The sequence below is a fragment of the Oryctolagus cuniculus genome, chromosome 4 (assembly GCF_964237555.1).
Source record: "Oryctolagus cuniculus chromosome 4, mOryCun1.1, whole genome shotgun sequence".
Classification (NCBI taxonomy): domain Eukaryota; kingdom Metazoa; phylum Chordata; class Mammalia; order Lagomorpha; family Leporidae; genus Oryctolagus; species Oryctolagus cuniculus.
In genome coordinates, this window is record NC_091435.1 from 112638566 (window position 1) to 112888461 (window position 249896).

Sequence of the window (249896 nt, forward strand, 5' to 3'; positions counted from 1 at the left end):
AACTCAAGTTCTTCCAAAAGAACTAGACCCAAATCACCATGTGAGAAAGAGCAGTATCCCCATCTTCATTTATAAACTTAACTTGATTCTAACTCAACGCCTCTCAGCTTTTTTCGACAAATAAATTAGTTATAAAGTTTATTAGTAATTAAAACTAGCAAAAAATTTTTAGCTAACCTCTGAGAAAGAAAAGTAATACTGTAAACAAGGACTGGAAAGAAAAGTCATCTCAGATTTTTTTTAACTACTGGAAAGCCTCTACAATTCAGTTTGATATCAGCACATAAACAGGCAGACCAATTAATGGAAAGGGAACAAAATACAGAAATAGATGTAATTGCATATGGAAATTTGCTATGCAATGTAGGAGGTATCTCAAATCATTGGGAGAAGATGGACTTTTAAATAAGTGTTGTGATAACTGGCTAGCCATATGGAGAAAGATAAAATTGGATCCATTTCTTACACCATAAACCATGATAAATTCCCCAATGGATCAGATATTTAAATCAAGGATTGAAAAAAGAAACAAGCAGATATAGAAAAAGCACTTGTGAATTCCTCTGCAATCTCAGAACAGGAAAGCATTCTTCAATGTGACTCAAATCTAGAAGCAAGAAAAGACTGATATATATATATATATATTTTTTTTTTTGGACAGGAAGAGTGGACAGTGAGAGAGAGAGACAGAGAGAAAGGTCTTCCTTTGCCGTTGGTTCACCCTCCAATGGCCGCCGCAGCCGGCGCGCTGCGGCCAGCGCACCGCGCTGATCTGATGGCAGGAGCCAGGTGCTTCTCCTGGTCTCCCATGGGGTGCAGGGTCCAAGCACTTGGGCCATCCTCCACTGCACTCCCTGGCCACAGCAGAGAGCTGGCCTGGAGGAGGGGCAACCGGGACAGAATCTGGCACCCCAACCAGGACTAGAACCCGGTGTGCCAGCGCCGGAAGGCGGAGGATTAGCCTAGTGAGCCACGGCGCTGGCCAAGACTGATATATTTTAATATTCAATAGTTTAAATTTTTTCACAGTATATTTATATTGTGAAAAATAAAAGTAAAAAATATAAATGACAGACTGCAGACAACTATTTGCCAAGTAAATGCCAAAGATTGGGTGGGTATTTAGTGTAGCAGCTAAGGCAATGTTTGGGACACCTGCAGCCTGTACTGTATCAAAGTTCTTGTCATGGCTACACCAGTAATTATAGCTTCTGACTAACGTGTGGCCTGGGAGGCAGCAGATGAAGGTTCAAATAATTAGGTTCCTACTCTCCACATGTGAGATCTGAATTGAATTTCTGGCTCCCAGTCTTGTCCTGGCCCAATCCCAGCCTTTCAGGCTATTTACGAAGTGAACCAGCAAATGGCAGTGCTCTCTCGCTCTCTCTCTCTCGCTCTGTCTTCTCTCTCATTGGTGCTTTCTTACTCTCCCTTTCAAATATATTGTTAACTGTTATGGTTAGTGGTAAATTAAGTCTGTGATTTAGAGTAGATTAAAATTAGGCCTTTGCAGAAATTAATGAAAAAAAAAAGAGAAGAGATTGGAAGGAGGGGGGATTAGGAGAAGGTGAGTGGGAGGAAGGGAATTATGGTTATCTTCTTAGAACTGCACCTATGAAATACATGGAATCTGTTCTCTTTTATATTAATAAAGACTCATAAAAACCAACAAATATATATGTAAAACAAAGATATACTAATACATAATACAAAGATATATATAGTACATAAAGAGCTTCTGAAAATTGAAAAGAAAAAGGCCAAGTACTCTACAGTAAAATGTACTGATCTGCAGCAAATTCATAGAAAAATAAATGAAAATGGCTCTTTGCCATGTGAAAAGTTGCCCAATCTCACACATGGGGTGATGATTATTTACTCAGGGTTATGGATCTATAGGTGTTCATTACATCCATATATTCACAAATCAGATTATGTGATTCATCTGGCTTAGAGCTGCAAGTGGCTTCTCATAGCCTATAGGATAAAGTTCTAACTATTTAGCACAGCATTTCAGACTTTGTAAAATTGGGATTCTGCTTAATTGTTTTTCTTAATCTCCCACTATTACCCAACTCTACAACATTATACTGTGATCACATCAAATATTCTGTTACTCCACTAATTAAGTGGGTATTTTTTTCACACATTCATGCCCTTGCACTGTTATTTTCTCTCCACATAATGTCCTTTCCTCTCTTTTCTGCTTTGCAAAATCCTGTTATTCTTCAAGACTCAAATCCTTTGGAGCACTTTGCTTGCTATTTGTTCTCACAACACTTGCTAAAGACGTCAATTAAAGCACTTTCTGGAGTCATGGGCTTTTTTTAATATGTCTCCACCATGAAGATGAGATACATTCTTGCTCTAGTCTTTTTGGCATTTCCAGTACTTATCATAGTGCTTTGTCCCACAAAAGCACAGAATAAATTTGCTGAGTACTATAATTATTATGTACTTGCAAAATAGACTTCAGAATTTCCTTTATAAATCTTCTTTCAGGACAGATGACAAAGAGAATGGAAGCTGGAAAATAGATTCTCACAGATTGTGTTTACTTAACACTCTGAGTTTTGGCTATTAGTCAGGCTGTTGGTTAAATGACAATGATCCAATTTGAATCAGCTCTGCAAATGGGCATTTTTCTGCTAAAACCAAATCTTGGATTTGGCTTCACAGAGTGAATTTCTGTTTCTCTCTCTTTCTCTGTCTCTCTTTCTCTCTCTCTCTCTCTCTCTCACACACACACACACACACACAACCTCTGCCTATTTCTGATTGCTGCCTTCCTCCTCTTAAGCCTGGCATCTCCACATCTCCATGAAGTAACAGCTGGCAGGAGGTAGCTCTGCACTCATACTTGGTACAGCTATGTAACTAGCAAGGAGCAAAGCTATTTCCTGCCAGTTCTGCTTAAACATTTCCATGAAAGTACTCTGATTGGCCTGAGTCATACATCCTTTCCTGGCCTAGTTCCTGTGATGAAGAGCTGGGGAATGTAACTGGCCCCATTCTCACACAGGCCCATTCTGGGAGTGGGCTGCTTAGTGGGCAGCTCCCATCTAAACTGTATCTGAGAGCTGAGTGCTGTGGTACCGCAAGAGGACCAAGAACTTCTGGACATTTGGATGGCTAATTCTCCTCAGTGGATGCAAAGAAAGGAACATGACCTCATGTTGGGAGAAAGCTATGCCAGTTTTATGACCAAAACTTTCTTATTCCTGATATCATAAATATGATAAAAAGTCTATCAATCAAAATAGTCAACTGGTCAGAAATCTCATTTGAACGTTTTCACCTTTCTCTTCCTTTTTTGTTGATTCTTTACATGAGGATCTACCTAGAGTCGAGTTCCCTAATCTAGGTTTTCTCAGTTTGAGAAATTGTGGTGTCTACCATATGTATTCTCTTTATTCTTGCCTATGTCTATACCCTTCCTCCAGCCAAGTACAGTATTCGAAAAAAAAAAAAAAAGGAATGAAAAAAAAAAACTGAAGGGAAATGTTTCTCTTATCTGCAAATAAGTTGCTGCTGAAGGATATTTTAAGACTGGGGAGAAAATGGAGTTCAGTCTTAACTGAATGTTCTGACCACATTTGTGAAGTTGCTAGGCACTAAACCCAGAAAGTCGAGCTGGCTGGTGTATATGAGCCCGAGCCTGGGAATAGGGTGGCTGTAAGCAGGAAGAAAGACAGAGATGTTAGCAGCCTGTGCGGGGAGCCTCCATAAGCAGCTTTTTCTTGGCCCTCCCATATTTGCATATCCATTAGGTTTAAAGAATTGCCCTAGGAACCTTGTACAGACAGAGAAATTCCTCGTTAACCCTCCACCTGAATAGAAATATGTACAAGCACTGAGTAGGAGTTTTAAATAAACAACTGTTCTCAAGCCAATTAAATCTTTTAATGTAAAGATATGTTTCAGTTTGCTTATCTACACGGTTTGTTTTCCTTACAATGAAAATATATTCCAATAAAATACAATGAAATGGAAAGTTACTGTAAAATATAAAAGAATACACCTTATCTGGCATCACGTAAGTCCAAATTCCATTCTGTGAGTCATCAGCTATGTGCACTTAGGCAGTTAATTAATCTCTCTGCAGTTTCGTTTTCTCAGTGTGTGAAACGAAGCTAAGAATCCCATCTACCTAATAAAGTTGTGAGTATTAAATAAGATGGAACGCATCTGTGCCTGGAACATAGAAGATGCACAAAGTAGATTGCATTCATCCTTCTGGCTGCTAGTATCAGAGAAAGATCTCATTTGAAGACTAGACAGACCCAAAATTTAGGAACATGCAGTATGAGACCCAGCGAGTTATTTTCCAATATTTGCTCAATTACAATTTCCTTATACTCTTCCAACTTCGTACATAACCCTCTTGGAAGCACTCTTGGGTTCATTATTGTGATGTTTCTAGGGCATGGGTGCTGTTGCCTATTTTATTTCTAATATAGGATCAGGCTAAAACTTCAGTTCTGTTTCTAACTGGGGTCATGGAACGAAGTGACCCTTGCTATCATATGAATCCAACCTGGGGATTATTGTGGTCTGTGTGTTTCCCTGTGGGTGAATCTCAATGGGAGAGAAAAATGATGGCTTTTCTCTTTCTCTTTGTTGCTACAGCTTTATTTTTCAGTCAGGACACATTCAGGGTGGATGTGGTACATGGTGACAGCTGCTTGTTTGCACCTGCCCTGCTCTCCCTTCCCCAGTCCCCTCACCTCCTGCAACACTCACCTGACTCTGAATGAGCCTCTAGTGTTTCTTGCACACAACTGGGAAGTTAATTACCGTCTCTCCTTACACTAAGCTGTACCCCCAATTTTCTGACCCCCAAACTGGACTTTCTTTTGAGAAGATCCTCTTCTTTGCTTTTAGGTGACCAAAACCTGTTTAAACTAACAAAAGTCATCTTATTTGACCCACCTTAAAGATGCTCAGCCAGTTTAGGCAATCAAACTCTGTTAAATTAATCTTCCCCTGACTCAATATTTGAATAGCTTTACAGATGGAAGTTACATTCTTGTATATAGCAGTGCAACTAGAAAAAAAAAAAGCATAATTCTCACTAATCGAATTTGTGGTGAAAAAGAATTGATGGGCTCTCTAAATTTACCAGCTACAACTACTGGTACTTCCACTTATATACATTCAAGGAGCACTTACTATTTGCCAACTGGAACCCATGAATAATTTGTTTAATCCTCATAACAACACTGAGTAGTTATTATTTTATTTTTTACTTTGCTGATGAGGAAACCATGGTTTAGAGTAGTTAACTAATTGGATCAGGCCACCCAGCTGTTGAGTGATGACATCTGGGACATGTTGATTAAATTATCACACTTAGGTGCTATGATCTGTGCATATCAGACAGAAACACAACCATTAAATTAAATCTTCAATGGGTACTGAGCTCCCTTCACAAAAGCATGAATTTGGCTCTAAAACCTATTTGCATGAAAAGAACAGAGGCATCTATCAATGAGTTAGAAGTATGTTACTATTTCAGCATAATCTATGTTGCCTGAGGTTTCCTGTTTGTGAGTTGCTTAGCACTGTAACCCATTAGAACTGAAAAGGATTTTAGAATTCATCTACAAGTGCTCCTAAGCTGTTTAGTTCTTTGGAGTCTGTCCTGGAGGAAGGGAAGCGGGGTAGTTATCTAGCATACCTGGCTTGTCTGCTACATAATTATCATCTGAAATTGTGACTGTTCTTTAACTGAGCAGTAACTGGTAACTTGGTAAATTTAGTAAAGCATTCATCAAACTGATTGTCTGAATGTATATATTTTCAACTGGTTTCGGTGATCGTGTGGCTTTGGTTGTATACTTGACAAGGAAGGAAATTCGTCACTCTTTGTAACATTTATGTCTAGGATGTACAAACACCATGGATTTTTTTCAGATACTCTCACATTTCAATATTCTGTTCTGTTTTTTTTTTTTTTATTGTCAACTGAAGTGGTCCCTAAGTTCTAGCTTACAAAAACTAAATGACCTAATTAAGTCAGTAAACTCTACAATATGAACTATCTACAAAAGATGATGTAAGGGGGCCAGTGCTGTGGCAAAGTGGGTAAAGCCACTGCCTGCAGTGCCAGCATCCCATTTGGGTGCTGGTTCAAGTCCCTGCTGCTCTACTTCTGATTAAGCTCCCTGCTAATGCCCCTGGGAAGGCAACAGATGGCCCAAGTGCTTAGGCCCCTGCACCCACATGGCAGACCCAGAAGAAGCTCCTGGCTTCTGGCTTCAGATCAGCCCCAGCTCTGACCATTGTGGACATTTAGGGAGTGAACCAGTGAATGGAAAATACCTCTCTCTTCCACTCTCTCTCTGCCTCTCTGTAACTCTGCCTTTCAAATAAATAAATTTTTTTAAAGAAAATATGATGTAACACAAAAGACATGGAGTTGCAAACCTGGGGCCACCTGACTACATAAAAAATTATAATTACTAATGAGAATGCAGGAATGTCTAGCACATATGAGGTACAACTCTATGAATGGAGCACTTTCCAGTCATAAAGTTCTGTAAAACCACAATAATAGTAATAAAGCAAGTGTAATTGAGGTTACAAAGAAAACTGATGCGGTACAAGGTATATGATGAAGTTAATCATTGTATCCATTAGAGGCCATAACTTTGTCCATGGTCAGAAGAAATTTGAATTACATTTAAAATGATTTAGTTATACTTTAATGTATCATGCATGCATCCAAGCATAATTGTTTTCAGTTGTTTATACAACAAATATGTGCACACATGAATACCCACATAATGACTAAAGGTAGTAGTGGTTAGAATGTGAATGTTATGGAGGCCGGCACCGTAGGCTAAGCCTCCACCTGTAGTGCTGGCCTCTCATGTGGGCGCTGTTCATGACCTGCCTGATCCTTTCCTTTTCTGATCCAGCAACCAGTGGAAGATGGCCTAAGTCCTTGGGCCCCTGCACCTACGTGACAGACCCTGAAAAAGCCCGTAGCTCCTGGCTTCAGATAGGCCTGGCTCTGGCTGTTGTGACCATTTGGAGAGTGAACCAGCCTCTCTCTCTGCCTCTCCCTCTCACTGTCTGTAGCTCTGCCTCTCAAATAAATAAATAAAATATTTTTTAAAGGATGTGAATGTTATGGACTAATTTCCTGGGTTCAAATCTGTTGCAGTTCATTTCTCAACAATGTTGCAGTGGATTCGTGTCTGAGAGGAGGAGTGTGGTGGGGGCAAGAGGCGGGGAGTCATCACACAGACCCCGGGAGCTGGGTGAAAGCAGGCAAGCAGCCCACAGACTCGTTTATTTCAGTTAGTATAACAGCTTATATAGTCAAGACCAGCCAATCCGATCAAGGGGCGGTCTATGCCCCAACCAATCACAGCCTGTTGCCAGGCAGTTTCCAAAGCAATCCAATCACTGCCTGTTGCCAGTCAGGCTCTTGTTGCCAGGCAGTTTCTGAAACCATCCAATCACGGCCTGCCGTCAGTCAGGCTCTGTTGTCATGTAGCTTCCTCTGTTGTCATGTGGTTTCCGAAGCCATCCAATCACAGCCCGTTGCCAGGCAGTTTCTATTGTCAGCAGCCATCTTGATATGACCTTTTCACCTCATTCCACCACACAAATCCTGATTATACATTTATTACTCTATGAGCTTAGAAAAGTTACTTAGCTTCTTTTTCCCTCAACTTTCTTATCATAAAAAGGAGACAGTAACAGGTCCTAAATCAAAAAGTTGATTTGAAGGGCTGGCGCTGTGGCAGAGTAGGCTAAGCTTCCGCATGCGTCCCCGACATACCACATGGATGCTGGTTCGTGTTCTGGCTGCTCCACTTCCTATCCAGCTCTCTGCTGGTGTCCTGGGAAAGCAGTGGAGGATGGTGCAATTGCTTGGGCCCCTGCACCTGCATGGGAGACCTGGAAAAAGCTCCAGACTCCTGGTTTCGGATTGGCCTGGCTCCGGCCTTTGTGGCCATTAGGGGAGTGAACCAGCAGATGGAAGACCTTTCTCTCTGTCTCTCCCTCTCTTTGACTGTAACTCCACCTCTCAAATAAATAAATAAATAAAATCTTTCTTTAAAAAAAGTTGATTTGAGCATTAAAGACCTCAAAATAACATTTGAGCATCACTTGCTCTGTGATAGGCACTGTTCTGCATCCTGGGGTTATGGACGTTATATAGACAGACAAATTGACACATACTAGGCTGTAGCTGGATAGAAATAAGAAGGTCTGAGGTTCTGTTGCACAATATGAAGACCATGCATAACATTAATGTACTATATATGTCTCTGTTTTTAAAATCCTGGAAGATAGGATATAGGAGTTTTTACTATAAAGAAATATTAAAGACTTGAAAGAAGGAATATATTTATCCTGATTGGATATTAAAAAAACACATGTAATGAAACCTCACAAATATGCACAGCATTATATGCTTGTCGATTTTTTTAAATAAAAGGAGAAAAAAGACAAGTCCTCTGTCCTCATCCATAATTATGTTCTAGCACAGGAGAGGAACAAACAGTAAGCATACAGTATAAAGAAAAGAATCAGAGATTGTGATTAAGTGCCAAGAAGACAATTTTTGAGAATCACCAAACTCACCATAGAGCTTAAGAATGGTACTTTAAAAAAATACAATTCATACAAGTATGCATAAGGGCATAAGATTGACAGCTGGCTTTTGGTGCCTCCTCACAAAAGAACTAGCAAAGAGACTTTGCAAGATATGAGTGTATCCAAGGAATACCACTGGTCTCTGCTCCACACAGTCTGCCCTCCCCTTCTTTCTCGTGCTTCTCCAGTTCTGTTGCGCTGGCTCTCCTGTGGACATGCTCCAGGACAACCCTCCGAGGCTGTGACTTTCCTCTGCCCTTGTCCTTACTGTGAATTACCCCATATTTACCTGCTGAGAAGCCACCAGAGCGCTGCTCGGGAAGCTTTGCTTCGCTCTTCAGAGGTTCTGTAAAAATGCTTAGGGTTAAGAGCTTTACTAACAGGGAATGTCTTTTCTCTGGGTTCACTTGATGCTGCAACTGTCTCTGCATGCTCTCTCTGCGGGGAGTACCGTCTTCCTCGCACCCGCTTCCGCTGGGGGTTTTGCTCATTGTCTTCTCTAGCATCGTGATTGGTTATTTAGCCCAGTTTGTCTGGAAGAGTGGCTTTCTTATTGTGGTTGGAACTGAAAGCAGATTTCCTCCACTGAGCAGAAATGAGAATGCTATACCACCTCATATGAAACACCATTAGGCTTTCTTTGTTGGCCTGTTTCAGGAGGCTTCCTGTTTAACTCTTTCATACCCAGTGATATTTAGGCAACAATGAAATACAGCATAGTTGTGAGTATAAAGTATGCCAACAGCTTGCAGCATAACACCTATTGTTAGAAAAATAATCTTTTGTTAGGTCATTTATGATAAATTTATGGGTGAAAATGTCAATATGGGATAGAAGTCTCTGTGTTGCCATATATATGTATAGCACTTATGTAAGAGCTGTCTGCTAAAATCATTTCTATTTAGTTTTCTAGAATCTGTGATGAATTGAAAATACTGAGTGCACATTTGGCCTAATAATTAAGACACCACTTGGGATGTTCTCATCCCATATTATAGTACTGGGTTTGAGTCCTGGCTCTGCTCCTGACTCCATCTTCCTGTTAATGCATACCCTGGGAGGCTCAAATAGGGGTTCCCTGCTACCCATGTGGGAACCCAGATGGTATTTCTGGTTCCTGACTTCGGCCTGGTCCACCCCAACTCTTGGGGTTTTCTATGTAGTGAAGCATGAAACGGGAATTTGGGCAGTGAACCAGCAGATTCATATTCTCTCTTTCTCTCTATCTCTCTCTCTCTCCTCTCTACTTCTCAAATAAATACAATTAATAATTGTTTGAAGTGATTGGGTCAGAAAGAACGGTAGACCTATATTAATGTCAATAGGATTGAGGCCTGAGGAAAGCCCTCGTTGCTCGCGTTGATCTAATTGGGCAGCTCTTTTCAAGAGAACGTATTATTACAGTTGCTTCTACAAAGTGAGCTGAACCTCCAACAAGGTGTATTTCTTGAAAATTTTTGTATGCTTTTGAATTTTTTTTCTAATTTTGACACATTTTTATAAAGATCATTATCCACAAGACTGTAGCATGGGAACTGTGTGTCTCAAAAGGCAGTATAGACCTTCCTTGATTTACAGGCATTCAAATTTACCAGGGTGCAAAGTATACCCATAGCAGCATTGTGTTTTACACTTCCAGCACAGTAATCAATAAATTACATGAGATACTTCACATTTGTTATGAAATAGCTTTTGTATTACATGATTTTGCTCAACTGTATACCAATGTAAGTCTTCTGAGAGCATTTAAGATAGGTTAGGCACAGCTATAATGTTCTAGCTGTTCTATAGCCAAATGTATTAAGCACATTTTCCACTTACAATATTTTCAGTTTATGATATTATCAACTTACTGTAGGATTACTGAAACATAACCCCATCATAGACTGAGGGACATCTATGCTGGGTACCTTGTTACTTAAGCAGAAATCTGAATATGTGAATTTAACTTCATAGCCAAGAGAATATTTATCAATTAATTATATTAAGGTAACACAAATCTTACCTCTAAATTTTGACAAAATAAATTTATCTAGCAGTTATTTGCCATATTCTGTTGTAAACATATGAGCCTTTTTATTTTATTCTCACAGTCCTTATTAACTAAGCATTTCTGTTGTATGGATTTTTAAAATGGTTAAGCTGGAGCAAAGACAAATGTCAAAAATAATATTCTTAATCATTATGCCAATGATTAGCACCATACAGATATCTAAAGCCATAAAATTCAGGGATAAAATGCATATTGAAATAATATTTGTGTCGAAGTGGGCACCTTGACAGTAGGGACTCCATTTTAGAGCACCCAAGACTCTATCTTGAGAAAGCACCCCCCACCATGAGACTATGGTCTGAAACTAACTGCGGTCTAAAACTAAGACACTGATGGTACACCTCATCCTGCTTGGCAAAACATAGAAACTCCCTAGCATGACTGCTCACACTTAAAACAGGCTGCACCTGGATTAATGTTAAGATTGAAATTTGTCTGTGTCCCACATATGATTTAGGTTGGTACTTAGACTCAGGTTAAGATTGTAATTGTACTGTCAAGATTGTAATTGATAGCAGTTTCGCATAGGCCTAAGTCAGCTTGACCCTAGTAACCATGTAGTCCCCCTGATCCTAGCAACCATGTATTCCCCATCCTCTCCTTATGGTTTTTGCCTTTATAGACCTTGTTGTTTTGAGCTTTGGGTCGAGAGTTCTTTAGGGTATGAGCCCATTCTCAACTGCCAGCAATAAAGGACTGTCAAATTTCATTAATGTGTGGTACTCCTCTGTTTGCACTCGCTTAGGCACAACAGATAATCAGATTCATGGTAGTTAGAGTGAACATCAATGCCAAGTATGTCAGGGTCTAAGATAGAGCTTCTGAACATTACCAAGATAGGATTTTGGGGGAAAAGTATTCAGCATTCGTAAAAGAGAATTCTGCAGTTGTTCACTGTGTTTTGGAGAAACAGTTGCTATGAAAACATCTTTATTGACAGCCACACAATCTCCTGTAATATGTTCTTTTTTTATTTTTGATTGGTTGTATTACTAAAGAATGTTTGTTCCACTTCAAAGACACATGATGTATTATAGCCCCCAGCTGAATTGACAAGGAAAGGGCTCTTCAGCTTGATAGGCAAATGAAAAACTACTGGCTGACAAGACCAAAGAGACAAAAACAAAAAAGCACAGCTATGGACTTAAAAATATATTTGTTTTGAATCTTGTTTAAGAAATGTCTTTGTTTTGTGATAAGAATTCAATTCCTCAGTGAGGATTGTTGGACTTTTCCTCTCTTGGTCCATTGCATCTCTTCTTGCTGAAATAATAGCATGGATATCTTGGGATTCACTTTGGAAAAAAAGTAAGGAAACTCCAGCAGTCACCGACTGGAGGAGTTTTTCAAAGAAAGCATAACAAAATGTAGCCTTGGGGAAAAATACTTGAAAAATTTAAACAAATCTTTTTAGTCCAGAGCAAGTAATTAGCAATTGCTTTTTATTCCTTTTATTAGAAGTTCTCATTGTTTTTAATTAACTCAAAATTAATTCTAAAACTTCATCATCATGTATTTGGGAGAATAATTTAGGGAAGTCTTATTTAGAAGATTTGTTAAAGTTTTGTATGGACAGATGCAGTCAATATCAATATCTAGGCCCCAATGCCAACAGAATGACAGGCATTCCTACGTTCCTACATCAAATTTACTTGTATTTGTTCCTAAGATAATATGTTTGCACACACACATCATAGGTTCATGACTCAAAATACAGCTTTGCCATTTACCAAATCTCTGCTATTTTTTTATTTGACAGGTGGAGTTACAGACAGTGAGAGAGAGAGAGACAGAGAGAATGGTCTTCCTTCCGTTGGTTCATTCCCCAAATGGTCGCCATGGCCAGAACTACGCCAATCCGAAACCAGGAACCAGGTGGTCCTTCCTGTCCTCCCACGTGGGTGCAGGGTCCCAAGCACTTGGGCCATTCTCCACTGCTTTCCCGGATCACAGCAGAGAGCTGGACTGGAAGAGAAGCAACCAGGACTAGAACTTGGAGCCCATATAGGATGCCGGCGCTGCAGGTGTAGGATCAACCAAGTGAGCCACAGCGCTGGTCCCCAAATCTCTGCTTTTAGGAGCAAGAATTAGAGGTAGAAACACCTCCCTGCACAAAGTTTGGCTACTACCACACCAAAGTTTTTTCACACACACACACACAGAACCAGAAAATGTTTTGTGATCTTCAGGGAACAGAGATAGCAAGAGTTGTATTACTCATGGAGGGGAAAGACAACTTCCTGTTATGAAACATGGAGGAAGAGGTGGACTTTGTAGTTGAAGAGGTTCAAAGGTTAATAGCCCCAAATATGGTAGAAGATGCCATCCTGGCACAAGATTATCCATATAGCTGCCATTTCAAGTCATGGCTACTCCACTTCCATTCTAGCTCCCTGTTGATAAGCCTGTTAAAGCAGCAGAAGATGGCTCAAGAGCTTGGGCCCCTGTACCTATGTGGGGGACCAGATAAAGCTCCTGGCTCGTGGCTCCTGGCTCCAGCCTGGCACAGTCCCAGCTGTTGTGGCCATTTGGGAAGTGAACCAGCGGATGAAAACTCTCTGTCTCTCCCTTTCTCTTCTGCAACACTGCCTATCAAATAAATAAATCTTTTTTGAATAAGAAAGGTATGTTTATTGCTGTTTTCTGTTTCTGTGAATTCTTCCCTCATCTCCATTACTGAAAAGTATTAAATGTTCCTACTGTATGAGTTTTTGAAGATTTTATAAATAAAATGCATTTAGTTGGCCATAAAATCTAGTTTTAATTGCAAAATGTTAGCTCTAGAAACTTATTAATTTTATTTTAATGACAAAAATAATACATAATTCTGCCAAAAATGTTACTTAATGGTAGTGATAGCAAGCAACCATTTTGTTGCTACTTTAAATAGAATGAATTTGAAAGTTTACTATTAAGTATAGTGATGTTTTTCTTTTTTCTTTTGTTTTAGAAAAATAAAATAGTTATCTGTATTTTTGTAAACAACAAGATGCCTTTCCCATCTTTTTTATTTTAATCTTTTATTTCTTCCACTGAAATATGAATGTAATATTCATTTCAAATGAGTCAACAGATTTTTGGTGTTCAGAAAATGTTCCGCAAAGCATAGTGCTTTGGTATGCTAACAACTTTTAACAAAAATTGCTTAGAAAATAGCAAAATGCAAGCAAGGGCTTCCTCTGGTTTCCTGTTTACATAAGAGCGTATCCTCCAGAAAGCAATCAATTGTTGTATATCCCATCCCCAGATAGCTCATCAGCTGGGGCAGATTGACGCACATCACAGGAAAGAAGACTAGAGTTGACACCATACCTAGAGCCCAGATGCACTTTCTTACAAGCTATCATTTGCTACTGGAGACTATTTCTCTCTCTTAAGAATTATTTGCTCGTCATCTAAGTTGCCTCCACCCACCTACTTCCTCTCCCCTAAGAACAGGAGATAGCTAGCTATAGGTAGAGATAGAGATAGAGATAGAGATAGAGATAGAGATAGAGATAGAGATAGAGACAGAGAGATAGAAGTAGAGATAGAGATAGATAGAGATAGATAGAGGGGTTTCTTGGGTTATTGAGTATCCGTTCCTGTGATGCCTCCATGCATGTAATAAATCATATACTTTGTCTCTTGTTAATCTTTTTTTGTCAGTTCATTACAATAGACTCAAGGTATTGGAGCTTCAGAGGGAAGAGAGAAAGCTCCCTTCCCTTCTAAAAGTTAGCCTCAGTAAGGAGGATAAAATCAGAAGAAGGAAGAAATGATCTGGAGGAGAAAGGAAAGTAGATAGTCATTTATAAACAAATATTCACAAAGTAACTAATATGATCAACATACCATTACCAATAAGGCTTTAGATAACATTTTGTGATATTTTTCAATGTATTCACAAATAGATATGTAGACATTTTCTATATGCTTCTACTCTTTCAATCAATGCATTGTGAATACTGCTTGATGTCAATACATAAATATCTAAGTGACCGTTTTATTGCATGACTGTATGGATACACAATAAATTATTTAACCAGGCTCTTCTTTTTTTAAGAAAGCTTTTATTTAATGAATACAATTTTCATAGGTACAGCTTTAGGAATATAGTGATTCTTCCCCCCATACAGGCCCTCCTACCCCTACTCCCATCCAACCTCCTACTCCCTCTCCCATCCCATTCTTCATTAAGATTCATTTTTAATTAACTTTATATACAGAAGACCAACTCTATACTAAGTAAAGATTTCAACAATTTGCACCCCCCTACCTATCCCCCCACATACAAAAAATATAAAATACTTTTAGAACACAAGTTTTACAGTTAATTCTCATAGTACAACTCACTAAGAACAGAGATCCTACATGGGGAGTAAGTGCACAGTGACCCCCGTTGTTGATTTAACAACTGACACTTATTTATGACGTCAGTGATCACCCTGACATGAACTGCCAAGTCTAGGGAAGCCTTTTGAGTCCACAGACTCTGTCAGTATTTAGACAGGGCCACAAGCAATGTGGAAGTTCTCTCCTCCCTTCAGAGAAAAGTACATCCTTCTTTGATGGCCATTTCTTTCCACTGGAGTTTTTCAAAGAGATCCTTCATGTAGAGCATTTTTTGCCACAGTGTCTTGACTTTCCACGCCAGGCTGTTCTTAATAAATGTGTATGAAATGTTTACTGTTTTCTCTGTTAAGAAAAATAACTGAGCCCAGTTTTACATTCATCTTTGTATAACTATTGGATGTTTCCTTAAGATAGACTTTTAAAAGATTAAGTTTTAAAGAAATCAAATTTTAAAAAATATATGCATTTTTCAAAAGCAAAGTATGCTCATATACATTTAAATTATCTTCCAGAAAGTAAATACCAACTTACCCTAATCATTAATATAGAGAATTTGTTTCTGCATACATTCAGCACCACTAAAATTTATCTGTATTTTTTATTTACCCTAGAAAAACCTTTCCAGGTATCTGAGAGAATAGGAAGACAAGAAGGGAAAATTGTCCACAAAATTGCTGCCATCCTTTAGTCTACATAGGACTGAACTCTTCACTTACATCAGTTTTCAGTTTGTACATTTAATATATCCTGAGGAGGTTCTCCAAGCTTTTCTGCAAAGTTCAATTTTAATTTATATTTGTCTCCATCCTTTCAAATATGATTTAGACAGATACAGGCAATTGAATATAATGGATGCAAATTTTTCAGTGCTTCCCTCAAGCTATTTCATAGTTCCTGATTTAGCAGGCAGGATAGCCAAGAAATAATGATTCAGCAACTTCTTGAGTATTCCATAACTCTTTGTTCAGTAAAGGAAATGTGAATTCCTAGAAGTTATGGTGTTTGTGAAGTCTTTAATGTAAGCTCCACAGAAAATGTGGACACATCCACAAGCCTAAATCTTCTAGGAGTCTGTGTCACAAACCAGCTAGTTTGCTGAATTCCCAAATGGTACTTGGATATTGCCATATGAGTTGCAGGTTACTTTGGCAGAAAAAGACATCAACATATTTTATAGTAAAGTTTAACTGTTGACTAAAATGACAGTAATGGTTTTCAGTTTGGAAGTGCAATGAAAGGGAGACTTGATGGATAAAATCGTACTTATTTCACTATCTGTGTCATGAAGGATTTTGCTAAAAGCGAAGCGTGAAAGGCAATATGATGTTCCACCTTTAATATGCTTACTTACTGAATCATAATGATGAATTTCCTTATGTTGAACCATGAGATGCCATAGATTTTAAAATATAGAGATAAAATAAATGGATAGCATGATATGAAATGAATATATTTAAATTTTAAGTATTTATCCCTAAACAAAATAAAGTACTGTGTCAGAAAAGTTATCTAGGATTTGTGGCACTGAAAATGTGAAACTGTTGCTGTAAATCCCAAGTATTAGCTATTGGGGAGAATAGGGATTTTTTAGTCAGCTTTTCTGTCACTACAACAAATTCCTGAGAGAAGCTGCTTATGAAGGGGAAAGGTTTCTTTTGACTCGTGGTTTTGGAGTTTCACAGTCCAAGACTGGGCATCCCTTTGGGCCCAGTGTCTGATGAAGGCAATGGACCATGGTCATAGGCAGAGGAAGGATCACATGGCAAGACTGACAGCAGAATGACAGGAAGCACGTGTATCTGTGTCTATGTGGTCTCTTTTTATAAAGTCACCATGACTTAATGTTAGGGCTCTGCTCCAGGAAACTAAATGAATATAATTGCTTCACAAAGACCCTAGCTTCAGACACCATGATTAGCTAAAATCTCCATCCTGGTAGTACCATCAATCCATGACTTTGGGATTTAACCATCTGCACGAGTTGGGAATCCCAATCCTGTTTAAACTATAACAAAGTGGTTTACTCAGAATGCAGGAGCAGAGCCAATGGAAATTTCTCCATGTTAAAAGGCAGAAGAGGGTATGGAATTTTTCTGTGTTAATAAAGACACATGGATTATATATGATTCTTAGAATAACAAATAGTGTTCTATCTAGGGCCATGAGGAATCATAAAATAAATTAATTTAAAAGTAATGGTAAGGGAATAAAAGAGAAACTCGACTAGCAAAAAACTTAATCTGATTGACAAGAATGTAAGGAAAGGTAAAAATAGAAAAAATAATAAATAAAAACTAGTAAATGAGAATAAAATCAAAATATTAATTTTTTGCAATAAATTCAAGTAAATAAATTTCCCTATCAGGAAATAAGTTAATTTGGGTTCTTTAAAATACAAATATTTGTTTTCTGTAAGAACTGTACCTGAAAAGAAATGGAAACAAAGCTTCAAAAGAAAAGGATATGCAGAATTATAAAGGCAAATGTAATTTAAAAGTTAGGAAGACTGAAAACACCAATATATCAGATAAGGCAAAATTTAGTTCAAATGCATTAAATGAAACAAAATTTACAACAAAAGCATGGTAAAAGCTGTAATCCAAAGAAAAGTTTTATTTCTTTAGTCACCAGGCATATAGCATCAAAAATACATAAAACAAAAGCCTCCAGAAATACAAAGATAATTTAATCAAGAAGGGATGCAATGCATTAAAAATAAAATGAGTAGAATCCTTTTCAAATATTTATAAACATGTATTTTTAAAATGTTTGTAGTCTACTGGCAGAGAATATGTGTTATTTTCTTACATAATCAGAGCAGATCCAATTGTGAATCATGTACTGCACCTCAGAAAGAGACACAGAGACCATATTCTCCCTTTAATCCTGGAATCAACAAAAAGAATCATGAAAAAAATAAACCACTCTTCCAAACAACCATCAGGTCAGAGTAGGAATCAGAGAGCTATTAATGGCAAATTCCCTGGTACTTAATTTTATGAACACTTTTCTTGAAGATTATGGAGTTCTGGCTTTGACAACATCTGTATAAACAAAGTCTAAAATTTAACAATTAGCAATGCAACTTAAAGAAGGAGAAAACAAGATTCTATTATTCCAAGAGCTGAACTATTTTGGGCTTCTGACTTATCCAGTATTTTTAAGGTCATACTACACAAAAATCGTGGGGAGGCCTGGCAAGATTTCAAGTCTATTTTTGACAATTTCCTTGTCACAGAGAGAAGCATTAGTCAGATTGCTCTGGCCCTGCAGGGGCCTACAGCAAGGGTTCCCAGCCAAGAATACAGAATAGGTGTCTTAGTCAAGTGTCAAAACTGTCTGGGCACCAGCCCACACTGAACTGCTCTAAACAGCCAGGAGCCCCAGCCTACTCCCTAGGTCTCCTCAAGGCTTCCTGTAAGCCTTGCGGGTCTTAGGCAGGAATGTAGTAGAAGCAGCCACACCCACGGGTAAAGTCCCAGGCTCAAAGGTTCTCGGCAAGCCCACAGCCCCAGTGCAGAGGAGTAGCAGCAGCGATTGGGCAGGTTGCGTTTTGCTCAAAGCCCTTTAGAAGACAGTGAGATTGTGAGTTCAGTCAACCCCACTCTACTTGGCCAAATTATGCCTTGGTCTGTCTCACGGCTCCATCTCCCTAAGAGGGGTGGCCTTTTTCCAATGTGCTGGCAAGTGCAGCAGGGTCAATGAAGAGCATGGGGATGGTGGTAGTCAAAGACTGCAGTTTGGAGGCAGTTTCTGAGCCTCGGTGGGAATGCTGGGAAGCCAAACTACTGATGCAATGATAAACTGAGACCATGGCCTGGAATCTGGCCTGACCTTTCAAAGAGAAGTGGGAATGGAAGGTAAAAAGTATATTTTAGAGAGTTGAAGGCTGGGAAGCCACAAGAGCAAGGTGTTCACCTTCTGTCCTGCTTTCCCCTTTGCTGTCTCTGAGGCAAGGACACAGTCTCTAAATCCTGCTGTTGTGCCAAGGAGATGCAAAGCGGGGTTCTACAGTCTGAGCTGTGCTCCCGGGAGCCCTTCACGTCCAGCCATGAAAGGGATGTAATTGCCCCTGCCCTGAGTGTCACTTGCACCAAATGTGGCCAAAAATGTGCCAGGTACCCACCAACAAGACAAAGTTACAGTTCTGGTCAAATGAAGTCCTCCGTTTCAGGAGTTGTTCACAGCCTAACAGATGCCACCTTCCACTGATTTAAATACATGACTTTGAGGAAGCAGAGGACTTTCCCAATGCTTTGGAGCCCTACACATTGAATATACAATATGGTGCACCAGAGTGTTCCTGGAGCTTGTCACTCAGAACTAAATCCAGCAGTATCAGCTTCCCCTGGGACACAAGATTTTCAGAAGATATGCATACACACCCAAATTTGAGAAGTCCTGCCATACCAGACCATCTGCTTTCTGTTCAAGTCAAAATTAAACAAGGAAGGGGTTGGAAACCATCTTAGAGCTAAGATCTCTGAGTGATGTGTGGTTTTTCCAAGAGTCTACGTTTATTTTAGATTCAAGTTCCTGGAGAAGTTTCTAACAAGACACCTATACACATGGCTGAGAATTGCTGTTGGGTTATTCGCTTATTTCATACACACCTGGAGCCTGGAGCCACATTCTAACTCTCCTAACTAGGTTCTCTGGGGGTGCTGCTCTTTGAACAACATAAAGTAAATGCTGTTCAGTTGAACCACCAAGGACTTGCTCCTGAGGAGCTTGTCCTTTTCAGAACCCTGAACTACTGAGTTCTCATCTTGCAAAATGTCATGACGGCAAATCTTCAATTCATTAGGCAACACCACCTTACACTCAGTAGTTCTGTTTCCTACCAGACAATAATCTGTCAAATATAGCGTGTGCTTGTCTCCCATCTTCCAAAGGAAATGGTTCTTTGCAAACAAGCCAAGAGTTATCAACAATATTGAAATTAACGTCTCAGGGAGTGGCATTTTGGTCTCTCTTTTATGTTCCTGTGTTTGATTTTGACACAAGCTACTATTTTCCTAAGGCAGATTTCAACATTAACAGCAAACACTTTAATCATCATTTTGTTGACAATGAAGTGTGGGTTACTGAATGTTCCCTTTGTAATGATGAAGATTTCCAGATACTTGTTATATATGCATTTTCTGCGAGGCCTATTTTTGAAAAGAACCCCAGAAGTATCTTTTTAAATGTGGCATTTTTGAATTCCCCAGAGCACTGAGCTTTCTGTCTCCCCATGCAACTGAGGAAGTGTGTAGTTTGATCTTTTACCCAGCTGCAGTTTAATCTCTGTGGGTTCCAAAAAAGGAACAGCACAGCTTCTCTCAAAAAGTTTTAGCCTTAGACTAACAACCACTAAACAGAGAAAGTTGAAAATTATATGATGATTGCACTGCCTAACTTAAAGGTCAAAGAATGGAGAAGCCATTGCCTGCTGTCAAAGCCTGAGAAACTTGCGCACAAAAATATGTGCCATGGATGTTCCACATAAAGTATGTCAGATTTTTTGCTGAATCTGGATGTGTGCTCATAAATTACGAAATGTCATCCCTAGCATTACTAATTTCCAACATCTTCTTTCTCTTCCAGCTTAAATTTGGCATGAGGATGTCCTGCTTGTGACAAAGACACTGGTAATGGATCTGAGTCCAAAGCAAGGGCCTAGGACCAACAGAAACCAGCAAGACGCAACAGGACACACATCACACCACAAATGCACACACACACACACACACTGAGAAAAGCTGGGATGAAGGGCTTGTGTTGTGGGTGGCACCAGCATGGTGGAAGATACTGGCCCATAAAAGCTACCTATTCAAATCCTGGCTCCACTTCCCATGCAGCTGTCTGTTGATGCACCTGGGAAAGTAGAAGATGATGGCCTACATAGTTGGTCCATTGCACCCATGTGGGAGACCCATAAGAAGTTCCAGGTTCCTAGCTTTGTCCTGGTCCGGCCTCAGCTGTTGTGGCCATTTGAGAAATGAACCAATGAACGGAAGATGCTCTTTCTCTCTGTGTCTCCTCTCTCTGGAACTCTGAATTTAAATAAGTAAATAAAAGAAATAAAATAAAAATAAAAATAAAAGAAAGAAAGAAACTGGGATTAGAAATTTAATAGAATAATAGAGCTTCTAATTATCAATATCATGTCTCCACTCCAAAAAATTTCAAAAATACAGAAAAACATAAAGAAGCTCTTTGATTCTAATATTATTAATCAGAGACAATTGCTCTAAATATTTAGAACTATATTTTAGCAGAAATTTTGTTCACATTTATACTGATATATACTTACATATTGCTTTCTTTTATCAGTTACCAAAAACAAAATCATACTACATATCATCTGTACAACCTAAGTATAAATAAATTAACATTATAGTCTTTTTTTAAAAGATTTATTTTTATTTATTTGAAAGAGTTATAGAGAGAGGTAGAGACAGAGAAAGAGGTCTTCCATCCGCTGGTTCACTCCCCAGATGGCCACAACGGCTGGAGCTGTGCCGATCCAAAGCCAGGAGCCAGGAGCTTCCTCTGGGTCTCCCACCTAGGTGCAGGGGCCCAAGCACAATGGGCCACCTTCTTCTACTGCTTTCCTAGGCCATAGCAGAGAGCTGGATCAGAATAGGAGCAGCCAGGATTAGAACCAGTGCCCATATGGGATGCCAGCCTGTGATGCAGGCCGGGGCCTTAACCCGCTGCACCACGGAGCCGGCCCCAGCAATATAGTCTTGAAATGACTACTAGTACTGGTAGCTATGTGTGATAAATTTTAATACTTACAGGAACTCTTAAAATAGAATTGCTGGGCTAAAGGTGTATGTTTTTAGAGGTGATAATCATATTGCTCTCCAAAACTAATTTAATTTAATATTTAAAAGCTCTATTTAAAGTGCATATTTTTATACACTTACCAGCATTGGGTACAATGCACATTTTAAAATTCCTAATGTGAGCTCTTGGGACCAAGTATGTGGAGGCAGGAGGAAAGGGAAAAAAGGAAACTAAAATTCAATCAGTCTCTTTGAGTTTGAAATTGCTTTGTTTGGAATCGATTTTTCAATGCTATTATTTTGATGTATGGTAAGGAAAGTTATTCTCTTTAGCACTATTCAGTATTCGCTTATGTTATGTATACCATTCTATGTGGGATTTGACAAATGCACACGCAGAACAAAATGGAAATGATTCCCTTAGAGCTATTCCGTGGCCTTTACTTTAGTTAGTAAATGAAAGTCAAGATTTTTGAATTGTTCCTTAGAAGGGTTAAAATGTCTACTGTGTCAGCTTCTATATGAGAAAAATTTCAGTTTCTGCAAGATGTATTTCTGGTGTAATTAATACAACCTTTTTTTGTGTTTCATTTGTCTCTTGTATGACTCAGAACCAGAATTAGTGATGTATCACAGAATGAACAGCTTGATGGAGGATTTCTAGATTCCATGTAAGAGAGAAGTTCATGTCAAATAAGGATCTTGACTTATGGAACTTGCTATCTAGAATGGAGACACAAAACCTATGGAATACTAAAGGTGAAATTCATGATGGCTGTGTATTCAGATGGGACAGAGGTTATGTGTTGCCCTCCTTCAGGATTCCCCAATCTCTCTTTGAGGTTTTCATGGGCATCACGTTCGCCAGGTCATCTGAGTTCCCAATGTGGGCCTGAGATCAGGTTATGATGCTTCCTTTAGACTCTATGCATGTGTCTATGGCAACACTGAACTCCTGTTTTTCTTGCATCTGTTTTCTCTGTAGACTGTGAGTAAATTTTCAGGCTGTATGATGCTCACTGTTGCATCCCCAAGAAATTATTTAAGAAATGCAGTGAAATGAATGAAATTGAGAGAGAGGAAGGTGTTTTGACTCTGAGGTACTAGCAGCTTCCTTAAGAAGCCAAAATTGAGTAAGCACATAATGATACACAGTGAAACCGAGAAGATGGTCCAGGGGCTCAGACACTTGTGTGCACTGCACCCACTCTCCCATCTCAGGTAAACTGCCATGACTTGCCTGGGTAGACAATGAAGGCTGATCCATGGCTTAAGAGATAGTAGATTTAATTGATTTTTTTTGAGTTGTGATAAAAAATTCAAAAACAAGTCTAGGTTTTATTTAAATAAGGCAGTAAAAACCGGAACAATGAAAATTTCAGAATTTTTTAGAAAGCTTTTATTTAATAAATATAAATTCCATAGGTACAGCTTTAGGAATATAGTGGTTCTTCCCCCATACCTGCCCTCCCACCCCCACTCCCGTACCACCTCCTACTCCCTCTCCCATTCTTCATTATGATTCATTTTTTAATTATCTTTATATACAGAAGACCAACTCTGTACTAAAACAAGTGATTTTCTAAATAATTGGATTATCTCCAGTTATTTAAGAGATTGTGTTGCCAGCCTCTTTCTTGTTTCCAAAATTATCCACTGTCTTTACCACCATATTCTCTAATGTTTTAAAACACAGCTATATTTGTAACAGGCATTCAAGAGAAGTGTGAAGCAGCTTGGCCATGAGAGGACCCCAGGAGCATGGAGGAGGCTATGGTTGACAAGGTCACAGCGCTAGCACTGCATGGATATATAGAATTTCTAAGAAAGCAGCCGGCACCGTGGCTCACTAAGCTAATCCTCCGCCTTGCGGCGCCGGCACACCGGGTTCTAGTCCCGGTCAGGGCACCGGATTCTGTCCCGGTTGCTCCTCTTCCAGGCCAGCTCTCTGCTGTGGCCAGGGAGTGCAGTGGAGGATGGCCCAAGGAGACCAGGAGAAGTACCTGGCTCCTGCCATCAGATCAGCGCGGTGCGCCGGCTGCAGCGGCCATTGGAGGGTGAACCAACGGCAAAGGAAGACCTTTCTCTGTGTCTCTCTCTCTCTCTCTCACTGTCCACTCTGCCTGTCAAAAAAATAAATAAATAAAATTTAAAAAATCAGAACAAACCTAAGAGAATCAAGGTTAATATATATGAATATAAAATGAAACATTTTCAGCTTACCATATAATTTCTATCATCTTAATCAAATATATAAGAATATGATTACACTGCATTTTCATTCCTGAGTTTTTATAAGTCTTCATTATAAAATTCTTTAGAAATGGCCTATATCATCAGTATTATCTGTAGCCTTATTATCTTCATTTTTAAATTGCAACTCAATTTTCTCGAGATTGTCTTAAGATTAGACCATATTATTACAGAATCAGGAAAAGAAACTCTTAAGAGTTAAGGGTCCTGGCCGGCGCCACGGCTCAATAGGCTAAACCTCCGCCTGCGGCTTCAGCACACCGGGTTCTAGTCCCAGTCGAGGCACCGGATTCTGTCCCGGTTGCCCCTCTTCCAGGCCAGCTCTCTGCTGTGGCCCGGGAAGGCAGTGGAAGATGGCCCAAGTCCTTGAACCCTGCACCCACATGGGAGACCAGGAGAGGCACCTGGCTCCTGGCTTCAGATCAGCGTGGTGCGCCAGCTGCAGCGTGCCGGCCATAGCGGCCATTGGAAGGTGAACCAATGGTAAAGGAAGACCTTTCTCTCTGTCTCTCTCTCTCACTGTCCACTCTGCCTGTCAAAAAAAAAAAAAAAAAAAAAAAAAAAAAAAGAGTTAGGGGTTCTGTGGCACATCCCATATGGACACCAATTTGAGTCCTGGCTGCTCCACTTCAGATCCAGCTCTCTGCTATGGCCTGGGAAAGCAGTAGAAGATGGTCCAAGTGCTTGGTCACCTGTACCCACGTGGGAGACCCAGAAGAAGCTCCTGGCTCCTGGCTTCAGATCAACTCAGCTTCGGCCATTGTGGCCATTTGGGAAGTGAACCAACAGATTGAAGATCTCTCTCTCTCTCTAACTCTGTCTTTCAAATAAATAAATAAATCTTTTTTTAAAAAAAAAACTACTATTAAAATATTTAGGGATCTTGTAGCTTTCCTAAATTAATCCTCAGCAAGTTGTAAAGAAAGATAAGTACTTCTCGCAGTGTTGTTCAAAGAACATAAATTTTGTAATCAAAAGACTTTGGTTGGCACTTGATTTCTAACACTCACCTAATGGATTTTCCATTAAACAAGAATTAAGTTAAAAGCAATCAATGCTCCAGTCAAATTAAAATATTTCATTAAGTGCTTTAAATATTTTTTAAAAACACTTCTTTATTTGGAAGTCAGAAATACACAGAGAGAAGGGGAGAGAGAACAAGAGAGATCTTCCATCTGCTGGTTCACTCCCCAAATGGCCACAACAGCCAGAGCTGGGCCAGGCCAAAGCCCAGAGCCAGGAGCTTCATCCAGGTCTCTCACATGGGTGCAGGGGCCCAAGAACTTGGAGCATCTTCTGCTGCTTTCCCAGGTGCATCAGCAGGGAACTGGATCAGAAGTGGAGCAGCTGGGTCTTGAACTGGCTCCAATAAGGGATGCTGGCAAGGCAGGTCAAGGATTAATCTTCTATGCCACGGCGCCAGCCCAGAGGTGTTTCAAATATTTTATTGAGCAGGTGTTCAATAGGTATTTCAATAGACTGTAAGCTCCACTAAAATTGGATTCTCCCCCACCCCCAGCCAATAGATCTATATGACCAAATTAATTTACAGGAGTAATAGTTTTTCAAAAGCCTTTTTTTTCTGTATGAAACTGACAATATCATGAATAGAAAGGGAGAGCCATACAGGAGAAAGAATGTGACATTCTTTTGAGTTTGTGTTAACCTAAAGAAGCAGTGAGGAGACAGACCCTTCAGTTTACCCGTAGGGAATTGGTAGCATTGTTTCAGAGGCATCCATAGTTGCATCTTGCATTCTTCATGTGTAATCATATTGCCAAAGATGAACAATTTCATCATTTATTGTAAATAACACTTTTCCTCCGACTACCATAAACTTTCTGTGATGTATTATCTTCCAGTTGCAATAAAAATTACTGAGATGCAACAATGGAAAAAAAATTGAAATTTGTATCTATTTTCCAAAACCTAGAACAGCGGCTGGAACATATTAGACGTTCATTAGGTGCTTTCCAAGTGGTTGGATCTAATAAAGGAATAGAATTGAAGAAATAAAAAATTTATTAAATGGAATTTAAAATTATAACAAATGTGTTCAATTTGTAACAAATTACAGCTATTATTCTGACTGTCCTATGCCTGTTATCATTAAAGTATTTTTGATTTTGAGGTGCCAGAAAGTTAATGTAGGGGTTCTACTTTTAAGGATTGATGATAAATGTAGCTTATTGGATTTTAATCTCCTCTTAAAATTTTTCAATGATAGAGAGCTAGCTTTCTTCAAACTTTGGATTTATACTTTGTAAGTAGCACAATTTTCCTGTGATTCATGGGGAAAAAACAAGAAGTATGATTTAATTATAGGTAACAAGATTTTGGCAGCAAACTAGCAAGTAAATTTAGTCATTAATCTATTGAACTACCTGTCTATTCATAATAGTTCTGCCCTGAAAGTTGGCACAATGAATGAACCAGGAAGTGCATGGTGCTAGCAGTTCAAATAAGTCTTCCGGTTTAGTATTCATTAGCCGTCTTCAGTGTGCTAAGTAACCCATAGACTAGAGATTAGATCATAGCTCTCACTTTCAGAAAATAAAGCATAAGCAGCTCTATAAAGTCTGTGGGAATGAGGTAACTTGCCAAAGGGGGAAAAAAAAAAAACAACTAAAAAGATTTTAAAAGTAATGACTGCTATCTTACTCTATCTTTCTGATCTCGATTCTTTCTTGCTCTGTCTGAAAAAATAAATCTGAGACACAGCAGACAGGGCATATCCAGTTGCTGTTCAGTTACCAGGCCATTGAAAGTAGCCCCATCCATCTGCAAAGCACTGTATCGAATTGCCTTTGTGCAAGGAAAGTTTGATTTGTGTTTTAAGAGACAGTACATTTCATCAATTTTTCAAAGCTGTGATACAAAGTTGAAAGATAAGTTATTCTAGAAAGTTGCTTCTATCTAATTAAGGCAGTGACCTGAGTCAGGAAAAATATTCCTTGGGAGTTCTTAAAATCTCCAAGTTTATATGCACTGAATTACAAAGTAAGGACACAGTGAGAGGGTGATCTGTCCAAATTTGTGCTGAGAAGGCCCCCATCAGGTGCCTTCCCTGCAACCCTTGAAGACAACTTGTAAAATGCAAATCCATTTGTAATAAGAATTTGAACTTGCCCTGTAAGTAATAAAGAGTTATGGCCAGCTTTGATCACAAGCGAATGTTTCACCAAAACAGGAATCAAATACTTGAAATGAGGCTTAATCCAAACTGAGACAGACACTTGATTCTAAAAATTTAGTTTGAAAATTATTTCATAGATAATGTTTGGACTTAACATTTGTTAAAATATATTTGTACCACATCAAAGTATATTTTAAGATTAATTCCAGTTACTTCTTTTTACTTTGTTTAATGTGACTGGAAATTTACAATTACACATTTGGTGTGCATTCTACCTCTTCCTATCAGACACCGAAGTAGAATGCTAAGGGAAGTTTTTCTTGATGCCTTGACATTGGCTTCTAGGATCTACAGATGAGGTCAGGAAGTGCAAAGTAGCCCCCATTCAAAGGCAGCAGCCAGGAAAGGTACTACACAATCTTCTAAACAAAGAGGTGAACTAATCTTTCTACAACCCCAACAACCGTTAAGCAAAGTGCTCCCCAGGGCAATGTCCATGGCGAGAGACTGCCTGTCTCCTTCTCTGTGCTCACGTTGCTTCTACCCTCAAGCCAAGCAACAAGGCTTGGGGATTAGGAGTAAGCACTTGAGGACCCTAGCAAGAAGTAGAACTATATATTTTGCTTCCATCTTTCTTTGGATTCTTAATCTGGTGCAGAATCTAGGGACCATATTGCATCAAAATGTAGTGAAAATTATAATGAAACAATCACTGGGAATTTTATTTACTGATTTATTTGAGAAGCAGCCAGTGAGAGTTGCCATCCATGAGTTCACTCTCCCCTCATCTTGTCATGGCCAGGGCTGGGCAAGACCAAAGCCATGGATCACAGGAACTCAACTAGTTGAAGCATCACTGCTGCCTCCCAGGATCTGCATGGTCAGGAAACTGCAATAAGGAGCCGGGAATCAAACCTAGTACTTTCGTATGGGATCTGGACATCTCAATTGCTAAGCTAAACACCTGATCCCAATGGGATTTTTTTTTAAAAGAAGACTTATTTTATTTACTTGAAAGGCAGAGTTAGAGACAGAGAGAGTGTTCATTCTTCCATCTGCTGGTTCACTCTCCAATTGGGTGCAATGGCCAGAGCTGGACCAGGCCATAGCCAGGAGCCAGAAGCTTCCTCTGGGTCTCTCACATGAGTGCAGGGGCCCGAGCACTTGGGCCATCCTCCTTTCCCAGATGCATTAGCAGGGAGATGGATTGAAAGTGGAGCAGCTGGGACTAGAACAGGTGTCATAGGATGCGGGCATCTGCAAGTGGTATCTTTACCCACCATGCCACAATGCCAGTGCCTTTTGGGAATTTTTGATGGGATATAGGTGACTCTTAAAAGCTGGAACATAGCTGTAAGGCAAAAGCCAATTTCTTAGAAAGGCATAGTTACAGCTCTGGTCTTAACCTTCCTTTCTAGCCTTTCTCAGTGATCTCCATCTTATTGTGCTTTACCCATACAGAACAACTCACTTTTACCTCATTCAACTAATACATATTGCTTTATTGTTATGCAGAAGGCTCTCTTGTAGGCGTTAAGCCTGTATTATGTCCATCAGATGTTCTTCTTCCCAACACAGAGCTTATAGTCTAATGAAGAGGACTATTGCCTCTTAATAAATTGTGTCCCTGCTTCTTGAAAATGCTTCCCTCCCTCTCCCACCACAGATGAAACATGACCTCCACCATGAACCTTTCTCCAGAGAGGACAACTTCTGTCTGGCTCTATATTGTGTGTCTATTGCCAGAACTTTGTTTCTATTATTTAATTATCTCCTTATCTTGTCTGGTATCTCAGTGGCAGAAGCTGTGTCTCATCTATGTATCTAAAACATCTGGCACATTATAGGTGCTTAAAAACTGCATGTTGAATTGCCACAGTCTCATTATCTTTTATTTAATTCTGTCTTTATTTCTTATTTTCGTATTTTCTCTGTGGTTATATAACATTCAGAGACTTGGCAGCCAAGTTTAGTTCAGAACAGTTACACAATCAAAATATGTTTTAAATAAGTCTATTCCAAGCAACATTGGCTCAATGATTTAACATAATTCTTTCTGTATCTAAACAGTGAAGTCATTTCTGGTTTTTTTTTTTTTTTTGGACAAAAAGCAAAGCACATAACTCCCCAAATTATTCTCAAAATTAACAATAAACAGCTGCTATCATTTTGAAAATAAAAGCTATTTTGACCATTTTAGACTCATTTTTTGCATAAAAAATAGAACTATATATAGTTAACACAGATTTGCATGGTGCTAAGTTATAATCACTGAGTCACTGAGTCACTGATTAAGGAGTGGCTTACATCTGGGACTTGTCTTGAAAACAAGATTTTTCACCATCAAAATGGTGATTTTCCTCAGTATTTGATGAAAACTGAAGTAATACAAGGTTTCAAATGGCAGTCTGTGACACTTCCAAAGCTAGCTGTTGATCTTTATTGATCTGCTCTATTAATAGGATCAACATAAATAGATCTGTAGTTGATTAGAGCCTTAGACAAGCTCCAAAATTACAAGACACAAGAGTCGCAGAAGGATTCCAAACACACGAGAGTGGTGTCAGAAGAGTCAAGGTCTCAGCCTTCACTAGTGTCTACCAGCCCAACTAGGTTTGGAGACAATAGAGGTAGACAAGGATGGAGCAGAGAAGATGGGACTGTGAGGAGAAAAATCATGCAATGAGGTAGCAGAATCTGCATATGAAGTCTGTCAAGTACCAACAGAAGGATGGCCAAATCAGGAGACAACAGAAAGAATGGATTAGCTGTTAGGCCAAATGTTGCACATAAACATCCCATACCTCTGCTCTGTGCACACCTCCTGGTTTTCAGAAGTAAGTCCAGAAAAATGCCAGGAAATGTGTGCTGAATGAATGAGATTTATTTTTGCCACCTGGTGTAAATGGGCTTGAAACATAAATCAACTTGATTATATATTATAATCAAGTTGAAGGTAGGAAAATGACATTTCTTTGCATCCTGGAGTTCAGGCTTTGCTATGCAAATATGTTGCACCATATCCTTTTGCATTTCTGTGTATTTCTGAAGGATATATTTCTAGCAGGTAAATTGCTGAGTCAAAGTGTTTGTATCATTTACATTTTGGTAAGTACTATTGAATTATCCTTTAAAATTATATATATTTTTATTTTGCTACTAACAGTATGTGGATATGCCCTTTGCCTGATGACTCTGCCAGTATCTATCATTAGCTTCTAAATGTTCACACCTGTCCATAATATTTTATTTAATTTATTTCCATAGAAATATCTCTTTGGTTTGCTTCCAGGCCCAAAGAAAATTGCCTTTAGTTCAAGTCTATTCAATCCAATGTGATTAATCAATGTATATGATCTTATATTTCCTTTCTTTCGATGGCACTTGGAATAGAAATGAAGACAAGGGGACTAACTTTCATTAGGTGACTATTTTTTAAAAAAAATTATTTAGATATTTGAAAGGCAGAGTTACAAAGAGAGGGAGAGACAGAGAGTGAGTGAGAGAGAGAGATTGATCAATCGATCTTCCATCCACTGGTTCACTCCCCAAATGGTTGCATCACCTGGGTCCAGAGGAATCCAGGAGCCAGAAGCTTCACCTAGGTCTCCCACATGGGTACCGGGGTCCAAGGATTTTCTGGGCACTTTAGCAAGGAGCTGGATCCAAAGTGGAGCAGCCAGGACTTGAACCGGTGCCCATATGGGATGCCATCATGGCAAACAATGGTTTAATCTGCTGCACCACAGAGCTGGCCTCTAAGTAATGACTTTAATTTGAGCACTTTACATATAGCATTGCTCATTTAATTAACATGAATTCAGTGGTTCTCAAAGCATTCTCAGAGCTCTAGGCAAGCAGTGTTAGCAATCACCCAGGACCTTTTGGAAATGCACCTTGCTGGATTCCCAGACACCCACTGAGTCAGAAACACTGTGGAGTGCACAGCACTTTGTTTTACCCTTCTCCAAGAACACCATGTAATTTAATCTTCCCTAGGATTTGAGAATATAACATTATGCCCAATTTTTAATGAAGAACTGGACTGAATAGAAGTAAGCAACTAGATCAAGGCCATCAGCTATTGGAGAGTTTAGCCTGACTTCAAAGTCAGCTTATGCTTCCTCCCAGTGTGGAGGTAAGTTTTGATTGGATATCATGCATAGAATATAAGATGTACCCTCTGGGGATGATAATACTGTAAAATGTGGCAATGTAGAACTCTGAGAAAGACAAACAGAAAAACATCTGTGGATAACCACATGGTAATCAACAGGCAACACCAGTGACACAAACCAAGTGACACACTTTGTCAAAATGTCAATTGGTCCCTAAATTGACCATAGGCTTCTCACTGCTTTTCACAGATTCACCAAAAATGTGGAGAGCAGCCAGTATGCAGGGCATAGGCCCATGGCTTATGACTTAGAATTACTAGTGTTAATAATGTAGCCAAAGACAGAATCAAGGTTGGAAGAAGACAAATTTATCTTGTGCTAAAATTAAAACATCTTTTTCAGGGATAATTATCAGTTCCTGAAATAGATTTTTTGGTTTGTTTCTCAGAAAGGAGGAAATACTGCAGGTTTTATGGTAAAAAGTTTGGCTCATGGAAGTATATGGGAAATAGAGGGCAAAGCATTTTTATTTTGGCAGAGGAGAGAGTTCAGAGTGAATCATTATTAAATAAATGAAAATAAATTCTATTAGATGCAGACTCTCCCTGACTCACTGTGTGTGTTCCTAGAGAAATGTAACTCAGGCTGTGCATGGAGGCCAACCATCCTCTACTCATTCATTCAAGAATGTAACCTTGAAAATGGGAACAATAATTTAATCCCTAAATTCCAGATCCCTTTACATCTGAAAGCAAGATCAAGAAAACTGACTTTTTATGATGAACTTGAATGGCCAACAAGGAGTTCCTGAGTTGAGCTTCAGGGTATAGTTTCAGGGTATATTGCAGGGATTCTCAAACTTTAGCATGCATTAAACTCACACTGAGGACTTTTCAAACACAACTGTTGGGCTGAACTCCCAGGTTCTGCTTCATTAGGTCTGGAGAATGGCTTGAGAATTTGCTTTTCTTACAAGTCTCCTGATGATGCTGGTACTCCAAGAACCATGGTATAGGGCCAAGAGTCTGATCTAGGGAATCAGAACACCTGTGTCTCTCTCCACATCTTAACATCAAATTGCCAAATACATTTAGACAAATCACTTGATTTTTCCGATTTGCGATTTTTTGCACTATGCAAATTGTGTGTGATAACATCAATCTAATGAAGTTCCCAGAATTCATAGGAGGATCGAATGAGTGAGTCATGAAGAAGTTTAAAAGTATTGGTTAACTGTGTTCATTTCTCTTTTACTTTTTCAAGTAAAAACAAAACTCCTCCATCTGTAAGTTTATCTCTGAATGGCTCTGCCTTGCTTTTTGGTAGGAGTGAGGGGTGAGGAGGGTTGGGAATTGGAAGGAGTGTGTGGGTGGGTGGATGAGGGTGCTCAAGTAAGCCAAAACAGGTAAGCAGTCTATCACAATGATAAATGATAAGTGCTGGAAGACAATGTTGGTGACCTGCTCAATAGCCACCCTTTTCTTCTTGTTAATGAAGCATTAATTCTGCTCAAGAATGGAATAGCTTTGTATTCAAAGAGAAAAAGGCCTCCCTCCTTTTGCCTAAGTGTACGAATCACCACTGGCCTGAGCCCATCTTGGTGACCTTAGCTTTTTCTCATATGGATAATGTGATGAGGGTCAAACTCACACTTTCAGTAAATATTTATCCAGTGCCAAGCACCATTCTTGGTGTAGAGCTACAAGTGAGCAAGAGTAACAAATAGTCTTGAATCAGAGTCTTATGTTGAACAAATAACAACACAGATATTTTTTGCTATGAGAAAGTACTGTAGGCAGTAAGACCATGTGATTGTAATCTGAAACTTCTCTGAAGGAGGAGAGTGGAAATGAATGTTAAGAAGATTTCTGCGAATAAGTGGCACTTAATTAAGAATTAAAGATGGATAGAGCAAAAATATTTCAAGCTCGTACAAAGGCTGTGACACCAAAAATAAGCTTCATATGTTATACAAATTGAAGAGCTAAAAAGGGGTTAGATCACACACAGAAGGTGCTGTAGGTTATGTTAAAACTTTAAGGCTTTAGCCAAAGAGAAAAGTAGAAAGTCATTGCAGGATTTTAGCTAGAAGACACTGGAACATATTGCCATTTAAAAATATTAAAACTGCACTCTGGCATTCCCATGAAGAATGAATTATAATGTGATCCAGTGGGCATGTGTGAAAACCATGACCAGACATTGCAACAAGGGATAGTTCCGACTTGGTCTAGAACTGCTCTGTCCAATATGGTAGATACTAGCTGCATATGTTTGTTGAGCCATAGAAACATGGTTTGAACAAATTGAGATATACTTTTTTTCAACTTTTATTTAATAAATATAAATTTCCAAAGTACAACTTTTGAATTATAGCAGCTTTCCCCCCCATAACCTCTCTCCCACCTGCAACCATCCCATCTCCCACTCCCAATTATCTTTATATACAGAAGATCAACTTAGTATATACCAAATAAATAAAGATTTCAACAGACTGCATCCACAAAACCACACAAAGTATAGAGTACTGTTTGAGTAGTAGTTTTACCATTAATTCGTATAGTACAACACATTAAGGACAGAGGTCCTACATGGGGAGCTGGTGCACAGTAACTCCCGTTGTTAATTTAACAATTGACACTCTTATTTATGATGTCAGTAATGACCTGAGGCTCTTCTCATGAGCTTCCAAGGCTATGGAAGCCTCTTTGAGTTCACCAACTCTGATCTTACTTAGACAAGGCCATATGCAAAGTGGAAGTTCTCTCCTCCCTTCAGAGAAAGGTATTGCCTTCTTTGATGGCCCTTTATTTCCACTGGGATCTCACTCACAGAGATCTTTTATTTAGGTGTTTTTTTGTTTTTTGTTTTTCCAGAGTGTCTTGGCTTTCCATGCCTGTGAAATTCCCATGGGTTTTTTTAGCCAGATTTGAATGCCTTAAGGGCCGATTCTGAGGCCAGAGTGTTTTTCAGGGCTTTTACCATTCTATGAATCTGCTCTGTATCCTGCTTCCCATGTAGGATCATTCTCTCCTTTTTAATTCTATAAATTATTTGCAGACACTTGTCTTATTTTTGTAATCCCTTTGACACTTAATCCTATCTTTTTGATCAATTATGAACTTAAACTGATCACTTTAACAAGTGAGATGGGATTGGTATGTGCCTCCTTGATGGGACTGAATTGGAATCCCCTGGCACATTTCTAGCACTACCATTAGGAGTAAGTCCTAGTGGGCCTGTGCCGAACTATACTTACCTGGCAGGAGATATACTTTAAATTCAAAATAGACATACAAGAATCCAGACTTAGTAAGAAAAAATATTGTAAAGCATTTCATTATTAATTTTATATAGATTTTATATAGATTACATTTTGTATAGATTATAAATTAATTTTATATTACATTAATTTTATATAGATTATCAATTTTAATAGATTATTAATTTTATATAGAATACATTATTAATTTTATATAGATGACAATATTTTGGATATATTGAGTTAAGCAAGGTATACTATTAAATTCAATTTTTCCTGTTTCTTTTTATTTTGAAATGAGACTACTGGAAAATTTAAAATTGCATGTGTTACTCACATGTGTGGATTGCATTGCACTGAATTGGACAAGGCTGATCTGGAGTGATACCTTGGAGATGGAAGGAATCAGGCACATTTGAAATGTGTTCAGGAGAATAAACTAAAGCAGCTAGGTTGGTGATTTATTGGGAGAAGATTATCAAGGATTATATCTCTGTTTCTGATATGAACAGGTAGACACATGCATTATTTCTTGAGATAACTGAAGAAGGAGCTGGGAGGAGAGTATAAAGATAGTGATTTCTTGTTGGGTCCTATTGAGTTTGATGTTCCTCAGAAAATATCTGAACAGGACATATGACTCATTCTGTTTTCTGTTGCTAATAACACAATACCACAGACCGGGTAAGTTATAAAGAAAAGAGCTTCTTTGTGGCTCACAGTCCTGGAGGTACAAGGCCTGGGGACCACATCTGGCAATGGGCTCATTGATGGCAGAGTTCCTGAGGTGGCACAGAGCACCATGTAGTAAGAGACAGGGAGCACATGTGTGTCTGTGTGTATCTGCTGTTCTCGCCCTTTTTGAATAAATACACTATGATTCTATCATGGGGGCTCTATCCAAAAACTTTCCTAATCCTAATGACCTCCCAAAGTCCCACCTCCAAGGACCACAGTGATTTAAGTTTCCTCTCTCTTAATAGCTCACAATTGGGGTTAAATTTCAACACATAAAAGTTTGGGGTGCATACTCAAACTATAACCAAATCACACAACATATACATTGGGGAATTGGTACAAGAAGCTATATAAAGCCAGGGGGATGGTTGAACTCAAGAGGAAACTGGCAATTTAAAGAGAAGACTGAGGAGGAACAGAGAGTAAGAGGCTAACACAGTGTTTGATCAGAGGAAAAGGAAGGAGACAGCACCTTATCAAAGACTCTTGAGGCAAAAACCACAGAATGAGGAGAATCACTGACATTTTTTTAAATTAATTAATTTATTTTTTAAGGAATACAAATTTCGTAAGTATAACTTCAGGAATATTGTGGTTCTTCCCACCATATCAACCCTCCTACTCACACTCTCACTCCTCCTCCTCTTTCTCCCCTTCCCAGTCTCATTCTCCATTAAGATTCATTTTCAGCTGTACACAGAAGACCAACTCTATACTAAGTAAAGATTTCAACAATTTGCACACACACACACACACAAACTATTTGAGAACTAGTTTTACAGTTAACTCTCATAATACAACTCATTGAGGACAGAGGTCCTGCATGAGGAGTTAGTGCACAGTGACTCCTGTCATTAATTTAACAATTAACACTCTTATGTATAACATCAGGAGAATCACCAAAATTGAAATTTGGTGATGGACACAAGGTAGTTTATTTTTATTGTTCTCTCTATATTTTTGTATTTTCAGCTTTCCATAATGTAAAGTTGCTGTTGAGTTTTTCTAGAAAACTCAATGATTTAGAAAGAAAGAAGCTTAGATGTATTCTTTGGGTAGGATTCAATGAGACCCTTCATAAAATTCTGTAAGAGTGAAATTATATGGATATTTATAACTACATTAATGAAAAATAAAATAGATATAGTTCTGAAATCTTAATAAGGCTTGTCCAATGAAAACATATCTTGTTCATTTTTTCCCTCCTATGGCAATAACTGTGTAACTTCATGTAATTTGACAAGGAGAAATGTGAGAAATGTAATTATTCATGTACTTAAGTGAGAAAGATGATGGAAATATGAAAGTTTGGAGTTATCCTTTGATTTTTCATCCCCCTCTGCTGACCTAAGAAAGGAACAAGACACGTAGGTGTGAAACAGAGATTTTAATAAATTAGAAGATAACATACAATAGCTTAAATAAAGGATCATCTCGTCAGCCTCATTGTTCCCAAATAAGATTTAAGTCAGTGAAGAGAAAATATTGGCTAAGTGTGCAGTTATTTTGCTTATAAATGAGAATTCCTAGGATTTTTATTATAATAATTTTAAGCGTCCAAAATCAATAGATCCCATTCCAATATATTTTTTCTTCTCTTGACATGAGTAAACTACAATTCAAAGAGAAGTAAATAAAAGAAGTCAACAGTTCAGGTTAAATTGCACTGAAAAGTTTAACACAATGTGAACTCTAGGAAAAAATCCTAAATTCTTTCAAAAACATACTGGGAACATATCTTTGTATGGAAAAATGAATTATTTTATTATGTGACTAAAATATAAAATTCACAAAGAGGATATATAAGAAATAAGGATAAGAAATATTCAAATTAGTGATCTAAATTTGGATTATTCAACAAATGCCTTTGAAACAGCAGATCAGCTATTTTGAACAACTTATAATAAAAATAGAATTATATTCCTAACACTGTATGACAAATACACTAAAATAAACTCCAGATGAGTTGAAAAATCAGATATAAAATGAAATAGAAATGATAAAGTATACATAAGTAGTTAAATATAGATGCAGGAAACATAAAGGGAAATACTTATAAATTTAACTTTATGAAATTCAGGACATTATAAACACTCTAAACCAAACTAAAGACAAACTATATTTTGGAGGAAATATTTACTTTACATAAGAAAAGGCTTATATAATCAATAAGAAATCTTAAGGTATGATAAGAAAAACTCGTGAATATTCAGTGAAAATATAGAAAAATAAACATAAAAGAGAAATCTCCAAAACTAAAGTACCACTTCATGTAACTACCAAAGATTTTTTAAAGGTTTATTTATTTTGAAAGTCAGAGCTACAGAAAAAGAGAAGGCGGGACACAGGAAAAGAGGTCTTCCATTCACTGCTTCACTCCCCAAGCGGCCACAATGGCCAGCAGTAGGCCAGGCTAACGCTGGAAACCAAGAGCTTCTTCTGGGTCTCCAATATGGGTGGCAGGGGTCCAAATACTTGAACCATCTTTGTCTACTTTCCCATGCCATTAGCAAGGAGCTGGATCCAAAGTGGAACAGCAGGGACACAAGGCAATGTCCATATGGGATGCCAGCGTTGCAGGCAGTGGCTTTATCTGCTATGGCACAACACTGGCCCCACTACCAAAGATTAAAAAAAAAATTAAATGCTGCTCTGAGAGTATGTGATGTCTCATATTTTGGTGATATAACCTACTGCAGTCTTTTTTGGTTTATTTGAAATTTGGCAAATTCAAACCTAAAAATTTTAGTTCACATAGATTATAGCTTAATTTTAGTTTATATAGTTTAGCTTGATCTGTAAATTTTATTTATACACTATATTTCAAAAAGTAATCATGGCTATAAATAAAAAATGAATAAACAAGCATACTCATTAAAATATTTAAAACAGCTTGCATTTCTGGGAAGAGAGGATTGATTAAATAAAGCATGTTGCTGACATATAGTAAATGTCATTCAGGGAAGATGTGGAGATAAATATCTAATGTTGTTAACATAATCAATTTTTAAAAATGATAACAAAAAGCATGGTCTCACTTCTCACATATGATTGTACAATACACACCAAAATGTCAAAGCAGTTATTTTAGGGTAGCAGATCAATAAAAACTTTTTCTCCTTCTGGCTTGTCAGAACATTTTATTTCATATTATTTCCACCTTCAAGGTTCACTTTTTAAAATTATGAAATGTTTAAATATATGGAAAAGTATGAGAAAACTTCAAAAAGTTCATGGAAAAGGGAATTTAAAAAATTATTTTGGTGCAAAAAGTTTTGATGTGTAGTTTTTTTCATAATGCAAACCTTCCATGAACTTATTGAAGACCCCTTGTATAAATGGACTTCAAAATTTTTACACAAAAATAAACTTACCTTGTAAGGGCCTTTATCTATGGACTTTTTGAAAAATGCCCTTGTATAAAGTCTAAACACCATTCCAGAACTGGAAACTCAATTGTGCCACATCTCAACCTTTTACTATGTTAATTTCAGGAGATTTTCCCTTCTTTCTCTGCCCCCTCCCTCACTCCCTCTTTCCCTTCCTTCCCTTCCTTCCTTCCTCCTCTCCTCCATCCTTTCCTTGATTAATTTCAGAATTAAATGAGTACAGTAATATTTACATTTTGTAAGTAAGTAACAGGACCAGGAGTTGCTTTCCTACCTTAAACAGCTAAATTGTTCTTATAGGAAACAACCACTTTCTGGCATTAGACCAAGGCAGGCAGCACCGTGACTCCAGGAAAAGCACACAAAGTAGGGAGCGTAGCTTTACCTGTACTCCTGGAGGTAGTAGTTGCATCTAGTTGCATCTAGTGCAGACACATTTCACAACTTCCCGCCTTAGCTACTCTTCCTTCACCTGGCCTGAATTTGTTGCTAACAACCCACATAAGTTTTTACATTTACATTTAGATTATGTATTAGCCATTATTTCTATCTTAGGCAAGTCAATAACTATAACAAGTACTACGGAATGGGTTTATGTACAACAGACACTTATCTCTCACAGTTACAGAGACTGAAATCTGTTTCAGGGTGCCAGCGTATCTCTTCAGGGCGGCAGACTGCATCTTCTCACTGAGTCTGCACACGGTGGGAAAATGATGGGAGAACTCTGTCTTACCACAATGCACCCATCCCATTCACAGTACTCTGCTCACAACCTAATTGTCTACCTCCTAATAGCATCACATTAGGAGTTAAGATTTCAACATGAGTTTGTGAGGTACACATTTAGTACATAAAGTACTATATGGCATTGTTTTAACATTTTATAGATATAATATCACAATTTTTTTAAGATTTTTTCGCTTTAATCTCTGAAAGCCCAGCTTATCCTCTTTAATACATAGTGTTCTGTTATATGAATCTGTGATAATGTATTCATCCATCCATTCTGAAATACTGAAAAAAGTTAAAACAAAAATATATTCATTTCTTTGAATGAAGTTTCCTAGGTAATCACACTTCTAGCAAAGAGAGTCAGTTTAGCTTTGTTTAAAGGTCAACTGAATTTTAATGTGCAATTCACCATCAAGCTGACAAAAGCTACATACTTTTCTGAACCAAAAAATGGAACTAAAGCTCACTCCTATTTCTCAGGGGCTTAGCACATTATAGATGGCCAGTAAATATTTGTTGAGTAAGTTAATGTTGAATATGTTGAAGTTTGTCTCAAGAAGAAATCTGGGAAAGAACATGTTAGTGTCAAAAAGTGGAAGTTTCACAAACATGGACTGTTTTGTAGTGAAGATTTAGAGCTGAATATATACTTTAATTTTTATTTATTTTTTAAATTTTATTTGAGAGGCAGAGAAAGAGAGAAAGAGAGACAGAGACACATAGTGAGAAAGAGCTCCCATTTGCTGGTTCACTCACCAAGTGCCTGCGAAAGCCAGAGCTAGGCCAGGCTGATACTAGGAGCTAGGAACTCAGTTTGTGTCTCTAACATGGATTATAGATATTAAACAACTTGCTTGCTCCCAGAGTGCACAGTAGCAGGCAGTTAGAATCAGGAGTGGAGCCTGAACTCAAGCTCAGACACTCTGATATAGGATGCAGACATCCCAAGTGGTGTCTTTATTGTTTGGCCAAATGCCCGCCCTAGAATATATATTTAAAATTACTAAGATCCTAGCAAGTCTGAGACATATAGTTATGGTATAAGTTTTAAAAGATTAATTAAATGCATTAGAGAAAGAGAGAGAGAGAGAGGAGAGAGAGAGAAATATCTTCCAGTCACTGGTTCACATCCCCAAATGGCAACAAGAGCCAGAGTTATTCCAGGCTAAAGTCAGGAGCCAAGAACTCCATTTGGGTGGAGGAATCCCCCACGGGTGGCAGGAATTCAAATAATTGAGTCATAATCCATGGCTTCCCAGGTGCATTAGCAGAGAGCTAAATCAAAACCAGGGGAGCCAGGACTCAAATGGGCATCCCAATAGGGGATGCAGGTGTCTCAGGCTGTGGCTTAATCACTATGCCACAATGCCAGCCTCAATGGTAGATTACAATAGATTTTTTTGTCTGCCTTGTTGGGCTCCTATACTCAACAGCTGCTATGTGATATTAAAACTTCATTAAAGGAGTATCAGAGAGCAATATGTTGGCTTATAAATCAATCCCCACATAAGGGAAATATAGATAGTTGATAGATAGATAAAAACTATATAACATTTTTATTAGAAATTTCAAAAAGTCAATATTGCATTGATTCTTCCATTTATTTTTATTGTCTTCAATATATCCTGGTATATCTCAGCAGTGTTCTCAGATCACAACATCTTTGTAGGTAACTTTTCCTTCTCATAGTTAATTTCATTTTTTTAGACAATGTTTAAATTAGCGAGGTACGTGTGGAAGCACGTGAACCCGCTATCTACCAGTTGTACGGTTGGAGCCATTCTGAAATATACTGGTGAAAATTTGGTGCAGTTCAACTTGTGAGGAAATAGTATTATGTCATATGCATTCAATTTTTATTTGTTCATTCTCTCAACACTATTTTTGAGTGTCTTATGTAAGAATTGAGGAGTGTAATTATGCTGGCTGGCCTTGGTAACTCTGAGCCCTGAGTTCTGTGTTACCACCACAAGCATGAAGTGATTAAGTCTAGAGGCCGGTGCTGTGACATAGTGGGTAAAGCCACTGCCTACAGTGCCAGCATCCCATGTGGGCACTGGTTTGAGTCCTGGCTGCTCCACTTCTAATCTAGCTCCCTGCTAATGAGCCTGGGAAAGTGGCGGAGAATGGCTCAAGTACTTGGGCCCCTGCACTGAAGTGGGAGACCCAAAAGAAGCTTCTGGTTCCTGACTTCGGACTGGCCTAGGTCCAGCCATCGTGGCCATTTGGGGAATGGACCAGCGGATGAAAGACTTCTCTCTCTCTCCCTATAACTCTACCTTCCAAAATAAAGAAATACATTAAAAAAAAAAAAAAGAATGCTGAGTCTAAAGAAGGGCTTTCAGGACTCACATTTTATCTGTGTGACCCTGAGCATGGAATACAACTGCTTGGAAGCTCAGCTTCCTCAATAATCGAAGGGGAGAGCATTTGGCCTCACAGTTAGGGTACCGCTTAAACATCCCCATCCCTTATTGGAGTGCCTGGGCTAGAGCCCTGACTCTGCTCCCAATCCCAGCTTCCTGCTAAGGTTCCCCTTTGGGGGCAGCAAGTGATGGCTCAAGGAGTTGGGCCCCTGCCACCCATGTGGAACACCCAGATGGAGTTCTGGGCTCCTGATTTTGTCCAGACTTAGTCCTAACTGTTGAGGGATTTTAGGGAATGAACCAGCAGATGGGAGATCTCTGTGTGTGTGTGTGTGTGTGTGTGTGTGTGTGTGTGTGTCTGCTTTACAAATAAATAAAAATAAATTAAAATGTAATAAATGGAAATGGAACAGCCCCCTAGGCTTTTTGAGAATTGATATTGTGTGATATGTGCAAAGCACAGTGGCAGCACACAGGACGTGGACAGACAGGGTCGACGTGAAGAGAAAGTTGATGTTGGCTCTACTGGGTGGGAGCTGCACCTCACAGGGTCTCTGTCTCCTCAACTATAAAATAGATGATTGAATTTGGTTCTTTGTGAACACAAATACTTGCTTTCAGGGGGATGGGGAGGGACTGTTAATGAGAACCTCTGTACCTCCAATTCCTTACAGTAAGTTCAGCATCCCAGGAGGCTTTGGGGGCTAGTCCTATGAGTGAACACACAGAAATATCAATTCTGGTCCTGAGATGTACATGGGGTAAGTGTCCATAACGTTTACTTTTATGAAAAATTGTTCTATTCTCATCATTCCCATGATAGTGTTGGAAGTAGGTAGTTTGTTTCAGATGATCCCATTTGATGGTTTGTTTTTGTTTGACATTTTTGGTTTGGAAGCCTTATCTTCCCGGTTTTGTTTTTTGAAACATTCTAGGAGCTGAGTTCTTATAATGATAGTTTGAACTCAGCTTGTCTCCCATGGGGGGAAATGCATACAAAACTTCTGAATTGCCTTCAATTTCTCCCTTATCTGCCCTGCTATAATTTAAAGCTTCCATAGCACTCTGTCTTTTCAAAGTATTTTAACACTGTTTAATTTGTGTTCTGCCTGTTAAATGGGAATGCCATAAATATCCAGAAAGTAGGTTAGTTTATAAAGGATCAGTGAACATTTTGACTTTCAAGACAAAATAAAGGTCCAAACCAAAAATCAGAAATAATGGTTTAAATATATTTAAATAAATGCACTATGAAAAAGGAAGTGTTCCCTGAAAAAAAAGGAAATAGAAAGCTAATTAACAAATGCTAATTTTTAAAAAACTTTAATAGGTTCCTTTAAAAAAATTTTTTTTTAATTTATTTGAGAGGCATAGAGAAAGAGAGAGATATGTCTTCCATTCCCTGGTTCACTTCCCAAATGCCTGCAATGCCAGAGATGGACCAGTGCCAAAGCCAGGAGCTGGGAACACAACCCAGGTCTTCTGCATAAGTGGCAGGAACCCAATTACTTGAGCCAATTGAGCCTTTACCACTACCTCCTATGGTTTGCATAGTAGGAAGCTGGAGTCAGGTTCAAATTCCACCTGACTTCAGGTGGAGCTGGAATTTGAACCTGACTCCTCTAATGTAAGAAGTGGGCATTTTAACTATTAGACTAAATACCCACCTCAGTAGGTTCCTTTTTTACAGTATTTTTGAAAGTAGGGGCTGATGTGGTGTTGAGCCTCCACCTGAGATGCTGGCATCCCATATGGGTGCCAGTTCAGGTCCAGGCTGCTCCACTTCTAATCTATATCCTTGCTGGTACAACTAGGAAAGCGACGGAAGACAGCCCAAGAGCTTGGGCACCTACAACCATGTGGGAGACTTGGAGGAAGCTTCTGGCTCCTGATCCAGCCCTGGCCATTGCAGCCACCAGCAGATGGAGGATCTCTCTCTCTCTTTCTCTCTCTCTCTCTCTTTCTCTCACTCTCTCTCTCAACTCTGCCTTCCAAATAAATAAAATAAATCTAAATATATATATATATATAATATTGCTTACCATAAAATTAATGAAACTTTAGTTTGCCTCACTCAATTAATTTTAACAAATAGCCACTTGAACATTCCTCTGGCATGCACCTTGCCTGAGATCCTTTGTACAGGTCTCTCTCTTCTTCCCACCTCCTTCACTAGAGTGTAAACTCCTTGAGGGTAGGGACTGAGTCAGCCACATTTTCTTCTCTATGACATCACAGAGCCAAGTAGGTGCTCAATTAATGGTGAATGAGTTAACACAAAAATATATATATATCTTATATATCTTGCTGCTGAGAGTGGCTTAGATAGGGTGCAGGTGAAAAGTTTAAAGATCATCAATACCTTTGGCAACCTCAGCCTGATGGTGTTGGAGAGCAATCCATCACTGTCTTCTAAACTGCAGTTTGGAGCTCCTCGGAGAGCGGCAAACAGGCAAAAGTTGCAGAATCCTGATCAGACAGGTCCAGGAAGCAAAAGGCTGTTTCAAATATTTGATTCTGAGGCAGAAGCCGACAAGTGGTAAAAACCTAATCAATACCTGTCAGTTGTCCCACAGGGGCTGTGCAAGAAGCTACCTAAGTTGCCAGGACTTAGAAATTTTTCCTAGGACTTGTCCTGTTTATTCAATGATATTGAGAAACAGTAACCTCACAACGATCAAGTACTCATTTAAAATTAATTTATCTTACTGACGGCAGACCACACATTGTTATCTTAAGTTTATTACATAGTGTAGTATTATGAGAATAAATTTGTTAATTGTATGCTTGGAAAAGTAACAGCTTTACTAAACAAAGAGATTAAAGTTTAGTGATAACTATACAAGTTACAGTTCTTGCTCTGTCACAGTCCAAGCAGGCATTTTTTTATTTCATTGCCTTTTTGGGCAATGAAATGGCCATTCAGGGATGCAGCTGCTTCTCTGTTGTGGTCCTTCCAGCTCCTGGGGCCAGAGCTCCTGGCTGGATGTGCTGCACCCAGCCAGTGGGAAGGGGAGAGAAAGAGCTGGGGAATAGTGAAGGGACATATACCTGTCTGTTAACATACCTTGGGCCAGCACTCAGTTTCTCAGCTGCAACCAACTCCAAGGCCAGCTGGCTTGTACAGTCACTGTGAGCTTGGGAGAAGAGGGAACCAGTGGTGAAGGGTTAGCCATTTTTTTGAAAAATGTATTTATTTATTTACTTTCATTATATTTGAAAAACAGAGACAGAGACATATACACAGAAAAGAGCTCCCATTTGCTGGTTTACTCTCCCAAATATCCACCACAGCTGGGGCAGAGCCAGATGAAGCCAGAATCCATGATCTCAATCAGAGTCTCCCACATGCATGACAGGGACCCAAATGCTTGAGCCATCTACTGCTCAGGGTGCACGTTAGCAGGAAGCTGGAATTATGAACAGAGGCAAGACTTAAACTCAGGCACTCTTGTATGGGATGTTAGTTTTCTAAGTGTCTTAACCACTAGACAAATGCCTACCCCTTAACCATCTTTTTCACACTGGGTGTTTTGCCTTCCTTTGAACTATGTGTGTGTGTGTGTGTGTGTGTGTGAGAGAGAGAGAGAGAGAGAGAGAGAAGTTTCACTTGAAGAAGTCATAGTAGGTGTTAGGTGTTAGGCCAGAGCAAATGAAGGTGGTCAGAGTTGCAGGTTGAGTTTGACCATGACTTGGACCCAACTTAGGGTTCACACTTGGGTGTATATCCCAACAGCAAAGAAGCAGGGCAAAGAACATGAACAAGAGCAGGTATGGGTAGGTACACATAGCATTCCACTGCCTTTCTTATGAGGTTCATGATGTTAATAAAATAATAGCTCTCTGAAGTTGGAGGAGTATAGGAGCTACCTGCCCCAGCCAGGCAAGTCTCTGAAACAGTTTAAGTATCTCTCCAGGTATGAAGTTACTACTCAGGAAGTCTGTCTTCCTAGAGTAAAATCTGTCTTCTGTGCTGGGACAGGATCAATGTCTCTTACCTGGGCCAGTATGTCAGGCCAAAGGATTTGTCATTTAGGCCTACCCTGGGTTTCCCTCACTTTGGTCTAGAGACAGCCTACCACAGGTGACAAACCATTTTCCCAACTCTGGGGACTGGTTTTAGGAATCTAAATATGTTCTACCAATATGGAGAGAACTTCTATCCTATGGGATACACTCATAGGCTTGGCTGTATCTTTATTGTCCATTAAAATGAATTTTTTATATTTTAGTTTCTAAAACAGACCAATGATTCAATAAATAGACATCTTTTTGCAATAAATATGTGCAGAAGCAAATAAATATAGAATTCAATGTGATTATGGGAACATGTCTGTATCACTTTAGAGCCAATTGCCTTAGAAATCTTTTCTATCTTTAAGTAAATGATTTCTTACATTTTAACAATATCATGCACATTAGAAATGATTGGTCTTTACTATTCAAGTAAACTTATCAAATGGAATAAGAAACAGAAATCATGCATTTTGGTAGGCTTTCTTTCCATCCAGGAAAGCACAAAGAGTGAGGATACTATCACTGGATGACTGTCATGGTCTTCTATTTGGGACCACTATAGAGTTGAACTTCTTTAGCCAGCCTCCTGCAGAACTTCCCTTCATCCCCAGCTGCTCCCAACACAAGCGCCTCTCCTAACATCATCTGCTAACACAGTTGCCTCCTCCAGTTGCATTTCTTTTTTTTTTTCTTTTTTTTTTATTTTTGACAGGCAGAGTAGACAGTGAGAGAGAGAGACAGAGACAAAGGTCTTCCTTTACCGTTGGTTCACCCTCCAATGGCCGCCAGGGCCGGCGCGCTGCAGCAGGCGCACCGCGCTGATCCGATGGCAGGAGCCAGGTGCTTCTCCTGGTCTCCCATGGGGTGCAGGGCCCAAGCACTTGGGCCATCCTCCACTGCACTCCCTGGCCACAGCAAAGAGCTGGTCTCAAAGAGGGGCAACCAGGACAGAATCCGGCGCCCTGACCGGGACTAGAACCCGGCGGAGGATTAGCCTATTGAGCCCCGGTGCAGGCCTCCAGTTGCATTTCAAGAGCACATAGCTCCATGTCTAATTTATCTATGGATCTCTAGTGCAAGATAAATTAGCAATTGTTATGTGAATATGTAAAAAAATCCAGTAACAGGAAAAGCAATCATCAAGGTTACTGGTGCCAAAGGCTTTTATTTACCTAGTTAAAAGGATTTGCTTGGGCTGGCATTGTGGCATAGCTGGTAAAGCCAGCTGCCTGCAGTTCTAGCATCTCATATGGGCATAGGTTTGAGTCCCAGCTGCTCCACTTCTTTTTATTTTATTTTATTTTATTTTATTTAATGAACATAAATTTCCAAAGTACAGCTTATGGATTACAATAGCTCCCCCCCATAACTTCCCTCCCACCCACAACACTCCCCTCTCCCACTCCCTCTACCCTTCCATTCACATCAAGATTAATTTTCAATTATCTTTATATACAGAAGATCAATTTAGCATATATTAAGTAAAGATTTCAATAGTTTGCACCCACATAGAAACACAAAGTGTAAAATACTATTTGAGTACTAGTTATAGCATTAATTAAACACCTAAAAGTAACTGTGTATTAATTACAGAGTTCAACCAATAGTTTTAAGTAGAACATAAAAAATACTAAAAGGGTAAAGTATTAAGTTCTTTTTTTGTTTGATATGTAGTTTTTTTATTTAATAAATATGAATTTACAAAGTGCAACTTTTGTATTGTTGTGGCTCCCCCCCCCAACCTCCCTCCCTCCCGTGGTCCTCCCCTCTCCCACTCCCATCCGCCCTTCATCGAGTTTCATTTTCAATTACCTTCATATACTGAAGATCAACTTAGTATATACTAAGCAAGGATTTCAACAAGCTGTACTCACACAACCGCACAAGGTATAGGGCATTGTTCGACTAGTAGTGTTGTTTTTAAGTTTCATAGTAAAACACATTAAGGACAGAGATCCTACGTGGGGAGCATGTACCCAGTGACTCCCATTGTTGATTTAACAATTGGCACTCTTATTTATGATGTCAGCAATCACCCGAGACTCTTGCTATGAGCTGTCTAGGCTATGGAAGCCCCTTGAGTTCCCCGACTCTGAACTTGTTTAGTCAAGGCCATATCACAGTGGAGGTTCCTTCCTCCCTTCAGAGAAAGGCATCTCTCTCCTTGATGGCTTGTTCCTTCTGCTGGGGTCTTGTTCACCAGGATCTTTCATTTAGATTGTTTTTTGCCACTGTGTCATGGCTTTCCATGCCTGTGAGACTCTCGTGGACCTTTTAGCCAGATCCGAATGTCCCAAGGGTTGATTCTGAGGCAGGAGTGCTGCCATTCTATGAGTCTGCTGTGTGTCCTGTTTCCCCCGCAGGATCATTCTCTCCCTTTTAATTCTATCCTTCATTATTTGCTTACACTGGTCTTATTTGTGAAATCTCATCGACACATACCCTATCTTTTTGATCGGTTGTGTATTTATACTTATCACTTTACCAAATGCGCTGGCATTGGTACCTGCCTCCTTGGTAAGATTGAGTTGAAATCCCCTGGCACATTTCTAGTTCCAACATTGGAGGTAAGTCCGAGTGAGCATGTGCCAACATATATATATCTCCTCCCTCTCTTATTCCCACTCCTATGTTTAACAGAGATCACTTTTCTGTTCATTTTAAATGCCTAAGAATGATTGTGCATTGATTACAGAGTTCAACCAGTGGTCTTATGTAGAACGAACAGAGCAACAACAACAACAACAAAAATACTAAAAGGAATAAAATAGTAAGTTGTTCCTCAATAGTCTAGACAAGGGCTGATCATGTCATTATCTCCCATAGTGTCCATTTCACTTCAATGGGTATCATTTTAGATGCTCGTTTAGTTGCCATCGTTCAGGGAGAACATATGATATTTGTCCCTTTTGGACTGGCTTATTTCACTCACCAGCTGCTCTACTTCTGATCAAGCTCCCTAGTAATGTGCCTGGGAAAGCAGCAGCAGGTGGCCCAAGTGCATGGACCCCTAAACCCACATGGGAGACCCAGAGGAAACTCCTGGCTTCCATCTGGCCCAGCCCTATCCATTGTGGCCATTTGGGGAGTGAAACAGTAGAAAGGAGATTCTTTGTCTCTCTTTTTCTCTCTTCTCCTAAGTCTGCCTTTCTAATAAATATTTTAGAAAAGAGACAGCTTAAAAAGTTGCCACCAAGTCCATGTATGCTAACCATTCAGGCCCAGTAAAACCTAAGAACACTTTAACATTATTTTGTGTATTTGTGGACGTGGAAGAACTTTTTCTATGAAGTGGTAAATTTTTGTCTCTTCTGGTAGCATTAAAAGTGATCTGGGAAGAACCAGCTAAGCTCACATTGTTCCCCCCGGTTCCTCACGTAGTTGAAACAGAGGTTTATAGACCTTGCTCAAACCTGTGTGTGCTGAATATGGGATGTGAATCAGAAGGGGACTTCAACAGTGATGTTAACATAATGTTTAGTTCATTTTCAATATGTGTCTCAAGTACATTACCAAGAAGGAATTTTTTTCTTCCCTTTCTTTCTTTCTTTCTTTCGTAGGCCAAGCTGTGCTTTTCTTAAAATTTTATCTCCATTCTGGCTTCCCATGACACTGTTCATGAACATCAGAGACATCATGGAATGGGCATAAGGAGCAGGTTCTTTCACCTTGAGTTTTTAACTTCTAATGAGTCAAAAGTATTGTTCCATTTCAAATCCAGAACAGAAACTGGCTAGTTGGATCTATGTCATGAAAATGAAGATTATTTCACTTCAAAAGAGTGAAGGATTCTTTTTCTGCTCTTTGAAAGTTGTTATTGAACTACAGAGACTCATACAGGGTGAACTTCTCATAGTCATATGTGACTGTATAAAGAAACTCACAGGACTGGCATTGCGGCATAATAGGTAAAGCTACCGCTTATGATGCCAGCACCCCATGTGGATGCTGGTTCAAGTCCAGGCTGCTGCACTTCTGATCCAGCTCCTTGTTAATGGCCTTGGAAAGCAGCAGAAGATGGTCCAAGTGTTTGGGTTCCCAATACCCACATGGGAGACCCCGAGGAAGCTCTGGGCTCCTGGCTTTGGCCTGGCCCAGCTGTGGTGCCCATCTGAGAAGCAAGCTGGGGATTAAAGATCTCTCTCTCTCTCTCTCTTTTTCTTTTTTTATTTTGACAGGCAGAGTTAGACAGTGGGAGAGAGAGACAGAGAGAAAGGTCTTCCTTCTGTTGGTTCACCCCCCAAATGGCTACTATGGCGGCGCACTGCGCTGATCCGAAGCCAGGAGCCAGTGCTTCCTCCTGGTCTCCCATGTGGGTGCAGGGCTCAAACACTTGGGCCATCCTCCACTGCCCTCCCGGGCCACAGCAGAGAGCTGGACTGGAAGAGGAGCAACCGGGACTAGAACCCGGTGCCCATATGGGATGCCGGCGACGCAAGGCGCAGGATCAACCAAGTGAGCCACGGCGCCAGCCCAAGAAGATCTCTTTCTCTCTGTCTCTCCCTCTCTCTATGTGGCTCTGTCAAATAAATACATCTTTTAAAACAAAAAACTCATATGACGAAGTGCTTTTGTGCCCCTTGTGAGAGCATTTTTTCAACTACCTTTAAATGTTGAAATAAAAGTGTGTGCTACCTTATCAGTTTATTAGGATTACAGTGACATCTTGTGGCATATCATTCTCTTTTAAAATGGTTGCCCAGGTAGAATTCAACACTTGAGCTAGAATTTTTCCTGAAACTGTAGGAGCAAACAACAATTGTATGAACAAATGTTAGATTGATATATTCATGCACTGTAAGATTTTTAGAAAAGGGGAGAGATGAAACATTGTCTTCTTTTTGAGGAGGGAAAAATCTCATACTTCAGTTCTTGCTGAAGAATTTTAGCTTTTTTAACATAATATTTGCTGATCAAAAGGCTCAGAAACTACTAATTGAAGTAGAAGCTAAAATACATCCCAATTTATTTGGTTCATTTAATATGTCTGAGTAAATTAAAGGGTTTTTCTTTCAAAATTATTTAAAAATCTAAGATTTATTTTAAATTTTATTCTATCAGCATGATTATGACCTAAGAAATGCCTTGAAAATTGGCTGCAATTTGATCCATGTAAAAATGATGAAATTCAAAATTTACTATCATCTGCTTAAGGAATTATTGTGCAACCACAACTCCTACAAACTGTAAAATCCAGCTAATTAAAGTAATCATATCTGAGGAAATATTTGTATTGAAGATGAGGAATTTTCCAGAAAAATATGAAGCCTCTGTCATTAAATCTGATAATTACCGGCCTCCTCCAGGGCGCCTCTAATTAGCAAGTGCAGAGTGTAAAGTAAGAATGATATTAAGCTAATTACAAAATGTAAATTAGGAGAAAACTGAGCTAGAGTCAGTAGATACTCCCACTGCCACTTCCTTCCCATCACACAAGCACACATCTCAGTCACTAACGCTCACTGCCTCATTTCAGTCTAGTGGTGGCCACGTCTAACGTACTTCAGCTAACTTGGAGTCGTTCGCCTGAAAATTGTTACCATTCGTGGGCAGCGTGGGAGTATTAGCTCTTCTCCTCTTATAATGCCTTTCTTTCCTTTGGATTTTGAGCTTCTAAATAAATAACTCTCTGACCAATAATGAAAGGGTGCCCTTTCAAAAATTATGGGTGACAATATTTCCCTTGCTATATATGTTAATAAATACGATTTCTTACAAGTCTTGGAGTGAAAAATATGCTATTTCATCAGATTAAAAAAAGCCTCAATTGTAAGACACCTTTTTATTTTCTGTGTTGTTAAGAAAGAAGTCTGTCAGCTCAACTGTGGCACATTAACTAGAATGCTTGGATTAAACTCGGTAAATACATTTCATTGTAGACCGTACTTGTGCATACTTTAAAATGCAAATATGAACCGAATGCAGCGCTTCTGCAGCACGGAGGCCGCTCCCAGGCACTGGCTGAGCAGACCCTGCCCTCTCTGTCGGCCCCATCACTGTCTCCTGTGCTGCCAGGAGTACCGGTGACTCAGCTGTGCCCAGGGCGCCGGCTTTGTCTTCAGGATTTTCCTCCAAGCTATTGACAGCTTCTCCGAACGACTTGAAACTGGCACTTTATCTTACAGAAAAAATCAATGAAAGGTTTTTACACAATAACCAAGATTTATAATACTCCCCCAAGCAGTCATTATGGTTCTTTCTCAAGTGGTTTGTTGACCAAGACACCAAAGTACAACAGTCCTGTGACAAGATTTCTGCACCCCAGGCGGTGCAGGCGATGGCGTCTAGGCCGTGACTGCCTTCTGACCACTAGTAACTGTAAAACACCGTTGGTCCTTCCATTTTCTTGAATGTTGAAATGTGAAAAATGAGAAAAGCTTAAATACAGCAATGTTGACCCAATAGGCAATCTTTCTTCATGTCCTATGCACATAACTATATTGTTCATACACATTATCTTATTTAATCTATAGGATAATCCTAAGGAATAGATGTCATTATTTGACCATATAGATGGGAATTAAACAACTCGCTTCAAGAACAGACATCTAGTGAGTAGCAGATCTGAGGTCTAAGTTCAATTCTGTCTTAAATCCAAATCCATTTTTTCACGTGTCTTGTTATAAATATTTAAGTAGAAAAGACCAGAGGAGGAAGATCACTCAGTCATACGGAAAAGGGTAGTCTCTTCATCAGCAATTTTCCTTAAACAACAGTCAGAGCAAAGAGCAATTGCATGAGTGAATGTCAGATTTATATTTTCTTGAATTATGAAAACTTTCAGAAAAGGAGAGACATGAAACATTGTTTCCTACTTGAGGAGGGACAAAACCTGCACTGTCAGCTAGACGCTGTGATGACTGCAGAAGAAACATTTCCTGGAACCTGCCATATGTCACAAATAAACACTTTATTTTTTCTCAAGGAAACAAAAAATTCAGCAATTTTCAAGGAGAAGAAGCATACATTTCTATTTGCCATACAATAAACAAGAAATCTGGACAAAGAATGTTTTTTATTTGGATTACATTTATTTTCATTATTAAACATTCCTTTCACAAATCATTATCTCACCAAAATCACAAATCATTATGAACATGACCCACCTTTAGTTTTTAGTTTAATTAACGTTAAATTATCTTCTCTACTTTAAACTAAATTAGTGAATAAAAAAAATCAAACTGATTCCTCTGGAGAAGTCTCTCCCTCTTTCTTCTCAGGCAGGGTGTTTTCTGGAAGCTATTTTTACATGCACCTAGAGGCTTCAGCACTTCCCCGAGAATATCTGTGTTGGCAGACATGAAACAAAGTGACTGGGCTAAACATCACATCTTGTATGGGCAAATCTAAGAAAGAAAAAATGTAAATCAAGGGGCTTCTTCTCCTTTTAAGAAAATAAAAGTTTTTACTCTTTCATAGTTCTATAATACTTTCCAACTTTGTATTAAGCTTGAAATAGGCATGAATAAATGAAAATTTCCATTTCTTACAAAAATATTTTATCCAAGAAAGTTACAAATGGCTAAAGCACTGAAAAGTAAAGGAATATTTATTCACAAATTGAACATTTGGAGAACTTATTTCTGGAAATCCTTCTACTTTATAGGTTATTACTATCCTGAAAAAAAGTTAGAAGACTAATAGTCTTTTAATTATCCCTAGGAGCACACTTTATGATGGAATCTATAACAACGTAGAATATATCTGGACCAATCATAACTGTCTGAACATTTAACTAAAAGTAGAAGCTGGAATTGAATAAACAAATAAATTCTAAAATCTGAACAGTAAATGTCATGTACTTTTGTAAAAAATACATAGCATCTTAGCCTTATTGTTTTTACTTTAACATGAGTTTCTGGCCCACAGATATGAAGAAGCAGGAAGATACATTTCATTGAAAAGAGGAGGTAAAGTTAAGAGGAAAAAGACAAGAAAATAACAAAAGGGAAAAATCATGCATTGATGCAATATGTGACAGGCATAAAACTCAACAAGCAACAGATCTTTGATGAGACTGAACAAGCAGCATTAGGCATCTCGTTAATTGCATGCTTGCCTTTACATGACAGCAGGTATATTAACAGATGTTCGTGATAATTACACAGACTTACTGGAAAGGTTGTTATGTTCAGAAGATCTTAAAATATGTAAGAATGAATATAAGACATTTTGAAAATCTTTCCAGGGGCTGGTGTTGTGGTGTAGTGGATTTAGCTGCCACCTGAGATGCTGGCATCCCGTATGGGCACTGATTCGTGTCCCGGCTGCTCCACTTCTGATCCAGCTCCTTGCTGGTGTGCCTGGGAAGGCAATGGAGGATGGTTCAGGTGCTTGGGCCCCTGAACCCACGTGGGAAACCTGGAGGGGGCTCCTGGCTTCTGTCTTCGGTCTGGCTCTGCCCTGTCTATTTTGGCCTTTTGGGGAATGAACCAATGAACGGATGGAGGATCTTTCTCTCTGTCTCTCACCTTCTCTTTGTACCTCTAGTTTTCAAATAAATTAATAAAATCTTAAAGAACAAAGGCTTCCCATAAAAACAGTCAAGTTGAAAGGTTTGGAAGTTTAAAAAAGGACTCTTACTTGGGAAAATTTACTTTTGAAATATTAATTTCTGATGAAGCTAAAAATACCAAGAAATGCTGAATTTGTGCCTTCTTTAAAACTGTTAAGGAAAATAAGTGAGGCATATTTATTCAGGTTTATGCCAGTAACTTACAGTCTTCCTCCTCAAAGTGTGGTCTCTTGACAAACGGTATAAGCATTCCCTGGAATGTTGTTAGAAATACATAATTCAGGGGCTGGCATTGTGGAACAGTAGGTAAAGCTGTGGCCTAAGATTCTGGCATCGCACTGGGCATCCATTTTGTCTCAGCCACTTCCAATTCCAATCCAGTTCCTTAGTTTCCTGTTGATAGCCTGGGAAAGCAGTGGAAGATGGTCCAAGTACTTGGGCCCCTGGCACCCATGTGGGAGACCAGGATGAAATTCTTGGCTCCTGGCTTCAGGCTGGCCCAGCCCCTGGACATTGTGACCATCTGGGGAATGAGTGGACCAGTAGATGGAAGATCTCTCCCTCTCTCTCTCTCTCTCTCTCTCTCTCTCTCTCCTGTCTCTCCCTCTCTCTGTAACTTTGCATTTCAAATAAGCAAAATAAATCTTTTTAAAAAAAATTGAATTGTGATTAATAGATCTAGAAGCCAGGATTGGGATTCTGTATTTCATTTAAAAAAAAATACTTATTTATTTGAAAGAGTTATATATAGAGAAGAAGAGACAGCTGCAATGGCTAGAGCTGGGCCAGGGTGGAGCCAGGAGCCAGATGCTTCTACTTGGTCTCCCACATAGGTGCAGGGGCCTAAGCACTTGGGCCATTCTCTACTGCTTTCCTAGGTACATTAGCAGAGAGTTGGATTGGAAGCAGAGTAGCTAAAACTTGAACCGGCACCCATATGGGATGCTGGCAGGGAAGGTGGCAGCTTTTCTTGCTGTGCCATAATGCCTATCCCCACAATCTAAATTTTATCAGGATTTTCACAATCTTTGAACATAATAAAGTTTTAGAAACACTGGTCTGGAGAACTTTAAAAACTCCACTGCAAAGAAATTAAAAAAATGGATCTCACAAAGTTGAGTGTGATGTATTGAACAATTCCTAATCTATCAGATGTTGGACTGACTTTAAGTAATAGCTCAAAAGCCTTGATAAATGAACTATGATGTAGAATAAGCTTCAAGTACTAGAATCATCCCAAGGGGTACATATGCTGGGAAGATCCAAATAACACTACAAAACTGATATATTGAAAACACAGCCCACAGGAAGCAAACCAAAACGTGCAGCCTAAACTCAACCAGGTCAAATGCCTACTACAATGAAGCAAAACAAGTGGAATCAACATTCTCCAGATTTAAATAGGACATTCAACATATCTAGAATACCACCCAAATTATTGAGCATAGAGAAATTCAGGAAAATCCTAACAACTCATGATGGGAGAAATAACCTATATATGTGAAACAGATGATCAAAATACAAAAATTTCAAGTGGCTATTATAATTATGCTCAAAGAAGAGCAAACACCTTTAAAAGTAAAGTAGAGCTGAAACTATTCAGCAGAGAAAAGTTATAAAAAAGAATCAAATGACAATTTTTGAGCTGAAAAACATAATTGAAATAAATAATTCACTTGATAGGCTCAATGGTGGAATGGGTGATGCTACAGGAAAGAGTCACTGAATTTGAATACAGATAAACAAACCAAGCAATCTGAACCACAGACAAGAAAATTATTTTTAAAAATGAACAAGTCTCAGTGAGCTGTGGGACAATACCTAAAGCTCTAATTTACATCCCACAAGAAAGAAGAGAAGGATATTGAAGCAGAAAATTATTTTGAAAAAAATAGAGGGTAAAATTTAGGACAAAGAAACCACATTTTTGAGGATAAACCCAAAGAAAACCACATCCAGATAAATCATAATCAAAGTGTGGAAAAACAACAATAACAAAAGTCTTGAAAGCAAACAAGATAAAAATAACATAGTGTTTACAGGGAATACTAATTCAAATGACTGGAATTTCTGTCAGAAATCAAGAAGACTAGAAAACAATAAAATGACATTTTAAAGTACTGAAGGAAACGAAGTATCAATTCAGAATTCCATATCCCCTGAAAATATTATTCAGGCATAAAGTAAAATAAAGACATTCTCAGATGAAGAAACACTAAAATGTATTCTCACTAATATTCCTGTTCTAACAAAGAAATGCAAAAGAGAATTGATTCTTCAAGAAGAGGGGAAATGATACTACAAGGAACTCCAAAGTTCACAAAGAAGGAGGGAAAAAAAAAAAAAAAAAAACAAAGAAAGAGACACTTAAAAAAATCAATATTTGAGGGCAGCATTGTGGCGTAGTGAGTTACAGTGCAGACACGGCGACACTGACATCCCATCTGGGTGCCTTCGGTTTGTGTCCTGGCTGTGCCTCTTCCATTCCAGCTCCCTGCTAATGTGCCTGGGAAAGCAGCAGGTGGCCCAAGTACATGTGTCTCTGCACCCGCCCACTCTCTGTGGGAGACCCAGATAAAACTCTTGGCTCCTGGCTCCAGCCTGGCCCAGCCCTGGCCACTGTGGTCATCTGCGGAGTGAACCAGCAGATGGAAGATCTCTCTCTCTCCAACCCCCCCTATCTCTTTCCTTCTCCCTCTGTAACTCTGTGTTTCAAATAAATAAATAAATCTTTTTTAAAAAACGAATATTTGGATAAACGGTAGGCTATGTTACTGCTCTTGAGTTTTTGTTACTATGCATAATAATTGAAAGCAAAAATTATTATTTGATGGGATTTCTTCATTGTATGCACATGTGCTATAAGACAACTACAATATAAGTATGATAAGGTAATTACATAGTTGGAAGAGTTCCACATTCCACACAAAGCAGCAAAATACTAATGATAAGGGAGATATTGATATTAATACTAAATGTGAAAATATAGTTATAATCTCTGGAACAAACACTAAAACATTCAAAGAGAAATAATGAAAAATGAGTAGTTAAGTTGAAATAGAATTAGACAAAAAATTCAAATATTCTCAAAGAAGTTAAGAAAAGGGAGCAGAGGAGTGCAAAACAAAGTTGACAAAACAAATACCAGGTTGTTTTTTTTTTTTTTTTTCTCTTCTTTTTAACATTTGCTTTAAAGGTTTAGTCTCTGTATTGGAGATTTTTCTCTTCAGTATGAAAACAGATGAGCAAAGTCCTTCCACATCCATCATTATTTACTGAGGAGCAGTTTAGCTCTCCCCCAGGATGCTTTATGGCATTTCCCTCCCAAAGCCCTTCAGAGAAAAAAAGGAAGAAATTTGACTGTAACATCAAACTCATCCACACAGACACTGTGCTCTGCAAAGTGCTTTCCTGCTGAGTTTCTTATTCAAACTCCACAGTCTTTAAAATTGAGCAAGAAATATTACTGCTGTTTCTAAAATGTGTAAACTGAGGTTTGGATAAATTAGATGCATAACCCAATAGGATATGTAATTAAGGAATTCAAATGGGATGAAGTAATCGTTTCTTTAACCGTATCATGCTATTTGATACACATAGCAGATTCACAGGCACTTTACCTACCAAATGTCTAATTTACATGTGAATGAATGAATACAGTGCTGTCTTTGCCAAGGAAGAATTATTTTTAAAATGACTTCCCCACTCAGCCTGACTAGCTGATAAGATTCATATAAATGACTCCTTTCTGAGGTGAGTCCTTTATGGGAATTGGCCATTAAAGGAAACTCCAGTAGACTATAGGCCAACTAAGAAATCAGAAGTGCTCACTTTTCCAAAAATCAGTTCTACTTAACAGGAATCACATTTTGCATTACACCTATGTATTATGACACAGGAAAGAAACCCTGAAGGCCAGTAAATTGCGCTTGTAAATGAAGAGAAATCATTAAAATTTGGTGCCAGCCTTTGTAACGCTGAAATTTCTCATAATGTGTTGATAGCTTGGTAGTTCTTCTCTTTATAAATAAGAATAAATGATGACACTAAGTTTTTAAACAAAATGTACTGCTTCTAAAATCATTTGGATTGCATGGTTTAAAAAATTTAAATACATAAAAATTTACCCTTTTTGGTGTATAGCTCTATGAGTTTTATAATGTATAGATTAATGTAACCTTCATCATGATTAACATACAAAAGTTCCTTGTCCACCAAACCTCTCTTGTGATGTCTCAGTGAAGCGACATCCACTCCTGACATTCAGCCTCTGGCAGTCACTCATCTGATGTCCATTGCAAGGGTTTTATCTTGTCCAGAACGTCGTATGAACACAATGATGCAGAATATAAACTTTCAAGACATTATTTTATTCAGCAGAAAGGCCTTTGAGATTCATCTAAGTTATGTGTATCAGTAGTTCCTTCCTTTTTATGGCTATGTAGCAATCCATTGTGTGGATATACCACACTTTGTCTACTCACTTATTGATATTTGTGTTATTTCTAATTGCTCGTAACTACAAATAATACCGCTGTAAACATTCACACATAGTTTTTGTGTGAACCTGTATGGAAGCTTTGTTTCCTTGTCTGTATAATAATGCATGTGATTGGGATTGCTGGATCATAAACCAAGTTTTAAGGAAAATGGAATTGAACCACACAATGTTAATTTTTCAAGAGTAAACTGTAAAAAAAATCAAACAAAAAGAAAAAAATTGACTCTAAAGTATTCTTATATTTTAGCATTTCACAAGAATATTAAAAACAAGAGATAATCCATTTTCAGATAAAGCATATATAAATTGTGGTGAAATATTTTAAAGTAAACATTCTGAATGTACAATATAACCTTACAGAAGCTAACAAAAATTGTATTTGGAGTTGATAAAAATCCACATTTATCTAATGATAATCTCTCTGTGAGAGGTAAATTTTCTGTTCATGAGAGGTAACTCATTTAATTGATTGATATAGACATAGCAACAGATGTAATACTTCACAAGTAGTAATATGGTAAGGGATGATATCAGAAACTTAGAATATCAACACTGAATAAAGATCAGTTAACCCAACCTGCACATATTATAAGTGAAAACAAGAACGTTGTTTTACAATAACATAAGTTTATAAATGAAGTGTAAATGTTCTGAAAATATAAGCTATAAAAAATTCAGTGTTAGCTAGTGTGTTGTTATGTTTCATAAAGTCGCTTGTTGGCATTGCCCATAATGTCTCCATATTTTCAAAGAATATATTTCAACTGCTCTAATATGCAGACAGATTATTTCATTTGTCCACATTATGTAAAGGAAAAAAAGTATATTTGGATATCAGCCCAAGATGGCAGTATAGCAACAGGATGGTCCAAGTCACACAGGGCAATATAGATAGTTAAAAAGGAGAGAAGATACACACTGGAGATAGAGCCTTAGAAATTTGCGATGGGAAGCCCAGGAGACCAACAGAACCTGGCAGGTTCACACTGAAAGAGCAAATAAGAAAGGAAAGTGGTAGAGGTGTGGTGGAGGCACGGACCAGGAAGGCTGGTACCAGCCCCCAGTGGACCAGGTTAGACAGGAAATTGTGGGTCCATGGAGCTGCAAATAGCAGTGGGAGGAGCAGCTTGGCAAACTGCTTTTGAAATTCCATGCAGGAAAAAAGAGAAGGTAAAGAAGAGCAAACAGAGCTACTGAATTGGAATCTGTATTTTTCATGACTCCTAAACGGTTCCATTACACACTGAAGTTTGAGAAGCACTAATTTAATATGTTTTATTGAATGATCTAATTTTCTAGAAACTAACCATATCTAAATACTTGTACAATTTAAATAATTATTCTACATGTTTCCTTTACTATAGCAGTATTCCAGATGTAGTGTACAACAGAGCTTGTGGGAAAAAATGCCAGTTTTCAAGTTTATCCTCACAGTTTAGAATTTGTAGATCAAGGGTCAAATCTTGTTTCTCTGAACTCTTTTGAACTAAATCAAAGTTAATGATCATGTCAATTCTTATTAATAGCTCCAAATCATAGTGAAATATCTAATGCATAAGAAAGTAACATGCAAAACTATTTTTTTTTAATTTTAAATGTTTCAAAAATTTTCCAAGACTGTTAATCATAGAAATAAAAATTTGTGGGCTGGTGCTGTGGTGTAGCCTGTTAAGCCACCTGCAATGCCAGCATCTCATATGGGTACCTATTGGAGTCCTGGCTGCTCCGCTTCCAATCCAGCTCCCTGCTAATGTGCCTGGGAATGCAGCAGAGGATGACCCAAGTGCTTGGGCCCCTGCACCCATGTGGGAGAAAACATGGATGAAGTTCTTGGTTCCTGGCTTTACCTTGGCCCACACTGGCCGTTTACAGCCATTTTGGGAGTGAACCAGAGGATGGAAGATATTCTCTCTCTCTCTCTCTCTCTCTCTCTCTCTCTCTGTAACTCTGCCTTTCAAACAAATAAAATAAATCTTTAAAAAAAGGAAGAAGATTTGGCTTAAATGGATCTGTTTTCCCAAGAAATACCACTACTTTTGCCAAAAGATAACAAAGTAATTTACTGGAGTCCTTGCCTGTGACACTGCCTCCAAGTGGGATAGCCAACTTCTTGTACAAGAAAAAAAGAACACTACAGCTTTCCAGGAATCTCAAATGCATCCACGAATCACCCAGGCAACCAATGGGAAAAGCAAGGAATGTGACAGCCTAGTTACAAACACTCAAGTTCAAATTGTAAAGACCACATGCAGAGCAACCAAATCATCTCTGTGACCAGAGTTCAGCCCTGTTTTTGGCTACTCTCCATGATCTGTACTGGACAGTTTTTCTTGCTAATTCTCCAGTCACATACTCAAGTACCTACTTCTACTAATTTGCTTATATGGTTCATTTTGGGACTTTGGGAAGAAACTGCAGTTTAAATTTTATTTGCAGCAGCAAACCATGGTGATTCCCAGGCTTGTAACTCCATCAGGCATATGAAACCAGAAACCAAGGGGCTTTTTAAAAGCTCAGAAAAGTCACCCACAGATATCACCTATGGAGTTTACATAACATCATGCTTTTTTCTAACAGTGTTTGTCACATAGCCATACAAAAGATGTCCATTTTGCATTCCTTTGCACCTTAATATATGCAGATTTGAAAAAAAAAAAACTGGAATTTGTGTGGATTACTTATCTTTACTTGTCAGATTCAAGTTTATGTTAACTTACTTTGGTGCTTTGTTTCTGCATCACTATGGAAGATTTAAGACGTTCAGAAACATCATTGTTTCCAAATTTCTCCAAGTTGTATCTAGACAGTATCTGGATTTCTAAAAGAAATTATGTTTTTAAATTTAAGCTAGATGTCTCTTTCTATAATAACTTCTAAAATGAAAAACACAGCTGTTCACATGTTCAATATGTAGTTTTATTTTTAAGCAACAGCACAACAAATACAATGACATAACAGGACCATTACCATAATACTGACCACGTTCCTTGAGAAGTTAACTTATAATTTACATGTATTTTTTTTAATCTGGAGCTACTTTAAATACTACCATAAGATATACTGCAAAACACAAATGCTAAATATATACCAATTGCAAACAGGATGTGCTTAGTTACTGTTTTCCTTGCTATTCAAATGAAGTAATTTAAAGTTCCTCAAAGTCATGTCCACTTGTGTTCATTGTTTCAGGATGCATCACTCGTCCCATGAACAGAATTGTGCCTGCATTGGTTTGGAAGTGAACAAAAGAAAGGAGTATTTATTTTCCTTCTTGCTTAGTATGACCAATGTTGTAAAAATAAAACTGCAAGTTATTTTAATCAATATACATGATTTATACTATACAATTTTTTTTCAAAAAGCAGTTGAACTTTCATCTAATGATGTACACTTGGTTGGTTCCACATTTTAGTTATTGTGAACAGTGGTGCTATAAACATGGTGCAGGTGCCAGCACTGTGGTGTAGCAGGTAAAGCCACTATTTGCAATGCTGGCATCCCATAAAGGTGCCGGTTTGAGTCCCGGCTTCTCCACTTCCAATCCAGCTCTGCTATGGCCTAGGAAAGCAGTAGAAGATGGCCCAAGTCCTTGGGCTCCTGCACCCGTGTGGGAGACCCGGAAGAAGCTCCTGGCTTCTGGCTTTGGATTGGCAGAGCTCTGGCGGTTGTGGCCAACTGGGAAGTGAACCATTGGATGGAAGACCTCTCTCTCTCTGCCTCTCCTTCTCTGTGTAATTCTGACTTTCAAATAAATAAACAAATCTTAAAAAAAAAAAAAAAAAAAAAAAAACCATGGTGCAGCAGGTACGTCTCTGATACAATGAGTTCATGCCTTTTGGGTATTTATCCAGTAGTGGGATTGCTGGGTCATATGGCAGGTTTATACATCAGATGAATGAATAAAAAAATTGGACTGCTATTCAACTATAAACAAAAGACTGAAATTCTATTTTTTTTTGCAGCAAAATGGTTAGAACTGGAGGACATCATGTTGAGTGAAATAAACCAGACACAGAAAAACAAATACTGCATGTTCTCCTTTGTATGTAGGAGATAAAATTAAAAACAACAGAAAACTTAAAAAAGAGAGAGAAATGCCTGCCAGTTTTGCTGTAAATAGAGTGTTTTATAAAACTTGCTTTAACTCTTTGTTAAACAAACTGATAGAAATTATATACTACTAGAGTTTCAATGATTTTTGTGACTTTTAAAATTTCTTTATGTGAGTGAAGTTGAGCATCTTTTCATTTGATTGTTGGTTATAGCCCTGCTGTATTTTCCTGCTGGGCTATAACCTTTCTTCTTTTGATTTGCTGAACTCTTTATTTAGCAGAGCCATTAAACCTTTGACTATAATGTAAATTAAAAAGTACGTTATCTCAAAAATAATAAATAAAATATTTTTTACAAAAGCATTTGAATGTCAAATGTGATCTGATAAACACAGTGAAAAAAAACCCTCCACTTAAGAAAGAAAATTTCTTTCTGGTTTATTAAAGAAAGTTCTGTTCTCACAATAGACTCACCAGCTCTCTTGTTCCTGATAAGAAAGAAAAATGGGTGGTCCACGATAACTTGAGGATACAGCACAGCCATCCTACTAATTGCAATCATTCCTGCAGTGCAGAGAGAAAGTAATTACATGTCTATGGCTGTGCAAAGACTAACGAGTAACTTCTCAGAATCAGCTATGGCTACCCTTTAATACAAAGGCAACAATTTACAGACAACACAATTTCACAGACTTAAAGGAAACTTGTAAAAGCACTAACATTTTTACTTTATCTTTTTAAAAAACAAAACTAAAGTAACACATACTGTACACAATTTCTTCTTCCATTCCACCAAAAATAATAGGACAATTTATTCTGGCTGTTAGGAAAGTTTTATTCTGTCTCAGATAAAAACTGGTGCTTTTTATGAAAATGTCCTTTGAGTTAAGGGAAGGGGAAGACAAAAGAAAAAATGATCCCAAAACAACAAAAGCAATGAAGGTAAGAAAATTCACAGCCAGTGCCGTGGCTCACTAGGCTAATCCTCCGCCTTGCGGAGCTGGCACACCGGGTTCTAGTCCCGGTCGGGGAGCCGGATTCTGTCCCGGTTGCCCCTCTTCCAGGCAAGCTCTCTGCTGTGGCCAGGGAGTGCAGTGGAGGATGGCCCAAGTGCTTGGGCCCTGCGCCCACATGGGAGACCAGGAGAAGCACCTGGCTCCTGCCATCGGATCAGCGTGGTGTGCTGGCCGCAGTGCGCTGGCCGCAGTGCGCTGGCCGCGGTGGCCATTGGAGGGTGAACCAACGGCAAAAGGAAGACCTTTCTCTCTGTCTCTCTCTCTCACTGTCCACTCTGCCTGTCAAAAAAAAAAAAAAAAAAAAAAAAAAGAAAAGAAAATTCATTTTCAAGTTATGACTTATTTTGTCTGAGATGCTTATTTTTCCATAGCAAGTCTCCAGGCTTGCAGCTGAGCAGTCAGGGTGCAGTGATTAAAGGGGAAGTCAGCACTGAGATTGCAGTGTTTCCCACGGCTGGGAGGCTGAATTTGCCTGTGATCCTCATTCCAGGATGATTGTTGTTGTATACTTGCTGCAGTGCAGTTACCAGAAAAATGTCAGTATTAAATTATTCAAGATTTTAAGCTTTCTAGATTCTGATGACTGTTTCTATTTCTTGAAAATAACTGTTGTGAACAACAAAGTACAAAAAACATGTGCGCATATAATATATTAGCATTTTACCGGAGGGTTTGGATGAAGGATCCTACAGAAATCTGATGAAATCTGTTGAACCTGAGATTGACATAAATCCACCTGACCCCAAGAAAGACAGGTAGGAGAAAAGTCATGGAAAAACCACTGCCAGCTAACTAGGGAGGTAAGAATTCTCAAATGAGGAAGGACATTCATCACTGTATTTTGAACACGTGATTGCTGTCAAATTGAACGGTTATTTACTTAAACTTATCACTTCATTAAAATCATTTAACATTACTTAGACACTGTTACAAACTCTCACTTATGTATGTGCTTTTAAAAAGTCAAAAGTGTTCACTGACAAATTAAAAACCAACTTCCACAAGCAATTAAGTAGAAAGAAAAATGCTTAAGTGGGCAGCAGGAAATATTTAAAATATTTAAACAGGCAACACAGCAGGAAATTCTATTCTCCCACTGCTGCCAACGCATCCAGTCTCTCATTAGGGAGAACACGACCATGGGAGTTACTCCGCAAAGGGGCACTGGAGTGAGGACGCACTTCACAGTCTAGTTAGAAAATTCAGGCTGGCTCAGCGCTGGTTACTCCCAAGTTAGAGCAGAGTCTGTGTTGTTTTGACTTGGTTCTGAGAATCACCCTCCCTGATCCCAGATAGCTTTAAAAACACAAATCTCGAAAAGGTGAAAAAAGTTTAGCAAATAACTTTCTGAATACCTGAGGCGGCAGCAGCCTCTGAGCCTTCTTCGTTAACTTCTATGAAGGACTTGTGAATCGCTTTGGAAAGGAAAAGCTCTTTATTATCTGCAAAAAAAAAAAAAAGAGGCATTTCTTTAAGTATCAGAGATGAGAAACAGGGTACCTTTTGTTACAAAGGTCTGAGAGGTACAAGGAAGATAGTGATATGAGAGATTCCAGATAAGGTTACAAGATTTCATTTGACAGGATAGAATGACTGAAAATGTGTTTTTTTTTTTAACTTTTATTTAATGAATATAAATTTCCAAAGTACAGAATATGGATTACAATGGCTTCCCCCCCATAACGTCCCTCCAACCCACAACCCTCCCCTTATCCACTCCCTCTCCCCTTCCATTCACATCAAGATTCATTTTGGATTCTCTTTATATACAGAAGATCAGTTTAGCATACATTAAGTAAAGATTTCAACAGTTTGCTCCCACACAGAAACATAAAGTGAAAAATACTGTTTGAATACTAGTTATAGCATTAAATCTCAATGTACAGCACACTAAGGACAAAGATCCTTCATGAGGAGTAAGTGCACAGTGACTCCTGTTGTTGACTTAAATTGACACTCTTGTTTATGGCCTCAATAATCACCCTAGGCTCTTGTCTTGAGCTGCCAAGGCTATGGAAGCCCCCTGAGTTCACTGACTCTGATCATATTTAGACAAGGCCATGGTCAAAGTGGAAGTTCTCTCCTCCCTTCAGAGAAAGGTACCTCCTTCTTTGATGACCCATTCTTTCCACTGGGATCTCACTCCCAGAGATCTTTCATTTAGTTTTTTTTTTTTTTCCCCCCAGAGTGTCTTGGCTTTCCATGCCTGAAATACTCTCATGGGCATTTCAGCCGGATCCGCATGCCTTAAGGGCTGATTATGAGGCCAGAGTGCTGTTAGGACATTTGCCATTCTATGGGTCTGCTGTGTATCTCACTTCCCATGTTGGATCATTCTCTCCCTTTTTGATTCTATCAGCTAGTATTTGCAGACACTAGTCTTGTTTATGTGATCCCTTTGGTTCTTAGTCCTATCATTACGATCAATTGTGAACAGAAATTGATCACTGGGACTAGTGAGATGGCATTGGTACATGCCACCTTGATGGGATTGAATTGGAATCCCCTGGTATGTTTCTAACTCTACCGTTTGAGGTAAGTCAGCTTGAGTATGTCCCGAATTGCACATCTCTTCCCTCTCTTATTCCCACTCTTATATTTAACAGCGATCACTTTTCAGTTAAGTTTCAACACTTAAGAAGAATTGTGTATTGATTACGGTATTCAACCAAAAGTATTAAGTAGAACAAACAAAAAAATACTAAGAGGGATAACATATTAAGCTGCTCATCAACAGTCAGGGTGAGGGCTGATCAAGTCACTGTTTCTCATAGTGTTCATTTCACTTTAACAGGTTTCCTTTTTGGTGCTCAGTTAGTTGTCACCTATCAAGGAGAACAAGTGGTATTTGTCCCTTTGGGATTTGCTTATTACACTCAGCATACTGTGGTTTTTAATAAGTCTTCATTTTGTATTTTCTTGTTAATTTTATCCTTCACTTTCACTGGTAATTTTTCCACTGTTTATTCCTTATATTGCCAGAAAAAGTACAAACTATTTTTAAAAGCAATTGCACATTAGTTCACAATTCAAGATTAAAAACATCTTTAACTTGAATATAAAAATACAAAATGAAAACAGAGAAAAATCTAGATATAACCAAAATACATTTTTCACTTTTTTAACCTAGTCTCTAATTATGATTAAGTAAATAACCTTGGCATAGAAAAATAAAATTGACTTATAGGTTGTAGAACAGTGAATAAAGTTACTTTCCATTCCAATTAACTGGTTTATGTGGGGATTCAGAAACGTGGTACCCTGGAAGTATGGGAAATAACATTTTAAATTATTTCTTCTACGTATTTGAAAGGCAGAGAGAGACAGAGAGACAGAAGACAGAGAATAAGAATTCCCCCATCATCTGGCTCACTCCCCAAATGCCCGCAAATTGCTGGGACTGGTCAAACTGAAGCCAGGAGCCAGGAAGCCAATCCAGGTCTCCCTTGTGAATGACAGGGACCCGACTTCTGGAGCCATCACTGCTAAACCTGGGCAGAAGCAGAGCCAGGGCTTAAACCCACACACTCTGATAGGGCATGTGAGCTACCCAGGAGAAGACTTAACTGATACACTAAACACCTGTCCCAAACAACAAGCACCCTTATACAGTGCTTTCATGCAGGTGCTAGACACCATCAGGTCTTAGTTGCCCAGGTCTCCCAGTCTCCCTCCCTTAGTGTGAACTTTTTTTTTTGCACTGAGTTTGTGATTGCAAAAAAGCCTCTCACTAAAATTAACTCACTGAACTCAGGCACTGATGCAGCTGAGCTTACAGGGTCCCTGAATACAAGACTTATGAGGTCATTTATCTCCCCTAAGGATATAACACCTTGATGTTAAGTCTTGTCTGGATGGTTTTTTCCCAGGAAACTGAAGCCCTGAGCAAGAAGTAACTATACCACCTGACGAACTGGAGCTCATCTTACCATCATCAAAATTCCCAAAAGAACAGGATATTGAAACATGCACCTCTCAATTCCACCTGCAATCTAAAAGAACCTCTACCCTAACCCCTCGAGGAGCTTGGGAATTAAGTCACAGCTGCCCAGCTCCTTGCTCTGCACTTCTGCAATAAACACCGACTTTGTTCTGCCACCATGATGTCAGTGCCTGTCTTGGTATGTGTCAAGCAAACAGACCCAGGTTTTGAGAATTCTGCAACAAGGAGGAGCTTTATCATTGCCTTATTATTCAAACTTACTTTTCAATAAGGAATGATACATGCTGAACTATGCTCCCCCAACAGTCTTATATAGAAGTTCTTTTTTTTAATTTTTTTTTTTATTTTTGACAGGCAGAGTGGACAGTGAGAGAGAGAGAGACAGAGAGAAAGGTCTTCCTTTTTGCCGTTGGTTCACCCTCCAATGGCCGCCGCGGCCAGCACGCTGCGGCTGTGCATTGCACTGATCCGAAGCCAGGAGCCAGGTGCTTTTCCTGGTCTCCCATGCGGGTGCAGGGCCCAAGTACTTGGGCCATCCTCCACTGCACTCCCGGGCCACAGCAGAGAGCTGGCCTGGAAGAGGGGCAACCGGGATAGAATCCGGTGCCCCGACTGGGACTAGAACCTGGTGTGCCGGCGCTGCAAGGTGGAGGATTAGCCTATTGAGCCACAGTGCCGGCCATATAGAAGTTCTAACCATCAGTACTTCAAAATGTTGACTGGGGATGGGTGTTTGGCCTAACAGTTAATACACCCATGTTCCACATGGAAGTACCAGGGTTTGATTCTGAGATTTGCTCTGGACTTCAACTTCCTGGGTAATGCAGACCCTGGGAGGCAGTAATCATGGCTCAAGTAGTTGGTCCTGCCATCCACATGGCAGACCTAGATTAAGTTCCCAGCTCCCAGATTTAACCCCAGTCATTACTGGAATTTGAGGAGTGAACTAGTGGATAGGAAATCTCTCTCTCTCTCCCTCTCTTTCTCTTAAATAAATAATAAAAGTAAGTTGACTGTATTTGGAGGTGGGTCTTAAATTTACTGAAGTCATTAGGATGTGGCCTAATTCAGTATGAATAGTGTCCTTACAACAGGGAATTTGAACACAAGTACAGGTATAGAAGATTATATATGACAGATACTTTTTTCTGTCAATTTGGTTGGGCTATGGTGCCCAGATATTTGGTTGAACATTATTCTGGACATTTCTGTGAAGGTGTTTTTGGATGAGATTAATGTTTAAATGAGCAGACTTTTAGTAAAGCAGATTACCTTCCCGAGAACAGTCAGCCCCGTCCAACCTGCTGAAGGCTTTAGAGGATGAAGACTGGCCACCCACGAGCAAGGAGGAGTTCTGCCAGCCAAGCACCCTTGGATTTGGCATGTAGCAGTTTCCTGGGTCTCTGGTCTGCAAATTTTAGATTTCTAAAGCCTCCATAAATCTTTCTCCATCTCTGCCTCACTCTCATGCTCTCTCTCTCTCCCTTTCCACACATGTGCATGTGCACACACACACACACACACACGATATGGTATACATACAGATATATATATATATATATGATATAGACATACAGACACACACATAATGTTGATTCTGTCACTAATACCCCGTGTACAGAGAGAGGGCGAGGACAGCTATCTGCTAGCCCGGAGAGAGACAATAGAAGAAACTCAGGCTTCTGGCCTCTAGAACTGTATGCAAATAGATTACTGTTTTTCAAGTCACTCAGTCTTTAGCAAACCATAAAATGGCTTTCAGTCTTGAGTTCTCAAGTTTGTTCAGATGCCCCAAATACATTTTTAGAAGCACAGGAAAGCAAGATTACTCAAGGTTATAACCCTTTCTTCCTCCTGGTTCTAGGAGGTCTGGTGCAAATTTAAGAGAAAGAATGTTGCTGCTGATGCCCAGCACTATGCAGGGAGGGCACAATTGATTTCCCTCTAGGCTGCTGAGCAAGATGTTGAAAGTAACCAAGTCCTACCCACAACATCTATTTTCCCTGCAAGCTTTCCAAAACATATAATTATCTTAAATGCACATGGAATGACATTCAACAGCAGCCTTGGTACACCTGTTGCACAGCACCTGATAATTTTAAGTGAGTCCCAAGACAACTAACAATACCATCTCTGAATACACTTATAATAGGGATATCTTTCTCAGATCGTATTTGGCTTTAAGATATAAGAATCACATCATTACATAGTGCATCTCACATATTATGATGTTTGCTTCTAGGATGCGTTTGATGACTAGAAGAAAACAGAGGCAATCAAGTTTTTACATTTAGCAATTAAGTATAATTAGCTCCCTCAAATCTAGAGGAGTATTTTTTGTTGTTTGTGCTTTAACAAAAGGAAAAATAGATATTGCACTAAGTATCCAAGCATATTTAGCTGCAAAACAAGCATATGAATTCCAAGACAGTGAAATATATTAACCACTTAGTAGCTAAGTGGTACTGTATTATTTTCAGATTTTGCTGCCTATTTTTGTTAGTCTATCAGCAAAGGAAGCAAACATGATAGGAGCTAGTTTCTAAAGGGTGATGAACACTCAGGCTGTCAGCTAAGCCCTGTGTAAGTCATCTGAGGGTGTTCTCTGCGAAGGCGCCAGATGATTTTATTTCAGCCACATTGAATTGCTCAGAGGAAGCTGCCTCTGATAGCTACTTCCACGATCTGCCGGCTACACTAGGCCCCTTGAAATAACAAAAATCATCCCTTTCCCTTCTCTTTTTAAAAAATATTTATTTATTTACTTACTTATTTTCATCTACTTGAAAGGCAGAAAGATGAGGGTTAGGGTGGAGGAGAGAGAGAGAGAGAGAGGGAGAAGGGGCTTGGCTGGGCCAAATGGATCTCCCACTTTGAGGGCAGGGATCCAAGCACTGGGACCCATCATCTGTTGCCTCCCAGGATACATTAGCAGGAAACTGGATTGGAAGCAGAAGTGCAAAGACTGAGCCTGCACTCATACACAGGATGACAGCGTCCCAAGTAGTGGCTTGCTTTGTGCCATTGTGATGCCTGTTCCATCCCTGTATCTCTGGCCTCTTCCCCAAGTGTTGTAACCTCCCAGAGCGACCTGTCCTCTCTCTCATAGGGTCTCATTCACCCACACAAAATGAGGGTGCTGGTTGTGGCAGGGACACTCAAGGTACTTGCTATAGAAAGATAAGAAAGCAAGGATGCTGAGGGTTTTTCTCAAAGTTCTAGTGATTTCAAAGATAATGAAGTAGACATTCCTTTCAACAAGATTCATGGGGGAAAAAAAAGAAAGATAGCCCTGCCCAGACAGGTGGTATTATGAACAAATAGGAGAACATATCTAAAGAGACCAAAAAAGATTTAAAAAAAAAATTACAAAAAACTAGGTATAGTCTTCCACAAGTACATTGAATTGACTTTATGAGGACTAATTTGTTTACCATGAACTGTATGCACCATCTGATAAGTTTTGACAGATGTATAGATCTGTGAACTCATTTCAGCAAATGCAATTCAGAATGTTCCTATTTTTCCTAAAAGATTCTTGCTTCTTATCTAAGATAATTTTGACAATGAACAGATATGCCATGAATTACAGTATTTTATAGAATTGTATATGTTACAAAATTGAATCAAGGAATAAAAATGGAATATCTGTGTAATCCAGTAACCACTAAAGTAATTGAAACAGTAAACAAAAAATTTCTCCCATCTTCAGAATTAAAAATCCCAAGCCTAAATAATTTCCTAGGGGATTTGGACCAAATCTTAAAGGAACAGATAGGATTAGCTGTTATAAAACCATTTTAGATATTAAAGTGAATAAAAGCTATTCAACTTTGTGGGCAGTCTTACCTTGCTATCAGAAATGAACAAGGGCCCTATAAGAAAATCCTAGACCACATTCATCAGTTTATGTGGAGATGAAAGCTCTTTTAAAATCAGAAAATTAAATTCAGTAACATATGCAAATCATTCTTAAAATGCGACTCAGTGGATGTCACATCGTATGTCAAGGCATAGCAATGGAGGACTGCTCTCCTCACTGCCTGCAGTTCACATTACAGCTTCCTCCGGGATGATCGTATCAAGATACAAATCACATTACGTCCCTGCCTCCTTAAAACCTTCACCCCTTCTGCTTGCTTCGTGTCCAACCTCACCTTCAGTATACTATAGAAGGTGTGGTATACCCGATTAGTACAGGGGATCAGGGCCCCATGAGGATGCCTCTGCTTCATCTGTTTAGCTTTCTTCACTCCAAATGCTGTGCTCCAAATTATTTGAACTGAAGTGAGCTGAATGTACTATGTTTATACTATGTTTATCACTTCTGTGCCTTTGTTTTCCCCCAGAAACTCTCTCAATCTTTTTGTACAGTAAGACACCTGAGCTACCTTCATGGCTCAGCTTCCAGCCCTATGACCTCTTTTACTCTCCACTGAATCTTTTATTTTTTATTTATTTATTTATTGAAAAGCGGAGTTTTATAGAGAAGAGAGGGAGATACACACATACAAACACACACACACACACACACACACAGAGAGATCTTCCATCCATTGGTTCACTCCCCAAATGGAAGTAACAGCCAGAACTGGGCCTACCAGAAGCCAGGAGCCAGGAACTTCCTCTGGGTATCCCTCTTGTTTGCAGGGGCCCAAGGATGTGGGTCATCCTCTACTGATTTCCTAGCCCCATTAGCAGGGAGCTGGATTGGAAGTGGAGCAGCTGGGACTCAAACTGGCGCCCATATGGGATGCCACAATATTGGCCCCTCTCCTCTATTCCTAAATAGAAAAAATACATCTGATAATTCTTTCTTGCTGAAATCAGAATTACACTGAAGCTTCATAATATTCATATTTGCACCAATGTCTCCCTCTTCCTGAACTGTCAACATCCTTAAGGTGAGGTTGTGTCGTTCCTTAGTACCCCTGGCTCCAGGCATACAGTTGGGTCTACCAAACGAACTAACCTAAATAGAAGGAGTTTCTTCGTAATGTGCAATTTTTCAGTATTTAAGCCAGCACTCTGCAGTAAATGGGATTTGAGTGGAAGGGGTTAGCTATTTTATAGTGTAAGACTTAGAGTGTACAGTCTTTTCATGTCATTTTACAGACACTACAGTTCTGTTCACAGTTAGGGCTATAAAGTTTATTCTTATAATAAATACAACACGTGACACTAACCTGAAGCAGGGACTCAAAGAAAATTGAGAACAGCAACAGAGAGAGAAAGAGTGGGAAGGACACATGCACAGTCAAAATCTTAAGCACTGGATCTAGGGGCAGTCACTTAGCTTAGCAGTTGAGACTTCTCCATTCCATATTGGGGCTCCTGGACTCTGTCCCTAGCCCCAGCTCCTGACTCCAGCTTCCTGCTAATGCAGACCCTGGTAGGCAGTGGTGACGGCTCAAGTGGTGAGGTCCCTCAGCCCATGTTGGGTACCTGCATTGTGTTCCCGGCTTCAGCACAGTCCCATTCCAGCCAGTGCAGGCATCTGAGGAGGGAATCTGCAGGTGGCAACTCTATCTGTCTCTGTTTCTCTGCCCCTCAAATAAATAAATACATTTTTAAAATTGGATCTAGTAGAGGAGTAAAGAGACCAGTAGAGAACACTGGTAGACCAGTGTTGTTGGATATATATACTTCAAAGATAGCAAAACCAAGTTGGAACCCACTGTTTGGATTCCCAAAGTCTAAGAGCTATACTATGGAAAGCAAACATGTGCAGATAGAAGCAAAACCTTATGATATTTAACCTTCAGAAAAACACCATTCTTTGGTTACACATGTAGGAGAAAATGTGACAAATAAGAAATCACATCACAAATACTGAGACAAAAAGAAAAGTTTTTATTCTTGCCTCATGGGACAGACTGTAAGCTGTTATGGTAAAATGAAATATATGCTGAAAGGGATTAAGAAAGCCTGTGTCCATGGCCTTTATATCTTAAAAGTAGATCAGTTCCATGATGACATAAACAAGAGTGTCAATTTGTTAAGTCAACAACAGGAGTCACTGTGCACTTACTCCTCATGTAGGATTGCTGTCCTTAATGTGTTGTTCAATGTGAATTAATGCTATAACTAGTACTCAAACAGTACTTTACACTTTATGTTCTGTGTGGGTGCAAACTGCTGAAATCTTTACTTAATATATACTAAATTGATCTTCTGTATATAAAGATAATTGAAAATGAATCTTGATGTGAATGGAATGGGAGAGGGAGTGGGAGATGAGAGGGGTGTGGGTGGGAGGGAAGTTATGGGGGGAAAAAGCCATTGTGATCCATAAACTGTACTTTGGAAATTTATATTTGTTAAATAAAAGTTAAAAAAAGTAGATCAGTTCCCAGAAAGCTGTGGGCATGTTCATAGCCTTCTACACCCACCTTCCAGCATCCCTTATCCTGATAACTATGGGCAAATAAAGACCAGTTTTCCTGCAAGGTCATTTACCCCTCCAGGGCCTGCCCCTCGCCTGTCCCATGCAGCTCGGCCACAATGCCCTGCACACGGCCAGGCACCTGGTGTACACTGAGACAGCTATGAGTTGAATCACAGTATGGTATTAAAGAGATTTACACTGGAGAACTAGTCTTACTGGCTTGAGAAAAGTTAGCTCTTCTTTCACTAAATCAAAGACAAACACATTTTTAAAAGAAATCTCTACAGAGCTCCAAGAAACTTTCTCCTGGCCATGGCAGACACTGCTGCCGAGTGACTGGTCCCTCTGGGCAGCGTGGAGCCAGGCTTTCTTTGGTGGATGCGATGGGAACAGGGCCAGCAAATGCCCAGGGGAGAGGGCAGTAATTCAAACTCTCCTGAAGGAAGCAGAGCACAGTGAGCTAAGGCATTCACTCAGCCAATGAGCAAATATTTATCGAGCGCCCTTTCCATCTGAGAGATTGTGTCGGGCACCAAAAGCTCAACGATCTGAGATTAACATAATGCTGGCAGGATGGTCACTGTGCCACCAGAGGCCACTATTTCCTTTGTGGCACTGTTTCTAGCACAGCCAATTTGAATAGGTTTCTGCACCACCAAGGCCATGCTTAAAACAACAAAATAAAGAGTATCATGCCAGAACTCTAGAATATCACAGGCATCTCTGTGCTTCAGTTACTAAAATATTTTTAGCTTTATCCCCACCAATGAAATTTAGAAACGTTTCTACAGTTTGAATTCTTTCCAAGTAGGAATAGCATTTGTTTGCTTTGTGGAATAGCTTTAGTTAAAAGAACCAGCAAATAAAAATTTGTTCACCCATCTTTTCTGTCATATACTAAGCACCTACTATGTGCCAGAAACATGCACTGGGTACAGTGTGGGGGAACCAAACAGTTCCTTCCTAATAAGCAGGAGGCAGATGCTATAGAAAAGGACAGTAAGCAAATAGTTAATGACCCCAGTTTCTGGTGTGGTACAAGTCAGGAGGAAAAGAAGGTAGGCTGATGTGTCAGCAGGTGACTGGAGCAGAGGCGAGGGCCTCCCTGAGCCAGCGTGTCTGGAAAGCCACACGAAGAAGGCAAACTTGGGTTGCAAGGAACACAAAAGGGACAGCCACAGGAAGACTAGAAGGAAGAGCATTTCTGGTGGAGGGAGACTCTGGCTGCAGAGGCAGAGCCCAGGAGGCTGTGAGCTGCAGTGAGGGGACAACGGAGGGTGGGAGGTGTGAGAGAACCCCTCCTTCCTTGTAGGCAGGCAGGGATCAGTGCCATTTCCTCACCCACTCTGCATCTGTCCTGCCCCCCACAACACCACACTGGGTTCTGGGGCACACTGCCTGCTTTTGAGGAGCTTGGAGCTCAGAGACAAGTATGTCAACACACCATGGAAGGCAGAGGTGAAGAGGGGTTCATGTGCCAGGGCTAGCACATTCCAGTAGAAGGAAAATCAAGCAGGTAGGAGGATGCGGGATGTCAGGGAAGTGCCTCAGTGATGCTGACCTTTGAGCTGGCTCCTGAATAAGAGGACAAGGGCAAAGGCACCCCAAACAGAAGGCCTGTATTGGCAAAGCAAGGAAAACACTGGGAAAGACTGCGCTGCCCAGTTGAAGCCTGGGCTGTGGGGAGGTAGGAGAGTGGTGTGGGCTGTGCACAATCCTAAGAGCTCTGATCGTGATACTAGAGAGCGTGGGCTTGGCTGGAAGAGAGGGGAAACAACTGCTTTGGTTTTCGAAGATATCTGTGAAACAGCAGGGAAGGGTGACTTGGATGAGCAAACAGCTAGGAACAGGGAGATCGAGTTTGTTAGCTGTTGCAACAGTCCAGACAAGAAAGGAGGGGCAGAACTGGAACTACAGCAATGGAAGCGAAATAGAGTCCTCTGGCTTACAGGTGCCAGGAGAGAGAGAACAAACAAGGGCAAGACTTAGGAGTGAATCCAGAATAAATCTTTATGGGACTTGAGTCTGACCTGCATGGAAGTTTTCTGTGTCTTCCTAATTCCTTTTTCTTTATTGGCTCCTTTATTAAAGCTTGCACTTTATGCTGAAAGATTTACTACTCTTTCTCCTTCCCCCTTCTCCTTCCAGGAGGGTTATCTATTAATCCAAATGCTGACAATCATTCATTTCCATTACAAAAATAGCCTTACACTACACCAGGATGAGCATTTAAATAGAACCTGAGAAGGCAAATGATTCTTCCCATTCTCTGCCATGCATGTTTATTGCAAAGTTCACTGCATTTTATGTTAATGGAATTTAGTGTCAAAAACAATGGACATCAAATTAAGATTAAAAAATTAAGACAATATATACTGAGCATCCTATTTTACTGATTTCTTCACTGAATGAGTAGCAAGCAGCAAGTACAGTGATAGGCACTGGAGGAAAAATGCATAAGATTCCATCTTGGGCAGGGGGATTGAATTCTAGCAGGAGAAGTAGGCATTTGATACAGCTGCCACTTGGAACAACCACATGCCATATCGGAGGGCCTGGATTTGAGTCTTGGCTCTGCTCCCAACTCCAGATTCCTGTTAATGCACACTCTGGGAGGCAGCAAGTAATGGCTCAAGACCTTGGGTCCCTGCCATCCATGTGGGAGACCTGGATTGAGTTCCTGTCCCCTGTGCGTTCATTGAGTGAATCAGTGAATGAGAGGTCATTCTCTCTGGCTTTCAGCCTCTCAAATAAAATAAGCAAATGAAAATGAAAAATAAATTCTAACAGGCGACATTAGATGCATAAATAACAGTGATGTAAGCTGATCTACGGTATGTTCCATAAAGAAAACCATAAGCTATCAAGAATCTAAGAAGCAGTGGTTACTTCTGGTTGGTGCAATTCTGGTGGCTGAGCATATCTGAGCTGATGCTTGTTCAGAAAGTATTTCGAGAGGGGAAGATTTCATCAAGATGGGAGCTGGGGAGATGCGAAGCACAGAGCGAGTGTGCAGTGTGGCTGGAGCACAAGTCGTACATAAGCAATCACCCAGGGTGCAGCCTGGAGGGGCTGAGGGCTCAGTGCCCTGCTGAGGGTGCAATGGATGGGGCCGAGCAGACCAAAAGCAGACTTCAGCAGGGACTGCAACGAGAGGGAGACTTAAGGCGATTCATCTTAGCGGTGGTAGATAAGACAGATTAGATTGCAGAGAGATTGGAAACCAGTTAGAGGCTATTGAAATAGTCTAGGGCAGCAGTAATGAGAGTCTGAAATAAGACTGGATGCCAGGGAATAAAAAGTGGAAGGGTGAACTCGGGGTCTGCGCCAAGGATGTCAAGTCAGTTCTTCCAGAAGCAAGAGAAGGTGATGCAGGCTGTTTGTTCCCCACTGTTAAACCGTGTTTGCTGTTTTTGAAGAAAGATAACATTTTCATTACATAACTGAAGAATGTAGCAGGGTCACAATTGCACTGAGCTGTTCTCTGGGTGCTTAAAAGTTTGCTAATTAACTCTTCCATGAATGCTACTTAATTTTCCTTCTAATTGCTAAGTAAGAATCTTATTTGAAAAAGTAACATATACAAAGTAAAATCCCCAACAGCAGGGAGTGGGGTATGAAATGAAACCTCCTCTCTTGTCCAAGAGCTTCTGTCCCACACTCTATGCAGTGACTTTCTCAGGTGTTGCTAAAAACTCAATGCATTTAAAATCCGTCCTCAGTCTTTGGATCCAATACGTACTCGTTCTGCCTTTTGGTTCTTTTTTCCATATCTCTTCTCTTGAAGTTTTTCTTAGTATAGGGATTCTCAGTCTCATCCCCATTGAAGTTTGGCTGGATCATCCTGCACTGAGAGGGCCTTTCTGTGTGCTGCACATGTTTCAAAGCGTCCTTGGCCTCCACCCACTAGAAACTAGGAGCATTCCCTATAAAGGTATAAAGGTCTCCAGATATCGCCAAATCGTCCCAGGTGGAGTAGGGTGTGTGTGTGGGGGGGGGTAGAGGGAGCTGGGGGGTGGCAACTGTCCTTGTTGAGAACCATTTGTCTAATAAAATACTTCTATCAGTCTTCGTGTTACTAAATTCAGCTGTTATGACTTTCTCCTTGAAAGACTGCATGTTCTTTTGGCTCAGGCTTGATGTCACAGTCAATTCTATAGTTGTGCTACATAGTACTTTGTTCACACTAGCTCACAAACAATTGTTAATGAAAGAAGTAGATGTAGCATGGAAGATAACTAATCTTAAATAACTAAACACCATTAGATCCTCATTAAAATACAGAGTACATTGCATGAAAATAATTCTCCTGGGCATTTTGAAAGCTATTAAGAGTACTGAACACTTTAATCACCAATATTTTGATATTATTTGGAGATGCAAAAAACTAGATGTGTGAAAAAAATACCATCCATAAAAAGCAGAGAATATGGGACCCAAATAAACAATGCAGAAATAAATGCTATAGACTATAAAGGAAGAGGAGTGTTTTATAGTTGTGACAATTAAGAGTTTTTGATTGGGGCCAGTGCTACGGCATAGCAGATGAAGTCACTGCCTACAGTGCCAGCATCTCATACAGGTGTTTGAGCCTTGACCGCTCCATTTACAATCCAGCTCCCTGCTAATGCACCTGGGAAAGCAGCTGAAGACAGCCCAAGTACTTGGGCCTCTGCACCCATGTGGGAGACATGGATGGAGCTCTGGGCTCCTGTCTCCTGGCTTTGGCTTGGCCCAGTTCTGGCTGTTTTCTGTCATTTGGAGAGTGACCCAGTTGATGGAAGATCTCTCTCTCTCTTTCTCTCTCTCACTCTTGCTCTCTCTCTATCGCTCCCTCCCTCCCTACTTCTCTCCCTCTCTGAAACTCTGTCTTCCAAATAAATAAATAAATCTTTAAAAAAAAGTTTTTGAATGATTTTTAAATGTGTATGGGGGCATGGGAAGGAGAAAGAGAAGGGATGTGTTGGTTGGAGTACTAGCACATTGGGGCAACCGAGACTTTGACAAAACTAATAAATGAAGATTCAAAGGAGCGGCTGGCACTATGGCCTGAAGCACTGGCATCCTATCTGGGCACCGGTTTGAGAATCAGCTGCTCCACTTCCAATCCAGCTCTCTGCTGTGGCCTAGGAAAGCAGTAGAAAATGTCTCAAATCCTTGGGCCTCAGTGCCCTCATGCGAAACCTGGAAGAAGCTCCTGGCTCCTGGCTTTGGATCAACGCAGCTCCTGCTGTTGCGGCCAATTGGGGAGTGAACCAACAGATGGAAGACCTCTCTCTCTCTGCCTCTCCTCTCTCTATGTAACTCTGACTTTCAAATAAATAAATAAATAAATAATAAAAGGATCAAAGGAGTCCCACTGAAATCTTGACAGGTTTGCTTTGGATCTTCCATCAAGTGATCCTGAAGACCTCAATTGGGTGATGTTTGAGACTGGCAAATCTGGGATTTCCTACTGATGTTTTACGCAGGCAAATGTTTCCAGAAATGTAATGTGTAAGATGGGCCGGAGGAGACCTGCTCTCTTCTTCCTCCCTTCTGTTTTATCCTTCAGTGACCATTTCCTGGGTCTCAACTATGTGTCAGCTCTAGGCTGGGGGTTGGGAATGCAACTGTGAGCAGGGCACTGAGAAGGATTCAGTCCCCCATGGCGGTTTCATCACATGAACATATAGAGGTTCTAGTATCATTTCAAATCCCAAACCATCTGCACTCATAATGTATATTTCTGCTTTACTGTCTCTGTGCATAGCAAAGGCAATTAAATGTTAGCACATAATCCTTCCAAAGATGTCAGAAATTATAAGCTACACTGACTACAAGAATCGATTTGCCACTGCAGTGCGACTCCCTCAGGAGTGGAGGCTGCAGCCATTTACTTTGTGCAACAGAACTGCCTGGATGTTTAGGTGACACAGTGAGGGATCGCTAATCAACTGCAGAGAGAGTCATGTAAAGAAAGCAGAACATAATTATTCAGTTGGAATTTGGCCAGTATCCTAAGACAGATTCTCTGGGTTCCTCAGGAAAAGAGCTTTAGAGTTGTAGATTATATGGTGACTCAGCCATGGGTTTATTTCTGATTCAGGTACAAAGATACCATATAACCTTTTAAGTTTCTACCAGTCCTGCCTTATTGACAGCCCCACTGAAGGGTTCAGAGCCCTAAGGGACTGAATATGAGCCACGAAAACATTTACTCAGGGAAGACTCATTTCTCTTGTGTGGACAGGAACATTTATATAGTAGACATTCAGAAAAGCTCTATTAGTGCTTAGGGCTATAAGCTCTCTGGATGAGGACTTGAAGTTCTGATACAAAATACACCAGGATCAACTTATTGCTGGAAGCTGAGTGCTGCTTAGAAAACAGTCTGCCCAATCTTGAATCTGGGAGGGCAAAGGTTTTTTGATCACAAATTCCTCTTGGAAATTTCTTGAAAAATATGACTTCCCTCTCCTCCCCTCCCCTCCCCTCCCCTTCCCTGTCTCTCTCTGTGTGTCTGTCTGCCTGTGTGCCCTGAGAGACAGCACACATGCATGCACACTTATGGGCATTTTCAGGGGTGGGGCATCAGTTTCCCTGAATTCAATCCATGGGTCTTCACACTTCAGGTTTAAAAGCTTCCTTCCTCCCTCCTTCCCTCCTTCCCTCCCTCCTTTCTCTCTCTCTCTCTCTTCTTTCTTTTTTCTTATATTTTATTTATTTATTTGGGAGGCAGAGTTACAGACAGGGAGAGGGAGAGACAGAGAGAAAGGTCTTCCATCCATTGGTTCACTCCCCAGATGGCTGCAACGGCTGGCGCTGTGCCAATCTGAAGCCAGGAGCCAGGAGCTTCTTCCTGGTCTCCCATGTGGGTGCAGGGGCCCAAGCACATGGGCCATCTTCCACTCCTTTCCCAGGCCACAGAAGAAAGCTGGATTGGAAGAGGAGCAGCTGGGTCTAGAACTGGTGCTCATATGGGATGCTGGCACTGCAGGTGGAGGATTAACCTATTTCGCCACAGCACTGGCCCCAGAAGTTGTATTTCTAAAGATTGCTGCTGCAGGAAAGGAAAAGTAAAATCTCTCCTTTAACAGGTGAACTGCTAAGGAAACTTCCATCACCTCATGGCTCTCCAGCTGGATAACTGGACTTGATGAATTCCACATTTACAGGCCTTATTGGCTGAGTTTCTTTTATCTTACTACATACCTCTCTCATCAAAATACATGTTCTATTTTATTTTCTGTCATCTATTTAAATGACAAAAAAAACCATTATATAAGTTTATTTTATTAATCCTTAAGTTCTCTGATGCTTTTTTTTTATTGATGAATTTCTTGGGGTCAGCAGTTTAAAAATACTTTCTAAAGCATTTTGTACACTCTAAATACTTTACCAACATTCTTTGAGTTTTTACTGTGAACAAATTGGAATATCCAAATCAATAATTCCTCAAAACAGTTACCTCAGAATTTTTTTTCATGAAATGACTTGTCAGTGAATGACAATGTGAACACACCAGCTAATCCCTAATCCACAGGATACTAAATTAGTTTACATTACACAAACTAAATAGCAAAATGTAAAATAAGAGCCAACAGACATTTGTTGGGGAAATGAATAAATGGGCAAATGCAAAAAAATCCTTGTTAATCAAAGAATAACAATTTTTCTATCTGAAATATGACTTGTTAACATGTAATTGTACATATTTATAGAGTACAGTGTAATATTTCAACACATGTATACAGTGTGTACTCATCAAGTCATTGCAATTAGCATCTTCTGTCCTTGGGACGTTTAAAATACATGACTCAACACTCCAATATGTCAATTACACTTTGACGTTGCTTTTTCAAAACAGTTTTTTTTTGTGTGTGTGCTATTTTCCTGTGAGGTAGAGAGACACAGCATGCTACCACTGCTGGCTCACTCAGCAAACACACATAATATCTGGGACTGGGTCAAGCTAAAGCCAGGAACTGAGAACTCAATGGGTGGCAGGGTTCTATTACTTGAGCTGGCACTGCCGTCTCCTAGGGTAGGCATTAGTGGGAAGCTGCAGCCAGAAAGTGGAGCCTGGTTCTGAATCTAGGCTCTTCAATGTGGGACATGGCTATCTTAAAAGCTAGGCTATGTGGATAGTACTGTGGCTTAGTGGGTAAAGCCACTGCTTGTGGTGCCAGCATCCCATACAGGCACCAGTTTGAGTCTTGGCTGCTCCACTTCTGATCTTGCTCTCTGCTATGGCCTGGGAAGGCAATGGAGGATGGCTCAAGTCCTTGGGCCCCTGCACCTGAAAGAAGCTGCTGGCTCCTGGCTTCGGATCGGTGCGGCTCCCACTGTTGCAGCCAGCTGGTGAGTGAACCAGCAGATGGAGGACCTCTCTTGCTTTCTGTCTCTCTATCTCTCTCTGTCTCTGCCTCTCTGTAACTCTGCCTTTCAAATAAAAAAACTTAAAAAAAAAAAAGAGAGAAACTAGGCTAAAAGACTGCTGCCAAACCACCATTTTTCATCATAGACTTAGTGAACTGTTTACATCATCTTGTCGGTTTTCTTTATTCTTTTAAAAAGTGTTTAGTTTTCATATCAGGCACTCAATTATGCTCTCCTCTTTCCTTCTCTTCTGATTTATTACAATGGCACATCTTGGTATATTCAATCAACCCATTTATTGATTATCTAGTCTCTAAGGCATCGTGTCCGAGGGAATGAAAAGTTCAGTGATGTATAGGACAGGTCTCTGGAGAACATAATCTACTATCAAAGATAAGGAATGGATCAGAAAACATAAATTGGATGTTAAGGCTGTATTTATAGTTTTGCTCATAGAAGTAAAATCTATTTCTGGTTAGATTTATTTGACAATTGGTAACTATGTTGTAGCTCAGAAGAGCACAGTAAATAGAGAATTTAACATCATCATTTTAAGATTTTATTGGATAAAATTTTTAAAATTGGTATCCATTTCTTACCAGACAGGGATGTCAAATTTGCATTTTTGATGAAAACTTCAGTTACTCCAAGGGACTTCAAAATGTCTTTTAAATCAATCTCCTGTTCCACTGTGAACCTGGAGAAAATGTAGGGGGAAAGGTGTTTAGTTATTGCATCCTATTACCTGGGACAGGAATAAAATGATAGATAATGTTGGATTTATAGATGGTAAATTATGCCAAATCTGGCTTTTGACTGCAAAGAGCACTTGATTATGCTCTTAAAAACAAGGACCATCAAAGAGAATGACATACCTGAGTAGGATTTACATTCTTAAGTAGGAAAATATATAGTATATGCACAAAGCCATAATGTATGACAGAACAAATGGATTTTGAGATCAGGACTCATTAGCATAGTACTATGTAAAGTTGTAAATGAGTGGTTCTGTAATCTTGTGACCCAGTAAATAACCTAAGAAACACTGTTTCTTTTAATATGGTAATGACTAATCACACACTTACCCATGTATTTCATTTTCTTCTTAGTGTCCTAGTCACATGTTGCAGCTCACTCCCTAATCCCCCATGGACAAGGTTAAATAAGAGCCAAGTTCTGCTGTACAATTCATACGTTCAAAGGTCAACTTCATGCAACCCAGAGAGTGGAAACACAAAATGTATTTCACTAAAAAGTACATTTCCATGGTTATAGTAACTCGAGATTGTTCTCATGATATCATCACAGAAGAACAATTAATCAGTGGAAATGTGTTAAATATTACATCTTAAAAACTATGGGGGCTGGTGCTGTGGCGCAGTGGGTTAATGCCCTGGCCAGAAGTGCCGGCATCCCATATGGGCTCTGGTTCTCGTCCCAGCTCCTCCTCTTCTGATCCAGCTCTCCACTATGGCCTGGGTGGGATAGCAATAGAAGTTGGCCCAAGTCCTTGGGCCCCTGCACCCCCATGGGAGATCCAGAAGACGCACCTGGCTCCTGGCTTTGGATCAGCACAGTTCCAGTCATTGTGGCCATCTGGGGAATGACCCAGAGGATGGAAGACCTCTCTCTCTGTCTCTACCTCTCTCTGTAACTCTGTCTTTCAGATAAATAAAATAAATCTTAAAAAAAAAAAAAAAAAAAAAAACAAACTATGTGCCATTATAATGATAGTAGATTGTTTTAAATGAAAGAATAATAGGTATTTGGTTTTTGTTATAATAGACCTAATGACTTATGAATAAATGTGTATAACTTTCATAAAAAGAAATAAAGCATTATTTAAAAATTAAGTGAAAACAAGTACAGTGGTCATCAACAAAACACTAACATTAGAAAATGGCTTTCAGAGCAAGTCTCATTGTCCTCATGTGGAATTTCCCCCACACCAATGAACTGCATCACCAGTCTTTCTAGTGAAAGACATGCACCAACCACACAGACTTGCATTAACAAACGCATTTTTAAAAGCAAGGGTTGTTTCTGGAAAAGTGAAAACAACTGGATTGATGCAAATGTTTCCCTTTTTCTAAAATGTCATTGCCTGATTGATACAGAGAGTAAATACAAAGTTTTAGGTAATACATTGTTTCCTTAAAATAGCTTAGGCTGTGTTAGTCACTAAATGATAAAATAGTATCATTTCCGGTTCCCCTTTCTCTAAGATTCACTTTCTGATCAATATAGAGCATAAATATGAAGTTTTAGGTAATACACTGTGTCCTTAAAGGAGCAAAGTCTGTGTTAGTCACTAAATGATAAAACAGTATCATTTCTGACGGTTGCTTTAAGAAGAAGGAGAAGGAAATGATGCTGTAAACAAGATACAGACACCAAGAGGAATGATCAGGGGAAAGCAGTTTAGCAGGCCCATGTTTATGGAAAAATAAGAACAAAAGAAAATTATGTGCTTATCAAACATTCATTTAAGTATTGAATTTTATCCTTTAACTTAGACTTAACATTGTTCATTTTGTTTTTTACCAAAAGCAGACATCGATTGTGAAAGCAGAATTATTCTACGATACACACCTCAAAAGGAAAGGAGTAGGAAAGCAGAGGGTGCCCTAGCAGATGCATCTGATGAGTTCAGGTGTGTGTGTGTGTGTGTGTCGCTATCTGTTTATTTGTTGAATGCTTCTATGAGGGTTACTGTGTACCAGGAATCATTCTGAGAGTATAAAAATAGATTAAATATCTCCATAGTCTTTTGGGCAGATATCATTATTATCCTTGGATAATAAAAGAAAGTGAGTGGCACAAGGATGACATAAAGCAACCAAGGTCAGACAGCTGATCCGCGGCAGAGCAAAGATATGCATCCAATACCCTGATCCATCAAAAATTGCCAAGTGAAGGAAAATATCAGTAAAGGATTATTTTTACTTCCTGAAAGCAACTTGTTTTTATTTACTTGAAAGGCAGAGAGAGGTAAACAGACAGAGAGACAAAGATCTTCTATCAGATGTTTCACTCCCCAAATGCCCACAACATCTGGGGCTGAGCCGGGAGCCTAGAATTCACTCTGTCTCCCACTTGCGTGCCAGGGACCGAAGTATTTGAGCCATCCCTGCTCTCTCCCAGGATATGCACTAGCAGGAAGTTGGAATTGGGAGCAGAGCCAGGACTCAAACAGAGGCCCTCCGGATACGGGATGCAGGTATCCCAGACAGTATCTTAATGCTATGCCAAATGCCTCCCACAAGCTCCTTAATTTTGGAGCCTCAGTTTCGGCTTGTGGAAAATGGTCATGACAATACCTACTTCAGAGCATTGTTGGAAGGATTTAAAAGATTTGCAAAAGTCTTAGGACTTACATGCTGGCATGTAAGAGGAATACATTGAAGAGCTTTCTAATATTATATTCCAGCTGTGTATGTCACATTATTATAGATATTAGGAGGTATATTTGCATTCTTGTGAAAACAAGTAATTTGGTTAAATAGCTGTATTAGTTTCTGCTACCTTAACCATAAATTAGTCAAGTGAAGCATCTTATTTATTTCAATATTTACAGTGCCTGGGATAGGAAAGCCTTTGGATTGAAATGAAATAAAACCTAGTTGTGCATAAGATTCTTTTTTCCAAAGATGAAAGTAGGATGTAAATAATCTCTGTTTCTCCTTACATTGTCTTTTTTTTTCTTACTAAACTTTTAGAAAATCGCTTTTCTTCAATTATTCTCTTTCCTCTCAGTATAGACTAATATTGAAACAATCATTATAATCTCCCTTATATTGAGTGTTTACTATGTTTCAGACGGTGAGAAAATCCTTTAATGTACAATAGTTAATTTAACCACCCATATGAGGATCTCGAATAGCCCTAGGAGATAGCTATTATAATAGCTAGGCTACTGAAGACCAAACTGATCCTTACAAACTTGCCCTAGTCACACAGGTAACAGGTGGTAGAATGAGGAGATGAGTGAAGGTCTTTCTGACGGCAAATAATGGTTTCTAAAAATAAAACAACATTACAAGCAGATTTTACATTCACTGAATGTAAAAATAAAAGGCCAAAGCAAGCCTTATTAAGGTTGTTTTGATAAAGACATAAAACATAATTGTACATTTACAACTTTCTTTCAAGTTGAAGAGGTATGGAGAGTCAGAAGCATGGACAATGATAGACATATGAAGCCAAGTGTTTGAAAAAGCAAACATAATCTGCATAGAAGATAATATAATTTATAAACAATTTAGAAGCTCATCAATTTTCATAAAAAAATCTAATGAGAACCATTCCTATTATTGAACAAATCCAAATGATTTATCATTTGCTTTCTTTTACAATCATGAAACTAAATTCTTTAAATAAATATCCATTTCAAAGCAACAGAATGGTTTCTGATTACAAACTGAAAAACTACTCCACATGCTTTGATTTCCAACACTCTGATCACAAATGACAAACCTGAGACCATAAAAGTGAGAGTGGCACAGCAAGGTACATCTGCATTCAAACTGTATAGGGCTTGCGCTGTGGCACAGTAGGTTAAGCCTCCACTGTTCGCAACCCATGTGGGCACCAGTTCATGTCCCAGCTGCTCTTCTTCTGATCCAGCTCTCTGCTAATGGGCTGGGAAAGCAATGGAACATAGCCCAAGAGCTTGGGCCCTTGCACCCACGTGGGAGACCTGGAAGAAGCTCCTGGCTCCTGGCTTCAGATCAGCCCAGCTCCAGCTGGCTGTTGCGGCCATCTGGGGAGTGAACCAGCAGAGGGAAGACCTCTCTCTCTGTCTCTCCCTCTCTCTGTAATTCTGTCTCTCAAATAAATAAATATTTTAAAAATAAATATTTTTAAATAAATAAAAAGAATATATGATGTTGAGTTTAGAAACATTTTCTTTTACCTAAGTTATCTCAGCAAATACTAAAAAGAGTATGTAATGAAAAGGACACAATTCAAGAAAAATCAGGTTTTTGAAAAATCTATTTGGAGAAAAATGTAAAGAAAGCTATCTATGAAATGAACACAGAATAAAAACTAGGACTTCAAATGTACACTGAACAATCAATGCAATGATAGGTAACAATTATTTTTCTGATTACTCCATGGTAAGTAGTATTTTTAAAGTGCCTTTTAGATATTTTACATTTATATTTTATATAACAGAAGAGTTATTTTGCTTCCATTGATAAACTAGAAGAAGACCTGGTAATCCTACCTAAATCTTAAAGATGTCCAAATGTGTATGAACCTTGTGATATTTCACTGGATTTGGTAATATGACATGGGTATAGCAATTATTGAACAGATTTTTGCATTTTGGATAAAAATATAAGTTCAATTCAATGCAGTTTCCTATTCCTGTAGGTTTTGTTTTCAGAGGAAAATATAGAAAAATACAGAAGTAATTGCTACTTCTGGATCCACCCCCACCTCTGACTCCCTGTCCCCCTGCCAACAACCTATACCTCTTATAAAGCTGCTTGTATTGTATAAACTCTGGAATAATAAAGAGTAAAAGCACCTGTCATTCAGGACAAGAATTTGGTCAAATTACAGAAAAGTAAAGCTGCATTTTCAGAGTAATATCTCTGTATGAATGAAACTATACAAACCATTGAAGACTGACAGCTGAGTAAACCTAGAATTTAGATATTAGAAAAAAATCTTTCACCTTTGCTAAAACTGGGTCACATCAGTCATCACCTTCATTCAACAGTCAGTGAATCTTAATGCTGTAAAATGGAGCGGGTAGATAGTTTCCCCTGATTCTTATAACACGTATGCATTTAAAAACAGTCAATCTGTTAAAAAGGGAAGCCACGTTTATTTGATCTGGCTTTTCAGCCTCCCTGTATATGCATTAGCCACGCAGAGGGAGAGTTCATAGGACTCCTGGAAAAATGGATACATGGTAATTAGCTGTGCCTCGTTTAGTAACAGGCATTAATATGAGCAAGTGAGCTAAATATTCCATAATTGAAGAGTATCTCTTAGAAAATGAAAATTTAATTTTCTTCTGCTGCCACATTCAATTTCTCAATGGACAGGACCTGGAGGCCGCATTTTCTAGTGAATATGGTTGAATTAGAATATATGATACTTATTAAACATTCACTTATAACTCAGCTAAAATTCTCTGACATAACTTTGCATTCTAACAGAGCTGGAGCATTTGTAGTTACTGCACTTAACTCATGGACACTGTATTTTATTACTCATAGGATCAAAATAAATCCTTTATAAAATGCAAAGAAAAATATAAAATTAATGATAGAAAAAAATCACCAGAGTAAATGACCTCTTTTACAAGTTTAGACCCGATTTGGATAATAATTTACATTTGATTATTAATGTTCAAAAGTAAATTGCCCTTTGGAATTAAGACAGATCATTTATATATTAAACATGTAAAAGCTAATTGTCACTCAGCTCATTAGGTATTCATCAATTACTTCTCCTTGAGAATAGACTTTAGTGGAATCATTCTACATCTATGTTTTATCATGGAAAGATTTGCATGTTAAATATCTTAGTCTAAAAGAAAAAAATCAATCATCTGGTTTGAGTACCTTGATTTTTATACGTAGACTAAGAAAAAGATGGCTACATATTGATTATATTTTGTGACCATATAATATATAACAATGCTATGTAATGAATATGTAACATAGGATAATGTTATCTTGTGAATATACTACATAGTGTGCCATCATATATTCTGAATATATAACATATTTTAATTTTCTAGACAAAAATTATCTTAAGTTTTTGGAAAAATAAATATCTAGATAAGATTTCCTTTTAAATGATAATTCCTAAAATTAGAATAAATATGAATAGGTTTAGGAGTTTTTAATAATTCAGCTTTAATATCAATGTCTTATCACTTTTATATGCTCATAGTAATTAATCATATTTGAAAAATTTTCTTAGAATGGAAAGAATATTGGAACTGTACTTCTACATACACACACACACACACACACACACACACACACGTTATCTGTTAACTGATGTGTTTTGGTTTCCAACCTAAGATGTACACATTTATACACATGTTGTATGTGTTTCCTATTTGTATGCCATATGTGGGTCTCCTGTGTGACTTGAAGGTACTCAAGGACAGGATAAATTCCTTCAGCTGGATTTCATTCTGAGCACAGTTGTAATGTCCCTTGTTACAGGGGAGAGAACCAGCTGTGCCCTAGAAGAACTTACAGAAGGAAAATGAGACCCACCAGAAGGTAAGGTCATTGTGGGCTGGCAGTAGGTCATAACAGGAGGAGCAGAAGTGAAGCCACACTGAGGGCCAGCTGCTCCACTGAGCAGTTCATAGAAGGTTTCCTAGAAGTGGTACAGACTTGCACCCTGGAAGCACAGGAACGATATTTGGCAAAGAAATGTGAGGAGGGTATTTAAGGCCAAAACAAGAGCATAAATGGTAACTCAGAAGCATTAAAAGAGCATTATGTACGTGCTATAACCACAAGCACATGAACAGAACATGCTACAAAAAGTCTGACGTGGTGGGTGGCCAGAATTACAGGATGGTAGCCAAGACATTAAAGGCTTTGCATGAATTTTATTCTTTCAGACATGGGTAAGATTTGGGGCAGAATAGGTTCTGCCTGCTTATTTATGGTTGCATCTCAGCACTGCAGACAGTGGCTTGCCTGCAGTTCTTGCAGTAACATCATAGCTACTTTTATCTTCAGGTACTATCAGCTATAATATTAACAAAATACACATGATGGTCACTGCAAATGATAGCCTGAGGCAATCAACTGAAAAACCCCCTAAAGCAAGGCTAAGAGCATTGAATCATATCTTTGGCAGGACCATGTGAGTATGAAAGAATACTACAAAAACGCATACACACAAAGAAGATAACAAAAGACTTCAAATGCAAACGCAGTGGCAAAAGCTTTTTCAGGTCAGACTTTCACAGATAGCCCATCCTCTGCACTGTGGGAGGGGTCTCACCTGGGCAGGTATACTTCCACTTTTTGCTTCTTCACAGAGTTTGCCCACTCATCAATCAGCTGTGGTTTGACCAAGGGTTCCAGGGAGGCCAATGGAACTTCTTGTCTGGACAGCACCAACATCATGCTTATCTCTTCTCCCTCATACGGTATTTCTAGGACTTGGTAGATTCCACCAGCTTCATTAGAGCCATCACTAAATTCCCCTAAAAAGAAAAGAAAAACCATAAATGGCCATATCAAAGCTTTTAAAACATATTTAAATTTGTTATAATCTTTTTTCAAAACAGTGAATAGAATGGAAAAAATTCAGGCATCTGAAAAAGAAGGTTTATTCGAAAATAGGCCCTGAAATTCAAATGAATTCTCAGCACCACAGAATTCATTATTTTAGAATTCCCAGAATTACTTCACATTTGTTCTAGCCTGTTCTTTGGACTTACTCTTTATTTTCAAATGAGATAATTCAATATATTTGTAGGATATCATTAGAAACAATGAGAAGTCCTAGAAAAATGAAGCCCCATCTCCACATTAGTTGTCAATCACATTTACCAACATCCTCCCTATCTCTAGAGAGAAAAAATTTGACAGTGTATTACCTGGTACACTATTATCATCACAACTACAAGTCTTGAGGCCAAAACTGCACAACCAAAACAAAATCTAGGCATTGTACAATATCTAATGCATATTATGATTAAGATCTCCAAATTAGGTAATAAGATAAACTAGGTAACTAGATTTGTGAGCTATAAATTTAACTAAATTAACTAGGCTTGTTTTTTTAAAAATTAAATCTTTAGGGCCAGCACTTTGGTGTAGCTGGTAAAGCCACTGCCTGTGAGGCCAGCATTCCATATGGGCACCAGTTCATGTCCACTTCTAATCAGCACCCTGCTAATTCTCCTGGAAAAGCAGCAGAAGATGGCCCAAGTGTTGGGCCCCTGCTGCCCATGTGGGAGACCCAGATGAAACTCCTATATCCTGGCTTCCACCTGGCTCAGCCCTGGCTGTTGTGGCCATCTAGGGAGTGAACCAGTGGATGGAAGATCTTTCTCTCTCCTTCCTTCTCTATAACTCTTTCAAATAAATAAATCAATCTTTTTAAAGGTCTTTAAAATAAACTGTATGTCACTACTTTAAAATTTCCCTGATTAAAAAGAAATAAGTGTAATGTTTTTGTTATGAATATTTTCCTATGGCTGATTGGGTTCTTCAGACATCACACTGAACACTTCGCTTTTAATATGAATAAGTATTCTCCTTTCTTACTTTGACTGCTAATTTGATCAGCTGCAATTAGTCTTTTAATATTACAACATACTTTTTAAAAATATAATAACAGCTCTAACATACTTGTCTTAAAATTACATTTCTGCTTATGACAACGATTATTACATTTCAATATAGTGTATAGGACAGACTAATATACCCTTAACTTCTGAAGAATCCAAGGAGACATCTTTGAAATTAATGCTAAAGAAAGTGAGTTGTATTATGAATACAGGCACTCAATAAATGAAACTGGGGCTGGAGCAGTGGCGTAGTGGCACTGGCATCCCATGTGGGCGCCGGTTCAAGTCCTGGCTGCTCCACTTCCAATCCAGCTTCCTGCTAATGTGCCTGGGAAAACAGCGGAAGGCAGCCCAAATCCTTGAGCTCCTGCAGCCACATGAGAGACCTGGATGAAGCTCCTGGCTCCTGGCTTTGGAACGGCCCTCTCTCTCTTTCTCGCTCTAATTTTGCCTTTCAAATAAATAAATAAATCTTTAAAAAAATAAATGAAACTATGTTTGGACAAATATTGTCCATATATTCAATGGTACTTCAGAAAGTTCATGGAAAATTAAATTAAGAGGTATGTTTAGCAGATAGTGTTGTGGCATAGAGGGTTAAGCCACAGCAAGCAACACTGGCTTTATAGACAGGAGGGCCAGTTCAACCCCTGGCTACTTCACCTCTGATCCAGCTCCCCATTAATGCACCTGAGAAAGCAGAAGAAGACGGCCCATGTACTTGTGTGTCTGCCATCCATGTGGCAGACCCAGATGGAGTTCTTGGCTCCTGGCTTCAGCCAGGCCTAGACCTGACTGTTGTGGCCAGTTGGGGAATGAACAAGCAGATAGAAAATCTCTCGCCAGATCTCCCTCTCTCTGCCACTCTGTCATTTAAACAAATAAATCTTTAAAACAAAAAGGTAAGTTTATTTTGGTACAAAGAAATTTTTGAAATCTATGCACAGTTTAATCATAATATGCATTTTCCATGAATTTTTTGGACACCTCCTATATACAAATAAGAAATAAAAATTTTTTTAAAAAGATTTTATTTATTTATTTGAGAGGCAAAGTTATAGAGAGAGGGAGAGACAGAGAGAAAGGTTTTCCATTCTCTGGTTCCCTCCCCAAATGGCTGCAATGGTTGGAGCTGAGCTGATCCATAGCCAGGAGCCAGGAGCTTCTTCTGGGTCTCCCACAGAAGGGCAGGGGCCCAAGGACTTGGGCCATCTTCCAGTGCTTTCCCAGACCATATGAGAGCTGAATCTGAAGAGGAGCAGCTGAGACTAGAACCAGCGCCCATAAGGGATGCTGGCGCCGCAGGCAGAGGATTAACCTGCTGAGCCACAGCATTGGCCCCTGAAATAAAAATTTTAAAGTGGAAAGAAAACATCCTTTTCTAGGAAGAATACTGAATACTTGTAATTCAAAACATAGTAGGAGCCCAAATCAAGTTATTAGTGGAACATAAGGTTCAATGAAAATGATCTCAAAACAAGTGACTTTTTGGAGTAAATCAGAATATTCTTATACAATGTCAGGTATTTTCAAGTGAATGAAGCCACTCTGCAGGAATGGTCAACTTTATAAATTGAAGAAACATATTGGGAACTGTTAATACATAAAATATTCATTCAGGATCTGATCACAGTCCTTTCAAAATGGAGCAAAGGAAATGAAATTGTGACACAAATTAGACTGACAAGCAGTATGAGCAATGAATATTGCATGTTCCTTCTTAGAAATGTGTTGACACACTGTAAAAAAGAAATGAAAGCCAGGACGTCTGTCTTACCATAATAAAATTCTCCTTGTTGATACATCATTGGAATTTGGACTTCACTTTCATCATCTTTTGTGAAGGAGAAGGTTCTAGTATTTTCAGGTCTGAACTGTGATTTCCAGTTCCCCTTGAAATAGACAGCATTGATGAGGGCAAGGTGAGTCACAGCATCAAAATCTCTTGGGGATACCAAGTCTTTCAACAAATCTATTTAAGAAAAAAAAATAGACAGATAAAAATTCATGTTAAATTGGAAGGCGAAGGGAAAACAAAAGATTACTAAACCCCCATATCTCAGAGTGGCTCAGAAAAACTGAATACAACCTTGTAATGAAAATGAAAAGTATCTAACTTTCAAAGGAAAAATACACACACACACACATACAGTTATATATGTGGGAATTAAGGGCATCCAAAACACTCACACCAACTGAAACAATACCAGCAGTATCTTGACACTTACACAAACCATGGAACTTCATACAGTGAAATTTCTGGCTTTGTTCATCACTTTTTAGTTGCAAGGATGTATGTAAAATTCTTAACACAGAGAAACAATAAACGTTTCTGAGTTTATGCTTGAACAATGAACATGATTAAATGTCACCCAATTCAAACTCTTCACTGTGTTTACTGGACATCTTTCTACCAAAAAAAAAAAAAAAAACAAACCAAAAAACAAATAACTAATAACTATGCTTTTGACTGGATGAAAACAGGTGAGTGAAAATAAATTTAGCTTACAATGCTGTTTGCCAAAAGTTTCCACAAAAATTTGAAAACAGAGCTGCCCTATGTGTGCCACTCATGACAGAAGCCATCAGGAAAATGCAAATGAAAACCACAATTATGTTTCATCTCATCTGTTAGAGTGGATTTTATACAGAAAAATCAAGAAACAATAAATGCCAGCAAGGATGTGGGGAAAAAGGTCCCCTAATCTATTGGTAGGAATGTAAACTAGTATAGACACTGTGGAAGACAGTATAGAGATAACTCAGAAATCTGAATATTCCTACCACATGACCCAGCCACCCCACTCCTGGAAATTTGCCCAAAGGAAAAGAAATCGGTATATGAAAGAGTTATCTGTACCCCCACGTTTATTGCAGTTCAATTCGCAATAGCTAAGACATGAAATCAACCATATCATGGAATAACAGCCATAAAAATAATGAAATTCTGTCTTTTTTTTTTTTTTTTTTTTTTGACAGGCAGAGTGGACAGTGAGAGAGAGAGACAGAGAGAAAGGTCTTCCTCTGCCGTTGGTTCACCCTCCAATGGCCGCCGCGGCCGGCGCGCTGCGGCCGGCGCACCGCGCTGATCCGATGGCAGGAGCCAGGAGCCAGGTGCTTTTCCTGGTCTCCCATGGGGTGCAGGGCCCAAGCACCTGGGCCATCCTCCACTGCACTCCCTGGCCACAGCAGAGGGCTGGCCTGGAAGAGGGGCAACCGGGACAGAATCCGGCGCCCCGACCGGGACTAGAACCCTGTGTGCCGGCGCCGCTAGGCGGAGGGTTAGCCTAGTGAGCCGCGGCGCCGGCCCTGAAATTCTGTCTTTTGCAGCAAAATGGATGCAACTGGAAACCATTATACTTAGTGAAATAAACTAGTCTCAAAAAGACAAATACCATATATTTACCCTGATCTGAGGTAACAAAGTATCAAAAAATGTACCATATAGGAGTGAAATTGGCATTCTGAGATTTCATGACTATTTACAGCCTTTGTCTGGACTAATGAGGAACAGTGTTTTTTTTGTTTTTTCTTCTTCTTACTAATTGTTGAATTCTTAGTGTAGGGTTAATCTTATGAGTATAAAGTAAACTGAAAGTAGACTATTGTAAAAACTGAGAGGGTAAGAGAGGAGGGAGGAGGAGGGGTAGGAGTGAGGGTGGAAATGAGGGCAGGGTGGGAAGCATCACTATGTTCCTAAATCTGTATATATGAAATACCTGTAATTTTGATCACCTTAAAAAATTTTTAAAAACTAAAAAAGTTTCAGAGTACTCCATGGAGTGGATGAACCACGGTTTACTCAGTCTACTCTGTGTAAACTTAGAATGTTTCTAATCTTTTACACTTATAAACAATGATGCAGTGAAGAATTTTACACAAATGTGTTGTATATCATTGTAGTTCCTCTTCTTAGTAAACTCCTAGAAAGGGAACTGCTCAATCAAGAAATGAGTACATATGTACTTATGTAGATAGAACCAACTTCTTCTCCAAAGTTTTTCTTTTACATTAACAAAGAGTGCTTGCTTTCTCACAGCACTGGTAGCAGATGTGCTAAGCATTCAAAATTATTTTCCTATTTTGTAATTAATAGTATCACATTATAGTTCCATTTTATTATACAATACATATTTGAATATAGTTTATATATGTAAATATATTTTAAGGGTGAACATATTTTTATGTATTTAAGGGTCACTTAAAAATTACTTATACATATCATGTTTTTTCCATTAATTTTTGGTTTTTCTTTTTTCCTCAATTGTAAAAAATTCTTTATTCTTTTAGGACTTTAAGTCTTTTATCTGTGATAATACAAAAGAAATATTTTCTCCCACTTGGCTTTTGGTTTTGTTAGGGTGTTATAGTGTTTTTGTGAAGCTGTTAGTTATGATCTTTATATTCTATGTAGTTAAATAATTTTGTTGTTGTGATTGAATTTTAAGTCATAGTTAGACCCAGGTGAGATCCAAGTCAGAAATTAATTTTATCATTTTTCTTCCAACCACGTTCTCAGACTTATCTATCTCTGTTACATTTCAGGTTTATTCATATATATGGTCTAAGGTATAGATCTCCTATAATTTTTAAATAGTCTTCAAGTGATTGGAGGTTCTACTTTTATTGTATGGTGAATTTCCATGGGTCTTATTCAGGATTGTGCTCTATCTCACTGGTTGTTCTGTCCACTCATGGACAAGGTCCACACTAGTTTAATTACAGGAGTTTTACAATTTTTTTTTTTACATTTTATTTAAACATTTATTGAAAAGTAGATATCAACTTAAAAAGGAATGCTTGTATGAAATGAGATATAATAAAAGCTTTTTTCATACTATTTGTTGCACTCATTACTTAGCATAGAGTTACTCTTACAAAGTTATGTGTAAAGTTATTTGAAAATAGATCTTAGTAAAAAATAAGAATGGGAATAGGAGAGGGAGGAGGAAGAAAGGTGAGAGTACGGTTGGGAGGGTGTGTTTGGTGGAAGAATCACTATGTTCCTAAAGTTGTTTACAAAATGAATGAACTTTGTATACTTTAAGTAAAAGTTTTCTGGTAAAAAAAATTTGTTTCAAAAACTTTTAAAACAGATTTTCATAATTCAATCTAGTTTAGGTAAGTTATTATTCTTGATTTATTCTTTAAATATTAAACAATTACAGCTCTCTTCTATCCTATATTTTACTCTCTCAGTTGAAATATGCTCTGTATTCTCTGTATATGCTCTGTGTATAAACACAGCACTTTTTAAGGCAGAAGGTGCCCTAATATTTTGGTTATTATAGGACAGAGAGTATCTGATGAGGTTATTTTTATCCTGAATAAAATTTTAGATTAACATTATTTTAGAGAGTTTTGGCAAAATGACTTTATTACAGGTATAGTAATCTATTTTCTGTAGTTTCATTTTTTAACCTAGTTTCAACTATGTTGCTGGAAAAAAGATGAAAACTAAATGATAAAGTATGAAACATTTGGAAAACATAAATATATTTAAAAATATTAATGAGAAATAAAACTAAAAATAGTGCATTTTTTTCTAATTCCTCATCATTTATTTGGGTTTAACATGGACTTCTTTATTAAGAAAAATGAATCCTATACAATTTTTATGTTATTAATCAAACTCTGTGTTTCTGAAGCTGACAAACATCTTTAAATTCTGATCTAACCCTCTCTTGTTTTATTTTAATCATTTTCTGTTAAAGGAGCCAAAAACTGTCTCATTCTGTCTAGAAACTAATTTATTAAATAGTTGGCTCAATCAGAGAGTACAGATTTCAGATTAAGAGGACCAATATTCTACACATGCCAAAAGATTTTACTGTTTTTTTCAATGCTCATTCATATATAATGTTGCTAAAATAGACCACAACCAATACAAAATAATTATTACATACCAAGCTGAATGCTAGCAAAGGGAGCGAGGAAACATATGCCTTTGGAAATAAAAGAGTTAAAGCCAAGTTGTAAGAGAAACAAAGGAAAGAAATGACATACTATTGGTGCTATTCTCCACCCATCTATTGATGTGGTTGGCCACGGCTATATTTTGACTGAAGTCCACATGATTCACTTCTGCATTAAAGTATTTTTTCAACATTTGCAAAAACTCCTCATTGACATGAAATCCATTTTGCACAAAGAGGGAATTGGCAATTTTCATCACATACTGGCTCTCGTCAGCAGTTACCATGTCAGAGAAATCCTTCAAGAAGGAAAATTCTTCACCTGCAAGATGAGAGAGGATGCTTATTAATAGAGAAACGTGGTGAGAGATCAAGGAGTGGAGGAGCACTGAACATGACAAGGGACATTAAAAGAGCAGGGGCTCAAGGGAACTGTACCAGGCTTATTGTTCACATTGCATGGTAAGGATTTTTCAATGTTTGTTCTGTATCTTGATGTTCAAATTAACTTTCTGTACATTAATATTATAAATTTGGTTAGTTTCTACAAAATAGAGATGTTTTATGTTATTTTCTTTCAAAGTATTCGGGTTAGTTTCATTAAATTAGTTTTATTTTATAATTATCAGGAAGAACTAAGTTTAATTATATTGCATAAAATTCATGATATTTCTCTAAATTTTACTCTCATTGGACCTTTAAAAAGTCTTGTAACTAGAAAATCTATTAGAACTTGTTTCAGTTCTTAACTTTTAAATGAGTTAATTCACTTGTACCTTAGGTGCATTAAAATATAAAATTTACATAATTTCAAAGTTATTACAATATTTTTGGCTGGAAATTTTCTGTTACATACATAACTTTTATAATAACACACTGTTTCAAAAAAAATTCATTAATATCATTTAAAGATACAATTGGCTTTAAGCCAAAATATCTGATATTCTTGAAGAACCATGTTTTTTTTTTAAAGATTTTATTTATTTATTTGATAGGTAGAGTTACAGACAGTGGGAGAGAGAGAGAGAGAGAGAGAGAGAGAGACAGAAAGGTCTTCCTTCCGATGGTTCACTCCCCAAATGGCCACAACAGCCAGAGCTGCACCAATCCAAAGCCAGGAGTCAGGTGATTCTTCCCAGTCTCCCATGTGAGTGCTGGGGCCCAAGCTCTTGGGCCATCTTCTACTGCTTTCTCAGACCATAGCAGAGAGCTGGATTGGAAGAGGAACAGCAGGGACTAGAGCGCCCATATGGGATGCCAGCGCCACAGGTAGAGGATTAACCTACTGTGCCATAGCGCTGGCCCAAACCATGTTGCTTTTTTTTTATATACAGCATGTAAAACAGTTATAATTTTTCATTTATTTCTGTGATAATTGATGCATATAAGCTTTCCCCCTCTAGATTAGAAACCTCAGAATCATGCTTAGTGCTGTTTATCACAGTGGGGTTTATTTAAGTAATAATGATTTTAAAAAGATGTGATTTCCTTAGATTCACTGTGCCATAAATGGAGCTAAGAATCAACATCTTTCTTATTGCTTTATCTTTCTCCTAGCCATATTATCTAAATGAGATTATTTCTTCTCCTTCGTAAATATTGCTGCCTCTGGCATAAGACAACACAACTGAGTTCAAAGCTAAAGTCAAACTGTCTGGAGAAATCAAATCTAAGCACACTTACCATTTTTCAGGCTATCATATCCCATTGAATGGCGGATTTCTCTCAGGGTAGACCCCTGGGCCCCAAGTTCCATCATTCCCATTGCAAGGGCAATGCTCAGTGGAGAGAAGAGGATATTTTCGTCTTCCCCAGTGGATCGAAGATGGTTATACATATTCACTGACAACTCAGCAATGGTTTCATCAGGGAAAGGGGCCCCTGAAGCCATACTTTGCAGAACCAGCAAAGAGAAGAGTCCAAGCAAAGCCATATTGGAATACAGTTTCAAGCCTACAAAACAAATATTTACATATGAATTATTAACTATTATTATTTCAGAGAAATAGAAGAAATATATAAAGAATTATATCTTGGTAAAGTTATAAAGTGGGTCAAAGTTTTGTAGACACAGTGTTTATAATGAAAGTCCCCATTAAAGGATATATTGAAAAGTACTGCTTTTAAAAGGTCAATTAATAGCCAAATGAACAGTAACACTGGAAAGTTCTGAGGATTCTTTCAGTAATAAGATAGCCATGGATCTCACCTCCATGAGCTTCAGACTATGCATACATGCATATACAACAAGGATGTATAACTCGTGTTTGCTGATGCTACTTTCTCAGTTTGTCACAGCCTTGCTCCATATATTTCGATCATGATCCTGACCCAACTTACTCTAGCTTCCATAAAACTATGTGGGTCCAGAACCATCATGATGAAAATCAGATATGTACAGGGCTCATTATGGACTACTGAAGTCAAGCATTTGAAAATGCCACTTTCCCATTTCCTACATTTTGTAGAATGAATGCATCTTGCAGCTGGGTCACCCACAGGTGAGAAGAGATCTCACACACACACCTGTCACAAGTCCAACTTTACTCAGCCCAGGCTGCAGAGTCCACAAGACGTGGTAACCCAGAGAAGGCGCAGGCGTAGCACATCCTTGTAGGTTGTTCCTTACATGCTGGGTTCCCTGAGAGGCTACTGCTCTCCGTGACAATCTTTGGGCAGGGAAGAGTCTCCTACCCAAGTTGGGAATGAAGCTGAATTCTTGCCGCAACACTGTCCTGCTATTCAGACTTTTGTTGTTTTGTCAGCCGATACCAACAAAGGGGTAATTCTGTTTAAGTGAATGTCTCCAAAATCAGGCTAGTCTGGTACGTGAACCAACCGGAAGGGCTTAAGGCCATGCTCTGTCACGCGAGGAGAAAGTAGCATCAGGGCCCGTATATCTCTGAATACTATGTCTGCCTCTTATGCCTCGGTTTCTCCAGAAGTCCTATCTCAGCCCAACTCGCACACAAGGGGGACAGGATTGCTTGTCCTATATATGCTCCCATTTTGTCACTGCCGTCATCTAGAAAGCTAAATTGTGTATACAAACAATTAAGTCACTTGCTTAGTCTTGACTTTTTTTAAAAAAAATCCATCATTAAAACCATATGTAAAGTGATACTGAGCAAACACATTTGGAAAATTGTATTTTAATTAGGGTTGAGCATTAACAGTCTCCATTACTCAATTAGCAGAGTGCATACACATTTAACTGAAGAGCAGTAGGTTTCCAACAGGCTTTTTATGCAGATCTTAATGAGTCCTGTAATATCTGTAATTCCTGTTTCAGAGAACTGCCTGAAAACATCTTCTAAATCCTTCACATTTTAAGGTTAGAAGCGTTGTCTTCTTGTCTGAAAAGTCCCAGGTTCCTCCCCCAACACCCCCCACCCCTGCCCGGACTACCTCCCATCCCATGTTCAGGCTGATGTCACTGCTGCTTGTTTAGGATGGTGTCACCAGCTCCTACGTGAACATGGATTCCCACCACCTCCACTACTCAAGCGATAGCTACTGCGGCTGGGCAGACTCTGTCCTTCATGCTGCAGTGGCACAGAAGCCAGGTGCCAAGAGCACAGCTGTTCTGCCAGGCTGCTGACCCCAGCCTCCACTGGCACTGTGCAGCTACGGCGGCATTCTCGCTGCAGACAAGCCAGGACAGGGCAGACATACAGCATATGGAGCCATTTTCCCTCCTGATCCATGGACCCCTCTAAGTTTAAAGAGGACATAAGACTTAGCCAGCATTTAATGTATGGGATGTAATACTATTTCATGGAACTTACATCCAAGTCAAATTCAAAAGCCCATGGTCTTAATCATTACACAACACTGATTGACTGATCTTTCATCTGCTGGTTCACTTCCCAAATGGCTACAACAGCTGGGGCTGCTCCAGGTCAAAGCAAGGAGCCTGGAACTCCATTCAGGTCTCCCCATGTGAGTGGCAGAGACTCGGGCACTTGGGTCATCTTCAGCTGCCTTCGTAAGAGCATTAGCAGGGAGTTGGATTGGGAACGAAGCAGCCAGGACTCCTACAGGCCCTCCGATATGGGATGCTGGTGTCGCAGGCAGCGACTTAACCCACTGTGTTACAACACTGGCCCCTGACATACATCTTAACTTCTGTGCTGTAAAGAACCGACCCTGGGCCTCACTGTTTTTATTTAATGTTAGCTACTCTAAGACAAAACAATTAAATTCACTTTATGGTAGGTGTATCTGTCAGTCAACGACACAGTTAATTAGAAACCACTGCATTTAACATGAGTATCAAATTTCAGGATAGAAAAGGATTTTATTTATATGAAGCAAATGCCAACTTATTGCCAATAAATAAGCATTCCAGAATACAGAGTCAAGTCTATAAGGTTTACAGGCATTTTTACTTACAAGTGAATTTACCATGAGACCATGTTAGTAATAGCTAACATTTGTTAAGTATCTACGAGGACTATCTTAAACTTTGCAACCACCACATAAGTAGGAATTTGTATTGTTATCATTTTATAAGTAGAAATGCAGCTTTTGAGAGGGGAGGAACTTGCTCAAGGTTATTTGGGAAGTCCAAGAGCCAGACTGAATCCAAAGCATGTGTAAAGGGACTTAACTACTAAGGTAAACTGCCTCTCCAATCTTGGATAACTGATGAGAAGATAAGAGACTTCAAGAGCAGACTTGGATTTAAGTCCCAGGTCTGAAAACACCCATGTGAACATTAGCAAGTCACACACAATCTCTCAGCCCTAGATTCCTCATTTGTGTAATGAAGAAACTAATTTCTAATCCATGAGATTAAGAGAAAGAATGATTGTGAAACACACACTATAAGCCACTAGTTATACTGACAGAGGCACTACTGTGAGAAACTATGTGTGTGTGTGTTTTTTTTTTTTTTTTGGACAGGCAGAGTGGACAGTGAGAGAGAGACAGAGACAGAGAGAAAGGTCTTCCTTTTCCGTTGGTTCACCCACAATGGCTGCTGCGGCAGGTGCACCGCGCTGATCTGAAGCCAGGAGCCAGGTGCTTCTCCTGGTCTCCCATGTGTGTGCAGGGCCCAAGCACTTGGGCCATCCTCCACTGCACTCCCTGGCCACAGCAGAGAGCTGGACTGGAAGAGGAGCAACTGGGACAGAATCTGGAGCCCTGACCAGGACTAGAACTCAGGGTGCCGGTGCTGCAGGCGGATGATTAGCCTATTGAGCCATGGCGCCAGCCACTATGTTTTCTGTCTAGGTATATTTGCCAAGTCAAACAAGAGGCAGTAGAGTCAATGTGAGGAGTTCATCATTCCCTCTGGCCCATCTAATGTAGCACTGTTATCCATTCATTCGGCCAAGACATCAAAATATATAAAGGATGTTGTCCTCCAGGAACTTCTACCATTGTATATGAATGTACCATGCACTAAGTGGTTCTTATATTTTTAAGGAAAGACAGCCTTTTAAGGATGAAGGGATGGGTAAACCATCCCTTAAAAAATGCATGTACCGGATAACAGAAGATTGCATTCACTGACTTCATGTTAAGAACCCTCTGGTCCATGGCAGATGGTCCAGATGCAGAATTATGTAGTGTTTGGTGGAACTGTAGGTCTGATGGTTTCTCTTCCTGGGGGCCACAGAGATGTCAAAGCCACAAATGCATCCTTCAGGCTTGTAGAGGGCTCCTGTAAAGAGTGCTCATCAACTTTGTGGGAAAGGGTACTTCCAGGGAGGTGAGCAGCAGGCTCTTGATTACATCTTCTGCTAAGAAATCAGAAGCCATGTGGCTGTGAGTGGTGGGGGCTGGTTATTACAGGAAATTGTTTTGAAAGAACTCTGAACTGGAAACACATGTTTATCCACAGCCACATGATCTTTTCTTTTTGGAAGGTAAGCATTCCAGTTTGCAAACAAAATCACTTCCATTAGGCTGGTCCAGCCTTTCTGATTCCACTTCCCCCAGCCCTGAAGTCCTGGCCTCTCTACCTCGGCTGCCTCTGATTACTTTTGAGTGCGTTTTCTGAATGGCAATGGGGTGCAGAGTTCAGTGGTGGTATGGTAGTGAATTTCCTTTCCCTGTCCTACCTTGTAAATGCATGTGTTCTCCAAGCATCCAGTCCTGGCCTCCATTGTTCTCCGTAAAACATTCCTCATGTCCCCTCACGAACTCTCAAATAAAAAGTACTTCAATTCCCTATTCAATCTCTTCTCTCAAATAAGAAAAATTCTAGCTCTAGATTTATTTATTTATTGTATTAATTTCTAACGTGCATTGCTAACTGTTCTTGGGATGTTTACTCTTCAACTTCTGCTGGCACTTCTAATTCAAGGTAGCTCAAACAGGGGTCTGTATCTATCAAACTCATTCTTTTTTCTTAAAACATCAAAGTCTCTGACCCTTCTTAACCTTTTTTTCCTCATGCTCAACAATGTGCTGACACTTAATGAGGTGGTCTGTATGTGTTTCCAGTAGTTCATGTGTTGGCAACTTCATCCCCCATGTGGTGCTGTTGGGAGGTGGGGTCTCGTGGAAGGTGTTTATGATTAATGCTGTTATTGCAGAAATAGGCTCATTATCATGGGATTGGGTGGAGTTCAGCTCCCCTCCGCTCTCTCTTGCCCTCTTTGCCCTTCTGTCGTGCAATGATGTAGCAAGAAGGCCCTCTGCATAAGCTGGCTCCTCAATCCTGGTCTCCCAGCCTCTAGTACTGAGTCAGTAGATTTATACTCTTTATGCGTTACCCAGTCTGTGGCATTCTGTTGTCACAGCATGAGGCAGGCTGACACTCGTTCCATACTGCACTCCCAGCACCACCCCTCCCACCACCCCATGACCATTTCCATGGCTGCAGGAGCAGTTCTTTCTCTCAATTCATTCTCAGTGACTACACCAGCCATTCTCTGAACCCTACGTTACTGCCCTGTTCAATCCAGCATATGAATAGCCTTCAGGTTAACTGTTTTGATGTACCCTACGGCCAGCTTATGCCTATATTTACAAAGCCTCAGAAGCTCTTCCATGTTGTAGACCAAAAGTCAAAATCCCTACTCCTGTACACTGTGACCCAGTGCAACTTTCTACCCACCCTTCTCCTTCACGGATCCTGCAGTTCTAGTCAGATTCCCTTTTGCGGCTCATTTCCCACAGTGTCCCTCTCCTGTTGCTGGCTTATCTAAATCTGCTTCTGGAACAATTCCAGACCAGTTTCATAAGTTCAAATCCTAGGTACTCCACAAGATTCTGTTCCTCTTTCATCTCCTTCATGAATACCCTCTGGTTCTTCAGTTCAAATGGCATTTTCCTCTGCCTCTGGGGGAAATTTTTATCCTGTTTCACCAATAGTACACATGACCGCCTCCTTCTTTATAGAAAATTTTATGCATGCATCATGTCCTTTCCTAGTCTTTTTGAAACAAAAGTGAAAGTGTATTCATCTTTGTACTTCTTAAGATAATCAGAATAAGAACCTAATGAGTTACACATACTAGGAGCCAAATGAATATTTATTGAATTAACATTGCATGAGATGCAGGTCCATGATGCTGCATTAGAAGGAACAGCAAGAGAAGCTGCCACACCTGAACTGATCTCAAGGCTAATTTAATCTGAGCCCAGAGGTAGAAGCTCATTTCCATTATTTATTCCCTTTGACAAAGTGTTTCCTCATTGAGTGTGAGACCATCCTTCCAACCTGACAAAGTGACACTGTCACCAACTCTGGCACAATGCAATGGCTGGGCATGTGATGCATTAACAACAAGTACATCACCTTGAGCAATCACAAAAGGTGGTATCCAAACATGAGTGTATTAACATCAGTCTACAAAATGCCAGGGCCCCAGTTTTAATAATAATAATCAATAGATTCTCAAATGTGTTACTCTCACACAGAGCATTATTCTGAAGCTACTGAATGAAAAATACTTTTACATAAAAACAACAGGGGGCTGCAGTATAACAGTAACAGTGCTGTGGTAGTAGAAAAGGTAGAAGTAGTAAGCAATGAATAGGTGATCATTAATTCTCACATTTTTCCTCATTGTTGCCAGTGAAGGATAGGTTGTATGTATGTATGGATGAAAACACTTCAGAAAGTTCATGGAAAAATGGAATTAAAAGGTAAGTTTGGGGACAGCATATGGCACAGTGGTGAAGTTGTCACTTGGGGTGGCCACATTCCATATTGGAGTATCTGCTTCAAGTCCCAGCTACTCCACTTCTGAACCAGCTTCCTGCTAATGTGCACCCCGGGAGGCAGCAGATGATGGTTTAAATACCTGGGTCCTGCTACCCCCATGGAAAACTTTGACTGAGTTCTGTGGTCCTGCTTTCAGCCTGGCCTAGTACTGGCTGTTGCAGTGGGGGAATGAACTAGCGGATGGAAGATTTCTCTCTACCTGTCTCTGTCTCTGCCTGCCTTTCAATTAAAATGGAAAATAAATAAAAAACTAAAATGTAATGCGAGTTTCAAAAAAGAGGTTTATTTTGGTGCAAAAAATTTTGGAATCTGCAGATTTTTTTCATGTATATTTTCTATAAACTTCTTGTATGTATGTATGCATAGATTTCATTTTTTTGCACCAAAATAAATTTATCTTTTAATTCCATTTTCCACAAGCTTTTTGAAGTACCCTCATTGTATAAAATACTTCTGAAAATACTTATTAAAATAGGGAACTAAATATTGTAACTGAGGTACAAGACATCACAAAACTAAAAATTAACACTCTAAAAAGATTTTTTTTTCAATTTGCCTGAAGGTTAATCTTATGGAGATTGATTATTCATTACTCCATTAGGCTTTCCTGATCACCCAACTATTTAAAGTTTTTTTTAATGGTTTTTTAATTATAAGTTAAATTTCAGTAATTGAGAAAAATGACTGAAGGTCTTTTTGCTGTTAAAAAAAAAGCCATAAGAAATAACTAAAAATAAATACCTAAAATAAATAATATTATTTTGAAGTCCTCCTGCCTGTGAATTTTCAGACTTTTTTTTTTTTTTTTTGCATGCAAAGGACTAGCAGTTCCTTTGATTGAAGGAATCAACATATAGCTCCTAAATTTTCATTTTATCAAGTCAATGTACTGGGGTAGGAGTAAGAAAAATAATGAAAACAACACCTATTTCAATCACATAAAACAATGAACATTTCAACATGAAAATAAGACCTTTAAAGGGGGTATATTTAGGGGCCAGCACTGTGGCACAGTGGGTAAAGCTACCACCTGCAGTGCCGACATCCCATATGGGTGCTGGTTCAAAACCTGGCTGTGCCATTTCCGATTCAGCTCTCTGCTATGGCCTGGAAAAGCAGTAGAAGACAGCCCAAGGCCTTGGGCCCCCGCACCATGTGGGAGACCTGGAGGAAGCTCCTGGCTCCTGGCTTCAGATCGGTACAGCTCTGGCCCTTGCAGCCAATTGGGGACCAGAGGATGGACGACCTCTCTCTCTCTCAGTCTCTCCTTCTCTCTGTGTAACTCTGACTTTCAAATAAATAAATAAATCTTTTTAAAAAATTTGCATGGACGGATGCAATTCACTACTCTTTTTTCAGTTTGCCATATTTTGGTAAGAACTTTAGGACTGATGGGTGTGTTCCACTCCAACTTTGTAAAGCATTGCTTTCACTTCAGTTAGCACTAGTGCACTTGGTGAAAGCACAAACAAGGTGCACACCGTATTTTCTTACTTCACTGAGAGAAAGGTTTAAGTTTCGGTCAGCAGCAGTGAGGCGGGAAATCAGGCAAAGGAGTTTTCAAGCAAAAAAAAAAAGCACCTTTTGAAACAATCTGCACTTTAGCAACCTATCATTTAGTAAATTTCCTCAGTTGCACTGCGAATGGCGCTTCATCCCTCCCTCATTTTTAACTTTTCTGAAATTGGAATAAATTTGATTATCAATGTCCACAGAAGCTAGTGAGTCCTCAGGCACAAAGGGAAGCTGTGACACAGCTGTCACTTCCTGTGCAAGTGTCATAGCCCGGCAGGTGTGAGCTTTAGGCTATTTGTTTAACTGTGTTCCTCGGTTGACTTAGTGGTGCTGCCTCTCACAGTTGAGTTTTTTCTTACACTTGAATCTGGAACTATTCTCACTAGGACATTCCGTGTATACAGAATAGAACAGAAAGGGTCATAAAGGATGTAAATTTACGGTAAGCAATGCAAATATTCATCACTCAAGAAAGGATCCAACTGATTTTCTTGCAAAACAACGACCACATATTTTACGAAGGATCCAAGAATAGAAGACACATGCAAATAGATAAATCTGTGCAAGTAGATAAATCTTTTGTCCTTGGGATACACAAAAGGACTATCTGTTAGATGCCAAGCAGTACAGTTAAAGGCTGAGAATTTGCCAAATCTCTCAGAATAAATCATAGTTCTCAAAGAGAGAAAGGTGAGTGACTCAGGAGGATGATTGCTCAGGTGCTAAACTGTCAGAGCTTCCTGATGATTTTGAAAATTAGCTGTGTAACCTCAGGTACATAATTAAGTTGAAATGTGTGTGTAGGGTAGGAGTGTGGGGGTGGATTACACAAATAATCAAATGGAAATGTAGAGAATATCCCAGGATTCTTTGAAATGCCTATGATTACATTTTCAATCACAAAGGCACTAAAAGGGTTTCAATCAGAAAATGCATTATGAAAGTATCATGTCATGAGCATGATGAATGATGGGCAAAAGTGAATCAGAAGAATGGTAAGAAGGTTTAAATTTAAACTTTCACTTACCAAAGGGGTAACACATCATGGTATAAATAAATATATGCCTCTGCTTTTCTTTTTTTTAAGAAGTGCAAATTTTTTTTCTATTTTAAATTTTCTTTCTTCCTAAAAACTGCTTCTAAATTGAGATGTTTCATAAAACCAATGGGTCAAAACCAAGAGAAAAAGACAACAAAGAGGTTTAATTCTGTAATCACATCAATAAAACTAGGATACTGTTAGTGCTCAGAAAATAGTACCCCAAAATATGGCACCTTGGTGTGTTGGTTTAAATTGAAGGTTCTTTGAAAACCACCTATGATGGAAGAGCCTTCATTTTGATATTTTATCTGCCTTAAGACCAGACCCACCGCAGGAAACACAATTGCCTTCTGTGCCTTCCTATCTCTGAAATGTCATTCTCCATCTCAGAAAGAAGATCAAGGAATGTACCCACACTTGGACTGACTGTCCAAAAATATGGTCAGCCTCTATGGCTCATTCAAATTTCAAAAGGAATCATTCTCCAAGCTAATCTGCATCTCCTCCATCCATGCATCTCCCCCAAATCATTTACTATTTCTCTAAGCCACCTGATTCTCCCACATCTCTCTCACCAATGAAGTGGGGATATAAGCCTCAAGCTTCTAGCTTTTTGTTGAGTTCTCATACTTTGTATGGTTCTTGTGCATATGCACACTAATAAATTTCTTCACAGCTTTTCTCCCGTTAGTCTGCCTATTGTCAATCTGCTTCAAACCAAGCCAGTCAGTCGGCCAAACCTCCACAGGGTAAGTTCAAATGTCCGTGATTTGACCCTTTCTTCTCTTTTTTCACATTTGTCTCTAGCCACACAGCCCACACGCTCTTAACTTGCAGTTTTCAATAGGATACATGTTTATGTTATTTCTCTCTGAACTACTGAATTAAGCAAAAAGAAATGTTCTTTGAGTATCTCTCAAATGAGGTAACCTTGAGCAAATGGCTGGATAAATCAAAAGGGCAGAACCATGGAGAGAGTAACTTATAAACCAGTGGGCGTTATGGCAAAGCAGATTATGTGGCTGTTGTAGGAATTTGGGGAGTGAACTAATGGATGGAAGATATTTCTCACTCTGTCTCTCCTTCTCTCAGTCATGCTGCCTTTTAAATAAACAAACAAATATTTTTTTAAAAAAAGGATGTAATTTAACAGAAAAGTTATGAAAGACTTGGAAATAGGCTAAGATGATGACTGAGTGTTTTGGATAGTAAATGGCATTGTCTGAAAAACATACACTTTCTTTTTTTAATGATTTACTTTATTTGAAGGGCAGAATTACGAGGCAGGAATGAGGGAGGGAGGGAGGAAGGGAGAGAGAGAGGGAGAGAGAGAGAGAGAGAGATCGATCTTCCATCCTTTGGTTCATTCTCCAAATAGCCACAACAGTCGGGGCTGGGGCAGGCCAAAGCCAGGAACCAGAAACTCCATCTGGGTCTCTCAAGTGGGTGACAGGGCCCAAGTACCTAGGTCATCTTCTGTTGCCTCCTCAGGTGCATTAGCAGGGAGCTGGATCAGAAGTGTTGCAACTGGGACTTGAACTTGTGTTCATATGGGATGCCAGTGTTGCAGGCAGCAGCTTAACCCATGGTGCCACCATGTCAGCCCCAAAAATACACTTCTGACTTGTCTGACTCTGGTCTGCATTCTTCCTTTGAACAATTTCACAACTCCCTAAGTTGTAGAAGGCTGATAGTGAAGGAAAAAATTCTTTTCTACTAAAATGAACATCACACACTTATGGTAGAATGCAACTTATTACTGCCCTGTGGATATTGACCAATTTTGCATCTATTAAGCAAATTAATTGTGTTATTTCTGGTAGGCTTACATGCTTGTATGCCTTTTAGATTCTCAGCTTAATTCATCATACATCTTATTGGTTCTCTCATTAATAAGCTAAACAAAATGTTTGACACATGTTCACTTTTATTTGCATGAAAGTCAAGATTATAACCTATTAAAAATAATTGTCCTTGGCCAGCGCCGTGGCTGACTAGGCTAATCCTCCACCTGCGGCACTGGCACCCCAGGTTCTAGTCCTGGTCAGGGCACCTGTTGTGTCCCGGTTGCTCCTCTTCCAGTCCAGCTCTCTGCTGTGGCCTGGGAAGGCAGTGGAGGATGGCCCAAGTGCTTGGGCCCTGCACCCGCATGGGAGACCAGAAGGAAGTACCTGGCTCCTGGCTTTGGATAGGCGCAGCGCGCCGGCTGTAGCAGCCATTTGGGGGGTAAACCAATGGAAGGAAGACCTTTCTCTCTGTCTCTCTCACTGTCTAACTCTGCCCGTCAAAAAAAAAATTGTCCGTTAACTGCTTTTTTAAATCCTTAGAACTAGAAATTTTTCTTTCCAACAATGTTTTTGCTTTTATGGGATAATCCAATGATCAGAGTAGAAAGGAACTGAAACGTTGCCCTTTTCTTAAGTACTAGGCATTCCTTAATTACTGGCTGAATTGGTTCCATACCAGTGATAGCCCAAAGTGATTTGGTAGAACTCTGTAGCTGGGACTTACCGATTAACAGCAACCAGCAGTGATCTTACTGCATTACAAGAGTAAAATTCCAAAGTGTTTTGCACTTATACAAGAGCACAGTCAGGCCTGGTGATCTGCCTATTTAGGTCAGTCTTGGGAATGTAAGGAAACAACCAAGGAAATAAGGTGCCAAAAAAAAACCCAGAATTTCTACAATATTTTGGTATACATATATTTTCAAGTTATTATTTATTTATGTTACCTGAAAGGAAAAACAAGAGAATCAGAAAGGCATTTCCCATCTGCCAGTTCATTCCCCAAATGACCCTGACAGCTGGAGATGTGTCAGACTAATGCCATGAACTCAATCTGAATCTCCCAGGTGGGTGGCAGAGACCTAAGAACTTGAGCCATCACCTGCTGCCTCCCGGAGTGTGCATTAGCAGAAAGCTGCAATCAGAAGTGAGACAGGAGTCAAATCTAAGCACTCTGATATGGGAGGTGCTGCAGCCCAGGCAACTGCTTAATAACAGCACCAGACACTCTTCCCTGGTATGTGTTTACTACACTGTTTCAGTGTCCCAGCATCAGGAGAAGCCTAATTGAAGACGAACTGCAGCACAGAAGAAAAGTCACCCTTTCTTTGGAAGTGCTTGAGACTTCTAAATTTTTGAATTTTTGTAGGAGCTGGCCTGGGCTGCAACATCACCTGTTTAGTGGCAGACAAAGGCTGTAAATCTTAAAGATATTTCACAACTATAATAAGCTCTTGGGAAACTGTTCTGACTCAACAATTAGAAACAAAATAAATATATCTCTGGTCAATCCTTTTCCTATCTTAGACCATACAAAATTTCAAAAATTAAAAGTTAAAATACTGAATTACTTTGTGTCCTTTAAAAAGTTAGAATAGTGCAGGTACTATGGCACAGTGGGTGAAACTGCCACTTGGGACATCTGCTTCTCATATCTTAATGTCAGTTCAAGTCCTGGCTACTCTGCTTCCAATCCAGCTTCCTGCTTATGCAGCCTGGGAAGCAGGATATGATGGCTTAAGTGCTTGAGGATCTGCCAACTGGGATAGAGTTGCAGACTCCTGGCTTTGTCCTGGCCCAGCCATGGATACTGCAGGCATTTGGGAATGTACAGTAGACGGAAAACCTCTCTCTCTTTCTCTCTCCCTCTTCACTCTGTCTTTCAAAGTAGATGAAAATAAATAAATAAAAAAACACTTGAAATAAATAAAAAATCAGAATAATGTTGGTAAAGAAATAATTATTCTTGAAATGTACTAAGAACAGTAAGAGAGTTTTTCAAGAAGGACGACTGCAATGGGGGTTTTGCAGTAGTGCAGAGACTGAGGATAACTCCAAACACAGAACAAGTCGGTGTTATAGCCAAGGAGCAGGGAAGAGGTCAGAAATGCAAAACATGAGGAGTAGGGGCAATTCTGCCTACCCTGACTTCAGAGGACGCTGGGTGGAGGGAGCCCAGGGTAGTAACACATGAGGCTTGGGGAATGAGAAATCTGATCAGAGTAAGGGTGAAGGATTTTTGCTAAGCTTATCTAGCAAGGATTCTTACAACTGGACTAAAGAGGCAATGAGAGATTTTTTTTTAATTTAAAAACAAACTTTCTTCAGGAGATTTCAAATAATAGAAGGGCTCTGGTTTGAACTCCAAAGGCTTTTGGTTAAAGCAGGTGATTACTATGGAACATAAAGTCAGAGCCAACAAAACCCACTGAGCTGGCTAGTCCCCCATCCTCCTGGAAATGTGATTTGGACCATCCCTAAAATGGTAATGAATAATTCTCTTTGGCATAACCTGGGGGAATTTGTACTTGCCAGTAAGTGATTTCCTTTGGATTTGTGTCAGAACAGCTAACCAAGTGACACACAAGCCCTACGACAAAATTTCTGCCAGTAGTTTCAGAGAGATGAGTAAAAACTCATCATTAATCAAGACCATTATGGAACTAAGCCAAGGCATTAATGGTCCTAATTTTCCCTTTCAGGGTTTAAGAAACCTCTACTGTTTGTTCCTCCCTCAGGCAATGGGCTTTGCTTTCTACAAGACTGTGGGATGTTCATGCTGGAAACATCTTGTCTGCCTCATCTTTATAGGTGAGAAAGGGAGTCACTGTTACCGAAAAACTTCTTGTGCAGTACTTCTTAGCTAAAGAAATACTGAATTGTGAATGCAATACTTAGAATTTCATTCACTCCATTATTTCATTCATTAAATATAGACATCCTTGCCAACTACAGGCTAGCCCCTGTGCTAGGTACTAAGGAAACAGAAGACAAAAGGATGACATAATTGACTTTTGTGGCGTTTTCCTGTATGTGTTAGGTTCACATTGTTCACACAGATATTTAGCTTTTCATTCAGATTTTTTTAAAAAATGGACATTCTGATTTTTCATAATTGAAATGTTGCTTGTATAATAAAATCTTTCAGTGTTGGCCACGTTCCTGAAAATCTAAAAATACTCAGATGTGAGGTCATTCACTTCTCAATTATTTTGCTAATGGAAGGAGTTGTAGTTTGTCACATCTTCAAGTGTTAAAGCGACACTTGACTATATCCTGAAGAGCTGGGGAATGAGGCAAAATTTTCTGAGAATGTATTAGCGCACAGATTTGAAGAAAATCAATTTTTACAGAAAGACTTTTTTTAGAGCATTCAATGTCAATTTTAAAATACTGAGAACCACACTACCATAACATAGTATCTCAATAGAGGACAATGTGTATGGGGCTGTCGGCTACCCACACCAAAGTGTCTCATATCAAACTAGATTTTGGTTATACATATGGAGGGTTCCCTCCTCCCTCCCTCTTCCCTCTTTCTTTTCTCCCTGCCTTCCTCCCTCCCTCTCCACTCCTTTCTCCCCCCCCCTCCCCTTCTCTCTGGTTATTTCCCCTCCATCCATCCATCCATCCATCCTCTTTCTTTCCTCCCTCCCTCTCTTCCTCTTCTTTTTTTTCGCCCTTCCTCTCCTCTCTCCTTCTCTCTCTCCTTCCCTCCCTTCATTTTCCTTCCTCCCTCCCTCCATCCCTCCTTTATTTAAGTCAGCCAAAGTGGTCAAATATTAGTAACTTTGCATGCCTCAACCTGGCACTGAGTGTTTGCTACCTGTTAAACGTATTAGCATTTTCATATGTCATTTGCTATTTCATTTGTCCTATGGTTGTTTTGATGATTTACAGAATGTATTATTAATTTAGAAATCTGGAAAAATTATTTATTATGATTTCCTCTAAGAATTCTTTTAACTTCACCTGTCCAGGAAATGTTAGAAATTGACGGAAAGAACTTCCTCATTGATATAGAACACCAGCCTAAATTAAGTGGTTCTTTCTTAGTCACAAAGATACTCTTGGCTCACACTTTTTTTTTTTTTTTAAACTTGGGGGAAATTGAGTTACGTACATTGCATTTTGAAGGTCTTTACCACAACCACATACTATAAGGAAGGTGAAAGAAAAAATGTGTTGAAAAATGATTTTATTGCTTAGTGTTTTAACCCCCCTCCCAAACTTATAATTAAATATGTCCCTGACACTGACTAATGTTATGTTAGTGCTATCTGAAAGTATCTGCCTGCTCCTTCTATTTATAAACCTGCCTACACACTGTAATAAGGGGATTTCCAGAGAGTACCCTGGTTTCTTCCTGCTGCTCATCATCAAGTGACTGCAAAGGCAACTTGTGATTTCTATTGCAGAGTGCAGCAATCAAGCAAAACACAAGTAGAGACAAAAAGGCTCTATGAAAATATCCTGGTAACATTTCCCTGTGATTTTCCAGAACAGGAGTAACTTTTAAAAAGTATGCAGGAAGAGGTGTCAAGAAGTCAGCAGTGTTTATGTTGGGTAAGCAGGGAACAAGTCTAAGGCAGCACAACTGGAAATGGGCCACTCTTCAGAGATCTTTAGAGAAATAGCTTTAATTATTTTCTTTTGAATCTCATAGAGTAACAGTCCTCACTGATAGGAATCCGTTATCAAGCTCCTTATATAGGCACTTTAAGGTTTTCCCCTCATTGCACAGGCAGATTGGGGGCTAGCTGATGGATCCTGTCTTGTGAGCACCAGTGCCCACAACCTGGGCACACTGCCAGGATGCGCTGCTTTCCCTCTTACATTATCACTGGAAGAAGTCTATTTTTTTTTTAACTTTTGATTGCTTCTTACATATAAGCAGCTTAAGCTTATCTAAAATGGAACCTAGTTGTGCCAGAGAAATTTCAGAGAATAAGATTGTAAGATGTATGTCAGAGTTTATCATGTGATGTGATTTGTGTATAAGGAAATTTTAATAAAATGAAAGTTCTCTGGCTTAACTTTAAAAAAATATTTATTTGAGAGTGATGGCGACAGAGAACTTCTCTCTGATGGTTCATGCCCCAAATACCTACAGTTGGCTTACATTCAATTCCGGTCTCCCGCATAGGTGGCAGAAACCTTATTATGTGAGCCAAAACAACTGCCTGCCAGGGACTGCATTGGCAGGAAGCTGGAGTCAAGAACTGGAACTAGGAATCAAACCCAGGCATTCCACTGTAGGACACGGGCATCTTAACCAGCCCCTTAACCTCTAGGCGGAATGAATTTCCTGGAGTTGATGTTTTTAAAAAATACAGATAATTGATCCCACAGAAAATGGGCATCAGTTTGTCATGAGCATCACGGATTATAGATGGTGACAAAATATAGATCTGTATTTAAATATACCATTTCATATTCTTAATAAGAAAAAACAGTGAGAGTCAAAGTCAATTCCAGACTAGTATGGGACAGGTCATCCAAACAGGATGGGAGATGCTGATGTGGGTGAGGCAGGGAGTTCACGGAAAAGGAGCTGAGAGAGCAGTAGTCTCCCTGCCAGGGACACGGATTCCAAAACCCCGATTTCCATGCCGACCCCACATGGCTGCCGGCTTGGCAAAACCCGAGCCTTACTTCCTCACCATACACAGGATGGCATTCCCACCACGTGCATAGCTGAGCTCCACGTGGAGATGCCACCAGCACCACCTGAACTGAAGCCTTGCCCACATTCCACCACATATGTACAGGAGGGCACTCCCTCCTACCTGATAAAGGGATAGCTGGAGCTTCAGTGGCACAGCAGCAGTGGACACCACTCTTCCCACTGTCCATTTTCCTGTCTGAATGTGTTCTGTTTATGTAAATAAATCTTGGTCTTGGTCTTGCACTTAATCTACGTTTCTGCTTTGAATCCTCTCTCATACCAAGACAAGAACTTAGAGTAAACCCAGTTGGGTATTCTGTCCCCACAACAAAACTGACATATTTTTTCATTTCCAGTATTGCATATGGAGTTCATATGTGAATGCCTTGAGGAAGAAGATCTAAGAAATTTTAATAAAATTCAAAAATACCATAGACATGTCTAAATTGCAAAATCAAAAGAGAGTTCTCATAAAATGTATCCTTTGAGCTCAATTTTCTCCCTAGAGATCATTTAATAATGGTATTCTAGAGCTGGAATAATAAAACAATAAACTAGGCCTCTAAATATCATAAAAATGATTGCTAATCCTCATGACAAGTCTGCAGGTACATGGAGGTAATCCCATTATGTAGATTAAGAAACTGAAAACTACCAAGTTTAGAAGACCTGAACTTTCATCTGATGTTTTCAAAGTCCACATCACTTAACTACACCATGCTGTTTTGGTGGATACGACTTAGAGGTTGTACGGTTTGTTTCCACTAATTTAATGCAGGAATTAAATGTACAAGACTGTGCAAAAATCCACGTGTGATCCAGAGCTGTCCATCTCCATTTTCGATTGTCTTACTTGCTAGCAAGGTATCCCTTAATGTTTGGATGAAATCTTATTCCCCTTAATATACGGGTTCTACCTCTAAATAATGCCATAATAAATCTTAAGTGTAAAACATGTTACTTAGGATTTTAAGCTACCATTTAATACATTACTGTACATGGATTTATTTTTTTTTTACTAAGAAGAGTTAAATAGGTAAAAACATTGACAGAGTACAAAATTCAACAGGTATTAAGAAGCACATCCTTTTCCATATTTCCTTGTCTGTTAGCCCTGTTTCTCCTTGATGGGACCAACCAACACTATTTCCAAAGATAACTCGTGATGCATACACACTATATGTATTACCTCCTTTCTTCCAGAAATAATAAGAAACATTTTATATACACTGATTTGCAACATACGTTGGAGTCTACTTCCTATCATTACATAAAGAATTTCCAGGCCGGCTCCGTGGCTCACTAGGCTAATCCTCCGCCTGTGGCGCAGGCACTCCCGGTTCTAGTCCCGGTTGGGGCACCAGATTCTGTCCCGGTTGCTCCTCTTCCAGGCCAGCTCTCTGCTGTGGCCCGGGAGTGCAGTGGAGGATGGCCCAGGTGGTTGGGCCCTGCACCCGCATGGGAGACCAGGAGGAAGCACCTGGCTCCTGGCGCCGGCCGCAGTGGCCATTGGGGGGTGAACCAACGGAAAAGGAAGACCTTTCTCTCTGTCTCTCTTTCTCTCGCTGTCCATTCTGCCTGTCAAAAAAAAAAAAAAAAAAAAAAAAAGAATTTCCTCATTTTCTTTGTTATCAGTTTCACAGCATTTCCCTGTATGGATATGCCATAATTTATTTAATTTGTCTCCTACCAAAGGGAATTTAGATTATTGCAAATTTTGTTATTACAAAAAATACGGCAATGAGTAATTTTATAAATATGTCATTTCATAGGTGTGTAATTATCTCTGCAGGAAAGATTCCTAGAAGTTAAATTGCTAGGTCAAAAGATACATGCACTTGTAATTTGGTAAGTACAGCCAAATTGCCTCCACAGAGATTATATCATTCAAAGCCCTAGGAATACACTAAAAAATAAATAAGAAATACCTATACCAAAGAAAAGTTAAAATGCTGCTGAGGAAAGAGGGCAAAAAAAAAAAAAAAAAAGAAACAAGAATACTTCATCTCTTATGCAACATCCTTTTCAAAATCAGGATAGATGAACATGTTTAACAGTACTATGGGGTACAATCAGCAAGACTCAACTGATGGGAGAATCCACAGGTTAGATTGATCCAATGTCAACAAACAAATGAAGGAATAAATGGCAGTGAGAATCTGGGAAGCAGAGAGACAGCTGGCTTAAAAGATTTGAAAGACATATCAACGCATTGACAATGCCTGGTTTTATTTGGATCCTGGTTGAAACAAACAACCTGTAAATCGTTTACAGTAACTGTGAGACAGACAACTTGGAAAAGATAAATGGAAATTGATACCTTATTCTTAATTCTGTTCTCCCGATTTTATATCATATATATCATTTTATATCATATAGTTTATTTTTTATATTTTTATATATCATATAGTTTCAACAAAACTAGTACCTTTAAAAAAAATAGGGGCCCAGGGCTGGCATTGTGGCTTAGTGAGTAAAGCTGCCGCCTGTGATGCCAGCATCCCATATGGGCATTGGTTTGTGCCCCGGCTGCTCCATTTCCAATCCAGCTTCCTAATAATTGCCCGGGAAAGCAGCAGAATATGGCCCAAGAGTTTGGGTCCCTGCCACCCATGTGGGAGACCCCAGTGAAGCTCCTGGTTTCGGCCTGGCACAGCCTTGATCATTGTGGCCATCCGGGGAGTGAAGCAGTAGATGGAAGATTTCTCTGTCTCTCGCCTTCACTCTGTATCTCTGACTTTCAAACTAAATAAATAAATTAAAAAAAAAAAAATAGGGGCTGGTGTTGTGGCACATAGGGTTAATCCACTACCGGAGAAGACAGCATTCCATATGAGTACTGGTTTGAGACCCGGCTGTTTCACTTCTGATCCTTGCTAATGCTTCTGGGAAAGCAGCAGCAGATTGCCCAAGTGCATGGGTCCCTGGCACCCATGTGGGAGACCAGAATAGAATTCCAGGCTCCTGGCTTTGACCTGACCTAGCCCCAGGCCACTTGGACCATTTTGGGAGTGTAGGAGCATTCAAAAGATCTTTCTGTCTCTCCCTCTCTCTCTATCAGGCTCTGCCTTTCAAAATAAATAAATAAATCTTCTAAAATAAATAATTAGGAAAAATGCTAAAATTCATGTAGAAAAAATTAAGCAGCAAAAACAGCTAACAAGATTCTGAGAATAAAGAAAATGGGGGGTGGGTGTTTGTCCTAGTGGTTAAGACCCCAAATGGGATGTCCCTGACTTTTGTTGGAGTGCTCCCATCCCATAATAGAGTCTCTGGGTTGAATACCCACCTGTAGCACCTGACTCCAGCTTCCTGCTAATGCAGATCCTGGGAGGACGCGGTAATGACTCAAGTAATTGTGTTCCTGCCACCCATGTGGGAGACCTGAAATGAGTCAAATTGGCCCAGTCCAAGGGAATCTGAGGAATGAACCAATGGATGGAGGCTCTCTGCCTCTCAAATAAATAAATAAAATTCAAAAACCAACAGTGATGGGATACTAAAATACATTAAAAAGCTACAATAATTTTAATTGAGAGGATTGAAATATAATTTAGTATATAATAAAATTTGACATTTTAAAATGTCATTTTAAATGTGGGTTAAGAAAAATTTTTCAGTAAGAAATAATTGGTGTTGGGAGAACAGGATGTTCACATATTCAACAAAATGAAGAAAATTCATACTTTGTACTTCAAATCTAAATAAAATCTAGATGGATTCAACTAAAAGTAAAAATGAAACTTTAAAATTGCAGGGAGATATGGAAATTTTAAACATGTTCATACGTAAACATATACATATATAGTCTTAATTTTTTCAGCTTTACATATACTTATTCATATGTGCAAAATTTATGACTGTATTGTATATGTAATATATACAGATAGATATATATAATATGTGCATATTTATGTATTTTATCTTGTTAAAAATATTTATTTGAAAGGCAGATGAGAGAGGGGCAGGGTTTCCCATCTATTAGTCCACTTCTCAAATGCTCATAAAAGGTTAGGCTGGGCCAGGTCAAAGCCAAGAGCCTAGAACTCCACCAAGTCCTCTTACATGCGTGGTAAGGACCTAAGTACCTGCGTCATCATTTGCTGCCTGCCGGGTGCATTAGCACATAACTACTTGAGCATCACCATTACCTTCCCAGAGTCTGCATAACCAGGAATCTGGAATCCTGAGCTGAAGCCAGTTATCACACCCGGGTACTCCGATGGGGAACATGGGTCATCTTAACCACAAGGCTAAATGCCTCCCCTGTATTTTACAAATTGTTCTTAAACACATACAAATGTGGTTGAACTTTTCAATATTAAAATAAAAATGCACAGAGGTACCGTTATCTATCAGATTGATAAAAATAATATTAAGGCTTAATTTTTAACATTAGAGAATTACCCTAAGGTTCTTTGTCTTGTGGGAAAGTAATGGATGAGGCACAAAAGCTGTCACTTCTAAAAGTTACGGAATATGCCTATGGTTTGGGGTACGTCACTTATATAAAGATCACAACATTAAAGTGTTTCTCTCCAGAAATTTTCAGACTACAACTGAAAAACTAAAATAAGCAAAAACTTTCAGAACTTTAACCAGTTAAAAATGAAATCCATAAGGATAACAAATTTATAAACTCAAGACGGTCAGCTCTGTTCCCTTTCCCGGAATGTTTACTTTTATATTATGTGCAATATTAACATGCATGCTTGTTATGTTTTAGCTTCTTATCTTTGGACATTAAAAGAAAACACATTAGAGGAACAGGCTTGTAGAGACAGGCACACTAACTTTAGGAAGAAATATTGGTCTGTAGCAAATAAAAAAACCATGCAGATGTGACAAAAGACCTTAAAGTCCATGACCATTGTCATAAGCTTGTCTCCTATGAGGATCATGCATTACTGCAGTGCTCAGTACTGGATATTCATGACGGTGCCTTCAAACCATCTCAAAACTACTAACTTACTTTCCTCAGTAGGTCCAGGAGGAATATGCATAATAAGTTAGATAAACATAAGCCATACAAGACAAAACACTGGAATACTAAATGGAATCTATTTAGCCTAGAAAATACAAATATATGGAAAAACAAATTTATTCTTGGATAAAGCTATGACACTGTAGTTTTTCAAAAAATAATACATTATTATTGATATACTTTTGTTTTCAACCCCCAAGTCAGATTTTTCAGTTCACAAATTCTTTTTCTAAATTATTATTTATTTGTATTTTTTGAAAGGCAGAGTTGGTGAGAGAGAGAAGCAAAGAGACAGAGTAAATTCCCACCTGCTGATGTACTGCCCAATGCCTGCATCAGCCTAGCTGGGCCAGGCCAAAGCCAGCGGCTCAGAACTCAATCTGGGTGTCTCACTTGGGTGACAGGAACCTGACTGCCTGAGCCATCACCTGGTCCTTCCCAGGGTGCTCACTTGCAGGAAGCTGGAATCAGGAACAGAGCTGGGACTCGAACCCACACACTCTGAACACCTGCCCCTTCACCAATTTTGAACTGAGTAATATCCAAATTACTTTCTATTTACTAAGAAATATTTGTGTTGGTATATGACCTTATTGTGGGACATAGCCACAGGCCATATTTCCAAACCCTCTGACCAAGTGTAATTAGGCTGAGAGTGAAATTATGTTTATATTTGAGTCTGCATGGCTTGGTAATCGCACTCATCGGCACCATCTGTGGACTGCTGCCTTCAGTGTTCCTGGCAGGAAGGCTCTCTGAGGTCAATTTTCTTGATGGCTGTGACTCTCTTTTCTGTTCCTTACTTTTTGGCCATTAAAATTAATGGTAGTTTTTTGCATTTTAGGACTTTTAGGTTTTTTTTTTTTTTTTTTTTTTTTTTTTTTTTTTTTTGCAATAAAGCTACCAGACAACAGTGTCCTTGGGATGAATTATTTTAAGATTAGATGCTAGTATAATCATACTAGGTGTGTGGGGTCTCCAACGATCAATAATATCTTTAATGTGAAGCCAAAGTCCTAACAAAAATGGCTTCTGGGATAGCATAATTTATTCAGAATGTCATGACTTTAAAATGTTCTTATAGGGGGGCAGGTATTTTGGTGTAGAAATTAAGCCTCCATCTGCAGTGCCGGGCATCCCTAATGGGCATCAGTTTGAGACCCTGCTGCTCCATTTCTGATCCAGCTCTCTGCTAATGTGCCTGGGAAACAGTGGAAGATGGCCCAAGTTCTTGGGCTACTGCACCCACCTGGAGAGATCCAGAGGAAGCTCCTGGCTCCTGGCTCCTGGCTCTGGCCCGGCCCAGCTCTGGCTGTTGTGGCCATTTGAGGAATGAACCACTGGATGGAAGATTTCTCTCTTTCCTCTTTTTGTACTTCTGACTTACAAATATATAAATGAATAAATCTTTAAAAATAATGTTTTTATAACCTATTATTAAAAGGGGAGACAATAAAATTATTTTTTCTAATCAGTACTTCTTAGTTTGAGGACTGGTGACTTCTGCATGAGAATTTAAGAGGTGGTTAAAATGCAGTTTTGGGGCCACATCACCAAATTCTGGAAGCAGAAATTGCAGACATCGGCCTCAGTTGCTTGTATCCTCAAAGAATGTTTCAGGTGACTGCTGGACACACTCCAGTTGAGAGAATGCCCTGTGGGTAGAACTGCATCTCAAACAGGCAGTGGCGATCGAGAGAAGTGGGGCAAGGAATATCTGGAGCACTAATTAGCAGCTAGGGACTTTACAAGCCAGTTCCTTTACTCCTTCACAATTTAGTGGCTACAGTTTTTTGCATTTGTTTCTAGGATTATTGTTGAATACTTATTCCCTCCCCAGACTGTAAGCTCTACGAAGGCAGGAGCCATATGTGCCTCACTCAGGAAGACTGGGCACTCCTATTGACATCTGGGTCAACGGAAACTTTGAATATATCACCTAGAATCACACAGAAAAGAAAGAGCTGGCAGAGTCAGTTGGGCCTGGCTTCAAAGCCTGGGTCCCTTCCCCCTGACATCTTCTTGGCCTGGGGCATTCTTAAAGAAGACTTTTATCTACTCGATCTGTCAAACAATTCAATCTTTCAAAAGCTCCTGTATTAAAGCTTTAGAACAGGAATTACAGGGGCTGGTATTGTGGTACAGTGGGTTAAGCTGCTGCTGCTGCTGCCAGTTTGAGTTGTTTACGTCATAACAGAGCACCAATCTGAGTTGTGGCTGCTCTGCTTCTGATCCAGCTCCCTGCTAATGCACCTCAGAAACCAGTGGAAGATAGCCCAATTGCTTGGGGCCCTGCCACTTGCATGGGAGACCCAGTTGGAATTTCTGGTTCCCGGCTTTGGCCTGGCCCCCTTGGCTGTAGTGGCAACTCGGACAATCTCTCACTCTCTCCCATTCTCTTTGTCACTCTTTCACATAAATAAATACATACGTCTTTTTTTTTTTTTTTTTTAAAGAGAAAGTAAGTTATAGTGTTCTAGAATGTAATCAATATGATGGGGTAAGAAAAATCTCTGAGAATGGGGAAAAGAGTGAATGAGTGAGGGAGGATTGCAATTTTAAGAAAGATTAGGAAGTCTGCACCAAATAGGTGATTTTTGGACCAGGTTTCAAGGAGGAAGGTGGAAGAAGCAAGTCCCAGACAGCTGAGGTCTGAGGTCTGGGATTAGGAAAGGCAAATGCTGCTGTTCAATGTGTCTGGTTAGTCTGAAGAAGCCAACATACAGGGAACACAGAGGCCAAGAGTGAGAGAAAGTCTAGAGTGTAGGAACAACTGGGAGAAGAGATTTAGGAACTGAGCAAAGCCAATTCTTTTGAAGAATGGAGAAATGGGACAACAACTGAATGAACAAGTGGGTAGTCAAGAGAGGGTTTTCTTTGCTTGTTCGTTTAAGATAGGATAGGCATTGTGGCACAGCTGGTTAAGCTACCACTTGGGACATCTGCATTCCACATCCGAGTGCCTGGGATTGAGTCCTGCCTCCACCTTTGATCCAGCTTCCTATTAGTGCACAACCTGGCAGACACACGATGAAGGCTTAAGTACTCGGTTGCTGCCACCCACGTGGGCCACCTGGATAAACCTTCTGGCTTCTAGGGCCTGCATTGTGGCATAGCAGGAAGTAAGCTGCTGCCTGCAATGCAACTTCCCATATCTGAGCATCAGTTTCATTCCAGTCCCAGCTGCTGTTCTTCTGATCCAGCTCCCTGCCTATGTGCCTGGGAAAGCAGTGGAAGATTGCCCAAGTATTTGGACCTCTGCCACCCATGTGGGAAATCTAGATGGAACTATTGGCTCCTGGTTTTCAGCCTGGCCCAGCAGCCCCTGCCATTGTTGTCATTTGGGGAGTGAACCAGTGGATAGAAGTTTCTTTCTCTCTCTGCTGTGCTTTCAAATAAATGAAAAGAAATAAACAACAAAAAAGTTAGAAGAAAAGTAGGACATTTGTTGCCAGTGGTAATCATTCAGGAGAGAGGGAACTTATTGTTTAGGAAAGAGGAGCACAGCAGGAGCAGTATTGTGAAGACAGGAGAGGGGATGAGATGTAGATGGCGAGTCAAATGGATGACCTTTGACAGAAGCACAGACCAGGCTCCACAGAAAGAGGAGAAAAAGCAACGTACATGAATACACATATTTTTAGAAGGGGGCAGGTGGTTGTGGGTGACCACGGATGGGTCCCTTTTCTCCATGAAATAGAAAGGAATGTCTTTGGCAAGCCCAAGATGAGAGGAGGTGCTGGAGAACATGCCTTAAGAGCATTTTTCACAGCACTCTACTTGTATATACGAATCCAACTAGGTATTTCTGCCTAAACATATGGAAATATCTTAGCACTTGCCAAGGCAGTGTTACTCATCTTTGGTTAGAATTAGCTTGGAAAGTCAATTACACAAGTAATGAATTTCAAAAAATAAATTAATACAGATTGAAAATCTTCTCCTCTGTTCCCACTTGTATTGCAAATTTATTCTCTTAAAATTTTTTCATGTTCTGAATGTCACTGAGAAATTTAATAGATAGCTGAGCTGCACCCCAGAAGTGGGTTTCCAACCATAATTTAGTTGGAAGGGTTGTAACTAAGTTAGACCATATGGGGCTGCCAGATGCAATCAATGCAATATACATTTGAAGAAGACATCATTGAGTGTGTCGAATCACAATTTATAAGCAATGAAAGCTATCATTTATGCAACAGAAATCACTCTAATGTCATGAAATTAGGACACCAGTGGAATATACAAGTGTTAGAGGGCTAATGTAGAATTAGTAATCATAATATAATGTACTATATAAGGCATATGTAAGTCACATAATAAAAGCATTACTTAACTCAATGTGATCCTACCACATTAGTCAAATCTGAAAGGCTAACATGGCTTCCAGCTTTTCCATTGATTTTTTTTGGTGATACAACTGGAAACTGACACAGCTGAGAATGCAGTTTTATCAACAGAGAATCTGGGCAAAGGCATCAGCCATTAAATAGAAGCCTATAAAGTTTTTAACCTGGGCACAATGAATAGTTTAGCAGACTGAAACTGCCATTACCAATCTTTGAGCTTGTTACTGGGACTCTTTAAGCCTCAACCTAGTGGCTAGATTTGCAATGCATAAATGTCCAATAAACTCTGTGATCTCAAATGTACTAAGTCTAGTATTCAAATGTCAGAAGTCAGGCTCAGAGTGAAAGATCACAACTGAGTTAGACTTATAAGAGACACTGTTGTCTTCCCATCCAGGATAGGTTGAAGAGGGTTCTTGAATAAGAGTTTGTCTGCCTTAATTGTACATCAGGAACAGCTTGTGTACTAGTGTGAAATCTTAGTCAGATACAGATGCATATTTCCCACCTGACAACAAAACAATAGCACTTGAAAGCTAGAGATCCAAAACTACCTGCTCTGCAGAGAATCATCATCTGGTCTTACTCTATGAATTTGACTACCTGGTCATGTGCAGAATTGTAACGAATGGATCTGAAATGCAATCCTTCAATCTCCATGATACTGATTGTTAACCTGAACAATGTGTGAAACCAACGATGGAAAGGTAAATTCAGTTCATTTGAATTGTGTAACCTTGGCCAGATTAGATGAATTCAGAAGAGATGTTCCACTTAACCCATAGAGTTTGAACACATTAAAAGTTACAAAAACAGTCCATATACTCTTTTTCTCTTCTCCTCCAACCTCCCCACCCACCAAACCCACACCGCAGACAGCTTGGAACCAGGTTCCCAGAGGATTGGAGGTTATACTTATTGTCCTGTCAGTTGCCTTCTGCTTCCTTGGTGTCAGAGCTGTGTGTGACGCCCAACGTTCCAAAGCTAGGCAGGCACATTTCCTCCTGACATTAATTATCCATCTGGGAGGAGGCCCTTCTACAGAACCATTGCTAGGTTGGTGAGATCCAATTGATGGCACCAAACCGAAATGAGAATGCCAGCCAGTTGAACCACAGAGACATGAGGACAATTCAAACTAGGTAGTGAAGCAGAATTTTAAGTGGATTAGAAAACAAACCCCAAAGCAAACTTAATGTGAAGAAAATAGTTTATTTTCAAACAACAGTCTGTAAGTGGTCCTTCATTGGCAGAAGGGCACTACATTTTTTCAGAGGTAAGAAGAAACCATGAAGATGCTGGCCAGTTCTGATGTACTCTTTCTTAATGTCCTCTCTGAAGGGTAAGTTAGCACCATCCCTGCTTAGAACAATATTGCCAGCACCTATTAGCTGACCAGCTTCCACTTTTTCCAAACTTACCTGACTGAAGATGTCCCTCAACTAGTCATATCCATTCTTACACACATACTGCTAGGTGCTGTGCTTTCACAGCAGATTCTAAATACATGTTTGGGGAATGACAGAGAAAAGCAGTTACAATTTTGAAATTAAAACAAAGAGAAAATTAGGTTAAGAGTGAGAAGGCTTGGCCTTGAATTCTTACTCCACCACTAATTTATGCTTTCAATGGCAAATCTCTACCTCTTGATGGAATACAGGCTCCAGGTACATAAAACATGAAGTCATTATGAGCATGGAACAGTAAAGCCAAGCAGTTTCTGTAGTGAGGAAAACATGATGTAACAGAAGCCCTGACTAAGTAATGTGTAGCCTTGGGCAAGTCATTGAAATGGTTGGCATCCATTTCTTGTGTTAAGTGTGGATCATAAGGGGTTTCCCTATCTTTTAAACTTGTGTTATAAATGGCCATTTAAATATAAGAAATTATTATAATCTTTTTATTTATTTAAAGATACTTTTAATTTTTTAACCTAGAAACCTTTTACTTAAGGTATGCATACTTCATGCATTTTATAAATACAACTTTCAAGTTTAAGATTTTATTTATTTGAGAGGTGGAGTTAGAGAGAGAGAGAAGGAGAGACAGAAAGATCTTCCATCCGATGGTTCTTTCTCCAAATGGCCGCAATGGCTGAAACTGGGCCAATCCAAAGCCAGAAGCCAAGAGCTTCTGGGTCTCCCCAATGGGGTGCAAGGGCCTAAGCACTTGGGCCATCTTCCACTGCTTTCCCAAGCCATAAGCAACCAGAGAGCTGGATTGGAAGAGGAGCAACTGGGACACAAATCATTGCCCATATGTGATGCTGGTGCTGCAGGCAGAGGCTTAGCCTATAATACCATAGTGCCAGCCCTTTAATTCTATTTAAAATCATTTCAGACTTACAAAGAAGTTGAAAAAAATAGAGACTCCATGTACCCTACATTCAGTTTCTCTAGATGTTAACATCTTACTTATACCTAAAAAGCAACAATCAAAACCAGTAAATAAACACTGATACAGACCTACTAATTAATGGGTGTCACCCTTGTTCATTTTCTCTAATTATTCCACTCATAAAGTGCTCCTAGTCCAGGGTTCCATCTAGGATCCCACACTGTATTTAGTTATCATGCATCCTTAGTTTGCTTTTATCTGTGAAAAATCATCTTGTGGGTGGATACTTTTAAGATTATGTATTAAATATCCTATGTCTTGGGGCCAGATAGAGAAGAAAAAGAAATGTGTGGGGCTATCAGGGAACATAGGGCACTGGATCCAGACATTTGCAAGTCAAAGAATGAAGACAAAAACACTTACAAGGATATAGATTTATACTTTTCTGGAAATGCGGTCATTTGGCAATTGTCAAGAAGGATATTTAAGGATGTTCATATCCTTTCATCTGAATATACAGAGGCCAGCATAAAGTATAATTACAAGTTCAAAAATTCCATAACATGTGTGTGCACAGGTGAACCCTGGGAGACAGCAGTACTTGAGTAGTTGAGTCCCAGCCACTCAGTTATAAGAGCAGGACTGAGTTCCTGGGTTCTTGGCTTTGGCGTGGCCCTGCACTAGCTCTTGTAAACATTTTGAGTAGTGAAGCAGCAGTTGGAAGTTTCCTCTATTTCTGAGTCTCTTAAATAAATAAATAATTAAAAACTTAAAAAAAAACTAGAGAACTTTCTGGAAACAAGTAAAATAAAACTTGAGTGTGATTTGTACAACACCAATCTCTGTGCAACAATCAGCATTCCTGTACTGTTAGGTCACTGAGTCATTTATTAATTCTTCACATGGACTTTGAATGTTTAACACTTCCTAAGCACTATGTAAACACTATTCCACTGACTTCGTTGACCTTGCAGTCGTTTAAAACAGCTGGTCTTCGGGAATAGTGTTGTGGCATAGCAAGTTAAGCTACTACCTGTGATGCTGGCATCCTAAATGGCTATCTGTTCCAGTTCTGGCTGCTCCACTTCCAATCCAGCTCCCTGCTAATGTGCCTGGGAAAGCAGCAAAGGACGGCCCAAGTGGTTGGGCTCATGCAGCCATGTGTGAAGAAGCTTCCGGCTCCAGGCTTTGGCAAGGCACAGCCCTTGCCATTGAGGCCATTTGCAGAGTGAACCAGTGGATAGAAGACCTCTCTCTCTCTACCTCTCTCTTGCTGTAAATTTGCCTTTCAAGTAAATCAATATATATTAAACAAAAACTTTGTCTTAAAAGCTAAGTTCTGGGCCTCATAAGTAAAATAAGAGGGTTGGTCTTTGATCTTCAAGAGTCTATCTAGCACGGCCAGTGCTATGGCCCGGAGGGTGGGACCACCACCTGTGGTGCCGAAGTCCCAGCTGTTCCTCTTCCGATCCAGCTCTCTGCTGTGGCCTGGGAGGGCAGTGGAGGATGGCCCAGGTCCTTGGGCCCTGCACCTGAGTGGGAGGCCTGGGGAAGCTCCTGGCTCCTGGCTCCGGTTCAGCACAGCTCCAGCTGTGTTGCAGCCATCTGGGAAGTGAACCAGTGGATGGAAGCCCTCTCGCCCTCTCTCGCCCTCTCTCGCCCTCTCTCTCTCTCTCTCTCTCTCTCTGCCTCTCTGTAACTCTGCCTTCCAAATAAATGGATAAATCTTAAAAAAAAATTCTATCTAGCACCAAAGTCATTTGTAATTAACCAACTTGATTATTTAAAGGTTGCTATTCAATGTGTCTTTTTCTCAAAATATCCTAGTCAGTAATAGATGGATTTTTCTCTCTTAAAATCCTTTGTAGCTGCTTAAATACTCACTGAATCTCATAGAGTTGATTCCCTATGGGTCAAAAACCTCATTTACACGGAGTCAGAATTTTTCACATGGTGGCTTAGATTTGTAACATAATGAAGTCAGCTGAGACTCGGAATTCATTATTTTTAAAATCTGAGGAATAAAGTTGCTTGCATCATTTAACCACTCAGGTTTTTGGTTTTATTTTGATTAATGAAAATCAATTAGCTAATCTATGTAATTGTAGTGGTGGACTAGAAATTGCTTCCTTTGCTATTACCAGGGGCATGGCACATTAATTGCAAAGGGCATATGCTTACATATGTCTTCCAAAAGAAAATACCTTATATTTTGACAGATGGCCAAGTGTATTTATTTGGAGTTTTAATTAAGAAAAGAATTTTAGGAGATTAGCAATTCCTATTTGTTTTAGTGGCTAATAATATAAGCTTTCAATTTATTAACCTAAGCCTAAAGTATTTCAGTAATATTAGAATCTCAGGGATCACAGAGAAGAAAGCAAAAATAGACAAAGCAGATATTTTAAAAAGACTACTTATGCCAAAGTATCAAATTCACATTTTACATTTACTGCAATCCCAAGCATGAATAGCCAGTGACACTGATCAGCATTGTACATGGTTCCAGGGTCAACCAGACTTCTTACGGTTCTGTCTTAAACTCTTAACCTAAAATAACATAGTTTTAAAATAAAGTATAGCTGTATCTTCTGAGGTAGTCTGCCACTTTATTATTTTTAAAGCAAGCACTGATTTTTCTCTTGTAAATTTATTTTATTTTTTAAAGACATTTATTTATTTGAAAGGCAGAGTTACAGAGATGCAGAGGCAGAGAGAGAGAGAGAGAGAGAGAGAGAGAGAGAGAGGGAGGAGAGGCACACAGAGAGAAAGAGGTCTTCCATCTCATGGTTCACTCACCAGATGGCTACAAAGCCAGAGCTGCATTGACCGGAAGCCAGGAGCCAGGAGTCTCCTCCAGGTCTTCCACGTGGGTACAGGGGCCCAAGGAGTTGGGCCATCTTCTACTGCTTTCCCAGGCCATAGCAGAGAGCTGGACTGGAAGTGGAGCAGCCAGGAACTGAACCAGTGCCCTTATGGGATGCTAGCACTGCAGGCCTGGGCTTTAACCTGCTGTGCCACAGGGCTGGCCCCTGTAAATTTACTTTAAAATATTTAATCTGCAAGTACTCTTGGTCACTTTTAACTGCTTCAAATCAGTGGTGAAGGTGTACTGCAGATTAAAAAAATCTGAAATTACTCTAAAAGGAGGTCAAGCAGAGTGATCATCACAAAGCTGTGTGCTTTCTTTCAAGGTTTCTGAATTAGAGCGTGCTTCCAAAACTGTCTCCCTAAAATACATCTTGCGTTAAAATGCATCTTTATTTCCCATACAGATAAACTCAATAAATATATATGTCAATATATGTGTTAATGTTTATGGTGAAAGATTTGATCCAGTAACCTGTTGAAAGACTAAAATATAAATCAAGAAGGAATTGGATTTGTTGAATGAAAGCTTTGGAAATATCAGATCAGACAACAGAATGGCTCATTGAACTGCCGGAGGCTGCAGGGAGATTGGATATTTGTGAACAATAGGAAAGGAAGAAAAGTAATCCATGGAGCCAACTAGCTTATCCTTCAATAAGGAAAGAAAAATGCTGCTGGAAATCCGGACCAAATAGCTACTCAGGGTAGGGGATCACAAAGGCAGTTTAACCGGAACCCCATGGTGGGCATGCAGAACAGTAAAAACGGAGAAATTCCACAGAGGAGTTAGGTGGACAATTCTGAGAGCCCTACAGGGTAGCAGCCTGAAAATTATTTATGCTATCACTAAAATAATGAGGCTGTGTTCAACTAACATCATTACTTGAATATAGTTGTACTAGAAGTAGTTTTCATGTCTAACGTGGTAGTTTTAAATCTAATGAATCTAGCCGGCACTGTGGTGCAGGTTAATCCTCTGCCTGCAGTGTCGGCATCCTACATGGGCGCCGGTTCCAGTCCCAGCAGCTCCTCTTCCTATCCAGCACTCTGCTATGGCCTGGGAAAGCAGTAGAAGATGGCTCAAGTGCTTGGGCCCCTGCACGCATGTGGGAGACCCAGAAGCAGCTCCTGGCTCCTGGCTTTGGATCAACCCAGCTCTGGCCATTGGGGCCATTTGGGGAGTGAACCAGCAGATGGAAGACCTTTCTGTCTCTCCCTCTCACTGTAATTCTACCTCTCAAGTAAATAAATAAAATCTTAAAAAAAAACAAAAAAACAAAAAAAAACAACTCTAATGGCTCTCTCTGACTAGGGCACTCTCAACACTTCCCAACCATGTGTAAATTCAGATTTTGCACTGTTAATTTCTTTAAAGCCAACTCATAAACCCTTGTTAGTCTATGTTGACATTTATATTTAAATTTGAACAGCCTCCATGTACTACAGAAAATATAGCTTTATGCTAGAGTTTGTTCCTTGAGTGTGTGCCCCATAGAAGCCAGCAGGGCCCTTTCAAGGGCTTAAATACTTCAACTGCATAAACAATCAAAGTGTTTGTAAACATTTTACAATCATAGACCAGCAGAGGGCTTTAAGAGACACTTTCATCTATTCCAATTGGTGAAGCAGCATCTCAGTAGCTCAGGGTCTGGCTGTAATGTGTGGTTCAGCTGGTTGTTGAATTCTCACTTTTCCCATTTCTGGGATTTGTGACATCCTGTGGTGATTCTAACCCACATTCCTTTCTCCTTCCTGGATTTCATGCCTAATTAACTGATATAAAAATGACTGCAGAGCTCACAAATTTTTAAACTACATAAAAGAATGGTAAATGTGGCATAACTGAGTCTCTCCCAAGCACAGTCATTTATAGTATAAATATTTTTCTTGAAAACGGGGCTTGAGTATGATTAACATGCTTTTGCAGAGTAAGAAATACATTCCTCTCCGTCCTTTAAAAAATTATGGGCTAGCAACAGTGTTTAGAATTAAATCCAAGAAACCCAAAGGAATAATCAATCAAGCATGCATTCTGGATTTCTTAGCAGAAAAGAAAAAAAAAAGCAGCATCACTAAATAATCATTCTATAGCTTCTTTATACATATACCAGGATACTTTGAAAATTTCATGGAAAAATAGATCTTAAAAAATTCTTGGGAAAAATTACATTCACACAAGGTTTTACCATAATATGTATTTTCACAATTTTTTTGAAGTGCTGTAATATGCAAATTTCAAACTGTTTTTGCCCTAAGATGTAACTTTAAATTCAATATGTCCATGGACATTTTGAAATATCTTCATGTGTACTGTAGCAGAGGCACACTGACAATCCTCTGATATACAGTCATCACTTATGAACTATATTCCATCCACATTCATTTCAAGATAGAATTAACACACTTCCTTTTTTTTAAAGATTTATTTATTTGAAAGTCAGAGTTATACAGAGAAGGAGAGGCAGAGACAAAGAGAGGTCTTCCATCTGCTGGTTTACTCCCCAGATGGTTCCAACGGCCAGAGCTGTACCGATCTGAAGCCAGGAGCCAGGAGCTTCTTTCAGGTCTCCCACACGTGTGCAGGGTCCCAAGGACTTGGGCCATCTTCTACTGCTTTCCCAGGCCATAGCAGAGAGCTGGATTAGAAGAGGAGCAGCCAGGACTAGAAGCGGTGCCCATATGGGATGCTGGCGTTTCAGGCCAAGGCTTTAACCTGCTGCACCACAGCATCGGCCCTGATTTAACATATTTTCAACCTTTGTCTCAGCACACCTAAGGAATATTGGCTATTCCTATAAAAAAAGTCAATGTGTAACAGATAATGGACAAGAGGCACACACTTAGGTAGCTTGAAAAAGGGCACAGGAGCAGGTGTTGTGGTGCTAAGCCACTTCTTGGGTCGCCCACAGCCAATCATGGTGTGCTTAGTTCAAGTCCTAGCTCCTTTGCTTCTGACTCTGCTTCCTGTTAATTATCCTGAGAAGTCAGCAGATGATGACTGAAACACTTGGGTCCCTGCTACCTGTGTGGGAGACTCAGATGGCGCTCCTGGCTCTGGCCCGTGCAAGTCCTGGCTGTTGCGGATATCTTGGGAGTCCATCAGCAGATTGAAGAATTCTGTCCCTCCCTCTGTCACTCTGCATTTCTAGTAAAGTAAATAGATAAATATTTTCAAAAGGCACAGAGGTGACTCTAATTTATCCACCTAACCTCATTACCCTCATTACCATCGACCCCCCCCCTCCACCCAGAATCTTCACGGGAGTCCAGAGCTTTTGAGAATCAATGCTGTTATAAGAGAGGGAATTATGTTTTCAAAAAGGCAGTAAGGTTTCTGGATATTTATCAGGTTTACTGAGCTCCAGCTATATTTTTTTTATTATTCCTACAAAGTAGTGAGAAAGGAACTTTGTAAAAGAGCAAACAGAAGTCCAATCACTCAACAAATATTTATTAAGCACCTACTATTTACCAAGCACTTTTCTAGGCATGGAGATACAACAGTAAAGAAAACAAAGTATCTGCTTGTTAAAAGCTTACAATCTAGGTGCTTGGAAAAATTTAATCACCCCAAAAGCAGCTGTAATTTGAAACAAACCCTCTGTCCCAGGCACCATGCCACATGCTGAGACCCCCTCATCACCATGTCCTTTGCTGAATAATCTGGTTTCCTCAAACACCAACTTCCAACAAAGACCATGTTTTACACGTCTAGCAGACAGCATGTGTTGTATTCCAGGCACAGGACAGAAGAGACGAAGGTCCTCACCTGTGGAGCTCATATTAAGCAAAGAAATACATCTAAAGGGCCAGCGCTGTGGCTCACTTGGTTAATCCTCTGCCTGAGGGGCCGGCATCCCATAGGGGCGCCGGGTTCTAGTCCTGGTTGCTCTTCTTCCAGTCCAGCTCTCTGCTGAGGCCCGGGAAGGCAGTGGAGGATGGCCTGAGTACTTGGGCCCCTGCACCCGCATGGGAGACTAGGGAAGAAGCACCTGGCTCCTGGCTTTGGATCTGCACAGCATCTGCCGTGGTGGCCATTTGGGAAGAGAACCAACGGAAAGAAGACCTTTCTCTCTCTCTCTCTCTCTCTCTCTCTCTCTGTCTATAACTCTACCTGTTAAAAAACAAAAACAAAAACAAAAACAAAACACATCTGAGTATCTAACTAAAATGCACTAAGTACAATGAAGACAAAATAATAATGTGCTGTGTGAAGCAATAATGGGGACCCATTTTTGGCTGGGGAGGGGATCAAGGAAGGCCTCCTTCAGCAAGTGTCATTTAAACTGGGAGATGAAGGATAAATGAAGAGTTAAGGAGAGCAGCAGTACTCCAGGAGAGAAGATGGAAGGCCTGAGGACAAGAAAGAGTTTTATGACTTCTAGGGACTAAAAAACAAAAGCAGTGAGCACAAGGCAAAGAGATGGATGGCTTAAGTAGGTAGGAACCAGGTGATATGGGGCCTTGTAGGCAGAAATGATGCTACCTTTTTCTCTAAACGAAATACAATGTAAGAAGCCAGGATTTACAGGATGGAGTAAAGGGTGTCCAGCAGAGAAGACGAAGGACAAATGTGGTGGTTACTGCGACAATTCAGGGTGAGAGGAGATAGAGGAGTAAGGTGGCCGAAAGGGAGATGATTTTGGATATCTTCATTTAAGAGACCGTCTAGACAGGACACAGGTAGCAGAAAGGAAGGGTGAGTCAGGATGACTTACAGCTGTCACCTGGGTCAACTGAGTGAGGGTGGAGGTGCCTTTGCTGAAATGGAGAAGACTGGACCCAGAGCAGAGATGGGTGAGAAGGCTTGGGTAGTTTTGTTTTGAACAGGTATATCTGAGATGCCTATGAAGTCATTCACTTGCAGAGTTAAGGAAGTAGTTGGATAAACAAGGCAAGAGTTCAGAGTTCAGAGTTTAGGTTTGGAATAAAGATACATTTGGAAGTTATGAGTATCCTGGAAACTATCAGGACAGATGAGATTTCTCAGGGACTATGGAGAAGAGGAGAAAGCCTATGACCAAGCTCTGGGAAATCCCAACAAATGCAGGACTGAAGAGAATGAAAAGGGAAAATGATCATCCAAGTGCTCTGATTTTGGCATAAAACAGGCACACATGTTTATTAGTAACTAGAATCAAACCTGTACTTTAATTTCTATTGAAATCTACTTTCTCTATTTGGAACAACACTATTTATTTTAGAATAACTAATATATTAGATTAAGCCATATGAGCTGGTTTTCTTTTTGGTAGGTGAAAAATATTGGCAATTTCAAAAGTTTAACTTCACATAACAAAATTTGGGGAAAAATGCATTTATATAAGACACCATACAGCTCTAAAATGTTGCCCCTTCACATATGAAGGATAATTTTTTGCTATTATTATTATTAAGGCTTATTGCCATACATACTTGAAAAGACTTCAGAAGAAATCATACATGAAAATATTGCATACCACTTACCAATTAGTTTTACCCTGACAATCAAGCTGACAGCCTGAAAATGACATTGACAACCTATTATGTTCTGATTATTTATACTCTCAATAATTTTTCCTGAAAAATCTACATATTCAGCCATGTAAGCACCTGCAATTTTATACATCTTGAATTTTTCATTTGGCTTTAGAAAACTCTGATTCCCTTCTCCTTTCTACAGGGAGAAAAACATTTAAAGAAAATTAATAGAGATGGTTGACTGCTTTATAATTTAATCTTAGCTTGTGGCATCTAAGCTTTGATACAGTTACTTTGTATAATCACAGATCTTCTAATTTAAAAAAAACAGCCACACTCTATAAATTATATTAACTCAGTACCATACTTTAAATTGATCAAAGAGTTCATAATTTAAATTTCTAAGAAACTCCAAGTTTTCAGTGTCCTAGCAGATAACATGAATATGCACTAGGGCAGTGGAATACAGAGTGGTGGGGTCTGTAGAAATCAAGAGTCTATCTTTCACATAATAAAAATATTTTGTTTTCCAAAATATAAACTCTGCAAAGCACAATTCAATTCAGATGAGGTGAGGTAAGGGGATCTTTCTGTTAAGCTGCCAATTTGAGAGTTACCTTATTTAAAGTAATACTGCAGTGTATTTTTAATTTTTTTTTTGCATTATCCCTAGATGTTCTCTAGTTTTATCTGAAATTAGAATTTTTATATCTTGATTTTATTATATGTTTTAAGGGCTCAGATTTCCAAATGTAACTGTCCTTTTTAAGTTTCATAAGTGCAGGAGAATTCACTGTTGCAAAATGCAAGGTGCAATACACAAATACTGTATAGTAACAATGGACCTTCTGTACAATACACAGAAGATTTTGGTTACTTCTGAAACAGTGGTTGTATTGAAGAACCATGCAAGCTAGAAACAAATGCAAAGTTGGCACTAGGTGGGGATACCTGGGAAACCACATGTAACTTTGTATACCTTACTTTCCTTATTTCTGAAATGGGGATTACAATAGTGCCTGTCTCACAGGATTGTTTCAAAAATTAATGGGGATAAGGTATGTATGAAAATATACCAGTGTCGTGTTTAGGTCATAGCAAAAGTCCAGTCTCAAAAAACAGTGAAGGATTCTGGATTTCCCTCTACGCAAAACCCACTGCTTCTTTAAAACCTTTCACTTTCTCTTCACATACTTACTAACAAAAGTCCTTACATGATGGACAAACAAGTATCTGCCAAACGAGGGTTTTTTTTTTTTTTTTTTTTTTTTGACAGGCAGACTTAAACAGTGAGAATGAGAGAGAGAGAGACAGAGACAAAGGTCTTCCTTCCATTGGTTCACCCCCCAAATGGCTGCTATGGCCAGCACACTGCGCTGATCAGAAGCCAGGAGCCAGGTGCTTCTTTGTAGTCTCTCATGTGGGTGCAGGGCCCAAACACTTGGGCCATCCTCCAATGACTCCCCAGGCCACAGCAGAGAGCTGGACTGGAAGAGGAGCAACCAGGACAGACTCTTGGCGCCCCAACCAGGACTAGAACCCAGGGTGCCAGCGCCGCAGGCGGAGGATTAGCCTAGTGAGCTGGCCTAAACAAGGTTTTAAATACATTTAAAAATACATTTAAATACATTTTCAATGTTGCCTTTTCTATTTCATTAATTTCTATGTGCAGTCATCTTGTTTCTATTTTCCCATGCTAAAAACTCCATGGTTGAAATAATACTTCTTGCAGAGCTTCCTAAATTCAACCAGGAAAGGAGAAATTTTACATAATGGATACTTAATCTTTAATATGCACTCTTTTAGAGCAAACATTCCAACATTCACCACGATTTTAGATATTTGGGTGAAATATAAATGTAGTTATACACAGAAAAAGCAAAGCTTTTTTTCTAAGTCATCCAGGCTAGGTATTCTAACAGATGTGAATTTACTGCTTAAGCACCAAAATTTCTTTTTATTTTAGCCATTTGCACGAAACTTTAAGAAAATGTGTAATTCACTTTTTTCTTCCCAAACAACATACTCTCTTTGACACATATGAAGGTCATCTTTCTCCTCTTTGTCTTGTCTGAAGGTCATCTTTCTGAACTTACGAGCTCTATCCTTCTGTCATCCACTAATACCTGCTGAGCACTACATGCTGTCTCATGGCACGTTTCTGGACCTCTGAGTTATCAGAGCAGGCTTCCTTCAGACAACCTGCTTTCTTAGTTCCACAGTTCTTTTCCTCTCTCATTTTTGGTTTATGACATCGAATTATTGTTAATTTGTCTAAATATACAAATTAAATAGCATTAAACAGCAAATTAAACAGTTTATTAAAAGTAAACAGCCTCTGAATAAGGGCTTAAGGGACTAATGGATGAATAAAGTGAATTTTACAGCAAGGGATTTGGCTGGATTTGGAGGCTTATTTCCTGAGTTCTATGGTGTGTATCAGCGGGAATTCCAGATCCATTTGATTAATGAGCTCTTCCTGTTAATGGTTTTCATTTACAAGTCATATTCTAAAGAGAATAAAGAGGAAAACATTACTTAAAATTTATCAGCTGATGCACTATTATGTTTAAAGTGAAACTAGGTTTATGGTTTTAAGTCATTGGCCTTATAGTCACATGATTGTAAAGATAACAATTACTGTAGCTTGTTATATATACTAAGTCTTCAAAAAATTCACGGAAAATGAAACTTACTTGTAATTCACATACTATAAAATTTACCCTTTTAAGGTGCACAACTCAGTAGTTTTTAATATGATCATAAAGTTGTGCAATCATCACCAGTATTTTTATAATACCTCATCACCCCAGAGAGAAATCCCATAACCATTAGCAGTAACTTCCCATTCCCCTCTGTCCCTTAGCACTAATCTACTTTACGCCTTTATGGGTTTGTCTATTCTGGCTATTTCAAACAACTTGTGGTCTATTGTCTCTGTTATTGTTGCTGCGCATGTTTTCAAGGGCCATCTGTATTGTAACATCTATAAGAACTTCTTTTCTTTCAATGGTCAAATAATATTTCATTTTATGGCTATAAAACATTGTTTTTATGTTAGTTGATGTACACTGGATAGCTTCCACTTTTTCATTACTATGAATAATCTGTCATGAACATTCATGTTCAGTTTTTTTTTTAAGATTTTTATTTATTTATTTGACAGGTACAGTTATAGTGAGTGAGTGAGAGAGAGAGAGAGAGAGAGAGGTCTTCCTTCCGCTGGTTCACCCCCCAAATGGCCGCAATGGTTTGAGCTGCACCAATCTGAAGTCAGGAGCCAGGTGCTGCTTCCTCCCGGTCTTTCCTCCACTGCTTTCCCAGGCCACAGCAGAGAGCTGGACTGGAAGAGGAGCAACCGGGACCAGAACCAGCACCCATATGGGATGCCGGCACCGCAGGCAGAGGATTAACCTAGTGCGCCATGGCTCCGGTCCCCATGTTCATAGTTTTTGTGTTGACTTATTTTTTCAACTGTCTTGGTCATACGCCCCCAGAATTGCTAGGTTATAAGCTAACTCTGTAGTAAACATTTTGAGGAATGGTCAAACTATATTTTAAAATGGCAGCATCATTTTGCAATCCAACCAAGAATTTATGACATTCCAATTTCTCCTTACCCTTACTAATACTTGCCATTGACTTTTAGATTTAACCATCCTATTGGATGTTAAGTAGTATCTTACTACAATTTTGATTCACATTTACTTAGTAACCAATGATGCTGCCTATCTTTTCCTGTTTTTAGTCACTTATATACCTTGTTTGAAAAAAGAAACCTATCCAAATTCTTTGCATACTTTTAAAAATTATTTTTTTTTGTGAGGGGGCAGGCAGGACACAGAGACAGAGCACACACTCACTTCTACTGTTTCACAACAGCTAGAGCTCGGTTGGGTAGGTCAAAGGCAAGAACTCATTCCAGATTTCCTGGGTTTGTGTGAGGAGGAAAGCCGGGGTGAAGAGGGAAGTGAGTGGAGGAGCCCAATTATTTGACCCATCACCAATGCCTCCCAGAGTCTGTATTAGCAGGAAGCTAGAGTCAAAAGTTGGAGCCAGGTGGCAAACCCAATTTCTCTGATCTAGGAATGCAGACATCTTGACTGATGACTTAACCAGTAGGCTAAAACCTTTCTGCTTAGTCTAATTTTTTAATGGAGTATCTTTTTATTACTAAGTTGTAAGAGTTATTTATGGACTTTGGATAGAGACTCTTCTCAAATGCTTGATTTGCAAATATTTTCTCCCCTTCTGCAGCTTTTTACTTCTTGGTTGTGTACTTTGAAAAGCAAGTTTTTAAGTTGAACTTTTTGTATTTTGTCACTTGTACTTTTAGTGTCATATCTAAGAAACCATTATCTAAGGCAAAGGTAACAATAATTTACTTCTGTGTTTTCTTATAAGAATTTATAATTCTGGGCCGGCACCGTGGCTCAATAGGCTAATCATCCACCTGTGGCGCCGGCACCCCGGGTTCTAGTCCCGGTCGGGGCGCCAGATTCTGTCCCGGTTGCTCCTCTTCCAGTCCAGCTCTCTGCTGTGGCCTGGAAGTGCAGTGGAGGATGGCCTAAGTGCTTGGGCCCTGCACACGCATGGGAGACCAGGAGAAGCACCTGGCTCCTGGCTTCGGATTGGCGTGGTGCACTGGCCACAGCAGCCATTGGGGGGGGGGGGGAACTGATGAAAAAGGAAGACCTTTCTCTCTGTGTCTCTCACTGTCCACTCTGCCTGTCAAAAAAAAAAAAAAAAATTTAATTCTTATAACTAGTTCCAGCTCTGAAATTTGGACCTTGGATTTAATCTAGGTTACATTTTTTTATATGGTTTGAGGTAGAGCCCAATTTTAGTTGTTTGCATGAAGAAATAATTGTCCCAGTAACAGTTGTTGAAGAGTATCTCCACTGTATTATTTTAGTACACTTGTGGATGTCAATTGACCACAAATGTTAGGGATTTGTTTCTGGACTCTCAATTCTATTCCATTGACATAGATGTCAGGATGCCTTATATTTCCATAAAGTTTAAGATCAGCTTATCATTTCCCCCCAAAAGGCATCTAATATTTTGATTCACTGTAGGTTAATTTAGAAAATATTGTCATCTTAACAATATTGTCTTCCTATTCATAACATGCAATATTTTTCAATTTATTTAGGTCTTCTTTCTTTAGGTGATGTCTGTGTCATTCAGCATTTTGGGTGTACAAGGCTTGTACTTCTTTTGCTTCATTTGTTTCTCAGTATTTTATCCTTTTGTGCTTTTGTAAATGAATTTTTAAAGAATGTCACTTTGGATTTTCACATATAATTTTTTTACATTGACTTTGTATCCTGTAATCTTGTTGAACTTACCAGTTCTAATAGTATTTTGGGGGATGTTTTAGGATTTTCTAAACACAAAATCATTTGTGAATATGAATTTACTTCTTCCTTTCCTATCTGGATGCTTTTTATTTCTTATTTTTGTGTAATTGCCCTGGCTAGAACCTCTAATACAATGGTGAACAGAAATGTGAGAGCAGATATTTTTGTCTTATTCCTAATCTTAAGGGGAAATATCAGGCATTCTCCATTAAATATGAGGTTTAGCTGAGGTTTTTGTAGATGATTTTTAACATGTTGAGGAGGTTCCTTGCTAGTCCTAAGTTTCTGAATGTTTTTTATCAAAAAAGTATGCTGCATTTTGTCAAATAATTCTCTTTATTAAGATAAATATGTGTCTTTTATTCTATCGGCATGATATATTACTACATTGACTCCCATGTTAAACCAACCTTGCATTCTTGGAATAAACTCAACTTGATCATGATATATGATTCTTTTTACTTGTTGCCAGATTTGGTTTGCAACATCTTATGGGGAAATTCTAATTCTATATTCGGATTTTCTATTTGTTAAGTTGATTTCAGTAATTTGTGTCTTTCCAGCAGTTCACTCATCTAGGTTATCTAGTTTGTGGACATTTAATTGTTCACAGTGTTTCCTAACTCTTTTTACTTCTGTAAGATTAGTAATGATGTTTACTACATTCACTTTTAAATAGCACTTTCCTTCACTCACAAAAAAGCTACATTTTTTTTTTTGACAGGCAGAGTTAGACAGTAAGAGAGAGAGACAGAGAGAAAGGTCTTTCTTCCATTGGTTCACCTCCCAAATAGCCGCTACGACTGGCACTACACAGATCCGAATCCAGGAGCCAGGTGATTCCTCCTGGTCTCCTATGGGGATGCAGGGTCCAAGGACCTGGGCCACAGCAGAGAGCTGGACTGGAAGAGGAGCAACCAGAACAGAATCTGGTGCCCCAACTGGGACTAGAACCTGGGGTGCCGGCCCCGCAGGCAGAGGATTAGCCAAGTGACCCGTGGTGCCAGCTAGCCTTAATTTTTTTTAAACTTGTATGGCTTCCTATAATCTTCACTGTCCTGTTCAGTCTTAATTAACTATCTTAAAAGTGTAGTTGCACTTTTCCATACACAGTTTGCTTGGCTCTTTTCTGACTCCAGCTGTAAGAATGTACATTTTGTACATTCTTGAAAAAAATTTCTTTCAATGAGAAGATACTTTTCCTAGTTTCCTGAATATCTGTTTTAGCACTGAGGGGACAGTTAAATACAGATCTTCAAAAACATATTTTCATAACTCAAAAGTATAACTCAAAATAATAAATCCTAGTAAGAGAAAATCTAACATTAAATAAACTATCATTTAACAAGCATTTACTACATGCCAGCTACTGGGCAATGCACTCTCTGGGAAATCTCATTCTATCAATCTAAACAATCTTTGAATCAAGTTACCTATCACAAAATCAAGGTTTAGAGAGATTAATTAACATAGTATCATACAGCTAGTCATTATAAAACAAAAATTTGAACACAGTTTTATCTGAATGAAGAGCTGAACCAGTGCTTGACAAACTTTTTTAATAGGGCCAGGCAGGAACTATCTTAGGCTTATGGGCCAGTTAGGTTTCATCTCAATGATTCAACCTTGCTGTTGTAGTGAGAGAGCAGTATAAACAATATGTAAATGAGCAGGAAAGCTGTGTTCCATTAAAACTATTTACAAACAAAGGTAGTGTGCTTGCAGGCCATTGTTTGTCATTTCTTGCAATCAACCAAGATAGCACTTTGCCCTAATTCTTCCTCAAAGCCTTCCCTGACTATGGTATAGATCAATTCTGCTTCTGGACTTACACAATATTATCATAGCCTTAAGCCACACATTCTTGTTTTTCTATAAACCTACCCTACAATGTTTTCTTTGCTAACTAGATTGACAAAAGATTATGCCAAGCAATAAGGGACTTCATATATTTTGTTATCTCTCTATAGCACCCAAACTCATGATACAGATTGACTACGGAAAAGTTCTGAAATCTACAAGTGACCGTATATGAAGAGTTTTATCCCAATTAAGCCACTCACTAAAGGAGTCCAGTAAAAACTAGACAATGAAAAGTATCAATATGGAGCTGCAAAGACAACTGCAAGACAGTCAGGCTTCTAAGATCAACATCCTTGAGTCTGAAGTTTCCAGGCAGGGGAAATGAAAATCAATGTATTTGTTTCAGTCTCTCTGTTGGGCTTTCCTATCTCAGGGAATCATAATTCATCAAAATCTTGAGTCCAAAATGTGTCATACTATTAATGAGTCATACTTTAAGGTAATAATCATCCTATGGATGTTGACAGTATTTTTCACATTTTAGTATCAGATAATAACACCATTTTCCAGAGTAACACATTTTTAGAGTGAGTTTTTCTTTAGGGAACAATGCCTGATTTTCTTTTGTCAGGAAGCTATGTAAATCTTCCTAAAAGGATTACCCAACATTCAATTTGTCTTTCATTTGCATTATATTAATATTTTAGTGCTATCTATACAAACAGATTCTTGAATATCTTAAGGTTTAAAGCAGATGTATAACGGAATCATCAAATTTTACAGAAAAATATTTATACAAGTGGCCTTTTACCCAAAGATAACATTGGTCTCCAAGGAATGCCTTTAGAAAGTTGAAATTTGGTAATCTTCTATCAAATAAAACAAAAACCCAAAACCCCAATTAAACACACAAAACACCAGCAGCAAGTTTATAGAAGGAGACAAACAAAATTTAAAGTTAACATGGTTTTAATCAGACTATGACAGAGCCTATAGACAGATATGCAAAAGTCATTTTCAAATCTCTGTTCCCTGCTCCCGGCTCCACCTAATCACAGAGATGAAAAGTCCTTCCTGTCTCACAGCCCTTAATCCTAGTGGTAGCCACATGACACGGGTCAGGAAGTGCACAGTGGGCTTTTGCTGGAAGTCTTCGGGAAAGATTTTATCTCCTAATTAAGAGAAAGACTCAATAGGTATAGCCAGTCCACCTTCTTCTTTCCTTCAACTAGAATGTGATATCTAGAATAGCAGAAGCAACTATCTTACAGAAAGCTCTAAATTCTAGAATTTAGAATTCTTATTCTAGAAAAATAAACCCTATTGTTTTATGTTAGTGTGCCTAAAACTTGCAGCTGAAAGCACTGCTAAGTGATGTATAATTTAAAGCTACTTTTAAAATTATTATTCAGTTTGGAGTCACATAATGTAAGGAATAAAATGCTTTTAAGATGATCCTGAAGTTTCCTTTCCCAATCTTTTAAAATGTTAATTTTATTAATATTATTAGGGCTTTACAAACATAGCAGAAACTTTGAAATACAGAATTACTTTTCTTACTTCAATGTGATACACATTATGCTCAAGAATTCATCATATGACTTTTAAAATGTTCCTGATTTAACCCAAACAAAAATTATTCCAATGTTAAGTAGCTGTGATAATGATAGTACTGTACAAATGTCATCTGGTATTATATGTAAAAGGACTTATGATATAAGATAGTTTTAATCTTCCCTAGACATGGAATATATGATTTACTATCTGTAAGCAATTTAGGATACTAGGCAGTGGTTCTTAACTGGAAGGTTGATTTCTCTTAATAAACATTAATTGCTTAAATGATCTTAAAATACTTTGTGAAGTACACAAAAATTAAACATCATAATACAATATGTATATCAAATTACTGATAGGTAGGGGGAAAGCCAATCAAATTAGCTTTTCAGGTTAAGTACGGTTAAAATACCTAAAAGCAAACAACAAAACTTAGGTTATCTAGAAATGACAGAAGTAATCAATATGGATAAAACATCAGAAGTGTTCCAGTGAGCTCTTCCAGCTGCACTGAAAAAAATCCAAGATGCTGGGGAGAAATGGACTACAAGTTGATTAGTACTCATTGAATTACTAGGTTGTGCTGTATAAATCACTTTGTGACATTTGAGCTCCTGCTACTGGGAACTCTGGTGTGAGATATGTCTGGGAAAAACAATACACTTAGGAAAATGAGGTTATTAAATCAAAATAAATTCCATCAGCTTTCTTTTGCACACTAAATTAAGAGCTGTGAGGAGCTCAGAAGGTTCTTTTCCTAAATCGAACCAGAAGGGGGCCTCCAAGCAGTGGCCGGAGCTGCAGGAACCACGCAAGCTTCAGCAGTTCAGCTGCACTGAAGGCCAGCAGTGAGGGCCATTAACACCTGCTTTTAAAATGTATCTCTTCCCTAAAATGGCCCAAAGATGAAATATACCCTTGTGACTCAGGTTTATTAACCATTAGTAACTATTTAACTAAAAATAGAACATTCAATACCAGTTAATTTTTAGTTAAGATAAAGCCTCATACTACTTTCATCTGTTTTTTTCTGTCTTTATTTCTATGTGTTAGGTAAAAAAAGGCATAAAAAAGTATGTGTATAGCAGATGTTACTTAAAGTCAGCAGAATTTTAGATGCAAAGACAGAAGAGACCACCAAAATTCCAATGGTATCCAATGAGTAAATCTGTATCTAAAGCACATATATGGATACAAGACTGCAGTTAATAGCATTCTTTGCTCTATTCATTCAGAACTATAATATCAGCAACTGTTGTGGGCATAGGACTAAATCTGGTCCTAAAATATATGTCTGAGAAAAATTCATTCTTCTAGTTGTACTTGTTTGTAAAATTGATGCTTCATTACAGGTTGCCAAACAGTTAAACCGCTGCAACCTACACAATGTGGACCATGTGTAAGACTCTCAAGGTTAAGTCCAAAGGTCAGTGAATCTCAGTTTTAAAGAGACTACGTATCTGGTGAAGAAGACAGTTATGAACTCAGCTAACTACACAAAGCACAGTGCTAACCATTCAGAATAAAGCCAAAGGAATATGAACGAGGAAGATTAATCATCAGTTCTCAACCAATCCGTAACCATCAGCATGCTAGTATTAAGTAAGCTAAAAAAGCAAACAAAAACAGTGAAATATCTGCCTCTATTAATTTCACTAGAAAGAATTAAAGAACAGTGAACTAGAACTGTTCAGGTCTTCAAATCATGAGGGAGAAAACATACTGAATTCTTAATTCTAACACTAGTCAGATTAATTTACTTCTGGAAGGTCAAATGCAAAAACAATAAATGCCCAACTCCACATGCACTTAAACAAAATCAGTCTAACGTCTTTTATGGTAGAGGCTTAACAGAAAAATTAAAGGACAAATTCAGTATTTATAGAATGAAATATGCTTTCTCAAGGTAAGCTTCAATAAACATAGCATCTCCAGTGACCTAAGGTTAAATGGTGGTAACGCCACGTCTGTGATTCCCTGGCTATATAATGTAGACCTAGGATGCCACCAGTAGGAGAGCCCTTTCCTCTCATCCATGTTCCCTATCTCTGAGATGAATCTAAAAATACTGACACTCAATGTTATGATGTCTTCATGGTACTCACACTCTGAATCAAATTTTGTTCAATCAATACTTTTGCAAAAGTTAAGTAGAACAGGACATTCTCAGAAAGACTTAAGCATAGTAATCCTTCTGTGAGGTCAACTGACTCTGGTCTATCAAAGTGCAAAATATATCAAGGTATACATTATTGTTGGCCAACAGCTCTAATTCAGTAAGTGGTTATGCTGAGCATGACATAAAATGCTCAAGACTAGCCAGAGAGAAAACATATGTGGTCTCCAGAAGCTAATACTTTTGTTACATGAAATACATTTTCCAAACTTTAAAGACTAAATTCTTGAAATATTAAAGGTAAGATTAAAAACAAAACAAAACAAACAAAACAGTTGATCATGATTCCTTTAATCTTTTGAATTTACAGAAAGCAAGAAGGAAAGAAAGGAAGGGATGGAAAAAATTCAAGAAGAAAAGGGCAGGAAAACAACAGAAAATCAAAGGAAAGGGCTCTCTGGCTCATTCTTCTCTGGTTCAAATATCTCTGTTATAAGATGGAAAACACTACTTCAGCTTTTCACTTCATTTTCACATTTTTCTGAATAATGTTTTACTTACAACTGAATGCATACATATAGAATCTTTAATACTTTAATAACCTATGATTACTCAAAATCTAAAGAATTAATATCACTCTGATTCCAGCTAAAATGAAAATTCTGAAATAATGTCTCCAGCCACGGGATGTAGTCTCTAGAGATCAATGATTGGAATGAAAAGGGCATGGAATCCCTCATAGGCATTTAACAAAAAGTATCACATCTCTTTTCATTCTTGCTGAGGGTATGTTTCTCAGCTTTCTTCACGTCTATCCTCCTGTCTCTCCTCACCAAAACCCTTAGAATTTGACCACTTAGAGCTTGTTCTTTTATGCTGCATGCATCAGTGAATCCTCCTGTTAGAAACCTATGCTACTCAATTATTTTTACTCAATAAGCTTTGAGTCAGAATTTTAAATTGAAAGATGAATCCAAGATATACTGTAATTTGAAATTAACCAAGTTTTGGATAAAGAATAACATCAGAGCAATTTGCATTCAAGAGAGACATTCTGTACTCTGTGGCTTTTCCTTCTCTACATATCATATATTCACTGATAGACAAATGTAGCAGCAAAAATCAAGAAAATATGTAAATATGCTTTTAACATAGGTATTATTTTATATATACTTATAAAGTGATATATAGTGAACTTCTCAACATCAATCAAGAAAAGTTGAAGATGGAATGTGAATATCAATTAAGATCAGTCAAGAGTTCAAGGTAATAAACAAATGTCTAAGCACCATACACTGCTAATGTTTTTCTCTCACATAAAAGCATGATCTTCTTACTCTCAAAAGATACAACAACCCAATTTCTCTAAATGACACAATAAAAAGGATCAAAACCTTGGAAAAACGTGAAAAATTCAGTACCTTAATACTACAAACTCATCCCTTTCTGATGAGATTCTTATCTTTTTATATACCTCAGAGCAGAAGACCTGTAAAGAGTTGGGTTTCAAAGTATATCTGAATTTCAACCTTTGTGATACTTATTTTCTATTCATATGCTTGGTTATTGTCAACAAAACTCTTGCAAAAATATCTTTTGACAAAGGCTTTGTAAGAATTCCGTTGCCAGTATAAAATGAATTATCATTACTATTACTAATACATGAGAGAAATAACCTGGCTACAGTAAATATTGAGTTTCATAAAATGAATTAGTAGTACAGACTACAAGAGAATAGAAGATTCTGATTCAGGACAATCCACTTAATCACAAATAACAAGGACAAATGTGATCTTTTTCCAAGCCTCACTAAACCCTAGTACCCAGTTTTTCCTACCAAAATAATTTTACAGAGTCATAGCAGCTATGTGGATTAATAAGATTCTCCAATGGTGTAGCAAAGATAAAAATCTGACTCTTACCATGGCTGCTAATTTTAGTGGCTACAGTGGCTTTTTCATTCTCCTAAGCTCTTTGTTGCTGCTAATACTTACCTGATCAGCTCCGGGTCAATCTAAGAGCAGCTATTTTGCTAAGATTTGTCTGTCTCCATAGTTCTGCAGTGTGAGTGTGGGAAAGATGGAGTATGTATATACTGGTAAGTCACTTAAGCTTTTCAGTAGTAGCACTCAGTAGGACTGAACTTTAAACAGAGAATTCCTTTGAGCCATTTCTTTTCAAAAACAAATGTGTGCAGTACAAAAATAAAATTGAAAATCCTAGGTAAATCAGGAAAACTGGAAAATAAAAGATAATTACTCCATTTTATTGACCCTAGTTCAAAAAAACCTAGATGAAAGTATTCCCAGACTGAAATATACAACTATCACAGTAAAGGCATTTCAGAACAAAATGTGCTGCAATACCCTACTATGATTAAAAGCCATGTAATCTGGGGAACTCTGTAACAAAAAGAAAATGAAAAATGAACTCACCAGATAGATCCTACTACTTTTCTAAAGAGAAAAGCCTGCAATTTTTGTCAGTTACACAAAGCTAGATGCACCTTTTATCTTCAGCATATTTCCATCTACACCATATTTCCACCCATAAGTACTATTATAATTACACTCAAAGAAATATACACATGGCTTAATTCTGAGAATAAACTCTTATTTTATGATGTTTTTAACCGGAACCCATCATAATTCATACAAAGGGTAAACATTTAGCACGTACGCACTAAACACAGAAAAGATCCTCAGACAGCTTTCCTTGTCCTCTTGTTTTCTGAAATGTACACATATCACTGGACACAAATGAGCGAATAAGGAGCAGCAATGATGTACACCATATGTTCCCACTGTAGGCTGAGTCCAGGTCTTTGTTCCAATATTCCAGAGTCGCTGGAAGGAAAGCTAAGTGCCCATCCACTAAAACACATTTTTACACTATTACTGGCAAAAGTTATACTTCCCACAGGTTCAGGGAGCACCCATCCTATCCCGCTGTTCCTGACTGCATTAGCTTAATACAGATCTCGGAATTCTACGGACCTGCATTACAACCACCTTGGATAACAGGTCCGCAGCGGACAATCTCAGCATCCAACGTACCCGCAGACGCTGAAGAAGAACGCAAAGTTATTTTCTAGGGATACAGTTCGGAAGTAATTCTGTATCAACGACGAGACGTTTGCTTTTCATCAGCTACGTACCGATCCAGAATACCGTCCACCCGGTCCTCAATCAGTAGGGGTTCCCTCAATCTTGAGACCTCCCACAACAGTTTGAATCGTGCAACTCAAACCAAAAACACCAACCACACCCTTTATACCCAGGGTCAAGCGACCTTTCTTTCTTTTTTTTTTTTTTTTCCTCCTCAAAGTCCAAAAATGTGCATCTTTCACCCGAAAGGGTTTGCCCCGGTTTTTCCAGCCGAAGGCAGACGGTCTGAGCTGTGCCCTGCTGCAACTGCTGTGCAAAGACGCTTCCTCCCGGGCAGTGTGCGGACGCCCCGGAAAACGCGCCCACGCTTACCTCCCGCACACCTGCCACCCTCGGCGGACGGCTGGAGCTGAGGCTCGAAGGGACTGCACTCCGCTCAGCTCCCGCTCCTGCTCGGGTCTCTCCCGGGAAACTACGGTCCAGGCTGCGCCTTCGGCTTCCACCGGGACCCAAGCTCCGCCTCTCCCTCCTCCAGTTGGCGAACTGGGCAGCTGTTGCTCCTCCCCCTGCTGTTCCTGCTGCTGCCGCCCGGGTCCCTGCCCGCTCCCTGCACTTTGGAAGCTGCTCCAGCCGCTTCCCTCGTACCGGGGGTCCCCCTTTCCTCCCACCCTCTCCCCGCTCTCACACCTGGACTTGTTCCCTTGCCGCGCCCTGGCGCCTCCGCAGGTAGCCCAGGCTCAGCCCATCGCTCCCCAACCTGCGGGTCTGGGGCTTGGCGGAGCTGCTTATCCCGGCCGCGGAGCGTCCCCGCACTCCCTGCACTCCAGGCTCCCTCTCTGCCCGCGCTGCAGACCCATTCCACCGGCCCCACGTTCCCTACCTCGGGCCCCCCCACCCGCTTCCGTCTTCTCCTCCGGCAGCCCGCCCCCTCCTTGGGTGAGGCGCCTACGGGGCCGACCCTGCACCCTGATTGGCGCAGGTGAGAGCCGGCCCCGCCCTTCCTCCCCTAGCCTTGCACCCTCTCTCTCCCTCTCACCTCCTCCCGCAAAGGCCGGGAACTCTCCTACTATTGGCTACGAGTGTCCCCACCCATCGCCTTAGGCTCTGCCGTATGGCCTGCCGGGAAGTGTAGTCCTAGGAGCGCAGGAATTGCAGACGACGCCGGCGAGCGAGACTACGAGTCCCCATAGGCCACTGCGCCTCTCCGGCTGGGCAGGATTCCGGACAACGCCTGGTTCCTCTCGGGTCCTTCCGGCGTCGCCGGAGTGAATTGATCCGGGAGTTGAAGAGGGCTCCAAAGGTGGGAAGTGAAGTCAGTGCCTCAGTTGCCGGTAAGGTGCGGGTGTTCTGCCCCTATCCCCGTGTCTCCGCGCGCGGTGGAAGAGGTCTGGGGTCACACAGGGGCCGGGGCTGAGGCACTCGGGCTTGGTACTGGCTGGCGGAGCGGACGGGGCTGGGAGCGGGGCCCTATGGGCGTAAGCGAGGTTACCCTACGCGAGTGGCGTAAAGCGGGTTTGTAAATGCCGCCTGCCCGCCCCGCTCGGGCCTGGACGCCTCCAGGAAGTGTGCTCTAGGTGGGGGCGGAGGGGAAGGGCGAGGTTGGCCTCTGGTTCCCCCCGAGAGGAGAGAGGGCGGATGTGCCTGGGGTGGGGTCCTCCGAAGGTGTGGCTTGGGGCGGGAGAGGTAAGGCTGCTGTTTCCCCCTTGCTTCGTAAGTGTGGCTGGGGAAGGAGGGGTTGCTTGGAAGTCTTCGCTCCGGGGTGACTGGGGTTATGCCCTTTGAAGGAAAAGGAGAACGGAGTAGGAAGAGTCAGATGTTGACAGATCGGCGGATTCTGAGTGTTTTGAGATGGGGTCCCTGAGCAGAACCGCTCGACCCTGTTGAGGGTGTGATACCCAAGATAGGTTTGTTTACGGCTGGAACTGCTTTCGAAGAGCTTTCCCGTCAGGATGCTGTTGAAGAAATTGAGGGAGTAAATGACGTGCCCAAGGTCACACAGGCAGGGACTTGGTCCTGAACAGGACAGAGATGCCGGCGGAGTCACAAAGTGCGGAGACGGGCCGTGTTTCTTGAGGAAGGTGGAGGAAGTGACACAGTAATGGTATTTTATGGATTTCTAAGAAGCTATGAGTGATTGAAGGGTGACTTTTTTTTCCCTCTCTCTCTCTCTCTCTTTTTTTTTTTTCTAAACTGGGGTGAAATTCCTCACTGAAGCACTTTCTCTGACCTTTTTGAAAAATAAAAAGGATCAGTATCAGTTACGTATTTTGTCCTTTATTGGGGCTATATTAACGATCGACTTCTCCCACAGTCCATTTTTAAAAGTAGATAGTGAAATAGGAGAAAGTCATTTAAACAGTGTATTCCATCCTTACTGTGAAAAGGATATATTCCTTTCCCTTCCTGCCTTAGGTGGTTTTTCCACTCTCATGTTGTAAAACTGAGAACAGTGGGGATGGAATTCTTTAACAAAACTTACTGTGCACTTTTTTTTTGTTTCAAATAATGCAACATTAAGGAGAGTTTAGTGTGCTCATTACTAGAAAAGAAGATAACATTGCATTTCTTGGAGGTAACATATTTTTGTGATTCATTTGCTTCTCCCCTCTTTGATTCTGTGTGTGTGTGTAAATAAAAGAATGAGGCTCTTACATATTTTAATTTTCTCAGCATCATCTGTGACTTTTTAAATTTTTTTAAAGATTTATTTTTATTTATTTGAAAGAATTACACAGAGAGGTAGAGACAGAGAGAGAGGTCTTCCATCCAACAGTTCACTCCCCAGATGGCCACAACCGCTGGAGCTGTGCTGATCTGAAGCCAGGAGCTTCCTTCAGGTCTCCCACGTGGGTGTAGGGGCCCAAGGACTTGGGCCATCTTCTACTGCTATCCCAGGCCATAGCAGAGAGCTGGATTAGAAGTGGAGCAGCTGGAACCAGAACTGGCACCCGTATGGGCTGCTGGCGCTTCAGGCCAGGGCTTTAATCTGCAGCGCTACAGTGCCAGCCCCTATCTGTGACTTTTAATTCATTCTTAGTTTGTATTAAAGAATGGAAAAGCAGGACACATTTCATATGGAGTAGAAACTAATGCACCTCTCCCAGTCTTATCTCCTGTAATTGTTACGACCCAGGACAGCTCCTCAGTATTAATACTGAATAGTTTTTTTTTTTTAATAGAAATGTGGGAATATGTTCATTGATGTCAGGATTTTTTCACATTAAGTTTATATTCATAAATAATCTATTTGCAGTTGGCAATCATCTGTCATGGTTTATTGTTATCTAAGTTGACCATTGAAATACATTGTATTTTGAACACACTATAAATATTAATATTAAATGTGTGTAATTTTTAAATGCAGCAGTATTTTCTAGGATCAAATGTATCATATTCCCATATTATGGAAGTTAAGATGGTCTGGAAATTGATACAACTTTAAAATGGAAGGAGAGGTATGATAGTATAGAATCAAGTGAAATCGAGAATAATAAGCACCATAAGCAAAATAGTGCACCTGTAAGGAAGAGTCAACCAAACAGGTGGAAAATTGTGTGGAGTTAACTGGCTTTGTGTCAAATTAGAAAGGTGAAGTAGTTTAAGTAGACCATAGATGCATTAGTAAGTGGTGGTAAGCAAGAATGTTAATACATTTTCTAGATGGCAGTGTAAATATTTGCTTTTGTTGGGCACGGTGTGAAATGAGTTCTGACTTTTGGCATGCAGCTGTGTGGTTATGAAAAGAGTTTTTGAACTAGAGAAATTTTGGAAATAAGTGAAGTTAATATAATCTACTTGTTCAGCATATATCAGTTTTTGTTCTTGGTTCAGTTTACCATGAATTTTTCTTTATCTCTGAGATTCATTTCAGTTTTGATATTTCACCTCTGCTGGAATGTCATTGGAATGTTTCTCTTACATTTATCATCTTCCGGCCACATGCTTGAGTACAGTGATCATTTGCATATTGGATAATTAAGAGAGTTCACAGAGTGATGTGTGCATCTGTGTGCACTTTACTGTTATCCACATTTGTTCTCATTTTGGGGTTTACAAATAGAAGAAGAGAGGCCATGTTGTATTTATCACTGTAGTCTCAGTAGATGGCATAGGTTGAGTGCCTTTTTAAAAAGACTGAAGAGATTCAGTTGGGTTTACTTGCTCAAGGTCATGTAGCTGGTAACTGGTGGGAACAAGGCATGGGTAATCTGGATCTTCTAACTGCATCTTTAATATTATGGAATAGGACTTAGTTTCTGAGATTATTTCCTTTTGGTGAGAAAACACATAACGTGACTTAAATGTTCAAAGGTTATAACCCTTTTGACTCTTATTTACTGTTGACAATATGCTTTGATTTCCAGCCTTTCTCATTTGTCAGCCCTTTTAGTTACTAAATACTTAAGTCCTTACTGACTTCAGGGCCTTTGCACATGTTTTGTTTCACTGCCTGGACTGTTCTCAAATCTGACCAAATCCTAGACACTTTTCAAGTTTCATTTTAAATGTCATTCCTAAAGGGAGCCTTCCCTAACCTTGAACTGCTCCTTTCCAAAACCAGAATAGGTCTCCACTGTATCTTCACTATACTCTGTACTGCTTTGTGGCATCATCACAAGAGGATCTTAATTATTTCTGATTTATTTGGTAAATATTTGTTTCTCTCACTGGACTTTAAGCTACCTGAGCAGGGCTCTCTGATTTGTCGTGTATCCTACTCCTGTACTTAAATGGTACATGGCACAATGTAAGTGTTCAGTAAATATTTGCTGAATGAATAAATGAGTATATTCATTCACAGTGTTTCTTTCACTTTGCTAGAAACAGAAATTCAGAAATGAATAAAAGAGATAAGCTTCCTGCCTACATAAAGGATTGAAGCATGTGGGAACATGCTTAAGAAATTTAAAGAATAGATACAAAGGCGTTCTTTACAGATATTTAATAAAAATTTTAGAATGATCTTCATTTTGTATTTGAGGTTTCTGAAATCAGGATAGGGAGCTTTCTGTATGGAAATGATGGTGCTTTTTCCCTTGTCTCTTTATCTTTTTGTTTGCTTGCTTGTTTGCTTGTTGTTAACTATCTTCCTGTCAATTTTATATTTATTAATCACTTGCTTTCTGTAAGGTGACTTTGTGAAATTGAGTAGTTCTTGTTTCAGAGTAACTTGTATATTGGGCTTCTTGAAAAAATTCATTACTATTGAGAGGATCTTCAGGTAATGTATTATTTGCCTTAAGTCAAGAGACTTAAGGAATACATTTTGTTAGGTTTTGGTTTTGAAAACAAATTTTATAGCCTGTTACAGTACCACAGTAATGGAAGAAATTCAACAGCCCTAATTTGCTGTAGCCTTATATATATTCGTGGATTTTCTGATTCACTTTTCCATAAGATACTGAAAAAGCGATTGTTGGTATTTGGCTTCAAAATTGATAACCCTCCCCGTTTTTGTTACTGAATATAATTCTTTACTAAGTCTTAAACTTTCTTAAAAGTCAATTCTAATGTCATTTGGATGGTGGATAAAATTTTCGTATTTACTTAGCATACCCAGTATGTGGAAGATAGAACTGATGTACTATTTTATTTTATTTTTTTAAGATTTTGTTTGTTTATTTGAGAGAGAGTTAAAGAGAGAAGGAGAGACAAAGAGAAAGGTCCTCCATCTGCTGGTTCACTCCCCAAATGGTTGTAACAGCCAGTGCTGGACCCATCCAGAGTCAAGAACCCCTTCCAGGTCTCCCACAGGGGTGCAGAAGTGCCCAAGCGCGTGGGTCATCTTTCACTGCTTTCCCAGGCCATATGCGGAGAGCTGGATTGGAAGAGGAGCAGCTGGGACAGGATCTAGCGCCCATATGGGATGCCAGCACTGCAGGTGGAGGCTTAGTCCTCTACGCCATAGTGCCAGCCCTTCATGTACTACTTCTTATATTCATGTTATTGTAGTGTTAAAATTATTTTGATAGGTAATGTTACTAAGATTTTAGACCAGTTCTGTTAAATAATTGTTTCCCTGTAATATAAACTAAAAGTGATGTAGAATTTAAATAGTGTGATTATGTATGTTACTGCCTTTGTAATGTCAAAGTTGCAGTCTTAGAGGCTTATGCTTTAGGACTGTATATTCATGCATGAACACACAGTGTAAAAAATGAAAGCATCTTTATTGCAGCAATGAGAAAAATTTTATTTGCTGACCATAAGCAGTGTGGTTTGGTGGTTCATTTTTGTTTCTATGAAGTTGTTTTCTCACTTACCCTAAAAAATTTAAATATAACTTGGGTATATTGTGATGTTAATATCTTATTTTTCAAGGTAACCCTTCGTTTTTGACATGGATAACCAGATTTGTAACTACCTAAAAATGATTTGAATCTCTTCAATTTTATTCTTACACTGTTACCTAGAATTAGATGTTGCTGTATGGGTTATAGAAGAGAGAGGAAATGGAGAGAAAGGAAATAGAGCAAACCGAGGACTTACTGGGTAACAAGAGTGGAACATATAAAATGGTAGTCATTGCCACTTAGTCAGACCAGTCCCTTGGAAATAAGTTTGCCAGAGGTAAGTCTAAGTTGCATAGTAATAATCCTTGGGTTCATCCACTTACCATGTATTTATTGAGTATATAGTATGTGTGAAATTACCTTAAATCTACATTGGAAAGAACTGGTATCTGATACCTTGGCCAGAAGTTAGGAAGTAATAGCTGAGTGACTGGCCTCATGCTGAGGTTTTTAAGTGATGTCATGTAATTTTACAACCCTGTGAGGTAGAGCACTATTATCCCCATTTGTAAATGAGGAAACTACATTCTTTCTGTTTCTCTCTCTCACTGTCCACTCTGCCTGTCCAAAAAAAAAAAAAAAAAAAAAAAAATTAGGAAACTACAAAGAAGTTAAAGGACTTGCTCAAGGTCACAAGACCAGTAATTGCTTGGAATTAGGGTTTGAATCTAGGCTGCTGACTCAAGAGATCATGTTTTTAGCCATTGTAGTAAACATGATGTTAGTGATCGAATTCCATTGGAGACAGTTAACCTTAGTATTGCGGTGACAGACTATCTTTATTGTAGCGGGCAGATATTCCTTACTATTCAAACTTGACTTTTAATCTGTTGACTGACAACCTTAATGTAGACAGTTTTTCTTTATGGTTGGAATAGATTAGTTTTCCTTTCAATGCTATGTGAAGTACTTGACTTGTTACTCAGACCATGTTAGAAAAGAAATGCATATATTATACATGTAGTTAGTCATAGTTGCTGTGTGAGCTGTTCACTATGAGAGGTCCAGTGGCTTTCAGTCTGTTAGGTGTGTAGCAGATCCATGTGTCTTTTAACTTTCTCATTCTGGGACTGATGGAATGGAATTAGTATCACCTATATATTTCAGTGTTTTTCTTTTTTGTCTTCTATAAAAAATTTTGTACCTTGAACTTGTATAAGTTATGTAAGTGAGTGTATAACATCACACAGATGTGCTCCCTGGAGTCTTAGACAACACAGCATCCTGACATGTCATTGTATTTCTTTGCTGTCTATTCCCTGCAAGACTGTACATCCTCAAGGGCGTGGACTACATCTGACTTTTCATCACGAAGTCTCCAACACCTTTGCTGACTTTGACTATGCAGAGTACTATGCTACATGTTAAGAAATACAAAAATTAATAAAATTTCTCTTTGTGGAGTTTATACTTTACTAGATAAAAAAAAGGGGGGATGGAAGTTCATCGTATGGGCATTTAGCCTTTCTCATTTGATAGTTTTGGGCCATTGCTGAGAAGAAGAAATTTGAATTCTGGTTCCACTTTGAAATATCTCTCCCTGCCTTACTCAGCCAGCCATCTGATCTTAGGTTAGAATGACCTGGAATCCAACTGAGGTTGGAGGTAAGGAATGACAAGATCCTACAATGTTACACCCTTGCTGTCATCCCGGAGTTATATAAGTTACTACAGCTAAAGCCAGTTGGGAATGTTAAATGAGTCAGACCCAGCCTTTAGGCAGCAACTGCTCCCTATACCCTTTCAGATTGTCACAAGACTCTCTTAATTCCAAAGGATTTTGAATAATGCTGTATTCTTTTATTCAGACATGCTTTGTGGATGTTTTTATCCATATTAACATTGGCATTTTGGTATGTTTGAAAGTTGGTGTACTTCCAGGATGCTACCTTAATTTTGAATATACTTCCTTAGAAAATGAATTAAACTTTTGCAAAGTGAAGATTAGGGGAGGAACTGTAAATATAATATAAAGAGATAACCATTCTGTCTCCCTCATTTTTTGTGACTGATAGCATTTGCATTTAAGATCAGTTGGGAGCTAAAGGTGAAATTAAATGGCATCATCAAGATAGAACCTTTGCTTCATTGGCACCCAATGTTAAACACATGAGCCAGAGGCGATTTTGTTATCTGGGGCTAATATTAACATTTAGTGCCTTGTGGAAGTATTTTTGTTATAAAAACTTTTGTAAGCCAAAGAGAATATATGTTTTTATAGTAGATCTTGGGCAGTTAGTTAGAAGAGTCAGGCAGTTGTTGAATTAAATAGTAGCATCTAAGATTATAAATGATGCAGAGCAAGTAGACAGACTCTAGGTAGTACAGATTCCTTCAGTTGTACGTAGACGCATAAAGAACTCTGAGGGCTCTTGTTTTGTTTAGTTTCTGAGGGATTTTAAAGGGAAGCTTTTACTTTATTTTGTAGAATTAACAAAAATACTAATTAAGAAATAGACATGCACCTCAAATACTAACTGGCCATTCAGTTAGGCATTATTTGGTTTATGAGCCACAAAAGATTGAAAATTTAGGGGCAAACTATGGACATGTGGAAGGGGACAGATTTATGTCCTGCCTTCCAAGCATTTTTGTCAAAATTTCAGACCAGGATTTAGCAAAATTTAGACATTGGAATAGGGTAAAAAGATGTAAGGATTGTCACAACTATAAGGAGATGTTTGTTTTTCTCCCTGAACTAGTTGTTTCAGACTATTTTAGGAGCCAGTTGTTATTTGTATTGTTCCTCCCACTTCCCATCAGCTAATTCCGAGGTAATGAGCTCTTTGATTCTGTTGTCAACCTTTGATTATCTTATATAGATTATCTCCATTTATGAATTATCTCAAGAAGGTCATTGATCCTGTCTTGATTTCACTCTGCTACCCAGCCTGCTTCTGGGCCATGTCTTCCTTTAGTAAGTTGACCCATGTACATTAAGACAATGAAGAGTGATTTTAAAGCAGCCTGACAAATAGTTGTAAAATGCATCTGATGGCCAAATTCCTTTATGTATTACAAAACTAAGTAATTTTCTTTGGATGATATGAGTATATGTGACTTCTGGTGACCCAAATAATTTACACACCAATTTGGCAAATGGGGAAGAAAAGGTTGTGAAAATATGGTGTATAAGTGGTCTTTATGACATTGTGATATCAATATTAAGACCATACTTGTATATGCTGTGTAGGTACAGAACTAGGATGAGGCAAGAGAGACACTTACGGTGCAAAATTTAAGAAGGCACTAACCCAGCATGTCAAGAAAGTCAGAGTTTGTGCTCTAGGTGTCTGGTTTGTCTTACCCTAGCTACAGCCCTTTCACATGTCATGTTCATAGAATTTTATATAAAATATCAGTATCAAAATGAATTGTTTATAAGGCATACCAGCCACTGTATTGTTTTATATACATTCAGTACTCAACCTTGTGAGGTGAGTACTTACATTAATTTCCCACTGAATTCAGAGAGATTAAGTTATTTAAGTAGTATTACATAACTGAGCAAAAAAACCAAACTTGGGTCTTTCTGTTAGAAATCAGAGCATTTATCCTGCTCTATAAGGTACATTTGCATGTGGAAAAAAATAATTACTTCCTGTCTATTTTATAAATTTCAGTATTAAGAAACAGCATCCCCCAAAATATGTAAGAGTGTACACTTGACATGATGGAGTGAACTTTTACGGTGTCAGATCTCAGCTGACCAAATTGGAGATCCACAGACTTGTGCTGCTGTGTGTTCTAATGCCTCTATTGAAACAGCCACATGCCCTCTTCAGTTTCTAGATACTTGTATTTTGTTTCTGGAGTTCTTGACTATATGCTGGTTGAGCTATGGATGACACAGAGGGTAGGTTAGTCTACTAGTAGTAGGTCAGATGGGCAGACTATCTTGCTAAAGTACAATAGGTCGCAGTAGCATGTTTGGTTAAAATACATATCACCATTTTTTTTTTTTTAGGTTTATTTATATTTGAAAGGCAGACTGATAGATCCGTCCATCTATCCACTGGTTTGCTCCCCAAATGCTTGTAACAGCTGGTACTGGGCTAGGCCTAAGCTGGGAGCCAGGAAATCCATCTAGGTCTTCTATGTGGGTGGCAGGAAACCAGGTACTTAAGCCATCTGCTGCCTCCCAGGTGTATTAGCACAAAGCTAGATCAGAATTGCAGAGTAACTGTGACTTGAATTGGCAATCAGAGGATGCAGGCATCACAGAAAGGTGTGCCAGGCTGCAGCTTAACCCACTCCACTACAGTGCCCACCTTTGTTTTTTAATGTGAATTTCTTTGGATTTTTGTCTCTAAATTATAAAACTTGGAGAGCGAATTAGATAATATATAATGGCTATTTTTGCTTTTAAAATCTCTTCACATTTAAATGTCTTCACATTTAAGTTTCTTGGACTCATTAGCATGTGTGACAAGAGTAAGGGTAAATTTACTCTTTAGAGCTTGAAAACTGGAACTCAAGCATGAAAAAATATGGATACAGATGTCCTTTGCTAGCTGTTAACCTTACTGTTAGGGTCACTCTCCTTTATTCTTCATAATGCATTGGTCAAAATGTTTGTGTCCTGATTGTTCTAGGGTAGTGGTTCTCAGATATGGAGGAGGAGGTGTTTAGGAGCTCCTGTGAAAGAGAGGGGCTGGTAAAATAGTTGCTTAATATGTTTATTGGATGAATGACCAATTTAGTGTGTTTGTTCTCATATATAGGATTTTATTAAAAGTTTTTGGTTTTGTTTTAAGAAAGTCTACTATCATAAAGAGTTTCCAAATATTCTTCCTTTGTTTATCTGGCTTTCAAGAGTTGTGGAGGAGGCCTGTCTTCGAGAGAGACCTGAACTTGTTATCCTAGATTAGACTGTGTGTGCATTTTTCTGTGCTTAATTATTATAGCTAATATTAAATAATTACTGTGTGCCATGCACTCTTCTAAACACTTCATCTGTAACTGCATTTAATATTCACAACAATCTTAAGTGAGAGGTATTAGTCCCATGTCATAAGAAAACTATCCCCACCTCTCATGTAACAGTGTTCTTAATGTTGCTGGGTATGACTCAAACACTTCTATTCTTATTTGACTTTAGGTAATGCTGTAGACTTTGAAGTTTTTCTTAGAACCTTAACTCTCTATAGAAAAATAAATTTTTGCTTTGAAATGACTGATTTATAGGCATATGTTTAGAGCCAGTTCTGCTCTTAAGGAACACCTATCTGTTACAGACATACTCCGATTGACAGTGAATGATAAAGCTGATGGAGTCACATTTATAGCACTTTTCATTTAGGTACTTTTCCATCATGAAGCATGGTGCTCTCATTTGCCAGTGTTTGTTTTCAAAGACATTTTTTTTTATTTGACAGGTAGAGTTATAGACAGAGAGAAAGGTCTTCCTTCCGTTGGTTCACTCCCCTAATGGCCGCTACGGCTGGCGCTGCGCCCATCCGAAGCCAGGAACCAGGTGCTTCTTCCTGGTCTCCCATGTGGGTGCAGGGGCCCAAGCACTCGGGCTATCCTCCACTGCCCTCCCAGGCCACAGCAGAGGAGCAATTGGGACAAGAACCCTGTGCCTGTATGGGATATCGGCGTTGCAGGTGGAGGATTAACCAAGTGAGCCACGGTGCAGGTCCCTCAAAGACATTTTAATTGAAGTTGAGATGGTGTTTTAGGTAGAACCTCTGTGACTTCTTAATGGCTTAGCAGATACTTTTCTTATCAGTTGTATATGTTGAGATGTTGAAGATTTTGTCTTTTTTTTTTTTTTTTTTTTTATCTTGAGAAAAAAACAAAGCTAGAGCTCTTGAACCAGTTAGTACTATCAGCTACCTGGAAGATGTGGTTTAACAGAGGGTGCCTTTCTAGGTTTGATTGAGGGGGTTAAACTTCCCAATGAAGTGAGAGTTCATTTTGGAATGTCTACTTTAGTTGTGTGTGGGGAGCAACTGGGAGCAACTCGGACTAGACTAAGTTACTGGAATTAAGACTTATTCTATGCATCTGCTTTCCCACAATATGGCGCTGAGAAGGGAAACAACTTCTACACAGCTGCCTCCAGTTCAACCAATAAACTGTGGGACCTGCTCCTTATTGGAGGAGAGCAGCGTACTCGGCGTGTGGGTAGCAGAGTTGGGATTGGTGGAAGAGGACTATAAAGGAGGAGAGAGACGACATGCACCAGGAACATCTAAGGGGGACATCTAAGGGGAACACCTGTGCAGCCCCCGAGAGAGCCGGCCAGCGGTGTGCCGCTCCCCCGCGGAAGTGGGGAATGTGGCAGGGGGAACCGCCCTTCCACGGAGGTGGAAGGACCAGCAGCCAACCCGGGAAGGACCAGCAGCAAACCCGGGGAGGGCCGAGCAGACAGAAGAACAGCGCAGGGTCCTGTGTCGTTCCTCCACGAAGACGGGGAGTGACATAATGGTGCCGTGACTCGGATAGGAAACCTATGCAGGGTTTAGTGTTGTTCCTCCACGAAGAGGGGGAGCGACAGTTGTGTAGTTGTTTAAAAGTGCAGAAATACAGTACTTAATAACCTAAAGCCATTTAACAGAATTTCTGTTTGGTTTAGAAATTGCCTCATTTTAACTATATCTCTTTTAGGTATACAGCTCCATTGTTCTCAATCTTAAAAAGAAGCTAAAGCATAGAAAGGTGAAGTGACATACTCAGAGAGAAGGTGCTTTTTCATATATAGTCAAAGTGCTATAAATTACACAAATGAACAGGAGATTATTTCTAGATGTCCCTTAAATGCAAAAATCTGTTTACTAAACTGACTAGTGCATGTTCAGGGAGGTTTAAGTTATGCATAACCTTATTAAGAAAACCTGTAGAATGGAGACCTTGAATTATAGAAAATAAAATTTGAAGAGGAAGGAAGGAGAGAGAGGTAATATATATTCTAAAGACTTAAGTTCATTTTAGTCTCAGTAGCATCCCTCACTTACTGCATTCGTCTGCCCCGCTTTTCTCAACTAGCTTCCTCCTCTAAATCTTTTATCTCATTTGGAAATAGCTATAGCATTTCAACATGAGAAGGCCCTAAAAGATGTGAAGGTTATGATAGCAAGTGCCAACCTTTCCGCCTGTGTGAAATAGATAGGTTGTGATTTAGAGAATCTTGGAAAAAAATCTAGTTTGTCTAGGAATCTGATGGGTATGATTCTTGATGCTTTCATATTGAGAGGAAGCAATGGCTTGTCAGTTATTTGAAACACTGAATCAACCAGCTCTTGGGAAGGACATCTTTACTCGAATTTTTAAATAGTTTTTATGATCTAATGTGAGGCTTCTTTAAAAAAAATTCCCATGAAATTACTTTTGAACTTACAATAGATAACCAGTAATGAAATCTTTGAGTATCAAGGCCTTTAAGATTATACAGTTTCACCCTCTTTTTGTTTCTAATAGAGAAATAAGGCATATGATATAAGTGAGACTTCCACAAAATTTGAACTGTAAACTCAGGTGCTTAGTCAAACAGTTTCATCCATATCCCTGAGATTGGTCTTAGCAGCTAGTTTTTCTGACTCTAACCACTGTGCTTGCCATCCCTATGGTTCCTAGCCTGACATGTTTATAAGAATCATCTGAGTTACCTGTCAGAAATGCAGATCCCTGGAATCTTCCCTGGAGGTTTGGAATGAACAATCTTGCAAATGAGCACTTTTAAAAGATTTATTTATTAATTTATTTATTTGACAGAGTGAGAGCAAGAGAGCAAGAAAGAGGTAGAGAGAAAGATAGAGATCTTCCATCTACTGGTTCACTCCCTAGATGGCCATGGTTGAGACTGCTCCAGGTCAAAGCTAGGAGCCCAGAACTCCATCCCAGTCTCCCACAGGGTAGCAGGGACCCAAGAACTTGGGCCATTTTCTGCTGCCTTCTCAGGTGCATTAGAGAGCTGTATAGGAAGTGGAGCAACTGGGATTCAAACCATTGCTCTGATAGGGGATGCCAGTGTGGTAAGCAGTGGCTTAACCCACTATGCCATAACACCAGTCCCCAAATAAGTATTTTTAATAGGGACTGAAATTGTGATAATTCAGATCTTCCAACATTTAGGAACTGAAACACTTGTTCACTGTTACCTTGAGAGTTTTACTTGATTTCCTTGTAAATTTCTTTTGTTGGAATCCTGATTTTATTTGTAATCATTTGAAGGTTGTATTCTCTGTTTGCTATAGTGGGAAGAGCTTGGAATGGCTAACAAAGTAAGGGGTGGGCATTTGGCTTAGAAATTAAGATGTTTTTCATTCAGATAACTGTGTCCAAATCTGAGTGCCTGGGTTTGATACCCACCTGGTTTAGGGAGCTGACTGCAGCTTCTTGCTAAGAAGCCAGTGATCTTCAACTGTCTACCCCAGTGGGTAGCAATGATGACCCAAGTGATTGGATTCCTGCGGCTCTTTCGGGAGATGTGAATTGAGTTCCTTGCTTTGACCCCTGGCTCAGCCCAGAGCCACTGTAGGCATCTGTGGAGTGAACCAGCTGATGGCAGCATAGTCTTGTCTTTCTCCCTCTGCCTCCCAAATAATTTTTTTAAGTTAAAAACTAATTAATTATGAATGAGTCTAGACATTTTAGATTTTATGTTTATTTTTATTTTGCTAACCTTGATATTGGAAGAGTATTATTAGCAAGACTGATTCAACTTATAAATTGCCCTTCTCTTATCTCATTCATTTATTTAACAGCAATTAAGTATCTGCTATGTGCCTGCTGTGCTGACTCTACGGTCTTTATAGTAGAAAGAAATACACTTATAAGTGGGAACATAAATACTTGTAAATGGGAATATAAATAACCCTAACTCTAACCCTATTCCTATCTAGAATGAATAAACTCTTTAATGTTCATGAGCATTTTGTTGAAAATTTAAGTAAATAATCAATGAATAGCCTCCTTTTTAGGAAGGGATATTGTGGGAATTATAAGAATTTGAGACCAAGTGAAGGGCTATGTGCTGGATTGAACCTGTAGAGAAAGACAACAACAACAACAGAATACCCATCTATTCATATTTTAAGTGCAGAATTCACTTAGGAAGCCTTGTTTCTACCAAAGAACTGCATATACCAGTAACAAGAACTTCTGTTTGGCCACTCCTTTTATTTGGGAGTAAAATAACTTTGGTGCTAGAGTTATCTCATGCCCCAGACGGACTAAAGTGAGACTGTTTAAGGAAGTGCTGATTCTGAGCCCTGAGATAGAAAGAGTGTAGCTCTTTAAATGAGCACACTCTAGTTGGTAGAGCAGGGTACCGATACACCAAGTCTTAGAGTTTGGCAGTAGAATGGCAGGGGCTTTTTTTTCTTTTTGCCTTCTCACTCTAACCAAGCAATAATAGTCGTCAGCCCAAGAAGATATTTAAAGCTGATTCATCTTGTGTTAGAAGTTAGCAGTGCTATTTTGAATATCTTTAAGGAAATAAGGGAAAAAGTATAAAATGAGAAGGTTTCTTGTAATCTATTTTGAGTTCCCAAAATCACAAGGGGTGTTTGAAGAAAATTTTGTTTACAAGTTTATGTTTAAGATCTTGTCATCTCCAGTTCTGGTTCTCTGTCTCTTTTTGATTCTGTGGATGCTAATTGATCAAACACAAATCTTGCTTTGAACTGTAAAATTTTCTCCCAAAGCAACACATCTGAAATGAAGATAAAGTGGTTCTTGCTATTGTTGTCACCATAACAGTCTCTCACATTTTCACTGCTTATTTTTAGCTAGAAATTGACCAGGGGAAAGTCACTGCACCCTTTTTGTACTTTGGTTTTTACTGTAGATATGGGGTGGATGAGATCACTTTTTAAGGCCCTTGGAGCCAGTGATCTTCAACTGTCTTCATCTGCATGATCAATACTCATCCCAGAACCCAGTATACTGAAAAGGCTGAAACTTTGCTAATGTGCCACTAAATTGAAAGGGAGGGATCCTGTCAAATGGGCAGGTAAGGCCTCACATCTCACTCAGCTCATCTGATCCTTGTTGAACCATTTCAACTTAAAATACAACTGGAAAGAATGACAGAAACATATTTTAACTTACAGTTGAATCAAAACTGGGAGAATAATTCAATATTTAAAATTCTTATTGGTAGTGTTGACTTTAATGTCCTGTAAATGCTATTGAAGTAGTGAGTACCTTCCTAAACTAGGATTGTGATTGTGTTTTCTCCAGTGTTGAGTTCTAAATTGACTAATTGGAGCATTTTCCATAGAAACAATATTAGAAGGTAGTTCTATGTGGTATTGACCAGCCACCTACTATTAGCTTATAATGCTGTTAAAATACTGTTCTTTTTGATGACAAAGGACAGCTGATAGTACTATAAAATAAGTCTTAGAGGAGAGATTTATAAAATGCAACTTTAAAAAAGTTCAATGTATTTATAAAAGGTAAAAATTAAGTATTTGAGCAAGTTTGTTGGCGTATCTAGGTAGAGATGTCATCAAGAATTCTGAAAGTGACTAGCCCACTTAACTGTCAGCTTTTGTGTCTGCAGTGATGTGCATGTGTGTTTAAAAGAATAAAAAACAAAAAGTGATTCCATTGTGCCTGCTATCCCTATTAGTATTTCATTTATTATTGTCCATGTTCAACAGCATTTACAAATTTTGGCCACCTTCTCTTTGAAACTCCTATTTTTTTGTGATGCTGATTCTCTCTCCCAATTCTCCCATAGCAATCAAAAGTTTTCATTTTCTGTTTTCCCTTATTAAATACTTTTTTCTGTAATTGAATGAGGTAGCTGTTAAAGTTCTGTTGCTAGTCCTTGTTTTGCTGTATCTCATTTGCATTTTCATTGATAATATGTCTTCTGCTCTTCATACTCTACAGTCATTCCATCCTTTTCATTTTGACTGGCATCACTGCATTGTAGCTCCTCTCTTTGTTCAAATTTATTATGGAATAGTATTTTCAGTTCATTTCTAGGTGGAAAAGTGGATCACCAAGATTCATATTAATTAGTGAAATAGGAACAACAGGACACCAGTTAATATGAGTATGTAGCTATTTCCTCTTCATGATTATTCCAGCCTTGTTTGACTCTTACAGTGATATATCAGATCACTGCCTTCAGTTTCTCTTCCATTGTCCCTTTGACCAAAGCATGTACTTATATCGGATCAAGTAATGATTTTCTCTTGCCCTATAGAATAAAATTTAAGAATTGGCTTTTTGTTGTTTTGAGAAGTGTGGGAGCAATTTTCAGCTCAGACACAAACAAAACCGCTCCATGAAAGGCAGAGTATAACAGAATGAGAGATGGAGAGACTGAGAGTGAAAGAGATCTTCCATCTGCTGGTTCACTCACCAAATGGCCACAATGGCCAGGACTGGGGCAGGCCAGGGCCTGGAGCCAGGAACTCTATCCTGGTTTCCCACATCTTCCTCTGCCTTCCCATATGGATTAGCAGGAAGCTGGAAGGGAACCTGAGAAGCTGGATTCAAACTGGGGCTTCAAAATGGAATGCTGACTTAACCTATTGCACCACAAAGCTCATACATCTATTAGTGAAAAAATAACTCCCAAATACTTTATTGGGGAAGTGGTGATGGTGGGTGGGGTTTGGGGGACTTATTTTTATTTCCACTTTAAACTTGGTTTTGTGATGTGAGGTTGTCTAATGTAGAGTTAAAGTCCTGAGATCAAGTTTTAGATCTCTGCATGTGTGATCTTAGGCAAGTTATTTATAATCTGAGCCTGCTTTCGAATCTGTAAAAATGAAGTTATAGCTGTAAAGTAAGTTACTGTGAGGACCAACTTCATGTAAAAATTATTTTATGTATGAAAATGCTTTTTAAGTAGTATTAAATTTTCAGTATTAATGAATTTGTTTAATACAGATTTGCCACTACTAATACTCTTTCACTTCATGACTGGGGATATTTTTTACCTTGGCAAAGGAAATAAGTAGTTGTATTTTGAAAAGGAGCATATTTCTAAAACTCTCAAAACAATGTCTCGATATTGGTGAATTCTTGATTTGAACCCAAAACTTTGAGCATCTGTAAGCTTTTTTTTCTCTCTCACTTTTTTTTTTAAAGATTTATTTATTTATTTGAAAGAGTTACACATTGAAGGAGAGGCAGAGAGAGAGAGAGAGGAAAGAGAGAGAGAGAAAGGGAGAGGGGTCTTCCATCTGCTGATTCAATCCCCAAGATGGCTGCAACAGCCGGAGCTGCGCCGATCCGAAGCCAGGAGCCAGGAGCTTCCTCCAGGTCTCCCATGCAGGTGCAGGGGCCCAAAGGCTTGGGCCATCTTCTACTGCTTTCCCAGGCCATAGCAGAAGCTGGATGGGAAGTGGAGCAGCTGGGACTAGAACCGGCGCCCATATGGGATGCTGGTGCTTCAGGCCAAGACGTTAACCCGCTGTGCCACAGCGCCGACCCCCATAGAGAACTCTTAAGTTCAAGTTAAAGCAGTTCTTGAATCACTGCTTTGTGAAGTAGTACCTAACCAGGGGAAGGTAAGCAGTGGGAAGAGGCAATATTTGAGTTTGTGGAGGAAAAGCTAGATGTCTTATTGAGCAGGGTTCAGGTAAAATATACTAATAAATGAGTTTTCCATAAATTAGGAAGTCTATAATTTGGAGAGGAAAATTATTGATTTTTATTGTTTTTCCTTAATATAGTTAATTGCTGTCTTCTGTTCCTCCTTCACTAGGTCAGTGTATGTTTTGTTCCCCATTTCACACCAAGAGAGAAAAGAAACACTGCAGTGAATGAAGATTCCTCTGCATTTTAGCACTGCTTTTTCTACTGTAGTTGGCTTTTGAATGAGGATGACAATGGAAGAGATGAAGAATGAAGCTGAGACCACTTCCATGGTTTCTATGCCTCTCTATGCAGTGATGTATCCTGTGTTTAATGAGGTAAGTGAATAAACGTTGCCACATGTGATCTGTGCAATTCCTGAATGCCTGCATCACTGTATCATTTATTGCTTGTTTATCCTTTCACATATAAAATACTTGGATAAATGAACTACATCTATGTGCTAGGCATTATGTCAGGGCATAATACAGTGAAAACCACACCAAACAAATATATGACTCCCTTCTAAAGGTTGCATCATAGTGGGAGAGTTGGTCATTGAATGAAAGCACAAATAAATCAAAAATTGTTGTAAGTACAATGAAGTCCAAAAAAATGTTAACTAAGAAAAAAATAGCAGGACATTTTAGGAGTCAGGACAGGCTTTTTGAAGAAGAAACCTATATGCTAAGATCTGAAAGAGAGAAATAAGAGACAGTTGAAGAATAGGAGGTAATTACATTCAAGGTAGGTAGCTAGCAGGAATAGGCAGGAAAATCCTATTAAGCGTTTTGTTATTTCTGTTTAGAAGATACCATTGCTCAGTATCTGGTGAAGATGTGGTTGCTTTTGTGATGGAGGAATTGTCTTGGACCTAATGTCAGTACATTTTAGATTTTTCTTTTAAATTAATTTATCAAGGTATGTAGTGGATTCTGGAGCTAGAAAGCACTTGGAGATCATTTAATTAATCCCTCTCTCTCTAATGGTGAAGCCCTAAAATTGAAATTATTTCCTAAAATTACCCAAATCTGAAATCATCTGTAGATCATTTGACTCCAAATTCAGGGGATTTAGCCTTTTTTGTTTAATAATTACTTTTCCTTGCTACTTTAGTATAATCTAATTAGCTTTCAGTATCATTAACCTTATTCCTATTATGGCTGCAAGCCCTCATCATTTCTAATTTTTTATCCTCTTTTGTAAAATATTTTTATTAGAGCAAGATTTGAGATTTCAGAACCATTTTTCCCACATTATTGGATTTGTAGTTGATACTTGTTATGATCATAAGTCTTGGCATCAGAATGATATATTTATCCACTTCACTATGAAAACTACAGATCTAGTTCCCAGTTTAGATATACATTTTGGAATTTTTGACATTTAAATAGTGTTAGGTTTGATGATCACAAAGGAAAATTAAAAATGGTGGCTCTGTAACATAACAAGGAAGATTCTAGAGCCAAGTGCTCCAGGGCTAGTATTACCATGATTCAATATCATTAGAAACTTAGATTCTTATCTGTTCCATGGTACTGTTCTTCAGCTTCCATTATCAAGGTCACCTCACCACACAGGGTAATTGCTGATGCTCCATCATCATCATCATCATCATCATCATCGTGTCCTGAACTATCTCATCTGGAAGGGTAGAAAGTGTAACAGAGTGTGGGATTCTGTTTCCAACTGAGTTCACTTCTTTAAAATACTCCTTTTGAAAGGAACTCTATTTACATCTCATTTGCATGATCTTAGGCTCATGACTAAACTTAGCTGTATAGGCAGTAGGGCACTTTAGGAGTGTTGCAGCGTCTTTTGAAAACCCTGTTCTTGTTCTGTAGCTACTACGTTAGTATTGGAGGCACTCCTTTAGTACCTATCTGTGGTAGCTGTAGCCAACACTTTAGGGAATAATTCCACTAGTTTTGTTCTGATACTTTATTTGTGTTTTGCAAGTAGCTATAACTAGAAGCAGGTGCTTCAATTCTTAGTATTTACTTGCAAATACTCTGTTAGAGTCTGGAGGTATGAACAAGAAAAAAAAAACCAGCATGTCTGTTCTCATGACTCTATTAGGGAACAAAGATATTTAAGCAAACTAATTATTTAATTATTTTTGTAGCAACAATGAGGTAAGCAGATAGTCGCTGAAAACTGATGAGTGACCTATCTTGATGATAATTAGAGTTTGAACTTCCTAGATACTCTAAGAACTAGTATCGCATTTTTACCCTGAAGTACTCCAGCTATCACGTCTATGTACCTGACTTGGGCTGTTGGGCAAAATTGTTGGGGAGAATTTTCTGTATTTATATGATATTTTGAGTCTTTACTTGGAAGGAGAAAAATTTACATGTAAATCTTCACTTTGAACTCCTAGTAAATGAAAAAAACTATTATTCTAGCAATTTGAGTGGTCTTTCTGTAGATAGAAAAAATGGCTATTATTTGAATCTTGACTTTGCAAAAGAGTTCTGTGGCATTCTGGAAAAATGAAATTTGTAATAATATTGATAAACTTTTTCTTATTTTATTTAAGTGTAAGGGACATTAACTTGAAATAAAAAGAAGTTGTTACAAATGTACCAGTAATCTCTTCTGTAAATAATGACAGTGATTCTCTTCCAATGAGATCTGAAAACATACAAGAGTACTTCACAAAGTTCACAGAAAATCAAATTAAAATATATTTATTTTGTTGTAAAAATTTTTGAGATCTCTGCCTGTGAAGGATCATCAAAAAGATATGGAAAAATTCCAATTATGAATAAATTATGCATAGATTTAAAAAGTTTTTTGAATATAGATTTATCAAATTTCCTATGAAGCTTTTGAAGTATTTTCCTGTATAGATTAATGGACCCAGAATTAGCAAGCATTGCCACATCTGAGAGCTATTTGTAAGATGTTAAGTTTGAGAATGAAATGACTGAAAGTGACAGGCTGAGATACACTGCAGCAAATCGTCATGTCTGAAACTCAAATTGAATTTGCTGATTTGACATCACATTATCAAACTTTAAAAAAAATTATTTCTGTTGTGGTGTATTCAAACATGTTCAGAACTGTAGAGGTTTAGGCATAGTAAATGCCTAGGTCTTCATTTAGGAATGGGATAAGTAATTATTGTACCTTCAAGTGTGAAGTGTTTAGTTACAAACTACCTCATTCCATTCTAGCATTGTTCTCTGTTCATTCCAATGTGTGATTGTATTATGCAAATAAGATACCTGAACAACTAAATATTAATATCTAACTGTGATTCATTCATGAATTTCTCTGTAAATGTACTAATGGGGAAATTCTAGCTTAGTTTGGCTCTATTTTACTGTGCTGTTCAGATTTAAAGATAAAAACGATTGTCAAATTAACCTACCTGAAAATAATAGTACCACAGTGAGGAAGAATGTTGTATTCTGAAGCTAAATGATTCACTAAATCTTGTCTATAACGTATTGTAAGAATTAAAAAGATTATTCTTTTATTCTTTGTTTTTAGATCTATAATAGCTACCATGGTAGTCCAGAAATGTCTTTTTAAAGGATTTTTAGCTAGTAAGACATCCTTAAAACTGGCAAAATTTTAGTACTGTTATTCCAGCTTACAAGGCAAAGTTATTTATGGAATTCTGGGAGCTTGATGCTTGGCTAGATTTAATAAAGCTACGCCAGACAGCTGAGAAGGAGTAGACTTCTTGTTTAATCAGCTGCTGTGGAGTTCAGAGTCCAAGTATATTGGTTGTGTTGTAAATTACAGTGAAATAGGTCGTCTTCTTGCATAATGGGATGGACGCTTTCTAGAAACATGCCAAGTCTTAGATCACATTCTCATGTAGCTATTATTGCTTACTGATTCTTCATATACGAAGGAGAGAGCTGTGATTCAGTTCTTCATTCCAAGAGAAGTTAAACTGGGAGTCTTTTTGTATGACCTTTTAGAGGAATTGTTTTAAGATGAAATACGGTTTCTGAAGCAAGATTTGTCATGTTTTCAGAAATAAATAATTTGGGAACTAAAGATCACACAAAAGTATACTTCTGAATAAATAGTATCCTTGCATGCAGAAGCATCTAATTGACTCTTGGCAGATATGCAGCTTGTAATTATTCTTAGTAAGCAATGATACCTGGTAATATTTCTCCAGCTTTACCTAATTAACTTTTTGTTTGTTTTTCTATTGAAAAACAATCAGACCTCAAACTTTGACTTTTATAAACGTGCTTCACAATGTAATCCCATCATCCAGATATGATCATAGTTAGCATCTTATATTTGTTTTTTTTTTAAAGATTTTTATTTATTTATTTGACAGGTAAAGTTACAGACAGTGAGAGAGACAGAGAGAAAGGTCTTCCTTCCGTTGGTTCACCCCTCCAAATGGCTGCAAAGGCTGGAGCTATGCCGATCCGAAGACAGGAGCCAGGTGCCTCCTCCCGGTCTCCCATGCGAGTGCAGGGGCCCAAGCATTGGGGCCATCCTCCTCTGCCTTCCCAGGCCACAGCAGAGAGCTGGACTGGAAGAGGAGCAACTGGGACTAGAACCGGCGCCCATATGGCATGCTGGCACCACAGGCAGAGGATTAACCTAGAGCGCCATGGCACTGGCCCTAGCATTTTATACTTGAATTACTGCTCTCCACCCACTAGGCTGAATAACCTTGTCTCTGTTGCTTATCTGTAAAGTGCACATGAACAATAGTATACTAATTTTCACAGCTCTGAAATAAATGAGTTAAGGTATTATAAAATGTTTAGCATAGTACTGGGTACACAGTAAGTGTTAGAGTCTTTCACATATATTTTCTGACAATTTGTTATCAGACCACAGAAATTGGTATGCTTGCAAGCAATGTTTTTAATGGAATGTTTTTAGACTAGTTAGGTGGCTCTGCTTACCTTTTTCCTTTTTTTTTTTTTCCAGACAGCTTAGCAGTCCCAAGAACTGACTCTTTGAGAAACATTTGTAAACTTAGTATGTTCACAACACAGCCAATTTGCTTTCTCTGTGGCAGTTAAAAAGCAAGTGGGCAGTCCCTTTCACCTATACTTCTGTTCCTCTGACATACGTACTTTTCTACCTAATGCACTTCATTCTTATTTGTATCATAGGAGATGTAGTTGGCGTTTACGTTATTGTGACTTGGTCCAGTTTAATTTCTTTTAAGAAACAGGATCGGGGTTGGCATTGTGGCGCAGCGGGTTAACGCCCTGGCCTGAAGTGCTGGCATCCCATATGGATGCCTGTTCCAGTCCTTGCTGCTCCACTTCCCATCCAGCTCTCTGCTATGGCCTGGGAGAACACTGGAAGATGGCCCAAGTCCTTGGGCCCCTGCACCTGTGTGGGAGACCTGGAAGAGGCTCCTGGCTCCTGGCTTCAGATTGGTGCAGTTCCGGCCGTTGTGGCTAGTTGGGGAGTGAACCATGGGATGGAAGACCTCTCTCTCTCTGCCTCTCCTCTCTCTGTGTAACTCTGACTCTCAAGTAATAAATAAATAAATTTTATACAAACAAAAAAAAGGAAACAGGATCTGTAATCTTTGTGAAGAGGGTATAGACAGGATTATCAACATGGGAATATCACATCTTACCTAACTTTGAAAAAACAGGTGGATTTGTACACAATTCAGAACCAGTTAAGCTTATTATTTTGACCTTTAAAAAGACACAAGTATTTATGAAAGACTCTTTCAAACTTGAGCAAAAGACAAAGTGGATTTTTTTTTTAGTTGCGGATTTAGGACACTAGCTTGATGCTAGAAAAGTGTAAGAATGAACTAATATTTCCAGAAGAAGCAATTTATTAAATAAGATCTCTATGGATTAGAAATTAATGTGTGAGCTTTTAAAATATTTTCACAAATCAACCAAAGAATGTAAATTAGAGAAGTTTGCAGTTGATATTAAGTGCTCTGAAAAACTGCAAAGAATAGAAACAGTTTATGAGCCAAAGGAGTTCATAAAACTGAGTAGCCAGTATGTGGAACTGAGGCAAAACCTAATGTTAGCTTCCTCCAGTCTGTCTGTTCTTTCCAAATGTGTGTCAGCAGATACTTTTCCTTCTTGGTGGGATGAGATGTTATGCTTTTCTCTCATTCTGGTTTTCTTTCCCTCTTTTACCGGTGACAAGGAAGTCAGATATGTATGAGGCCCAAGCATTATCTGTCCCTGTCTTGACATCCATTAACGTAAAATGTGGTTGTATGTTTCTTTTCTCTTAGACCCAAAATATGGATTATGAGCTATCAATAACTTGAGAAAAATTACTGCATTGGTTCTTTAAAGATACCCTAGCCAAAAAAAAAAAAAAAAAAAAAAAAAAGGCACTGAACTCAGTTGAAAGTACTAGATACAAAATGGAAATGCTTAGGTTTCCCTAACATAGACATAATCATCACGTCCCCATGTGTTACAGAGCCCCAAAGAAACCTCACAATGGGAAAAATTCCAAGAAAGGTATTTCCATGAGGCCAGGCCCTACTATTTAAAGACCAGCTCAGACACTGAGGCAAAAAAATGTCCTACATGAAGGATCTCTGTGAGTGAGACTCCAGTGGAAAGAAATGGCCATCAAAGGATGTACTTTTCTCTGAAGGGAAGAGAGAACTTCCCTCTTACTAATGGCCTTGTCTAAATACTGACAGAGATTGTGGATTCAAAAGGCTTACATAGCCATGGCAGCTCATGTTAAGAGCCTCGGTGATCACTGATGTCATACATAACAGTGTTAATTGTTAAATTAACAGCAGGAGTCACTGTGCACTTACTTTCCATGCAAGAGCCCTGTCCTCAGTGAGTTGTATTATGAGAATTAACTGTAAAACTTGTTATCAAACAGTATTTTTGAGTGTTTGTGTGAAAAATGTTGAAATCTTTACTTAGTATAGAGTTGGTCTTCTGTGTATAAAGTTAATTGAAAATGAATCTTAATGGAGAATGGGACTGGGAATGGGAGAGGGAGGAGATGGTGGGAGTCGGGATGGGAGGGCAGGTATGGTGGGAAGAATCACTATAATCCTAAAGTTGTACTTATAAAATTTGTACTCCTTAAATAAAAGGTTTCTTGGGGGGGGGGGGAGGGGAACGACCAGTTCAAATCCCATCATTGTAAAGACTTTGTACTTCAGTTGAGTGTGATCTAGTCACTTCATATAACTGCTTATTTAAGCTGATCTTCTGGGGGTCCAGAACTATAGGGTATATCTTTGTATCTCTTTGCTATCCCATCTTTGCATTTGGTAAAAAGAATGTGTTGGTTTAAGAGACTCAGTGATAGAGTAGACTGCAGTCTGCAAAGAGAGTATGAGAAGTCTTCAAAGGGTTCATGGAAAGGCATATTATGCAAAAACTATGGGTTTGTAAATTTTTTGCACCAAAATAAGCTTTTTAAGTTTCATTTTGCTGTTAACTGTGAAATTCTCACATGTTAGGGAGTCAGGTTGGAATTAGTGACTTGTAGCAGGTTTTGGAGCTGCAAATCTGGTATGAATCCTGAATCTGTACTAGCTTTTTAACATTGGATACTTTTATACAAACTAACTTTCTCTGTGAAATGAAGATGATGATAGCTAGTTACAGATTTATTTTGAGGATTGGAGATGTTATATTTTTGTATAAGCTTAAATCCATTGTAAGTGCTTAGTAAATCATAGTTGTTACAATGTTATTATCAGAACTTGCTACTGTCATAAAAACCCTTGGTAAGATGGACATGTACATGATTTTTATGAAATCATTTGTCACAAATGAGGGGCCTGAAAGAAAAGCAGTTTATAGTAGGAGAGGAGGTAACATATTTGCTCCTAAGTAAGACAGACTAAAATTATACATTAATATCAGAATGCTTTAGATTAGTTTATGAATGAGGTATTTGCTTCATTTGAAACAATATTTAAGTGCCTATATGCCTGACACTGTCCTGGACGGTGTGGGTACCATATAATTAAGAAAGCCTGTGGAGTTTATGCAAGGTGTATGTGTATAAAATATTTCCCAGTATGATTCTCAGCAGAGTTCTGGTGAGGTCCTTCATAGTTCAAATTCTAGACTTATGTTGTTTTCCCCTTTTTTGTAAGGTACACCCATGCAAACTTAATCTAGAAATCTAGAGATATTGATGTCTGTCTTGGATCATTTTATTAGCTCTTTATTAAGTTTTTTACACCTCTTTTATTTGCCTTGCCCCTTTTACATACCAGTCAGGGCAGTACAGAATGAATTAATAATACTGATAATTGAAGGCGTACATCTGACTCAGACCTTGGTTAAGAGGTCAGTGTGGTCTAAACCCAAATAAGGAAATGGTTTCCTCTCAGCATGAACACTCATCTTGTCTCTCTGCCACTGCCTGCTTTGTACAACCAAAAAATGGAGATCTGATGAGCCATGTTGTTATTTTAATCTTAAATAGTATTCATTGTAATTATATGAACTATGTGGAAGTAGAAAACCTTTTTCATTTCTGGAAACATCCTTTGTCAATTTGTTTTTTTAAGATTTTTTTTTTATTGAAAAGTAGAATTACAGAGAGAGGGAGAGAGAGAGATTTTCTATGCACTAGTTCATTCCCCAAATGGCTTCAGTGGCCTGCTAGAGCTGGGCTAAGTCAAAGCCAGGAGCATAGATTGATCCAGGTCACTAACATGGTGGCAGGGACTCAAGCACTTGAGCCATCCTCCACTGCTTTCCCAGGAGCGTTAGCAAGGGAGCTGGGTCAGAAGTGGAGCAGTTGGGATTTGAAAATCAGTACCCATATCAGGTACTGGTGTCAAAGGCAGTGGCTTAACCCACTGTTCCCTAATGCCTGCTCCCATACTTTGTAAAATTTATAAATTATGTAGCTGTATTTGCTTTTTGAGTCTTTTTGTGCCTTCCTTCTTACTACTGAGGCAATATTAGCTTTTATAAGATTTTTAGAAGCCATGTTAATTGCTAACCGGAATGGTTTTGTTGTTTTGGGGGAAATAAATTATTTTGGCAGATTTTGTTGCTTTTGCTTTGTGCTTAAGGTAAATAGTTGGTAGGGTGATGTGGTTCTTGTTATTTCTGTGTTGTTCAGAAGATAATTGATTTAAGATGTGCACGTGTGTTTGTGTGAAATTTATTAAGTAGAACTTGGACTTTCATTACTGATAGGGTTGAAGGGGGGCTATTTGTTGCATAGTACAAAATATGTTCATAACATTTTGTTGCATGAAATCTATATAGATTATATTATTTTTCAATCTTTCATATTATCCCAGGTAAAAAAATATATATATACATGGTTGAGTTTTACTGAGTTGATTAACCCAATCTTTAGGATTGTGGAAATCTGAATTTAACTAAAGCTAGTTATTCTGCCAGTGAACTCTTCAATGAGTAGAGTTATTTTTATGAAATTCTATGTGTTCTCTGATTCACTGAAAAATGAATTGTATAAGCTCTTTTATAGGAACCTAAGTCTTTCGAAATTGTAAACCTCACATATTTATACATGATGTAAAAATAAAACACTTGGATTGAACATTTGGTTCAGTGTTTTATATAACCATTTCCTAATCGTAATGAAATAAAGGACAGATATAAGCTTCTCTGAAATCCAGAGGATCCATAGTTTTCAACTGAGTATCAAACTTATTAATTAAATAGACTAAACTCCATTTTATCCCTGGTTGAGAAACTGAAAAGCAATTAGAAAGGAGTAAGGTGATAAATAGGAAGCCTACATAGCAAATGTTTTCATGGTATTGATCATTTAACATCCAGTACACATGCATAAACACACACATGTAACACACACACAAACACACATACTTGACTGCAGCTGTGTCAACGTTGAGAACCTAACTTTAAGCCTCCCTATTTAATAATTCAAGTAAATATATTTATTATTTTTTAACGACAAGATATTTTTCATTCTGCACTTAGATGTAATTGTAAGGTAAGAGTGTAACTGACTTTAAAGACTAAAATAACTGAATACATAATTTTTCATGGTTTCCATTGAAAATTTTAGGTAACCTATTTGAAGAATTATTGATGATTTACCATTATTAATAGATGCTTTTGTTCACTGGATGATAGAAACATCAGTATGATTACTACAGAGTAGAATATGAGAAATGTGCTTTTCTCTAGAAAATTCATATTACTAATTTTAAATTTTTATTGCAGCTAGAACGAGTAAATCTGTCTGCAGCTCAGACACTGAGAGCTGCTTTCATTAAGGTAAGGTGCAAATAATTTATTATGACAAGTAAAGTATTTTTATATAAATGTGAATACCTTGTAGTTGCAAACTTATATTCTTTTAGTGAAAACTTTTTAGCTACCTTACTCTATAAAACTTAAAACACTTTGAAAAGGTGAGCTAGAACAAATGCTGTTTTCTTAGCATTCATCTCCTCAGTCCTTTGTGCTGTTGAAACTAACTTCTGAATTAAGAGTGCTACCCTCTTGTTTGCTTTAGGGCATATTTTTGAATTCTTTCTGCCTATTATTTGACTTGTTGAAAACTAACTGGTAAACACATGTCTTGAAAAGATGTTTTTCATATTGCTTAATTATCAAACATAATGTTTTTAGGAGGGAAAATAATACCTGTTTGTGTGACAGAGTTTTTTCATTGTCTTTGGACCTGAGCTTTCAGTCGATTATCACTAGCCACATGTTGCAGTTGAGCACCTAAAATATGACTAGTTCAAATTGAGATGTGTTTTAAGTATAAAATATTCACCAATTTTGATGACTTCATATGAGAAGAATATAAGTTGTTTTAGTAAGAAGCATTTTCAATTAATTCAGTATTTCTGAGATGATAGCATTTTGGTGGCACTATTAAAATAATTTCACTGCTTTTTGTCTTTTTTAATGGTCCCACTAAAAAACTGAAGTACATAGGCGGCTCATTTTTGTGACCCACATAATATTTGTATTGAATATGTCTACTCTAAAGAACTTAGTGTAAAATTGTGTGCTCTTTTGTATAAAACTTTATCCATGACTCCCTCCTCAAATATATATAAATATGCCCAAAATTTTAATATTTACTTGGCATTTATTCTTGTCAGTAATTTCTTATTTTTCAGGAAAAAATATGTAATGTTTAAATGTAGATTAAATTTATAGTTAAGTTTTATTGGAATTGAAATTATAAGTCCATTCAGTTTGATTTCTTCTTATGGCGAAAAGGATTAGTTTGTTAACACTACTTCTTTAATGTAGCATGAGTAATGTCATTGGACATCTCACAGCAACACAAAAATTTAAATTGTGTATGTTAGAGTAGAGCAACTTTTTTTTATTTATTTATTTGACAGGTAGAATTACGGACAGTGAGAGGGAGAGACAGAGAGAAAGGTCTTCCTTCCGTTGGTTCACCCCCCAAATGGCCGCTACGGCTGGAGCTACTCCGATCCAAAGCCAGGAGCCAGGTGCTTCTCCTGGTCTCCCATGTGGGTGCAGGGCCCAAGCACTTGGGCCATCCTCCACTGCCTTCCCGGGCCACAGCAGAGAGCTGGACTGGAAGAGGAGCAGCTGGGACTAGAACATAGTGCCCATATGGGATGCTGGTGCAGCTCAGGATTAACCAAGTGAGCCATGGCGCTGGCCCCAGAATAGAGCAATTTTGATGTGTCTAATAATTTGTGGTACAGTGTATGTTTACGTATATATACTAACCATTAAAAAACTTCCTGCCAAAGCTTCTTATAGAAGTAAAAAATAAAATAATACTTATTAGAGGCTGAGAAGGAGGAGAGGAAGATAGAGGTGATTAATGGGTACAGGGATTTAGATAAAAGAAATAACTTGTATTGTTCTATGGCGTAGTACATTAACTGTGGTTGACAATTAATTCTATGATTCAAAATAGCAGAGAGGATTTTGACTGTTTGCAACAAAACAAAGAAATGATAAATATTTGAAGTTAGAATTAGACCAGTTAACCCTGATGTGATTATTAAACATTGCATACTTCTTTTGAAATGTATTATACCCAACAATTATTATTATGTGTTGATTAAAAGTTTAAAAAAATAAAACAAAATACATTCTGCTGAATCTTTGAGTTAATGGAGAGACCTTAGGATGCATCACTATTAATCAATATTTTTTTGTTGTTTTTCTTCTTGAATTATCAGTATAATTTTGGAATGACGCATTTGGTTGCTAGGAAAATATGATAGTTTTTTAAGTATCTTTGTGGCAAAAGAAGGAAAAATAATCTTTTACACACTGTAGTATTGGTAAGGCAAATGCTGGTTATATAACTTTCCTGGTACCAGGAACAGACAGAAGTTTATCCTATGAGTATTAATAAAAAGAACCCTGTCTGAGGCCTAGATGATATCTTTAATGACATTCATAAGAGATACAATACTCCGTTTCATGAGGCTCATTTTATTATTATTATTATCATCCCGACATATAAGCTAATGATTTAACACTGATGTGTAATTGTATGACTGTGATAGATATGATTTGATCATAGGTAATGTTTGGTTATATTTATTTATTGGCCCAAGCACAGATATTTTTAAGATTTACTTATTTATTTGAAAGTCAGAGTTACAGAGAGGGAAAAGAGAGAGAAAGAGAAAGAGATTCCATCTACTGGTTCTCTCCCCAAATGGCTACAATGGCCTGAGGCTGGGCCAGGCTGAAGCCAGGAGCCGGGAGCTTTTTCTGGATCTCCCACATGGGTGCAGGGGCCCAAGGACTTCGACCATCTTCCACTGCTTTACCAAGCCATTAGCAGGGAGCTGGATTGGAAGCAAAGCAGCCAGGACTTGAACTGGCATCCACATGGGATGCTGGCACTGCAGATGGCAGCTTAGCACAGATTCTTCATTGGGGATGGAGGTGGTTATTTTGGAGGAAGGGAAATAGCCAGTCTTGGATTTGGTTTATTTTTAACTATTACATGTAAGTTGATACATTTCAAACAATATTATAAGAGGGTATGCGTAATAAGCATGAAGATTTTTGTGGCTTTTTTTTAAAACTATAAATTCTTATAAAGTGATGGCAAAAACTTCACCCAACCACAAAATCTTTTTATATCTGTTTCCCAGTTCTTGGTGCACAGCAACAGTGCTTTTTATCAATTGTTTATCTGTTTTCATTATTTGGAGAAAAAGATTAAAATAGTTTTTCACAAAATAACCCTGAAGATATGTTTTCTACTTGAGTCCCAGTCACTATTGTCCCCTCTAGCATCCCTCTGATTTGTTGTCCTGTTTCTCACTGTTGAGAATCACTGAATCACAAGAGTGCATGTTACTGCCCTGTGGGATGGTTTTTTTTTTTTTTTTTTTTTTTTTTGACAGGCAGAGTGGACAGTGTGAGAGAGATACAGAGAGAAAGGTATTCCTTTTTCTGTTGGTTCACCTCCAATGGCCGCTGCGGCCAGCGCACTGCGCTGATCTGAAGCCAGGAGCCAGGTGCCTCTCCTGGTCTCCCATGTGGGTGCAGGGGCCCAAACACTTGGGCTATCCTCCACTGCCTTCCCGGGCCACAGCAGAGAGCTGGCCTGGAAGAGGAGCAACCGGGACAGAATCCTGCTCCCCGACTGGGACTAGAACTTGGTGTGCAGGCGGAGGATTAGCCTAGTGAGCCGCGGCGCTGGCCTGGGATGTTTTTTCTGTCACAGCTGGAGTCTTTATAAAGATTAGACACCCAAGGGTTCAAGGTTGTATTCTGGGAGAAAACCGGCAGGTATAGATGGTTAGAGTATCTGATTTAAGAACAAATCTATTTGTTTGTCAAAGGCATTGGGTAACTTTAAGCTTTAAAACTAAGAAGTAAACAGCTTAACCAGAACTTCTGCCAGAAGATAGTAAGATTGCTATTCTATACTGTGTGTCCAGGCACAGACTCAGAATGGTGTCCAGAAATATTTTAAAATTTAAAGGCATATAGTGGTCCTTACCATGAGCTACAAACTTGAGGTAGTTTGTAGTTTCAACATGTTAGATTGAGCTACATTCCTGTGCATGATGTCATATCTTTTGAAGCTGAACTTTTGATCCCTGTTGTGATAAAAAGGAAGTACCACAAGAAAATAATTGTGTAAGAGGAAATGAAGGTGGCAGGGTCCAATCTAAATTCAGTATTTGAGAAATTGTACAGTGCCTACTAGACAAATGCATCCCCTTAATAAGTAACCATGTTGTGTTTTAAGAATGAAATAAAATATTTGCCTTTCATTTTGGGTATTTTTCCTTGTATGATTTTTAAATTATTTGAACACAACTATTTAGTGGACAGCACTATTTTTTTTGTTTGTTTTGTTTTGTTTTTCTTGTTACTTTTTTTTTTTTTTTTTTTGGTTTTGTTTTAAACATTAGGAACACTGTGAACTGAGAAAGTTAGGGATTTCTGTTAGACTTTTGTAGTACTCCAGGTTTGGCAGTTGGCAGTAGAGTCCAATTTAGTATTTAGAACTTTATTCTCAGATTTTCAGCATTTAATCTTTTCATCACCTTACTTTAATTTAATGAGAGGGATGTCTTTCTGGCATTTCCTGCAAGCATAAAGAATGCTTCCCTGCCTCCCAAGATAATTCATTATGTAGGTATATTTAATCGTACCTAAGAAAGATAAACTACTATTGTGAAATGCTATGTAATTTTATGGCAATTCACCAAATTAATACTCATGCATATTAAGCCATATTTGGACAACATTTCTTTTAAAGGCAAATCCTGTTTTGCTTTGTTTTTTAAAATAGATGTTATCTTAAATATATTCTTGGATGGAAAAATCAAAACAGGTTATAAAAGGTTATTGTCTCTCAGAATGCTTCCCCTTAATGGCACTTGACAGCAGTTAAAATGATCCCAGGATTGAGATAAATGTGTGTATTTTCTTTTCCCATTTTGTTCCACAACCTTTCAGTTTTTGATACTTGAGATCTAATGAGAAACAAGGTGTTATAATGGAAAGAGCAATAGGAACAGAAGAAACCTGTATCTCCTGTGATATGACAAGTGAATTGAAGAGGAAGTGGATTAAGTGTGCTTGACACAAAAAGAAGTAAAAAGATTACAGTCTGAATAAAATCATAAATTGTGTTTTTTTACTGGTTGATATTAGAGCAAAGAAGAAAGAAAATTAGCATAATGATTAAAACTGAGAGCTTAATAGAAACAAACTGAGTATGATTACAAATTTTAAAAAGTAATAAGAAAATAGGTCAGAATTACTGAAGAAAACGTGAATCTGAAAATTAACTTTGGAAAACTCAGAACTCTTTACTCTCAGTCTTGAAAGGGCAAATAGATTGTAGTGCCTAGGGAGTCTAAATAACAATAAGACCAGTGCAAACTAGTAGTGAAACAAGCTTAGAAAGTAGTTAAAGGATTAATGATATCCTAAAAATTGGTGAAGGAAATATTCTTGCTATGAAAATAAAAGAGGAAATGAAAGTAATTGCATAGGAAACTAGTTAAGGGATTGTTTAGCTTCAATAAAATCTGCAAAAGAAATGTTAAATTTTTGTTTTGTGTTTTGCTTTTCTTGGCATTGTATTAATTTAAATGCAAGGAATCTAGAAAATACTGGTAAGATGAGTTATTGCTTGATTCTTACATTGAAATATTAGCCAAAAACCCTAATTGTATTTAAACTAATGAAAAGAGTACTTTTTAAAAAGTATTTATTTATTTATTTTGAAAGTCAGTCAGAGAGAGAGGGGTTGTGGAGCGGGGTCAATCTTCTCCATCTGTTGGTTCACTCACCAGATAGCTACAACGGCCACCTCTGGGTCAGGCCAAAACCAGGAGCCAGGAGCCTCTTCTGGATCCCCCACATGGGTGGCAGGGGCCCTAACATGGGCCATAATCTGTTGCTTTCCCAAGCCATTAGCAGGGAACTGGGTTGGAAATGAAGCAGTGGGACTCATATGGGATGCTGGCGTTGCAAGTGGCTGCTTTACCTGCTACCCCTCAACACCAATCCCTGAGAAGAGTAATTTATAAATTTCCAAGATATATACTTTTATTTATATATATATATATAGTCTTTTTTCTGTCTTTCTTACTAGTTCAATTGCATGAGTGTAACTGAACCAATAGGAAGTACTAAATACTTTGTCTTCAAATGGAAAATGGAACCAAGGTCATAGTAGAAACTAAATGGGTGCACAAGCCTCTAACAAAACATAAATTAATGCCATTATAACAGTAGCTCCACTACAGTTTCTGTCCTTTATAAATTGTCTAAGAAGTACCCAATAGATTATAAACTTTGCATTTTTTACCTTTCTCCTTTTTTTTTTTTTAAGATTTTATTTTCTTTATTTGAGAGGTAGAGTCACAGACATAGAGAGGGAGAGACAGACAGATCTTCCATCCTCTGGTTCACTGCCCCAAATGCCCACAATGGCTGCGGCTGGGCCAATCTGAAGCCAGGAGCCTGGAGCTTCTTCTAGGTCTTCCACATGGGTGCAGGGGCCGGAGTACTGGGCCGTCTTGTACTGATTTCCCAGGCCATAGCAGAGTGCTGAATCTGAAGAGGAGCAGCCAGGACACAACCAGCATCCATATGGGATGCTAGTGCCATAAGCGGAGGCTTAGCCTACTACACCACAGTGCTGGCCCTTAAACTTTACATTTTGACTACAGAATGCCAATTGTATGTCTGTATTTCAAAACTAACTCTCTTTCTCATAGGCTGAAAAAGAAAATCCAGGTCTCACACAAGACATCATTATGAAAATTCTAGAGAAAAAAAGTGTAGAAGTTAACTTCACTGAATCCCTTCTTCGAATGGCAGCTGATGACGTAGAAGGTATCACAGAAGAAAGAACATTGCTTGGTTTTATTTGGCAAAGTCTTCCCTTCTTTCTTTATTCTTTTTTATTGTGATTATGATGGAAACAAATTATAAATTTTGATAATTGTTTTTATTTTATATTTGTCAGATTTAATTACTTAAAGTAGTTATACTGCATGTTCTTACTTTTTTCCCTACTGGTAAAATGTTTTGCAATTCCAGTTTTACCAAAAGAGGAGCTCTATGGAATGGTTATTTTTTTCTTTTCAAGCACAGATTTGGGAAAGCAATATAATAATCATTTTTGACTGCTTTTCTCCTTTTTCTCTGCCTTTTATGAGTTTCACTTAAAATAGTTGCCATTTTCCCACTAGTTAAAAAAATGTAGAGGTATAGTTACTCAGTTTATTTATTAAGGGAAAACAGAAAGTTGCTATTTCAACTGAGTCTTAAGATTTCTAAGATGGCCCTCATTGTTATTTAGACTGTTAGCCCATAACATATTGATGAATTGGTAGAGTTGTAATACATCCCAGTCTACAATGTGCCACTTGGTGAGTTATTTTGCCTCTGCCTTGTGTGATCAAACTTCCTTTTCAAAAGTACTCTACTGTGATCCCAGCATTTTGTTAGATATCTGGTGGCATTTTAAAAATTGAGCTATTTATTTAAGAGACACAGGAAAAGAGCATCCTATCTAGTGTTCGAACTCCCTAAATGCCTGCAGCATCCGGCCAGGGGTAGGTTCTGCATATTAGCAAGAAGTTGGAATCGGGTCCTAGCTAGAGCTGGGTGTTAAACTTTGGTATTCCAATATGGGATGTGGCCTTCTCAACCACTAGGCTACCCATCTTCCTCATGTTTTGAAGTGAGATTCCAAGAATATTCTAAATATTTTTGTAAGTTGTTTGAGGTTCTGAACCAGTTTACATACAGTGTATGAGTTTTGGTTATTAAACTCCCTTTTCCCATTTGCAGACATAAAAGGGTGCTTCAGAATGTTCATGGAAAATAAAATTAAAACTATTAGTTTATTTTGGTACAGAGCAATATTTTGGTGAAAAATTTATTTTCATAATATGTGAGAAGTGTATTATGAAAAACTTTTGCATGGATTTCAAAATTTTTTGACACCAAAATAAACTCATACTTTTAACACTAGTTTTCCACAAACTTTTTGAAGTGTTCTTGTATATAAGCTTTGCATAATTTATGAATATCCCTAATTATTTTAAGGTTTCTTTGTGAAATGTAGCTCCAGCACACTAATGAACTTTTTAAACTTCCCTTTCTAATTCATATTTTAGAATATTGTGAAATTTATTTACTTCAAAGTGAAAATGTTTAGTTTCTGATCTGATACTGTTAAGTGGAGTGAGCATTAATGTTTCTGGACTAAGTTGAGCTCTAATACATTCTGCTTTACAAGCCTTGTCTTTCCTAATCATATAACTTTTTTCCTTCTCACCTCCCTTTGACCAACGGTTGGGAATTCTTGCAGTAGACCTGCAGGGAAGTTCATGGTGGTTTTTATTATCTGTCTGTTTTATCAGAGTACATGATTGAACGACCAGAGGCAGAATTCCAGGACCTAAATGAAAAGGCACGGGCACTTAAACAGATTCTCAGTAAGATCCCAGATGAGATCAATGATAGAGTGAGGTTTCTGCAGACAATCAAGTAAGTGATTTTCTTTTTTTTTCTCTTTCTCTCTCTCTCTCTTTTTTTTTTTTTTTTTTTTGAGTCTTCTTTTCTTAAAAGTATATCAAAAGAACCACTTATTCTAGATGTTTTGATTTTGGTATGATATTGATTTGAAATAAAATTTGAAGTTCTAAGCTATGGCTTTTTGCTGCAGAGTACAATAACAGTTTTTAGAATGTTCAATTTAACAATAGAAATGAATGAAATGTGCATAAACCAATATATAGTTTGAACTATGTGAATAATGGAAAAATATAATTGTCAAGTTAAAATGAGCAGCGAGATTAGATAAATCTAGAGAGATTGGTAATGAGATAGCAAAATTGTTTTTATTTAAGAAATTGCATAAAGTAATATACTCCTGAAGGCAACTTAGCTTATTCTAAATTTTGAACCTCCAGATCCTTGCCTTTGAAGTAAATAAGATTCATACTGTGCATGGGGCCAGGAGGCTGGCTGCTGAGCAGTAATTAAGAGGGGTCATCTTAGAGTAGTGTTTCTCAGCCCAGACACAGTCTCCTCTGGGCTACAGTGTGTCAGAGGGGACTCCAGACATAGTACTTTTACTGCATAAATATCTTTAAACCAGAGTCTGATCATTTTTTTTTTTAGCCTCAGTGGAAAAATAAAACAAGCTGGGAATGATTATACTGTCACTGTCAATACAACATTTTGATAAAACTGTAGCTAGAAATTTCTAGAAAGGAAAGGTTAGCACAGGTCTTTTTCTGAAAGAGGCTGCATTGTATGCGTTAACTTTCAGGAACCTAAGGAGTTTCATTTGGAAAAAAAATTAACATTTGTTTTTCAGAAATAGAATTCTTTGTAATTCACATTGGGAAATGTTATTTTAGCTACTGAGGATGTCTGTTTTGCATTGTATAAGGAGTGGAAGCTGTCCCATTTTAGAAAATAAGGGTTCATGGTACATATCCAACTCAAGGAACAGCTCTCCTCCTCTTTGGCAGTAATTGAAGATCAGGAAAATAAAAAGCCTTTAAATAGCCAAAATCTGTGTCACAAGGGACAGTTACTAAGGGCCTTAAAGTTTACCTTTATAGGAAAGCTCCAGCTTCCTTTAGCTATTTTTAATATGAGAAAGGGGAAGATCATCAACTGCTTATGCAGTGTTCTTTTTCATCTAGTATAGTTAAAGTAAAAATGATTGGCCCATAAAAGAATAAATTGCCAGTGATCCCACTTTGTTATTATTTGGTTGTTTAGACAGTTTGTTTCTAGAGTTTCAGTTCATTTGATATGTTTCACCTATTTTGATAATCGTATTTGTATGAATCATGCTACATATCTATAAATATTTTCAGGATAGTTATTTGGTGCAGCTGCTGTTGCTTGGGATGCCTGCACCCCATATCTAAGTGCCTAGATTCTCATCCCAGCTTTGCTTCCAATTCTAATTTCACGCTAATGCATACACTGGAACGTAGCAGGTGATGGCTCTAAGTACTTGGGTTCCTGCCACCGCCATGAAACAACCACATAGATTTGGTCTGGCCTGGCCCATGCTGCTAGGTGCATTTGGAGCCAGCAGATAGATCTCTCTTTCCCTCTCTGCCTTTCAGATAAATAGATAAATAATTTCAGCAGAGTTTGCTTGAGGTCACTGAAGTAGAGTTTTGTAGAATCAGTATAATGTTAATAATAATAGCAGTCACTTATAGCAGCTATTATATGCTAAGCACACCACTCTTTTTAGTACTTTATTAATGTAAACTGCTGTAACAGTTGAGAAAATGGAGGTACAAGAAATTAGGGAACCTTCCCAAGATCACAGAACTAGAAAGTTGTGGATAGATATGAACCCCATGCATTCTTTGCTAGGGTCTTCTCTGCTACTTCCCAATCATGAATTTATAATGACTAATGCGGAGAGTGAAAAAGTTTGAAAGAACTGTGGTAAAGGACATCTTATTTTAGCACAGTGCCATTTAAAAGAGAGATGAGTATTGTGCTTGAAGCTGGGATAGAAATGGTAGGCCCATACCTTTATCCTAATACTGTACCACTCTCTTTCCTCCTAGTAAGTCTCTAGACATTTCTGCAAAACTCTGGGTAGCTGCAAGGTTATTAGAGTTTAAAAACTGTGTTCTTGGGGCCAGCATGTCGTGCAGAAGGTTAAGCCTCTGCTCGTGGATGCCAACATCTCCCCTGTCCGAGTGTCTGAGTCCCAGCTGGTCTACTTCCAATGCTGCTTTCTGCTAATGTACCTGGGAAGTTAGCAGAAGATGCCCCAGGTACTTTGGCCTTTGACACCCGTGTGGAAGACCAGGATGGAATTCTTCACTCCTGGCTTCAGCCTGGCCCAGACCTGGCTTTTGTAGCCATTTGGGGAATGAACCAGCAGATAGATTTCTCCTCCCCTCCTTCTGTTGCTCTTTCAAATAAATAAATGAGTCTTTGAAAAATGAAAACCATGTTCTTAACAGCCACTTAGTCATTAATAAAGGCTTTATTGGGGCTTGTCTCATATATGGGGAAATAGTAGAAATATTTCAGTTGTGTTTTCTGGAGTCTACTCAGCACAACTGAAATAAGGGTAATGGTGATGAAAATTTGTTTTCTATCTTAGAAGGGATAATTTGGTCAGTGTGTTGTGTATATTATTTCTTTTGTGTGTGTGTGTATATTATTTCTGAGAGTAAAATTTCAGCCATGTATAAATAGTATAGATGGCTAAGGTATAATTATTTCTATCATTGTGATATATATTAATATATTCTATACATGTTTTTATCACCATTAATTGTTTGGGAAATTAGTGGATAAAATTACACCAAAATATAAAATGACTTGTCTTTCAGGCTCACCATATTTTATTGTACTATTTTGCTTCAATCATATTTTGATTCCTCATATGAGAGTACTTCAAAATGTTAATTGAGACTGGAATTAAATGATAAATTTAAGTATAAGCATTTGATGTAGCAGTTAAATCGCATCCTATTATTGGAGTTTCTGGATTCAAGTCCCAGCTCTGCCTCCCATCCAGCTTCCTGCTAATGTGCATCCTGGGAGGTAGTAGGTGGTGACTGACGTCCTTGGGTCCCTGTCGCTTATGCAGGAGTCTAGATGGAATTCTAGGCTTCAGCTTGGTCTAGCCCTGGCTGGCCAGAGGCATTTGGGGAATGAACCAGCAAATGGAAGATCTAGTGTGCGCATGCATATTCATTCATTTTCTCTCTCGCTCTCTTTAAGTTTCCTTTTTACAGTTTATTTTGGAGCCATTATTTTGAAATCCATACAGTTGTTTTTTATATATGGATTTCCTATAAATTTTTTTCAGACTGCCTCTATCCATGAATTTCCAAAATGTTTTGCACTAAAGTAAACTTTGCTTTCATTTCCCTTTTCTGTGAACTTTTTGAAGTTCTCTCACATTGAGATACCTTCTTCATTTATTTTAGCAACGTTTTTCAGTAAGCATATATCATACATTTACTACACCACGTATTAACCGGTGACACTGCAGGTTTTATTAAAGCAATAAAAACATTCTTGGCAGATAATAAATATTCACTTTTTTGATATCTTTATCAGACTTAAGTTTGGATTTTCAGGGCCGGTGCTGTGGCATAGTAGGCTAAGCATCTGCCTTCAGTGATGACATCCCATATGGGCTCTGGTATGTGTCCTGGCTGCTCCTCTTCTGATCCATTTCTCTGCTAATGGCCTGGGAAAGCAGTGGAAGATGGCCCAACTACTTGGGCCCCTGATCCCATGTGGGAGACCTGGAAGTACCTCCTGGCTCCTGGCTTCAGATTGACCCAGCTCTGGCCTTTGTGGCCTCTCTCTCTCTCTCACTCTACCTCTCAAATAAATAAATAAATAAAAATCCTTTTTAAAAATTTTTTGAATTTCCATTCCAATATTTAGCTGTGTGGCCTTGGATATAGTTGCTTTGCTTCTAACATTCTATTTCTTTTTTTTTTTTTTTTTTTTTTTTTTTTGACAGGCAGAGTGGACAGTGAGAGAGAGACAGAGAGAGAAAGGTCTTCCTTTTGCCGTTGGTTCACCCTCCAATGGCCGCCGCTGCAGCCGGCGCACCGCGCTGATCCTGGCAGGAGCCAGGAGCCAGGTGCTTTTCCTGGTCTCCCATGGGGTGCAGGGCCCAAGCACCTGGGCCATCCTCCACTGCACTCCCTGGCCATAGCAGAGAGCTGGCCTGGAAGAGGGGCAACCGGGACAGAATCCGGCGCCCCAACCGGGACTAGAACCCGGTGTGCCGGCGCCGCAAGGTGGAGGATTAGCCTATTGAGCCACGGCGCCGGCCCCTAACATTCTATTTCTGCATCTGAAAGTAAGGGGCATTACTTGGGAGAATTGAAATGATGCATAAAGACCAGCACAGACTCTAACAGACTTACAGCACATCTAGCACTATGAATTAATATATTTGAGTAATGAATGTTTGCTTGACTACAGCTAAGCTGTGCACATGTTTTATTAAATTGTTTTAAGTTTAATATGTTCCAATTAGTGGTGACCAGTGAACACTGGTTGCTTAATAGATTAAAAAAGCCCTGGATTTATATGTTTATTCTTTGCAGTCTACATTTGTATATTTGGCCAGATTTCACCGGTTTGTTTGAAGTAAGGCATTTTCTTCATGGCTTCAGAATTTCTTCCAGAACTGTCCATTCTAGACCAAAGAGCATGGAAAAGAAGGACAGATTTTAGTAGCGTGGTTAAAATTTTTACTTTTCCATGCAGTTTTTTATGAGATGTATGTTTACAGTTTCTCTGATGCCTGTTTTTTTCACTATGTTTTCCAAAAGTTGCCCTACTGTATAGCTGCAAATTACTAAATTTCTTTTCATTCTGCTCATACTGTCTGTTGCTTATCACAGAATCCATCTGCTCCAAACTGTACGTAATTACATGATAGTTATTTTACCCTGTTCTTTATCTGGTTAATTGTCTGAAGTGTGTGTGTGTGTGTGTGTGTGTGTGTGTGTGTGTGTATGCAAGCGCTAGAGTTTTCTTTTGTAGGAAATAAACTCAGGTAATTAATGTCATTTAGCTTCCCTTGTGCAGACCTTGGTGCAATAAATAAATGTTTTTCTGTATACATACAGATACCATAATATTTGGTATAAATTATTGCAGATTATTTTTAGAGAATATTTTTCAGCATTTTAATGTTAACATTCCAAATAGTAGGCCAGGCTTAGGGAAAAATAACTTTGGTCAATAGAATATTTTTATAAATTCCTTTGCCAAGAAAGCATCAAATCGAAGCTCTGGGTTCCTAAACAGCAGTAGTTTTTCAACCCTGGCTCATCAACAGAATGATTTAAGAATTTTGGTGTTTTTCTCCTCCTCTTTTATTAAAAGTACAGAGTTTTAATACTTAGTAGGAGATCTGGGATAGGGTCTAGCAAGTTCCCTCCTTTTCCACCCTCTGCCTGTTTTCTTCCTTTCAAGGGAGTTAAACAACATCTTTCAGAACTACTCCTTTGATTTCTAGAATCCAGCCATTGTCAGTGTATGTGGAGTACATGTTCATCTCGTTGATTAGCCTGCAGCCACATTTTTATAATCTCTTTTTAGCAGAATGTTGAAATGTACTTTACTATGAGGCTGTGTATAAACAGCTTACTTGTCTGATCGGTGTGTAATTTTGGTTCCATTGTATTCCATTTTAAATAGCCTTGTTGTGGATTGGGAGAACCTTGTGTATTCAGAGATTTGATATTTTTTATTTGTTGAAATCATAGGTTTTTCTCAGATAATAGGATAGTTGTATTGACACCATTATATTAAATAATAATGGATTGATGTCCATCACAGCAATGCAGAGAATTCAGCTTGCTTGAAGAGAACAATAATGTAATTTATAGACTGCTGTTACCAAACTAAAAGCAAAAAAAAAAAAACCTAAATGGACAAGGTAGTATATCTGTAAAATTTATTACACTACCCCAATATGTGATATTTTAATATTTCAGCTTAATATCAATGTTTGACTTGCTATTGCTAGAAAAATAGAGGTACTAAGTAAATATTCATTGAAATATTTAATGAAAATGTCATTACTTCATAGTAGGCTAAAATATTAGTTTTTAAGTACCAAATGTTGTAAGGCCTGTAATTCTTAGAGTTTCTACCTGTTTATTTACTGGAAAAATATGCTGGGAAACACATATACAGACACACACAGAATTCTGAGGATTGAGTATATTTTTCTTCACATAAAGCTGAAATTCTTTTGGTATGAAATTACTGCAATCCTGGGCCAGTGCTGTGGCACAGGTTAATCCTCTGCCTGTAGTGCTGGCATCCCATATGGGCTCCTGTTCAGGTCCGGGCTGCTCCTCTTCTGATCCAGCTCTCTGCTATGGCCTGGGAAAGCAGTAGAAGATGGCCCAAATGCCTGGGCCCCTGCACCCACATGGGAGACTGGCCTGGCGGGGAGGTTGCTTCTGGCTCCTGGCTTTAAAGTATTGGCCCAGCTCTGGCCATTGCAGCCATTTGGGGAGTGAACCAGCAGATGAAAGATCTTTGTCACTCCTTCTCACTCTCTGTAATGTAACTCTACCTCTCAAATAAATAAATAAAATCTTGAAAAAAGAAAAAAATATTTCAATCTAATATTTGTGATTAAAATGTCAGTAATAAAAGGTTATGTTTGAATTGGTCTAGATTTATATCTTGTTAACTCATGTCTTTACATTCACATTGCATTTGGACAGCAGAAGTTTTTGGAATGACTTAACAGACAAGAGAATAGATGTGAAAAAAAGAAAACTTGCTTAAGAGTCTGTGAGGCTATTTGAGACTGGAGGTTGACATAAAGTTCAGTTTGACAGAAAAAAACAATTGCTCTGAAGTTTAAATGTGGAAATTCAAAGGGGCATAGGTAGACAAAGCTTTAGAAAATGATGCATCTATAGGAAGAATAGTCAACTAAATGAAGAAATTGATTTTACTGCTTTCTCTCTTTAGAACGGGGAGGAAAGTGTTGATGGACTTGGATTTGTAGGTAAAGGATAATTGCTTAAAAGGTTAGGTGGAACACTATCTGATACTGTCTCTCCAAGTAATTTAAATAACATTTTAAAGGAAGTGGTGACAGCAGAGGGTTGGAAGAGGAAAATACTTAGTTGTTAGATAAGTGGTAAATGTGTCTGAGAGAAATGAGGAGGAGGAATGTTGCCTCCGAGGTGAGGAATGTTTCAGGAGAAAATATTTTAAACTTCAGGACAATCAGGTATATGCTTGTCACGTTGGGAAACACAGAAATTACTTATATGTGTTAGAAACTGTCATAAACATTGTTCTTGGAGATAGCATACGTGGAAAAACCCAGTGTCTTAAATTCACTTATAGTAGCCCAAGGGGGGAAAAATCTAAAACTAGAAAAGACAGGAAAACATAGGTGTGATTACCTTCTTACACTGTCAGGTAAGTAAGTAATGCTGTGTTTAAAGTTGATGATTTGGTGTTGGTTGGCAGTATTTAGTCAGCAGTGCAAGAGAATCAGGATCAGGAAAGTGCAGGCTGCAACCCCCATTCCCAGCAGCTAGTCAGATGTGGGCTCTTGCTGAAGTGGACGTATGATAAAAAAGAGTGCATTCTGATTAGTAGTTCCTATACTCACACAAACGCATCTGCTCACAGGTTTCTTTCAAATGTAGCTGATGTTAAAAATATTGTTTTCCTTTGCCAACAGGGACATAGCTAGTGCAATAAAGGAACTTCTTGATACAGTGAATAATGTCTTCAAGAAATATCAATACCAGAACCGCAGGGTAAGTTTAGTAGAAATCTTGCTAGTTGCCACCCTAGTTGCTGGCTTAGACTTAGGGTTTTTTTTTTTTTTTTTTAATTGATTTGAACATTAACAGGGTTTGATTATTGGAAATGATTTTATCATTTTGTGTAATTAACTCTTGGGTTTGTCCTTGAGTTTAAGTATTCTGTTTCATGTGTTAAAAGAGATAGTCTTAAAAATGCTTAGCTGTAAAACAAAGTTCATCCTTTATTCTTTGTAATTTCCTATCTTTGTCTTTTGTGATATTTTTCCTACTTAATATTTCTTAAAATTATTTTTCATTTCTGTAGGCACTTGAACACCAAAAGAAAGAATTTGTAAAGTACTCCAAAAGTTTCAGTGATACTCTGAAAACGTATTTTAAAGATGGCAAGTGAGTAACAGCATTTATCCTTTTCTTTTAAATGGAGGATGTGGCTTTACATGATAATAAACTCTTACTATGTTAATACTCAAGGCAACTGGTAGTGAAAGCCAACTGTTAAAGATAGAGAATGAGTAGTTGCTAATCCAATTATAAGTAGTCTAGAGCAGTTGTTACTTTTCCTTAAAAGAACCAGAGATTGAATATTCTAGATGCACTGGCCCTGTGTCAATGATTGCTTCACCTTTGCTGTTGTAGCGCAAGAGCAGCCAAAGATAATGTGGAAACAAATGGATGTGGCTTTGTTCTAATAAAACTTTATGTATAGTTAATGGAGCATTATAATTTTCACCTGTCACGTAATAGCCTCCTTTTAATTTTTTGTGCTTGTTTTTTGGTAACCAATTAAAAATGTGAAAGCATTCTTAGTTTTCTGACCTATTTTATCAACCCCTGAAGCAGTGATATTTAGACTTCAGTGACATCTGATTCAGTAGCTCTGGGGTAGAACCCAAGAGTTTTCATTTCAAAGAAGTTTTCAGGTGATACTGCACTTGCAGGTCTGTTGAGAACTGCACCAAAGTCAAAGCAGTGGTTTTCAGTCCTGTCTGTATGTTAAGAGTTGCTTGGAGTCAGTTTTAAAAATCATTGCATAGCCTCCACTTTCAGAGATTTTGATTCCATCAGCTTGGAGTTGTAGGCCAGGATTTAGGTGATTTGGAAAAGCACTCCAGGTGATGTTTAATTGCTGGAACGATTGTGATCCACTGTCCTGGAAGGTGGGGAGCTTAAATTGGCTTTCATGGTACCATATATTAAAAATGTAAATTAGACATTAATTTTAGCATTAACATACAATTGGTTGCTGACACTGTAGAAAACCAAGAAATTTTATGTGTTTCCAGATATTTGCTTCTGCATACATGTAATGCATGCTTAGATGAAGAGGGCATGGCATGTCATCTGCAGTACTGTATGACAGGATGTTCATGCTAGGAATTTTGTAGACAGCACTAACTGCTTACATTCAGAATAATGATCTAAATAAGGGCTTCAAACATGCTATCCTACCAGTGAGGTTTTAGGTTTCCTATAAAGGTCCCACTATTACAGTAATAACATTTAAAAACAACATGTTAGGATTCTACTAATATTCAGAGTCAATTTTAACAATTCACAGATTGAAATATTTACATTTATGTTATGAATTAAAGATATTGAGATATTTTATTAGTGGTTTTATTTTATTTTGTATAAATTTATAAGGAAAATGCACCATAGTAGCTTAGTTAGAAAGCTAGCAGTTGTGTTCTGAAAATAAACTTTTTTGTTTCTTCTTGATCTCTTATGCTAAGTCCATATAACCAAAAACATATTAAAGGAATAACTTTCATGATGGAATCAGTGTTTCTGATTCTTACTGATTCAGATCTGTTGTGGAATAAGTGCATTGAAAGGTAGGAATTAATTTGAAGCCTAATTTTCATAAATATGAAATTGTTCATTATACACATGGAGTATTCAGGCTCCTTTGTTGCTACTTTTTCTCCATTCAGCAGCTTCTTTAATTTCCAGTTCTTTGTTAATGAATAATGTATCATGACAGCCTGATCGTTAAGCCGTCTTTCAGTTGAGGGATGGATTTGCATTGACTTCACTAATTTTTCCTGGTCCCTCCTATTTGAGAAAAATGTCTGTGATGAAGAGACAAGCTCAAGCTATGACACCAAGAAACTGATAAGGCCATACAATGGAACTAACCGATCAGCTCTGTGCCCTTGTCACGGGAAGATGGGCTATTTGAATTTGGTGGAGTATAAGACAATTTTTACGAACATATTTTTGTATATTTTCAGATACCAAATGTTAAAACTACATGATTGTTTTGGTTTAAAATAAAAGTATATTGATTCTAAAAGTAGTTTAGAATTTTCTTTCTTTTTTTTTTTTTTTTTTGAAAGATAGTAGCAGAGACTGGGATGAATCAAATTAGAAGTAATTTTGCCAAGAATCCATGCCTGTTGACAACTGATTTTGAGACTGACTATAATGCTTTACCAAACTTTATTTTCTTAAATTTCTATGAAACCAGCTGGAGACCATCTCTGAATCTTCCATTTGGCCATCAAAGATTTTATTTCATTAACTTCCATGAAGCTTGTCTCTTTGGCTATACCTGATTTTATTTTAACTTCTGTGAAACCACAGACCACATCTGAATCCTCCTCTTTGACCAGTCACTTGTCTGGCATGTAAAAAGAACTGTGGATATTGAGGCACCGCCTATCAGCAGCAGTCCTCCAGTGCTTTATTGCCAGCCACCACCACGAGGGGGCAGTAATTCCTAGATACAGTAGTTGTAAATGCTGCAAAACCATTACATCCAAGGTATAATAAAAGTTATAATAATGCTAATGTGTATTTTTTCCTTAATTGATTTAATCACTACTATTAGTATATGTGACATTAAGTATAAATATTTTAAAGAGGTAGATTTTTTAAATGAAATTAACACTCATTCTTTTCTTTTTAAACAGGGCAATAAATGTGTTCATAAGTGCCAACCGACTAATTCATCAAACCAACTTGATACTTCAGACCTTCAAAACTGTGGCCTGAAAGTTGTATATGTTAAGAGATGTACTTCTCAGTGGCAGTATTGAACTGCTTTATCTGTAAATTTTAAAGTTTGACTGTATAAATTATCAGTCCCTGCTGAAGGGATCGAATCCAGGATGTTGAATGGGATTATTGCCATCTTACACCATATTTTTGTAAAATGTAGCTTAACCATAATCTCACACTGAAGATTTTGCATCACTTTTGCTATTATCATTCTTTTAAGAATTATAAGCCAAAAGAATTTACGCCTTAATGTGTCATTATATAACATTCCTTAAAAGAATTGTAAATATTGGTGTTTGTTTCTGACATTTTAACTTGAAAGCGATATGCTGCAAGATAATGTATTTAACAATATTTGGTGGCAAATATCCAATAAATAGTTTACATCTGTTAAACATTTCTTTACTTGAAGAAAAATGCATATATATGTGTGTGTATATATATATATGATCAGAAGACCAAGACAACTTGGTATAATGTCTAAAGAACTTCTAAGGGGAGCTTATTAGCAGTTTATCACTTAATAAAGCAACAAGATTTCCTATTTTTTGCCCTTAATCACTTTGGGCAAAAAGTAGTCATGGAAGTATTTTTGTTAGTGATTACTACTCAATATTTTTCCATTATTTCCAACCTGTTTTAAGAAACTTCTGAGAAAGATATGGCAATGTATAGTGTCTTCACACTATGATGCCACATTTTTTTAACTCTGACAACATGGATTTGATATTTTGAACTCTGACGATGTTGATTGAGACACTGAGTCTTTTTGGTATGCTGGGCCCTAATAAGTGTGCACAATTTTTTTTCAAAAATAGCCACAATTAATAGTAATTTGAAGTTATGCCTATAGTTGCTTTGAAATTGTCATGAGTGTCAATATTATTTACACTCTTTAATATGTACAATTTGTTTCACCATAGAGAGATTTCAAGGAAATTATGTATCAAGTATTCATGTTAAGTGATTTCATTTTTCAATTATAAAATAAAGAAAAATTCAGAATTTGTTTATCTTTCATAAAGATTTTAAATGTAAAACTAAATCTGTTGGCAATGACTTTTTTTGCTATAATGCAATTTAGTTATTTTAATTGTTTTCTCCATTTTTAAAAGTAGATTTTTATAGAATTATTATCATTGGCAACATAAAAGTGAGTCATCTGTTAAATATGAACAAGAAATATGTGGAAAGAGAAAAAACTAATAGACAGTTGTTTGAAATTCCTTAATATATGGGTTTTTTATTGAATGGCTTTCATTTCTTCAAAGATAACTTATAAAACAAATAGAATTGATATTCTTCGGTATTTGTTTTTGGAATAAGCTATCATTCACTCTAGGAAGTAGATGGATGTTCATTTGCAGAATAGGCTTGTGAATATGTGAAGAGAAAAAGATAGTGTTTTATTTGCAGTAGGCTTTTCTAGCATAAAGAAAATACTGTCAGCATTCCTCCTGTTGTTTTTACTCTGAACAGGACTGACCAGTTAGCAGGCATGACCCAACCACTTTTGGGCTTTTCTTTTTTTTTTTTTTTAAGCTTTATTTATTTACTTGAAAATCAGAATTACAGAGAGAGAGATCTTCCATCCACTGGTTCACTCTTCAGATGGCTACAACTGCTGAAGCTGTGCTGGTCCAAAGCCAGGAGCCAGGAGCTTCTTCCAGGTCTCACATGTGTGGCAGGGGCCCATCTTCTGCTTTTCCAGGCACAATAGCAGGGAGCTGAATCAGAAGTGAAACAGCTGGGACTCTATAATTGGTGGCCATATGGGCTGCCACTGTCACAGGTGGCCAGCTTTTACCTGCTACACCACAACGCAGGCCCCAAACCACTTGTTTTTATAAACCTCTTTCATTCCATTACCCAGGATTTCTGGATTCAGTTTGCCTGAAATGTACCTCCAGAAAAGGCTTAGTTTCAGAAGATTTTATATTCATGTGTGGCCCTTGTGAGATTGTCAGAGAAGTGAAAGGTAGCTCCGGGGAAAGGAAGAAAAGGAGGTGCATTTGTTGAGCCCTTTCTGTGTTCAGCACTATTGTAGTTAGCATTTGTTTATTTATCTTAACAGTGTTATGACTTAGCTGTCTGTCCTGCAGTTGAGGTATCTAAGAGAATTTAGGATCCCCACTTAGCAACTGCTGGGACCAGGGTTTGAATTCAGTGTGTGTGTCCAGACTTCATGTTCTTTCCACCGAACCATGCTCCCTCCCATTGCTGAACATACAGCTGTGTAGGGTGCTAATTCCCACATGCCAATCTGAGAAACCTCTGCCTGGTGCTCAGGAACATGAAAAGCATGAGGATAATGTATTTTTCATAAATCTAAATTTATTCATCTTAAGAATAGTACAAAGAACATCCATATACCCTTTACCTGGATTTACCTGTTAAACTTTTAACCTTTGTTTTTTCATTTAGTTGTTTATTTGCCGCCTGCCACCACTTAAATCTCCTTTTCTTTGGATCATTTCCATGGCCACTCTTGCCTTACATGGCATTAACATGTTTTTTAAGTTTACTGTCCTGTCTCCCTCCCTGCTTTTCATAGAATTTTCCTCATTTTGGATTTCCTCATGATCAGTTTCCGGTTATGCATTCTGGGTTAGAATACGATGTCATTGATAGCAGTCGTTACGGGATGCCTTCTCAGGATGTTCAGTGTCCCTCTTGGTGATGTCAGTTTGGCTCACTTGGTCAAGATGATGTTTGGTTTTTCCAGGGTCTGTCTGTCTGTCTCTTCACTGTTCACTTGTTTATTTGGAACACAGAGCTACACAAAGAGGAAAAGAGACTTGTCCACTGGTTCTCTCCCCACATAGCCAAAAATGGACAGGGCAGGTCCAGGACTCCATGTGCATTTCCCACGTGGGTGGCTGGGGCCCCTATACTTGGGCCATCTTTTATTGCTTTCCCAGCCAGCAATGCAGGCAGTGACTTAACCCACTACACAGTGCAGACCCTGTAGTTACCAATTTTTACAACCAATAAGCAATTAAAACTTGAGAGATCCATTCTCTGGCTCACTCCCAGAGTGCCCACAACAGCTTGAACTGAACCAGGCAAAAACCTGGAGCCAGGAACTTAATTCAAGCTTCTGTGGAAGGGCCCCAACTACTTGAGCTATCTATACCTGCTGTCCCAAGGTATGCATTAGCAGGAAGCTGTGCTACCTGGTCCTGTTAACCAGCCTTTTACCAGCTATGCCAAATACCCTTTAGTAATAAGCATTCTTAGATACATGGTAAGGTTTTCTCTCACTTTACACCAGTTGATTCTTGCTTAGTATTTAGCTTGTTAGTTGCGGCATGATTTTCCAACTCCAGCATTCCTTCCACATGTACCACTTGGTACTCCGCATTCTCCTGCAAGCAGGAGCCCTCTTTCCTGCAGTCCATTCATCCATGTATATTCACAAAAGCATGGCATCTCTTACTCTGGTAGACTTGGCATCTTGTTTTGAGCAGTGTGTTATGCCAAGGATGTTCCAGCATCTGGAATCTACAGTTTCTCTGAGGAACCCTGGGGAGTGTGGCTAGATCCCTAGATTTGGATGCTGATTTTGCTCACTCCTGAGTGTGCTACTAGGCCACTCAGCAGACAGAAAAAGGTCCCAGCGACTCTTCAGTCAAGTTGGCCAGGATCACCATTTCCTGAAAATAAACTACAAAATGCCATGTATGAAGGGACAGTTTCTTGTAAAAATGGCAGTAAAAATAAAAAATGTAAACTTTCTCAACATAAGCTCCATATAGTTCAAGATACTTTAGTGATACCAACTACTTCATCCCTAAGGAAATGAGGTTCGTAAGAACATAACCATGTCAGTGCGGTCTTTGTTACATTAACTGAAGAAAAATGGGTTCCCTTATAAACAGTTTTTAAGATGAGGAAACAAAAGAAGGAGCTGCCAGCTTTGTGGTGCAGTGGGGTAGGCCTGTGACAACGGCATTCCATGGTGGTGTGCCGGTTCCAGTCCCAGCTGCTCCACTTCTGACCCAGCTCCCTGCTAATGTGCCTGGAAATGCAGTGGGTGATGGCTCAAGTATTTGGGCCCCAGCCACCCATGTGGGAGACACAGATGGAGTTCCAGGCTCCTGACTTTAGCCTAGATCAGCCCCCGCCATTGTGGCCATTTAGGGAATGAACCTGCAGATGGAAGATGGATTCTCTCCCTCCTTCCTTCCCTCCATTCCCTCCTTCCTTCACTCTCTCCTTCCCTCTCTTGGTCTACCCTTTAAATAAGTTAAGTAAATAAATATTTACCAAAAAGGTCAGAAGGCGCAAAATAAGAACTGTAAAGTGTATATTTGCATATACTCTACTATCCACGCACATACAATTTAATATGCTTGTTTACACATTACATTTTGTTTCAGAAATCATGAATTCACATCAGTACTTCCAATTCCAAGCCATCCCACAAGGTTCTTTTGTGCCTTCCCCAATCCATATTTTTCTGGCCCTCAAAATCCTGATTTCTTCCCCCAATCAGTTTATCCACTTGCACAACCCTTTTAGATATATAGCATAGTTTTAGAATTATTTTTGCCCATAGCAAGTAATTGTTGCAACTCCATCCCTACTTGCACCCTTGCCTGAGAATACTAGTTACGTTATGTGTGTGTGTGTTTTAAGATTTTGTTTATTTATTTGAGAGGTAAAGTTACAGAGAGTGAGGGAGAGAGACAGAAAGGTCTTCCGTCTACTGGTTCACTCCCCAAATGGCCACAATGGCTGGAACTGGGCTGATCCGCAGCCAGGAGCCAGGAGCTTCTTCTGGGTCTTCAGTGTGGGTGCAGGGCCCCAAGCATTAGCAGAGAACTAGATCAGAAGAGAAGAGAAGCAGCTGGGACTAGAAGCAGTGCTCATATGGGATGCTGGCACCAAAGGCAGATGATTAACCGGTGCCATAGCACCAGCCCCATGTTATGTATTTTAAAAATTTTTTTTGTCCTTTGCTGTGATTGCATTATTTATTCAAAAATAGTTGTACTTTTTGTTTTGTTTTGTTTTCAGGCTTAAGGTCCTCTCTCAACCCCCTTCCCACCTTTGTTGATTTAACTTTATTTTATTTTATTTTTATTTTTTGACAGGCAGAGTGGACAGTGAGAGAGAGATACAGAGAGAAAGGTCTTCCCTTGCTGTTGGTTCACTCTCCACTGGCCGCCGCGGCCGGCGCGCTGCGGCCGGCGCACCACGCTGATCTGATGGCAGGAGCCAGGTGCTTATCCTGGTTTCCCATGGGGTGCAGGGCCCAAGTACTTGGGCCATCCTCCACTGCACTCCCTGGCCACAGCAGAGAGCTGGCCTGGAAGAGGGGCAACTGGGACAGAATCCGGCACCCTGACCGGGACTAGAACCCGGTGTGCCTGCGCCACAAGGCAGAGGATTAGCCTAGTGAGCCAAGGCGCCGGCCGATTTAACTTAATTTTTAAATTATTTATTGAAAAGGCAGAGAGGAAGACAGGCACAGAGAGGTCTCCCATCTGCTGGTTCACTCATTAAATTCCTGAAATACCCAGGGCTGGGCCAAGCCAAAACCAAGAACCCAGAACTCAATGTGGGCCTCCCACATGGATGGGAATGGGAAGGTCCATGTACTTGAGCCATCACCTGCTGTGTTACAGGGTGCACATTAGCAGGAAGTTGAAATCAGAAGCAGAGCTGAGACTTAAACACAGGCACTCAGATGCAAGACGTGGCCATTCGAGGCAGCATCTTCACTACTTGGCCAAACACCCACCCCTAATTTTATTTTTGATATATGTAGAACCTTAACAAGTGTTTAGAAGTCAGAATCACACCAAAACATACACACAGCAAAGTGTGACTCGTATCTCTTCTGTCCCATCCCCAACCCTTAGAGGTATCCAAATTCACTGTTTTCTGAGGTCTATGCCACTCTCCCCACCCTACACCAACCTGTGTTTTGTCTTCAGAAAGAAAAACAATGAATACATGTCCCTCTCCCCAGCCACATATCTTCCTGAACAAAAAGTGGCATCCATGTAAGGAGACCAGCCATGTGGTTTGCCTAGATGTCAGTTCTTGGGATAGAAGCTTTTAGTGCTAAAACCAGGACAAACGTGCAAACTTGGATGGTCACTTTATATACATGCTCTTAAAAAAAAGAATGGAAACTTTACTGCTGTGTATTTTTAACCATAAAATCCATATGTATGTTCTCTAAAAAACCTTTATTGAGAAATAATATAATTCCACAAAAATGACCCCTCTTAAATGTGTGCAATGATTTTGGATAAATTTATGGAAGTAATACAACCTAACTATAATCCAGCTTTGCAAAATGTTCATCATTCCTAAAAATCCCTCACAGCCAGTTAGAGCTTTCCCTCCATTCCGAGCTGCAGGCAACCTCTAACTACTTCCTGTTCCTGTAAGTTTTCCTTTGCTGGACAAATGTAATTATACAATGTATTGTGTTTTGAGTGTGGCTTTTTTACTTGGTGTATTTTTGAGTTCATCCTTGTCATAGCATATGTTAATATTTTATAACTATTATTACTGAATAGTATCCCATTTTATGTCAGATTTTGTCTATTTAATATTTCATAGACTTGATTTCTCTTATAAAGAAAAGATTTATTGATTTGACAAACAGAAACAGAGGGAAAGACAGAGATCCTCCATCCACTGGTATACACTCCAAATGCCTGCCATAGCCAGGGCTGGGCCAGATGGAAGCTAGGAGCCAGAAGCACCATCCTGGTTTCCCATGTGGCTGGCAGGGACCCATGTACTTTGGCTATGTTTCCTTGCCTTCTCAGGTGCATCAGCAGGAAGTTGGGTCAGAAGCAGAGCAGCCAGAACACAAATCTGCACTCTGATATGAGATGCCTGATTCACAATTGTCAGCTCAACTTACTGCACCACAATGCCAGCTATGGTGGTCTGAGCTTTCGTACACAAACCTATTGTGGACATGACTTTTCATGTGTGGGTAGATACCTAGGAGTGCAACTGCTGGCTTGTATATTAAGTTTATATTTAACTTTTTTTTTTTTTTTTTTTTTTTTTGGATGAGAGAGAGAGGTCTTCCTTTTTCCGTTGGTTCACCCCGCAAGTGGCAGCCACGGCCGGCGCGTTGGGGCCGCTGTGCTGTGCCGATCTGAAGCCAGGAGCCAGGTACTTATCCTGGTCTCCCAAGCGGGTGCAGGGCCCAAGCACTTGGGCCATCCGCCACTGCACTCCCAGGCCACAGCAGAGAGCTGGACTGGAAGAGGAGCAACCGGGACAGAATCCGGCGCCCCAACCGGGACTAGAATCCGGGGTGCCGGCACCGCAGGCAGAGGATTAGCCCAGTGAGCTGCGGCGCTGGCCTATATTTAACTTTTAGGAAATTGCCAAACTATTTTCCAAGTGGCTGTACCATTTTATATCTGTATCAACAATGTTTGATCATTCCCCATTTCCCTACCTCGTCATTTGTTAATGACCGATTTTATTATTATAAACATTCTAGTGTGAAGTGGTATCTCATTGCAGTTTCAATTTGCATTTTTCTAATGACAATGATGTTAATCATCTTTTCAAGTGATTATTAGCTATTGCACACGCATGCTCTTAGGTACTCTGCATTTATCATTTACTGTGTCTGGAAACCACTGCCATGTAAGTTCATAGAAATCCTTCTCATGTTTTTTGTTTGTTTCATGATGTTCCATGGTGTGAAGGTGCAATAGTTTATCTGGTCAGTTTACATGAGCACCTAGGGAGTTTTTAATGTTTTGTAAAAACAGACATAATGCTACAATGAATGGCCATACATATGTATTTTTATTTTCCTTAATGTTTATCTTCAGAGGAGGTTCCTAGAAAGTGATTACTGAGTCAAAAGATATATGCATAAATATGCTTTATTAGATATTGTTAGTTTCCTCTCTATAAAGATTACAGCATTCCACATTCAACTTTTTTCCCAGCCTCAATGAGGCATTATCAATCTTGGGACTTTTTGCCAGTTTGATAAGTGAAAAATGGTATCTTATTTTGCCTTTCTTTGATTAGCATTTCTTTTATGCTGAGTAAGATTAAACATGTTTCATGTCTAAGGACCATTCTTATATCTTTTTGTAGTTTTGACTTTTTTTCAATGCAAACTTTTTTTAAAAAATTATGAGATATATAAAAAGGCTTGGTGCTTCTTTGAGGAGAGAGTTACTTAATATATCGTCTATGCAAACTAGTTTCCATAGCTTTCTATCTACATGGGTCAACTTCTTAAAATATGATTTTAAAAGAAATATCCATTTTGTCCTAGTTTTCAAGTGTATTTCCATTAAAGTAATAATATCTATGTTTTAAATGTTTTTAAAACTTTGTCAATAGCTATTTTTCCCTTATCATTTCTTACTTTTTAAAATTTTTAAAAAATTTCTCTTAGTTATACAAGTTTCATGTATTTCATATATACAGATTTAGAGACACAGTGATCACTTGCCACCCCACCCTACCTCCCACCCATGCTCCAACCCTTCTGCCTCCTCCCTCTCACATTCCCACTCTTAATTTTTACAAATATCTGTTTCCAGTTTACTTTATGATCCTAAGGTTAACACTAAACCAAGTAAAAAGTTCAACAGATAGTATGAAGGAGAAAACACTGTTGCTCCACAGAAGAGACAAGGGTTGTAGACGATCATTGAATCTCACAATGTCCATTTCACTCCAAAACATGACATTTCAGGTATTCTATTAGTTACTCCAGATCAGAAAAAACATACGGTATCTGTCTTTTTGGGACTGGCTTATTTCACTAAGTTTAATGGTTTCCAGTTGTATCCATCTTGTTGCAAAAGACAGGATTTTATTAATTAATTATTTATTTATTTTACAGCTGAGTAGTACTCCATAGTGTGTATATACCATAATTTCTTTATACAGTCAACAGCTGATGGAAATCTGGGTTGGTTCTATATCTTAGCTATTATGAATTAAGCTGCAATGAACATTGGGGTTCAGATAACTCTTTCAGATGGTGATTTCTTTTGGTTTGGGTAAATTCCCAGGAGTGGGTTGGCTGGATCTTATGGTAGGTCTGTATTCAGATCTCTGAGGTATCTCCATACTGTCTTCCACAGTGGCTGAACCAGTGTACATTCCCACCAACAGTAGATTGGAGTACCCTTTTCCCTACACCCTCACCAGCATTTGTTGTTTGTTGTTTTTTGTATGAAAGCCATTCTAACTGGAGTGAGGTAAAACCTCATTGCGGTTTTGATTTGCATTTCCCTGATGGCTAGTGATCCTGAGTATTTTTACATGTCTATTGGCTATTGAAATTTCCTCTCTTGAAAAATGCCTATTCAAGTCCTTTGCCCATTTCTTAACTGGATTGTTTGTTTTGTTGTTGTTGAATTTCTTCAGCTCTTTATAGATTCTGGATGTTACCCTTTATCAGTTGCATAGTTTGCAAATATTTTATCCCATTCTGTTGGTTGCCTCATCACTTTGCTGAGTGTTTCTTTCTGAAGCATCTCAGCTTGACACAATCCCAATTGTTAATTTTTGCTTTCTATTAGCATGGAGTATCTTTTTCCATCCTTTCACTTTCAGCCTATATAAATTTGCAATGTCTCCTTTTTTAAAAAAATTATAATGTTCTCATTTTACAGGATTCTACTCATTAATTTGACATAATTTTTTTAAAGATTTTATTTATTTATTTGAGAGGTAGAGTTCCAGAGAGAGAGAAGGAGAGACAGAGACAAACGTCTTCCATATGCTGGTTTACTCCCCACATGGCCACAACGGCTGAAGCCAGGAGACAGGAGCATTTTCTGGATCTCCCATGAAGGTGAAGGTGCCCAAGCACTTGGGCCATCATCTACTTTTTCCCAGGCCATAGACAGAGAGCTGCATCAGAAGAGGAGCAGCCGGGTTATGGCTTAGCGTAGTATACCACAGCGCTGGACGCCCCCCCCCCCCTTTTTTTTTAAACAGAATAATTTCTCTTAATTTGTACTCTTAAACTTGCTCTTCTCTTTGTTTTTCTTCTAGCTTTTTAGTTGAGAATTCTTTTTTTTTTTTTTTTTTAAGATTTATTTATTTGAAAGGTGTATTTACAGAATAGGAGAGGCAGAGGCAGAGAGAGAGAAGTCTTCAATCTGCTGGTTCACTCCCCAAATGGCTGCAAGGGCCAGAGCTGGGCCGGATCAAAGCCAGGAGCCAGGAGCTTCATCCAGGTTTCCCGTGTGGATGCAGGGACCCAAGCCCTTGGGCCATCTTCCACTGCTTTTCTAGGCACATTAGACTCAAGCCAGTGCCCGTAAGGGATGCCATTGCTGCAGGTTACTATGCCACAGTGCCAGCCCTGGGAATTCATTTTTTAAATTGATATACTTAATGCTGTGAAAATTTCTCTGATTACTACTTAGAATTTATCCAAGAGATACATTTATTTTCTTAAATTCTGTAACTTTTACTTATATTTCCTATTTGCCTAAGAATTAATTTCAAAGAATTATCTTTAATTTCCAAGTCAAAGGATGTTTAGGGTTCAGTTTTAATTTGTTCTTACTTCATTGTGATCACCAAACATTGTTTGTGTAATTTTACTTTGTGGTATCTGCTGATGTTTTCTTTGTGCCCTGATACATGGTTAATTCTTTCATTATACATGTGAACAGTTCACAAATACATAAGAAGATTGTATATTCTCTGCCATTTTTATATAATACCCATTGTATAGCCAAAAAGTCTACCTTATTATGTTGTTTAATCTTTTAATAGCCTTATTTTTTCATTCCCTTTACTTGTATTGTGTTTGAAAGTTTCCTTTGAGTAGTGTGTTTCTATTTTTCTTTGTATCTTTCATAGTTTTATTTTATATAGGTAGTTACTATGTTAATGTGTTATAAACTTGTTATATCCTAAATGTGAAATGTGCATTTTCATATTTTAAAGTGTCCTACTATGTCTTTTTTATGATTTTTAAAGTGTGTCTTTGACCTTGAGTTAAACCCATTCATTCACATATAGTGATATGATTATTACAGTTGGGCTTAATTCTTTTATACTATTTATTATGATTTCTTTGTGCTGTTACAGTTGCCAAGTATCTTTCTCTATTTCGGTGGGTACTTTTTGCATTTTTTAAACATTATTTTTGTTCCCTAGGAAGGTTTATATTTTTATCCTAATTGTTCCTTTTCATTAGTGTTTTATAGTATGTTGGTCCCCTCCCTTTTTGTCTTATTTAAACTTTTCCTACCTGGTGTATCAGTTTTTGAAAACATATCCTTTAATTCCCACCTATTTAATAAATGACAGTAGTCTTTTCCTACTTTTCCCTTTTTTATCTCACTTTTCTTATTTTTTTGGTTCTGTAAGATTCAATGTGTAAACGAATGAAGAAAAATAAGCATTATAGAAACTAGTTTTGCTTGTTTTATCAGTTTTAAAGACACTTCATCAACAAGTACATTTTTATATAAGGCTATCTCTGCAAAATAATGCTTACCTTCCTATAGAATAACTTCATAGTTTAAGATTGTAAACCAGAAAATCGAGATTCATGTTGGTAAAGCAGCTTACAAATCCTGCCAGTTCTCACAATTAGTATACTTTAACGATCTTCCCTAAGAGGAAAGAAATGCTTAAAGGAGATGGCTGAACCTCCAGAAATAAATCGATCCTTGCCCAAAGCGATGCCCTACTAGCTGTAGGACTGAAATGATGAAGACAAATTGAGAGCTAGGGAAAGAAATACTTTACTCTTCTATGTATTTGTGTAATTCAAGCTGTTATCTGCAGATTTATAATAAAGCAAGTAAATGAAACTGTAGAGATAAGATTTCTATCGGCTAAATGGTATTTGGCTCTAGTACTAAGAAATTGGGGGGGGGGGGAATGAAACCTATGTTAACTATCACTTCCAAATGTCAACTTTGCATTTACTACTGAAAACCTTCCATGAGGTTTCTTTTCTATCAAATTACTACTTTTCTAAAGAAGTCTAATCTTAAAAATTTTTGAAAAGCTCCTTTAAATCAGGAATAATTCACATATGATCAACACAGCACTAAACTGATAAGATGGATCTGCCCACCCATCTGAATTGTTCACCAAGTATTATCATTAGAAGTGATATTTTTCTTCAGAAAGTCCTGTGCAAGATGGCGCAATACAGATTTCCCCCCATTTCCTCCACAAATACAAGATGGGAAAATCAGTTTACAATATTTTTTGTGAGGAAAAATCTTTGGTTCTCAAGCTGTGTTTTCAGTTAACTTTCAAAGCTGCAATATTTTAGAGGGTGAGAAAAAAAGTTAAGAAGTGATCACAGGGATCGGCAATGTGGTGTAGCGGGTAAAGCCGTTGCCTGCAGTGCTGACATCTCATATGGGCACCAGTTCAAGTCCCAGCTGCTCCTCTTCTGATCCAGCTTGCTGCTATGGCCTGGGAAAGCAGCAGAAGATGGCCCAAGTCCTTGGGCCCCTGCACCCACGTGGCAGACCTGGAAGAAGCTCCTGGCTCCTGGCTTCAGATCAGTGCAACTCTGGTCATTGCAGGCAATTAGGGAGTAAACCAGCAGGTGGAAGACCTCTCTCTCTTTCTCTGCCTTTCCTCTCTGTATGTAATTCTGACATTCAAATAAATAAATAAATATCTTAAAAATTACTTTAAAAAAAGAAATGATCATTTATCTAAGATAAGTGAATGAATATATAATAAACCTCGGTTGGTTTTTGGTAACAATTGTTATACAGAATTGTTTACAAGTGGAGAAACTAAAACACAGAAATTTTACCATGCTCAATTTTGAGGCCAAGTTGAATAAAGCACAGGCGGAGTAAATACATGGCACAGATTTTCAGGTTTTGGGTGTTATGTTTCCAAATGAGAAAAATATAATTTATTTCACTTTGTGGGTACTATTAATAAAACCTTTTTGAAATATTCAAGGGCAAGGAAGCTAGCTTTCAAGTTAAACAAGCAAACAAAATTTCTGAGTGACCTGAGCTCATTCTGCATCATTGTGTGAATCAGTTGTACAGCTTATAAATCCTTTGAAACACAGCAGACAGAGGCCACTACATGTCAGAGAGTTCACACACATGCTTTCCTCAGCAAGTTTTGTGTGGCCAAAACTTACTCCACACTTACATGAAGTACAGAATTAATTAAGATGTCTTACTCTAATTTTTCATAAGCTTAACTATTCAAGGATGTCAGATTTATTACAGTGGGATGATTAATTCATCCTCATGTATAATTTCAAAAATATCTATCACCAAAAAATTATCTTATAATTCCATTTTCCATGAACATTCAGAAGTGTCTTCGTATCACAATGGTATGAACTTACTCTCAAATTCAGATATTTATACTATTTGTCCCCTGTGAAAATCTCTCTTGAGATATGAGCTGTAAATTTATTCTCAGAAATATATAGCTCAAACTGGCCTTTCTCTCCATGGGGATGTTCCAGTCACAAAATTTTATTTTTTTAAAGATTTATTTATTTATTTGAAAGGCAGAGTTACAGAGAGGCAGAGGTAGAGAGAGAGAGAGGTGTCTTCCATCCACTGGTTCACTTCTCAGATGGCTATAATAGCAGTTCAAGTCCTTTGCCCATGTCTTAACTGGGTTGTTTGTTTTATTGTTGTTGAATTTCTTGAGCTTTTTATAGATTCTGGATGTTAGCCCTTTATCAGTTGTGTAGTTTGCAGATATTTTCTCCCATTCTGTCAGTTGCCTCTTCACATGACTGTTTCTTTTGCAGTACAGAAGCTTCTCAGCTTGATGTAATTCTGTTTGTCAATTTTGGCTTTGATTGTGCTTCTGGGGTCTTTTTTAAGAAGTCTTTGCTTATGCCAATGTCTTGCAGAGTTTCCCCAATGTTCTCTAATAATTTGATAGTATCGAGTTGTAGATTTAAATCTTTGATCCATTTTGAGTGGATTTTTGTGTAAGGTGTAAGGTATGGTTTCATACTTCTGAATGTGAAGATCCAGTTACCCCAGTATCCTTTGTAAAAGAGACTGTCGCTTCCCCAGGGGTTGATTTTAGCTCCTTTGTCAGATTAGTCAGTTGTAGATATGTAGATTGATTTCTGCAGTTTCTATTTTTGTGACAATTCCAGGCTGCTTTGATTATAAATGTCCTGTAGCATTTATTGAAATCAGGTATTGTGGTGGTTCCTCCTTTGTTTCTGTTGTATAAGATTGCTTTAGCCATTGGGGGTCTCTTCTGTTTCTATATGAATTTTATCATCAGTTTTTCCAAATATGTGAAGAATGTCATTCATATTTTGATTGGGATTACATATAATCTGTAAATTGTTTTTGGCAGTATGGGAAGTTTGATGATGTTGATTCTTCCAACCCATGAACATGGAAGATTTTTCCATCTTTAAAATGTCTTCTTAGGCCAGCGCCACAGCTCATTTGGCTAATCCTCCACCTGCGGTGCCAGCACCTGGGGTTTTAGTTTCTATTGGGGTGCCAGATTCTGTCCTGGTTACTCCTCTTCCATTCCAGCTCTCTGCTGTGGCCTGGGAAGGCAGTGGAGGATGGCCCAAGTGCTTGGGCCCTGCACCCGCATGGGAGACAAGGAAGAAGCACCTGGCTCCTGGCTTCGGATCAGCACAGCATGCCGGCCGCAGTGCGCCAGCCGTAGTGGCCATTTAGGGGGTGAACCAATGGAAGGAAGGCCTTTCTCTCTGTCTCTCTCTTTCTCACTGTCTAACTCTGCCTGTCAAAAAAAAAAAAAAAAAAAAAAAGAATAAAAATAAATAAATAAATGTCTTCTTCTATTTCTTTCTTTAGTGTTTTGTAATTGTCATTGTAGAGATATTTGACGTCCTTGGCTAAATTTATTCCAAGGTATTTAATTCTTTTTGGAGCTATTGTGAATGGCACTGATCTTAAAAGTTCTTTCTCAGCTATGACACTGTCTGTATATACAAAGGTTATTGATTTTTCTGTGTTAATTTTATACCCTGCAACTTTACCAAACTCTTTTATTAGTTTCAATTATCTTTCAGTGGAGTCTTTTGGATCCCCTGTATATAGAATCATATCATCTGCAAATAGGGATAGTTTGACTTTCTCCTTTCCAATTTGTATCACTTTGATTAATTTTTCTTGACTAATGGCTCAGGCTAAAACTTCCAGGCCTATATTTAAATAGCAATGGTGAGAGTGGGCATATTTGGTGGAGGCAATGTTATCCATGCTGTATGATACAGTCACAGCTGGAGGAAGGGGAACTCTGCTGTGGGGAGCAATCCGGACTAGACTAAGTTGCTCGAATTAGGACTTATTCTATGCATCTGCTCTCCCACAATATGGCGCTGGGAGAGAAGTAAACAGCTTCCGCACAGCTGCCTCCAGTTCAACCAATTAACTGTAGGACTTGCTCCTGATTGGAGAGCAGCGTACTCAGCCGAGTTGGGATTGGCGGAGGAGGACTATAAAGGAGGAGAAAGACGGCATGCACGAGGAACATCTAAGGGGAACACCTGTGCAGCCCCCCAGAGAGCCGGCCGGCGGTGTGCCGCTCCCCTGCGGAAGTGGGGAATGTGGCCAGGGGGAACTGCCCTTCCACGGAGGTGGAAGGGATAGTAGCCAACCCGGGAAGAACCAGCAGCAAACCCGGGGAGGGCCGAGCAGACAAAAGAACAGCGCAGGGTCCTGTGTCGTTCCTCCACGAAGAGGGGGAGCGACATAATGGTGCCGTGACTCGGATAGGAAACCTAGCTCGGATAGGAAACCTGACTCGGATAGGAAACTTAGGAGGGAAGAAACGGGAAGAAGCAGGAAAATACCGGAGAGAGAGACTAGCGAAGAGCCTAGGGGAAAGCCGGACGAGAAAGGTGCCGGAAGAAGCTATTGAAAGCCTAGGCATAGACTTGGATACGGACTGTGGGAAAGAAGTTAGGATTGAAAGCGAAAGTGAAAGCTTTCATAGACTCGGATGCGGACTATGGCGGGGAAGCTAGGAGATTGAAAGCGAAAGTGAAACCTGGAGGAGGCTTGGACTCGGATACGGACTGTGGGGAGTAGCCAGGAGAAATGAGAGGAATATTGTTGGAAGAAAACTTAAGGAAACATACCGGGTAGAGAAAAACGTTAGGGAGGATGAAGCCGCGAGTGCAGGCCGAGGCGGAGATATAAGCCACCTTGGAATTCTTCAAGTCACCCCGGGGAGCAAGAGGCGAAGATCTGGAACCAGAGGCAGAGACGTGGGCCGCCAGGTTGAAATTCGCCAGGTTAGTCCGGGGAACTTGGACTGAATGCCGGTGGTGGCGGAAACATTCGCGGAAGCCGCTGCGGGGCGGGCGCCGGCGGGGCGAGGCGCCGGGAAGCCGCGCAGAGCTGTGAAGCCGCTGCGGGGCGGGCGCCGGCGGGGCGAGGTGCCGGGAAGCCGCGCAGAGCCGTGAAGCTGCCGCGGGGCGAGGTGCCGAGAAGCAGCCTCGGGCGGGCGCCGGGAAACCGCGGGGATAAGAGAAACAGAAGTTTAGAAGTAGAAGAGAAATAGGAATGCTGGAAGATAGAAGTAAAATGGGAGAAATAGGAATGCCCGGAGATAGAGAAATAGAGAAATAAAAAGGCCTCCCTACAACACTGCAATGTGAGAGCTTGGATTCGGTCTGCCCGATTAGTGAGGCGATGAGCACCTGGGCGGCTAGCAGCTTATGCGCCGCAGGTCACCGAAGACAGGCACGAATTAACATCAGTAAGGCTTCCCCACAATACCACAATTAGGAGGCTTGGATTCGGTCTGCCTGATTTAAGGCGGTAAGCGCCAGCAAAGCTCGACCAGAGTATGAGCTGCAGGTCACCGAAGATAGGCACGAACCAACACTAATAAGTCTCCCCCACAATAAGGCAATGAGAAGGCTTGGATTCGGTTTGCCTGATAGGTCTTGTAAGTCCCCTGCAGGCAGAGCAGAGCATGCGCTGCAGGGCACCGAATACAGGCACGCATCAGCGCCTAAAAACCTCCTCACAATGGCGAAGAGAGGACCCGGATTCGGTTTTCCTGATTGATAGGACTTGTAAGAGCCTGTGGCAACTCTAGCAAGTACAGCAGAGTGTGTGCTGCGGGACACCGAAGACAGGCGCGTATCAACGCCAAAAAATAAAAAGAAAGGGGGATCTGTGGGGAGCAATCCGGACTAGACTAAGTTGCTCGAATTAGGACTTATTCTATGCATCTGCTCTCCCACAATATGGCGCTGGGAGAGAAGTAAACAGCTTCCGCACAGCTGCCTCCAGTTCAACCAATTAACTGTAGGACTTGCTCCTGATTGGAGAGCAGCGTACTCAGCCGAGTTGGGATTGGCGGAGGAGGACTATAAAGGAGGAGAAAGACGGCATGCACGAGGAACATCTAAGGGGAACACCTGTGCAGCCCCCCAGAGAGCCGGCCGGCGGTGTGCCGCTCCCCTGCGGAAGTGGGGAATGTGGCCAGGGGGAACTGCCCTTCCACGGAGGTGGAAGGGATAGTAGCCAACCCGGGAAGAACCAGCAGCAAACCCGGGGAGGGCCGAGCAGACAAAAGAACAGCGCAGGGTCCTGTGTCGTTCCTCCACGAAGAGGGGGAGCGACACTCTGCAAAGCAGGAAGCCCCTGACTGAAGTGAAGCCATCTCCTTTGTTGTTTTTAATAGGCTTAATAATGATGTAGTCATTGGGTTTGGTTGTAAGAATCATGGATATCAATGTAAGCAAAATTGTTGTTCCTTGTAAAAAAAAAAATGAATTACAGGAGGTGACTGGAAAAATAAGAGGGGAATCTTCCAAAATTTGTCTAGAGCAAAATAGTATTAAGAACATAAGTAATGAGGAGTTTTATAAGAAAATAGAACATAAAGAGCATGCAGGTGCTTGTTCCCACAACCCCTTCCCCCCCTGCCTTACACAGGAGTGTATGATGAGAATGGTAGGCACCTAGTTAATATTATGGCAACTAGACTGATGTACAAGCACTGCCATTCTTACAAAGGTTAGAATGTTATGCCCCTGGTTGGAAATGTAGAACAAAGAACAAGGAACTCTTCCATTAGGCAATGGAATAGGTCCTATAAAAAACATGGCTGTTAGGGGTGTGATTTACCTTTAGAAAAATAGGATATAATCATTAGAATTTTCTCTGTACAGTTTTAACCTTTTGAAATAAATCAATTAACATATAAAAACTTAGGCTTTTTTTTTCTAGCACCTTTAGATAAGTTAAGCAAAGTTTCATATAGCTGATGCATCCACTATGAATAGAGAAAAGATTAATGGGAAGGTTATAATGAGGCCATGAAAGGAAAATGAAACAAAACAAGATTAATAGAGAAAGGTTACGCATAGACGATCATTTGTGATGCGTTCTTTCTCAGAAAGAATAGAGGCTTAGGAGGAAGAAGGCTTAATGAAAAATATGTGTAAAAAGAGTATGAAATAAAGCTATGAGAAGGAACAGCAGAGTGATGCCTTCCCTTGCTACCTAAACCTCATCTTCAATGTCTCCTTCTTCTCCGACACCTCCCCTCCTTTGGGACCCCCTGAAACTGCCGAGGCTGGACCACGGCACATCCTTGTCTGGTCTTGTATCTTAGGGAGAATTCTTCCAGCTTTTACCTATTCAAAAGGATGCTGGCTGTGGGGTTTGTCATAAATTGCCTTGATTATGTGGGGGAATGTTCCTTCTATATCCAGTTTTCTTAAGATTTTCATCATGAAAGGATGTTGCATTTTATCGAATGCTTTCTCTGCATCTATTGAGATAACCACATGGTTTTTTGTTCTTCATTTTGTTAAGGTGATGTATCACATTTATTGATTTGCAAATGTTGAACCATCCCTGCATACCAGGGATAAATCCCACTTGGTCTCGGTGAATGATCTTTCTGATGTGCTGTTGCATTCTATTAGCTAATTTTTTTTTGAGAATTTTTGCACCTATGTTCATGAGAGATATTGGTCAATGGTTCTCTTTCTCTGTTTTTTCTGGTTTAGGAATTAAGGTGATACAGGCTTCGTAGAAGGAGTTTTGGAAGATTACCTCCCTTTCAATTGTTCTGAATAGCTTGAGAAGAATTGGAATTAGTCTTACTTTATTTTTTTAAAGATTTTATTTATTTATTTGAGAGGTAAAGTTAAAGACAGTGAGAGGGAGAGGCAGAGAGAGAGAGAGGTCTTCCTTCTGTTGGTTCACTCCCCCAAATGGCCGCAATGGGCAGAGCTGCACCGATCCAATGCTGGGAGCCAGGAGCCTCCTCCCGGTCTCCCATGTGGGTGCAGGGGCCCAAGCACTTGGGCCATCTTCCACTGCTTTCCCAGGCCATAGTAGAGAGCTGGATAGGAAGTGGAGCAGTTGGGACTAGAATCGGGGCCCACATAGGATGCTGGTGCCGCGGGTGGAGGATTAACTTATTGCGCCATGGTGCTGGCCCTGGAATTAGTCTTACTTTAAATGCCAGGTAGAATTCAGCAGTGAAGCCATCTGGTCCTGGGCTTATCTTTTTTGGGAGGATCTTTATTACTGATTCAATTTCTGTCTTGTTTATTGGTCTGTTTAGGTTTTCTGTGTCTTCATGACTCAATTTTGGTAGATTATATGTATCTAGGAATCTATCAATTTCTTCTAATTTCCCAATTAGTTGGCATACAGCTCTTTTTAGTAATTCCTATTGATTCTTTTTATCTCTGTGGTATCTATTGTCTGCTTTGATTGATTTGGGTCTTTCTCTCTTTTTTGGTTAGTTGGGCCAATGGTGTATCAATTTTGTTTATTTTTTCAAAAAACCAGCTCTTCATTTCACTGCTATTTCATATTTTTTTATTTCAACTTTATTTTTTCTCTAATTTTAATTATTTCATTATTTCTAATTTGAAGCTTGTTTGTTGTTTTTCTAGGTCCTTGAGATGCATTGATAGCTCACTTATTTGGTACCTTTCCAATTTTTTCATGTAGGCACCAATTGCTATAAACTCCCCTCTTGACAGTTCCTTTGATATATTCTATAAGTTTTGATATGATTTATTGTCGTCACTTGTTTCCAGAAATTTTTTTGTTTTCTCTTCTGATTACTTTTATCACCCACTGTTCATTCAGGAACATGTTGTTCAGTCTCCATGTGTTTGCATATGATCTAGAGATTCTTGAGTTGTTGATTTCCAGGTTCATTCCATTGTGGTCAGAGGAGATGCATTTCAATTTTTTTTTAATTTTCTGAGACTTGCTTTATGGCCTAGCATGTGGTCCATCCTAGAGAAGGTTCCATTTACTAACAAGAAGAATGTGTATTCTAAAACTGTGGGATGCAATGTTCTGTAGAGATCCATTAGGTCCATTTGGTTCATAGTGTTGATTAGACCTATTGTTTCTTTGTTGATTTTCTGTCTAGTTGATATATCCATTGATGAAAGTGGGTGTTGAAGTGCCCTGTAACTATTGTATTGGAATCTATGTCTCCTTTTAGATCCATTAATTTTTTTAAATAGCCATGCACCCTATAATTGGGTGCATATACATTTATTATAGTCATTTCTTCCTGTTGAATTGATCCCTTACTTATTCTTCATCTCTTTTAACAGTTTTTATGTTGAAGTCTATTTTGTCTGATATTAGGATGACAACACCTGCTCTTTTTTGCTTTCATTTAGCGTGGAATATCTTTTTCCATCCTTTCACTTTCAGTCTGCATGTATCTTTGTTGGTGAGATATTTTTGTAGGTAGCAAAAATATAGGTCTTGTTTTTTAATCCATTCAGCCAGTCTGTATCTATTAACTGGAAAATCGAGGCCATTTACATTCAGGGTGACTATTGATAAGTAATGACTTGGACCTGCCATTTTTCCATAAATATTCCTATTGTTTATTTTGGATTTCTTTTATACTTTTACTGGGGAATTTTCTGCTTTCACATTCTTTGATAATGATGACTATCTTTCTGTGTTTCTTTGTGTAGCACATCCTTAAGCATCTTTTGTAAGGCTGGATGAGTGGTGAAAAATTATTTCAATTTCTGTTTGTTATGGAAGGTCTTTATTTCACCTTCATTCATAAATGAGAACTTTGCAGGGTACAGTATTCCAGGTTGACAGTTTTTTTTTTTTTCCTTAAGACTTGGACTATATCTTGCCATTATTTTCTAGCCTTTAGGGTTTCTAATGAGAATTCGCTGTTAGTCTAATTGGAGATCCTCTGAAAGTAATCTGGCATTTCTCTCATTCACATTTTAGAATCTTTTCTTTATTATTTACTGTGGAGAGTTTGACTACAGTGTGTCATGGTGAAAGTCTTTCTGGTCATGTCTATTAGGAGCTCTATGTGCTTTCTCTACTTAGACATTCTTTTCTTTCTCCAAATTGGAGTGTTCTATATTTATTTTACTAAATAGGCCTTCTAGTCAAGTCTCTCTTTCCACACCTTCAGGAATTCATACGACCCATATGTTGGGTGGTTTGATAATATCTAATAACTCTCCAAAATTATTTTTTTATAAAATTTTAGTTATCTCTTTGAGAGGTAGAGTTACAGACAGAGAGAGGATAGACAAAGAGAAAGATCGTCTATCAGCTTGTTCACTCCCCAGATGGCTGCAACAGCTGGAGCTGAGCCAGTCTGAAGGCAGGAACCAGGAGCTTCTTCCAGGTCTCCTATATGGGTTCAGGGACCCAAACAATTGGGCCATCTTCCACTGCTAACCAGGCCATAAGCTAAGAGTTGGATCAAAAGAGGAGCAACTGGGACTAGAACTGGTGTGCATATGGGATGTTGGTGCCACAAGTGGAGGCTTAACCAAGTACACCACAGCGCTGGCCCTATCAAACACTGTTTTGAAGTTTTCTCTTTTTTCTTTTCTTCTTCTTCTTCTTCTTTTTTTTTTTTTTTGGTCTGACTGTAAGATTTCCAAAGATTTGTCTTCGAGTTAGGATATTCTCTCTTCTGCCTTGCCAAGCCTGCTGTTAAGGCTTTCTACAACATTTTTTTATTTGATTCATTGAATTCTTCATTTCTAAAATTTCATTTTGATTTCTCTTTATAATCTCAATTTCATGGGAAAAATTTTCATTCATGTCATGTATGGTTTTCTTCTGATGGCTTTTGAGTAATTCTGTGATTAATTTTTTGAATTCTGTTTCTGGAATTACTTCAAACTCTTCATCTTCACATTCTAATGTTGAAATGTTTTTCTGTTCCTTTGAGGGGAGTCATGGTGTCTTCCTTATTTTTGTTTGTTGAATTTCTACATTTATTTTAGGCATTTGTGGAGTTGTTGTTTTTTGGCTCTGATGGCTTTAATCTTTGAGCTATGTCTCTGTGGCTTAGTTGAATGTTTGCACTTTCAGTGAATACCAATAGGTGTGTGGTAGGTGTGGCCAGGGAGCTCTGGTCAGTGACCCAAGGTGGAGTGATATATCACACCCAAGTTGGGAGTGATATATCTCTTGTTAACAGAAAGGTGGGGGGAATGGTCACCTCTGTTGGTATGATCATCCCTTACCTCCTCTGCTTCAAGCTGAGCAATGCCCAGGTGTTAGCCCCCAGGGTGTTCAGCATTCATGCTCTCCACCGAAGATCTGCACAGTACTCACTGTGAGCACAGTTCCCACTGCAATGACTTGTCCTAGGCAAGCAAGGAGCTCCAAGTTTGTGGAGTCACACTCAGCAATTGCCCAGAGATCTGGCTATACCCTGTACCTTCTCATGTAACCACAGAGGCCCCACAGTCTCAGCACACAAGGTTCCTACAGTTGCTGGGTGTAGAGGTTTCACTCTGCCCTGCCAACCTGTCCTGTCAACGGTGAGACAGATGTTCCCAGAGCCAGCTCTGCCTAGACGTCTTGATATTGGGAGGCTGGGGGCACCTCCCCATCCTATGTGGATGCCCAGCCACCTCCCAGCCAGGCTCAAAGTCTGTGGAAACTGTGGATTTTTCCCTCTGCTAGAATCCCTGGATCACACAAGTACACAAGATGTTGCTCTCTCCCTGCCACTGCCGCCAGTACTGCGAAAAAGATGGCGTCCTGTCTCAGCCAGCTGCTCTGCACAAGCACAAAGTCTTCTGCGGCTCCCTCTCAAACCCAAAATGGCACCTGTCCTTTCTCAGCCAGGTATCAGGTGCTGTTATGGGGAAGCTGGGGTGAGATAAGCATGCCCCCTCTACTTCTGTGGGTTTGTGGGCAATCACTAGCAATTGCTGGCCCCCAGGACTCCAGTCTGGATGCACACCATGCTCTTGTTTGTACTGTCTGTCCACACCCTCCACACAGGTCCATGGCACTCCTTTTCCTCTTGTAGGTTTTCTCCAATTCTTCCCTGAAGGAGCACTTGCTACACTTTTTTTTAAAACTATTTATTCCTAGCCTAGCACAGTATGTTGTTCCTTTATCCACTATCTTGGAATCTCCCCCTTTTACTTCCAAACTATGTCTTTCTTATTTTGATTTGGCACCATTAATGAGGACCAAGATTTTAATAATAATTTCAGTTCAAGTATGAAGGCAAAGGAAAGAAAAAGATAAAAAAAAAAAAAAAAAAAACCTTTGTCCAGATCAGAGGACATCAGGCAGAACGAATTCTTTCTAATTCCGGAAGAGTCAGTGTTTTTGTTCTATTTAGGCCTTCAGCTGATTGGATGAGCCTACCCACCTGTGGAGGTAATCCGCTTTATTCAGCCTACTACTATAAACAATAATCTCGTCTAAAAACACCTTGATAATGCTTGACCCAAAACACCCAAAATAATGCTTGACCAATTGCTTGGATTCCTTGTGACCAGGTCAGATTGACACATAACGTTTAATCATTGCTGACTTCAAGGTGGGGGCTTGATCCATTGGTGAGACTTGCTGCAGAGGGACAGGAGCAGACAACCTAGAACTGACCAATAACACATTCACAATCTAGAATTGATTTATTATTTTCAAAGATTTATTTATTTATTTGAAAGGCAGAGATTCAAAGAGAGAAGGAAAAGAAGAGAGAGAGAGCGAGCGAGAGAGAGAGATATCTTTCATTCCCCAAATGGCCCCAATGGCTGGGGCTGGGTCAGGCTGAAGCCAAGAGCTAGGAGCTTTTTCAGGGTCTCCCATGTGGGTGCCATCCTTGCCGCTTTCCCAGGTGCATTAGCAGGGAGCTGGATTTGAAGTGGAGCAGCTGGGACTTGAACTAGCACCTATATGGGTTGCTGGCACTGCAGGTGGAGGCTTAACCCACAGTGCCACAGCACCATCCCCTAGAATCTAGAATTTAAATCATGTGAAATACTCGGTTGTCTTTGAAAGGTGTCTGTGACATCACTCATGAGGTCAGTCAGTAGCTGTCATTCTGAATGTAAAAAGGACTTCATTTTTAAATTTGGCAGAATCAAGGGTGCATCTTGGATGCTCCCCCAATCCCTACCTTCCCCCAGGAAACCCAAAGTCTTACAGGCAAGCAGGCCGACAGAAAGATGAAATACAGTTGATGTAATGTGAAAAATAAATCAGACTAGTAAATGACGTTTTAAAAAGTATTTATTGACTTTACAATATTACAACATCCTAAAATATACTCGCAGAGGTAAATTACACTGTAATTTTATTTTTCAAAGTCTATCTGTGATACAGCTGCTCTGCCTCTTACTAGCTGTGTGCTCTTGTGTAAATCATAACCTTGAGAGGCTTGAAGAAGAAAGGTCGCAAACTATCTGGGGAAGCAGGCAGCACAGCACTAAACACTTAGTAGGCACTTCATGAATTTTGAAGGAATGATCCCACTTGGCCTTTGCCCTCAGAAGTGCCTACTGTGCATTCCATGTAAAAATTGTAGAGAATATTAAGAGATGATTAAAGGTGTTACAGGAAGATAGTGTTTTTTTTTTTTCCCCTGCAGAGCAATAGAGAAAAGTATAAACAGCGAAGAGACAAAGAAAGGAAACCTAATGAATCCTCAGCTATTTTGAGACCTAAGATAGATTGTCACACACGCTACAATTAATACCAAAAAAGGAGGGAGGAATGCACTTCCAAAACAATGAAAATGAATGTGGAGAGCATGCCTTTCAACTCCAAGACTTCCACAGCGAAGGAAATAGGGAAAGAAGGAAAATATCCTAGATGACTAGTTTAAATAAAATTGCCTTATAAATATAATCAGGATAGTTGTTATTTTTTAAAGATATTGCTTAAAAGAACAAATCGTAGTGCAGAAAAGATGTCTCTGCTGATGGGCGCATTGTCTAAAAATCTACAAATTATTAACAGGATATTATTCTAAATGCAGTTTGAAACAGAACAAATTATGTAGATTAAATTCCAAACACAATTAAGTTTATTATAGGGAGAAACTGGCTGAGCATTGGTCTATTTCACCTCCTTTTTGATTGGCATTTGTATTTGACCTCTTTATTGTGTTTATGCATTCTTCTTTCCTATAAAGCTTTTTTCAAAAATTATTTTAAAGCTTTTTTTAATGATGTTTGACAGTTTGACATTTACATTCCAGGTAAAAGTGCCAAGGTTTTTCCAAGAATGTGGTACTAAATGTCTGAGAGAAAATCAACCCAGTCATTTGGAACCACCACAGGGAAATAGCAGTCATCTTTCTAAACCCAATCAACTAGTCACCAGCTTATTTAGTATCTCATTTTACCCCGTGTGTCTGGCTTCTTTGAATAGGGAGTTATTCTGTGCATACCAATATATTCACTATTGTTTAAAGATTTATTTATTTGGAAGACAGAGTGACACAGAACAGGGAGGGCAGGAGGAGGGGGGCAGATCTTCCATTCACTGATTCACTCCCCAAATGGTTGTTGTAGCAGTCTGGTCTGAGCCAGGCTGAAGCCAAGAGCCTGGTGCTCCATGCTGGTCTCCCACATGGTGGCTTGGGCTGTACTCTGCTGCCTTCCCATGGACATCAGAAGGAAGCTGGATAGGAGGTGGAGCAACTGGGACTAGAACCAGCACTTTAACGTGGAATGCTGGTGTCACAAGCAGCAGTTTAACACACTGTCACAATGCTGGCCTCTTACCAGCAGAATTGTTGTGTCTCCTTGTTTTTGATGTCATTCACAAGTATTTAATGAGCCCTTGGTTACCTCCAAATTCCTCTTTTAAAAGAGCCTAGCCCATCCATGGTCATTACTGAAGTAAAGTCATCTTGCCTATTCCTAAATGACTGTTTCCAGCTACAATAATCAAATCAAAGACAGAAACCTTATCCAAGGGCACCTGTGGCCTTTGACACAGCCAATACTACTGTAGTGAATTGGGCCACTTCAGATTCTGGCTCCAAATTTTGGACTGAGTAGTTCTAAGAATTGTTTGGTTGGCAGTGGAAGCTGAAAGAATACAACAAGGTTTAAAGCAGGAGACACACGAAAGTCATGGAGAAAATTGAGAAGAGGTAAATTGTCAGTAGGGAGTGAAAAAGTTGAGTGTAGAAACACAGAAACAGCTGCAGGCTGTTCAAATTGCATTTAGATGAGAATTCAGTACACTGCTGTTGAGATAAAAGAATCCCAATCCTGGTTTTGCTCTAGAATGACCTCATAGGTCCAAACTCAGACTGGCTATGTTATATAACATCTCACTTTTGAGCGTTCTCTCTCTCTCTCTCTCTCTCTCTCTCCTCCCTGCCTCTTTCTGTTTGTCTTGCTTTCACTCTCTCTTTAATGACACATATGGCCATGGTATAACAAATCTCCATTACTTGACTATCAGAGTGAACCTTTTTTTTTAAAAAAAAATAAATAGAATAGCCTTATGGTAGTGTTTGGATACTACCTGCAAAGGACTGACATCTAGGGACTTAGTTTATTTTTCTAGTGCCAAAATATTACATTTATTCTCTTACTGTCTACATTTTCCCCAATGTGTTACCCCATTTTTTATTTACAAAAATGGAAGAATAGAGAACAGCAAGGCAGGTGGTATCATTATGTGTTGCTCTTCTTTCTCCTCATCTGCTCAGCTATCAGCTGCAGAGTTCCCCTGGTTAATCAGGATTTCAAGGAAGCAATGATCTCTTTCAAATTCAGAAAAGATGATCCCAAAAATTCCACTTAAAACTAAGCAATGAAAGACAATTGGAGATTTTTGTTTTGTTTTTCATTTATTTTTCCTACATAAGAAGAAACACATATACAAAGGACACTTTCCAGGTAACAGAGAAAGCACAAAGAGAACAGCCCTCACCTGTTCTTTTAAGTTCAAAGCATAAAAAGAAGCAAAACACAGGACTGTGATTGCGGGCACAGCTTTCTGTGAACAGTGGGTAGAAGGCTGGTCTGCACTGATCTTCCTGGCTTGATATCTCCCCTTCTTCCTTCTATCCTCTCCAAACACAAAACAAGAAAATATACTCTGACACACACGAATAGCCAGTTCTTGATAAAACACGCTCTTAAATGGTTCTCGGTAACCTAGCATTGCTGTCATGTTCCTAATTGTCTGCATCTGTTAGCAATGGATTCGATTGCATGTAACAGAACTAAGTTATGCCTAAATGAATGTATTTTTTTTATCACATAAGATGAAATTATGAAAAAGCAGTTCCTGATATTGGACTTTCAGAGGTTTTCCTAGGCTTTCCCTCAGCCACTCTGGTTTTCACATCCACATATGACACAGGGGAAAGGAAAAAGGGAACACCTTTCCCATCCTATCAGATAGAGCAAAAGCCTATCCATTGTCCTCAACAGTCTTCTACTTGCAGTTCTGTTGGCCAGAATTGGTCACACGGCCATTTCTGCCTGAAAGGGAATCTACTATTGGACACAATGCCCTTCTGTGTGATACGGGGTTCTGTTAGCAAGGAAGAGGCAGGGAATAGATATTGAGTAGAGACCTCTGGCCTGCTTACCACAAGTTTGCTAGGAAAAGTTAACAGCTGGACCAGAAGCCTTTCCTCAGACCTTAGAAATGCCTGAGCACTGGATCTTCTACGGCACCACCTTTGTCACATTAACTCCAAGGAAGTCTCAGGAATTTTTTATGTTGGACTTAAGGTGAAGGACTGCAGTGGTTCAAGCCTGTGTACTTCGCTGTTGCAGATACTTATAGAGGAATGAATGGCCAGTAACCAGGAAATGAATGTTATGCTGCAAAACAGGGCAGCAATGGGCGTCTGGGCAGGAATGGCGGGTGCCCCGCGACTCCTAGGCGTGAACACCGCAGTGAGCCTGGAGACAGTGGCCGCCCTGAGTGAGGCTGTCCTCGCCACGGTTTCCCAGGCTCACTTGTACTTTTCCTGTAATTTCTATCTCAGAAAACAAATATAAGGCTACAGAAAAATTGCAAGAATAGTACAATAATATATGCATGTGTATAGTTATCTTTGTCATGAAATATTTTATTATTAATAAACCAGTTGTAAATGTTGCAGACATCATGACTTTTATTCTAAACACTTCACCATATAGCTCCTAAGAACAAATATCCTCGTATCTAATCACAGAGCAATGATCCAATTCATAAGTTAATATTGATTCAATATTATTTTATAATGTGCAGTCCATATTCAAATTTAGCCTATCCTCCCAATTCTGCCCTCTACCCCCACTCCCAGTTTAGAAGTCAATCCAGGATCATAAATGGCCTTGAGTCTCCTTGTATATATATATATATATATATATATATGGACAGGTAGAGTCAGACAGTGAGAGAGAGAGAGAAAGATCTTCCTTCTGTTGGTTTACCCCCCAAATGGCCGCTACGGCCGGTGCGCTGCACTGGTCTGAAGCCAGGAGCCAGGTGCTTCCTCCTGGTCTCCCATGTGGGTGCAGGGTCCAATCACTTAGGCCATCCTCCACTGCCTTCCTGGGCCACAGCAGAGAGCTGGACTGGAAGAGGAGCAACCGGGACAGAACCGGTGCCCCGACAGGGACTAGAACCCAGAGTGCCAGCACCGCAGGCGGAGGATTAGCCTAGTGAGCCGTGGCGCTGGCCTCCATGTATATTATGTAGCCACTTTCTCTGTCTTTTCATAACATTGACATTTCTTTGAAGAGAACAGAATTTGAGCTTGTGTTGACTCATGATGAGGTTCACTTACGCATTTTGGCAGGTATATTGCAGAACTACGTTGGGTTGCTTGTGATGCATCATCACATCAGAATGTACAGAATGTCAGCTTATCTGGTCACTGGTTATGCTAACTTCAGGGCCTTGCCCCACATTTCCTTCCCTCTCTTCTTCCCTTTCTCCATCCCTGCATTCCTTGCGCCATATCTTTCGTCCTTTATAATTTTAAAATTTTAGAATTTTACTCATGTGATAGGTAGACAGACAGCTCCCATCCCAAATACCTGCAGTGGCCCTCCAGCTATGGCTGAAACTGGGAGCCTGGAATGCAATCCTAGTCTCCCATGTGGGTGGCAGGAACCTACTTACGTGAGCCATCACTGCTGTCCTCTGGGGTTTGCATTAGCAGGAACCTGGAATCAGGAGCTGGAGCAGGAAATTAAACCCCAGCACACTGATGTGGGTCGTGGACTTCTTAACTTCTTAAACTTCTTAACAGTGTTTTAACTGTTAGGCCAGAGGTCTACTCCCCTTTTAAACATTAGTATCAACATAGATGATTTCCCTTCCAGTAGCTCTGACCCTTGGCTGCACAACAGAATAATCTGAGGAACTTTGACACATGCTAGTGTCCAGATTCCACCTGAAAGGAGTTTAAATAATTGTTTTGGAGTAGGACTAAGCATTACATTTTTAAAATCTGCCTACATCAATTATATGACTACCTAGGTGAGAACCACTGAGCAATAGTCATCTCTCAGAATGCACATCTCATCATGTTACATTAGCAGCTGCAACACCATGGCCGCCAATTTGGCTTAGCCCAAGTGCCTACCTCCTCCACATGACTGTCCTTCCCTGTGCTGAGAGCTGTCCAGATAACTTTCATCCCCTGGGATCTGCCGTCTCCTGCAATCTCTTCTAAAACTTTGCACACGTTGTTTCCTCTGCTGCAGTCCTCTACTTCCCCCTCTCTGGCTAGTCCTAATCAGAGAGAGAGAGAGAGAGAGAGAGAGAGAGGTCTTCCATCCACTTGTTCACTCCGCAGATGGCTGCAACAGCCGGAGCTGCACCAATCTGAAGCCAGGAGCCAGGAACTTCTTCCGGGTCTTCCACTCAGGTGCAGGGGCCCAAGCACTTGGGCCATCTTCCACTGCTTTCCCAGGCCACAGCAGAGAGCTGGATCAGAAGTGGAGCAGCCAGGACTAGAACCAGCACCCACATGGGATGCCAGCACTGCAGGCAGCGACTTTACTTGCTACACCACAGTGCTGGTCCCCAGCTTGTTTCATTTTCATCCTACTAGATTGTAAACTTCATGAGAGGAAGGGCCATCCTGTCACTGTCATTGTCACTTTACATCATGAATGGCAACATCATGCTTCACTGTACTGATTGCTCCTTTAACGGGTGGAAAAATGAATGACCAAGTGAATATGCAAATAAATGTAAATTGAATTATTTAGAGAGAATTTGTTTGCCATAATCAAGTGCTAAAGTCCTCACTTGTTAGTAAGATAAGCAGGCAGTCCAGGGCTGAGGGTGTGATGGATGAACAGATACTTGACTGACAGATCATTAGTTGGTCCATATGGTGATTTCATTCATCATTATTTAGAAGTGTTTACAATGTATACAGTTGTGTACTGGGTACTTCAAATATGAATATAATAGCATTTCCTGGGCCATAGCTTCTTTTCTGTTTCTGCAGAACTCATAACATTCTTCATTCCTCCAAACTTTAGACATTTTAATTTAATTATTTGTTTTAAAATTATATTTATTCATTTTCTAAAATCTTAAAAAAAAAAAAGAAAAAGTGGGGCCGGTGCTGTAGCCTAGTGGGTTAAGCCTCTGTCTGCAGTGCCAGAATCCCATATGGGTGCCGGTTTGTGTCCCAGCTGCTCCTCTTCCAATCCAGCTCTCTATGACCTGGGAAAGCAGTAGAGGATGGCCCAAGTGCTTGGGCCCCTGTACCCATGTGGGAGACCCAGAAGAAGCTCCTGGATCAAATCAAATCAGCTCTGGCTGTTGAGGCCATCTGGGGAGTGAACCAGTGGATGGAAGACTTTTTCCTCTCTGTCTCTGCCTCTCTCTGTAACCCTACCTCTCAAAAAAAATAAAATCTTTAAAATATATATAAATATATGAAAATATCTATCTATCTATCTATCTATCTATCTATCTATCTATCTATCTATATTATTTGAAGGCTAGAAAAGGAAACCAAGAGGGAGAAAAGACTGACAGAGATCTCCCATTCACTGGTTCACTCCTCAAATGCCTATAACAGTTAAGGTTGGGCCAGGCCAAAACCAGAAGCCTGGAACTCTGTCTGGGTCTCCCCTGTGGGTGACAGGGCTCCAATTACTTGGGCCATTATCACTGCTCCCAGGGTTCACAACAGGAGAAAGCTGGAATCAGGGATAGAGCTGAGACTTGGACCTAAGTATTCTGATAGGGGATGCGGGAGTCCCATGAGGTATCCTAACCATTACAACAAGTAATTCTTCCATTCCCTTTTCAATTAAGTACCGTGACTTTAAATTTAAATTAAGTACTGAAAGTGACTTTAAACATTGCATGATTTAGTCTTTTAGTTTTGCAGATGAAGATTCTGAAGCCAGAGAAATTAAGCTACTTCTCCTAAGGTCACACAGTCGGCTATTGTCATAGATCTGTGCCATTTTCCTCTTGATTGAAAGCTGACTCATTTTCCTACTTAGTGTCCCACTTGACAAAGTTGCAAGCCACACCACCACCACTGGCATATCTCCCAATAGGTAGATGAGCCCTTTTTCCTGAATTAACTGCCCTCACACACACATCCTTAACACACACACATCTGTAGTGGACACACACACACAGCAATTAGCTCTCCTACCATCCGCTCTGAACATACATAACTCCCTAATTCTTTTTTTTTTTTTTTTTTTTTTGACAGGCAGAGTGGACAGTGAGAGAGAGAGACAGAAAGAAAGGTCTTCCTTTGCCATTGGTTCACCCTCCAATGGCCGCCATGGCTGGCGCACTGCGGCCAGCGCACCGTGCTGATCCGATGGCAGGAGCCAGGTACTTCTCCTGGTCTCCCATGGGGTGCAGGGCCCAAGCACTTGGGCCATCCTCCACTGCACTCCCAGGCCACAGCAGAGAGCTGGCCTGGAAGAGGGGCAACCGGGACAGAATTTGGCGCCCCGACCGGGACTAGAACCCGGTGTGCCGGCGCCACAAGGCGGAGGATTAGCCTAGTGAGCCGCGGCGCCGGCCCACACCTCCCCAATTCTAAAGTGCATCTTTAAAGCTTGCCTTTATTTGGGTCAGGCAAAGGCAAGGGTTAATCTTGAAGATTACAAAGTCAGAATGTGTTGAGCAAATCGAGATTCGTTTTCCTTGACAGCGATTGTGAAAGCTCCACGTGCTTCCTCTAGGAGCAGATTTGCAACAACTTGATTTAGGAGTATACTTCCTATATTAATTTGACAATTGCTGCTCTTGCTGTGAAGAAATACAGGCCCTTGGTCTTCAGGGCTTTTAATTGGAGGCTTTGTGCTCAGGAGCTCCAGGTTGTGTGAGAAGTATTTATTATGGCGGTGGTCTCCCGGGATTACAGCCTTCAGTCTTTTGAAGTGCCATTTTTTTTTCAGAGCTTTGAGTTTTGCAAACTTTGAATTTCTGTTCAGTGACATTTTTCATTTTATTTCTTTGTTTTCCTAGACAGACTTAGAATAAACAAAGGTTAAGTAGCATTTTTAACAAAATTGTGGACTTTCCTGATATTTTTCTGTGTGTGGTAAGTTGAGGGTTGGTTTCATGAAACAGATTAAAATATAGATTTGATACCAGTCCATTTCTCTATGATCTCCTTTATTCTTGTTATATGCTGATTCAATAAACATTTATTTGGTACTTACTATGTACCAATGTTTATATCCTTAGTACTGTACTATTGTATTATAAAGGTTATATTTATTTGCATGTTGTTAGCTTAATTATAACAATAAATGTACGAATATATCCATTCTTAGCATATATCTGTATCTATCCATACACATCTATCTGTGTCTGCCTTGCATTTCCACATAACTGATTGGACTACACCAAGGCTGCCATAATAAAGCACCACCAATTCAGTGGCTTACACAACAGAACTGGATCATCTCGAAGTTCTGGAGGCTGCATTCTAACATCAAGGCAGTGGCAGAGCCATCCTCCCTTGAAGACACCAGAAAAGATCTGTTCTAGGCCTCATCCTTAACTTGTCAAGGCAAAACTTCCATCCTCATACGGCTTTCCCTGTGTGTGTGTATGTTTATCCACAAAGTTCTTGGAATGTGGGCCCATCTTACTACTGCAGTATGACATCATCTTGACTTAATTACATCTGCAATTACCCTGTTCCAAATAAGGTCACCAATGTGAAAATTTTGTGTGCTCCCAAATTCAAGCCATAACACCACCTCAGTTGTCACCTCTTACAAAACCACCTTTGTTCTATCCACTGTGCCTCTTCAACTGTATTCAAACCATCTTTCACCAACTGGATTTACAGAATATGTCATCTGGACTCATATGATTCAAGCAGATGACTACTGTTATTTTCAACTTTAACTTTTTTAATGGTATTATGTATGACTGACAACTATTGGCATCATGCCCTCTGCATGTTAGGTCACCCAAAAAAAATTGGAAAACAAATGAATGAAGCAGCCACGAAATGCTCACACAGCCCTTTTTGATTGCATATGTTTTCACATGTGTTATCTTGTTGGGACTCAAGGCATACTAGAAAGTGTGCATACAGGAATGATCTTCACCAATAACTGTGGAATCTGAAACCCAAAGAGGGTAAATGTCTAGAACCACATGGACATGGAGGGTACGGCACAAAAAGTTGGGTCTCCTGGCCCTTGTACCATTGCATTTGATACCTTTCAGAGATATTTATTATCACTATATTGCATCTTTGCCACATCAGCGGGTGGTCAGTGCTCACCCAAAGCCCTGTAATGGCTCACAATTCTCCCTTGTGATGCCACCCAGGAAGCTCTTAGTCTTTCCTTTTTTACACCACTGTCTCCTAAACCTCGAGCCTGTATATCCACACAGACCTTCACTTGAATTTAAGCCATTCAGTGCATCCCTATTGAACTGAATCCACTTCCCATATATAGTTTTTTCCCCCACAAAGAAACCTTTTATTTAAGGAGTACAAATTTCATAAGTACAACATTAGGAATATAGTGATTCTTCCCACCATACCCACCCTCCCACTCCCACCATACCTCCTCTTTCCTCTCCCCATTCCTAGTCCCATTCTCCATTAAGATTCAATTTTAATTCACTTTATACACAGAAGACCAACTCTATACTAAGTAAAGATTTCAACATTTTTCATACACACACACACACACACACACACACAAACTGTTTGAGAAGTTTTACAGTTAATTCTCATAATACAACTTATTGAGGATAGAGGTCCTGCATGTAAAATTAGTGCACAGTGACTCCTTTTGTTAATTTAACAATTAACATTCTTATGTATAATGTCAGTGACCACCTAATGCTCTTGACATGAGCTGCCAAGGTTATGGAAGCCTTTTAAATCCATTCTCTGTCAGTATTTAGACAAGACCATAAGCAAAGTAGAAGTTCTCTCCTCATTTCAGAGAAAACAATATCCATATTTGATGACCACTTCTTTCCACTGAGGTCTCTCTCACAGAGATCCTTCATTTAGGACATTTTTTTTTTCCACAGTGTCTTGGCTTTCCATGCCTGAAATGCTCTTGTGGGTTTTTCAGCCAGACCAGAATGCCTTAAGGGATGATTCTGATGTAAGAGAAGTGACTTTCATTCTATGAGTCTGCTGTGTGGACCACCCATGTTGGAACATCCTCTCATTTTTAATCCTATCTATTATTATCCTATCTATTATTATTTTTTATTTTTTTATTTTTTTGACAGGCAGAGTGGACAGTGAGAGAGAGAGACAGAGAGAAAGGTCTTCCTTTGCCGTTGGTTCACCCTCCAATGGCCGCCACAGCTGGCGCGCTGCAACTGGCACACCGCACTGATCTGAAAGCAGGAACCATGTGCTTCTCCTGGTCTCCCATGGGGTGCAGGGCCCAAGCACTTGGGCCATCCTCCACTGCACTCCCTGGCCACAGCAGAGAGCTGGCCTGGAAGAGGGGCAACCAGGACAGGATCCGGCGCCCTGACCGGGACTAGAACCCGGTGTGCTGGCGCCGCAGGCGGAGGATTAGCCTAGTGAGCTGCGGCGCCGGCCTATCCTATCTATTATTAATTCTATCTATTATTATCACCAAACACTTGATCTTATTTATATGGTTTCTTTAACATGTAATCCTATCTATATGATCACTTTAACAACTAATATGATCACTTTAACACTGGAGATGGTATTTTTATCACCCAGCTTAAGGGGATTTGGAGTACCATGGCAAGTTTTTAAACTGTACCCTTAGAGGTAAATCTGTAGGAATGTACGCAGAACTATACAGCTTTATAGTTACAAACTTCTTCTGCCCTCTCTTATTCCCACTCTTTTTTTTTTTTTTTTACTGAGATCTATTTTCAATTGACTTTATACACATATGATTAACTCTATGTTAAGTAAGGAGTTCAATAAATAGTATGAAGAATAAGAAAAAAACCCCTAACAGTCAAGACCAGGGCTGTTCAAGTCACTGTTTCTCAAAGTGTCAATTTCACTTCTACTGGTTTCCTTTTAGGTACTCTATTAGTATCACAGATCAGGGAGAACAAACGGTATTTGTCCCTTTGGGACTGGCTTATTTCACTAAATACGATGTTTTTCAGATTCATCCATTTTGTTGCAAATGACAGGATTTAATTATTTTTTTACCACTGTGTAGTATTCCATTGAGCACATATCCCATAATTTCCTTATCTAGCCTTTGGTTGACAGGCATTTGATTCCATGTCTTAGCTATTGTGAATTAAGCTGCCATAAACATGGAGGTGCAGGTAACACCTTTATTTGCTGATTTTGTTTTCCTTGGGTAATTTCCCAGGGGTAGGATGGTGGGGTCATATGGTAGGTCTATATTCAGATTTCTGAGGTATCTCCATACTGTCTTGCATAGTGGTTTTACCAGTTTACATTCCCACCAGCAGTGGATTACAGTAACTTTTTCCCCTCATCCTCACCAGCATTTGTTATTTGTTGATTTCTGTATGTGGTGTTTCTTGATCTCTTAATATATTCTAGTTATTAATCCTTTATCAGTTACATAGTTTGCAAATAATTTCTCTGTTTATTTTGCAGTACAGAAGCTCATTCCATTTGTAAAATTTGGCTTTGATTGCTTGTGCCTCTGGGGTCTTTTGTCTGTGCCAATGTCTTCCAGGGTTCCACAAATTCTCTAATAATTTGATGGTATCAGTTCATAGATTTAGCTCTTTAATCCATTTTGAATGGATTTTTGTGTAAGGTGTAATGTAGGAGTCCTGCTTCATACTTATACATGTGGAAATCCAGTTTTCCCAGCACCGTTTGTTGAAGAGAATGTCATTGCTCCAGGGATTGGTTTTAGGTCCTTGGCTAAATATAAGTTGGTTGTACATACTTGGATTGATTTCTGGCATTTATATTCTGTTCCATTGGCCTATCCATCTGTTTTTCTACCAGTACCAGCCTGTTTTGATTATAACTGCCTTGTAGCATGTCTTGAAATTTGGTATTGTGATGCCTCCAGCTTTGTATTTGTTGTATAAGATTGCTTTAGTTATTTGAAGTCTCCTGTGTTTCCAAATGAATTTTAGCATCATTTTTTTCTAGATCTGAGAAGAACGTCTTTGGTATTTTGATTGGTATTACATTGAATCTATAAATTGCTTTTGGGAGAATGGACATTTTGATGACATTGATTCTTCCAATCTATGAACATAGAAGATTTTTCCAGTTTTTTGAATGTTCTTCTATTTCTTTCTTTAATGTTTTGTAATTCTCATTGTAGAGATCTTGAACATCCTTGGTTAAATTTATTCCAAAGTATTTGATTTTTAGTAGCTATTGTGAATGAGATTGATCTTGAAAGTTGTTTCTCAGCCATGGCATTGTCTGTGTATGCAAAGGCTATTGTTTTTTGTATATTGATTTTATATCTTGCTACTTGACCAAACACTTCAATGAGTTCCAATAGTCTCTTGGTGGAGTCATTTGGATCCCCTATATATAGAACCATGTCATCTGCAAATAGGGATAGTTTGACTTGCTCTTTGCTGATTTGAATCCCTTTGATTTCTTTTTCTTGCCTAATGGCTCTGGCTAAAACTTCAAGGACCATGTTGAATAGCAATGGTGAGAGTAGGCATCCTTGACTGGTTCTGGATCTCAGTGGGAATGCTTGGATGCTGGGATAAATCCCACTTGGTTTGGGTAAATGAACCTTATGATGTATTGTTAGATTTGATTGGCTAGAATTTTGTTGAGCATTTTTGTGCCTATTCATCAGGGAAATTTATCTGTAGTTCTTTTTCTCAGTTGCAGCTTTTTCAGGTTTAGGAATTTAGGTGATGCTGACTTCATAGAAAGAATTTTGGGAGATTCCCTCTCTTTCAAATTGTTTTGAATAATTTGAGAAGAATTGGAATTAGTTTTTCTTTAAATGTCTGGTAGAATTCAGTAGTGAATCCATCTGGTCCTGGGCTTTTCTTTGTTGGAAGAGTCTTTATTATTGATTCAATTTCCATCTTGGTAATGGATCTGTTTAGGTTTTCTTCTTCATGGCTCAATTTAAGTAGATTGTATGTGTCCAGGAATCTATCCATTTCTTCTATGTTTCCCAGTTTTTTGGCACACAGCTATTTGTAGTAGTTTCTGATGATTCTTTTTATTTATGTTGTGTCTATTGTTACATTATCTTTTTCATCTCTAATTTTATTGATTTGGGTCTTCTTCCTTTTTTTGGTTAGTTGGGACTGTGATGTGTCAATTTTCTTTATTTTTTCAAAAAGTCAGCTCTTCATTTTGCTGATCTTTTCGATTGTTTTTTGATTTCAATTTTGTTAATTTCTTCTCTAATTTTAATTATTTCTCTTCTACTAGTTTTGGGTTTGGTTTGCTGTTGTTTTTCTAGATTCTTGAGATGCATTGATAGCTCACTTATTTGGTGCCTTTCCCATTTCTTGATCTAGGTATCAATAGTTGTAGTTTTCCCTTTAACACTACTTTTGCTGTATTCCATAAGCTTTGAATGTTGTATTCTAATCTTCATTTGTTTTCAGAAATTTTTTGATTTTTCTTTTGATTTTTTTTCTGACCCACTGTTCATTCAGGAGCATGTTATTCAGTCTCCATGTATTTGCATATTTTCTAGAGATTCCTGAGTTGTTGATTTCCAGCTTCATTGCATTGTGGTCCAAGAAGAAGCATGGTATGATTTCAATTTTTTTGAAGTTGCTGAGACTTGCTTTATGGCCTAGCAGGTGGTCAATCCTAGAGAAAGTTCCATGCATAGGTTAGAAGAATGTCTGTTCTGCAACTGTAGGATGAAAAGTTCTGTAGATATCTGTTAGGTCCATTTGGTCTATTTTGTAGATTAAATTTACTATTTTCTTGTTGATTATCTGTCTGCTTGATCTGTCCATTGCTGAACATGGGGTATTGAAATCCTCCATTACTATTGTACATGATGCTGTGACTCCCATTACACCCCTTAACATCTCGCTTAAATAGCCAGGTGCTCTGTATTTAGGTGCATATATGCTTATAATAATGATATATTCCTGTTGAATTGATCCCTTAATCATGACATAGTGTCCTTCTTTGTCTGTTTTAATAATTGTTGTGTTAAAGTCTATTCTGTCTGATACTAGAATGGCTACACCATCTCTTATTTGGTTTCTGTTAGCATGGAATATCTTTATCCATCCTTTTACTTTCAGTCTGCATGCATCTTTGTTGATGAGATGTATTTCTTTTTTTTTAACTTTTATTTAATGAATATAAATTTCCAAAGTACAGAATATGGATTACAATGGCTTCCCCCCCATAACGTCCCTCCAACCTGCAACCCTCCCCTTATCCACTCCCTCCCCCCTTCCATTCACATCAAGATTCATTTTCTATTCTCTTTATATACAGAAGATCAGTTTAGCATACATTAAGTAAAGATTTCAACAGTTTGCTCCCACACAGAAACATAAAGTGAAAAATACTGTTTGAGTACTAGTTATAGCATTAAATCTCAATGTACAGCACACTAAGGACAAAGATCCTACATGAGGAGTAAGTGCACAGTGACTCCTGTTGTTGACTTAGCAAATTGACACTCTTGTTTATGGCATTAGTAATCACCCTAGGCTCTTGTCATGAGCTGCCAAGGGTATAGAAGCCCCCTGAGTTCACTGACTCTGATCATATTTAGACAAGGCCATGGTCAAAGTGGAAGTTCTCTCCTCCCTTCAGAGAAAGGTACCTCCTTCTTTGATGACCCATTCTTTCCACTGGGATCTCACTCGTGGAGATCTTTCATTTAGGTTTTTTTTTCCCCCAGAGTGTCTTGGCTTTCCATGCTTGAAATACTCTCATGGGCATTTCAGCCGGATCCGCATGCCTTAAGGGCTGATTATGAGGCCAGAGTGCTGTTAGGACATTTGCCATTCTATGGGTCTGCTGTGTATCTCACTTCCCATGTTGGATCATTCTCTCCCTTTTTGATTCTATCAGCTAGTATTTGCAGACACTATTCTTGTTTATGTGATCCCTTTCGTTCTTAGTCCTATCATTATGATCAGTTGTGAACAGAAATTGATCACTGGGACTAGTGAGATGGCATTGGTACATGCCACCTCGATGGGATTGAATTCGAATCCCCTGGTATGTTTCTAACTCTACCGCTTGATGTAAGTCAGCTTGAGCATGTCCCAAATTGCACCTCTCTTCCCTCTCTTATTCCCACTCTTATATTTAACAGTGATCACTTTTCAGTTAAGTTTCAGCACTTAAGAAGAATTGTGTATTGATTACAGTATTCAACCAAAAGTATTAAGTAGAACAAACAAAAAAAATACTAAGAGGGATAACATATTAAGCTGCTCATCAACAGTCAGGGTGAGGGCTGATCAAGTCACTATTTCTCATGGTGTTCATTTCACTTTAACAGGTTTCCTTTTTGGTGCTCAGTTAGTTGTCACCTATCGAGGAGGACAAGTGGTATTTGTCCCTTTGGGATTGGCTTATTTCACTCAACATAATGTTTTCCAAATTCCTAACAGGGATCACTTTTCAGTTAAAATTTAAACACCTAAGAATAATTGTGTGTTAATTACAGAGTTCAACCAATGGTACTAGAACAAAAAAATACTAAAATGGATAAAGTATTACATTGTATATCAACCGTCAGGACAAGAGCTGATAAGTCACTGTTTCTCATAGTGTCCGTTTCACTTCAACAAGTTTCCCCTTTGGTGCTCAGTTAGTTGTCGCCAATCAGGGAGAACATATGATATTTGTCCCTTTGGGACTGGCTTAATTCACTCAGCATGATGTTTTCCAAATTCCTCCATCTTGTTGCAAATGACTGGGTTTCGTTGTTTTTGACTGCTGTATAGTATTCTATAGAGTACATGTCCCATAATTTCTTTATCCAGTCTACTGTTGATGGGCATTTGGGTTGGTTCCAGGTCTTAGCTATTGTGAATTGAGCTGCAATAAACATTAATGTGCAGACTGCTTTTTTGTTTGCCAATTTAATTTCCTTTGGGTAAATTCCAAGGAGTGGGATGGCTGGGTCGAACGGGAGGGTTATCTTCAGGTTTCTGAGGAATCTCCAGACTGACTTCCATAGTGGCTTGACCAGTTTGCATTCCCACCAACAGCATCTATTGTTGGTAGATTTCTGAATGTGAGCCATTCTAACTGGGGTGAGGTGGAACCTCATTGTGGTTTTGATTTGCATTTCCCTGATTGCTAGTGATCTTGAACATTTTTTCATGTGCCTGTTGGCCATTTGGATTTCCTCTTCTGTAAAATGTCTGTTGAGGTCCTTCGCCCATCTCTTAAGTGGGTTGTTTGTTTTGATCTTGTGGAGTTTCTTGATCTCTTTGTAGATTCTGGTTATCAACCCTTTATCTGTTGCATAGTTTGCAAATATATTTTCCCATTCTGTCGGTTGTCTCTTCACTTTCCTGACTGTTTCTTTTACAGTACAGAAACTTCTCAATTTGATGCAATCCAAAATGTTAATTTTGGCTTTGACTGCCTGTGCTTCTGGGGTGTTTTCCAAGAAGTCATTGCTGGTACCTATATCTTGCAGGGTTTTTCCAATGCTCTCTAATAATTTGATGGTGTCAGGTCGTAGATTTAAGTCTTTAATCCATGTTGAGTGGATTTTTGTGTAAGGTGAAAGGTAGGGGTCTTGCTTCATGATTCTGCACGTGGAAATCCAATTTTCCCAGCACCATTTATTGAATAGACTGTCCTTACTCCAGGGATTGGTTTTAGATCCTTGATCAAATATGAGTTGGCTGTAGATGTTTGAATTGATTTCTGGTGTTTCAGTTCTGTTCCATTGGTCCATCCATCTGTTTCTGTACCAGTACCATGCTGTTTTGATTACAACTGCCCTGTAGTATGTCCTGAAATCTGGTATTGTGATGCCTCCAGCTTTGTTTTTGTTGTACAAGATTGCTTTAGCTATTCGAGGTCTCCTGTGTCTCCATATAAATTTCAGCACCATTTTTTCCAGATCTGAGAAGAAGGCCTTCGGCATCTTGATTGGTATTGCATTGAATCTATAAATTGCTTTTGGGAGAATGGACATTTTGATGATATTGATTCTTCCAATCCATGAGCATGGAAAATTTTTTCCATTTCTTGGTATCCTCTTCTATTTCTTTCTTTAAGGTTTTGTAATTTTCATCGTAGAGATCTTGAACATCCTTGGTTAAGTTTATTCCAAGGTATTTGATTGTTTTTGTAGCTATTGTGAATGGGATTGATCTTAGAAGTTCTTCCTCAGCCAGGGCATTGTCTGTGTATACAAAGGCTGTTGATTTTTGTGCATTGATTTTATACCCTGCTACTTTGCCAAACTCTTGTATGAGTTCCAATAGTCTCTTAGTAGAGTTCTTTGGGTCCCCTAAATAAAGAATCATATCATCTGCAAAGAGGGATAGTTTGAGTTCTTCCTTCCCAATTTGTATCCCTTTAATTTCTTTTTCTTGCCTAACAGCTCTGGCTAGAACTTCCAGAATTATATTGAATAGCAGTGGTGAGAGTGGGCATCCCTGTCTGGTACTGGATCTCAGTGGAAATGCTTCCAACTTTTTCCCATTCAATAGGAGGTTGGCTGTGGGTTTTTCATAGATTGGTTTGATTGTATTGAGGAATGTTCCTTCTATACCCAATTTGCTTAGAGTTTTCATCATGAAAAATAGATGGGTTTTGTTCTTTAACCCAATCAGCCAATTGGTGTCTTTTAACTGGACAGTTCAGGCCATTAACGTTCAATGTGACTAATGATAAGTGGTAACTTTGCCCTGCCATTTGCCAAAGATAAGTTCTAATATATGCTTTGAATCCCCTGTGATCTTTTGCTGTGAGCTTTCCTTCCTTTACCTTCTTTCATATTGATGACCGTGTTTCTGTGTTTCTGTGTGTAACACATCTTTAAGCAGCTTTTGCAGGGCTGGACGAGTGGCGACAAATTCTTTCAATTTCTGTTTGCTATGAAAAGTCTTTATTTCACCTTCATTCACAAATGATAGCTTTTCAGGATATAATATTCTGGGCTGGCAGTTGTTCTCTCTTAGTACCTGGGCTATATCTCACCATTCCCTCCTAGCTTGTAGGGTTTCTGATGAGAAGTCAGCTGTGAGTCTTTTGGAGATCCTCTGAGAGTGATCTGATGTTTCTCTCTTGCACATTTTAGGATCTTTTCTTTATGTTTCACTGTGGAGAGTTTAATCACAACGTGTCGTGGTGAGGATCTCTTTTGGTCGTGTTTATTAGGGGTTCTGTGAGCTTCCTGTACTAGGATGTCTCTGTCCTTCTCCAAAGCTGGGAAATTTTCTGCTAATATCTCACTAAAAAGGCCTTCTAATCCTTTCTCCCTCTCCATGCCTTCAGGAACTCCTAGAACCCGAATGTTGGGTTTTTTAATAGTATCCTGCAGATTCCTGACAATATGTTTTAGATTTCTAATTTCCTATTCTTTTCTTTGGTCTGACTGTATCCTTTCCTGTTCTCTGTCTTCTAAGTCCGATATTCTCTCTTCTGCTTCACCCATTCTGTTTGTAAGGCTCTCTATTGTGTTTTTCATTTGATCTATTGAATTCTTCATTATGATTTCTCATCACTATAACAGTTTCCTGTTGTACTAGTTGTTTCGTTTCATTTTGATTCCTCCTTAATATTTCATTTTCACGAGAGAGATTTTCAATCCTGTCCAATAAGGATTTCTGTAGTTCAAGAATTTGTTTTTGAGAACTTCTTAATGTTCTTATCAATTTTTTGAGATCTGCTTCTTGCATTTCTTCTATCTCATCATCTTCATAACCTTGAATTGGGGTGTCTTTTTCATTTGGGGGCATCATGGTGACTTCCTTGTTTTTATTACCTCGGTTTTTGGGTTTGTTATTTGGCATATTGGAGATATTTGGTTTCTTCACTGTGGTGCTTTTTCTTGTTATACTATGACTCTAGATTAAGTGGACTGTCTGTTTTTGATGGAGCCTTAGAGGCTTGAGATGGGTGTGGCCTGAGAGCTCTGTTTGGTGTGCCAAATGTGACACTCCCAGGTTAGGTGTGGTAGATCTCTCTCTCTCTCTTTCTTTCTTTTTTTGATTCAAAAGGGAAGTAATTCCACACAGCTGAACGAAGTTGGAGGTAGTTAGCAGGCAAATGATATACCCACAGGAGCCAGAGATCAGAAGCTCTTTCCCAAGGACCCCACAGGGAATCTGTTCTGCCCTCAGAGTGGGCTCAAATTCTCCTTCAGTCTCCCACTGGGTTGCCAAAGTTACGGAATTGTAGCATCTCTGGAGAGTACTCACGTGAATTCCGTGAGTTCTCTCCCCCACCATCTCTTTTTTCACAGTCTCAGTTCAGTAGCACCACAAATTTACTTGGTCCTAATCTCCTGTTAATTCGCCCTGCCTAGAGTCAGGTTTTTCTGCTAGGCTCAGGGCCGGTGCAGACCTGAGGTTGCTCTGCTTATGACATATGTCCAAGATGGCGCCTGCTCTTTTGTCTTGCTCGCCTTTGAGAGGTGAGCGGAGAGAGAGAAACCCGTGTCCGTACCAGTCACTTTTTTTTTTTCTCTCTCTCTTCTAGTTAGCCTGGTGAACTTTTCCCCCCCGGGGGTTGTTCCCTCTAGTCTCCTCTTTCCGCTTGCCTGCCGGTGTCTCGGGCTATTGAGGTTCAGCTCACCTCGTGTTCCAGCGCTGGTGTGTTGAGTCTGTCGCTGGTGTCCCGAACTGTGGGCTCCCACGCTCTCCACGCAGGTCCACTGTGAATCACGCATTCTGGAAGAGTTTCTTCTGCTGTTTCTTCCCCTACTTTTCCTTGAACCTGCAGTATCTCCACTTTTTTTAAACTGTCTCTCCCCGGACTATCAGTGTGCTCCCTTCCTATTCTGCCATCTTTCCTCCTCCCCCGTTTAAAGAGATGTGTTTCTTGTACACAGCAAATAGATGGGTTTTGTTTTTTTTAATCCATTCAGCCAGTCCATGTCTTTTAACTGGAGAGTTGAGGCAATTTACATTCATGGTAACTATTGATAAGTAACAATTTTGCCCTGCCATTTTTCTATAGATATTCCTTTTTTTTTCTTTTTTTTTTTTTACTTTGGCGTTCCTTCGTATTTTTACTGGGAGTTTTTCTTCCTTTACCTTCTTTTGTAGTGATGGAAATATTTCTGTGTTTCTGTGTGCAGCACATTCTTAAGCATCTTCTGCAGGGCTGGATGGGTGGTAAGAAATCTTTTCAATTTCTGTTTGTCATGGAAGGTCTTTATTTCACGTTCATTCATCAATGAGAGCTTTGCAGGGTATAGTATTCTCATTTGACAGTTCTTTTCTCCTAAGACTTGAAGTATATCTCGCTAGTCTCTCTTAGCTTGTAGGGTTTCTAATGATAAGTCTGCTGTGAGTCTAATTGGATATATTCTGAAAGTAATCTGGCATTTTTCTTGTGCATATTTTTTAAAGATTTATTTATTTATTTGAAAGACAGAGTTATAGAGAGGCAGGGGCAGAGAGGGAGAAAGAGAAAGAGAGAGAGAGAGAGAGAGAGAGAAATGTCTTTCCATCCACTGTTTCACTCCCCAAATGGCCACAATAGCCAAAGCTGGGCTGATCCGTAGCCAGGACCCAGGAACTTCTTCTGGGCCTCCCACATGAGTGCAGGTGCCCTAGCACTTGGACCATCTTCCATTGCTTTCCCAGGCCACAGTAGAGAGTTGGATTGGAAATGGAGCAACCAGGACTTGAACTGGCACCCATATGGGATGCTGGCACTGCAGGCAGTGGCCATACCTGCTGCGCCACAGCACTGGACCCTCTTGCACATTTTAGAATCTTTTCTTTATGTTTTACCATGGAGAGTTTGATTACAATGTGCTTTGGTGAAGAACTTTTCTTATCATGTCTATTAGGAGTTCTATGTGCTTCCTGTACTTGGGTGTCCTTTCTTTCTCCAAATTAGGGACATATTCTGTGATCATTTCACTAAAAAGGCCTTCTAAGGCTTCTCTCTCCCTCTCTCTTTTTTAAAGATTCATTTTTATTTATTTGAAAGACAGAGTTATAGAGAGAGGTGAAGACACACACACACACAGAGGTCTTCCATCTGCTGGCTTACCCCCAAATGGCCACAACAGCTGGAGCTGAGCCGATCTGAAGCCAAGAGCCAGGAGATTCTTCCAGGTCCTCCATGCGGGGGCCCAAAGACTCGGGCCATCTTCTACTACTTTCCCAGGCCACAGGAGAGAGCTGCATTGTAAGAGGAGCAGCTGGGACTAGAACCGGTGCCCATATGGGATGCTGGCGATTCAGGCCAGGGCTTTAACATGCTGTGTCGCAGCACCAGCCCCATCCTTCTCTCTTTCCATGCCTTTAGGAACTCCTGGAACCTGTATGTTGGGTTATTTGATAATATCCTATAGATTCCCAATTGTTTTTTAGTTTTCTAATTTCTTCTTGTTCTTTGTCTGGCTGTATAATTCCCTGCTATTTGTCTTCTAAGTTGGATATTCTTTCTTCTGCTTCTCTGGTTCTGTTGTTAAGTCTTTGCTTTGCATTTTTCATTTGTTCTATTGAATTCTTCATTTCCAAGATTTCATTTGGATTTCTCTTTAAGATCTCAGTTTCCTGGGAGATATTTTCTTTCATGTCATGTATGGATTTCATTAGTTCATGCATTTGCTTCTGATTACTTCTACTTAATCCTTTGATCAATTTTTTGAATTCCATTTCTGGCATTTCTTTAGTCTCACCATCTTCAACAATCTAGTATTAAAATGTTGTGTTGTTTTGGGGGCATGATATTGTCTTCCTTATTCTTGTTTCTTGAATTGGTGCACTTGTTATTCGGCATTTGTGGAGACACTTGTTGGCTTCTTCTTTTATCTTTGTACTATTCCTCTGTAGATTATTGAAGTATCTGCTTTGAGTGAACACCTAGAGGTACAGGGTGGGTGTGGCAGGGAGCTCTGTTCAGTTCTCCAGGGTGAAGGGCATGTCTGAGGTGACATACACAGGTTTGGTGTCATTAATCTCTCTCTCTCTCTTTTCAATCAAAGGGGAGGTTTCTTCTTGTCTGTTAGCATAGACTCAGCTGATCTCTTCTCCTTGAATAAGATCAGTGCCTGGGCACTAGCTCCAATGGGTGTATTATTCATCCACTCTGCCACAAGGACCACACAAAGGAACTCTGTAGTCCTCAGTATAAGCTCAGATTCCCCAGCAATGTCTCTTGCCAGGTAACCAGGGAGCCCTGATCATGTGAAGCCTTCCACAGTGACTACCCAATATCCCAGCCACATCCTGAGTCTTCCCACATGGTCTCAGTGTATTCACAGTCCTGGCACACAAGCCTTCCACAGTCACAAGCACCCAGTCCCCTTTTGTTCTCCCCTCCACACTCAGGAGTCTCTGTTTGACTGGTTGCTGCGTGAGGACAAGGGCTGGCAGGGCTGGCGCAGCTGTTACATATGTCCAAAATTGAGTCTGCTTCCTATCAGCTTGTTATAGGATGCAGTTGCAGAGTGACTGGGGAGAGAGAAATGTGGTCCCCTGTTGTTTTTTCTCCTCTAGTTTGGGAGGTACACTCTCCCCCACAGGGCTCCAAGCCGGATTCCCTGTAGGCTCTTCCTGTAGCTTTTTTGCCAGTGGCTTGGGCTGCTGCAGTTTGGTCTCACCTCACTCTCCAATGCTGGTGCGGAAGCTCTCAGTTGTTAGGGTCTTGAGTTGTACATGTTCTCATCCTCCGTGTAGGTCCACTGTGTCCCTCCAATTTCCATAGAATTTCCTCTGTTGTTTTCTCCCTAACTATGCCCTGAGACTGTACTCTTTCCATTTTTTTAAAAACTGTCTTCTCCTAGACTAGAGCAGCAAGCTCCCTCCCTATTCCGCCATCTTAATTCCTCAGAATATAGTTTTTATGCTCTATAAACAAATCTGATTCTTATGAGTTGGGCACTCAGTCTTAGATGGTCAAGTTATAACAGACGGGAGCTACATTGATTGGAGTAACATTTTTGCAGTTAAAAAAATTAGGTTTGCACAGTGCCAAACAGACCATGTCTTCTTAGGGAAGACTTATGTATCTGCCATTAGCTCTGATTAATCCTTAGGCAGAAAATGCTTTCTTCAATGTGATAAAACCACATACCCACTCATAATCATTGCACTTTATAACTAATGTTGAAATATTTATATAGCATTGCTCTCTAGGATGGATTTAGACATAAAACCTTCCTAAAAAGCAAGGAAAATAATTACAGAATCTCTGCTCCATTGTGAAATACAGTGATGCAGATGGTTTTCCTTGATTTTTGTTTTACAGTGATGATATTCCAAACCCTCTGTGAACTATGACCTATTTTCTCAGAAGATGCAGGAAATTTGCCTTCCTCCAACTGTGTGCTAGTATTCATATTAATTCATGTACATAATGTATTATTATTTGCATAGAGCCTTCACTATATTTTTTTATTTTAGTCTGAAAGTCATACTATGAGATAAACAATGTTGTTCTCTTTATTTTGAGAAATGATATAACCTGTCTGAGATTATAGTACTGAAAATGAGAGAACCAACAATTGAACTTGGAATTCTGACTCCAAATGCCAAGCCCTGTAGATTCAGAATTACCTGCTATGTACTTTATTTCCTTGCTGTTTTTTGCATCTTAACTCTCAAACTGGGCTAGAAGATTTTTTAAAAAAATTTATTTATTATTCATGTGAGAGATAGAGTTACAGAGAGAGGGAGAGAGAGAGAGAGAGAGAGAGAGAGAGAGAGAGGTCTTTCATCCACTGGTTCACTCCTCAAATGGCAGCAATGGCTAGGGCTGGGCTGATCTGAAGCCAGGAACCAGGAGCTTCTTCTGGGCCTCCCACATGGGTAAAGGGGCCTAAGCTCTTGGCCCATCTTCCACTGCTTACTCAGGCCATAGCAGAGAGTTGGATCAGAAGAGGAGCAGCCAGGATATGAACTGGTACCCATATGGGATGCTGGCATCATAGGCAGAAGCTTAGCCTTCTATGCCACTGTGCTGGTACCTAGGTTATAATTTGTGATGGTAGAAGAGTATTCAGCACAGTTCTTTATGGAATTCATGGAAAGAACTTCAGTTTGAATCCTAGCATTGCTACTTCTTTGCTGGGTCATCCAGGGCAAATTATTTAATCTAAAACTCAGTTTCTTCATCTAAAAATTGGTGATGATAATAGTCCTCATATCGTAGAGTTTCCTGGAGAATTGAATAAAATAATCTAAGTAAAGTTCTTAGCCAGTACATAGCATTGCATTATGCATTATTATTGTACTTGCATTATGGTATTCTGTCATTTGCAAGTTATATGAAGTTGGGTGGAGTATTGAATTTTGCTTAGTTTCTTCATCAGTTAAAGAAGGGAAATATTTAAGATACTTAATTATTAAGTGTCTTACAGAGATATCATGAGATTTAGTAAAATAACACTTGTTAAAGTGCTTAATGTAGTGTTTGGCATATGCTGGGAACTCGATAATTGTTAATTTCCAACTATATGCTTTCTGTCTTTCTTCAGGAAGGCAATCAATAAATGTTTACTGGATCTCAGTGACTCCTTTCATGCAATGATTTTATGACTTTTTTTTTAAGGGGTTTTATACATGGATGCAAGTGTTCAACATCAAGGTGACTTTGACAAAGTGTTTTAAAACCGTGAGCAGAATAGAATGCAGTGTTCTCTCAGAGAGGAAGCGTAAAGGAATTTGGAAACCTAGTTCAGAGTAATTGCCCAGTAAGTGGCTCCCTAGGAAAAGTCCTGCTGTGGACCAAGAAACCTGCATGGGACGGGAAACAAGGACGCTGAATTTCAGAGACGGATGTCTCTGAGTAAAGAGGAACCCAAAAGTGATTTGCTTTGGCACTGATCATCAGAATTTGCATAAGTGAATTGAACTTTAGGATACTTTTAAGCACTTACTCGAATATAAATTCAGAGGATACTAAGTTCTTACTGAGAAAAATCACAGCACTTTGCTTCCAATAAGTAGGAACATGTAAAATAATAATTAGGATTTTCTTAGTTTTTTCATTCTACTTCTGCAAACATTTTTAAATTTGGCTATGGTTACTTGTTAGACTAGAATTTAACATATGATATGTGATTTATTGCAAAAAGTATATGTTGGGTTGTTTTAAGATATAATGATGTTACGAATTCTGTCTTCAAATACTTGAAAAGTTTGGGAAAATTGTTATGAAAATACAGCTTTGTTACCTTGAATCTTATTCAGTAGATAAAAAATAGGCTAACCTAATATTGTGCAGAGTAAGAACAACCTACTTTCCAAAAGACTGGATTAATTTTAAACCAATGATTGCACGTGTCTCTGAGCAATGTCCGGGCAGAGAAGGGGTGTGTGGGTTGCACAGAGAAGTGCCTCATTCCTCCCTGTTTTTCTGAGGTCCTGGAGTGCTGTTGGAGACAGATTAGAGCCCGGACACATGTTCGCATATTTCATCACAATGGAGCGTGTGGAAGTAAAGGCCTTGCTTCACAAACTTGTTGAGTGGCTTCTTTTATTAAGTGGCTTGAGGATATAACCTCAAATTTTGTTTCTGTCATTAATTTTATCTTTTCACAAATTTCTGTCTTTTTCATTCAGTGCTGCCCATTCCCAAGGACCTTCCCTGATAACTCTAGGTTATAGGTGAATGTGCCTTTCACCCATCTTATTTTGTAACTGAGCATTCCGTACTAAACTGTTGTGTCCTTTAGGCAAAGCTCTGCACTGGCAAAGTAAGGCTGAAGGCATTATTGAGGCATCATCCCTGGTGCTAAGGAGTTAATCTAGTGGGAGAGAGATACACAGACAACTAATTATATTACAGGACAGAAAGAAAAAGTGCTGTGGTTAAATTATAAACAAAACACTGCGGTTGCCGCGTGGAAGGAGTAATTAATTCTAACTGGAAAAAATGGTGCTCAAGGAAGGAAATAAACTTTTTGCTGAGGGCTTAAAAGGTGTTAAAGGCAGGACTGGTGCTTCCTGCTAGGCCCTAGGAAGAAGCTTCCTTCGAACTGAGCCATGGGCTTTTTGGTCACTTGCTGGGACCATGCTAGGAAGGCCCAGATTCAAGAAGCAGGAAAATCGCGGGAAGACACCCTTCTCTCGGCTCACAGAAATGGCGACTGGACAAGAAACAGCCTGGATTTGAAATGGTTTGATAGGAAATGGGGTTGGTAAGAGGAAACTGGTTTCTTTTTTCTTGTGTAATTAAAAAAAAATTGAAAAACACACATGCTCATCTTTAAGGGGCCCCATGTGATGTTTCATTATGTGTAAACATTTACCAATTGAGGTAAATATATTTATCCTTCAAGCATCTAATATTTCTTTAGAGTGAAAACATCCCAAAATCTTTATCCTCCAGTTTTTTTTTTTTTTTTAAATTCAGGAACATAGAGTGAATTAACGTGGTATATCTTCAATCTACTGTGCAATAGAACCCCAGAATTCCCAACTCCTATCCAGCTCTAACCCATACCAGTCACTCAGTCTTCATACTGGCTTCAATTCAAGTGATGGGCTGGAGGGAGAATTGTAGGCAAAGATTCAGAATGTTAGGCTTTAGTGGGGATAGAGGGTACATCAAGGGAAGAGGAATCAGAGGCAAGGGGAGGTGTAGATTTAGATTGGTGGGGCTAAATGATGGGGGAGGAAGAAAGTGGGAATTTGAGTGTGGACTGGAGAGTTATGATAAGGACACAGATGGGAGTTATTTAGTCTCCAAAGAGTACAAAGGCCAAGGGATGTATGAGCTTACTCTGCCCTCTTGGGTGCTTAGTGCTCTACTGTGCTTTTGGAGTGTTGGCCACGCCCTACAGAAAAGAGCAAGTGTTATTTGCCAGCCTTCTCTCTTGACTGTCAACTCCTTGAAAGTCAACACGGTCTTCATCTCTTCAACATTCCCCAAGGAGTCTAGTATTGGCCTGGCCTGCGGCAGATTTTCATAAAATCAAATTTAATTTTATGGTAAGCAGGATGGTGGATTTCATCAGTCAACGGGCTACTTACAGATTTTTACAGAGCTATCGCTTCTCAGCCTTTTGGCTAAGATCAAGTGTAGATTTTTACAGAGCTGCAGCAATTTAACCCAAAAATGAACCAAACAGTTGCAAAGAAGATCAGAGCCATT

General features: G+C 39.1%; 2 protein-coding genes and 1 long non-coding RNA gene across 10 annotated transcripts; 1 reads left to right on the forward strand and 2 right to left on the reverse strand.

The window, feature by feature from the left end:
* Window positions 1-39158: 39158 nt before the first annotated feature.
* Window positions 39159-48454, reverse strand: LOC138849498 (uncharacterized). Its single transcript, XR_011388380.1, has 4 exons — window positions 47607-48454; window positions 44845-44914; window positions 44140-44246; window positions 39159-39372 (listed from the first exon to the last, which is right to left on the reverse strand). It is a non-coding gene; the product is annotated as an uncharacterized lncRNA (long non-coding RNA).
* A 13250-nt stretch (window positions 48455-61704) lies between these two features.
* Window positions 61705-150915, reverse strand: SERPINI1 (serpin family I member 1). 5 transcript variants are annotated; one of them, XM_070073192.1, is made up of 9 exons: window positions 150802-150915; window positions 99464-99733; window positions 97872-98102; window positions 93643-93837; window positions 90569-90773; window positions 83170-83267; window positions 65234-65320; window positions 63337-63426; window positions 61705-62032 (listed from the first exon to the last, which is right to left on the reverse strand). In XM_070073192.1, the coding sequence occupies exons 2-9, from the start codon at window positions 99711-99713 to the stop codon at window positions 61956-61958; spliced, it is 1233 nt and encodes a 410-aa protein (XP_069929293.1). In that variant the 5' UTR covers window positions 99714-99733; window positions 150802-150915; the 3' UTR covers window positions 61705-61955. The 5 variants fall into 5 exon arrangements, with proteins under 5 accessions (XP_069929293.1, XP_069929296.1, XP_008264665.1 ...); XM_070073195.1 differs by lacking the exon at window positions 150802-150915 and adding an exon at window positions 150609-150740; XM_008266443.4 differs by lacking the exon at window positions 150802-150915 and adding an exon at window positions 150294-150430.
* Window positions 150916-151072: 157 nt separating this feature from the next.
* Window positions 151073-198403, forward strand: PDCD10 (programmed cell death 10). 4 transcript variants are annotated; one of them, XM_008266442.4, is made up of 8 exons: window positions 151073-151252; window positions 168897-169104; window positions 178921-178974; window positions 185421-185538; window positions 187077-187203; window positions 194918-194996; window positions 195310-195392; window positions 197921-198403. In XM_008266442.4, the coding sequence occupies exons 2-8, from the start codon at window positions 169009-169011 to the stop codon at window positions 198000-198002; spliced, it is 639 nt and encodes a 212-aa protein (XP_008264664.1). In that variant the 5' UTR covers window positions 151073-151252; window positions 168897-169008; the 3' UTR covers window positions 198003-198403. The 4 variants fall into 4 exon arrangements, with proteins under 4 accessions (XP_008264664.1, XP_069929297.1, XP_069929298.1 ...); XM_070073196.1 differs by lacking the exon at window positions 151073-151252 and adding an exon at window positions 151464-152022; XM_070073197.1 differs by lacking the exon at window positions 151073-151252 and adding an exon at window positions 151507-151604.
* Window positions 198404-249896: the final 51493 nt, after the last annotated feature.

Excerpts from the sequence above, each read along its gene's own strand:
- SERPINI1 (XM_070073192.1), bottom strand. The coding sequence starts at position 99,713 with ATGGCTTTGCTTGGACTCTTCTCTTTGCTGGTTCTGCAAAGTATGGCT. Across the intron at positions 83,268-90,568 it reads GTGGAAGTATACCTGCCCAG|GTTCACAGTGGAACAGGAGA; the intron begins GTGAGACCCCTC and ends CATTTTCTCCAG. Across the intron at positions 65,321-83,169 it reads AAATTTGACATCCCTGTCTG|ATAATAAAGAGCTTTTCCTT; the intron begins GTAAGAAATGGA and ends TTTTTTTTGCAG.
- PDCD10 (XM_008266442.4), top strand. The coding sequence starts at position 169,009 with ATGAGGATGACAATGGAAGAGATGAAGAATGAAGCTGAGACCACTTCC. Across the intron at positions 169,105-178,920 it reads TGTATCCTGTGTTTAATGAG|CTAGAACGAGTAAATCTGTC; the intron begins GTAAGTGAATAA and ends TTTTTATTGCAG. Across the intron at positions 178,975-185,420 it reads TGAGAGCTGCTTTCATTAAG|GCTGAAAAAGAAAATCCAGG; the intron begins GTAAGGTGCAAA and ends TCTTTCTCATAG.